Genomic DNA, 258,124 nt, shown 5'->3' with positions numbered 1-258,124 from the left:
TCCTCAATCTCCGCCGCTCCCTGAGGCGGGGAGGCAGAGCGCGGGCCACCAGCCTGGAGAGCCGGGCTCCAGGGGTTGCCCCGCCCCCGGCCCGCCCCTGGGGCGCGGCCGCGGGCCTCTGGGGCCAGGCCTCGCGCGACTCAAGCTGGGGCTGCGCTGGGGCTGCGCTTGGGCTCCGCTGCGCAGGGGTTCGCGCCCGCGAGGGGGCCGGAACTCGGCCCAGATAGCTGCTGCTCGCAGCCCGCCCGCTAGACTCCCTCCTCCGCTTCCCCGCACTGTAGCCGCAGCCTCCTCTCCCCTCCTCTCCCTCTCTTGGCTGTTTCCTCAAAGTTTTTCCCTTTCAGACACTTAGGAAAGAAACTCTCCCTTCTGTTCTTAGGCTGTGTTTCAGTGATAAATTAGTCCCCGCGGACCCAGAGAGAACAGCAGAGGCAGAAACGAAAGAGATGGAGACAAGCTGCGGTCCCTGAGTCCCCGAGACCATCTTAATTGCTGAGCAGAAGCCAGCCAGGCTCAGCCCTGGCCCCTCGCCCCTTTCTCTGACTTTCTCTTTCTCACTTTACATGCCCTTGTTGTTAGAAGACTTAGATAAAAACATCCAACCCAGCTGGGCCTAGTCTCAAAAGAGGGGGAGGGTGTGAGGTAAGGAAAGGCTTTTGACCTGTCCCGACGGCTTTCCTATGAGGGGAAGAATTCTGCGAGTTGGTGACCCCCTTTGGGCCCTCCTCCACTTGGGTGTGATGTTGGTCACTGAAACCGTTTCCTCCTCATGTTTCTCTGGCTCTTTTATCAGAGCCGTAGAGGAGCAAAATAAAGTCAACCATGTGTTAGGGGTACCTCTAAAGTGCAGGCACGTGGGTGGGCCAGGGGTGCAGCTAAACTGCTGAGTAGATTATTTCAATAGAGCCTTATCCTCAGCCATTCTCCACTGAGCAGAGAGAGAAAGAGCTCTCTTTGAATCTCTGACAGCAGACATTTCAAATTCCATGCTGACACTTAATAGGTGCCTGATCTTTCATTCATGCTGGTCTTTCTGTCATCAGCAATGCTAGGCACTGGGAATACAAGAATAAAAAATACATAGTGGAGGCCTTCAAAGAGTTTACAGTCTCATTGGAGGACAGTGAGATATTTTTAGAAGTTAAAAACTTACAGGTGAGCAGGAGTTCACCAAGTGGGGCAGGTTGGGGGAAAGTGAACTGGGAAAACATTAAGATTGTATTTGGCCAGGGAACCTAAGATTTTCTGAATCCCATCCTTGACTTTTTGGTCACAGAGGAAACAGGTAATATATTACTAGCTGGAGCTTGGGTCCCAATGCCCACTGTAGAACACCTGTCAACTACTGTATGGAGGCACCTTCTTTCCTTTGATAGGTCTCAGCAGCCTTGAGCAACATTGAATCTATTTCTGTGCCAAAGCCCAAACCCCAGTTTCAGCTCTTACAACCCCAATTTGAGCAAATGCCTTGACGACCAGCCCTAGAAGAAAACGGACAGATGAGCAGTTTAATCCAGTAACCAAAGGAGCCCATCCAAGGATGCCTTGAAGCCAGGAAGAAACAGGAAGAAATATAGCGAGAGGGCCAGGCAAAGCTTGGGCCACCTCACCTTGCCACTTTAGGGAAACAAAATAAAGAATGGACCACATTCATGTTGGTTGCGATCTTTATCTCTTAACTTTCCGTCCCCCAATGATAGTCAGGAAGCGAGATGAGCATTGGGGTTTGGGAAACGACAGGTTTAATAGGACTGGAGCACAGCCCGGGTGATGAGTGGTAAGAAAAGAGCAGACTGGAATTTAGTTAAGACAGGACCAGGTCATGAAGAGTCTTGAACGCCACATTGAGGCATTTGAATTTAACCTGAATAACAAAAGGGAGCCATTGAGGACCTAATGAGGAAATGATGTGATTAGATCGTATTTTGGAAAGACTCTGGCTGCTGTGTAGAAAATGGATTGGAGGGTGCTGTGGTTTGAATATTTGTCCCTTGCAAAATTCATGTTGAAATCTAATCCCTAGGCCGGGCACAGTGGCTCACGCCTGTAATCCCAGCACTTTGGGAGGCTGAGGCGGGCGGATTACCTGAGGTCAGGAGTTTGAGACCAGCCTGGCCAACGTGGTGAAACCCCGCCTCTACTAAAAATACAAAAATTAACTGGGCGTGGTGGCACACCCCTGTGATCCCAGCTACTTGGGAGGCTGAGGCAGGAGAATTGCTTGAGCCTGGGAGGCAGAGGTTGCAGTGAGCCAAGATCGTGCCACTGCACTCCAACCTGGCCAACAGGGCGAGACTCTGTCTCAAAAAAAATAAATAAATAAAAATAAAAAATTAATCCCCAATGTGGTAGTATTGAGAGATGGAGCGTTTCAGAGGTGATTGGCGGAGCCCTCATGAATGTACTGATCCATACATGGATTAATGGGCTAGCATGGGAATGGGACTGGCCTTTATAAGAAGAGAGACCTGAGCAAGGATGTTAAGCTCTTTCACCATGTGATGCCATGTGCCACCTCAGGACTGTGCAGAGTCCCTGGCAGCAAGAAAACCCTCACCAGATGTAGCCTCTCAACCTCAGACTTCTCAGACTTTGCAACTGTAAGAAATACATTCCTTTTCTTTATATATTGCCTAGTTTCAGTTATTGTGTTATATATAAACAAGCATCAGAAAACAGCCTAAGATAGAGAAGAACAAAAAGAGAAGAAAACTGGCTAAAAAGCTTTAGGCATGAGATGAAAGTGACCTGAACTAAAGCAGAGATAGCAGTAATAGATGTTAAGGTGGTAGAATCAACAAGGCTTGAGGAAGATGAGATTGATTCAAGGATAACAAAGATTTTTGGCTTGAACAACTGGGTGACGGTGGTGCCATTCCTGAAAATATTAACAAGTAATACAGAGAACTATGAAGAGCAGAGAACCATGACCCTGGTTAAATCAGATTATTTCTGTGACTTTCCACATAAAGCAGAAGGGCTGAAGCAATTGGGCTAGAGTCACCACTGTACAATTACTAATATCCTCTGAGATTGGGATCCAAAGATATGCAAAGGAGAGGCACAATAGACGGATTGCCCATTCTTTTTTTCCATTAAAAAAGAAAAAATCGGCCGGGCGCGGTGGCTCAAGCCTGTAATCCCAGCACTTTGGGAGGCCGAGGCGGGCGGATCACAAGGTCAGGAGATCGAGACCACAGTGAAACCCCGTCTCTACTAAAAATACAAAAAATTAGCCGGGCGCGGTGGCGGGCGCCTGTAGTCCCAGCTACTCAGGAGGCTGAGGCAGGAGAATGGCGGGAACCCGGGAGGCGGAGCTTGCAGTGAGCCGAGATCGCGCCACTGCACTCCAGCCTGGGCAACAGCATGAGACTCCGTCTCAAAAAAAAAAGAAAAAAAGTAAAAAAGAAAAAATCGTGGGCCAAGCGCGGTGGCTCACGCCCGTAATCCCAACACTTTGGGAGGCCGAGGTGGGCAGATCACCTGAGATCGGGAGTTCAAGACCAGCCTGACCAACATGGAGAAACCCCGTCTCTACTAAAAATACAAAATTAGCAGGGTGTGGTGACGCCCGCCTGTAATCCCAGCTACTCAGGAGGCTGAGGTAGGAGAATTGCTTGAAACTGGGAGGCGGAGTTTGCGGTGAGCCAAGATCGTGCCATTGCACTCCAGCCTGGGCAACAAGAGCAAAACTCCGTCTCCAAAACAAAGAAAGATCACTTGGACACGGGAAAGGAACATCACACACTGGGGCCTATTGTGGGGCGGGAGGAGGGGGGAGGGATGGCACTGGGAGTTATACCTGATGTAAATGACGAGTTGATGGGTGCTGACGAGTTGATGGGTGCAGCACACCAACATGGCACATGTGTTCATATGTAACAAATCTGCACATTGTGCACATGTACCCTAGAAATTAAAGTATAATTTAAAAAAAAAGAAAGAAAGAAAAAAAAATTGTGGTAAAATATATTATGTAAAATTTATTATTTTAACCATCTTCAAGTGTACAATTGTAATTTCAAGTGGTGTTAACTATATTCACAATGAATTAGCTGGGTGTGGTGGTGGGCGCCTGTAATCCCAGCTCCTCAGGAGTCTGAGGCAGAGAATTGAATTGCTTGAACCTGGAAGGTGGAGGTTGCAGTAAGCTGAGATTGCACTACTGCACTCCAGCTTGGGCAACAGAGCGAGACTCTGTCTCAAAAAAAAAAACAAACAAACAAAAAAAAAAAAAAAAAAAAACTATATTCACAATGTTCTAAAACCATCACCACTGTTTCCAGAAGAACATCTTCATCACCATCCCAGACAGAAACATACCCATTAAGTAACTTTCAGTTTCCTCTTCCCCGCAGCCCCTGGTATATCTATTCTACTTTCTGTCTCTACGAATTTGATTATTCTAGATACCTAATGCAAGTGGAACCATACAATATTTGTCTTTTTGTGTCTTTCTGGCTTATTTCACTCGCATAATGTTTACAAGGTTTATTCATGTGGTAGTATGTATTCAAATTTCCTTCCTTCTTATTTTATCTTTTTTTTTTTTTTTTAGACAGAGTATTGCTCTTGTTGCCAAGGCTGGGGTGCAATGGCGCAATCTCGGCTCACCGCCACCTCTGCCTACTAGGTTCAAGTGAGTCTCCTACCTCCGCCTCCTGAGTAACTGGGATTACAGGCATGCACCAATACGCGTGGTTAATTTTTTTGTACTTTTTGTAGAGACAGGGTTTCTCCATGTTAGTCAGGCTGGTCTCGAACTCCTGACCTCAGAGAGTGATCTGCCCGCCTCCGCCTCCCAGAGTGCTAGGATTACAGGTGTGAGCCACCAAGCTTGGCCTTACTGCTTTTGGTTCTTTGGAGTATATACCTAGGAGTAGAATTGCCGCATCATAATGGTAAACTCTGTGCTTAACTTTTTGAGGAAGCACCAGACTATTTTTCTATAGGGCTGCACCATTTTTGCATTCCCACCAGCAATGCATAAGGGTTCTAATTTATCCACATTCTTGCCAACACTTGTTATTCCACCCCCACCCCCACCTTTTTCTTCATAATAGCCTTCCTAATGGGTGTCAAGTGGTATCTCATTGTGGTTCTGATTTGCACTTCCCATTTCACTTTCAAGCTTAGCACAATGTCTGCTTACTTGTATTTGTCCCAGCCTGGCTTGTAAATCATTATTTTATTTGGGGAGTTAATGAGGGAGTGGAGGAGAGAAATTGTAAGAAAATACTGAAGGGGTGCCGGGCGCAGTGGCTCAAGCCTGCAATCCCAGCACTTTGGAGGCCAAGGCAGGCGGATCATGAGGTCAGGAGATCGAGACCATCCTGATTAACACGGTGAAACCCCATCTCTACTAAAACTACAAAAAGATTAGCTGGGCGTGGTGGTGGGCGCCTATAGTCCTAGCTACTCTGGAGGCTGAGGCAGGAGAATGGCGTGAACCCGAGAGGTGGAGCTTGCAGTGAGCCGAGATCCCGCCACTGCACTCCAGCCTGGGCAACAGAGCAAGACTCCGTCTCAAAAAGAAAAGAAAAGAAAAGACTGAAGGGGCTATTTCATGAAAAAGGATAAGACAGTGATAGACCTAATAGCATATAAAACCAAAAGAGGAGCAAGATGGTATTTCAGAGTATTACAGAATAATACTCTGCAGCCTTGGCAACTGAAGGAATCTAGATAAGGTAGACCCAATGGAATTTGTAGCCATGCTCAGCAAAGGAAGTGAAAATAGCAATGCCAAATGGAAGGGGCTGGGGCGGGAGATGAAATTAACCACCAATACCACATGACTACTTTCCTTCACAAACACATCACAAGCACATGTGAGACAACTATATGGTTTCCCTGAAATGCTTGGGGATATAAATTGCAGGGTGTGAGACAGGGCGAAAGAAAACACACTGACCATTTTTCCTCACTGTTATCACATTAATAAACATTAGTTTCTATTTCCTTAGGCCACATTCCTCAAGGTGGAATTGCTAATTCACTGTTTTGAAAAGTTTTACTTTCCAGAGAGATCATAGCAATTTATTTGTTTAATCATTTATTTTTATTTAAATATGGTTAATCGGCCGGGCGTGGTGGCTCAAGCCTGTAATCCCAGCACTTTGGGAGGCCGGGATGGGCGGATCACGAGGTCAGGAGATGGAGACCATCCTGGCTAACACGGTGAAACCCCATCTCTACTAAAAAAAAAAATACAAAAAACTAGCCGGGCGAGGTGGCGGGCGCCTGTAGTCCCAGCTACTCGGGAGGCTGAGGCGGGAGAATGGCGTGAACCCAGGAGGCGGAGCTTGCAGTGAGCTGAGATCCGGCCACTGCACTCCAGCCTGGGTGACAGAGCAAGACTCCATCTCAGAAAAATAAATAAATAAATAAATAAATAAATAAATAAGGTTAATCATTTATTTTTATTTAAATATAAGGGATTGAATTGGTCATATTTCTCACTTGTAAGACCACTGTCATTTGTTTTCTTTATTTATTCTCTTTTATTCACATTCACTCATCTCATTCCCCTTTCTCACCACAGGTAATTATTCCAATGTGTTTCATGTATATCCTTTTGTTTGTGTTTATTTAAAATATGTAGTATTGGGCTGGACATGGTGGCCGACGCCTGTAATCCCAGCACTTTGAGAGGCCAAGGCAGGCAGATCACTTGAGGTCAGGAGTTTGAGACCAGCCAGGCCAACATGGTGAAACCCCGTCTCTGCTACAAATACAAAAATTAGCTAGGCGTGGTGGTGCACGCCTGTAATTCCAGCTACCTGGGAGGCTGAGGCATCAAAATCCCTCGAACCCAGAGGGTGGAGGTTGCAGTGAGCCAAGATTGCACCATTGCACTCCAGCCTGGGTGGTGACACTCTTTCAAAACAAAACCAAAACCAAAACCTCCCGACAAAGAGATTTTTCAAAAAAATAATAGTAATAAGATGAAATATGTACTATTGTCTTAGATGTGTGTATTTTTGTCTTCTGTAAATAACTTTGTAAGATAGATTTTTTTTTTTTTTTTTTGAGGCGGAGTCTCGCTCTTTCGCCCAGGCTGGGGTGCAGTGGTGCAATCTCGGCTCACTGCAACCTCCACCTCCTGGATTCAAGTGATTCTCCTCCCTCAGCCTCCTGAGTAGCTGGGACTACAGGTGCCCGCCACCACACCCAGCTAATTTTGTTTTGTATTTTTAGTAGAGACGAGGTTTCATCATGTTAGCCAGGCTGGTTTTGAACTCTTGACCTCAGGTGATCCACCCGCCTCAGCTTCCCAAAGTGCTGGGATTACAGGTGTGAGCCACCGCGCTAGGCCTATAGATTTTTTTTTCTTATTTTTCTTTTTTGCTGCAACATGTTTTTAAGACCTGGCCCATTGCTTCTGTCTACTGCATATTACTCCACCCATCACATTTTGCCTAAGGTCTTCTTCATTAGGGACATCCAAATTGTCTACAACCAAAAACATCACTGCCGTAACTATCTTTATACATACCCCTTATAGAACCTGTGTGAGAATTTTAGGAGGGTTATATATATAGTATCAGAATTGGAATTTTACATTTTTTTCTCTTTTATATAGTTTTAGTTTTCATATTTTTATTACTGGTAAGGATAAATGTCTGTGTTATGTGTATATGTGTGTGTGTTTCTTTAACCACTGTATTCTAGGAATTTTCTGATCACTTTATTCTAGGAATTTTCTGATCACATCCTTAGCCCTATCGTCTATTGCTTCTTTAAAGACTAATTGAGTCTGTAATTGATTGTAATACGTTGAATAAATGTAATACATGAGTTCATAATGATACTCAAAGAGTGAGAGAAAGAGAAAGGAGGAAAAAATTCATTTGCCACTATTGGAAATACTATGACACCAACTCCTTTGTCAGGAAATTGGTAATTAAAGAGAAAGAATGAAGCATTTAACCTGTCATTTTAGGAAGAAATGAGGTTCATCCCCAATTGATGAGAGGAAATTCTTCTTTACAGAAGAATGTCATCTAATAAATGTAGAAGGATTGATAGAATTAAAAACTCACCATTTTGCAATCTCCAATGAGATAATTGATTCAAGCAAGGATCATCAGTGAATGTTAAACTATTTAAAAAGAAAGAAAAAAGACCAATCTACCATTGTATCTATTTCCCACCATTCACTTGCTCTACAAACACTTCCAATTTGCCTTCTGCTCCTACCATTCTATTAACTACATGCTTGAAAGACAATGCTGACTTCTCAATTGCCAAATACAATGGTCTTTTCTCAGTTCTCATCCTCCATGCTCTCTTCCTGGTATTTGACAATAACAGCTACCTCCTCTTTCTTGTAACTCTCTCCTTTCATCTGCAAAAGACTGGCTATCCATTGCTGTATAACAAACCACTCTAATATATTTAGAGGCTTTAAGCAATTTATTGTTATTTCTCATGGTTCTGTGGGTAGACTAGGCTTAGTTGGGTGGTTCTCACTTGGGATCTCTGATGTTTCAGTAAATGGTGTCTAGGGCTGGACTCATCTGAAAGCTTGACTGGGCTAGACATCCAAGAAGCCTTCTTCACTTACTTGTCTGGCATCTCCAAAGGATGGCTGGAACAGCTGGAGGTTAGTAGGGCATCTCTCTGTCTCCATGTGACTGGCTTGGGCTCCCTAACAGCGTGGTAGACTCACTATAGTGAAGACTAAACTCTGATTTTTTATTTTGTCCAAATTCTTACCTAATGGCCCTGGGGAGTCATGCCCTACAAACCATAAAGTCTCATCAGAGGGGTTTTCATTTTAACTCTATATAGTGTGGTCTGCTTTCTAACCTGACTCTAGCATAACATCACATAACAAATAAGGGAAGAAATCAAAATATTTTAACCCTAAATATAATTCCTTGCCGTATCTTGACATTGCCCTGAAAAGTTGTCTCTTGTGGGAAAAATCCACATTCCGTAGAGAAACCCCTTTCCCGTTTTTTTCCTTCCTTCATTTCCAGATCCAGGAGATAATCAACTAAGAGCCAGGCACCCTTTTACATCGGATAAGAAATATTTTACAACTTATTCTCTGTGAAGTCTGCTATCTGAGGGCTTCCTCTGCACAATAAAACTTGGTCTCCACAATCCTAACCTAAACATTTCCTTTCTATTGATCCCAGGTCTTCAGATAAACTCAACCAATTATCAACTGGAAAATATTTAAATCTACCTATAGCCTGGAAGCCCCCCCACAAAAAAAACCAATGTACATCTTAAATGTATTTCGTTGATGTTTGCTGTCTCCCAAAAATGTATAAAACCAGGCTGTGCCCTAACCACCTCAGGCTTTTATACATTTTTGGGAGACAGGAAACATCATGTCTCAGGATCTCCTGAGGGCTGTGTCACAGGCCATGGTCACTCATATTTGGCCCAGAATGAATCTCAAAATATTTTACAGAGTTTGACTCTTTTCATCAACAATAGATAAGACTTCTTACATAGTGCCTGGCTTTCCCCAGAGCAAGTGTTCCCAGGTGGAAACTGCAAGGCTTCTTAAGAGACAATTCATGCTCTTTCTCACCCAATATGCATCATCTACTATTTTCGGCACTGGTTTCTTTAGAGGGGGAAAAAGAACTCAAAGACTTTTCCAAAGCTGAGTGTAAAATCCATCCATGTTTTTATTGTTTCATTTCTTTTTTTTTTTTTTTTTTTTTTTTTTGAGACGGAGTCTCGCTCTGTCGCCCAGGCTGGAGTGCAGTGGCCAGATCTCAGCTTACTGCAAGCTCCGCCTCCCGGGTTCACGCCATTCTCCTGCCTCAGCCTCCCGAGTAGCTGGGACTACAGGCACCCGCCACCTCGCCCGGCTAGTTTTTTGTATTTTTTAGTAGAGACGGGGTTTCACCGTGTTAGCCAGGATGGTCTCGATCTCCTGACCTCGTGATCCGCCCGTCTTGGCCTCCCAAAGTGCTGGGATTACAGGCTTGAGCCACCGCGCCCGGCCTTTTTTTTTTTTTTTGAGACAGAATCTCACTCTGTCGCCCAGGCTGGAGTGCGGCCGCGTGATCTCGAATCCCTGCAAGCTCCGTCTCCGGGGTTCACTGCCATTCTCCTGCCTCAGCCTCCCGAGTAGCTGGGACTACAGGCACCCGCCACCACGCCAGGCTAATTTTTTTTTTTTTTTTTTTTGAGAGGGAGTTTCACTCTTGTTGCCCAGGCTGGAGTGCAATGGCGTGATCTAAGCTCACCTCTACCTCTGCCTCCCAGGTTCAAGTGATTCTCTGCCTCAGCCTCCCTAGTAGCTGGGATTACAGGCATGTGCCACCACACAAGGCTAATTTTGTATTTTTAGTAGAGATGGGGTTTCTCCTTGTTGGTCAGGGTGGTCTCGAACTCCCGACCTCAGGTGATCTGCCTGCCTCGGTCTCCCAAAGTGCTGGGATTACAGGCATGAGTCACCATGTCCGGCCTAATTTTAGTATTTTTTTTTAGTAGAGACGGGGTTTCACTGTGTTAACCAGGATGGTCTCGATCTCCTGACCTCATGATCTGCCCGCCTCGGTCTCCCAAAGTGCTTGGGATTGCAGGCATGAGCCACCATGCCTGGCCTATTATTTCATTTCTAATGATGTGTCTATCCATATCTAACCCCAAAGCAATTTTTTTTTTTTCTTGAGACGGAGTCTCGCTCTTTCGTCCAGGCTGGAGTGCAGTGGCGCAATCTTGGCTCACTGCAAGCTCCACCTCCCAGGTTCACGCCATTCTCCTGCCTCAGCCTCCCGAGTTGCCCGGACTATAGGCGTCCGCCACCACGTCCGGCTAATTTTTTGTATGTTAGTAGAGACAGGGTTTCACCGTGTTAACCAGGATGGTCTCGATCTCCTGACCTCATGATCCGCCCGTCTCGGCCTCCCAAAGTGCTGGGATTACAGACGTGAGCTACCGCGCCTGGCCTAACCCCAAAGCAATTTTTAAAGAAAGTTTTTTGTAGAGACGGGGTCTCACTATGCTACCCATGCTGTTCTCAAACTCCTGGCCTCAAGCGATTCTCCCCCGTCAGCCTCTCAAAGTGCTGGGATTACAGGCGTAAACCACCACACCTGGCCCCCAAAGCAGTTTTGAAATACCTTTATCGGCCGGGCACAGTGGCTCACGCCTGTAATCTTAGTACTTTGGGAGGCAGAGGCGGGCAGATCACCTGAGATCAGGAGTTTGAGAACAGCCTGACCAACATGGAGAAACCCGTCTCTACTAAAAACACAAAATTAGCCGGGTGTGGTGGCGCATGCCTGTAATCCCAGCTACTTGGGAGGCTGAGGCAGGAGAATCACTTGAACCCAGTGAGCCGAGATCATGCCATTGCCCTCCAGCCTGGGCAACAAGAGTGAAACTCCTGGCCGGGCGCGGTGGCTCAAGCCTGTAATCCCAGCACTTTGGGAGGCCGAGACGGGCGGATCACGAGGTCAGGAGATCGAGACCATCCTGGCGAACACGGTGAAACCCCGTCTCTACTAAAAAATACAAAAAACTAGCCGGGCGCGGTGGCGGGCGCCTGTAGTCCCAGCTACTCCGGAGGCTGAGGCAGGAGAATGGCGTAAACCCGGGAGGCGGAGCTTGCAGTGAGCTGAGATCTGGCCACTGCACTCCAGCCTGGGCTACAGAGCAAGACTCCGTCTCAAAAAAAAAAAAAAAAAAAAAAAAAAGAGTGAAACTCCATCTCAAAAAAAAAAAAGAAGAAATACGTTTATCGTCTTTCAAAAACATTTAGCTTAATTTTCATAGAAGCAGCAACAATCTTTCCACTTGCACTTGTGTTTCCACAGTTTACTTCATATTTAATTATGTAACATAATTTCTGTAATAAATAAAACTAACACAAACAGATTTTGGGAGAAACTTCTCAACTGGTAGACTCAGTAAGTCCCAGAAAGTAGTTTACCAGCTATGAGCATTCGGTGCACATGGGCGTAAATTAGTATATTTTACAGACGGAATAGTGGGCATTGGTTAAATACAAGTAATCGGTTAAAAGGGTTTCTAACGTATCTTTTTTGAACCTTTTGAATTGGAAGTACATAAACCACTTTAAGAATCATAGACTCGGCTGGGTGCAGTGTCTCACACCTGTAGTCCCAGCAGTTTGGGAGGCTGAGGCAGGCGAATCACTTGAGGCCGGGAATTTGAGACCAGCCTGGCCAACATGGTGAAAACCTGTTTCTAGTAAAAACACAAAAATTATCAGGGTGTGATGGCATATGCCTGTAATCCCAGCTACTTGGGAGGCTGAGGCACGAGACTGACTTGAACCCAGGAGGCAGAGGTTGCAATGAGCCAAGATGACACCACTGCACTACAGCCTGGGCAACAGAGCAAGACTCGGTGTCAAAAAGAAAAAAAAAAGAAACATAGGCTGTATTGGCTTTTATAATCCAAAGCCTGGGGTGGATCTGGCGTGACTTGATTCAGGGACTTGAATGATGTGTCAGCTCCCAATCTTCTTCTGTCTCTCAGCTGTGCTTACCACCATGTTAGCTTCATGCTAGACTCCATGCGGTGATAAGACAGTGATGGCAGCTCCTGGCACAGAAGAGAGAACATGTAATCCTCTCAGCTATCCTAACAAAAAGTCTCACTACTTTTTATCAGCTAAGATTGGTTATATGCTTACCTTGTAATGATCTGTGACCAGGGAGATGTGATGACCTGATTGACTTAGGATTGAGTCCCATGCCTCTCTGAAGCCCTTTCTAATCCCTGGACTGAGAAGAATTGCCTTGGAGCATTCCAGCTTGATATTACATAAGTTGTTGGGTTTTTTTTGTTTTTTTGTTTTTTTTTTGAGATGGAGTCTTGCTCTGTCACCCAGGCTAGAGTGCAGTGGTGCGATCTCGGCTCACTGCAACCTCCGCCTCCTGGGTTCAAGCAATTCTCCTGCCTCAGCTCCCAAGTAGCTGGGATTATAGGCACCTGCCACGATGCCCGGCTAATTTTGTTGTTGTTGTTGTATTTTTAGCAGAGATGGGGTTTCACCATCTTGGCCAGGCTGGTCTCAAACTCCTGACCTCAAGCAATCCACCCGCCTCGGCCTCCCAAAGTGCTGGGATTACAGGTGTGAGCCACTGCGCCTGGCCTTACAGGTTAATTTTTTTTTTTTTTTTTTTTTTTAGACAGAGTCTTGCTCTGTTGCCCAGGCTGGAGTGTAGTGGTATGATCTTGGCTTAATGCACCTCCACCTCCTGGGTTCAAGCGATTCTCCTGCCCCAGCCTCCCGAGTAGCTGGGACTATAGGCACGCACCACCACGCCCGGTTAATTTTTTGTATTTTCAGCAGAGATGGAGTTTCACCATGTTGGCCAGGCCGGTCTTGAACCCCTGACCTCAGGTGATCTGCCCACCCCAGCCTCTCAAAGTGCTGGGATTACAGGCGTGAGCCACCACGCCCAGCAGAAGTCCATTCTTGAAGTAATGATTGGGTTAAGGAAGGACTATGGGCTTCTTGAGGGCAAGAATGGCATTGTGTTTCTCTCTGTATCCTTACTCTTCTTACATAGCACCCAGCATGTTTCCCTATACACAGCAGACATCACTTAATTGTGAACCAAAATACTGCAAGCATCTTTCTTCATTCACTGTGTATCTTATTGCAGTTTATAGAAGACTTGCCCTTACTGTGCAAAATGCCAGTCCCTAGTTGCCTGGGTTTTGTCATCTTTTAATCTCTTGTGCTGCCAGAAGGCCTCAAAGCATAGGTTTGAATGGGGCTTGGACTCTGAGACCCATAGAGCTAAGCTGCGTATAGAATTCCCTGAGGGAAGTCTTTTCCTCTCTATCTCAAGTCTGGCATATTGCTCTATAATGCTGGTTATGGTGATGCTGCAGTTTTAATTTTACCTTTTGTGTTTGTTCTAGAGCCACTTTAAAGGACTCTCTTTGGGTCTTTCCCCCAATCCTTCTTTCTGACCCCCAGCTTCCCTTGGTCCCTCTCTTCCCTGCAGCCACAGCTGCCTGGCTCCAGGGCACTCAGACGGCACTGTCGCCTAGGCAACCCAGAAGGGGGCTTCCATCTACTGTCTCCCCAGAGGGGTTGGGCTGGCCCTGAGCCAGAAAGAGGCAGGGGGCAGGGGACCTGTACCAGCCCTGCACAGGGCATGTCAGGAAGTAAACAGACTACTGGTGTGCTGTCTGCATTAAGAGATGGGGAATGTCATGGGTGTGTTGTCTGTGTGTTATGTAAGCAAACAACCAAGGATGCCACTGCCGGCTAAGAGCAAAGAAATGGAACAAGAGAAAGAAAGCTCTTCTGTACATCTTGGACTCAGATCTGCAGTGTTGGGGTTAACTGGCCAAGGCTCTGTTTTAATTTCCTAGGGCTGCTGTAACAAAGTACTACAGGCCGGGTGCGGTGGCTCAAGCCTGTAATCCCAGCACTTTGGGAGGCCAAGGCGGGTGGATCACGAGGTCAGGAGATCGAGACCATCCTGGCTAACACGGGGAAACCCCATCTCTACTAAAAATACAAAAAACTAGCCGGGCGAGCACTAGCCGGGCGAGGTGGCGGGCGCCTGTAGTCCCAGCTACTCGGGAGACTGAGGCAGGAGAATGGCGTGAACCCGGGAGGGGGAGCTTGCAGTGAGCCGAGATCGCGCCACTCTACTCCAGCCTGGGTGACAGAGCGAGACTCCGAATCAAAAAAAAAAAAAACAAAAAACAAAAAACAAAGTACTACAAACTGGATGGCTCAAAACAACAGAAATGTATCATCTCACAATTCTGGAGGCTAGAGATCCAAAATCAAGGTGTCAGCAGGGCCGTGCTCCCTCTGCAGCCTGCTGGAGAACCTCCTTGCCTCTTCCTAGCTCCTGGTGGTTTGCTGGCAATCTTTGATGTTCCTTGACTTACAGCCACATAACTCCAATCTCTGCTTCCATAGTCACATAGCGTTCTCCCTGTTTGCCTCTGTTTTCATGTGGCCTTCTTCATATAAGGACAATAGTCATATTAGATTAAGAGCCCACCTTTGCTCCAGTATGACTTCATCTTAACTAATTACTTCTGCACTGACCCTATTTCCTAACAAGCTCACACTCTGGAATGGGGATTTGGACTTCAACATATCTTTTTTAGGGGACACAATTCATCCCGTAACAGCCTCCCAGATGCGTATGAAATGATGGGGGAGATGGTTTTAGAAGTTCCCATAGTAAAAGAGAAAGCCCTTTCTAGGGCTAATTGACAAAACTAAGGAAGCTCTGGAACACCAGGCTGAGGATCTTGGCTTTATTTAGTAGAGGGGAGCCATGAAGGGTCTCAGAGAAGACAGCAGTGTGGCAATCTATAAGACTTAGGGTTTTTGTCATTGGTTGCTTTTTATGTTTTAGTGCCAGTGAAATGAACCACTCTTTTCTCCAACGCATACTCCCAGCTGGCTCTTTAAGTAACAGCCCTATACAGCTAGTTGTAGCATGACAAAAACCTTCGAAATGAATAGCACAGAGTTTGGTGTGGTTCCGAAGTAAGACTGCCACTTGCCAGCTGTGTCAGCCTTAGTTGCCTCCTCAGTCAAATGAGGTTTATAAAAGTACCAATCTCGGCCGGGCGAGGTGGCTCAAGCCTGTAAGCCCAGCACTTTGGGAGGCCGAGACGGGCGGATCACGAGGTCAGGAGATCGAGACCATCCTGGCTAACACAGTGAAACCCCGTCTCTACTAAAAATACAAAAACTTAGCCGGGCGAGGTGGCAGGCGCCTGTAGTCCCAGCTACTCGGGAGGCTGAGGCAGGAGAATGGCGTGAACCCGGGAGGCGGAGCTTGCAGTGAGCTGAGATCCGGCCACTGCACTCCAGCCTGGGTGACAGAGCGAGACTCCGTCTCAAAAAAAAAAAAAAAAAAAAAAGTACCAATCTCAAGAGTTGTTATGAGGATTAAATAAGTATGATGAATATATATAATATATATGACATATTACATATATATTATATTATATATATAAGTCTCAGAAGAAAGCCAGGCAAAGTAATAACTCAGAAAATGTTCACAATTATTATGCAAAGATGAATAGTCCATTTGGCTAAGGAGTAAAGTAGAAGTCATTATTATTAGTGCTGATTATTAAGACTTTAGATCCTGGCTGGGCACAGTGGCTCATGCCTGTAATCCCAGCACTTTGGGAGGCCAAGGGGGTGGATCACTTGAGGTGAGGAGTTCAAGACCAGCCTGGCCAACATGGTGAAACCCCATCTCCAATAAAAATACAAAAATTAGCTGGGTGTGGTGGTGTGCACCTGTAGTCCCAGCTACCCAGGAGGCTGAGGCAGGAGACATGCTTGACCTGGGTGGCAGAAGTTGCAGTGAGCCAAGACCACACCACTGCACTCCAGCCTGGGTGACAGAGTGAGACTCTGTCTCAAAAAAGAAAAAAAAAAAAAAAAGAATAGGAAGAGAAAGCTTTCACTTTTACTTTATACAATTTTAAAATAAGCACATAGTATTTTAATAATGAAAACTTAATTCCATTTAGAAAATTATTAAAATAAAGCATTTGGTATGCAAGCAACATTATTATAGGCATATCTTGAATCTGCTCTGATTTTCTTCAAGGAAATCATTCATGAATATGCATAGACTATTTCTGGAAGTATCTTCAAGAAGCTGATGACAGCGGTTGCCTCTCAAGAGGGAGATTGGGGGACTGGTGTTTGGAGTCAGGGATGGGAAGAAAATGACCTTTATGTTATATTTTCTTTTAAAAGATTTAATTTGTTTTTAACCAAATGCATGTATTATGAATTCGAATAAATTAAAAGAAAATTTTAAAAAGCTACAGTAATTTATAATTATCAATGAATAATGTGTAACTTACCTCATGACTGATCACAACACATCAGTGCTGACAGTCAAACTCAGGACTCCAAGTCCAGGGTTTATTTTTTTTTTTGGGTGAGGGGGTCAGAGTCTCTCTCTGTCACCCAGGCTGGAGTGCAGTGGCACGATCTCACCTCACTGCAACCTTGCCTCCCGGGTTCAAGCAATTTTTGTGCCTCAGCCCCCTTAGTAGCTGGGACTATAGATGGGCACCACCACACCCGGCTAATTTTTGTATTTTTGAAGTACAGACCAGGTTTCGCCATGTTGGCCAGGTTGGTCTCAAACTCCCGACCTCATGTGATCCGCCCACTTGGGCCTCCCAAAGTGCTGGGATTACAGGTGTGAGTCACCATGCCCAGCTGTCCATGGCTTTTAATACTACATCATTGCCCCGTACGGTTGCTTCAAGGACTGCACCCTTGCAAGCCCAGTACTTCCAGGGCCACACCCCCAATCAACAAGCCATGACAGTAACATCACAATTGCCATAGCAGAAAAGTCATGACTGTGGAATTAACTCCTCAACAAACATTAAATATTCAGCTCAGTGAATTTTTATAAATGTTCACCTGTGTAACCATGATCTGGATCAAGATATAGACCATACTGGTCAGGCACGGTGGTTCACACCTGTAATCCCAGCACTTTGGAAGGCTGAGGCACGTGGATCACCTGAGGTCAGGAGTTCGAGACTAGCCTGACCAACATGGAGAAACTCCATCTCTACTAAAAATACAAAAAAAATCAGCCAGGCATGGTGGCGCATGCCTGAAATCCCAGCTACTCAGGAGGTTGAGGCAGGAGGATCACTTGAACCCAGGAGGCAGAGGTTGTTTTGAGCAGAGATTGCACCATTGCACTCCAGCCTGGGCAACAAGAGTGAAACTACGTTTCAAAAAAAAAAAAAAAAAGATATAGAGCATACCATCTCTCCAGAAGGCTCCCTCAGGCCCCCTCCAGTCCATACCCCCTAAATGTAACTACTCTTCTGATTCCTATCATCATGAATTAATTTTGCCTGTTTTTTAATTTCGTATAAATGGAATCATATGGTGACTACTTGTTCATGTCTGGTTTCTTTTGCTTGACACTATTTTGTGAGATTTATCCATGTTGTTGTATGTAGTAGTTATTTGTTCATTCCAGGATTGAAAGTGCTGAGTCATAGGGCATAGATATGTATATTTAACTTTGTACTGCCAAGCAGTTGTCCAGTGTAGTTATACAATTTATACTCCCACTAGTAATGTAAAAAAAGTTTCAATTGTTGGGCCAGGTATAGTGGCTCATGCTTGTAGTTCCAGCACTTTGGAAGACTGAGGCAGGAGGATCACTTGAACTCAAGTGTTCGAGGCTGCAGTGAGCTATGATTGTGCCACTGCACTCCAGCCTGGGCAACAGAGTGAGACTTTGTCTCTACACACAAGAAAGTTCCAGTTGCTTCACATCCTCACAGACTCTTGCTATTGTCAGTCCTTTTAACTTCTGCCATTTTGGTAGGGGTCACTGTTTTAAACCCCTCTGGGTTCCTTGGTTCCCATCTGCTCAGTCTTCCGGTCTGACAGACCCTTATGGACTTTGAACTCCTGACCAACACTTCCTGCCCTTTCTTTCCTGGAATAGAGCCGTATACTGTTATTACCTGATTGAATCCTAGAGCTCACCACACACAATTCTGATCTCTGCCACAGGCTGAGACCTGACTCCAGCCCAGACTAAGCCCTAATGCTAATCACAGACTGGTCTCTACCCTAATCACAGACTATGCTCTTAGCCCTACACACTGAGCCCTAATCACAACTGCAGGGTGAACCCTGGTCCCAACCATACCCTGAGCCATTACCCCAGCAACAGATTGAGCTTTCATCCTAGATGAAGGTTTCAACTGATCTGATCCAAATTCAGACTGATAAACACAAGTGGGCCAAGCAGAGTGTCAGAAATTATTAGAAGATGTCAAATTGCAAGAATAAAATGCATTGTAAACTACTATCTCTGTAGTCTCTCCTTGGTTCACGTCAAATTTTAATTGTGACTGAATTTTGCTAAGTTAGGGAAAGAGACTACAATCAACCCCACCCTGACATGTTATAAAGAACAGGCTGGGGGCGGGGGAGTGTGGCTCAAAGAAGCCTAAAGCTGAGCCAGTCTGCAGATGGTGGCGGGAAGACGGGTAACCTTCTTCCTGTCCTCACAAGATGGCAGGTTTATTTTAAGGGTGTTTTTAACAGCTTAAAAAATGGATTCAAAGAACACTGGGGGAAGCCTCTGATTTTTGGGCTTCTGCCCATGGTGTCTTTTTTTTTTTTTTTTTTTAACAATGGTATTTGACTCCCAGTGAGATTTATTCCTTCATTACATTCTGATCATATTGCTTTTCACATCCCCCTCCCTGCAGAGGCTGTTGGGAAGGAAAAAGGAAACAGAGCCTTGAAGAATGAATGCTTAGAGGTTCTGGGGTTTTTTTGCTTTTTTTTTTTTTGAGACAGAGTTTCACTCTTGTTGCCCAGGCTGGAGTGCAATGGCGTGATCTCGGCTCACCGCAACCTCCGCCTCCCAGGTTCAAGCAATTCTCTTGGCTCAGCCTCTTGAGTAGCTGGGATTAGAGGCATGTGCCACCATGCCCGGCTAATTTTGTATTTTTAGTAGAGACGAGGTTTCTCCATGTTGGTCAGGCCGGTCTCGAACTCGCGACCTCAGGTGATCTGCCTGCCTCGGCCTCCCAAAGTGCTGGGATCACAGGCATTAGCTACCGCGCCTGGCCTGCTTAGAGGTTCTATTTGCCCTATGTCTGCTAATCAGCAGTAAACTGGGAACATAATTTTCACTTTTTCTTTCTTTTTTTTTTTTTTTTAAGACAGAGTCTCGCTCTGTCACCCAGGCTGGAGTGCAGTGGCGCAATCTCGGCTCACTGCAACCTCTGCCTCCTGAGTTCAAGCAATTGTCCTGCCTCAGCCTCCCAAGTAGCTGGGACTACAGGCGCATGCCACTACATCCGGCTAATTTTTTTTTTTTTTTTTTGTATTTTAGTAGAGACGGGGTTTCACCGTGTTGCCCAGGCTGGTCTCGAACTTCTGAGCTCAGGCAATCCACCCGCCTCGGCCTCCCACAATGCTGGGATTGTAGGCGTGAGCTACCACGCCCGGCCATTTTTCACTGTTTCTTATGCCCATGAGAAAAATCTTGATTTTACCCTTAACACCAGGAACACCCTTAATACCAGGTCCACAATGCAAAGTAGACCTTCATACACATTTTCTTTCCTGGACAAAAATCCCGATTCATTCGATATTTCTAAACATTAACTGGGCAAGACAACTTGGATGATGAGGCCACATGGCATTGTGGAAAAGGCTCTGGACTGAGAGTTAGGAGATCTGAACAGTCATGCCATCCTATGTCATGCCACTACAAGTCCCACCCTCTCTCTAGGCCTCCCTTCTCCATAAATAAGAGTAAGGTTTAAGTGCAGCTCTTTGTAGTGTCTTTACATACATTATTTCATTTAATCCTCATAAGAAGCACAATTATTCCCATTTTATAAAAGAAGTAGCAGGGATTTCTAGAAATTAAGACTTGCTGAAGGTAACAGAGTAATCAAATAGCTTTGATTGGTTTGATTTTGTTTTGGTTGAATGTAACCTGCTAATGTTGTTATTTGTCATTAATTCACTAATTGACAAACATTAATTCAGCATCTTCATGTGCCAAATGCTGTTTTTTGGTTCAAGGAACAGGGGCGTTTTCAGGAATAATCTTGTTGGTTAATGGTCTATACAGGTCAATGTGTCAGTTAAAAAAAGTATAATTGCCAGGCACGGTGGCTCACGCCTGTAATCCCAGCACTTTGGGAGGTCGAAGTGGGCAGATCACCTGAGGTCAGGAGTTCAAGACCAGCCTGGCCAACATGGTGAAACCCCGTCTTTACTATAAATAAAAAAATTAGCCGGGCGTGGTGGCGAGCGCCTGTAATCCCAACTACTTGAGAGTCTGAGGCAGGAGAATCGCTTCAACCCAGGAGGCGGAGGTTGCAGTGAGCCAAGATAGTGCCACTGTACACCAATCTGGGCGACAAAACAAGACTCTGTCTCAAAAAAAGAAAAGAAAAGTATAATTAAGGGTCTTTCCTTTCTTCTTTTTCTTCTTCTTCTTTTTTTTTTAACGGAGTCTAGCCTTGTCGCCCAGACTGGAGTGCAGTGATGTGATCTCGGCTCACTGCAACCTCCGCCTCCCGGGTTCAAGCGATTCTGGTGCCTCAGGCTTCTGAGTAGCTGGGACTACAGGCGCATGCCACCAGGCCCAGCTAACTTTTTTGTATTTTTAGTAGAGACAGGATTTCGCCATGTTGGCCAGGCTGTTCTTGAACTCCTAACCTCTGCCCTCCTTGGCCTCCCAAAATGCTGGGATTACAGGCATGAGCCACTGTGCCCGGCGGGACAGGGCATATCTAAACTAAGGTTGTCACCACACCTGTGAATATGCTCCTGTTTCTTTGCACCTGAGCTGTCACCTGGGGGGCCAAAGAAGACTAGTCACTGGATAGCTACAAGAACTCTGCTGAAGAGAAGTGCCAGAGGCTGTTCTGCTGGCACAGCGTGTCATGTCTTGAATCCTTCTGAGTAATCTGATGCCAAGTAAAGCCTATGGTATTGAGGGTAAATGTCTGGTTGAGCTCAAAGACCACCTAATAGTGGACATTTCAGGGGCAAATCCAGATCCAGTAGTTTTGAAGATAGAATTCCAACCCTGTTTTGTCTGACTGTAGCCATGGCTCTCAATCTTGGCTACATATTGGACTCACACTGAAATTATATTGACTCCCTTGCCACAGTGGACAGAGCAATAAAAAAGAAGAAAGCACTACTACACACAACATGGATGAATCTCTCGGGCTTGATGGTGAAAGAAAGCAGCCAGCCACAAAAGAGTACAAACTGGATAATTCCACTTCTCAGAAGTTCAGACGCAGTCAAAACTAACCAGAATAGTGGCTATTATTGAGGGGGTAGGTATTGACTGGAGGCAGAAGGGAGCCTTCTGGGGAGCTATAAATATCCTGTATCGTGATCTGTGTGGTGGTTACATGGGTGGGTGTATATATTCATAAAATATGTGAAGGCAGGGAATCTAGAAGCAGAAAGATAGGCTGAATCCAAAGGTGGGTGGGGGGCTTAACTAGAGATTTGAGGCCTGAGCTGGAGGCTGAATCTTCTGTAAAAACTCCCACTGACCCTGCAGGGTAGAAAGTGTGAGCCCAGTGGAAAGGTACTGAGTAGTAATTCTATCAGAGGGACCCAAGACTTTGAGAAAGGAGAAATAGAGGAATGGGACCTGGATGTTCAACTCCCAAGTGAAGCGGGAAAGCAGCCTGCAGCTGCAACCAAAAGGCAAAACTCCACTATGCAAAGAGCTATGAATGTAAAAACTCAGGGGAGGTAACATTTTGTGGATGTCAAGTGACAGTTTTGGGGATGGTATTTTACTTTTTACGTGTCTCTTTCTTCCCCCATCTATTTTGTAAGACTTTTAATTGCAGGAGAATTAAACAAAGTAATGCACAAGACTTTAGTTTAGTCAGAGTGGAGTCCAGACAGCACCTGAAATGAGGTCCTGCCTTTGTTAAAGTGGATTAATTTATCCCTAGCTTCGAGCTGGGATGAAACTTCTGGTGTAAGACCAAATTGAAAGAGAAAATCCAGGAGTCATGTTCATGACAACTGGCTGAAAGCATGGAGGCCACTGTCTTGGAGGAGGAAGGATCTGAGGGAAAGGGACAGGACATGGGAAGTGTTTCCATATATCTGAAGGTTTGCCACGTGAGAAAAAGGCAGATTTGTTTAAGATGAGTGCAGAGGGAAACAAGGAAATTCTATGTGGAAATTCTTGGAATTCTTGGAGGCACCAGGATTGCTTGAACCCAGGAGGTGGAGGTTGGAGTAAGTCTTGATCGCACCACTGCACTCCAGCCTGGGTGGCGGAGTGACTCTGTCTCCAAAAAAAAAGAAAAAACTTTTCTTCTGATGTTTTCAAATAATATCATCAGCATACAAAGATAGACAGCTAAAGTCATAAATTTGTGTTCTAAGTGATTCAAAGCTGTGCAAGTATTGATATGAACAACTATATTTGTGTAGACAGGGAAGGATAATATCACCCATACAGAGATGGCAGGATGAGTGATCTTCACTGGAATTACACCAGCATGCTCATGCTCTTCCTTTTTCATTTTTTTCAGGTTTTTAAAATAATCTACCATATTTTTATTGGTTGCAAGAAATATTTTCCCTCCTCCAGATTTGGAGAACGGGATATTCTTCCCTCCTCCCTGCAACTCATTCCAGTTGCTCACCCTATGTTTGGCTTGGCTAGCCAAGTGATTCCCTCCTGCATGAAATTCTTACATTGCTCTTGATTCAAATTCATACTAGGTGTTTAAAAATGCATAATCTCAGTTAATCCTCTCAGTAACTCACAATATCAGTATAATTATTCTCATTACAATTAAATTCATGTCTTGGATCTTTGAGGCTGTTTGTGAGTAGCTGAAACAATGAATAGTAATTCACAAATGTCAAAGGTCTATTCTAATTTACCTGTCTGTCTCCCAAAATAGACTATGAAGACTTGAACTCTTTTTTTGTTTGGTTTGTTTTTTGAGATGGAGTCTCACTCTGTCACCCAGGCTCGAGTGTGGTGGTGCGATCTCTGCTCACTGCAACCTCTGCCTACTGGGTTGAAGCGATTCTCCTGCCTCAGCCCCCCAGTAGCTAGGATTACAAGCGTGTGCAATGTCGCCCAGCTAATTTTTGTATTTTTGGTAGAGAAGGGGTTTCACCATGTTAGTCAGGCTGGTCTTAAACTCCTAACCTCAAGTGATCTGCCTACCTTGGCCTCTCAAAGTGCTGGGATTTATAGGTGTGAGCCACTGTGCCTGGCTAACTTTGAACTTATGAACCATATCTTGTTCATCATTATATTCTCAACAATACCTAGCATGGTTCCTGACATATAGTAGAGGCTCAGAAGTATTTTTCCAACAAATAAATGGATTAATGTAAAGTATAATAATTAATATTGCATTTGAATCATTTAAATAGGATGTATTTATGTATAATAGATCAAAGACACTTGAGGGAAATCTCAAAATAGTCTTTTTTTTTTTTTTTTTTTTTTGAGATAGAGTCTCAGTCTATTGCTCAGGCTGGAGTACAGTGGCGCAATCTCAGCCCACTGCAACCTCTGGCTCCCAGGTTCAGGCAATTCTCCTGCCTCAGCCTCCTGAGTAGCTAGGACTATAGGCACCCACCACGAGCCAGGCTAATTTTTGTTTTTTATTAGAGATGGGGTTTCGCCATGATGGCCAGCTTGTCTCCAACTCCTGACCTCAAGTGATCCACCCTCCTCGGCCTCCCAAAGTGTTGGGATTACCGGCGTGAGCCACCGCACCCAGCCTCAAAATAGTTTTAACTGTGGTGAAAAGACTAGAAAAAGATCCTACATGCAGTTTCTTACCACGTGAAATAATGCATTCTTGAAAAATAAGACAGCAGAAATAGCGACAGAATCCCTTTTTAACTAGGTATCACTCTTGTAATAAACCAAAATAATTTAGTTTATTCTGAGGAATAAAAGGGTAAGCCCTTCAGCCCCACTCCTTCTCGTCTCTCCTTTCCCTCCCTTTTCTCTCTTCTCCCTTTTCTCCTTTCTCTTCTGTTCCCATTTTCAAACATTTACTAAGACACTATTGCATTAACACACTGTGAGGATTTCAACCGCTGCCTTCAAAGAGTTTACTTTATAGTCCAGAGGGAATAAAACTTAAGAAATGGCAATATCTATAACCACAGTGACAACATCTGATTTTCTACAATAACATCAAGCCCACAATTTTGCCCGAGCTGCCCTCTGGCGCACCATGAATCCCATCTTGGAAGACTTGCCTGATCTTTTTTCCTTGAGCATAGGCACAAAGAAAATTCTTCTCCTCATTCTGTAAATACTCACTGTATCTGACTGAACTGCAATAGCAACAGGGCTGTCCTCTGGGATTAAAAGCTAGGGAAAGCCTCAAAACAATATTAAAAATGACTGGAGCTACTCAGAATTATAACAACTGGAAGGGGACTTAGAGATCTTTTTTTTTTTTTTTTTTTTTTTTTTTGAGACGGAGTCTCGCTCTGCCGCCCAGGCTGGAGTGCAGTGGCCGGATCTCAGCTCACTGCAAGCTCCGCCTCCCGGGTTCACGCCATTCTCCTGCCTCAGCCTCCCCAGTAGCTGGGACTACAGGCGCCCATCACCTCGCCCGGCTAGTTTTTTGTATTTTTTAGTAGAGACGGGGTTTCACCGTGTCAGCCAGGATGGTCTCGATCTCCTGACCTCGTGATCCGCCCGTCTCGGCCTCCCAAAGTGCTGGGATTACAGGCTTGAGCCACCACGCCCGGCCGAGATCTTTCAATTCAACTACCTCGTTTTCCAGATTTGGAAGCTGAGAACCAGAGTTGGAAGGTGGTGACCTGCCTGTGGTCACATAGCAAATCAGTGGCACTGCAATAATCCTGAGATTATTTTAAGTAGTGCACAACAAACTTTTACATATACAAATAATTGTGCATTTCTATTTTTTTTTTCTTTTTTGCAATGGAGTCTGGCTCTGTCACCGGGCTGGAGTGTAGTAGCACGATCTCAGCTCACTGCAACCTCTGCCTCCCGGGTTCAAGTGATTCTTCTGCCTCAGCCTCCCTAGTAGCTGGGATTACAGGCACATGCCACCACGCCCAGCTAATTTTTGTATTTTTAGTAGGGACGGGATTTCACCTTGTTGGCCATGATGGTCTTGATCTCTTGACCTCGTGGTTCACCCGCCTCAGCCTCCCGAAGTGTTGGGATTACAGGCATGAGCCACTGCGCCCGGCCTGCATTTCTATTTTCAACTCGTATAAATTTAATGAGTATAAGTGCAATTTGCATTTATTTTAGTTTAGAAAATATATAAAAAGTACATCAAGCTCTGATTTTATAGATAAGGGTATTATATAGTGGTCAAAAGTTTTATTTAAATTTTAAGATAAAAAGACGAATGGGCTGGGCATGGTGGCTTACACCTGTAATCCCAGCACTTTGGGAGGCTGAGGCGGGAGGATCACTTGAGGTCAGGAGTTTGACACCAGTCTGGCCAACATGGTGAAACCCCATCTCTACTAAAAATACAAAAATTAGCCAGATATGCTCACTTGAACCCAGGAGGCGGAGGTTACAGTAAACCGAGAGTGTGCCACTGTACTCCAGCCTGGGCGACAGAGCAAGACTGTCTCAAAAAAAAAAAAAAGTGAATGAATTAAAATAAAAATTTTTTTAGGCCAGGTGTGGTGGCTCACGCCTATAATCCCAGCACTTTGGGAGGCCGAGGTGGGCGGATCACCTGAGGTTGGGAGTTTAAGACCAGCCTGACCAACATTGAGAAACTCTGTCTCTACTAAAAATACAAAATGAACCAGGCATGGTGGCACATGCCTGTAATCCGAGCTACTTGGGAGGCCAAGCCAGGAGAATTGCTTGAACGCAGGAGGCAAAGGTTGCAGTGAGCTGAGATTGCGCCATTGCACTCCAGCCTGGGCAACAAGAGTGAAACTCCGTCCCCCCTACAAAAAAAAAATATATATATAGGCCGGGCGCCGTGGATCAAGCCTGTAATCCCAGCACTTTGGGAGGCCGAGACGGGCGGATCACGAGGTCAGGAGATCAAGACCATCCTGGCTAACATGGTGCACGGTGAAATCCCATCTCTACTAAAAAATACAAAAAACTAGCCGGGCGAGGTGGCGGGCACCTCTAGTCCCAGCTACTCGGGAGGCTGAGGCAGGAGAATAGCATAAACCTGGGAGGCAGAGCTTGCAGTGAGCTGAGATCTGGCCACTGCACTCCAGCCTGGGCGACAGAGCAAGACTCCGTCTCAAAAAAAAAAAAAAAAAAAAAAAAAATATATATATATATATATATATACACACACACACACATTTTTAAAAAGTAGAGGCCAGGTGCAGTAGCTCACACCTATAATCCTAGCACTTTGGGAGCCCAAACCAGGTGGATTGCTTGAGCCCAGAAGTTCGAGACCAACCAGGGCAACATGGCAAACCCCATCTTTACAAAAAATACAAAAAATTAGCCAGGTGTGGTGGCACGTGACTGTAGTCCTAGCTACTCAGGAAGCTGAGGTGGGAGGATCACCTGAGCTCGGATGGTCGAGTTTGCAGTAAGCTGTGATCATGCCACTGCTCTCCAGCCTGGGTGACAATGTGAGACCCTGTCTGGAAAAAAAAAGGGGGAGGGAATAGTCAGTACAATAATGGAGTAAAAAAATTATGAAAGTGGTATGCAAATTACTGAAGTTTAGAAAACATCATGTTTACTATATCACACTGCATCTGTCCAAGATAAGACAAAGGACTTTGAAGCTGGGCACAGTGGCACATGCCTGTAGTCCCAGTTACTCAAGAGGCTGAGGCGGAAGGATCACTTGAGTCCAGGAGTTTGAGGCTATAGTGTATTATGATTGCACCTGTGAATAACCACTGCAGTCCAGCCTAGGCAACAAACAAGACCCTATCTCTAAAAAAATATTTAAATTTAAAAAATTAGAAAATGTAAAGGACTTTGACAAATGTACCTGCTCAGAACATTTTGAGAAGACAACTTTTTAATGTAAAGGTGATGACTGAATAGTTGGATATGTGCACGTTTAGCAAAAATGGATTAGGCACAGTTAAGAGTAGGTATTTTATTCAGGAAGAATAGAAGGCAACTAGATGGGGGAGTTTGGCCTGAGTTTTGGCATTTGATAGAAATGATTGTCTTTTCGAGTATGCCTTCCTGGATAAACAAAGGGTCAGGTAGAAACCCTGCAACCTGTTTTCCTATAACTGAATGTGAGTGAATATTTTATCAGAATTGGGTTCAAATCCTGTTTCTGCCACTTCCCAGCTTGTGCCCTCTGCCAAGTCACCTAACCACTCTGAGTTTGTGAAGAAGCTATGTTGTGAGGAGCAACTATGAGAATGTCAAAATGCCTCGAAAGGGAGCGTGAGAAAAAGACTGAAAGAAAGACGAAGAAAAAGAAAAAAAAATGACAAAGAGAGGAAGCCAGGTTGGAGGGACTATAAGAAGAATGGGAGCTGGTAAAATTATTTCAGACTTTATGTGCTGAAATAGTCATTCTTGTCACAAGCTGCTAGATTTTCTTCTTATGAAAACATTTCTAAGGTGGCAGATGAATATATTTTTAAATTTTTTCCTGAAACATAACACTCCAACAGGATGTGTTAGATAAATGCCAAGAAAAGAAGGCAGAAGGAGGTAAAGTCCTTGAATGAAAAGGAAGATAAAGGGATCCGTGCATGGACCTAGAGGGGCAGAAATCCCACCTCCTCTATGAAGCCCTCCTGAGCTCCTGAGTGGAGCTGACTGTCTCCTCTTTAGACCCCTGCTATATTTACACACCTTCTACTAGGGCCAGTGCAACGGCTTAGGAGCATCTCTGTTTGTCATTCCCGTTAGATAATAACCCCTTAACTGCCGGGACTGTCTTATTTATCTTATGTATTCCCAGTCCTTCTCAAAGGACCTGGTCCATGTGATATGCTTGATAAACATGTTGAATGAATGAGACTGTTTCTAGGAACTTGCAGTGGTGATCTTTGAGGGATAAATAGAGGTCAGGAGGACATTTAGCCTGGAGAGTATCTGGGAAGATATCCTTACTGTTTTCCAATAGTTGAAGAACTGTCTTGGGGAAGTGTATTTTTAAAATGTGCTCTGTGGTCCTTAATGGCACAGGTAGGACTAAGAAAATCAGCCTGGCCAACATGGCAAAACCCCACCTCTACCAAAAAACTACAAAAATTAGCTGGGAGTGATGGCACATGCCTAAAGTCCCAACTACTCAGGAGGCTGAGATGGGAGGATCATTTGAACCTGGGAGGTGGAGGTTGCAGTGAGTCGAGATCACATTCTGGGCAACAGAGCAAGACTGTAAAAAAAAAAAAAAAAAAAAAAAAAAGGAGCCATGGGCTTGGACTGGAATGTACTGCCCATGTTTACTATGTTCATAAACTCTGGTGCAGGGCTTCAAGTGCCCAGAAGTAGGGTCACCTGTTTTAAATTTACACACAAGTGCCCTATGGGATTAGGAGTCAGAAAGACCTGAGTTCTAATTACTCAACTTTTCTAGCAGTGTAACTTTGAACAAATTAATTAGCCCTCTGAGCCTCAGTTTCCTTATTTCAAATATGCCAATAACTATACCTCCCTCCCAGGGTGAGATAAGGCTTAAATAATAAAGCAGGCTGGGTGTGGTGGCTCATGCCTTGTAATCTCAGCACTTTGGGGGACCAAGGCAGTAGGATTGCTTGAGCCCAAGAATTCAAGACCAGTCTGGGCAACATAGAGAGACCCCAACTCAAAACAAACAACAAAAAAAATTCTTTTTGTAGAGATGGGGTCTCCCTCTATCACCCAGGCTGGACTGCACTGGCACAATCTTGGCTCACTGCAACCTCTGCCTTCCAGGCTCAAGTGATCCTCCCACCTCAGCCTCCCAAGTAGCTAGCACCACAGGCCCACACCACCAGAGCCACCTAAGTTTTTGTATTTTAAGTTTCCCTATGTTGTCCAGTTGCCCAGACTGGTCTTGAACTCCCAGTCTCAAATGATCCACCTGCTTTGGCCTCCCGAAGGGATGGGATTACAGGTGTGAGAGCCACCACCTCTGGCCAGAATTTTTTTTTTTTTTTTTTTTTTTTTTTTGCGGGGGAGCTGGGGTCTTGCTCTGTCTCCCAGGCTGGAGTGCAGTGCTGCGGTCTCAGCTCACTGCAACCTCCACCTCCTGGATTCAAGCAATTTTCCTGCCTCAGTCTCCTGAGTAGCTGGGATTACAGGCGCCCATCACCACGCCTGGGTAATTTTTATATTTTTAGTAGAGACAGGGTTTCACCACGTTGGCCAGGCTGGTCTCGAACTCCTGATCTCAAGTGATCTGCCCGCCTCGGTCTCCTGAAGTGCTGGTATTACAAGCGTGAGCCAACGCGCCCGGCTGCCCTAGTGTTTTTATTTTCCTTTCAATCTCTTCCTGGCTATAAACATGGATAACTGAATAAAACTTCTCAACACTGCAACTTCTCTTTTTGCAGGAAACAACCCTGTTCAATCCCATTGTCTGCCTCCATGAAGACTTCCCTTACATTCATTAACTAGATGACATTGCATAGTCACTTCCTTCTGAGAGCTTGTTTTTCTATCTGCAATGAAGACAGGAGAGGGAGGAATGTCTATTTCTATTTTTAGCAGTCCATTTCCACAAGTGTATGTTAATTTTGTAATGTAAAGAAATAAAAGATTTTTAAAAATTGAACTAAACTGCTGTCTAATGTCCCTTTTTGCTCTGACATTATTTGAGCCTGAGAATCTAAGCCTCCCTCTCTTTCCCCTGTTCCCATTCCCTTCCTCCATTCCTACCTTCTCTCTCTCTCTCTCTGGCCTTAAAATGCAAAATTCCAGTGAGAGTGCACCGTATAGGTGGAAGGACTGCAACAAATACATTTCTCCTCTGGTCCCATGCTAGGAACTGGTCCCAGAAATGGCTATAGCTGGGAACATGTAGGGAAGCCCAGAGGAGATCTGATTGCCTTATTTAGCTGGAGCTCAGCCTATCTATTCTTTTTCTTTTTCTTTTCTTTTCTTTTCTTTCCTTTCCTTTCCTTTCCTTTTCTTTTCTTTTCTTTTCTTTCTTTCTTTTTCTTTCTTTCTTTCTTTTTTTTTTTTTTTTTTTAAAAAAAAAAAAAAGGAGTCTTGGGCCGGCCGCGGTGGCTCAAGCCTGTAATCCCAGTACTTTGGGAGGCCGAGGCGGGCAGATCATGAGGTCAGGTGATTGAGACCATGCTGGCTAACACGGTGAAATCCCGTCTCTACTAAAAATACAAAAAATTAGTCGGGCGTGGTGGCGGGCATCTGTAGTCCCAGCCACTCGGGAGGCTGAGGCAGGCGAATAGCGTGAACCCGGGAAGCGGAGTTTGCAGTGAGCCGAGATTGTTCCACTACACTCCAGCCTGGGAGACAGAGCAAAACTCCGTCTTAGGAAAAAAAAAAAAAAAGGAGTCTTGCTCTGTCTGTCACCCAAGCTGGAGTGCAGTGGAATGATCTCGGCTCACTGCAGCCTCTGCCTCCTGGGTTCAAGTGGTTCTCCTGCCTCAGCCTGTTATGTAGCTGGGACTACAGGCGTACACCACCACACCCGGCTAATTTTCTTTCTTTCTTTTTTTTTTTTTGAGAAGGAGTCTTGCTCTGTCACCCGGGCTGGAGTGCAGTGGCGCGATCTTGGCTCACTGCAACCTCCACCACCCTGGTTCAAGCAATTCCCCCGCCTCAGTCTCCCAAGTAGCTGGGATTATAGGCACACACCACCACGGCCGGCTATTTTTTTTTTTTTTCTATTTTTAGTAGAGACGGGGTTTCACTATGTTGGTCAGACTGGTCTGGAATTCCTGAACTCCTGACCTCAGGTGTTTTTTGTTTTGTTTTGTTTTGTTTTTTGATGGAGGCTTTCTCTGTTACCCAGGCTGCAGTGCAGTGACGTGATCTCGGCTCACTGCAACCTCTGCCTCCCGGGTTCAAGCAATTCTTCTGCCTCAGCCTCCAGAATAGCTGGGACTACAGGCACATGCCACCACACCCGGCTAATTTTTGTATTTTTAGTAGAGATGGGATTTCACCATATTGGCCAGGCTGGTCTTGAACTCCTGACCTCGTGATCTGCCCACCTCGGCCTCCCAAAGTGCTGGGATTGCAGGCATGAGCCACCGCACCCAGCTCACCAGGCTAATTTCCATATTTTTAGTAGAGATGGGGCTTCAGGCTGGTCTCGAACTCCTGACCTCAAGTGATCCACCCGCCTCAGCCTCCCAAAGTGTTGGGATTACAGGTGTGAGCCACCGCACTCGGCCTTCAGCCTATGTTTTCATTTGAGCATTTTTCTTATAATTTGTCATCCTCAACTAGTACCCAGTTTCCTATAGGGAAATCCAGCAGTTGAGTACAGAATGATAGACTTAAAAGTGTGCAAACTGAGTAACAAATAAATCACGTTCTGGTCGTGTGAAGTGGCTCACGCCTGTAATCCCAGCACTTTGGGAGGCCAAGGCATCTGGATCACGAGGTCAAGAGATCAAGACCATCCTGGCCAACATGGTGAAACCCTGTCTCTACTAAAAAAAAAAACCAAAAATTAGCTGGGCATGGTGGTGCTGGTGGCATGCACCTGTAGTCCCAGCTACTCGAGAGGCTGAGGCAGGAGAATCGCTTGAACTGGGAGGGCGAAGGTTGCAGTGAGCTGAGATGGTACCATTGCACTCCAGCCTGGGCAACAGAGTGAGAGTCTGTCTCAAAAAAAAAAAAAAAAAAAAAGAAAGAAAGAAAGAAAGAAAAGAAAAGAAATCACATTCCACAAAAAGTGTGTAACCCGGCTTGGTGGCTCATGCCTGTAATCCCAGCACTTTGGGAGGCCGAGGCGGGTGGATGGCTTGAGGTCAAGAGTTCAAGACCAGCCTGGCCAATATGATGAAACCTCGTCTCTACTAAAAATGCAAAAAAATTAGCCGGGCGTGGTGGATGCCTGTAGTCCCAGTTACTCAGTAGTCTGAGGCAGGAGAATCACTTTAGCCTGGGAAGCAGAGGTTGCTGTGAGCTAAGATCACGCCATTGTACTCCAGCCTATGCGACAGGGCAAAACTCTGTCTCAAAACACACACATGCACACACACATACGCACACGCACAAACCTATGCAGTCCACCCCGTCCTTATTTCTGTTATACTTTTTTTCCTCAAGGACAAAGTGGGTTAAGCTTTTCTGACCAAATAACATTAATTTTATCTTTTATCTTCTCCCTCTCCCCATCCCCCTCCCCCGCTCCTCCCCCCTCCCCTCTCTTCCTCTCCCTTTCCCTCTTCTTTCTTTTTCTTTTGAGACAGGTTCTTGCTCTGTCGCCCAGTTTGGAGTGCAGTGGCAGGATCTTTGCTCACTGCAACCCCTGCCTCCTGGGCTCAAACGATTCTCATGCCTTAGCCTGCCGAGTGGCTGGGGCTACAGGTATGCACCACCATGCCTGGTTAATTTTTTGTGTTTTTAGTAGAGATGGTTTCTCCATGTTGGCCGGGCTGGTCTTCTGACCTCAAGTGATCTTCCAGCTTTGGGCATCCAAAGTGCTGCGATTACAGGCATGAGCTCTGCAGCCAGTCATCTTTTCTTCTTTAAATGTTTGTTTGTTTGTTTATTGTTTTGAGACAGAGTCTTGCTCTGTCGCCCAGGCTGGAGTGCAGTGGCATGATCTCAGCTCACTGCAATCTCTGCCTCCTGGGTTCAAGTTATTCTCCTGCCTCAGCCTCCCTATTAGCTGGGATTATAGGCTCATGCCACCATGCCTGGCTAATTTTTTTTTTTTTTTTTCTTTTTTGAGATGGAGTCTCACTCATTTGCCCAGGCTGGAGTGCAGTGGTGTGATCTCAGCTTGCTGCAACCTCCACCTCCCAGGTTCTAACAATTCTCCTGCCCCAGCCTCCCGAGTAGCTGGGATTACAGGCACCTGCCATCATGCCCAGCTAATTTTTGTATTTTTGGTAGAGACAGGGTTTCACCATGTTGGCCAGGCTGGTCTTGAACTTCTGACCTCAGGTGATCCACCTGTCTTGGCCTCCCAAAGTGCTGGGTTTATAGGCATGAGCCACCATGCTGGCCCAGTTAAAATGTTTTTTTTTTTTTTTTTTTTTTTTTTTTGAGACGGAGTCTGGCTCTGTCACCCAGGCTGGAGTGCAGTGGCGCGATCTCAGCTCACTGCAAGCTCCGCCTCCCGGGTTTACGCCATTCTCCTGCCTCAGCCTCCCGAGTAGCTGGGACTACAGGCACCCGCCACCTCGCCCGGCTAGTTTTTTGTATTTTTTTAGTAGAGACGGGGTTTCACCGTGTTAGCCAGGATGGTCTCGAACTCCTGACCTCGTGATCCGCCCGTCTCGGCCTCCCAAAGTGCTGGGATTACAGGCTTGAGCCACCGCGCCCGGCCAAAATGTTTTGAAGAGAATACAAAATGTAAAAATTAGGAATATATGAAAAGGCATTTCTGACTTTTCTGGGAAAACTTACAAGATTCAGTGACAATAAACTGAGTCAAAAATCAACTGGGATTCAGTAGCAGCTGCCCTAGTATCGCAGACACTGGCCAGTTGGTCTTCAGTCTCTATCCCTTCCTGTTATCACCTGACCCCCCCAAGGTCAATATCAATTCCAATACACTGTTAAACCCAGCCCACTTCACTAGAGCCCAACCCCTGTAGACAAATGAGTGTATGACTCCAAGATTAGAGTGAACCTATGGATCAACAAACACGCAGAATTATTTGCAGTCAATTAGTAAAATGTCAAATGCAATTAATGAGATTACTTTACGAAAGTGTCTGGACCTGGCATATTACAGGCACTCAACAAAAAGTAATTGCTATGACTAGTATTAAAATTATTATTACTTAACTGAGATGCATCTTTTTACTTTGAGGGCAATCTTAGGTCAGTGACATATCCAAGAGAAAGGAGTCGGTGACTTCTCTGATGGAAAGCAGTCTCAACCTATCCTTTTCCAGTCCTCCAGGAATGTTGCTGAGTAATGTTTTCTTCATTTTGTTACAGAGGTGTTTATAACATGGGAGCCCAGCTGAGTAACTGACTCTACCAGAATGAGGGCACAGCATCACTGGAAGAAACCTCTTTATCCCAGGCTTCATGTATTCACATGGAAGAACCTCCTTTAGGGGAGTAGTGGCTTATATAATTGGTTAGTTTGGAAGAAGGGACAACAGCACATACAGGGCTTAGCATTTACCTTTGTTTTTCTTTGGCACAACCTTACATGAACCTGGTACATATTCTGATCTGTTCCTTTGTATGTATATAAAGTATATAGGAGATCAATGATTGCCTGGACCTGAGAGAGGGTCAGGAAATGTATTACAAAGGAGTATGAAATATTTTGGGGGGGTGGCAATGGATGCGTTCATTATCCTGATTGTGTTGATGGTTTCACAGGTAGGGAGAAATGTTAAAACTAATCAAATCGTACACTACTGCTGGGCATGGTGGCTCAAGCCTATAATCCCAGCACTTTGGGAGGCTGAGGTGGGAGGATCACTTAAGCCCAGAGGTTCGAGACCAGCCTGGGCAACGAGGTGAAACACTGTCTTTACAAAAGAAATATAAAAATTAGCCAGGTGCGGCCAGGCACGGTGGCTCATGCCTGTGATTCTAGCACTTTGGGAGGCCAAAGCAGGCGGATTGCCTGAGGTCAGGAGTTCAAGACCAGTCTAGGCAAGGTGGTAAAACCCCATCTCTACTAAAATACAAAAAACAGACCGGGCACAGTGGCTCACACCTGTAATCTCAGCACTTTGGGAGGCCAAGGTGGGCAGATCATGAGATCAAGAGATTGAGACCATCCTGGCCAACATGGTGAAACCCGGTGTCTACTAAAAATACAAAAATTAGGTGGACATGGTGGCGTGCACCTGTAGTCCCAGCTACTCGGGAGACTGAGGCAGGAGAATTGCTTGAACCCGGGAGGCGGAGGTTGTAGTGAGCTGAGATCATGCCACGGCACTCCAGCACGGGTGGAGCCTTAAAAAAAAAAAAAAAAATTAGCCAGGTGTAATGTCACATGCCTGTGGTCCCAGCTACTCAGGAGGCTGAGGCAGGAGGATTGCTTGAGTCCAGGAGTCCAGGACTTCAGTGTGCCATGATCGGGCCACTGCACTCCAGCCTTTGCGATAGAGCAAGACCCTGTCTCAAAAAAAAAAATAAAAAATTTACACTCTAAACACGTGCAACTAATTGTCAATTATATCTCAATAAAGCTGGGAAAAAGCCATGTAAGTAAATGGAGAGAGAAATGTAAAAAGGCATTTTATAATTTTTTTTTTTTTTTTTTTTTTTTTTTTTTTTGAGACGGAGTCTCGCTGTGTCTCCCAGGCTGGAGTGCAGTGGCATGATCTCAGCTCACTGCAAGCTCTGCCTCCCGGGTTCAAGCCATTCTCCCGCCTCAGCCTCCCAAGTAGCTGAGACTACAGGCGCCCGCCACCACGCCCGGCTAGTTTTTTGTATTTTTAGTAGAGACGGGGTTTCACCATGTTAGCCAGGATAGTCTCGATCTCCTGACCTCGTGATCCACCCGCCTCGGCCTCCCAAAGTGCTGGGATTACAGGCTTGAGCCACCGCGCCCGGCCGGCATTTTATAATGTTGAAAAAGTTTTTTCTATAATTACATGATTTGATTGTAAAACCAATGATAGTCACCTATACAATTTGTGTATACATACATGGAAAATGGAAAAAAAAAAGTTGACCATTTAACAATCTTCCAGATAAAGAGGTTCAGTGAGTTGTTTTTAACCCATTTCTTTCTTTTTTTTTCTTTTTTTTTTTTTTTTGAGACGGAGTCTTGTTCTATTGCCCGGGCTGGAGTGCAGTGGCGTGATCTCGGCTCACTGCAATCTCCGACTCCTGGGCAAAGTGCTGGGATTACAGGCGTGAGCCACTACTCCTGGCCTTTTTTTTTTTTTTTTTTTTTTTTTTTTTGAGATGGAGTCTCACTCTGTCGCCCAGGCTGGAGTGTAGTGGTGTGGTCTTGGCTCACTGCAGCCTCTGCCTCCCAAGTTCAAGCCATTCTTCTGCCTCAGCCTCCTGAGTAGCTGAGACTGCAGGTGCATGCCATGACACCTGACTAATTTTTATATATATATATAAATTTTTTTTTTTTTTGAGATGGAGTTTCACTCTTGTTGCCCAGGCTGGAGTGCAATGGTGCGATCTTGGCTCATTGCAACCTCTGCCTCTCGGGTTCAAGTTATTCTCCTGCCTCAGCCTCCCGAGTAGCTGGCATCACAGGTGCCTGCCACCACGCCCAGCTAATTTTTTTTTGTATTTTTAGTAGAGACATGGTTTCACCATGCCAGCCAGGCTGGTCTTGAACTCCTGACCTCAGGTGACCCACCTGCCTTGACCTCCTACAGTGTTGGGATTACAGGAGGCACTGCGTCCGGCCTCAATTTTTGTATTTTTAGTAGAGACGGGGTTTCACCATGTTGGCCAGGCTGGTCTCGAACTCCTGGCCTCAAGTAATTTGTCCACCATGGCCTCCCAAAGTGCTGGGATTGCAGGCATGAGCCACCATGCCTGGTCCTAACCCATTTCTTAAAACTATTGGAGTGTCACATCTTCCAAATAGTTTGTAAGGAAAATTGATTAAAGGAAGATGAAAATTTACTAACTGGATTTCAACAAAATGCTGTGCATAGTAAGTATTTAAAATTGAAAGAGGATATCAAGTTTTAATATAGTCGTGGATCTACATGTCACTGTGAAACATCTTTTTTAGTATGACAGTCTCCAAACAAAGCATCCACAAAAGCTGAAATTAGAACAGACCTGGGTTGGGTGCAATGGCTAAGAAAAATACAAAAATTATCCGGGCATGGTGGTGGGCGCCTGTAGTCTTGGCTACTTGGGAGGCTGAGGCATGAGAATTGCTCGAGCCCAGAAGGTGGAGTTTGCAGTGAGCTGAAATTGCACCACTGCACTCCAACCTGGATGATAGAGCAAGACTCTGTCTCAAGAAAAAATAAAAGAATAGACCTTTAAAGTTTTATATGACAAATTATTTTAAAATATTCTTAGAATAATGAAATACATTCAATCACATTGTACTCATTCAATATCACTGGTAACAAAAATATTTTTCTGGCCGGGCGCAGTGGCTCAAGCCTGTAATCCCAGCACTTTGGGAGGCCAAGACGGGCGGATCACGAGGTCAGGAGATCGAGACCATCCTTGCTAACCCGGTGAAACCCCGTCTCTACTAAAAAATACAAAAAAACTAGCCGGGCGAGGTGGCGGGCGCCTGTAGTCCCAGCTGCTCGGGAGGCTGAGGCAGGAGAATGGCGTAAACCCGGAAGGCGGAGCTTGCAGTGAGCTGAGATCCGGCCACTGCACTCCAGCCTGGGCGACAGAGCAAGACTCCGTCTCAAAAAAAAAAAAAAATTTTTTCTATAGCTAATGGATAAAATAAGATAAAAATAATTTGAAATGCTTTTAAAATAATACTTTATTAGCTATAATAAAATTTAATTTTTTTTTAGTCCCCTTAATTCTATGTCCAAATCTTTTTTTTTTTTAATTAATTAATTTTTTTTTTTTTTTGAGATGGAGTTTTGCTCTTGTTGCCCAGGTTGGACTGCAATGGTGCAATCTTGGCTCACCTCAACATCTGCCTCCTGGGTTCAAGTGATTCTCCTGCCTCAGCCTCCTGAGTAGCTGGGATTACAGGCGTGCACCACCATGCCCAGCTAATTTTTGTGTGTGTGTATTTTTAGTAGAGACAGGGTTTCTCCACATTGGTCGGGCTGGTCTCAAACTCCCAACCTCAGGTCATCCGCCCACCTCGGCCTCCCAAAGTTCTGGATAATAGGTGAGAGTCACTGTGCCTGGCCTTATTTTATTTGTTTATTTTATTTTATTTTATTTTGAGACGGAGTCTGGCTCTGTTGCCCAGGCTGGAGTGCAGTGGCTGATCTCGGCTCACTGCAACCTCTGCCTCCCAGGTCCAAGCAATTCCCCTGCCTCAGCCTCCCAAGCATCTGGAACTACAGGCGCCCACCACCATGCCTGGCTAATTTTTTGTATTTTTAGTAGAGCAGAGTTTCACCGTGTTAGCCAGGATGGTCTCAATCTCCTGACCTTGTGATCTGCCCGCTCGGCCTCCCAAAGTGCTGGGATTATAGGCGTGAGCCACTGCACCTGGCCCCCCAGGCTGGTCTTAAAACTCCTGGGTTAAGTAATCCTCCCACTTCAGTCTCCTGAGTAGCTTTCCAAATACTGAGGCATATGCCACCAAGCCCAGGTATTTTTTTTTTTTTTTTTTGGTGGAGACAGAGTTTCCTATGTTGCCCAGGTTGGTCTTGAACTCCTGGGCTCCAGAGATCCTCCCAGATCAGCCTCCCAAAGTGCTGGGATTATAGGCGTGAGCCACTGTGCCCAGCATAGCATCAAATATTAATAAGGTCATTTGGTGTCAAACATAAGCCATGTTCTCCAACTTAGACTTTATTAATAATGAAAACGACATTTTAATCTTAATGAGCCAACATCTTTGACTACAACTAAAATAGTTTTTAATTGAAAAGGAAAAGGGGGACGGAGGTTGTTGATCTCGTAATAGTGGTGACGTTTTGTTTGATTTTTGAAGACTGAGTAGAAGGTCACCAAGCAAAGATGTGAGGGAGGACTTTGCAGGAAAGGATAATGAGTACAGAGAAAATTTCGTGATGAAAGTATGGAAACATTAAAGAGCCTGCTGCACCAGGGAGGTGCATGCCTGTTGTATTTAGTGTATGCATTGAAATGTGGTAGGAAAAGAGGCTGTTGGGCCATAGGCATGGATCCAGATCAGTGCTAGCTATATATGTCTTCAAAACAGGGGTTGTTTTTATCATGTTCTCCACTGGTTTCCTAGTGCTTGGAACAGTGTCTGCTAAGGGAAAGGAATGAAAGACATTTTACACTATGTTTAATAAATTTGCAAGTTCCCCTGTAAGTGATAGGAGATTTGGTTCTTCAGTCATTCCCTTTCTTCTGTGAGCTAGCTCATATCATTTTTTCTTTTTTTTTTTATGTTGAAAAGATATATATATATATATATTTAGAATTAGGCAGCTGGACTCAGTTTAGATGATCCCAATTTTGTTGGCAACATCCAAAGCGTCGTAATCAGGAGCCAGTCGAACATACGCCTTTTTCTCTCCATCAGGCCGAATCAGGGTGTTGACCTTGGCCACATCAATGTCATAGAGCTTCTTCACAGCCTGTTTAATCTGGTGCTTGTTGGCTTTAACATCCACAATGAACACAAGTGTGTTGTTGTCTTCTATCTTCTTCATGGCAGACTCAGTAGTCAGCGGAAACTTGATGATAGCATAGTGGTCAAGCTTGTTTCTCCTGGGGGCGCTCTTCCGAGGATATTTAGGCTGCCTCCGGAGTCGCAGTGTCTTGGGCCGCCGGAAGGTGGGTGACGTGCGGATCTTCTTTTTTTTGTGGCTGTGGACACCTTTCAACACTGCCTTCTTGGCCTTTAAAGCCTTCGCTTTGGCTTCAGCTTTAGGAGGGGCAGAAGCTTCCTTCTTCGCTTTTGGCGCCATCTTGTGAAAATATCATTTTTTCTTAAGTTAAACATGGCTGCTTTCTGTTGCTTGCAAGCAAAGAACCCTGCCTGATTCAGTTGGGATAGTTCATCCGCTTACAGGAGATACATCACCTGTAAGGGAGTATCTCTCTTTTTTTTTTTTTTGAGACAGAGTTTCTCTCTTGTTGCCCAGGTTGGAGTGCAATAGCACGATCTCAGCTCACTGCAACCTCTGCCTCCTAGGTTCAAGCGATTCTCCTGCCTCGGCCTCCCTAGTAATCTGGGATTACAGGACCCCGCAACCACATCCAGCTAATTTTTTATTTTTTTTTTAGTAGAGATGGGGTTTCACTGTGTTGGCCAGGCTGGTCTTGAACTCCTGACCTCAGGTGATCCACCCGCCTCGGCCTCCCAAAGTGCTAGGATTACAGGCGTAAGCCACCGTGCCTGGCCGGGAGTATCTCTTACATGAAGAATATCAAGGACATTCAAAGTGCTTTTAGTAGTGGGCCACAAGTTCAGAAATCCCTGGGTGTGCAGCCACTGGCATTTAAACTAATGGCAAGTAAAGAGGGTTAGTATGTGTAGGAGATGGAAGTCAAGCGTATGTATTTAAGTCAAGTGTATGCAACATATGAATGAGCAGAAACATTAAACATAACCTTTAGGAAAAGACAACAGGCAAGTGCAAACAAAAAGAAAGCAGACTATGCATTATTCATATCACAAAATAAATTCAAGGAAAGCAAAATCTATTTAGATATTTACTAAAAGGAGAGCACTACATAACAGAGCTTATGGGAACGGGCCAAATCTCCACTTACAAGAAGATTAACAACCTTAAATTTCTTTATTGTAGAACTAAGAATGAAAATACCTGAACTGAGCAGTCAGTTCAAGAAAAATGACAAAAAGAAGGGAGCAGACTGAATCAGAATTTGGCCACAGTCCAGTTCATAGATGTGCGGCAGGGAAAGGAAAAAGGGTCTCTCAAATGCACAAATAACATGATCAGAGAGATGCAAGTACAACCAAGGGAGCTCAGTTTCACTGAACCAAGGGGAACAGAGTTTTTTGGTTTGTTTTTGTTTCAGACAGGGTCTTGCTTTGTTGCCCATGCTGGTCTTGAACTCCTGGCCTCAAGCAATCCTCCTACCTCAGCCTCCCAAAGTGATGGTGCTGGGATTGCCGGTGTGAGCCACCACGCCAGGCCATGAGAAATGGAGAGTTTTTGTTTTTGTTTTTGTTTTTTTTTTTTGAGACGGAGTTTCACTCTTGTTGTCCAGGCTGCAGTGCAATGACACAATCTTGGCTCACCGCAACCCCCGCCTCCCGGGTTCAAGCGATTCTCCTGCCTCAGCCTCCCAAGTAGCTGGGATTACAGGCACCCACCACCATGCCCAGCTAATTTTGTATTTTTAGCAGAGACAGGGTTTCTCCGTGTTGGCCAGGCTGGTCTCGAACTCCCAACCTCAGGTGATCTGCCCACCTCAACCTCCCAAAGTGCTGGGATTACAGGTGTGAGCCACCGAGCCCAGCCTGTTTTTGTTTTTGAGACAGGGTCTCACTCTTACCCAGGCTGGAGTGCAGTGGCATGATCTCAGCTCACTGCAACCTCCGCCTGCCGACCTCAGGGATCCTCCCACCTCAACTCCCCAAGTAGCTGGGACTACAGGTGCAAGCCACCACACCTGGCTAATGTTTGTATTTTTGGTAGAGACAGGGTTTTGCCCTGTTGCCCAGGCTGGTCTTGAACTTCTGAGCTCAAGCAATCTACCCACCTCATCCTCCCAAATTGCTAGGATTACAGGCGTGAGCCACCCATCCAGGCCAGGAAATGGAGTTTTAATGAATAAGTGAGGAGCTGCAGAAGGGGGGGAGTAATCAACAGTGTCAAATGCAAAAAAAGAGGTCCAATAAGAAAATGTCTTAAATTTCTACAGAGTCTGGCAATTACCAGTAAGAGGTCAGTAGGATTTATTCTGAGCTTTCCATAGAAAGAAAATACTTTGGCAGAATTAAAAGGAAAGACACTAGAGTCACGATCATTTCTCATGTTTGCCATCCAAAGTCTCCTTCCTCAGACCTCTTACGCTATGTGTACTCCAATTTTGTTGGGAAACAGACATCCTTTTTTTTTTTTTTTTTTTTTTTTTTTTTTGAGACAGAGTCTTGCTCTGCCACCAAGGCTGGAGTGCAGTGGCATAATCTCGGCTCATTGCAACCTCTGCTTCCCGGGTTCAAGCGATTCTCCTGCCTCAGCCTCCCAAACAGCTGGGACTACAGATACACACCATCATGCCCAGCTAATATTTTTTTTTTTTTGTATTTTTAATAGAGATAGGGTTTTACCACGTTCGCCAGGCTGATCTTGAACTCCAGACCTCTAGTGATCCGCCTGCCTCCCAAAGTACCAGCTGATGCATTTCTATGTCCAGGGTTTGATATGGCAGACTATGGGTTGAATAACCCCATTCCCATTCCCAACCCTCTTCTCCCTTGCCTGCCTCACCTGTACTCACTTTCCCAACGACCTTACAGCAAGCAGTAGCCAGGTGGTATGTATCCCAAAACAGACATGATATCCAGGTAGACTAGAACTGGGCCGGGCGCAGTGGCTCATACCTGTAATCCCAGCACTTTGGGAGGCCTAGGAGGGCGGATCACCTGAGGTCAGGAGTTTGAGACCAGCCTGGCCAACATAGTGAAACCCATCTCTACTAAAAATACAAAAATTAGCGGGGCGTGGCAGCACATGCCTGTAATCCCAGCTACTTGGGAAGCTGAGGCAGGAGAATCACTTGAACCTGGGAGGCAGAGTTTGCAGTAAGCCGAGATTGTGCCATTGCAGTCCAGCCTGGTAAACAGAGCCAGACTCCGTCTAAAAAATAAATAAATAAATAAATAAATAAAAATAATACAAAAATTAGATGGGTGTGGAAGCGGGTGCCTGTAATCTCAGCTATTTGGGAGGCTGATGCAGAATTGCTTGAACCCAGGAGGTGGAGGTTACAGTGAACCGAGATTGTGCCACTGCACTCCAGCCTGGGTGAAAGAAGGAGACTCCATCTAAAAAAAAAAAAAATACAAAAATTAGCCGAGCTTTGTGGCATGCACCTGTAATCCCAGCTACTGGGGAGGCTGAGGCAGGAGAATCACTTGAACCCAGGAGCAGGAGGTTGCAGTGAGCTGAGAGGTGCCACTGCACTCCAGCCTGGGTGACAGGGTGAGAGACTCCATCTCAAAAAAAAAAATAGAAATAAAAATAAAAGATATGGCTGGGTGGGGTGGCTCACACCTGTAATCCCAGCACTTTGGGAGTCCAAGGTGGGTGGATCATGAGGTCAAGAGATTGAGACCATACTGGCCAACATGGTGAAACCCTGTCTCTACTAAAAATACAAAATTAGCTTGGTGTAGTAGCGTGCCCCCAGTAATCCCAGCTACTCGGGAGGCTGAGGCAGGAGAATCGCCTCTGGGAGGTGGAGGATGAAGTGACCCGAGATTATGGCTCTGCACTCCAGCCTGGCGACAGAGCAGGACTCCGTCTCAACAAACAAACAAACACAAGATACGTAACTAGAACTGGGGCACCCATCTTGTGAGAAACAGTGAAAAATCAAGAGAATCCCAGCTCTACCAATCCCAAGTCCTTGAGCCACTGGGTCAACACGTTACTATATGACTTCAGACTTTTTTTTGTTTGTTTGTTTTTGACACAGAGTCTCATTCTCTTGCCCAGACTGGGGTGCAGTGGTGAAATCAATCTCGGCTCACTGCAACCTCTGCCTTCCGGGTTCAAGTGATTCTCGTGCCTCAGCCCCCCGAGTAGCTGGGATTATAGGCGTGCGCCATCATGTCCAGCTAATTTTTGTAGTTTTAGTGGAGATGGGGTTTTCACCATGTTGGCCAGGCTGGTCTCAAATTCCTGACCTTAAATGATCCACTCGCCTTGGCCTCCCGAAGTGCTGGGAATACAGGTGTGAGCTACCGCGCCTGGCCTGACTTCAGACTTTTTATGATGTGAGAAAAATACACCCCTGATGTCAACTCCTGATGTAAAGTCTGTCCTTGTACTTGAATTAACATCTGTTACAGAAGACTTGTGACTTACGGCCGGGCGCGGTGGCTCAAGCCTGTAATCCCAGCACTTTGGGAGGCCGAGACGGGCGGATCACGAGGTCAGGAGATCGAGACCATCCTGGCTGACACGGTGAAACCCCGTCTCTACTAAAAAAATACAAAAAACTAGCCGGGCGAGGTGGCGGGCGCCTGTAATCCCAGCTACTCGGGAGCCTGAGGCAGGAGAATGGCGTGAACCCGGGAGGCGGAGCTTGCAGTGAGCTGAGATCCGGCCACTGCACTCCAGCCTGGGCGGCAGAGCGAGACTCCGTCTCAAAAAAAAAAAAAAAAAAAAAAGACTTGTGACTTACAATGATGCAGATTTTGTCCCTAGGGCCATAGGTGGCTATGTTGACTTAAGTCTTAGCCAATTCACATAGAACATTTCCTTGATGACAGTGAATTATTCAGGGACAGGCACAAGAGCCAAGTCAGGACAATTAGGGTCAAAGAAACTCACTTTCCAGGATATTTTTGTGAACTATCAGAGAAGCAGACTTCTCTTTTCCAGCAGTAATTGATTAAGAGAAGATATGTGGACTGAGCCGCAGCAGCATCTTGAGGGGGAGAATCTGTCTGAGGCTTGAGCCAGCACAGGAAAAACTGAACCCAGAGATGAAAAAGAGAAAGCGGGTTCTGGTGACATAGCTCCAGACTCAGTCAAGCCTTATTTGGAGTCAGCCCAACCCCTGGAGTTTTCACATATGTGAGCCAATAAATTCCCCCTTTTTAAAGCCAGTTAGGTTTGGGTTTTCTGTTACATGAAAGCAAAGTATCTTCAGCAGATTGTATTTTCCAAAGATGGTTCCATCAGTATATTTATCCCATTCCACATGCTCTTCTTGCAATAACTGGTACTGTTCCCACTATTGGGTGGGATTTGTTTTCCCACCCCTGGGTGGGGCTTGTGTCTGCCGTAACCAAGGAGTATGGCACCATGATGCTATTGACTTACAAGGTATAGATTCTTTCTTTCTCTCTCTCTCAATGCTTAGCTTTGTAATCTGGCCTCTATATTTTAAGGAAACCTAAAGCCACTTGGAGAGGTCACCTGTAGGTGTTCTAGCCAACAATCTTAGCTAAGGTCTCAGGACAGCCAGAATCTATCACCAGATGTGAGTGAATGAACCTTCAGGTGATTCTAGCCCCCAGCATTCAAATATTCCAACTGAGACCCCAGCCATCCTGGAACAGAGACATGCCATTCTGACTATGTTCAATCCAACCTCCACCTCCTGGGTTCAAGCAATTCTCCTGCCTCAGCCTCCCGAGTAGCTGGGATTACAGGTGTGCCCCACCATGCCTAGCTAATTTTTTTGTATTTTTAGTAGAGATGGGGTCTCGCTGTGTTAGCCAGGCTGGTCTGAGAGCATGTGCCCTGATTATCATTGTTTTAATGCAACTAAGCTTTGGGGTGATTTATAACATAGCAATACATACACTAACATGGAGTCCTAATTGATAGAATTGGTGTTCTGTGTGAGAGTGGTTTAAGAATAGTAGAGGCTGGGTGTCACGACTCATGCCTGTAATCCCAATACTGTGGGAGGCCGAGGCAGGCAGATCACTTGAGGTCAGGACTTCGAGACCAGCCTGGCCAATGTGGTGAAACCCATCTCTACTAAAAATACAAAAAATTAGCCTGGTGTTGTGGCATGCACCTGTAATCCCGCCACTCGGGAGGCTGAGGTATGACAATCACTTAAATCCAAGAAGTGAAGGTTGCAGTGAGCCATGGTCGTGCCACTGCACTCAAACCTGAATGACAGAACAAGACCCTGTTTCAAAAAATCAAAACAAAACAGAAAAAACTATCAACAAAAAACCCCCCCCAAAACCCCCTAAATATAGTGGAGACCACATATGGTAGCTCACACCTGTAATCCTAACACTTTGGAAGGCTAAGGTAAGCGGATCACTTGAGATCAGGAGTTCAAGACCAACCCGCCCAACATGACGAAATCCTGTCTCTACAAAAAATACAAAAATTAGCCAGGCATGTAGTGGCAGGCACCTGTAATGCCGGCTACTTGGGAGGCTGAGGCAGCAGAATGGCTTGAACCCAGGAGGCGGACGTTGCAGTGAGCCAAGATCGTGCCACTGCACTCTCTAACCTGGGCGACAGAGTGAGAGTCTATCTAAAAAAAATTTAAAAAAAATAAAAAAAGAAGAAGAGGAATAGTGGAACGGGAAATAAGATTGCAGAGTATAAAGAGTGAACAGGAGGTGAGGAAAATGGAATTAGAAAGGTAGATACTCTGGGCCGGGCGCGGTGGCTCAAGCCTGTAATCCCAGCACTTTGGGAGGCCAAGACGGGCGGATCACGAGGTCAGGAGATCGAGACCATCCTGGCTAACACAGTGAAACCCCGTCTCTACTAAAAATACAAAAACTTAGCCGGGCGAGGTGGCAGGCGCCTGTAGTCCCAGCTACTCGGGAGGCTGAGGCAGGAGAATGGCGTGAACCCGGGAGGCGGAGCTTGCAGTGAGCTGAGATCCGGCCACTGCACTCCAGCCTGGGTGACAGAGCGAGACTCCGTCTCAAAAAAAAAAAAAAAAAAAAAGAAAGGTAGATACTCTGGACGCTGGACAACTTCCATGAAGGCCTCTCCCTGGTCTTAGAAAAGGATACAATAAGTCTTAAACCAAAGCTGACAGTCACTATTCATGCTTCTACGGATCATCAGAGGACTAAAGTTTATGAGTTTGATAGAATTCTGGAGGAGGGGCTTCTACTAATTGGCTTTGTGAATTCCTCAGAATTCTAAAAGGCATTAAGAAGGAATCAAAGGTGAATCAATAAAACCCTCAAGTAAGCGTTTCTTTCAGAAGCATTACCTGCTCAAAACCTCCAGCAGACTTCATTGCTTCTGATTCAGCATGGCATTCGGGGGTCTCCTTGCCATTTCTGTTTCCCAGTGCTCCCCTTTACACCCCCCAGAGTCCAGCAAAACTGCAATGCTTGCTGACTGCACTACGTGATATTCCCCGAACTCTCCTTCCCTGTGTCACCTCTAGGTGTTTGCCTTCGTGAAGTGCTCCTCAGTGCCTGTGCCTGTGCTCATCTCAGCCAAAGTACAGAGACCTTCTGTAGTGAAGGATCAATGATGATCAATGATGAGTTGTGGGCCCCACAGCCTTTTTCTTTTATGATTTTTAAATTCAAGGTTTTTTTTTGAGACAGAGTCTCACTCTGTCACCTAGGCTGGAGTGCAATGGGGGAATCTTGGCTCACTGCAACCTCCACTTCCCGGGTTCAAGTGATTCTTCTGCCTCAGTCCCCTGAGTTGCTGGGACTACAGGCTTGCGCCCCCAAGCCCGACTAATTTTTGTATTTTTAGTAGAGATGGGGTTTTACCACGTTGGTCCGGCTGGTCTTGAACTCCTGACCTCAAGTGATTTGCTTACCTCAGCCTCTCAAAGTACTGGGATTACAAATGTAAGCCGCTGAGCCCAGACGGTAAATTGAAGTATAATTTATATACAATAAAATGCATAGATCTCAAGTATAATGTCCTGTGACTTTTGACAGTTGTATTCACTTGGGATGATATGATTTGGCTGTGTGCCAACCCAAATCTTATCTTGAATTCCCACAGGTTGTGGGAGGGACCTAGTGGGAGGTAATTGAATCATGAGAACAAGTCTTTTTTTTTTTTTCTTTTTTTTTTTTTCTTTTTTTTTTCTTTTTTTTTTTTTGAGACGGAGTCTCGCTCTGCCACCCAGGCTGGAGTGCAGTGGCCGGATCTCAGCTCACTGCAAGCTCTGCCTCCCAGGTTCACACCATTCTCCTGCCTCAGCCTCCGGAGTAGCTGGGACTACAGGCGCCCGCCACCGCGCCCGGCTAGTTTTTTGTATTTTTTAGTAGAGACGGGGTTTCACCATGTTAGCCAGGATGGTCTCGATCTCCTGACCTCGTGATCCGCCCATCTCGGCCTCCCAAAGTGCTGGGATTACAGGCTTGAGCCACCGCGCCCAGCCTTTTTTTTTTTTTCAAGACCGAGTCTTGCTCTATCACCCAGGCTGGTGCCTGGGTGCAATCTCGGCTCATTGCAACCTCTGCTTCCCAGGTTCAAGGCATTCTCCTGCCTCAGCCTCCAAAGTAGCTGGGACTACAGGTGCATGCCACCATGCCCAGCAAATTTTAGTATTTTTAATAGAGATGGGGTTTCACCATGTTGGTCAGGGTGGTCTCAATCTCTTGACCCTGTAATCTGCCCACCTTGGCCTCTCAAAGTTCTGGGATTACAGGCAGGAGCCCCCACACCTGGCCCCTGGGGGGCAAGTCTTTCCTGAGCTGTTCTCCTGATACTGAATAAATCTCACAAGATCTGATGGTTTTTTTTTTTTTTTTTTTTGAGACGGAGTCTCATTCTGTCGCCCAGGCTGGAGTGCAGTGACACAATCTTGGCTCACTGCAAGCTCCGCCTCCTGGGTTCACGCCATTCTCCTGCATCAGCCTCCTGAGTAGCTGGGACTACAGGTGCCCACCACCATGCCCGGCTAATTTTTTTTTTGTAATTTTAGTAGAGACAGGGTTTCACTGTGTTAGTCAGGATGGTCTCCATCTCCTGACCTCATGATCTGCCTACCTCAGCCTCCCAAAATGCTGGGATTACAGGTGTGAACCACTGTGCCCAGTCGATCTGATGGTTTTAAAAGAGGAGTTCCCCTGTACAAGCTCTCTTTCTTTGCCTGCTGCCATCCATGTAAGATGTGACTTGCTCTTCCTTGCCTTCCACCATGATCATGACGTTTCCCCACCCATGCAGAACTGTAACTCCAATTAACCTTTCTTTTGTAAATTGCCCAGTCTCTGGTATGTCTTTATCAGCAGTGTGAAAATAGACTAGTACAATAAATTGGTACCAGTAGAGTTGGGTGTTTCTGAAAAGATGCTTGAAAATGTGGAAGTGACTTTGGAACTGGGTAACAGGCAGAGGCTGGAACACTTTGGAGGGCTGAGAAGAAAACAGAAAAATGTGGGAAAGTTTGGAACTCTCTAGAGACTTGTTGAATGGCTTTGACAAAAATGCTGAAAGTGACATGAACTATAAGGTCCAGGCTGAGGTGTTCTCAGATGGAGATGAGGAACCTATTGGGAACTGGAGCAACGGTGACTCTTGTTATGTTTTTGCAAAGAGACTGGCAGCATGTTGCCCCTGCCCTAGAGATTTGTGGATCTTTTAACTTGAGAGAGATGATTTAGAGTGTCTGGCAGAAGAAATTTCTAAGCAGTAAAGCATTCAAGAGGTGATTTGGGGGCTGTTAGTGCATTCAGTTTTTATTATTTTCTTTTCTTTTTTTGAGACACAATCTCACTCTGTCACCCAGGCTGGAGTGCAGTGATGTGATTTCAGCTCACTGCAACTTCTGCCTCCTGGGTTCAAGCAATTCTCCTGTCTCAGCCTCCTGAGTAGCTGGGACTAGAGGGGTGCACCACCACACCCAGCAATTTTTGTATTTTTAATAGAGACAGGGTTTTACCATATTGGTCAGGCTGATCTCGAACTCCTAACCTCAGGTAACCCACCCACCTTGGCCTCCCAGAGTGCTGGGATTACAGGTGTGAGCCACCGCACCAAGCCCAAAAGCAGTCAGTGGTTTTTTTTTGTTTTTTTTTTCTTCTTGAGACAGAGTCTTGCTCTGTTGCCAGGCTGGAGTGCAATGGCATGATCTCCGCTCACTGCAACCTCTACCTCCCGGGTTGAAGCAATTCTCCTGCCTCAGTCTCCCAAGTAGCTGGGATTATAGGCACCCACCACCACATCCAGCTAATTTTTATTTTTAGTAGAGATGGGGTTTCACTATGGTGGCCAGGCTGGTCTCAAACTCCTGACCTCAGGCGATCCACCTCCCTCGCCTCCCAAAGTATTGGGATTACAGGCGTGAGCCACTGCACCCAGCCTGCATTGAGTTTTATAAGGGAAGTAGAGCATAAAAATTCAGAAAATTTGTAGCCTGACAATCTAATAGTAAAGAAAATCCCATTCTCTGAGGAGAAATTCAAGCCAGCTGCAACAATTTGCATAAGTAACAAGGAGCAGAATGTTAATCCCCAGGACAATGGGGAAAACGTCTCCAGGGCATGTCAGAGATCTTCAGGGCAGCCCCTCCCATCACAGGCCCAGAGGCCTAGGAGGAAAAAGTATGAGACCAAAGTCCCCATGCTGTGTGCAGCCTAGGAACTTGCTGCCCTGTGTCCCAGCCACTCCAGCTGTGGATAAAAGGGGCCAACATAGAGCTTGGGTCATGGCTTCAGAGGGTGGACCAAGGCTTGGCAGCTTCTACATGGTGTCAAGCCTGTGGGTACACAGAAGTCAAGAACTGAGGTTTGGGAACCTCTGCCTAGATTTCAGAAGATGTATGGAAACACCTGGATGTCCAGGCAGAAATTCGCTGCAGGGGCGGGGCTCTCATGGAGAACCTCTGCTAGGGCAGTGAGGAAGAGAAATGTGGGGTGAGTCCCCACACAGAATCCCTACTGGAGCATTGCCTAGTAGAGCTGTGAGAACAGGGCCACCATCCTCTAAACCCCAGAATGGTAGATCCACAAACAGCTTGCACTGTGCACCTGGAAAAGCTGCAGACACTCAATGCCAGCTGGTGGAAGCAGCCGGAAGGGAAGCTGTACCCTGCAAAGCCACAGGAGCAGAGCTGCCCAAGACCATGGGAACCCACCCCTTGCATCAACATGACGTGGATGTAAGACATGGAGTCAAAGGAGATCAGTTTGGAGCTTTAAGATTTGACTGCCCAAAGGCTGGGCGCCGTGGCTCACGCCTCTAATCCCAGCATTTCAGGAGGCCGAGGCAGGCTGATCACAAGGTCAGGAGTTCGAGACCAGCCTGACCAATATGGTGAAACCCTGTCTGTATTAAAAATACAACAATTAGCTGGGTGTGGTGGCGGGTGCCTGTAGTCTCAGCCACTCGGGAGGCTGAGGCAGGAGAATTGCTTGAACCCGTGAGGCAGAGGTTGCAGTGAGCCGAGATAGCGCCATTGCACTCTAGCCTGGGCGACTCAGGGAGACTTCACCTCAAAAAAAAAAAAAAAAAAGATTTGACTGCCCTGCTGGATTTCTGACTTGCATTCAGCCCGTAGCCCCTTTGTTTTGGCCAATTTCTCCCATTTGGAATGGCTGTATTTACCCAATGCTTGTACCCCCATTGTATATAGGAAGTAACTAACCTGCTTTTTGATTTTACAGGCTCATAGGTGGAAGGGACTTGCCTTGTCTCAGATGAGACTTTGGACTATGGACTTTTAAGTTAATGCTGAAATGGTTAAGACTTTGGGGGACTGTTGGGAAGGCATGATGGGTTTTGAAATGTGAGGACATGAGATTTTGGAGGGGCCAGGGATGGAATGATATGTTTGGCTGTGTCCTCACCCAAATCTCATCTTGAATTCCCATGTGTTGTGGGAGGGACCCAGTGGGAGGTAATTGAGTCATGGAGTCCAGTCTTTCCCATGCTGTTTTTTTTTTTGTTTTTTGTTTTTTTTGAGATGGGGTCTCACTTTGTCACCCAGGCTGGAGTTCAGTGGCACAATCTCAGCTCACTGCAACCTCTGCTTCCCTGATTCAAGTAATTCTCCTGCTTCAGCCTCCTGAGTAGCTGGGACTACAGGTGCACACCACCACACCCAGCTAATTTTTGTATTTTTAGTAGAGACAGGGTTTTGCCATGTTGGCCAGGCTGGTCTCAAACTTCTGACCTCAGGTGATCCACCGCCTCGGCCTCCCAAAGTGCTGGGAATACAGGTGTGAGCCACCATGAAAGACCCAAATCACTTCTTCTTCTCTTTTTTTTTTTTTTTCTGAGAAGGAGTCTCTCTGTGTCACCCAGGCTGGAGTGCAATGGCACAATCTCAGCTCACAGCAACCTCTACCTCTGGGGTTCAAGTGATTCTCCCATCTCAGCCTCCTGAGTAGCTGGGATTTCAGGTGTGTGCCACCATGCCTGGCTAATTTTTGTATTTTCAGTAGAGACAGGGTTTCGCCATGTTGGCCAGGCTGGTCTCAAACTGCTGACCTCATGTGATCCAACTGCCTTGTCCTTCCAAAGTGCTGAGATTACCGGTATGAGCCACTGTGCCCAGCCCCAAATCACTTCCAATAGTAGAAATGGAAATAAATGTGAGCTCTACATACACTCAGAAAAGATTAATATAAACAAGAAAGATAATTATTTACCCAAATTTTGGTATATCTGAGTGATGGCAGTTGTAGTGGTGGTGGGTTAAGTCATGGAATAAATGCTTAGAAAGTGAGAATGGTAAGGAGTGCTTCCTACAATCATGCAGTTCAAAGACAATCACAAATAAGGTCGGCTTGCTGAGTACTTTCTTCTTTTTTTTTTTTTTTTTTTTTTGAGATGGTGTCTCACTCTGTCGCCTGGGCTGGAGTGCAGTGTCACAGTCTCAGCTCACTGCAACCTTTGCCTTCGCCTCCTGGGTTCAAGTGATTCTCCTGCCTAGTCACCTGAGTCACTGCGATTACAGGCACCTGCCACTATGCGCAGCTAATTTTCTGTATTTTTAGTAGAGATGGGGTTTCACCATATTGGCCAGGCTGGTCTGGAACTCCTGACCTCATGATTCGCCTGCCTCAGCCTCTGAAAGTGCTGGGATTATAGGCGAAAGCCACCGCACCTGGCCTCGCTGAATACTTTCATACTATATCATTTATTGTCACGCATCTTTATGATGATTGTATACTTTGTGAATTTTTTATTGTACAATAATTTGCATTCATTTATTCATTTTCTAACCCACTTATTCCAGTTCAAGGTTGTGGGTAGCCAGAGCCTATCTCAGCAGCTCACAGCACAGGGCTGGAACCTGCCCTGGACTGGACACCATTCTGTTATAGAGCACACTCTCACACACAGCTGCACACACACCCACACTCACTCAGACCAAGACAATTTAGCCATGCGATTAACCTACGCTGATTAATCAACACCTTTTGCTTTGGGATGTGGGAGGAAATCACAGCACCGGAAGAAAACCCACATAGACATGGGAGAGTGTGTAAATTCCACACAGGCAGGGCCCCTGCTGGGAAGCTTTTTTTTTTTTTTTTTTTTTTTTTTAATCACCTAAGTTATAAGGAAACCAGGCCAGGCTCAGTGGCTCATGCCTCTATAATTCCAGCACTTTGGGAGGCTAAGGTGGGAGGATCGCTTGATCCCAGCAGTTCAAGATCAGCCTGGGCAACATAGAGAGATCCTGTCTCTACAAAAAATACAAAAATTACCTGGGTGTGGTGGCGTGTGCCTACAGTCCTAGCTACTCGGGAGGCTGAGGTGGGAGGATCACTTGACCCCTGGATGTCGAGGCTGCAGTGAGCTGTGATCAGGCCACTGCACCCAGCCTGGGTGACCAAGAGAGACCCTGTCTCAAAAACAAAATGTTATAAGTGAACCACATTGTACAAAATGATGGTCTTCCAGGACCTGATGTATTTCTTTTTTTTTTTTTTTTTTTTTTTTTTTTTTTTTTGAGACGGAGTCTCGCTCTGTCACCCAGGCTGGAGTGCAGTGGCGCAATCTCGGCTCACTGCAAGCTCCGCCTCCCGGGTTCACGCCATTCTCCGGCCTCAGCCTCCCGAGTAGCTGGGACTACAGGCGCCCGCCACTGCGACCGGCTAATTTTTTTCTATTTTTAGTAGAGACGGGGTTTCACCATGGTCTCGATCTCCTGACCTTGTGATCCGCCCGCCTCGGCCTTCCAAAGTGCTGGGATTACAGGCGTGAGCCACCGCGCCCGGCCGACCTGATGTATTTCTATCACTCCAAAAAGTTCCCTCATTCCCCTGCTCCTTTCTTTTCTTTTTTTCTTTTCCTTTCTTTTTTTTTTTTTTTTTTTTTTTTTGAGATGGAGTCTCCCTCTGTTGCCTAGGCTGGAGTACGATGGCACAATCTCGACTCACTGCAACCTCCGCCTCCTGGGTTCAAGTGATTCTCCTGCCTCATCCTTCCCGAGTAGCTGGGTTTACAGGCATGTGCCACCACACCCAGCTAATTTTTTTTGTATTTTTAGTAGAGATGAGGTTTCTCCACGTTGGCCAGGCTGGTCTCAAACTCTTGACCTCAGGTGATCCGCCTGCCTTGGCCTCCCAAAATGCTGGTATTACAGGCATGAGCCACTGTGCCCGGCCTCCCTTGCCCCTTTCTAGTCAATCCTTGCATACCTCCCCTCCCAACACCCCAAAAAACAACTGTTGATTTCTGTCACCATAGATTACCTGTCCCTGAACTTGATATACATGGAATCACATAGTGTGTATTCTGTGTGATTCTTCTTTCGTATTTTTGTATTTTTTGTATTTTTGTATTTTTAGTAGAGACGGGGTTTCACCATGTTAGCCAGGATGGTCTTGATCTCCTGACCTCATGATCTACCCGCCTCGGCCTCCCAAAGTGCTGGTATTACAGGCATGAGCCACCATGCCCGGCCACTGTGTGATTCTTCTTTCAGTCAGCGTAATGTCTTTGGGATTCATCTGTGTTTTTGTATGCATTAACTGTTCTTTTTTATTGCCGAGTAGTATTTTATTGTATGAATATAACACAATTTGTTTATCCCTTCCCATTGGTGTATATTAGAGTTGTTTTGAATTTTGAACTATTCTCAAAAAAGCTACAGTGAGCATTCTTGAACATTTCTGGTGGCCTTGTTTTTATTTATTCCTCGGAATGGAATTGTTGAGTTCTTGCGTAAGTGAATATCTAACTTTATAAGAAAGTACTAAAGAGTTTCTCTAAGTAGTTGTGTTATTTTGTGCTCTCACCCACAGTGTATGAGAGTTCCAGTTGCTCTATCCTTGCCAATATTTGGTATTGTTAGTCTTTTGGTACTGCCAGTGGGTGTGAAATTGTATCTTATTGTGGTTTTAATATTGCATTTCCTTGATGAATAAAAATGTTTAGAACGTTTCTGTGTGCTTATTTATTTTATTTTATTTTTTGAGATGGAGTCTCGCTCTGTTGCCCAGGCTGGAGTGCAGTGGCACCATCTCGGCTCACTGCAAGCTCGGCCTCCTGGGTTCATGCCATTCTCCTGCCTCAGCCTCCCTAGTAGCTGGGACTACAGGCACCCGCCACCACACCCGGCTAATTTTTTGTATTTTTAGTAGAGATGGGGTTTCACTGTGTTGCCCAGGATGGTCTCGATCTCCTGACCTTGTGATCCACCCGTCTTGGCCTCCCAAAGTGTTGGGATTACAGTCGTGAGCCACTGCGCCCAGCTTCTATGTGCTTATTTATATATCTCCTTCTGTGAAGTGTCTGTTCACGTCCTTTGCTGTCTTTTACACTGATTTGTACTTGAAGCCTACTTTGTTGCCAAGGTTACGGATACAGAACCCAGAAGCCCACCTTGAATTCACGTGCCCTGGCATACAGGTTCAAGGCAAGAAGAAAGGCCAGGTGTCTATAATTCGAAGGATCTGCACCTGCTTAGGGGTTAGGCTACACAGGACTATGCAAGTGTTGCAAATCGGGTCTTTTGGTATGGGGCACGACACAGCGCACCTGAGCAAAAAGCAGACCTCCTGAATCTTACACTGCAATAGTGATTTATAACCCTGGATGCAAATCAAAATCACCTGGGGAATTCTTGTCCCCCCCAAATTCTGATTTAATTGGTGGAAGTTCAGTCTGGGCATTTGGAATTTTAAAAGCTTTCCAGGTGATTCTAACATGTAGTGAAAGTTGAAAATCTCTGTTCTGAAACGACATTCACTCATTATTAAGCATATGTTATGCTATTTTGTGAAACTATCAAGTTAATTTAAACCAAACATTGGGTATTTTTTTCCCACATAGATAAATTGGGGGAGCTGAAGATTTTTAGCTCTTTATCAACATCAAGTATCAAACTATAGAATGCGGCCGGGTGTGGGGGCTCACACCTGTAATCTCAACACTCTGGGAGGCCGAGGTGGGCAGATCACGAGTTCACGAGTTCAGGAGTTCGAGACCAACCTGGTCAACATGGCGAAACCCGGTCTCTACTAAAAATACAAAAATTAGCCAGGCATGGTGGCTGGTGCCTGTAATCCCAGCTACTCGGGAGTGGCTGAGGCATAAGAATTGCTTGAACATGGGAGGAAGAGGTTTTAGTGAGCTGAGATCGTGCCATTGCACGCTAGCCTGGGTGACAAGAGCAAGACTCCCTCTCAAAAAACAAACAAAAAACAACAACAACAAAAACTTTAGAATGTAGACCCTGATGATCACTATCTAGTCTTTATAATTTGCTCAAGGCCCCATCTCATCTATAATAATCATGTTTGAAATAAGAATTCAGTCATCAGAGGCCGGGCGCGGTGGCTCAAGCCTGTAATCCCAGCACTTTGGGAGGCCGAGACGGGTGGATCACAAGGTCATGGGATCGAGACCATCCTGGCTAACATGGTGAAACCCCGTCTCTACTAAAAAATACAAAAAAACTAGCCGGGCGAGGTGGCGGGCGCCGGTAGTCCCAGCTACTTGGGAGGCTGAGGCAGGAGAACGGCGTAAACCCGGGAGGCGGTGCTTGCAGTGAGCGGAGACCCGGCCACCGCACTCCAGCCTGGGCAACAGAGCAAGACTCCGTCTCAAAAAAAAAAAAAAAAAAAAAAAGCCGGGCGCGGTGGCTCACGCCTGTAATCCCAGCATTTTGGGAGGCCGAGGCGGGCGGATCACAAGGTCAGGAGATCGAGACCATGGTGAAACCCCGTCTCTACTAAAAATACAAAAAACTAGCCAGGCGAGGTGGCGGCGCCTGTAGTCCCAGCTACTTGGGAGGCTGAGGCAGGAGAATGGCGTGAACCCGGAAGGCGGAGCTTGCAGTGAGCCGAGACTGCGCCACTGCACTCCAGCCAGAGGGACAGAGAGAGACTCCGTCTCAAAAAAGAAAAAAAAAGAATTCAGTCATCATAGTTCTAGACACATTTACCCAGCAGTTAAAATCAGATATAAGAGTTCTGTTTATTTATTGTCTTAAGTTGATCTGGAGACATCTCATGTATTTGTAATTTACTTCCAAGTTCTATCCCCTAAAAAGCCAGATTTCAAATTTGGAAAAGGTTGTACAGACATTATGATGTAGGGCCAGGAGTCGGCAAACTATGACTAGTGGGCCGCGTCCTTGCTGTGGGCCAGATCCAGTCTGTTGCCTGTTTTTTGTAAAGCCTGTGAGCTAAGAATGGTTTTAACATATTTAAATTAATGAAGAAAGTCAAAACGAGAGTAATAATAATTACATGAAAATCAAATTTCAGTGTCCACAAATACATTTTTTATTTGAAGACAGCCATGCTTGTTCATTTACTTATTATTTATCATTGCTTTTGCATACAAATGCAGAATTGAGTAACTATAACAGAAACTTCATGGCCCACAGAGCCTGAAATATCAACCATTTGGATTTTTTTGGGGTTTCACTATATTGCCCAGGCTGGTCTCAACTCCTGGGCTCAAGAGATCCTCCCACTTCGACCTCCCAAATGCTGAGATTACAGGCATGAGCCACCGCACCCAACCCTATTTGGATTTTTTTTTTTTTTTTTTTTTGAGAAGGAGTCTAGTTCTGTCTCCCAGGCTGGAGTGCAGTGGCCGGATCTCAGCTCACTGCAAGCTCCGCCTCCCGGGTCCACGCCATTCTCCTGCCTCAGCCTCCCCAGTAGCTGGGACTACAGGCGCCCGCCACCTCACCCGGCTAGTTTTTTTTGTGTTTTTTAGTAGAGACGGGGTTTCACCGTGTTAGCCAGGATGGTCTCGATCTCCTGACCTCATGATCCACCCGTCTCGGCCTCCCAAAGTGCTAGGATTACAGGCTTGAGCCACCGCGCCCGGCCTTGGATCTTTATGGAACAGATTTGCTGCCCTGTGATTTAGATAAAGATTCTCTGAATGGGGGAGGAGAAGAATTGGAGAATTGAGGAATGCATAGATAGTATGAGTCTTTCGCTAAGAATGAGCCCCTTCTACCCACTTTCCCACTAAGCCAAGCCCTGGGAGATAAGGACTAAATAGTAGTAAATAACAGAACTTCTAAGTTGTTTGGGTAATCTGAATGTAGAGGGCTGACCCCCTTCCTGGTTCGAGCCCTAGGTTTTTTTTTTTTTGAGACAGAGTTTTGCTTTTGCTGCCCAGACTGGAGTACAATGGCTTGATCTCAGCTCACCGCAGCCTCTGCCTCCTGGGTTCAAGCAATTCTCAGCTTGAATAGCCTCAGCCTCCCGAATAGCTGTGATAACAGGCATACGTGCCACCATGCTCAGCTAATTTTGTATTTTTAGTAGAGATGGGGGGGTTTCTCCATGTTGGTCAGGCTGGTCTCGAACCCCCAACCTCAGGTGATCTGCCCGCCTCGGCCTCTCCAAGTGCCAGGATTACAGGCATGAGCCACCGCACCCAACCCTATTTGGATCTTTATGGAATAGATTTGCTGCCCTGTGGTTTAGATAAAGATTCTCTGAGTCAGGAAACAACAGGTGCTGGAGAGGCTGTGGAGAAATAGGAACACTTTTACACTGTTGGTGGGACTGTAAACTAGTTCAACCGTTGTGGAAGACAGTGTGGCGATTCCTCAAGGATCTAGAACTAGAAATACCATTTGACCCAGCCATCCCATTACTGGGTATATACCCAAAGGATTATAAATCATGCTGCTATAAAGACACAGGCACATGTATGTTTATTGCAGCACTATTCACAATAGTAAAGACTTGGAACCAACCCAAATGCCCATCAATGATAGACTGGATTAAGAAAATGTGGCACATATACACCATGGAATACTATGCAGCCATAGAAAAGGATGAGTTCATGTCCTTTGTAGGGACATGGATGAAGCTAGAAACCATCATTCTGAGCAAACTATTGCAAGGACAGAAAACCAAACACCTCATGTTCTCACTCATAGGTGGGAATTGAATGATGAGAACACTCGGACACAGGGAGGGGAACATCACACACCGGGGCCTGTCGTGAAATGAGGGGGGTGGGGAGGGATAGCATTAGGAGATATACCAATGTAAATGATGAGTTAACGGGTGCAGCACAGTAATATGGCCCATGTATACCTATGTAACAAACCTGCACATTATGCACATGTACCCTAGAACTTAAAGTATAATAATAATAATAATAAAGATTCCCTGAATGGGGGAGGAGAAGAATTGGGGAATTGAGGAATGCATAGATAGTATGAGTCTTTCACTAAGAATGAGCCCCGTCTACCCACTTTCCCACTAAGCCAAGCCCTGGGAGATAAAGACTAAATAGTAGTAAATAACAGAACTTGTAATTTGTTTGGGTAATCTGAATGTAGAGGGCTGACCCCCTTCCTGGTTAGAATCCCAAGTAATAAATGGCTGTGTGATTAAATCTGGGCTCCTGGTTTCCAAAGTCTCATTCCCATACTTGTAGCATCACCACCACCTAGAAGCTTGTTTGAAGTGTAAATTCTCTAGCTTTGTCCCAGACTCACAGAATCAGGAACTTTGGGAGTGGAGCCCAACAGTCAGTATTGCAACAGGCCCTCCTAGTGGTGCTGATGCACAGAGGAGCTTGAGAAGCTAGGCAGGCAGAACCTTCAATAGTAGCCGAATTTCCTGTGACTGTGCATAGCACTGGCCATGCTGAATGATCCCCAGGAGCCTCAGAGGGACACAGAAGTAGCTGAAAGAGAACTGGGCTTAAAGAAGTTACAAGATTGGGATCAAAGAAAGTTGTGGTAGCAAAGCATGGAGCAGGGACTGAAGACCACCTGGGGAGAAATACATCTTGGTGATGCCAAAGTGGGGAGACCGCAACAACCGCGGGGAGAGAAGCTGCGCAGGGGAAAAGAGGATGGATCCCAAGCTGACCGAGGTTGGTTTTTGCCAAACTACGAAATAAAACAACATAAGGTACAGGTGAAATAAAGTTTCATTTCTTGAAAGAGAAATTTGTATGGCCAGGCACCGTGGCTCATCCTGTAATCCCAGCACTTTGGGAGGCTGAGGCGGGTGGATCACTTAAGGTCAGGAGTTCAAGAAAGAGAAATGTGTGGCTCAGCGCGGTGGCTCACGCCTGTAATGCCAGCATATTGGGAAGCTGAGGTGAGACGATCACCTGACGCCAGGAGTTAGAGACCAGCCTGGCCAACATAGTGAAACCCCATCTCTACAAAAATACAAAAATTAGCCGGCATGATGATGGCGGGTGCCTGTAATCCTAGCTACTCAGGAGACTGAGGCAGGAGAATCGCTTGAACCTTGGAGGCAGAGGTTGCAGTGAGCCAAAATCACGCCATTGCACTCCAGCCTGCGCAACAGGGCAAGACTCCGTCTCAAAAAAACAAAACAAAACAAAAAAATAATGGGTGATGTGGTGGCGAGTGCCTGTAATCCCAGTTACTTGGGAGAGTGAGACACAAGAATCACTTGAACCCGGGAGACAGAGGTTGCAGTTAGCTGAGATCACGCCACTGCACTCCAGCCTGGGCATTGAATCGAGATGCTGTCTCAAAAGTAATAATAACAATAAAATAGACCAGGCACGGTGGCTTATGCCTATAATCCCAGCACTTTGGGAGGCTAAGGCAGCCAGCTATGCAGCACTGATTTATTCCAGAGGGGCTGCTTTCCTCACTGTATTCTTCCTCTACGGGTGGACAAATCAACCTATTCGTACTTATGCATTCATAGGGCATGAATATGCCTTGCTATGGATTATTGCCATTCATCATCACTATATGATGGAGAAGGTGAGTGGGGGCAAGGAAGACCTTGCTGGTGAGCAGCAGCAAGCCGCTGTTACAGGGAATCCTACAGTCAAGGTTTGCTCAGCATTTTCCCAATTCGGACGGTTTGTCCTGGGGTTATTCATCCTCCATCACACAGTTCTCCAAGAATACTTTACTGTGGCATCTCTTAGTTATGAATGCTACTTCTTTTTCCAGGCTAATGTCACCACAGAGCAGTGAAAACTTAGGAGTTCCCTTTCAGATCTTTGTGTTCCTAACTGGTACCTGTGACTTGCCAAGGATTCGCGAGTGCCTTGTTTTGGTGGTTTTGATGTGGCTGTGGCTTGTCTCCAAGCAGGCCTGCAATGAGATATGTGTATCCCTGTGGGTGGTCTGCACAAAGTACAGCCATGGGAGTGGTCAGAAGAATTTCATAAGGCTGAACAAATGGGCTTGGCAGGTCTTTCTCCAGAATTCCTTTTGTAGGCCAGTTTCCCAGCTGCAATGGATGTGTTGGCATGGAGTCCAGTCTTGGCCTCGAGGCCTGCTGAGGTCTGTGGTTCTTTTTTTTTTTTTTTTTTTTGAGACTGAGTCTTGCTCTGTCGCCAGGCTGGCATGCAGTGGCACAAACGCATCCGGCGTATTTTTTAAATCAACATTTTATTTTATTATTTATTTATATTTTTGAGACGGAATCTCACTCTGTAGTCCAGGCTGGAGTGCAGCGGCATGATCTCAGCTCACTGCAGCCTCAGCCTCCCAGGCTCAAACGATTCTTCTGCCTCAGCCTCCTGAGTGGCTGGGATTACAGGCATGCGCCACCACGCCTGGCTAACTTTTGTATTTTTACTAGAGACGGGGTTTCACCATGTTGGTCAGGCTGGTCTGGAACTCCTGACCTCGTGATCCACCCACCTCGGCCTCCCAAAGTGCTGGGATTACAGGCACGAGCCACCGCGCCCGGGCTATTTTATTATCTTTAGAGACAGGATCTCGCTGTATTGCTCAGGCTGGGGTGCACCGGTGCAGTCATAGCTCACTGCAGCCTACAACTGTTGGGCTCAAGAGATCCTCTTGCCTCAGCCTCCCAAGTAGCTGGGACTACAGGCATCCAACTAAGGATTTAATTGAAGGAAGGGTAGCACACGTCAAGGCAAATTTTAGATGTCAAATTGAAAAAAATGAGAAAATATGATATTTCCATTTGTTTTCACAAAGATAAGGATAATATAACACCCAAATCTCCTAATTTAAAATTCTACTTTATACAGAGGCATATATTGAGTATCTATTAATTAAAAAGATTTAAGCCAGGCACGGTGGCTCACGTCTGTAATCCCAGCAATTTGGGAGGCTGAGGTGGGCAGATCACAAGGTCAAGAGATCGAGACCAGCCTGACCAACATGGTGAAACCCCATTTCTACTAAAAATACGAAAATTAGCCAGGCATGGTGGTGCATGCCTGTGGTCCCAGCTACTCAAGAGGCTGAGGCAGGAGAATCGCTTGAACCCGGGAGGCGGAGGTTGCAGTCAGCTGAGATAGCACCACTGCACTCCAACCTGGTGACAGAGTGAAACACCATCTCAAAAAAAAAAAAAAAAAAAAAAAAAAAAAAACCAATTTAAGAGACTGTATCTCTTGATAGGTCAAAGGAGAAGATGGATAAATATATAAAGCTATGGAACTATGCCGTCTAGTATAGTAACCACTGGCCATATATGACTATTGAGCAAAGCTAGTCTAAATTGAGTTGTGTTATAAGCGTAAAGCACATATCCAACTTCAAACACTTAGTATAAAAAAGAATAGGTGGCTGGGTGCAGTGGCTCACGCCTGTAATCCCAGCACTTTGGGAGGCCAAGGCGGCTGGATCACGAGGTCAGGAGATTGAGAACATCCTGGCTAACATGGTGAAACCCTGTCTCTACTAAAAATACAAAAAATTAGCCGGGCGTGGTGGCGGGCGTCTGTAGTCCCAGCTACTCAGGAGGCTGAGGCAGGAGAATGGTGTGAATCCAGGAGGCGGAGCTTGCAGTGAGCTGAGATTGCGCCACTCTACTCCAGCCTGGGCGACAGAGCCAGACTGTGTCTCAAAGAAAAAAAAAAAGAAAGAAAAGTATAGGCCAGGCGTGGTGGCTCATGCCTGTAATGCCAGCACTTTGGGAGGCTGAGGAGGGCAGATCACTTCAGGTCGAGAGTTTGAGACAAGCCTGACCAACATAGAGAAATCCCGTCTCTACTGAAAATACAAAATTAGCCGGGCGTGGTGGCACATGCTTGTAATCCCGGCTACTCAGGAGGCTGAGGCAGGAGAATCGCTTGAACCAGGGAGACCGAGGTTGTGGTGAGCTGAGATTGCGCCATTGCACTCCAGCCTGGGTAACAAGAGTGAAACTCTCTTTCCAAAAAAAAAATAAATAAAATAAAAATGAAAAAAAATAGAATACTTCATTAATAATTTTTTCTGCCACACACGGTGGCTCACACCTGTAATTCCCGCACTTTGGGAACCTGAGGCAGGAAGATTGCTTGAGCTCAGAAGTTTGAGACCAACCTGGGCTCAACTCTACAAATATATTTTTTTAAATCAGCTGGGCATGGTGGCACATACCTGTGGTCCCGGCTGATCAGGATGCTGGTTGAGAGGATCACCTGAGCCCAGGAGTCTGAGACTGCAGTGAGCTGTATTTGTACCACTGTACTCCAACCTGGACAACAAAGTGAGATTCTATCTCAAAAACAACTTTTTTTTCTAAGTGATTACATGTTGAAATCATATTATGTATCTATTGGGTTAAATAAAATATTAAATTAATTCATCTTTTAAAGAAAACTTTTTAATATGGCTACTAGAAAATTTAAAATTTGAACCCAGGAGACAGAGGTTGCAGTGAGCCGAGATCGTGCCACTGCACCCCAGCTTGGGCGACAGAGCGAGACTCCGTCTCCAAAAAAAAAAAAAGAAAGAAAATTTAAAGTTATAATGTGGCTTGCATTATGTTTCTGTGGGATAGCACTGCTAGAGAGAAATTGTGATGAAGACCCATGGGAAATGTATCAAAGTTGAAATACATGGAAAACTTAACTAAAGGGTTTAATAAGTAAATTTCAATAACTTTTTTAGCATTGGGTCAAAATTATAAAGTGGCAAAAACATTAGCTTTTCGTAAAATAACCCTTACTAATGAAATTTAATGGGCCGGGCGCGGTGGCTCAAGCCTGTAATCCCAGCCCTTTGGGAGGCCGAGACGGGCGGATCACGAGGTCAGGAGATCGAGACCATCCTGGCTAACACGGTGAAACCCCGTCTCTACTAAAAAATACAAAAAAAAAACTAGCCGGGCGAGGTGGCGGGCGCCTGTAGTCCCAGCTACTCGGGAGGCTGAGGCAGGAGAATGGTCTAAACCCGGGAGGCGGAGCTTGCAGTGAGCTGAGATCCGGCCACTGCACCCCAGCCTGGGCGACAGAGCAAGACTCTGTCTCAAAAAAAAAAAAAAAAAAAGAAATTTAATGGTATTTGCATTTCATTACTCTGCCAATTTAATAATTGGTATTTGGTTCTAAGTCTGTTAAAAGGAGTTTTGAATATTCTGTTACCTACTTGCATGTGCATTTGTTTTTTGTTGTTTGTTTGTTTGAGATGGAGTCTCACTCTGTTGCCCAGGCTGAAGTGCAGTGGCACGATCTCGGCTCACTGCAACCTCTGCCTCCCAGATTCAAGCAATTCTACTGCCTCAGCCTCCTGAGTACCTGGGATTATAGGCGTGTGCCACCATGTCTGGCTAATTTTTGTATTTTTACTAGAGACTGGGTTTCACCATGTTGGCCAGGCTGGTCTTGAATTCCTGACCTCAAGTGACCTGCCTGCCTCAGCCTCCCACAGTGCTGGGATGACAGGTGTGAGCCACCACGCTGGCCTGCATGTGCATTTGCAATTACAAATGTAGTGACCCAGGAATATTGTACTGACACTCACATTCTAGTAGATGCACGGCCAAAAACAATTTGATTTCCCAAAATGGTCAACATTACTTGGTAAGGTTCCCAACAAAACAAAGTACATTTTTCCTACATTTACACAGGAGTTTGGTTCCTGGAAAATTCAGTGAATGTTAAAACCATGCAAAAATACTTTTCTTCATGTGTATGTGGAGTGGGGGTGTGTAAAACAGAATAAGCTCAGATCACTATAAACAGATTTTTATCTTACAGGAATCTCTGGTGATAACAGTGGAAAATCCTCAAAGACACAAAACAATTATTTGCTATGAAGAGAGTTTGGCATCCCTGCCCTCCCCCATTACATGCCTATAGCGTCTCAATATTTTGTAAACTTTTTTGGGGGGGAATAATTATAGATTTGCAGGAACTTCCAAAGAAATGTCCAGGAAGGTCCAGTGCACCCTTCACTCCATTCTCCCTCAATGTTAATATCTTCCATGGCTACAGTGCAGTATTAAAACCAGGAAATCAACATTGGTACAATGCACAGAGCCTATTCAGATAGGAAACCAACATTGGTATAATCCTCATAGCTTATTCAGACTTCACCCATTATACTTGCAGTCATTAGTGTGTGTGTATATGTCTTGCTTTATATAACATTACCACATGCCTAGCTTTGTATAATTACCATTACAATCAAGATACACAACTGTTGAGTAGGGAGGGATCATGGCGGTAGGGAGGCAGGACTAGACTGCAGCTCCCACTTGGACGGACAGAGCAGTGTGTAGACTCTCGCATTGTGAACTTTCGCTCCAGAAGTACTGCAGGAATAGATCAGGAAAAACCAAGAGAACTCACAGACCCTAGGAAGGAAGCAGATTGCTCCTGCAGGACCTGGGAGACACCCTAAATACTGTGCTGGTATCCATGGCTGAGAGACCTACAGATGGTCACATCACATGACTCTGTGCAGACAACCCCCAGTATTAGCTGGGAGCCTGGTAGACCTGCTGGGTGGCTTGATCCAGAAGAGAGATAACAATCACTACAGCTCTGCTCTCAGGAAACCACATCCCTAGGAAAACGGGGAGAGTACCACATCAAGGGAACACCCCATGGGACAAAAGAATCCAAACAACAGCCTTGATCCCTAGACCTTCCCTCTGACAAAGCCTACACCATGAGAAGGAACCAGAAAACCAACTCTGGTAATATGACAAAACAAGTTATTTAACACTCTGCAGAAATCACACCAGCTTAGAAGCAATGGATCCAACCAAGAAGAAATACTTGATTTACCTGAAAAAGAATTCAGAAGGTCAGTTATTAAGCTAATCAAGGAGACACCAGAAAAACGCAAAGCTAAATTTAAGGAAATCAAAAAAATGATACAAGAAATGAAGGGAGAAATCTTCAGTGAAAAAGATAGCATAAATAAAAAAACAATCAAAACTTCAGGAAACAATGGAGGCACTTAGAGAAATGCAAATGCTCTGGAAACTCTCAGCAATAGAATCAACAAGCAGAAGAAAGAACTTCAGGGCTCGAAGACAAGGTTTTCGAATTAACCCATTTCAACAAAGACAAAGAAAAAAGAGTAAGAAAATACGAACAAAGCCTCCAAGATGTCTAGGATTATGTTAAACCACCAAACCTAAGAATTATTGGCGTTCCTGAGGAAGAAGAGAAATCTAAAAGTCTGGAAAACATATTTGGGTGAATAATCAAGGAGAACTTCCCCAGCCTTGCTAGAAACCCAGACATCCAAACACAAGAAGCTCAAAGAACACCTGGGAAATTCATCGCAAAAAGATCATCAACGGCTGCGCGCAGTGGCTCAAGCCTATAATTCCAGCACTTTGGGAGGCCGAGGCAGGTGGAACACTTGAGGTCAGGAGTTTGAGACCAGCCTGACCAACATGGTGAAACCCCATCTCTACTAAAAATACAAAAATTAGCGAGTGTCATGGTGCATGCCTGTAGTCCCAGCTACTCGGGAGGCTGAGGCAGGAAAATCTTGAACCCAGGAGGTGGAGGTTGCAGTGAGCAGAGATTGTGCCACTGCACTCTAGCCTGGGCAACAGAGTAAGACTCTGTCTCTAAATAAATAAATAAATAAATAAATATCATCTCCAAGGCACATTGTTGTCAGGTTATCTTTTTTTTTTTTTTTTTTTTTTTGATACGGAGTTTTGCTCTTGTTGTCCAGGCTGGAGTGTAATGGCGCCATCTCAGCTTATCACAAGCTCCGCCTCCCGGAGTTCAAGCGATTCTCCTGCCTCAGCCTCCTGAGTAGCTGGTATCACAGGCATGCACCACCATGCCTGGCTAATTTTGTATTTATGGAAGAGTTGGGGTTTCTCCACTTTGGTCAGGCTGGTCTTGAACCCCTGACCTCAGGCGATCTGCCTGCCTCGGCCTCCCAAAGTGCTAGGATTACAAGCATGAGCCACCGCGCCCAGCCCTGCCTAGACTGGCGTTTTTTTGTTGTTGTTGTTTGTTTGTTTGTTCGTTGAGATGGAGTTTCGCTCTCGTTGCCCAGGCTGGAGTGCAATGGTGCGATCTGGGCTCGCCGCAACCTCCAATTGCCTTTTTTTACTTAGTATAATTCACTTGAGGTTCATCCAAGTTGTATGTATCAATAGCTCATTCCCTTTTATTGCTTCGTAGTAGTCCATGGTTTGAATGTTCTGCAGTTCAGCCGTTTATCTATTGAAAGACATTTAGAGGCTGGGCGTGGTTGCTCATGCCTGTAATCCCAACACTTTGGGAGGCCAAGGCAGGCAGGATCACTTGAGCCCAGAAGTTCAAGACCAGCCTGGGCAACATGGCAAACCCCCGTCTCTACAGAAAAATGAAAAATTAGCCAGGCTTGGTGGTTCACACCTGTAGTCTCACCTACTTAGAAGGTTGAGGTGGGAGGATCACCTGAGCTTGGAGGACAGAGGTTGCAGTGAGCTGAAATTGTGCCAGTGCACTCCAGCTTGAGTGAAAGAGTGAGACTCTGTCTCCAAAAAAAAAAAAAAAAAACAAAAACAAAAAACCTTTAGATAGTTTACAGTGTTTGGCTATTATGAATAAAGCTGCTGTGAACATTATCACAAGCTTCTGTGTGAAAAAATATATATATATTTATCTGAGATAAATGACCAAGTGCGAAATTGCTGGGTCATATGTTAAGTTCATTTTGGATTGTTAAAAAAACAGCTGTGGCCGGGCGGGGTGGCTCATGCCTGTAATTTCAGCGCTTTGGGAGGCTGAGGCTGGCAGATCACGAGGTCAGGAGTTCGAGACCAGCCTGATCAACATGGTGAAACTCCATCTCTACTAAAAATACAAAAATTAGCAGGCTGGGCGTGGTGGCTCACACCTGTAATCCCAGCACTTTGGGAGGCCAAGGCGGGCAGATCACGAGGTCAGGAGATCAAGACCATCCTTGCTAACACGGTGAAATCCTGTCTCTACTAAAAATACAAAAATTAGCCAGGCTTAGTGGCAGGCGCCTGTGGTCCCAGCTGCTTGGGAAGCTGAGGCAGGAGAATGGTGTGAACCTGGGAGGCAGAACTTGCAGTGAGCCGAGATTGCACCACTGCACTCCAGCCTGGGCAACAGAGCGAGACTCCGTCTCAAAAATAAATAAATAAATAAAATAAAATACAAAAATCAGCCAGGCATGGTACTGTGTGCCTGTAATCCCAGTTACTCAGAAGGCTGAGGCAGGAGACTTGCTTGAACCCAGGAGGCAGAGGTTGCGGTGAGTTGAGATCGCACACTGCACTCCAGCCTGGGCAACAGAGTGGCACTCCGTCTCAGAAAAAAAAAAAAAAAAAAAGAAAAAAGAAAAGGAAAAAGAAATAGCCCAAGTGTTTTTCAGAGCAGCTGTACCATTTTATGTTCCACCCAGCAAAGTATGAGTGACTCAGAGTCTCTGCATCCTCACAAGCTCTTGGCATTATCACTATTTTTATTTTAGCCATTCTTAGTATTTTGACAATCAAAATTTGCTCACAAATTTCTAAAATATTATCTAGGTGGTAGCATTGCGTCTATTGAGAATCGTTAGATGACTGGCTCTCAAACGAGGCTGTGCATTCAGATTGCCTAGAGCACTTTATAAACATACCTGCGGCTGGGCCCCTGCTTCAGAGATTCTAGTTTAATTGGTCTGGGATGTGACCTGGCCATCAGGAATTGTAAAAGCTCCCCAGGTATTTCATTGTACAAACAAATTCATGAATCATTGATACTATTCCCATGTCTCACTCATTTTAGTCCTAAAGTTTCAAGATCCTATGGATGAGATAAATCAAGGGTTGAGGCCAGGCACAGGGGCTCATGCCTCTAATCCCAACACTTTGAGAGGCCGAGATGGGCAGATCATGAGGTCAGGAGTCTGAGACCAGCCTGGCAACATGGTGAAACCCTGTCTCTACTAAAAATACAAAAATTAGCTGGATGTGGTGGTGTGCACCTATAATCCCAGCTACTCAGGAGGCTGAGGGAGAAGAATTGCTTGAACCTGGGAGGCGGAGATAGCTGTGAGCCAAGATCATACCACTGCACTCCAGCCTGGGTAACAGAGCAAGACAATGTCTCAGGAGGGAAAAAATCAAGGGTCAAGATCATTTCTCCAGAATAAGTAAGATTTATAGTCAGCGTGGTATTTTCCCAGCAGAATGTCAGTAGAGCTCAAAGGGGAAGCAAAAGTAACTGTGGCCTAACATGCTGGGTTATAAGAAGAAACTTCTTAAAATAGATATATAAGACTAAAACTAAGACCAAATTACATGAAAACAAACCACAAATGCCTAGGACGTATTTCAATTCCTAGACGTATGATGTAGTGGTACCAAAAGATGGGCTTTCGAATAAAAAGTTCTGGCCAATCGCTGGGCGCGGTGGCTCATGCCTGAAATCCCAGCACTTTTGAGAGGCTGAGGAGGGTGGATCACTTGAGGTCAGGAGTTTGAGACCAACCTAGCCAACATGCCAAAACTCTGTCTTTACTAAAAATATAAAAATTAGCTGGGCTTGGTGGTACATGCTTGTAATCCCAACTACTCGGGAAGCTGAGGCAGGAGAATTGCTTGAACCAAGGAGATGGAGTTTGCAGTGAGCCGAGATTATGCCATTGTCCTTCGGCCACGGCGACAGAGCAAGACTCCGTCTCAAAAAAACAAAACAAAGACTTACAAGTCCTGGTTTTGGGTTCTGGTTTTTCCATGTAAGAGCTGTGGGATCTTGGATGAGTCATCTGACCCCTCTAAACTTCAGTTTTCTATCCCTGAGATCGATAATGATGAAAACCTCAGAGGTTTATTCCAAAGCTTAAAGTGCCCATATGTGCTGTATTTTTAACAAAAACATGCTGCAATTATGATACAATTATTACTAATAGGAAAATTAGAAATATTTGTTATCCACACCTCACCCAACTCACTCCAGTCAATATTTGATGACCACATTTTATGTAATATTTAATATATATTATCACGGCCAGGCACAGTGGTTCATACCTGTAATCCCAGCACTGTCGTAGGCGTGGCAGGTGGATTACTTGAGGTCAGGAGTTTGAGACCATCCCGGCCAACATGGTGAAACTCCGTCTCTACTAAAATTACAAAAATTGGACTGGGCGCGGTGGCTCAAGCCTGTAATCCCAGCATTTTGGGAGGCTGAGGTGGGCGGATCACCAAATCAGGAGATCCAGACCATCCTGGCCAAAATGGTGAAACCCCGTGTCTACTAAAAGTACAAAAAATTAGCCGGGGATGGTGGCGGGCGCCTGTAGTCCCAGCTACTCTGGAGGCTGAGGCAGGAGAATGGCGTGAATCCGGGAGGCGGAGCTTGCAGTGAGTCAAGATTGCGCCACTGCACTCCAGCCTGGGCAACAGAGCCAGACTGCGTCTCAAAAAAAAAAAAAAAAAAATTACAAAAATTAGCCAGGTATGGTGGCGGGAGCCTGTAATCCCAGCTCCTTAGGAGGCTGAGGCAGGAGAATTGCTTGTTGAACCCAGGAGACAGAGGTTGCACTGAGCTGAGATCATGCCATTGCACTCCAGCCTGGGGGACAGAGCAAGATTCTGTCCCCCACCCCCGTCCAAAAAAAAGAAAGGCCTGGTGCGATGGCTCACACCTGTAATCCCAGCACTTTCAGAGGCCAAGGTGGGCAGATCACCTGAGGTCAGGAGTTTGAGACTAGCCATGGCCAACACGGTGAAACCCCGTCTCTACTAAAATATAAATATTAGCCGGGCGTGGTGGTGGGCACCTGAAATCCCCAGCTATTCGGGAGATTGGGGCAGGAGAATTGCTTGAACTTGGGAGGCAGAGGTTGCTGAGATTGTGCCATTGTATTTCAGCCTGGACGACAAGAGTATAACTCTGTCTTCAAAAAAAAAAAGAAACACACACACACATACACACACAAAGAAAACAAAACAAAACAAAACACAGACTAATACAATTTTATTTATTTATTTATTTACAGAGACAAAGTCTCATTATGTTGCCCAGGCTTGTCTTGAACTCCTGAGCTCAAGTGATCCTCCTACCTTGGCCTCCCAATATGCTGGGATTATAGGCATGAGCCACCATGCCTGGCCCAGAATAATATAATTTGGGGCTTCTTAAGTTTAGTGTGCCTGCAAATCACCAAGGGATCTCTTTAAATTTCACATCTGACTCAGCAGATCTTTGGCAGGACCTGAGGCTCTGCATTTCTTTTGTCGTTGTTATTTCTGAGACAGAGTCTCACTAAGTCACCCAGGGTGGAGTGCAGTGGTTCGACCACTGCTTACTGCAGTCTTGCCTTTCTGGGCTCAAGCAGTCCTCCCATCTCAGCCTCCCAAGTAGCTGGGCCTGCCTGCCACCACACCCTGGCTAATTTTTTTTTTGTTTGTTTCGGATGGAGTCTTGCTGTGGCCCAGGCTGGAGTGCAATGGCGTGGTCTCAGCTCACTGCAACCTCTGCCTCCCAGGTTCAAGCTATTCTCCTGCCTCAGCCTCCCAAGTAGCTGGGACTGCAGGTGCCTGCCACCATACCCGGCTAATTGTTTTTTTTTTTTTTTTTTTTTTTTTTTTTTTTTTTTTGAGACGGAGTCTCGCTCTGCCACCCAGGCTGGAGCGCAGTGGCTGGATCTCAGCTCACTGCAAGCTCCGCCTCCCGGGTTCACACCATTCTCCTGCCTCAGCCTCCCGAGCAGCTGGGACTATAGGTCCCCGCCACCTCTCCCGGCTAGTTTTTTTGTATTTTTTAGTAGAGACGGGGTTTCACTAGGTTAGCCAGGCTTGTCTCGAACTGCTTACCTTGTGATCCGCCCACCTCAGCCTCCCAAAGTGCTGGGATTGCAGGTGTAAGCCACCACTCCTGGCCTAATTTTTGTATTTTTTGTAGAGACAGGTTTTCGCCGTGTTGCCCAGGCTGGTCTCGAACTCCTGGGCTCAAGCAACCCTCCTACCTCAGCCTCTGAAAGTGTTGGGATTACAGGCATGAGCCACTGTGCCCTGGCAGGCCCTGCATTTCTTATTTTTTTTTTTTTTTTTTTGAGATGGAGTCTCGCTCTGCCACCCAGGCTGGAGCGCAGTGGCCGGATCTCAGCTCAGCTCACTGCAAGCTCCACCTCCCGGGTTTACACCATTCTCCTGCCTCAGCCTCCCGAGTAGCTGGGACTGCAAGCGCCCGCCACCTCGCCAGGCTAGTTTTTTGTAGTTTTTAGTAGAGACGGGGTTTCACCGTGTTAGCCAGGGTGGTCTCGATCTCCTGACCTCGTGATCCGCCTGTCTCGGCCTCCCAAAGTGCTGGGATTACAGGCTTGAGCCACCGCGCCTGGCCCAGGCCCTGCATTTCTTTTTTTTTTTTTTTTTTTTTTTTTGAGACAGAGTCTCGCTCTGTCGCCCAGGCTGGAGTGCAGTGGCCGGATCTCAGCTCACTGCAAGCTCCTCCTCCCAGGTTTACGCCATTCTCCTGCCTCAGCCTCCCGAGTAGCTGGGACTACAGGCGCCCGCCACCTCGCCCGGCTAGTTTTTTGTATTTTTTAGTAGAGACGGGGTTTCACTGGGTTAGCCAGGATGGTCTCGATCTGCTGACCTCGTGATCCGCCCGTCTCGGCCTCCCAAAGTGCTGGGATTACAGGCTTGAGCCACCGCGTCCGGCCCAGGCCCTGCATTTCTAACAAGCTCTTAGGTGACATTCGTGCTGCTTGTCTGCTGACATTTTGAGTAGCAAGGATAAAATTTTCAAATACCATAACTCAGTTTTAACAGTTGTTAACTACTGGCCAGTTTCGTTTCCATCTTCTTATCCATTCTCTGCCCCAGATTATTTTGAAGTAAATCTTGGACGTTCTATCATTTACCTGCATTTAATTACATATCTCATTAAAAAGTTCAAAGTGCTTCCTTTGGAAAATATAATCACAATAGCACCAGGAGCTCCCCAAAAGTTTAACAATGATTTCTTAGTATCATCCAGTATCCAGTCAATTCACATTTCCCTGATTATCCCATGAATGCTTTTTTTTTTTGTGATTTGTTAATATGCCTATTCAGTCACTTTTTATTTTATTTATTTATTTTTGAGATGGAGTCTCGCACTGTTTTCCAGGCTACAGTGCAGTGGTGCAGTGGCGCCATCTTAGCTCACTGAAACCTTTGCCTCCCAGGTTCAAGTGATTCTCCTGCCTCAGCCTCCTGAGTAGCTGGGATTACAGGCACGCACCACCATGCCCGGCTATTTTTAGTAGAGACAGGGTTTCACCTTGTTGGTTAGGCTGGTCTCGAACTCCTGACCTTGTGATCTGCCTGCCTTAGCCTCCCAAAGTGCTGGGATTACAGGTGTGAGCCACCACGCCCGGCCTCTTAAGTAATTTTTAATCTGAAGATTCTCATTCCAGTTTTTTCTTTTCCTTACTTTTATTTATTTATTTATTTATTTATTTATTTTTAAGAAACTAGGTATTTGTTCTGTAGAGTTTTCCAGTGTGGATTTTGCTGCCAACATCCTCCAGATATTGTTGAGCATGTTCCTTTCTCTCTTGTATTTCCTATAAATTGGTAGTTGGATCCAGAGCCTTAATTAGATTCAGGTTTGATTTTTTTGACAAGGCTACCTAATAGACTGTGCTGTGCATTCCATCATGAGGTGCTTCATGTCTGGTTGTCTTTCTGTCCATGATCTTTGCAAAGGAGTCATCTCCCCTAACAGTGGAACCCGTGATTGGGGTCTGCTGCCACCGGGTGGTAGCAGCATGCCATAGCCACAGGTTCAAGGAGTAGTAAAAGGAGAGAAACACTGGTGTGAGATCCCAAACGGTAGGACTTGTCCTCTTCATTGAACCTACAATAAATCATCATGATTCTCAAACATGATACTTCAAAGCTACTTTTATTTTTTATTATTATTATTATTTTTTGACACGGAGTCTCACTCTGTAGCCCAAGCTGGAGTGCAGTGGCGTGATTTTGGCTCACTGCAACCTTCGCCTCTGGGGTTCAATCGATTCTCCTGCCTCGGCCTCTCGAGTAGCTGGGACTAGAGGCACCCGCCACCACGCCCAGTTAATTTTTTTTTTTTCTTTTTTTGTATTTTTAGTAGAGACAGGGTTTCACCATATTGCCCTGGGTGGTCTCAAACTCCTGAGCTCAGGAGATCTACCCACTTCAGCCTCCCAAAGTGCTGGGATTACAGGCATGAGTCACCGTGCCCGGCCTATTATTATTTTTTAGACAGTCACCCAGGCTGGAGTGCAGTGGCAAAATCATTGCTCACTGCAGCCTCAACCTGCCGGGCTCAAGCTAGTCTCCCATCTCAGCGTCTTGAGTAGCTGGGACCACAGCACACACCACCATGCCTGGCTAGTCTTTTTTTTTTTTTTTTTTGCTTTTTTCTTTTGGTAGAGATGTGGTCTAAGTTGCCCAGGTGCAAAGCTACTTTTAAAATAAGGCCAGGCACTGTCTCATGCCTGTAATCCTGAACTGAGGTGGGAGGATCGCTTGAGGTCAGGAATTCAAGGCCAGCTTGGCCTACGTGGGGAAATCTCGTCTCTACTAAAAATACAAAGTTAGCCAGGCGCCCAGGAACGGTGGCTCACTCCTGTAATCCCAGCACTTTGGGAGGTGGAAGTGGGCAGAACACCTGAGATTGGGGATTCAAGACCAGCCTGACCAAGAGGGAGAAACCCTGTCTCTACTAAAAATACAAAATTAGCCAGCGTGGTGGCGCGTGCCTGTAATCCCAGCTGTTCAGGCCGAGGTGGGCGGAACACCTGAGGTCGGGAATTCGAGACCAACCTGACAAACAGGGAGAAACACTGTCTCTGAGACTGCGGCAGGAGAATCACTTGAACCTGGGAGGAGGAAGTTGCAGTGAGCTGAGACTGCGTCATTGCACCCCAGCCTGGGCAACAAGAGCGAAACTCCGTCTCGAGAAAAAAGAAAAAAAAAGAAAAAGAAAATTAGCCAGGCATGGTGGTGCATGCTTGTAGTCCCAGCTACTCTGGAGGCTGAGGCAGGAGAATCACCTGAACCTGGGAATTGGAGGTTGCAGTGAGCCGAGATCGGGCCACAGCACTCCAGCCTTGACAACAGAGCAAGACTGTCTCAAAATAAATACATACATAAATTAAATTAAATTAAATTAAATTAAATTAAATTAAACAATGCTGCTGGGTGCAGTGGGCTCACACCTGCAATCCCAGCACTTTGAGAGGTGGAGGCATGAGGTTGCCTGAGCCTAGGATTTCAAGGCTGCAGTGAACTATGATCAGCCACTATACTTCAGCCTGGGTAACATAGCAAAACCCTTTCTCTAAAAAAATAAAATAGTCTAATGCTGTGTCTTTATAGCGTGAAATAATAGTTATAATTTATTAAGCCCAAGAACCTTATATCCATATCTCATTTAATTCTCACAACACCCAGGAATATTAAACCATGGTGTTCATGTTTTGTAAAACAGTGGTGATGCTGGAGTTTGGTGTCAAGACTTGTTCTCAACCACTTCTATGCCAATCTTCTGTTTTAGTCTATATTGGAGTCACTTGTCCTTCCTGTCTCCACCCTACATCCCCTTACAGTGGTGCTGTTATTTTTTCTGTTTGTCCCACTGTCCTCCATTGCCATCCATTTTCCCTGGGAGACTGAACTTTCTCTTTAGCTTTCTTTCTTTCTTTCTTTCCTTTCTTTTCTTTCTTTCCTTTCTTTCCTTCTTTCCTTCTTTCTTTCTTTCTTTCTTTTCTTTCTTTTTTTTTTTTTTAACACAGAGTCTCGCTCTGTCGCCCAGGCTGGAGTGCAGTGGTGCCATCTCAGCTCCCTGCAACCTCCACCTCCTGAGTTCAAGTGATTCTCCTGCCTCAGCCTCCTGAGCAGCTGGGATTACAGCTGCACCCCACCACGCCTGGCTAACTTTGTATTTTTAGTAGAGACGGGTTTCACCATGTTGGCCAGGCTGGTCTCAAACTCCTGATCTCAAGTGAGCCACCTGCCTCGGCCTCCCAAAGTGCTGGGATTACAGGCATGAGCCACCGCACCCGACCTTACTTTTCCTTCCTTCCCTCCCTCCCTCCCTCCCTTCCTTCCTTCCTTCCTTCCTTTTTTATCAAGTTTTTGCTCTGTTGCCCAGGCTGGAGTGCAATGGCACAATCTTGGCTTACTGCAACCGCCACTTCCTGGGTTCAAGCGATTCTCCTGCCTCAGCCTCTTTGTTTATTTATTTATTTTTTGTGACAGAGTCTCCCTCTGTTGCCCAGGCTGGAGTGCAGTGGTGCAATCTCGGCTCACCGCCTCTGCCTCCCAGTTCAATCAATTCTCCTGTCTCAGCCTCCCTAGTAGCTGGGACTACAAGCACATGCCACCACCGCAAGCTAAATTTTTTTTTTTTTTTTTTGAGATGGGAGTCTTGCTCTTGTTGCCCAGGCTGGAATGCAATGGCACGATCTTGGCTCGCTGCAACCTCTGCCTCCTGGATTCAATTGATTCTCCTGCCTCAGCCTCCTAAGTAGTTGGGATTACAGGCACCCATCACCATGCCCAGCTAATTTTTTTTTTTTTTTTTTTGTATTTTTAGTAGAGATGGGGTTTCACCATGTTGGCTAGGCTACTCCCAAACTTGGATCACCTGAGGTCGGAAGTTCAAGACCAGCCTGACCAACGTGGAGAAACCCTGTCTCTACAAAAAATACAAAAAAGTAGCCAGGCGCGGTGGTGCTTGCCTGTAATCCCAGCTACGTGGAAAGCTGAGGCAGGAGAATCACTGGAACCCAGGAGGTAGAGGTTGCAGTGAGCCAAGGTCGCGCCATTGCACTCCGGCCTGGGAGATGAGAGCGAAACTTCGTTTCAAAAAAAAAAGTTTATCCTTTTTCCCTCTGGGCTCCATGCGGGTCCCCTTCCTTCTCCGGGTCCCCTTCCTTCTCCACTTTTGTTACCAGCAATTTACAGTTTCCTTGATTATCATTTCTCTGACAACTATGTTACCGGAAAGGGGTCCTGATGCAGATCCCAAGAGAGGGTTCTTGGATCTCACACAAGAAAGAATTCAGGGCGAGTCAGTAGAGTAAATGAAAGCAAGTTTATTAGCAAAGTAAAGGAAGAAAGGAATGCCTACTTCACAGAGCAGCCTGAGGGATGCTGGTTGCCCATTTTTATGGTTATCTCTTGATGATATGCTAAACAAGGTGTAGATTATTCATTCCTCCCCTTTTTAGACCCTCTGGGGTAACTTCGTGACGTTGCCATGGCATTTGTGACAGTTGGCACAGCAAACTGTCATGGTGCTGGTGGGAGTGTAGGAGTCAGGACACCCAGAGGTCACTCTTATCGTCATCTTGGCTTTGGTGAGTTTTAGCTGGCTGCTTTCCGGCAAACTGTTTTATCAGCAAGGTCTTTGTGACCTGTATCTTGTGCTGACCTCCTATCTCATCCTGTGACTTAGAATGCCTTAACCTTCTGGGAATGCAGCCTAGTAGGTTTCAGCTTTATTTTACCCAGCTTTATTCAAGATGGAGTTGCTCTAGTTCAAATGCCTCTGACAATTATACCCTCTTAGTTATGTGCTTTCTGTTCTCTTGGTTAAGGTTTGTTCGTTTGTTTTTGAGATAGGTTCTCGCTCTGTTGCCCAGGCTGAAGGGTAGTGGTGTGATATTTGCTAACTACAAACTCCATCTCCGGGGTTCAAGCTATTCTCATCCCTCAGCCTCCCAAGAAGGTGGGATTACAGGCACTCACCACCACGCCTGGCTAATTTTTGCATTTTTAGTAGAGAGAAGGTTTCACCATGTTTGCCAGGCTGGTCTCAAACTCCTGGCCTCATGTGTCTCGGCCTCTCAAAGTGCTGGGATTACAGGCATGAGCCACTGTGCCCCGCCTTGGTTAAGGTTTGAAGGTGTCACAGGGTGAACTCCAGAATTGGGGTTCAGCCTGGGAGGCCCCGTGGGTTCTTGGTTTCACAGGAAGTAATTCACAGCCTGGTCAACATGGTGAAATGCCGTCTCTACAAAAATACAAATATTAGCTGGGTGTGGTGGCACATGCCTGTAATCCCAGCTGTTTAGGAGGCTGAGGCACGAGCATCACTTGAACCCAGGAGGCGGGAGTTACAATGAGCTGAGATTGCCCCACTATACTCCAGCCTGGGCGACAGAGTGAGACGTCTTAAAAAAATAAATAAATAGCTGGGAGTGGTGGCTCATGCCTGTAATCCCAGCACTTTGGGAAGCCGAGGTGGGTGGATCACGAGGTCAGGAGTTCAAGACCAGCCTGACCAGCATGGTGAAACCCTGTTTTTACTGAAAATACAAAAAATTAGCTGGGCATGGTGGCGCATGGCTGTAATCCCAGCTACTTGGGAGGTTGAGGCTTGAACCCAGGAGGCAGAGGTTACAGTGAGCCGAGGTCACGCCGTTGCACTCCAGCTTGGGCAACAAGAGTGAAACTCCGTCCCCAAAATAAATAAATAAATAAATAGGCCAGGCACCGTGGCTCACCCCTGTAATCCCAACACTTTGGGAGGCCGAGGAGGGCAGATCACAAGGTCAGGAGATCGAGACCATCCTGGCTAATACGGTGAAACCCCGTCTCTACTAAAAATACAAAAAATGAGCCAGTTGAGGTGGCGGGCATCTGTAGTCCCAGTTACTCGGGAGACTGAGGCAGGAGAACGGCGTGAACCCGGGAGGCAGAGCTTGCGGTGAGCCGAAACCATACACCACTGCACTCCAGCCTAGGCGACAAAGAGAGACTCCATCTCAAAAAAAAGAAAAAAAAAATAATAAAATAAATAAAAAGTAGCCTCCATAGGCAGAGCAGCCCTGAGGGCTGGTGGGTGGCTGTTTTTATGGTTATTATGGTTATTTCTTGATCATACGCTAAACAAGGAGTGGATTCTTCATGAGTTTTCTTTTTTTTTTTTTTTTTTTTTTTTGAGACGGAGTCTCGCTCTGTCGCCCAGGCTGGAGTGCAGTGGCCAGATCTCAGCTCACTGCAAGCTCCGCCTCCCAGGTTCCCGCCATTCTCCTGCCTCAGCCTCCCGAGTAGCTGGGACCACAGGTGCCGCCACCTCGCCCGGCTAATTTTTTGTGTTTTTAGTAGAGACGGGGTTTCGCCGTGTTAGCCAGGATGGTCTCGATCTCCTGACTTTGTGATCCGCCCGTCTCGGCCTCCCAAAGTGCTGGGATTACAGGCTTGAGCCACCGCGCCCGGCCCTTCATGAGTTTTCTAGGAAAGTGGCAGGGAATTCCTGGAACCTAGGGTTCCTCTTTCTTTCAGAGCACACAAGGTAACTTCCAGACATTGCCATGGTGTTTGTAAACTGTCATTGCACTAGTGGGAGTTTCCTTTAACATGCTAATGTATTATAATTAGCATATGATAAGCAGTGAGGATGATCAGAGGTCGCTTTCCTGGCCATCGTGGTTTGGGTGGGTTTTGACCGGCTTCTTTTGCTCTATGTTTTATCAGCCGGGTCTTTGTGAGCTGTGTCTTGTGAAACCAGTCCTGTCAAACTCCTATCTCAAAGGAAGCGACTTCATTTCATCATCAACATTCTTAACATTTTTTTCCTTTTTTTTTCTTGAGACGGAGTTTCGCTCCTGTTGCCCAGGCTGGAGTGCCATGGTGCGATCTCAGCTCACTGCAACCTCTGCCTCCCAGGTTCAAGCGATTCTCCTGCCTCAGCCTCCTGAGTAGCTGGGATTACAGGTGTGCACCACCACACCTGGCTAATTTTTGTATTTTTTAGTAGAAATGAGGTTTCATCATGTTGGTCAGGCTGGTCTCAAACACCAGACCTCGTGATCCACCCACCTCAGCCTCCCAAAGTGCTGGGATTACAGGCGTGAGCCACCGTGCCCAGCTTAGTTTTTTTATTGATTTAGTTTTCCTTATTGATTTGGAGAAATTATGTGTTAAAGAAGCTGGCCCCTTGTCCATACATAAGTGGTAAATATTTCCCACTTTTTTTGTTTGCTTTTGAATTTGTGTTTTGATCATGTTGATGTTTTAATATTTTTATATAATTGTGATGGTTAATTTTGGGTGTTGCCTCTACTGGATTGAGGAATACCTAAAGAACTAGTAAGCATTTTTTTCTGGATGTGTCTGTGAGGATGTTTCCTCACAGTCAGTGGACTGAGAAGGGAAGATTCACTCTCAGTGTGAGTGGGCACCATCCAATTCTCTAGGGGCCCAATAGAATAAAAAAAGAGAGGAAAGGATTTCCTTTTCCTCCTTCCTCACTCCCCTGATCCCCAGGCTGGGATATTCTCCTCCTCTTGCCCTTGGACATCAGAATTCCAGGCTTTCCAGGGCTTGGGACTCCAGGGCTTACAATCACCCTCCCGCAGGGTTATCAAGCCTGTGGCCTCAGAGTGAGAACTGTACCATCAGCTCCACGGGTTCTGAGGCTTTTGAACTTGGACTGAACCACAATACTGGCATACTAAGGTCTCCAGATTGCAGATGCCTTGCTGAGTCTCCCATAATCACCAGAGTCAATTCTCCTTATTAATCTTCTCTCTTATATTTATATCTCTTAATGGTCATGTCAATTTGGAGAACCCTGACTAACACAATAGTCTATTATTTTTTGATAGAAAATTTTATTCAAGCCGGGCGCGGTGGCTCAAGCCTGTAATCCCAGCACTTTGGGAGGCCGAGACGGGCGGATCACGAGGTCAGGAGTTCGAGACCATCCTGGCTAACACGGTGAAACCCCGTCTCTACTAAAAACTACAAAAAACTAGCCGGGCGAGGTGGCGGGCGCCTGTAGTCCCGGCTACTCGGGAGGCTGAGGCAGGAGAATGGCGTAAAAACCCGGGAGGCAGAGCTTGCAGTGAGCTGAGATCCGGCCACTGCACTCCAGCCTGGGCGACACAGCGAGACTCCGTCTCAAAAAAAAAAAAAAAAAAAAAAAAAAAGAAAATTTTATTCAAAAATGCATATAATAGGCCAGGCGCAGTGGCTCACGCCTGTAATCCCAGCACTTTGAGAGGCCGAGGTGGGTGGGTCACCTGAAGTTAGGAGTTCAAGACCAGCCTGGTCAACATGGTGAAACCCGTCTCTACTAAAAATACAAAAAGTAGCCAGTTGTGGTGGTGCACGCCTGTAATCCCAGCTACTCAGGAGGCTGAGGCAGGAGAATCGCTTGAACTCAGGAGGCGGAGGTTGTGGTGAGCCAAGATCTCAGATGTCCTTCAACAGGTAAATGGTTAAACAAACTGGTACATACATATCATAAAATACTATTCATCAATAAAAAGGAATGAACTAATTTTTTTGTTTGTTTTGAGATGGAGTCTGACTCTGTCGCCCAGGCTGGAGTGTGGTGGCGGGATCTCGGCTTACTGCAACTTCTGCCTCTCGGATTTAAGTGAGTCTCTTGCCTCAGCCTCCCAAGCAGCTGGGATTACAGACACACGCCACCATGCCTGGTTAATTTTTTGTATTTTTAGTAGAGGCGGGGTTTCACCATGTTGGCCAGGCTGGTCTCAAACTCCTGACCTCAAGTGATCCACCTGACTGGGCCTCCCAAAGTGCTAGGATTAGAGGCGTGAGCCACCGCACCCAGCCAAGAATGAACTATTGATATACACAACAACTTGGATGAATTTCCAGGAATTTATCCTGTGTGAAAAAAGACAATCCCAGGTTACATGGTGTAAAATTCCATTTATATAGTTTTTTGAAATGAGAAAACTTCAGAAATAGAGGACAGATTAGTGTTTGTCGAAAGGATAGTGGGCAGGGGTGGGGATAGATCCAGTGGGAGGTAGAAGTTGTTATAAAAGGACAACATAAGGGATCCTTGTGATGTTCCAACTTTTCATTGTCTTGACTATGTTGGTAGGTACATGAACTTACACAGGTGAAAAATTATATAGAACTTAATGCACACGTACACAAATGAGTAAATTGGGGAAATCTGAATAAGACCAGTGGATTACTGAGCCAATGTCAATATCCTGATTATGATATTGTTCTATACTTTTGCAAAATGTTACCTTTGGTTGAAACTGAGTCAAACAAAAAAGGGATTTCTTTGTATTATTATTATTATTATTATTGTTATTATTATTTTGAGACAGGGACTTGCTCTGTCACCCAGGCTGGAGTGCAGTGGTGCCATCACAGCTCACTGCAGCCTTAACCTCCTGGGCTCGGGTGATTCTCCCATCTCAGCCTCCTGAGAAGTAGTTGGGACTACAGGTGTGAGCCACCACACTGGACTGATTATTATATTTTTTGTAGAGATGGGATTTCACCATGCTGCCCAGGCTGGTCTTGAACTCCTGGGCTCAAGCAATCTGCCTGCTTCAGCCCTTCAAAGTGCTGGGATTACAGGCGTGAGCCATCACACCCAGCCTGTATTATTTTTTACTACTGCGTATGAATCTGAAATTATCTCAATAAAATTTTCAATTAAAAATGCAGGCAATACAGTAGTTTAGAAAGTAAATAAGTAAGTACTAATAGTCTTCTCTCCATGGCTACGCTAGATAATTTCATTCCGGGCGCGGTGGCTCAAGCCTGTAATCCCAGCACTTTGGGAGGCCGAGACGGGCAGATCACGAGGTCAGGAGATCGAGACCATCCTGGCTGACACGGTGAAACCCCGTCTCTACTAAAAAAATACAAAAAAAAAAACTAGCCGGGCGAGGTGGCGGGCGCCTGTAGTCCCAGCTACTTGGGAGGCTGAGGCAGGAGAATGGCGTGAACCCGGGAGGCGGAGCTTGCAGTGAGCCGAGATCTGGCCACTGCACTCCAGCCTGGGCGGCAGAGCGAGACTCCGTCTCAAAAAAAAAAAAAAAAAAAAAAAAAAAAAAGAAAGAATTTCATTCCCTAGAGAAAATGTTAACACTATAATATATATTTTTCCAGACTTTTTTCTATACTTACACATTTTTCTAAACAAAAGTGGGACTGTGCTATTTTTGTATCTCAGTAGCTTATTTCGTTCATATAAAAAAAAAACCAGACATCTTTCCATAGCATTTAGGGTTGCCAGATACAGCAAATAAAAATACAGGATGCCCATTTAAATTTGAAATGGCTGATCTTTTAGCATAGCTATGTCCCTAATATGTTGCTATTTTATTTGGCAATACTAATGGGAGTATGCTCACGTAACTCTTTCGAAATAATTGCATAATATTCCTCTGTATAATGCTTTGCCTTTGCCTAATAATGAGGGTGCTCTTTAGATCACAGTGTTCATCATCATTCTCATTAATACAGAGAGTCTCTAATATTTCTTTTTTTTTTTTTTGAGACAGAGTCTCTGTCACCCAGGCTGGAGTACCGTGGCTGCAACCTCCACCTCCCGGGTTCAAGCAATTCTCCTGCCTCAGCCTCCCGAGTAGCTGGGACTACAGGCACACGCCACCATGCCCGGCTAATTTTTTTAGTAGAGATGGGGTTTGGGGTTTCACTGTGTTAGCCAGGATGATCTCGATCTCCTGACCTCTTGATCCGCCTGCCTCGGCCTCCCAAAAGTACTGGGATTATAGGCGTGAGCCACTGCGCCCAGCCTTTCTTTCTTTCTTTCTTTTTTTTTTTTTTTTTTGATACGGCGTATCACTCTGTCACCCCAGCTGGAGTGCAGTGGTGTGATCACAGCTCACTACAACCTCCGCCTCCCAGGTTTAAGCAATTCTCCTGCCTCGGCCTCCTGAGTAGCTAGGATTACAGGCATGCGCCACCATGCCTGGCTAATTTTTACATTTTTAGTAGAGATGGGGTTTCACCATGTTGGCCAGGCTGGTCTTTAACTCCTGATCTCATGATCTGCCCACCTCAGCCTCCCAAAGTGCTGGGACTACAGGCGTGAACCACCGGGCAAGACTGAGTCTTGCTGTGTCACTGGGCTGGAGTGCAGTGGCGCAGTCTCGCCTCATTGCAATCTCTGCCTCCCAAGTTCAAGCAATTCTCCTGCCTCAACCTCCCGAGTAGCAGGGATTACAGGCGCCCACCACCACGGCTGGCTAGTTTTGTATTTTTTAGTAGAGATGGGAGTTTTACCATGTTGGCCAGGCTGGTCTTGAATTCCTGACCTCAGGTGATTCACCTGCCTCAGCCTCCCAAAGTGCTGGGATTATAGGTGTGAGCCACCAAGCCCAGCCTAAAACTTTTTTTTTTTTTTTTTTAGTCTTCCTGTGTTGCCCAGGCTAGACTGTAGTAGTGCCATCTCAGCTCACTGCAACCTCCAACTTCCTGGGTTCAAGCAATTCTCATGCCTCAGCCTCTTGAGTAACTGGGACTACAGGTGTGCACCACCAAGCCTGGCTGATTTTTTGTATTTTAGTAGATAAGGTGTTTCACCATATTGCCCAGGCTGGTCTCGAACTCCTGAGCTCAGGCAATCCACCCGCCTTGGCCTCCCAAAGTGCTAGGATTACAGGCATGAGCCACTACACCTGGCTGGTACCTTAAACTTTAATTGTTCTAACTGCTATATTTAATTCAGTGAACACTAAGAACTACAGTGGGAAAAGCCTTGGCTTTCGATCCCTGGCTCTGCTTCTTACTAGATACCTAACCACCTTTTATTTATTTTTTACTTTAATTTAGCGACAGGGGGCCGGGTGTGGTGGCTCATGCCTATAATCCCAGCACTTTGGGAGGCCGAGGCGGGCAGATCACCTGAGGTCGGGAGTTCGAGACCAGCCTGACCAACATGGAGAAACCCCACCTTACTAAAAATACAAAATTAGCCGGGTGTGGTGGCACATGCCTGTAATTCCAGCTACTAGGGAGGCTGAGGCAGGAGAATCACTTGAACCCAGGAGGCGGAGGTTGTGGTGAGCCGAGATCATACCATTGCACTCCAGCCTGGGCAACAAGAACAAAACTCCGTCTCAAAAAAAAAAAAATTTAGAGACAGTGTCTTGCTCTGTCACCTGGGCTATGGTGCAGTGGCATGATCTTAGCTCACTGCAGCCTTGAACTCCTGGGCTCAAGTAATCCTTCCACCTCAGTCTCCTGAATAGCTGGGACCACAGGTGTACACTACCACACCTGGCTAATACCTCATGTTCTTTGGCCTTGGTTTCCTCACCTGTAAAATGGGAATAGAAATAATTATTTTACAAGATTAGAAATAATGTATTTACAACCCTCTAATCTAGTGTCTAGCAGAGAATGGAAACTTAAGAAATAAATCATTGTTTATTTATAGTAATGTTAAGATTCTATGGTGGGTACTAAGGGATAAACAGAGTTAACATTCCTGAAATTTTTTGTTACTTTTTTTTTGTTTTGAAACAGTACCTTGCTCTGTTGCTCAGGCTGGAGTGCAGTGGTGCCATTTCAGCTTACTGTAACCTCTACCTCCCAGGCTCAAGCAATCCCCCCACCTCAGCCTCCCAAGTAGCTGGGACTACACTACACCTGGCTTGCTTTTCATTTTCATATAATTGTTTTTTGAGGTGGAGTCTTGCTCTATTGCCCAGGCTGGAGTGCAGTGGCTTGATCTCAGATCACTGCAAACCTCTGCCTCCCAGTTTAAGCGATTCTTCCTGCCTCTGCCTCCCAGGTAGCTGGGATTACAGGCGCAAAAGCCACTACACCCTGCTAAGTTTTGTATTTTTTTATTCTTTTTTTGAGACGGAGTCTTGCTCTGTCGCCAGGCTGGCGTGCAGTGACGCAATCTCGGCTCATGGAAACCTCCGCCTCCCAGGTTCAAGCAATTCTCATGTCTCAGCCTCCCGAATAGCTGGGATTACAGGCAGGTGCTACCACATCTGGCTAATTTTTGTATTTTTAGTAGAGACGGGGTTTCACCATGTTGGTCAGGGTGGTCATGAACTCCTGACCTCAGGTGATCCACCCACCTTGGCCTCCCAAAGTGCTGAGATTAACAGGCGTGAGCCACTGCTCCCAGCCTGGACTTTCTCTTATACAACCACTTAACCACAGTTCAGTTATCAAAATTACAAAATTTAACAAATTCCTGAAGTAGTTTCTGAATTCAAATCCCTAAAATATTTTTAATAGTTTTTAAAAGCTGTTTCCTTTTCTGGCAGGACTGTGACCAAAACCCTAATTCTGTGTGGCTTCCCACTTGCCCTTAGATTGGATGTAAAATCTGGGCATGACTTGTAGCCCCAGGCTGGCTAACCTGGAGGCCCACAGAAGGGAAAGGGCATTGTACTGAGAGGTGCCTTCAGAGACTGGACTCCAGCCTTTGTTTCCCGTTCCACGGATGACTCAGCCACACATGGCACTGAGATTCATGGCATTCATTCTGCCAACAGAGAAGCACAGCTCTCACCCTGCCTTGGCAGGCCTGGCACACTCCAATGCTGGCCCAGCGTCTGCTCTGGCTTTCTCTGAAATGTAAATCCATTCTTTTCCTGGTCAGCACACCTCCCAGCTCTAGCCTGGCACACAAGGCTCTCCCACTGGGTCCCCTGCTTACCAGCTCTTCCTCTCCTGCCTTCTGCCATCCTGTGCTCCACCCAACTGGCCTTTCTCCACGTTGACTTGTGTTTTCTTGCCCCCTGCTTCTGCACACCTAGTTTCCCCTGCCTGGGGAATGCTCTTCTTCCCCCGTTGGATTTTTCTATTATTTTCAAGGCCTAGCTCCGGTAGAAAATATTTCAGTCGCTTCCCTCTGAGCTCTAAACAAGATAGCTACCTGCACTTGTATTTAGCACTTCTATGGGGTCCTTCATTAGCATTAGCCAACTCTAGTATGGGTCTGGCTCCTCTGTCTGTGAGTTCCCTTGGGCAGAAACCATGTCTCTTTTCTTCATTTCTCTGGTATTGCCCTGACCAGGGCCTGGCACAGTGTAGACATCGGTGACTGATGAAAGAATGAATAGCACAAATTACCCTGTGAGAGAGGGGCAGGCTTTTGAGTATAGAGATGATGCATGGATGTGCACATAAATCATTCAAAAGACTGTTGTGGGTTTTATTATTGCTGCTAATGGTGTTATTCTTGGTAGAGATGTTACATTCGGCCGGGTGCTGTGGCTCACGCCTGTAATCCCAGCACTTTGGGAGGCCGAGGTGGGTGGATCACTTGAGGTCAGGAGTTCAAGACCAGCCTGGCTAACATGGTGAAACGTCATCTCTACTAAAAATACAAAAATTAGCTGGGTGTGGTGGTGTGTGCCCATAGTCCCAGCTACTCGGGAGGCTGAGGCAGGTAAATCGCTTGAATTCGGGTGGTGGAGGCTGCAATGAGCCAAGATTGTGCCACTGCACTCCAGCCTGGGTGACACAGTGAGACTCCATCTCAAAAAAAAAGCCCGTAATCCCAGCCCTTTGGGATGGCCAATATGGTGAAACCCCGTCCGTACTAAAAATACAAAAATTAGCCGGCGTGGTGGCGCACACCTTTAGTCCCAGCTACTTGGGAGGCTGAGGCAGAAGAATCGTTTGAACTGGGGAGGCGGAGGTTGCAGTGAGCCCACTGCACTCCAGCCTGGGCGACAGAGAGAGACTCCGTCTCAAAACAAAGAAAAAAAAAAAAGAACAACAACAAAAAAAGGATGTTACATCCCAAATGGCCTGACCTACCCAGTTAGTGACTTTTTTTTTTTTTGAGATGGAGTTTTGCTTTTTTCGCCCAGGCTGGAGTGCAATGGCGCAATCTTGGGTCACTGCAACCTTTGCCTCTCGGGTTCAAGCGATTCTCCTGCATCGGCTTCCCAAGTAGCTAGTATTACAGGCATGCACCACCATGCCTGGTTAATTTTGTAGTTTTAGTAGAGACGGGGTTTCACCATGTTGGTCAGGCTGGTCTTGAACTCCTGACCTCATGATCTGCCCACCTCAGCCTCCCAAAGTGCTGGGATTACAGGCGTGAGCCCACACAGCAGACCAGTTATCTTGATGCTCTTTTTGTAACTGTTTTAGGATACCATGAACTATGCCCATAATTAGACTGCAAACTTAATTAATAAATGTTGTGTGTGTTCTGACTGCTTCACTGGCTGACTGTTCCCGGTCTCTCTCCCTCTCCTCAGGCCTTCCTATTCCCTGAGACACAACAATGTTGAAATTAAGCCAATTAATAACCCTACAATGGCCTCTAAGTGTTCAAGTGAAAGGAAGAGTCACACATCTGTCACTTGAAATAAAAAGCTAGAAATGATTAAGCTTAGTGAGGAAGGCATGTCCAAAGCTGATAGGCTGGAAGGGAAGCCTCTTGTGCCAAATAATTAGCCAAATTGTGAATGCAAAGGAAAAGTTCTTGAAGAAAATTAAAAGTGCTACTCCACTGAACACATGAGTGATAAGAATGCGAAACAGCCTTCATGCTGATAGGTAGCAGTCTGGATAGAAGATCAAACCAGCCACAAAATTCCTTGAGCCAAAGCCTAATCCAAAGCAAGGCCACGACTCTCCTCAATTCTGTGAAGGCTGAGAGAGGTGAGGAAGCTGCAGAAGAAAAGTTGGAAGCTAGCAGAGGTCAGTTCATGAGATTTAAGGAAAGACGCTGTAGGCTGGGCCTGCAAAATCCCAGAGCCTTATGAATTATGCTGAATCTACTCTGCCTGTGCTCTATAAATGGAACAGCAAAGCCTAGATGACAGTATAACTGTTTGTACTATGGTTTACTGAGTATCTTTGTGTTTTTTTTTCGAGGCAGGGTCTCACTCTGCCACCCATGCTGGAATGCAGTGATGTGATTATAACTCACGGTAACCTCAAACTCTTGGGCTCCAGTGATCCTCCTGCCTCAGCCTCCTGAATAGCTGGTACTACCAGCATATGCCGCCACACCTGGCTAAGGTTTACTGCATATCTTAAGCCCACTTCTGAGACCTACTTCTAAGAAAAAAAGATTCCTTTCAAAATATTAATGCTCATTGATAATGCCCCTAGTCACCCACGAGCTCTGATGGAGATGTACAAGAAAATGAAGGTTGTGGCCGGGCGCGGTGGCTCAAGCCTGTAATCCCAGCACTTTGGGAGGCCGAGATGGGTGGATCACGAGGTCAGGAGATCGAGACCATCCTGGCTAACACGTTGAAACCCCGTCTCTACTAAAAAAACAAACAAACAAACAAACAAAAAAACTAGCCGGGCGACGTGGCGGGCGCCTGTAGTCCTAGCTCCTCTGGAGGCTGAGGTAGGAGAATGGTGTAAGCTCGGGAGGCGGAGCTTGCAGTGAGCTGAGATCCGGCCACTGCACTCCAGCCTGGGCGACAGAGCCAGACTCTGTCTCAAAAAAAAAAAAAAAAAAAAGAAGGCCGGGCGCGGTGGCTCAAGCCTGTAAGCCCAGCACTTTGGGAGGCCGAGACGGGCGGATCACGAGGTCAGGAGATTGAGACCATCCTGGCTAACACAGTGAAACCCCGTCTCTACTAAAAAATACAAAAAAATAGCCGGGCGAGGTGGCGGGCGCCTGTAGTCCCAGCTACTCGGGAGGCTGAGGCAGGAGAATGGCGTAAACCCGGGAGGCGGAGCTTGCAGTGAGCTGAGATCCAGCCACTGCACTCCAGCCCGGGCGACAGCGCGAGACTCCCTCTCAAAAAAAAAAAAAAAAAAAAAAAAAAAAAAAAAAGAAAATGAAGGTTGTTTGGATGTCTGCTAACACAACATCCATTCTGTAGGCCATAGATCAAGGAGTGATTTTGACTGTCAAGTCATTTTATTTAAGAAATATATTTTGTGAGGTTACAGCTGCCATAGATAGTGATTTTATGATGGATCTGGGCAAAGTAAACTGGAAGCTTTCTGGAAAGAATTAACTCTTCTAGATGTCATTAAGAACATTCATGGCCAGGCGCGGTGGCTCATGCCTGTAATCCCAGCACTTTCGGAGACCAAGGTGGGCGGATCACGAGGTCAGGAGATCGAGACCATCCTGGCTAACATGGTGAAACCCTGTCTCTACTAAAAATACAAAAAAATTAGCCGGGCATGGTGGTGGGCACCTGTAGTCCCAGCGACTCGGGAGGCTGAGGCAGGAGAATAGTGTGAACCCGGGAGGTGAAGCTTGCAGTGAGCTGAGATCGTGCCACTGCACTCCAGCCTTGGTGACAGAGCAAGACTTCATCTCCAAAAAAAAAAAAAAAAAAAAAAAAAAAATTTATGATTCATGGGAAGAGGTCACCATATCAACATTAACAGGAGTTTGGAAGAAGTTAATTCCAACCCTCATGGATGACTTTGAGGGATTCAAGACTTCACTTCTGGAAGTAACTGCAGATTTGATGGAAACAGCAAGAGAACTAGAATTGGAAGTGAAGCCTGAATATGTGACTGAACTGCTGCAATCTCATGATCAAACTTGGATAGATGGGGAGTTTCTTCTTACTGATGAGCAAAGAGAGAGGGGTTTCTGGAGATGGAATCTCCTCTTGGTGAAGATGCTGTGATCCTTGCTGAAATAACAACAAAGGATTTAGAATATTCCATAAACTTTGTTGATAAGGCAGTGGCAAGGTTTCAGAGAACTAATTTTGAAGGAAGTTCTACTGTGGATAAAATGGTATCACACAGCATTATATGCTACAGAGAAATCTTTCGTGAAAGGAAGTGTCCATCGATGTAGCATTGTTGTTTTATTTTAGGAAATTGCCACAGCCATCCCAACATTTAGCAACCACCACCCTGATCACTCAGCAGCATGGAGGCAAGACCCTCCACCAGCAAAAAGATTATGATTTGCTGAAGATTCAGATGACCATGTTTAATTAAGTTTAGCCTAAAGCTGCCTCCTTATGCATTTTAAGTTCAGCCTAACTCCTTCCTTCCTTCCTTCCTCCCTCCCTCCCTCCCTCCCTCTTTCTTTCTGACGGAGTTGCTTTGTTGCCCAGCCTGGAGTGCGGTGGCAGCATCTCTGCTCACTGCAACTTCTGCCTCCCGGGTTCAAGAGATTCTCCTGGCTCTACCTCCTGAGTAGCTGGGATTACAGGCACGCACCACCACGCCCGGCTAATTTTTTGGATTTTTAGTAGAGACAGGGTTTCCTCATGTTGGTCAGGCTGGTCTCAAACTCCCGACCCCAAATGATCTGCCCCGCTAGGCCTCCCAAAGTGCTGGGATTACAGGTGTGAGCCTTTGCACCTGGCCTAACATTTTCTCCATACATAGTGAATTGTGTAAAGAAACTGTAACCTTTCTTGTAACGAGTAGCGAGTCTCAATCACAGCAGCGGATTTTTGGCCAATCACAGGTAGCCAACTGTTTAAACAGTGCTCAAAATAGTCAGAGGTTGAGTTGCAACCAGTCCGGCTGTTTCCATACTCGACTGCCATTTCTGTAAGTCATTTTCCTTTTTCTGTCCATAAATGTTATTTGAAGATATGGCAGCCCGAGTCACTCTGAACCTATTTTGGTTCCGGGGATGGCTGGATTCTGGACTCATTCTTTGGTCAATTCAACTCTGTAAAGTTTAATTTGTCTAAAGATTTTCTGGGCCGGATATAGTGGCTCACACCTGTAATCCCAGCACTTTGGGAAGCCGAGGCGGGAGGATCGCTTGAGGCCAGGAGTTTAAGACCAGCCTGGCCAACATAGCGAGATCCCGTCTCTACCCACAAATAATTTAGCCAGGCGTGGTGACGCGTGTCTGTAGTCTCAGTTATCGGAGTTTTTATTCCTCGTGGGAACACATTTTGGAGAGGGGGAGGTATTCCTGTCTTTGCTGGGTGGGAGAACGGCCAGTGGGCAAGGGAGAACGAAAATGAGAACTGTGACTGCCAGAGGGCACGTCAATTTTAGGAAGAGAACGTGAGAAAGTTGGGTTATGTGGAGACTTGACATATCTACGCCACACGGAAAATCATCACGTGCCCTCCGGGGCAAGACCAAGGCCTCAAGTCCGGGGCAAGACCAAGGCCTCAAGTCACCCCTCGCAGCCCAGTGGACCTCACGGCCATCCCTTTCAGGGCTCCACACCTACCTCCTACCGTTGCCCGGGTGAGAACCTCCCCGCACTGTGCGCGCCCCCGCCTGCCGTGCGCGTCCGCTTCCCTGGGATCCGGTGCCGCGCGCGCCCCGGCTGCCCCCCCCCGCCCCGCCCCTTCCGGCCCGGGAGATTTGATTCCCTTGGCGGGCGGAAGCGGCCACAACCCGGCGATCGAAAAGATTCCTAGGAAGGCTGTACCAGCCACTTCTGTCAGGACAGCGCACTCCTGTCTTGTTGGGCGCCGCCCCGCCGTGCCCTCCACCCCTCAGGTCAGTTTTCCCGCCCGCCCGCCGGAGTCGCAGGTGAGGGCTGGGGTCTGGGCTGTGCAGGGCGCAGCGGCCCAAGCCCGGTTTGCTCCTGGCTCTCGGGAGACTGGAGGATTTCATCGGAGCCCCGCGCTTTACCAGCCCTGTTCCCTGGATAAGATATTTAACCTTTCCGACCCGCGTTTTTCTCCTCCGTAAGTGGGGGTAATGACCGTGTCTACTTAACAGGGTTATTGAAGTACTCAGGCCAAGCGTTTGCCACCTAGGAGGCTGCGATAGATGTGAATTCCCATTTCCAGTTTCCGTGACTCTTCTCCGCTAAAAAAGTTCACAGAACAGTTTCGAGTTTTTTCTGTTTATACAACTCAGTTTCCTGGGGCAATCCAGTAAAAAAGGAGATGTGTTATCACTACCTTTTCAGAGTCCAAATCCATCCTCTCCTATCATCTCCCCAAAGTAGTGGCGTCAGAGGCGCACACTAAAGGGGAATTTTTTTTCTTGTTCTTCGAGATGGAGTTTAACTCTTGTTGTCCAGGCTGGAGTGCAATGGTACGATCTCGGCTCACCGCAACCTCCGCCTCTCGGGTTCAAGCGATTCTCCTGCCTCAGCCTCCCGAGTAGCTGGAATTACAGGCATGCGTCACCACGCCCTGCTCATTTTTGTAGTTTTAGTAGAGACGGGGTTTCACCACGTTGGCCAGGCTGGTCTCCAACTCGTGTCCTCAGGTGATTCGCCCACCTTGGCCTCCCAAAGTGCTGGGATTACAGGCGTGAGCCACCGCGCCCGGCCTAAAAGGGGAATTTGCACCGAATGCTGTATCAGTAATAGGAGCAGCAGGGTTGCTCCCACCAAGAAACCTGGTGTAGGGTGGGGGAGCTGGAAGGGGTAGACTCAGGAAAGGCTGCCCAAGAGAGGGATTAGGCCCCTAGTACTTAGGGCGAGTAATTACCTTTGGTATTTCTCCTTCGTTAGTGGAACGAGGTGAGTATCAGGAGCCTGGATTGTTGCTTAGAGGCCAGTGTTCCTAACTTTGGTTTGTATTTTGGTTTCTGTTTCCCATGGAGTCTGGGAGAAATTAGAAAATCAGAAAAGTCAGAAAAGCCCTTACTGGGCCTTCGTGGGCTTGTTTCGCCGGAGGGTCTGCCCTTTCTGTGTAACTAGTGTGGACCAACTAGATGGGCAAATCCATCCCAATGAGTGCCTCATTGTTGGTGCTCCCAGAAGCCTTTGCAAGGGAGCAGGGCAGGATGCTAATTAAATGTGTTGCAAGGCCACATTATAAACCATTCTGAGCCCTGCGTGGTGGCTCACGCCTGTAATCCCAGCACTTGGGGAGGCCGAGGCGGGCAGATCACTTGAGACCAGGAGTTCTAGACCAGCCCGGCCAACATGGCGAAACCCCGTCTCTACTAAAACACACACACACACACACACACACACACACACACACACAATTAGCTGGGCATGGTGGCGCATGCCTGTAATCCCAGCGACTTCGGAGGCTGAGGCACGAGAATCGCTGGAACCCAGGAGGAGGCGGAGGTTGCCGTGAGCCGAGATCAAGCTACTGCACTCCAGCCTAGGTGACAGAACGAGACCCTGTCTCAAGCAAATAAACAGACAAACAAAACCGAAAAAATCATTCTGTATTCTACTTCCTCTTTGAAATTATCCTCAGCATCAGTGTCTTTCCAAGCTCTGAGGATAAGGTAAATGTATTATGTGGCAAGTAATAGACTAGCCCAAATAATACTGTTAGAAAATGCCCCCGATTTGTTGCTATCCTTTAAAATTTAACCATAAACATCTTCTCATTATCCCAATTCCTTGCTCTTCAGAGAAGTTTAAAGACCCCAATTATAGGCCGGGCATGGTGGCTCACGCCTGTAATCCCAGTACTTTGGGAGGCCGAGGCGGGTGGATCATGAGGTCAGGAGTTCAAGACCAGCCTGGCTAAGATGGTGAAACCCTCTCTCTACTAAAAATACAAAAAATTAGCCGGGCATGGTGGCACACGCCTGTAATCCTAGCTACTCGGGGGGCTGAGGCAGAAGAATTGCTTGAACTCGGAGGGTGGAGGTTGCAGTGAGCCAAGATCATTATGCCACTGCACTCCATCCTGGGCGACAGAGACTCCGTCTCAAAAAAAACCAGTTACATATACCCCCAATTCTTCTATCTATTTAGTCAAGCCCAGAAGGGCACTCAGGTGTCTGATTGGGGTCTAATTTCCTTCTTCATTCACAGTTGAGAGACTGTCTTCCACATTGACTGATAATATACCTCCTTCAGCAGCTACAAAGTTGGGTAACTCTGTTCACAAGGCTTTTCTGTATTCTATATTAACAAACTCTAGAGGATAAGCAGGACACATAAGAATATTTAGAACCAGCTCCACATTCACAAAGATTTACAAATCAAGTATAATCTGCGATTAGTGTAGCAGTTTGTAATGTAAGCACCAGTTTTCTCATATAGCATCCACAACGATATTCCCTGGATTCAGTAGATATAATTTAGGCCCACATTGGTATTACTCATCCAAAGACATGGTGTAATTTGAGAGAAGGGTGTAGATAGAGAAAATGGAAGAAAGAAAGGGAAAAAAAAAGCACATGGCTTCAGTCTTACCTTACTTGTTAAATGGACAGCTAGCCCATCTCTGGTAGTTTCCAGAGGCCATGACTGGGATGTTTATAACTCTTTAGGGAGAAGTCTATTAAGTTAATTATGACACTCTTAAATCCCTAATCTGGGAAGTGAATTCCAACGTCTTACAAATTGCTTTCTCTTTCTGAGTGACAATTTGAAATAGTCCAGTCCTTTGCATGGAATGTAGACATGTGCATTCAGATTTATAGCCCAGTGTTTCTCCATTTCCATTCTCCTGCTCTTTTTCTTCTTCTGTGTCAGGATTCCAGAGATTTCTGAGACTTAGGTTGACCTCTGTACTTTTACTGTTTTTATTGCCTTTTGGAATTTTTTAGTCCTATGGTTCCTGTTTGTTTTTAGGATGAGGTTCCTGTTTATCCCCACATTTGCCCCACTGACAAATGCCCTTTAAAATATTTCTGAATTAGTGTTGCTGTTTAAAGTATTTAATCCTGTGCCTTCAGGTGCCCAGTGAGAATAAATTTGTCCTCTGTGGTATCTCTTTGCCATGAGTAACTTTTTCTACTCCAGTGGAAGCAGAATGTTTCATTGCTATCAATAGTTTTCCCTCAGCACTGGGACCTAACCTTGCTGCTTCTAATGTTTGCCTACCCTGTTCATGCAGATTTCGTTAGGTTAAATTTTCAACCTACTTATTAAGTTGGGTCTAGCGTGATCTCTTCCTAGGAAATGGCTTAATATTGTTTATTTTATCAGAATGTCTTTTTGCATGTTATCTTTTTGCGTGCTGTTTCTGCTTTGATGTTGAAGACTGAACCCTGTTTTTTAAAGCCGATTTAATTTTTTTCTTGAGTTTTGATATTTTTCCTTCTAAAACTTCTGCTCTAGTTTTCTATTCATTGACCAATTTTTTTTTTTTTTTTTTGAGATGGAGGCTCACTCCTGTTGTGCAGGCTAGAGTGCAGTGGCATGATCACAACTCACTGCAACCTCCACCTCCTGGGTTCAAGCAATTCTCCTTCCTCAGCCTCCCAAGTAGCTGGGATTACAGGTGTGCGCCACCACGCCCGGCTAATTTTTGTATTTTTAGTAGAGACTGGGTTTCTGCATGTTGGTGAGGCTGGTCTTGAACTCCTGACCTCAGTTGATCCACCTGCCTTGGCCTCCCAAAGTGTTAGGATTACAGGTGGGAGCCACTGTGCCCCGCCAGCTTTTTACTTGCTGATAATAATTTTCCTTTTCTCTCCAAGTAAAATGATTCATGGAATCAGTGTTTCAGGCATTGAAAAATGGTATTTTTAAAACGTCCTTTGTGGCTCTTGGGGTTTTGATAACTTCATTCAGATTTTTCTCCACCTCAATTTAAGAAGACTACTCATCATTGTATGAAGGGCCTTCTCTTATTACTCTGTCTTCCTTTATAAGCTTACCACACTTCTGAGGTTGAACTCACACTCTAGGTCTTCCAAATTCATGGCCATTATTAAGGCTTAGTAACATGCTAGTCACTCAGTTCTGGATAAGAACAGGGTAAAGAACACAGAATTTGAAGGTAGTTTATGTGGCACCTGCCACTCATCAATTTGAGGCTTAAACAGTCATGCTTGGCCAGCACGGTAGCTCACACCTGTAATCCCAGCACTTTGGGAGGCCAAGGAGGGTGAATCACCTAAGGTCAGGAGTTTGAGACTAGCCTGGCCAACGTGGTGAAACGCCGTCGCTACTAAAAATACAAAAATTAGCTGGGTGTGGTGGTGTTCATCTGTAGTCCCAGCTACTCGGGAGACTGAGGCAGGAAAATCGCTTGAACCCGAGAGGCGGAGGTTGCAGTGAGCTGGGATCACACGACTGCACTCCAGCCTGGACAACAGAGCGAGACTCCATCTCAAACAAACAAACTAGCCAGAAGTGGTGGCATGTGACTGACCTTGACTAGTTTTTAATTTTTTTTTTTTTGAGACAGAGTCTCGCTCTGTTGCCCAGGCTGGAGTGCAGTGGTGCAATCTCACCTCACTGCAAGCTCCGCCTCCCGGGTTCACGCCATTCTCCTGCCTTAGCCTCCCAAGCAGCTGGGACTACAGGCGCCCGCCACCACGCCCGGCTAACTTTTTGTATTTTTAGTAGAGACGAGGTTTCACCATGTTAGCCAGGATGGTCTCGATCTTCTGACCTTGTGATCCACCTGCCTCGGCCTCCCAAAGTGCTGGGATTACAGGCGTGAGCCACCGCGCCAGGCCTAGTTTTTAATTTTTAATTTTTATTATATTTATTTATTTATTTGAGACACAGTTTAGCTCGTTACCCAGGCTGGGGTGCAATGGTGCGATCTTGGCTCACCGCAACCTCTGCCTCCCGGGTTCGAGTGATTCTCCTGCCTCAGCCTCACTAGTAGCTGGGATTACAGGCATGGGCCACAGCACCTGGCTAATTTTTTATATTTTTAGTAGAGACAGGGTTTCTCCATGTTGGTCAGGTTGGTCTTGAACTCCTGACCTCAGGTGATCCGCCCGTCTCAGCCTACCAAAGTGCTGGGATTACAGACATGAGCCACCATGCCCAGCTATCTTTATGCTTCTTCCTTTTGCCACTCCTAGCTGTAGGTTTGGTATGGGTAAGCCTTGGCTATATATGTTTTCAACTTTTCAGAGATTTGTCTTTTACTTTTAAGTCTTTACAACTATTATTGATTTTGTTATGGTGTGAGATAGAGATCCAATGTGTTTTTTTTTTTTTCCTTCGCCTCATGGCTAACCAATTGTCCCAGCTCCAGATCTGCATTTCCATCACCTGTTACCTCTAAAAGCAGTCTCAGTTCAGTACCTGTCAACTTTTACTTCCTCTAGGATCTTTGCACCTAAATTCCCTCTTTCTGGAATATTCTCCCTCTAATTCTTTGTGGGCTATGACTGTTAAGGCCTACAGACCAAAGACCACATCCGTAGTAAAAATCATTAGATGTGTTTAGCTTGCTGCAGCAAGAGAAACCATACTCTTGAGAATTTTGGGTAGTCTCAGAGTGAGTTGAAAGGGGCAGAATGAGGGAATAATGAGGTGGGGCTGAGGATATCATTGAAGAGAATGAAGTCAGCCAAATAAAGGATCTTTATTTTAACAGCCTTGAATGGAAACATTGTTTACATGGTCATGTTCAGATTCTATTGAAACCATTGTTCAAGTTTTGATAGGAATATCACAGTCTGATTACTGGCAGGGCTGATTTTCTCAATTCTCATCCTTCGAATTAGAGCTTGGCTTAAATGTTACCTTCTCAGAAACCACTGTTGCTTATTTTTATTTCAGTATTTATTATAGATAATAATAATAATTATTATTATTTTTTGAGACAGAGTCTTGCTTTGTTGCCCAGGCTGGAGTGCAGTGGTGTGATCTTGGCTCACTGCAAACTCTGCCTCCAGGTTCAAGCAATTCTCCTGCCTCAACCTCCCGAGTAGCTGGGATTGCAGGCGCACACCACAAGGCCTGGCTAATTTTTGTATTTTTAAGTAGAAACCGGGTTTTAATATGTTGGCCAGGTTGGTCTTGAACTCCTGACCTTGGAATCCGCCCACTCCGGCCTCCCGAAGTGCTGGGATTACAGGCGAGAGCCTCCGCACCTGGCCTATAAATTATAATTATTAATTTGTTGTCTACTTATTTGTCTTTTGTCTTCTCCACTAGAATATACACTCCATGAGGGTAGAATCACATTTCTTCTCCATTACAGCCCTAGTGCCAAGGGCAGGTTTGGCATATCATAGGTGCTCAGTAAATATCTGTATGAATAAATGAATGAATAAAAGCAAATTCAAGAGTTTTCTAGGACTGCATTTGCAGTTCTTCCAGACACACTGCTGATCTCTAAAAGTCAACCAAGAGGATATTTTCCACAAGTAAGACAGAGATGGTATGAGTGTGACTTTGTTTATTAATGTGCATAACAGGGCCCTACTCATTTCTATGGTTTTTTTTAAAATAAACTACTTAATTTTAAAACTCAGGGAGACAAAATCAGTAAGATCTACCTAATTTTTTTCACAACTAATTTTTATGTATTATTTGATGTATACTTAACTGTATATATAACCAACAAGTTGTGAAGCATAATAATAAAATACATCATATTCATATTAAAATTGTATATGACTGGGTTCTTAGTTTGGGTTTTCCTGATAATACTGATAAATTTTTTCACGTTTTTTTTTTTTTTTTTTGAGAGAGAGTCTTGCTCTGTCACCCAGGCTGGAGTGCAGTGGTATGATCTTGGCTCACTGCAACCTCTGCCTCCTGGGCTTAATTGATTCTCCTGCCTCAATCTCCCGAGTAGCTGAGACTGCAGGTGCGTGCCACCATGCCCGGCTAATCTTTTGTAGTTTTAGTAGAGATGGGGTTTCACCATGTTAGCCAGGATGGTCTTCTTTTCCAGACCTTGTGATCCACCCACCTCGGCCTCCCGAAGTGCTGGGATTACAGGCGTGAGCCACTTTGCCCGGCCTTTTTTTTTTTTTTTTTTTTGAGATGGAGTTTTACTCTTGTTGCCCAGGCTGGAGTGCAATGGCGTGATCTCAGCTTACTGCAACCTCTGCCTCCCAGGTTCAGCGATTCTCCTGCCTCAGCCTCCCAAGTAGCTGGGATTACTTACAGGCTCCCGCCACCACGCCCGGCTAATTTTTGTATTTTTAGTAGAGACAGGTTTTGCCATGTTGGCCAGGCTGGTCTCAAACCCTGAGCTTAGGTGATGTACCCGCCTCAGCTTCCCAAAGTGCTGGGATTAGAGGTGTGAGCCACCTCGCCCAGCCTCATTCCTTTTTTTTTTTTAATTATTTTTTCTTCAGGCAGCCTCCCAAGCCAGAGTAGGCTCAGAGACTCCCTTTTTCATGTTTTTATTGGCCATTTGTGTTTCTTTGAGAAAATTTTTTTTTTTGAGACAAAGTCTTGCCCTTTTGCCCAGGCTACGAGCTCAGCTCACTGCAACCTCCACCTCCCGGGTTCAAGCGATTCTCCTGTGTCAGCCTCCCAAGTAGCTGGGATTACAGGTGAACACCACCACGCCTGGCTAATTTTTTGTATCTTTGGTAGAGATGGGGTTTCACCATGTTGGCCAGGCTGGTCTCGAACTCATGACCTTGTGATCTGCCTGCCTCGGCCTCCCAAAGTGCTGGGATTACAGGCGTGAGCCACCATGCCTGGCCAAGAAAAGTTTTTTGTATCATTTGCTTATTTTGCTGTTGAGTTTTTCTTATTGTTTTGTCAGAGTTTATGTATTTTCTGTGTATATCCACTATTATATTTGTTGCAAGTATCTTCTCACATTTATGGTTTTCTTTTTTTGATGGTGTCTTTGTATGTATAGAAGAACTTATTTTTATTTTTATTCTTTTTAGAGACATGGTCTTGCTCTGTTGCCCACGCTGGCCTCAAACTCCTGTGCTCAAGCAATCCTCCCTAGTGGCTGACAACACATGCGCCACTGTGCCCAGCTGAAGTTCTTCATTTTAATGTTGTTTAATATATTAATTGTTTTCATTATTATTGGTACTTTATTTAAGTGATCCTTCTCCTATCCTGAAATAATGACAGTATTCTTTAAAAAGTTTTAAAGGTTTATGTTTCATACTTTTTAAGTCTTTATCTGGAATTCATTTTTATATATGGTGTGAGATAGGAATCCTTTTTTTCATATGGCCAATAATCAGTTTTTTCAGTATCGTGTATATGCATAAGACTTATTTAGATTTGCAGTTGTAAGAATGGAGGAGATGATCCGATATTATTTCCTTTATTGATTATGTACTTTCTGTCTTCTAGGTTCTTTTTCTAATTCTAAATAAACTTGCAAGAGGACTATGAAAGATTATGAAGAACTTCTCAAATATTATGAATTACATGAAACTATTGGGACAGGTAATTATTATTTTTTTTGGAGGTAGTGGATCGATCAACTATTTGAGAGTATAGATTATTTGGGTAGGCATGAGGTTTTTCGTCTAACCCATACAGTTTTAAAATTCTTCTACCTACTTCAGTAAGAAAAAGTGGAGCAAGCAGAGAGGAGAATAGTAGAAGCCCTGTAGGTTATTGCAAGAACTTTGATTTTATTCTAAATAAAAAATTTATTCTAAATATTTATTTTATTTCTTGAGTTTTATTCTAAATAAAAGTCATTGGAGAGTTTTGAGTTAAGGGGTAATCTGACCTTTGTTTTTACAGAGCTGCTGTGGCTGCTTGGTAGATAAGAGGTTGGGTGAAGGAGGGCAAGAGCAGAGGCAGGGAGATGTTAGCAGGCTATTGCAATAATTCAGGTGTTGATGCTAGAGATGATGGTGGTGTGGATGAGCGTCATGTAGTAAAAGCAGTGAAAGGGGTGGGATTCTATACACTTTACACACACCCATATATACACACCTATGTGTGTGTGTTTTTATTGAGGTATAACATATAGTAAAATATGCAAAGTGCAATAATCTCAGTGGAGTTTTACACATATATATGTATACACACACCCATATATTCCCTGCGTGGATCAAGACATAGACTGTTTCCAGGGAGTACCTGCCTACTTTCCCCCAAGGTAACCATTGATACATTTTGAAGACAGAGCCAGTGGGATTTCTTTTTTTTTTTTTTTGAGACGGAGTCTTGCTCTGTCGCCCAGGCCGGAGTGCAGTGGCCGGATCTCAGCTCACTGCAAGCTCCACCTCCCGGGTTTACGCCATTCTCCTGCCTCAGCCTCTCGGGTAGCTGGGACTACAGGCGCCCGCCACCTCGCCCGGCTAGTTTTTTGTATTTTTAGTAGAGACGGGGTTTCACCATGTTAGCCAGGATGGTCTCGATCTCCTGACCTTGTGATCCGCCCGTCTCGGCCTCCCAAAGTGCTGGGATTACAGGCTTGAGCCACCGTGCCCGGCTACCAGTGGGATTTCTTGATGGGTTAGAGTACTAGAGAAAGAGAAGGGCTAAGGATGGTTCCAGGGTTTTTGGCCTGAGCACCAGGGAAAATGGAGTTGCCCTTTGTTGAAAGGAAGAAGACCATGGGAGAGACTACTAGGAAGTTCTTTTTGGAAATTTTAATTTGGAGATTTCTTTTAGCTACCTGAGTGGAGACATTTATCCAGCTTTTGATCCAGTTTTGAAAAATAATTGCTTATCTTCAAAGTTTTAAAACTGAGTGGAATTTTCACATAATTTGTCTTTGGCCTCAGCAACTTTATATTGTATTCTAGCAGTGTTAACTATAAAGGAAATTTAATTGCAGTGTTAATCATAAAGCAAATTTCTAAAGTGAGTTCTGTTTTTTTTTTTTTTTTTATTACAAAGTTAGAGATACACTTTCATGGTAAAAACAAACAAACAAAAAAAAACCTTTAGCTAGACATTGGATAACAAGAAGCAACAGGAAAAAAAAAGCCACAAACTTCTAGGAAAATTTGGCTTGATAGAGTCTTTTAAAATTATTATTTATAAAAAGGTGTTTGTGCCTGAGTCCTTGCTTATGCTTTCATAATACATTTTCCTACTTAGGTGGCTTTGCAAAGGTCAAACTTGCCTGCCATATCCTTACTGGAGAGATGGTAGCTATAAAAATCATGGATAAAAACACACTAGGGGTAAGTTTAAATTTATTTTAAAAATAGTCTACTTATAGATCGGTTTTGTGAATTAAAACCTGAATTGTTCTAATGTTCTAGTTACTGCTCTTAGAATAATATTTTTATAGCTTTTAAAAAAACATAGATCTGTGGTTTTAAAAAGTAATCTGAGGGAAGGGATTACTTTGTCCTTCAGATTTTAATGCAGGACAGTGGCACATATTTGAAGTCTGTATCATCCATCTGTAGTCTGTAGTCTGTAGGTGTTTCTGGATATTAATATGTCCCATCTTTCTTTTCTTTTCTTTCTTTTTTCTTTTTGAGACGGAGTCTCGCTCTGTTGCCCAGGCTGGAGTGCAGTGGCCGGATCTCAGCTCACTGCAAGCTCCGCCTCCCGGGTTCACGCCATTCTTCTGCCTCAGCCTCCCGAGTAGCTGGGACTACAGGCGCCCGCCACCTCGCCCGGCTAGTTTTTTGTATTTTTTAGTAGAGACGGGGTTTCACCGGGTTAGCCAGGATGGTCTTGATCTCCTGACCTCGTGATCCGCCCATCTCGGCCTCCCAAAGTGCTGGGATTACAGGCTTGAGCCACCACGCCCGGCCTTCTTTCTTTTTTTTGAGTGGCACAATCTCGGCTCACTGCAAGCTCTGCCTTCCAGGTTCACGCCATTCTCCTGCCTCAGCCTCCTGAGTAGCTGGGACTACTGGTGCCCACCACCACTCCCAGCTAATTTTTTTGTATGTTTTTTTTTTTTTTTTTTTTTTTTTTTTTTTTAGTAGAGATGGGGTTTCACCGTGTTAGCCAGGATGGTCTTGATCTCCTGACCTTGTGATCCACCTGCCTCAGTCTCCCAAAGTGCTGGGATTACAGGCATGAGCCACTGCGCCTCGCCCCATCTTTATTATGATACTTTTACTAAATATAAATATATAAATCATTTTTGTAGTATAGATAGGTGGACAGATAAGTATTATGTCCCAGCTTTTTTTTTTTTTTTTTTTTTTTTGACAGAGTCTCACTTTGTCGCCCAGACTGGAGTGCAGTTGCACAATCACAGCTCACTGCAGCCTGTACCTGCCGGGCTTAAGTGATCTTCCCACCTCAGGCTCCAAGGTCTCACTCTGTTGCCCAGGGTGGTCTCAAACTCCTGGCCTCAAGCAGTCTTCCCATCTCAGCCTCCCAAAGTACAGGGAATGTAGGGGTGAGCCACTACACTTGGCCTGTCCCAGCATTTTATTCAAAATGGCTTTAGAAGTTATCTAATTAAATCCTTTTCCTAATCAGCCTCTTTTTCCTCTGTGTGAATTCTTCCAGGATGAACAGCTTGTTACCTCCTAAAGCAGCCCATTCAATTTGTGGTCTTGGCTACAATGTATAAAAAGTTATTTTTATATTGAGATAAAGCCTGTTTCTTTTGGTGGTTTTTCTGGGGCTTCTATACCCCTTCCAGTGTTTGAAGTCACCTTGAGTCATCTTTTTTTTCTAATTCCTCCTACTATTCTTTGTTTTTTTTTGTTTTGTTTTGTTTTTGTTTTTTTTGAGATGGAGTCTCACTCTGTCACCAGGCTGGAGTGCAGTGGCACAATCTCGGCTCACTACAACCTCTGCCTCCTGGGTTCAAGTGATTCTCCTGCCTCAGCCACCCAAGTAGCTGGGACTACAGGTGTGTGCCACCACATCCAGCTAATTTTTGTATTTTCAGTGGAGACGGGATTTCATCATGTTGGCCAGGCTAGTCTCGAACTCCTGACCTCAAGTGATCCACCCACCTTGGCCTCCCAAAGTGCTGGGATTACAGGTGTGAGCCACTGCTCCCAGCCTAACATTTTGTAAATGTTCTTAATTGTCAAACACAAAAAATTATTTTTGGTTGGGTGTGGTGGCTCATCCCTGTAATTCCAGCACTTTGGGAAGCTGAGGCCAGAGGATTGATTGAGGCCAGGAGTTCGAGACTAGCCTGGGCAATATGGCAAGACTTGTCTCTACAAAAAATAAAAAAAATTTAGCCAGGTGTGGTTGTGCATGCCTGTAGTCCCAGCTACTCAGGAGGTGGTGGTGGGAGGATCCCTTGAGCCCAGGAAGTTAAGGCTGCAGTGAGCTGTGATTGCACCACTGCACTCTAGCCTGGACAACAGAGCAAGATCCTGTCTAAAAAAAATTTCGTTTTGATGTTTTTATTGTCGGAATGAGATAGAGCTTAATATCAATTGTTACCTACTTTTTTTTTTTTTTTTTTTTTTTTGGGAGGGGGGACGGAGTCTCGCTCTGTCACCCAGACTGGAGTGCAGAGGCGCAGCCTCGGCTCACTGCAAGCTCCACCTCCTGGGTTCACGCCATTCTCCTGCCACAGCCTCCCGAGTAGCTGTGGGACTACTGGCGCCCGCCAGCACACCCGGCTAATTTTTTGTATTTTTTTAGTAGAGACGGGGTTTCACCGTGTTAGCCAGGGTGGTCTCGATCTCCTGACCTCGTGATCCTCCCGCCTCGGCCTCCCAAAGTGCTGGGATTACAGGCGTGAGCCACTGCGCCCGGCCGTTACCTACTTTTTTAATTGTTAAGGATATAAGTTCTGATTAACACATAAATAAGTCAAAGAGAGCCAGGCACGGTGGCTCACACCTGTAATCCCAGAACTTTGGGAGGCCAAGGTGGGTGGATTGCCTGAGGTCAGGAGTTTGAGACCAGCCTGGGCAACATGGTGAATGCCCTTCTCTACAAAAAATACAAAAAGTTTAGCTGGACGTGGTGGTACACACCTGTTCCCAGCTACTTGGGGGCACTGAGGCGGGAAGATCACTTGAGTCTGGCACGTTGCGGTGCAGTGAGCCGAGATGGCGCCACTGTACTCCAGACTGGGCAACAGAACAAGACCCTGTCTCCAGAAGAAAAAAAAGTCAAAGAGAATGTAAGTAGTTTTGTTATAGCAATGTCATTAAATTCTTTGAATTTCTTCCTAAATATATGCTAAAATCATACAGTGACCAGTATAAGAAATTCTGTCAGTGGACAATTCAGGCTTTCCTTCAGTTTTTTTGTTTTATTCAATTTTTTATTTTCTATTTATTAATCTAAGAAAAAAGCATTAAAACCATTTTTCTTGAGCATTTAAACATGAGTATCAATTAGATTAAGCAGTTTAAACTGCTTAACCCTTAAGCAGTTTAAATTTCAGTTATAACTTTAATATGACTTACTTTAACATTTCAAATACTTAAATAGCAAACAAAATGTTAAATAACACAAAATGTGTTATCACATTGATGCTCAAAACTTATTCTAAAGCGTCAGTATGACATGATTTCTAAACTTGTTTTTATATTTTCTGTTGTTATTATGCTTATTTTAGTTATTTCCTAGGATTTTAATGTATTTTGATTATTTCCATGGTTTTATTTATTTTTATATTTATTTATTTTGAGATGGAGACTGGCTCTGTCCTCCAGGCTGGAGTGCAGTGGCGCAATCTCGGCTCACTGCAAACTCTGCCTCCCAGGTTCACGCCATTCTCCTGCCTCAGCCTGCCGCGTATCTGGGACTACAAGCGCCTGCCACCATGCCCGGCTAATTTTTTTTTGATTTTTAGGGGTTTCACCGTGGTCTCAATCGTCTGACCTCGTGATCCGCCCGCCACGGCCTCCCAAAGTGCTGATATTACAGGCGTGAGCCACCAGGCCTGGCCTTACTTATTTTTTTTTGAGGCGGAGTCTCGCTCTGTCGCCCAGACTGAAGTGCAGTGACGTGGGTCTCGGCTCACTGCAAGCTCCACCTCCTGGGTTCCCGCCATTCTCCTGCCTTAGCCTCTGGAGTAGCTGGGACTACAGGCGCCGTCCACCACGCTTGGCTAACTTTTTTGCATTTTTAGTAGAGACGGGGTTTCACCGTGTTAGCCAGGATGGTCTCGATCTCCTGACCTCTTGATCTGCCTGCCTCGGCCTCCCAAAGTGCTGGGATTACAGGCATGAGCCACTGCGCCCAGCCGATTACTTCCCTGGTTTTAGTCATCAGGCTTCCTCCCCACGAAGAAAAAAGATTATCATACTAAGATAGTCAAAGTTGCAGTTGATTCTTTGTCAAGACGTGACATCTAGTTGCATAGTCCTGGACAACTGGATCCTGAGCCACTGGCCATTAGACGGAGTCCCTTTTTATTTTATTTTATTTGTTTTTCAAGACGGAGTCTTGCTCTGTCACCCAGGCTGGAGTGCAGGGGTATGATCTTGGCTCACTGCAACCTCTGCCTCCCGGGTTCAAGCAATTCTGCTGCATCATTCTCCCGAGTAACTGAGATTACAGACATGCGCCTCCATGCCCGGCTAATTTTGTTTTTTTTGTTTGTTTTTTTGTTTGTTTTTTTTTTTTTTTGAGATGGAGTCTGGCTCTGTCGCCCCGGCTGGAGTGCAGTGGCTCGATCTCAGCTCACTGCAAGCTCCGCCTCCCGAATTCATGCCGTTCTCCTGCCTCAGCCTTTGGAGTAGCTGGGACTACAGGCGCCCGCCACCAGGCCCGGCTAATTTTTTGTGTTTTTAGTAGAGACGGGGTTTCACTGTGTTAGGCTGATCTCGATCTCCTGACCTCGTGATCTGCCCGCCGTGGCCTCCCAAAGTGCTGGGATTATAGGCGAGAGCCACCGTGCCCGGCTTAATTTTGTATTTTTAATTTTGTATTTTTAGTAGAGACAGAGTTTCTCCATGTTGGTCAGGCTGGTCCTGAACTCCCGACCTCAGGTGATCCACCCATCTTGGCCTCCCAAAGTGCTGAGATTATAGGCGTGAGCCACTGCGCCTGGCCCAGAGTCCCTTTTTGTTTTTTTGTTTTTTTTTTGTTTTTTTTTTTTTTTTTTTTTTTTTTTTTTTTTTTTTTTTTTTTTTTTTTTTTTTTTTTTTTGTTTTTTTGTTTTTTTTTTGAGACGGAGTTTCGCTCTTGTTGCCCAGGCTGGAGTGCAATGGCACGATCTCGGCTCACTGCAGCCTCTGCCTCCCAGGTTCAAGCAATTCTCCTGCCTCAGCCTCCTGAGTAGCTGGGATTACAGCCATGCGGCACCACGCCTGGCTAATTTATATTTTTAGTAGAGATGAGATTGGTCAGGCTGGTCTCAAACTCCCAACCTCAGGTGGTCTGCCCACCTCAGCCTCCCAGAGTGCTGGGATTATAGGCGTGAGCCACCGTGCCAGGCCTAAGTCCCTTTTTATAATGAAGTTTTACTTTTTACTTGGTGATATTTCTAAGCTTCTGTCCTTTAAAGTTTTTTCAGCTTGGCTTATCTTCGTCTCCCCACCCAAGTTTTTATTTTGAAAGTTTCAAGACCTCAGAAAAGATAGGAGACTGAGACAGTGAATACCCATATACCTTTTACCTAAGTTCACTGGTTTTCTGCTCAGCATACTTCTTAAACGGTGTTGCTGAGGCTGAAAGTGGTAGCTTAGGCATGATAACTGAGTAGTGTTTCTGTCATTTTCCTTGTTTGGAATGCTAACCTAAGGAGTCTGAGATTGTTTCCTGGATGTTGTACTGTTGACCCACATTGAACCTGTCTTTCATAAAATCTCCAATGCCCATTTTATGTACATGCAAATAAATTTTGCTATATTTTTCTGTAGTGTTGAACAATTTTTGGGGGGCTTTTTGATAGCTTTTGCTACTTAGTATTAAAGCTGATAGTATTGGAGCTTGGAATACCACCGGAGTAAGTTTATTGCTCATTCCATATGATGTTTTGTCATAGAGTGATTTGCCCCGAATCAAAACGGAGATTGAGGCCTTGAAGAATCTGAGACATCAGCATATATGTCAACTCTACCATGTGCTAGAGACAGCCAACAAAATATTCATGGTTCTTGAGGTTAGTAGTATGTTCCAGATACCTAAAAACATTTCATCACTTTATCAGTAGTAAAAGAGAAAAGTACATTTCACCTCAAAGATTAGAATAGATGTTAAGCGACTTACCTGTTTTGTTCCATTTGTAACAATTTAGATCAAGTAGATGTATATAATAAATTGGAGATTCAGTGTAAATGTCATCTTTCTAATACACCCCTAATGGGGTAGTATGGTTTATTAGATAGAATATGTTAGAATTTTCTCCTAGAGGGAAGGACTCATTCTAGTTGTTTTTTTTTTTTTTTTTGAGACGGAGTCTCACTCTGTTGCCCAGGCTGGAGTGCAGTGGTGCAATCTCGGCTCACTGCAAGCTCTACCTCCCGAGTTCATGCCCTTCTCCTGCCTCAGCCTCCCGAGTAGCTGAGACTACAGGCACCCGCCACCACGCTCGGCTAATTTTTTACATTTTTAGTAGAGACAGGGTTTCACCATGTTAGCCAGGATGGTCTTGATCTCCTGACCTTGCCCACCTCGGCCTCCCAGAGTGCTGGGATTACAGGCGTGAGCCACCGCGCCCGGCCTCATTCTAGTTTTATATGGTATATTAATTTCCTAGGACTATTGGAACAAAGTACTACAGACTTGGTGGCTTAAAGCAACAGAAACTCATTGTCTCACAGTTCTGGAGGTTTGAAGTCTGAAATTAAATGTGGGCAAGGCTGGTTCCTTCTGGAGGTTCTGAGGGGGAATCTGTTTACTGCCTCTTTGTTAGTTTTTGGTAGTTGCTGGCAGTCCTTGGCACTCCTTGGTTTATAGATGCACCACTCCCATCTTGGCCTCCGTCTTCAAATGGTGTTTTCCTCTCTGTGTAGCTCTGTCTCTTTCCAAATGTCTGTCTTCTTAAAAGGACCCAAGGATTAGGCTTACGCTGATCCAGTGACAGTTCAACACACAGCACTGGGTAGCTTCCAGTGTCTGTTATGTAAACCAAGCAATTTCAAGTTTTAACTTGCCCTTTTTGTCTTGAAAGATATCTTTAGAACTTGTATTATTCAACTTGTTTAGTTTTTGTTAGTCTCCGCCAAATAATATGTAATTTGCACATGATTTTCACAGGTTAGTACTGTTTTAAAAGCATATTTTAAAAATCGTAATTTTGGCCAGGTCCTCTCATGCCTATAATCCCAGTACTTTGGGAGGCTGAAGTGGGAGGATCATTTGAAACCAATGGTTTAAAACCAGCCTCAGTAACATAGCAAGACCCTGTCTCTACGTACAAAAAAAAAAAAAAAAGCCGGGTATGATGGCGTGTGGTGCGCATCTGTCATTCCAGCTCCTCAGGAGGCTGAGGCGGGAGAATTGCTTGAGTCCAGGAGTTTGAGGCTGCAGTGAGCCATGATAATGGCACTGTACTCCAGCCTGGGTGACAGAGCAAAACCCTGTCTCTAAAAAATAAAAACAAAAAAATTAAAACGTTGAATGTTTTGGATCTAGAACTATTTTCTGCCGTTACTACACTGTAGATCTATCTACATGGTCCACAATGGTAATTTTAAAACCTCTTTATATTTTTAGCTGATCCCTTTGTTCAAATAAAATTCTTAGGGCCAGGCATAGGGGCTCATGCCTGTAACTCCAGCTCTTTGGGAGGCCAAGGCTGGTGGATCACTTGAGGCCAGGAGTTCGAGACTATCCTGGGCAACATGGGAAAACTTCATTTCTACAAAAAATACAAAAACTTAGCCAGTTGTGGTGGTGCATGCCTGTAGTCCCAGCTACCTGGGAGGCTGAGGTAGGAGGATTGCTTGAGCCTGGGAGGCAGAGCTTGCAGTGAGCTGAGATTGTGCCACTGCACTCCAGCCTGGGTGGCAGAGCGAGACTCTGTCTGAAAAAAGAAAAAAAATTGTTAAACAAAATCTCCCAAGCATCCATGAATCTAGGAGAAAATTTAAAGGTACAAGAGAGTGGCTAGGTGCAGTGTCTTGTGCCTGTAATCCCAGCACTTTGGGAGGCCAAGGTGGGAAGATCACTTGAGCTAAGGAGTTTGGGACCAGCTTGAGCAACATAGTGAGACCTTGTTTCTACTTAAAAAAAAAAAAAAAAAAAAAAAAAAAAAAGAAAAGGCTGGATATAGTGGTGCACACCTGTAGTCCCAGCTACTTGGGAGGCTCAGGTGAGGAGTCTGGGAGATATAGGCTACAGTGAGCTATGACTGCACCACTGCACTCCAGCCTTGGTAATAGAGTGAGACCCTGTCTCAAAAAAAGAAAGGTACAAGGGAGTATATATTAAAAACAAAATCCTCTATTTCCCCTACATCCCAGTCATCCAATATTCTTTAATTTTTAAATTTTATTATATTATTCATAGAAATGCGGGTCTTGGCCTGTTGCCCCAGCTGGTCTTGGACTCCTGGCCTTAAGCGATCTTCCCTCCTTGGCCTCCCAAAATGTTGGGATTACAGGCGTGAGCAACCATGCTCCACCCCAGTCATCACATTTCTTTTTCTTTTTTCTCTTTTTTTTTTTTTTTTTGAGACGGAGTCTCACACTGTCTTGAAGGCTGGAGTGCAATGGCGTGACCTTGGCTAACTACAACCTCCACCTCCCAGGTTCAAGTGATTTTCCTGCCCCAGCCTCCTGAGTAACTGGGATTCTAGGCATGTGCCACCACCTCCGGTTAATTTTTGTATTTTTTGGTAGAGACGGAGTTTCACCATGTTGGCCAGGCTGGTCTCAAACTTCTGACTTCAGGCAATTTGCCCACTTCAGCCTCCCAGAGTGCTTGGGATTACAGGAGTGAGCCACCGCTCCTGACCTTCACATTTTCTTTTCTCTGAGCCATTCATGTATTTTTCTTGTGTCTCTTGTAGATACCTACAGATATTTTATACGTATGTGTATTTTATATGTGTGTGTGTGTGTGTGTGTGTTGCTTATTGGTTTCTGTCACACAAATGGTCACAAATTATTACTTTGCACCTTGTTTTTTTCCCATGTAACAATTGATCTTAGAGACCATTTGAGCACATTCAGATATTTCAGACATTTTTATTTCTCTTTATTTTGTATTTCTTTATTTGGAAATATGAAGTAGGCTGTTTTCTTTTTGTAAAACTTATTGGATAACATTAAAAAAATTTCCTATTGAGGTGTAATTTAGATATAATAAAATGTGCACATTAGGTATGCAATTTGACAAATGTATATACCCATGTACCTCCCACCCCAAAGTGTAAAACATCTCTTACCACCTCAGAAAGTTTTCTCCTGCCCTTTTGAAGTTTTCCCTGTAACCATAGTCACCCTGCCCTTACCAGCAACTACTCATCTGATTTCTTTTTTTTTTTTTTTTTTTTTTTTTTGAGACGGAGTCTCGCTCTGTCGCCCAGGCTGGAGTGCAGTGGCCGGATCTCAGCTCACTGCAAGCTCTGCCTCCCAGGTTCACGCCATTCTCCTGCCTCAGCCTCCCGAGTAGCTGGAACTACAGGCGCCCGCCACCTCGCCCGGCTAGTTTTTTGTATTTTTTAGTAGAGACGGGGTTTCACCGTGTTAGCCAGGATGGTCTCGACCTCCTGACCTCGTGATCCACCCGTCTCGGCCTCCCAAAGTGCTGGGATTACAGGCTTGAGCCACCGCGCCCGGCCTACTCATCTGATTTCTATCACCGCAGATTAGTTTAATCTGTTCTAGAATGTGATGTAAATGACTCATACAGTATTCTTTTGCTTATTGTTAGGCTTCTTTTGCTCAGCATAATGCTTTTGCAAGCCACTATATCAATCTGTAGTCTCTTATTTTTTTTATTTTTATTTATTTATTTTTTTTTTGAGACGGAGTCTCACGCTGTTGCCCAGGCTGGAGTGCAGTGGCGCGATCTCGGCTCACTGCAAGCTCCGCCTCCCGGGTTCCCGCCATTCTCCTGCCTCAGCCTCCTGAGTAGCTGGGACTACAGGCGCCCGCCACCGCGCCCGGCTAATTTTTTGTATTTTTAGTAGAGACGGGGTTTCACTGTGGTCTCGATCTCCTGACCTTGTGATCCGCCCGCCTCGGCCTCCCAAAGTGCTGGGATTACAGGCTTGAGCCACCGCGCCCGGCCTCAATCTGTAGTCTTTTATTAACTTAGTACTGGACATTGTTTCATAGCAGTTTGTAAAGAGCTTCCTTTTTTTTTTTTTTTTTTTTTTTTTTTTTAAATTACTGCCTAGAATTCCATTCCGTGTCATAGTTTATCTAGTATCAGCATTTAGGTCTGAATGCTGGTGTTCCCCACAAATTTGTATGTTGAAACTTAATCCCCAGTGTTAAGAGCTGGGGCCCTTTAAGGAGGTGATTAGGTCATGAGGGCAGAGCTCTTATGAATGGGATTAGTGCCCTTATACAAGAGGCTTTAGGGAGCTCGTTTGCTCCCTTCTACCACATGAGGATACATAGCATATGCCAACTGTGAGCAACAGAACCTCACTAGACACTGGATCTACTGGCACCTTGATGTTAGACTTCCCAGGCTCCAGAACTGTGAGCGATACATTTATCTTGTTTATAAATTACTTGGTGTAAGGTATTTTGTTATAGCAGCCCAAATGGACTAAGACAGTTGTTTCTAGTCTTTTGCTTTTACAAACACTGCTGCTGTAGTAAATGATCTTTAAGGTACATTTTTTGTTAGTGATGGTGTTTGTTTTTTGAGACGAAGTCTTACTGTGTCACCCAGGCTGGAGTGCAATGGTACAATCTTGGCTCACTGCAACCTCTGCCTCCCGGGTTCAAGCGATTCTCCTGCCTCAGTCTCCTGAGTAGCTGGGATTACAGGCACCCGCCACCACGCCTGGCTAATTTTTTGTATTTTTAGTAGAGACGGGTTTTCACCATGTTGGCCAGGCTGATCTCAAACTCCTGACCTCAAGTGATCCACCCACCTCGGCTTCCCAAAGTCCTAGGATTGCAGGTGTGAGCCACCGCGCCTGACCAAAGTACTGTTTTTTGATATGAGTGAGTACATCTATAAGAGCAATAACTAAATGTGGAACTGTGAGGTCAAGTCTATATGCATTTGTAATTTTAATTGATATTGCTAAAATGGAAACTCAGCTCACAGAAAAGTGGAACTGCCCTGGGAAAGGGATGGAAAGCCTTGAGCTTTGTGCTCTGGTACCTGTTCTGCAGCGTCTGAGATACCTCTGTAGACCTGGGCTCCTTCTGGTACAGATTGAAAACCACTGGTCTTTGGGATAGAGAAACAATAATTACTGCTGGGTTTTAAAATTTCAGGTAATTACACTAAATGAGAGTGCATTAAGATGAGAATGGGTTTTAATACTTTGCTATAAAAATATAAAACCCTGGGTGAGCTTTTTAAAATCACAGTGGTAGTTGGTTTTACTTCTACTTACTGGTGATAAAACTGTTCGAGGAAAGAGTTATTGTTCTCATTCCTGGAGTCATTATTGACTTGTTTGATCCTGAGAGTGTACTTTTGAATATGCCTTACTCGGTTCTATTCCCTATAAAGTCAAATTAATAATATCTGAGTTAAGTGTACTTTTTGATTTTAAATTTCTGTGAAGTGATTTTTGTACATTGTAACAATATCTGTGATTCCATTGCTGTTGAAGTACTGCCCTGGAGGAGAGCTGTTTGACTACATAATTTCCCAGGATCGCCTGTCAGAAGAGGAGACCCGGGTTGTCTTCCGTCAGATAGTATCTGCTGTCGCTTACGTGCACAGCCAGGGCTATGCTCACAGGGACCTCAAGCCAGTAAGTGACTGCATCATAGTTAGATGCTCACCTGAGAGTTCAGCATCATTTACCTGTTATTTTTAGGTTTCCAAATGATCTGTTTAGGAATCTATCTTAGGTTTGCTATTTTTTGTTGTTGTTGCTCCAGTCATAACATCACATTTCTTTTTTCCTCTTACTTTTTTTTTTTTTTTTTTTTTTTAGAGGTGGTGTCTCACTGTGTCGCCCAGGCTAGAGTGTAGTGGTGTGATCTCAGCTCACTGCGACCTCCACCTCCTGGATTCAAGCAGTTCTCCTGCCTCAGCCTTCCGAGTAGTTGAGATTACAGGCATAGGCCACCATGCCCAACTAATTTTTGTATTTTTAGTAGAGATGGGGTTTCACCATGTTGGCCAGGCTGGTCTTGAACTCCTGACCTCAGGTGATCCACCTGCATTGGCCTTCCAAAGTGCTAGGATTGCAGGCGTGAACCACTATACCCAGCCTTTCTTCCTCTTATTTTTGACTTCTGGGAGGTGTTACTTTTATTTTTATTTTTTCTGTTGTTCAGACAAGAATGCAGTGGTGCAATTTTGGTTCACTGCAGCATTGACCTTCAGGGCTCAAGTGATCCACACACCTCAGCCTCTTAAGTAACTGGGAGTACAGGTGCACACAACCATGCCTGACTAATTTTTTAGTTATTTGTAGAGACAGGGTTTCACCATGTTGCCCAGGCTGGTTTCGAACTCCTGAGCTCAAGCTATCCTTTTGCCCTGGCCTCCCAAAGTACTGAGATTACAGGTGTGAACCACTACTCCTGGCCTTGGTAGGCTTTTTGGATGCATTTATGAGCATTCTGTGTATCTGTCAATTGTGTGTGACTTTATAAATGTCTTTTTTTTTTTTTTTTTTTTTTTTTTAAACAAGATCTCACTCTGTCACCCAGGCTGGAGTGCAGTGGCATGATCAAGGGTCACTGTAGCCTCAACCTCCTGGGCTCAAGTGATTCTCCCACCTTAGCCTTCCGAGTAACTGGGACTACAGGCGTATGCCACCATGCCCAGCTAATTTTTTGTATCTTTATTTTATGTATGTATGCGTTTATTTATTTATTTTTATTTTTAATTTTTTGAGACTGAGTCTTGCTCTGTTACCCAGGCTGGAGTGCAGTGGCGCAATCTTGGCTCACTGCAACCTCTGCCTCCCAGGTTCAAGTGATCCTCCTGCCTTAGCCTCCTGAGTAGCTGGAATTACAGGTGCCTGCCACCACTCTTGGCTAATTTTTGTATTTTTAGTAGGTCCGGAGTTTTGCCATGTTGGCCAGGCTGGTCTCAAACTCCTGACTTTAAGTGATTCAAGTGATGTGCCTGCCTCAGCCTCCCAAAGTGCTGGAATTACAGGCATGAGCCAGGGCACCTGGCTGGAAACTCTTTTTCCGCCTGTTTATACTGAACTCGTTGATTTGAACTCACTCTTTTGGTTTAAATTTGCTTTTGGCACAAATTGTGTTTGCTTGTAGTTGACCCTCAGAACACCAAGGAGAAAATAGGAGAAAATGGTTTATACTAGTGAGTCTTGTGGGGAAGTGATAGAGTGATCAATATTCCTCCTCTTTTCCCTCCTTTTTTTTTTTTTTTTTTTTTTTTAAAAGACGGAGTCTCACTCTGTCACCCAGGCCAGAGTGCAGTGGTGGGATCTCCGCTCACTGCAAGCTCTGCCTCCCAGGTTCACACTATTCTCCTGCCTCAGCCTGCCAAGTAGCTGGGATTACAGGCATGCACCACCATGCCTGGCTAATTTTGTACTTTTAGTAGAGACGGGGTTTCTCCATGTTGGTCAGGCTGGTCTCGAACTCCTGACCTCAGGTGATGTGCCCGCCTCAGCTTCCCAAAGTGCTGGGATTATAGGTGTGAGCCACCGTGCCTGGCCCTTCTTTTCCCTTATATACTTCTTGTCATTTCATTAGTTTCTAGTCATTTTCAGTTTGTAGTATCCAGATTTTTTAACAGAAACAACCTTAGATCATTTTTACTCATTTTAATTAATTTATTTTTAAAAAATGAGACCAGGTCTTGCCGTGTTGCCCAGGCTGATCTTGAAAACCTGGGCTCAAATAATCCTCTCCTCTTTGCCTTCAGAGTGCTGGGGGATTACAGGCATGAGCTGCCACACTCGGCCTTAAATCATTTTTAGAAATGGCTAGAGGTGGGATTTGATATAAGGAAGTCAGTATACAGTTATCAAAATATCTTTGTTTTCCCAGGAAAATTTGCTGTTTGATGAATATCATAAATTAAAGCTGATTGATTTTGGTCTCTGTGCAAAACCCAAGGTAAGTACAGAAATAAGATGCATCTATGTTCTTTGTAAATGCATTTGTTTCTTAGTGTGTGATTTCGTCCTGACTTCCACTTAGTCTTTATTGAGCTTGGTTGCATCCATTGAGAAGAATGTTAAATTTCATCCCTGGTATCGGTAGTTTTTGTAAGTTCTCTAGATGATCATAACATGCAATCAAGATTGAGAGTCACTGCCCTAGTTCTAGGATTGGTCCTGCTGAAGACTCCATGAGTATGCTGTGAGAATTTGCAGTGCAGAGGTGACTTGAGGCTATTATAGCAAGAATGCTGACTTGACAATGTGCTTGCAGTTTGAGTATATTGCCACTAGATGATGCCTTTGTTTGTTTAGATAAAAGTTGAGAATTTAGTGCAAATCTATTATCCAAATGGTTCTATAGCTAACAATTAGTTACATTTTGAGAAACAATCCCCTTTCCTTTTAAAAGAAGGAAAAATCCCATGTGCACTTCTAAATTTATAACTGTTATATATTTCCTTAATTTGCATTCCATGGTTACGTTTTGGTGTTCTCCAGCATAACTTCTCTTTGAGGTGACTGAACTTTCTCGCTGTCCTGTCTGCAGCAGATCTCCTGTGTGGTTGCCTGTTGGAGGCTTCCTCTGGAGTTCTCTAATCATGGTACTCACAATCTCAAAAATGAGCTGTCTACACTCATTAAGAATGTTGAAATTGCAGACTTGTCTCAGGCTTTTGTAGTCCCATTACTGTTTCCTGTCCCGATCAGAATTAGCTAGGTGCAAAGGGAAGCAGATTTTACCCCTTTGGCAGAATGACTCTTTCTGATTCTTCTCTGATTCCCTTGGCTCTTCAGAAACTATCAGTGGAACCTTTTTTCTGGGAACCAAATGCTAGAAGGCAGGTTTTTTTTTGATTGACAGACATATAAAGATAAAACATACTTTGAACAGATAAACTGGTTTAAGTCGTTCTCCATGGGAGGCAGTGGAGAAGGCTTGTGACAGACCCTGTGTGCCTTCATTTATGGCTGCCACAGATTACCCACATAGACACAGCTAAGGAAAGCGGGGTTGCCTGGGAGAGGATTGCCTCAGCCTTCTTCCGAGGAGCGCGCTCCTGGGCATGTTGTTTCAGTTGTAAATGACATCTCACAATTCACAAATCCTTTGCCAGCTGTAAGAACTCTATGCAGCTGTTGGACTGTAGCTTTGTTTTCATTATGTCTTGATATTCTGTGGGAGGGCAGAGGAGGATGAGCAGATTACTCATTTTAACAGATCTGGAAGCTAAGGGAGTGATTTGTCTTATAACTGCATCTAGAAAACAGACTTTGAAGGCACTGTTCTATGTAACATATTGCTTTTTTCCCTCTAAAAAAATAGAGCTCTTCTGTATTTGTAAAGATTTGATACTGGAGATAAGGTCCAGTAAATAAATTTTCCCCCCCGGGATACTTGGGGATGGAAAGACTTGGATGCTTGGATATATGCTAGGCTTATTTATGTATGTGGATATTTAGGGAAGTATGAACCTGATTTGACTGAGCTAAGGGAAAAGGATTTGTTCATGCCAGGTTGTAGTGGTGTTGGGAATCCAGAGAAGCAGAGACCACACGTGCATGCACACATGTATACAGAGTATTGCGTTGGCTACAGAAATCCTTTATAATGGGCCGGGCACAGTGGCTCATGCCTGTAATCCCAGCACTTTGGGAGGCCGAGGCGGGCGGATCACTTGAGGTCAGGAGTTCAAGATCAGCCTGGGCAACACAGTGAAACCCCATCTCTACTAAAAATACAAAATTAGCCGGGCATGGTGGCACATGCCTGTAATCCTAGCTACTCAGGAGGCTGAGGCAGGAGAATCGCTTGAACCTGGGAGGCGGAGGATGCGGTGAGCCGAGATCGTGCCATTGCACTCCAGCCTGGGCAACAAGAGTAAATCTCTGTCTCACAAAAAAAAAAAAAAAAAAAAAAAAAAAAAAAAAAAAAAAAAAAAAAAAAAAAGAAATCCTTTATAATGTGGGGTAGTTTTTCATCTAGCTTCTCTTTGCTTGTGCTCATAAAATGCACAGGTATAGAGTTTCAGTTTTGCAAAATTAAAAGAGCTCTGGAGATCGGTTGCACAACAATGTGGTTATATTTCAGTACTACTAAACTATACATTTTAAAAAGGTTAAGATGGTAAATTTTATGTTATATGTTGTGTGCCATAAAAATTGGCATACAATAAAAATGGCCGATAATTTTTATCGGCCAGGCACGGTGGCTCATGCCTGTAATCCCAGCACTTTGGGAGGCCGAGGTGGGTGGATCATCTGAGGTCTGGAGTTTGAGAGTAGCCTGGCCAACATGGCGAAACCCCATCTATACCAAAAATACAAAAATTAGTTGGGCATGGTGGCAAACTGCGTGCCTGTAATCCCAGCTACTCTGGAGGCTGAGGCAGGAGGATCACTTGAACCCAGGAGGCAGAAGTTGCAGTGAGCTGAGATTGCACCATTGCACTCCAGCCTGGGTGACAGAGTGAGACTCAGTCTCAAAAAAGAAAAGGATGTTTATCAAGGTTTAATTCTCTTAAGGGCTGTAATTAATAAGTGTTTCATTTTTATCTTATTGACAGGGTAACAAGGATTACCATCTGCAGACATGCTGTGGGAGTCTGGCTTATGCAGCACCTGAATTAATACAAGGCAAATCATATCTTGGATCAGAGGTAATTATTCATTGATTAATTCATTATATAATCAACAGGCATTTATACTGGTGACCTGTAGTGAGTCAGGCACTGTGCATTGGGGGTATAATGATGAAGTAAGAAATAATCTTGTTAATCAAAGAGTTCAGTCTATTTGGTGAGTGAGATATATATACTTATAAATGAAATTAATAACTTGCAATAAATATAGTAACACATAATATACTTATGAAGCAGGGATATTTCTGGTGTCCTTGTTGTGGTTGCTTTTGAATTAAATAGTGCCATAGTTTGGACTGGTTAGTCTAGCTGGATAGAACAAAAGACCGAGGTTCCAGGCTCAGTTTTCAGAGATGCTGGTTAGCACAGAGAAAACCTGTGCTTTGTCTATTCATAGCTGATTCTCCAAGGCCAGCAGCCCTGTGTAGGAGTCCAGGCTGAGAAGGACTGGGCTTTGCCTGATTTATATTTGCTGTATCTCAAATTATCAAATTAGCAGCTCCTCCCATTCTCTGGAGTACTAGTTTTACTGATGTTAGTGTCATAAGATTTAAAAAAACACTAGTTGTGAAAAGCTCAGGAACTGCTCGGTTAAACGGGTTTCTTATTTTAGGACATGTCCAAATCTTTTTTTGTTTTGTTTTGTTTTGTTTTTTCGAGATGGAGTCTCACTCTGTCACCCAGGCTGGAGTGCAGTGGCGCGATCTTGGCTCATTGCAACCTCCGCCTCCTGGGTTCAAACGATTCTCCTGCCTCAACCTCCCAAGTAGCTGGGATTACAGGCACCTGCCACCACGTTCGGCTAATTTTTGTATTTTTAGTAGAGACGGGTTTCACCATGTTGGTCAGGCTGGTCTCAAACTCCTGACCTCAAATGATTTACCCACCTCGGCCTCCCAATTATAGGCATGAACAATTGTGCCCGGCCTCCAAATATTTAATGTACTCTTGTGCAGTGTGATCCTTCAGGAAAGGAACATCACAGATAGCAGCTGGTCCTGATTTTATTTGCCTATGGGATCCACTTTTGATGGAGAGCATCTTTTGGAACTAGTGTAAGGAACTTTGGGAATACCAAGTTACTTCCTAACACGAGAAGATGGGAACTGTTTTTGGTGACTTTTTATTTTGATATAATCTCTAACTTACAGGATAGTGCAAAAATAGAATGGTATATCTTTTACTCAAATTCACAGTCTTTTACATTTTTCCTTATTTGCTTTATCATTCTCTATGTTTATATATATGCATTTGTTTTGAATCATTTGAGTTAGCTAGAAACATCATATCTCTTTATCACTCAATATTTCTTTATATATTTTTCCTGAAAGTAAAGACCTTTCCTTTTATAACCACACTTTAGTGTCAAAATTTAACATTGATACCATTTATTTAATTCATAATTCATATTCAAATGGTATTAATTGTGCCAATAATGTCCTTTACAGTTTTATTGTCCCCCCCAGTCTAGTATTTGGTGCAGGATACATTTAGTTATTGCATTTAGTTATTGTGTCTCTTTTTTTTTTTTTTTTGAGACGGAGTCTCGCTGTGTCACCCAGGCTGGAGTGCAGTGGTGCGATCTCGGCTCACTGCAAGCTCCGCCTCCCAGGTTCACGCCATTCTCCTGCCTCAGCCTCCGAGTAGCTGGGACTACAGGCGCCCGCCACCACGCCCGGCTAGTTTTTTGTATTTTTAGTAGAGACGGGGTTTCACCATGTTAGCCAGGATGGTCTCGATCTCCTGACCTCGTGATCCACCCGTCTCGGCCTCCCAAAGTGCTGGGATTACAGGCTTGAGCCACCGCGCCCGGCCATATTGTGTCTCTTTAGTCCCTTTTAATCTGGAAGACTTCCTTAGGCTTTATTTTTCTTGATCTCAACATTTTTGAGGAGGCCAGTTATTTATAGTAGAATGTACATTAATTTGAATTTATTTGATGTTTCCTTATGATTAGATTCAGGTTATGTATATTTGGCAGAAATACCACAGAAATGATGTTGTAGCTTCTTAGTGCATTATAGGAAAGGGACCAAATGTTTTCTGAATGTTTATCATGGTCCTGGAATCATGCTGGATACTTTTTATTTTTAATTGTGGTAAAATACACATAACATAAAATTTACCATCTTAACTGTTTTTAAAATGTGTAGTTTAGTAGTACTGAAATATAATCACATTGTTGTGCAACCAATCTCCAGAGCTCTTTTAATTTTGCGAAACTGAAACTCTATACCTGTTAAACAATTCTTCATTTCTGCCTACCCTATTTCCCTACCCTTCTGCTTTCTGACTCTATGAATTTGACTAATCTAGGAACCTCATATAAATGGAATCATACAATATTTGTCTCTTTGTCACTGGCTTATTTTACTTAGCATAATGTCCTCAGGTTCATTCATGTAGCATGTGTCACAATTCCTTTCTTTGTAAGGCTGAATAATATTCCATTATATGTATATACCACATTTTGTTTATTCATTCATCCACTGGTAGATACTTAGATTGCTTCTACCTTTTGGCTCTTGTGAATAATGTTGATAGGAATATGAGTGTACAAATATCTCTTTGAGATCCTGCTTTCAATTCTTTGGGTATATATTCAGAAGTGGAGTTGCTGGATCATATTGTAATTCTATTTTTAATATTTTATGGAATCTCCATACTGTTTTCCATGGTGAGTGCACCATCTTACATTTCCACCAACAGTGTACAAGAGTTTCATGTGGGCTGGGCATGGTGGCTCATGCCTGTAATCGCAGCACTTTGGGAGACTGAGGTGGGTGGATCATGAGGTCAGGAGTTCGAGACCAGCCTGGTCAACATGGTGAATCCCTGTCTCTCTTAAAAATACAAAAATAAGCCAGGCATGGTGATGTGCACCTGTAATCCCAGCTGCTCGGGGGCTGAGGCAGAAGAATCGCTTGAACCTGGGAGGCAGAGGTTGCAGTGAGCAGAGATTGTATGATTGCACTCCAGCCTGGGTGACAGAGCAAGACTCTGTCTCAAAAAAAAAAAAAAAAAAAAAAAAGAGTTTCACATGCTAGATACATTTAATAATTTTCACTTAAGCTCTACAGACTTTTTTTTTTGAGACGGAGTTTCGCTCTTGTTGACCAGGCTGGAGTGAGATTTGAATGGAGTGAGGTACTGTTTCCACTACTCCATTTAGTTTCCCAGAAGGAGTGATAATTGTATGCTTGATCTCACAAGATTCTTAGAGGTGATGAAAATCTGCGGATTTGAGTGTATCTGGGTTTTTCCTATGTAATTTTAAATTGTTTTCTTGTCCATGTTTGTTCAACTTCCTGTCCTTCTCAGAGTGTCTAAAGGATAGTGGACTGAGGAGTCATTTGAGGTACTTACTAAATGATGCAGAGCTCAGGGTAGTAACTCCCTCAGAGATTTTGGTTTCATTTTCTAAGATGGGGCTTTAAGAATCTTCATTTAAAATACTAATAAAATAGTTGATGCTGATGTTCACGGTCCTGATTGTGCTTTAAGGACATGTTCCATTGTAAATATCTCTAATTGCTTCAGTAATTTTTCATGGGAAATGGTTTCAGTTCTCTCTTCCTCCCAATTATTTTATTATCTCTTTTTTTTGAGACAGAGTCTCACTCTGTCTCCTAGGCTGGAGTGCAGTGGCATGACTATGGCTCACGGTAGCCATTACCTCCTAGACTCAAGCAGTCCTCCCACCTCAGCCTCCCAAGTAGCTAGGACTACAGGTGTGCACTACCACACCTGGCTATTGTTTTTTATTTCTTTGCAGAGATAGGGTCTTTCTGTGTTTCTGGGGCTGGTCTTGAACTCCTGGGCTCAAGTGATCCTCCTGCCTTGGCTTCCCAAAGTGCTGGGAGCCAGTTATTTTTCATGTCAACTGGTAGTTTTTGGATTTACTTGCATTTGCTTTAGTTATGATTTTAGTTAATTTATTCTCATATTCAATTCAAAACAGTGAAGTAAAAGTGCTTTGAGTTAACTGAAAAATACTTTTTCTGCTTTCTTTTCTCTAATAAGTGTTGGTAGCACTATGAGGATGTTATTATAATTTTATTCCTCTTTAAGTTTAACCCTAGACATAATCTTTCTGTTGACTTTTTGTTTGTTTGTTTGTTTGTTTTTTGAGACGGAGTTTCGCTCTTGTTGCCCAGGCTGGAGTGCAATAGTGTGATCTTGGCTCACTGCAACCTCCGCCTCCCGGGTTCAAGCGATTCTCTTGCCTCAGCCTCCCGAGTTGCTGGAATTAACAGGCATGTACCACCCCTCCTGGCAAATTTTGTATTTTTATTAGAGATGGGGGTTTTTCCATGTTGGTCAGGCTGGTCTCGAATGCCCGACCTGAAGTGATCCACCCGCCTCGGCTTCCCAAAGTGTTGGAATTACGGGCATGAGCCACCGTGCCCAGCCTTATTTATTTATTTATTTATTTGAGACAAAGTCTTGCCCTTATCCCCCAGTCTGGAGTGCAATGGTGCGATCTCGGCTCACTGCAAAGTGCTGGGATTATAGGCGTGAGCCACCATGCCCGACCCTTTTTTTTTTTTGGAGACAGACTCTCACTCTGTTGCCCAGGCTGGAGTGCAGTGGCGTGATCTTGGCTCACTGCAACCTCCGCCTTTTGGGTTCAGTGATTCTCCTGCCTCAGCCTCCTGAGTAGCTGGAATTACAGACATGCACTACCACACCCGGCTAATTTTTTTTGTCTTTTTAGTAGAGACAGGGTTTCGCCATGTTGGCCCGGCTGGTCTTGAACTCCTACCTCAAGTGATCCGCCTACCTCGCCTCCCAAAGTGTCGGGATTACAGGCATGAGCCACCGTACCTGGCCCCTCTTGTGATATTTGATGAGGCCATGTAGCTCACTGTTTCCTGTGCAACCTCTTTGGTTTGATTTTTTTTTGAGATGGAGTCTCGCTCTGTCGCCCAGGCTGGAGTGCCATGGTGTAATCTCAGCTCACTTCAACCTCTACCTCCCGGGTTCAAGCGATTCTCCTGCCTCAGCCTCCCGTGTAGCCGGTATTACAGGTGCCCACTACCACACCCGACCAAATTTTGTATTTTTAGTAGAGACAAGGTTTTACCATGTTGACCAGGCTGGCCTTGAACTCCTGACCTCAGGTGGGAGGAGGCCCGTTTTGGCCTCCCAAAGTGCTGGGATTATAGGTGTCAGCCACTGCACCCGATCTGCTTTGAATTTAATACCATGAATGAGTGTCATGCCATCATGTCTCAATTTATAGATTAAATATTTGACATCTCTGAGGCATAAATGGTCAATTTCTGACCTCCTGCAACTTGGAAGAGTAATCAGGTGTTTGCTTCAAAGCAGATTGTTCACTTGAGCCATCGTAGTAGAGTCGTAATAATCTGATATGATTTGGTAAACAGGACTAGGGGTTAGATTTGGCTTATCTAGTATAAGTACTACCCAGATACGTGATGCTGCTCAACTTATTTTAACTCTGTTTTCTCTTTGTTTCTTTTCTTTTTGTTTTCTTCCTTCCTTTCCTTCTTTCCTCTTTTTCTTTTTTTCCTCTTAAACTTTCCTAAGCCTGGGAGGCAAATGTTGTAGTGAGCTGAGATTGTGCCACTGCACTCCAGCCTAGGCAACAGAGTGAGACCCTCTCTCCAAAAAAAAAACATTTTCCTAAGGCTCAAATGAGAGTAAGAGCTGTGACTTCTCCTCGACTAATGGTGGCATCATTACTAAGGCCAAATACTGCTTGAATAAATAGTTACTGCTTAGGACTCATGGGACACATGGATATCACGTATAAAGGTTAAGCTCTTTCCTGGGATTTTGAGATTTGTAGGACTATTTGTGCTGGTAGGCTAATTTCTAGTCTCTCTCTCCATATATATACATATAAATACATATATATATTTTTTTGTTTGTTTGTTTGTTTGTTTGTTTTTAGATGGAGTTTCACTCTGTGTCCCAGGCTGGAGTACAGTGGCGTGATCTCGGCTCACTGCAACCTCCATCTCTTGGGTTCAAGTGATTCTCCTTCCTCAGCCTCCCAAGTAGCTGGGACTGTGGGCATGCGCCGCCATGCCTGGCTAATTTTTGTAGTTTTGGTAGAGATGGGGTTTCACCATGTTGGCCAGGCTAGTCTCGAACTCCTGACCTCAGGTGATCCGCCCACCTCGGCCTCCCAAAGTGCTGGGATTACAGGCATGAGCCACCACGCCTGGCTGCCTCTACATTTGAAAAGTCAATCATTGAACTTTATTAAAGTTCTCTACATAGAATTTTATAGTACAGCTTAGTCATACTTGCTGATTATTAATACATTTTAAGACATCCTCATGCCTGTTTACATAAACTTCATGTGTAACCTAAACCTTCAGTAGCACTGTAGAATTGTCTCATCTTCTTATAATGTCCAATACAGCCCAGCCTACTGGAAATTATGTTCTGTTAAGTGTTAAGAGTCCAGCTGGAGGAGAGTGCATTGAATTGGAAGTCAGGAGGCCTTCCTGGGTGGCCTCCAATTGACTGGGTGACCTTAGAGAAGCCTCCTTAGCTTCAGGTTCTCTGACTATAGAATGAGCAGGTTGAAGTTGTTGATCTCTGAGCTCTCTTTTAGCTTTGTGACAATTCTGTGATTGTATCAAGAGTCCTGCCGTTCTGAAATATGTTTGAATTTTTGTTTCAGTGATTTTCCTTTTTCCCTCTTTCTCTCAGGCAGATGTTTGGAGTATGGGCATACTGTTATATGTTCTTATGTGTGGATTTCTACCATTTGATGATGATAATGTAATGGCTTTATACAAGAAGATTATGGTGAGTATTACAAGGCATAGAATTTCAATGTAGAACTTTTCTATTCTGCATAGTATATGCTTCCATTCATAAATGTACAAAAACAGGCAAAAAAGTTATTCTCTGCTGTTAGAAGTCAAAAATCGTAGTTATTCTTTGGGAATGGTTAAGGAGTAGGCTTCTGTTCTGTTTCTTAATCTGGGAGTTGGCTACACTTATATACAGTAGTTCCCCCTTGTCAGCGGTTTTGCTTTCTGCAATCTTAGTTGCCCATGGTCAACTGCGGTCTGAAAACTGGTGAGTTTATATAATACAGTAAAGATATTTTGAGAGAAAGAGGCACATTCAGGCCGGGCGCGGTGGCTCACGCCTGTAATCACAGCACTTTGGGAGGCCAAGGCTAGTGGATCACGAGGTCAGGAGATCGAGACCATCCTGAATAATGTGGTGAAGCCCCGTTTCTACTAAAAATACAAAAAATTAGCCGGGTGTGGTGGCGGGCGCCTGTAGTCCCAGCTACTCGGGAGGCTGAGGCAGGAAACTGGCGTGAACCTGGGAGGTGGAGCTTGTAATGAGCCGAGATTGCGCCACTGCACTACAGCCTGGGTGACAGAGCAAGACTCTGTCTCAAAAAAAAAAAAGAGGCACATTCACATAACATTTTTAACTGTATATTGTTATAATTATTCTATTTTATTATGTTATTGTTAATCTCTTATTCTACCTAATATATAAATTAAACTTTATCAAACACACACACATATATATATATACACACACACAGAAAGAAACATAGCACATATAGGGCTCAGTACTATCCGTGGTTTCCGGCATCCATGGGGGTCTTTGAAGGTATTACCTGCTGATAAAGGGGACTACAGTATTCAGGTTTTGAAAACTCATTGAAGTGTACTCTCATGATATACAACCTATATAACCTTCTTCTTTTTCTTTTTTTTTTTTGGAGACGGTGTTTCACTCTTGTTGCCCAGGCTAGAATGCAATGGCTCTATCTCGGCTCACTGCAACCTCAGCCTTCCAGGTTCAAGCGATTCTCCTGCCTCAGCCTCCTTAGTAGCTGGGATTACAGACATGTGCCACCATGCCTGGCTAATTTTTTGTGTTTTTAGTAGAGACGGGGTTTCTCCATGTTCGTCAGGCTGGTCTCGAACTCCCGACCTCTGGTGATCTGCCCGCCTCAGCCTCCCAAAGTGCTGAGGCGTGAGCCAACGCGTCCGGCCCAATATACAAACTTCTATATATATACTTCCTCAATGAAAAGCTTAACAAAACAAAAACAGAATGCTGTGTCAAATCACATTTTCCTTTTGACTTATAAAATAAGAATCTCTTCTTTTCTTTTTTTGGAAGATAAAATTTTGACTTCAGGGTATAATAAAACCACAATTGAGATCACCTACTGTAAGCTTTGTTAAAATCCTATATATCAGAGACAGAGAGTAGATTAGTTGTTGCTTGGGGTTGGGGGTGGCGAGTGACTGCCTGTGAGTATGCATTTTCTTTTTGGGATGATGAAAACATTCTGAAATTAGAAAGAGGTGATGATTACACAACTTTGTTAATATACTAAAATCTACACTTTAAAAGGGTGAATATTATGGTATGTGAATTATGTTCAGTTAAAAAAATCAGAAAAAAAATCACAGGAAGGAAAATAGGAAAATTATTTTAAAGAGTAATATTTCAAAGCAAACTAACAAAAGAAGACAGGTAAAGAGGAAGAAAGAACATCTTGTGTTCCATAGCAAACCAAGGTCAGACTAGCAGAGCAGCTTCTCTGAATGCTTCTCTGTATTTCTTCTTCTTTTTTTTTTTTTTTTTTTTTGAGACGGAGTCTCGCTGTGTTGCCCAGGCTGGAGTGCAGTGGCGCGATCTCGGCTCACTGCAAGCTCCGCCTCCCGGGTTCACGCCATTCTCCTGCCTCAGCCTCCTGAGTAGCTGGGACTACAGGCGCCCGCCACCTTGCCCGGCTCATTTTTTGTATTTTTAGTAGAGACGGGGTTTCACCGTGGTCTCGATCTCCTGACCTTGTGATCCGCCCGCCTCAGCCTCCCAAAGTGCTGGGATTACAGGCGTGAGCCACCGCGCCCGGCCTTTGTTTTTTTTGTTTTTTTTTGTTTTTTTTTTTTTTTTTTTTTTTTTTGAGATAAAGTCTTGCTCTGTCACCCAGGCTGAAGTGCAGGAGTGCGATCATGGCTCACTGTAGCCTCAACCCCCTGGGCTCTAGTGGTCCTCCCACCTCAGCCTCCCAACTAGCTGGGACCACAGGCACTGCACCACTACACCCAGCTAATTAAAAAATTTTTTCTTGGCCGGGCGCGGTGGCTCAAGCCTGTAATCCCAGCACTTTGGGAGGCCGAGACGGGTGGATCACGAGGTCAGGAGATCGAGACCATCCTGGCTAACACGGTGAAACCCCGTCTCTACTAAAAAAATACAAAAAAATAGCCGGGCGAGGTGGTGGGCGCCTGTAGTCCCAGCTACTCGGGAGGCTGAGGCAGGAGAATGGCGTGAACCCGGGAGGCGGAGCTTGCAGTGAGCTGAGATCCGGCCACTGCACTCCAGCCTGGGCGACAGAGCGAGACTCCGTCTCAAAAACAAAAACAAAAACAAAAACAAAAATTTTTTCTTGTAGAGATAGGATCTTCCCTATGTTACCCAGGCTGGTCTCAAACTCCTGGGCTCAAGTGATCCTCTCACCTCAGCCTTCCAAAGTGCTGAGATTACAGCCATGAGCTACTGTGAGAAGCCTTCTGAATGCTTCTTGAATCCAATTGTTTAACAAATATTTCCTGAATTTCTGCTTTATATGAGGTGCTGAAAGGCATAGAAAAGATCTAATGAAACTTTATTATTGTCCACCAGGGCCTCATTTCTTGTTGGAGACAAGTATAAGCTATCTAAAAATTGCAAAGGGTGGGGAATGCCATATTATAACACAGTGTAAATGAAGTTAATATAGGAGTTGGGGTGGGATCTGGGAGGGCATCTTAGAGGAAGTGAGGTTTGAGCAGGTCTTTAAAAGAAGGGTAGAAGTATTTCAGAAAGAGATGTGGGCGAGAACATTCCTGATAGTACAGATAGTATGAGCAAAGGCATAGAGATGGGAGAGACGTGGGGAGGAATGGGCAGTTTTATGTAGCTGAACCATTGGATCTCTAACAATTAGACGAGGAGACTACCTAAAGCAACTCTTACTTCTAGGAAGTAGCACACAGCGTTGAAAGTGGTAGACCCGGTTGGCTTGTTGCCCACTCTATAGAACACCAAGTCTAAGGATACAGTTTTTCCTATATCCCACCTTGGAAGATTCTTTAAAGTTGATTCCCAAGCTTCAGAGAATAGCTTTGGGAAGAGATGGAATTGCAGTAGTTCCAACTCCTTGAAGGCTGAGGAGCTCTGATTCTACAGGGTCAAAGAGAAGCAGTGTGAGTGGTAGCTGTTAACACCGCTTTGGGGACCCATGTGTGTCCAGGCTTCTCCTTGTGAAGGGGAGATAAATGAGGAAGTGGGCTGGAGGCCGGCCTCCTAGAGCCTGCTGCTGTAGCCAAGATAGCTTGTTTTCCTCCCGAAAAACAACTTCTTGAACTTCTCGAACTTTGCTGGGTAGCACTCGTTGCTTTGGCTTCTGCATGCTGACTGTGGCAGTAGTTCCTGACTCCATAGAACCACACCTGACTGCATCAACATCAGGATACAGAGGAGAATAGGGTTAGGATCCCTTTGTGGCTTTAGCTCCAGTCAGCAGAAGTGATCTTTGTGCAGCTCAGTAACATTTATCCAGTTATACTTTTACAAAATATTAGGTTGGCCTCTTGAATTCTTCCCTCTTTTTGCTACTCTTTTCTGTAAAGTAGAGCTGTGTTTCTTATTCTTAAATAATTGTATTCTAGTATAGGTTGAGTATCCCTAATCTGAAAATCCAAAATTTGAAATGCTCCAAAATCTGACACTTTTTGAGTGCTGAGATGATGCTCAAAAGAAATGCTTACTTGGACTCGGGAAGGGGAACATCACACACCGGGGCCTATCATGGGGAGGGGGGAGGGGGCACGGATTGCATTGGGAGTTATACCTGATGTAAATGATGAGTTGATGGGTGCTGACGAGTTGATGGGTGCAGCACACCAACATGGCACAAGTATACATATGTAACAAACCTGCACGTTATGCACATGTACCCTAGAACTTAAAGTATAATTAAAAAAAAAAAAAAAAAAAAAAAGAAATGCTTACTGGAGCATTTCAGGTTTTGGATTTTCGGATTTGGGATATTCAGTCAGTAAGTATATAATGCACATATTCCAAAGCCTGAAATCTGAAACACTTCTGTTCCCAAGCATTTGGGTAAGGGATACTCAACTTGTATTATAAGTTGCTAGGATATTTTACCCTATTCTTGTTTTGGGAACTCTATCCCAAAGAAATAAGCTGACAGATTTCTCCAAAGTGAACTAGAATTGAATCTGCTAGCTGGTGTAACATGGAATATTACACCTCCTAGACTTCTAGAAAGACTATGTGGAAACAGATAATGGTAGACTTTCACTGTTGGAAAACACTTGGGAAATTGTTTTCTGACCCTTGTTGCTTGTTTTATATTTAATCCTCACTAAAACGTCTCCTGCCTTGGCTATGTCCATGTACTGTCTCTCAGGGTGGGGGAAGTTAGCTAATGGATTTAGTTCTTCGTAACCCTAGTTGCACATTAGAGTTGCTTGGGGTGCTTTAAAAAATATTGGTTCCACCCCCCAGAGCAATTAAATCAGAATATCATTGATGTTTTTGAAATTCATAATCTTCAGAATCTCTACTTTCTTTCTTTTTTTTTTTTTTTTGAGATGGAGTCTCGCTCTGTCGCCCAGGCTGGAGTGCAGTGGCCGGATCTTGGCTCACTGCAAGCTCCGTCTCCTGGGTTCACACCATTCTCCTGCCTCAGCCTCCCGAGTAGCTGGGACTACAAGCGCTCGCCACCTTGCCCGGCTAGTTTTTTGTATTTTTTAGTAGAGACGGAGTTTCACCGGGTTAGCCAGGATGGTCTCGATCTCTTGACCTCGTGATCCGCCCGTCTCGGCCTCCCAAAGTGCTGGGATTACAGGCTTGAGCCACCGTGCCTGGCCAGAATCTCTACTTTCTATCTGTTGACTTTGGTAAATTATGTAGCCTCTCTGTGTCTTCATTTCTTTGTAAAAATGGATGAAATAACATGGCATAGGGTTGTTGTGAAGATTAAATGAGTTAATCTATGAAAAGCATTTAGAGTGGTGCTCAATAAATGTGGCTATTATTATTATTATTATTATTATTATTTGAGATGGCGTCTTGCTCTGTCACCCAGGCTAGAGTGCAGTGGTTAGATCTCAGCTCACTGCAACCTCCACCTCCGGGTTCAAGCAATTCTGCCTCAGCCTCCCAAGTAGCTGGGACTACAGTTGCACACCACCATGCCTGGCTAATTTTTGTATTTTTAGTAGAGATAGGGTTTCACCATATTGGCCAGGCTGGTCTTGAACTCCTGACCTCGTGATCCGCTCGTCTCTGCCTCCCAAAGTGCTGGGATTATAGGTGTGAGCCACCGCGCCTGGCTGCTATTATTATTTTGTTTTTGTTTTTTGTTTTTTTCTGTGACAGAGTCTCACTCCACCCAGGCTGGAGTGCAGTGGCGCGATCTCAGCTCACTGCAACCTCCCCCTCCTCAATTCAAGCGATTCTCTTGCCTCAGTCTCCTGAGTAGCTGGGATTACAATCATGCGCCACTGTGCCTGGCTAATTTTTTTATTTTTAGTAGAAGTGGGGTTTTGCCATGTTGGCCAAGCTGGTCTCGGACTCCTGACCTCAAGTGATCCACACACCTCAGCCTTCCAAAATGCTGGGATTACAGGCATGAGCCACCACATCTGGCAATTATTTTTGAGACAAAGCCTTGCTCTGTTGCCAAGGCTGGAGTGTAGTGGCGCCATCTTGGCTCACTGCAAGCTCTGCCTCCTGGGTTCAAGTGATTCTCCTGCCTCAGCCTCCCAAGTAGCTGGGATTACAGGCGAGTGCCACCAAGCCCAGCTAACTTTGTATGTTTAGTAGAGATGAGATTTCACCGTGTTAGCCAGGCTGCTCTCGAATTCCTGACCTCAAGTGATCCTCCTGCCTTGGCCTCCCAAAGAGGCTGGGATTATATGCATTTCTAAATGAGATTTGCTAGTATTTTGTCCAGGACTTAAAATTGGCTCAAAAATTAATGGGTGCTTTTTTGGGAACTATCTTTGTATGTTTGGTTTTAGATTCATGATTTGTATTAGCCCCATAAAGTTACATTGGGGAGTATTCTTTCTTTTACTTGTCCTGGGAGAGCTTAACATTTTGTGGATGGAAGTTCAGCTCCACCTGTGCCTTCTTTATGGAAAGATTTTTAACTAACATGTAACATTTAACTAACATAGATCATAACATTTCATTTGAAGCTCTCTAGTGGCCTCTTTCTCATCTCATACAAGCCAGAGTTTGCCCTGTGTGCTGTGGGGTTTCCCCCGTGTAATGTGGCCACCCATCACCTCACTGCCCTTGTGGTTTACTTCCTGCCTCACTTGTGCCACCCGCATTGTTCTCCTTGTTGTTTCTTTTTTCCCCTTTTTCTGGAACATGCTAAGGTGTGCCTGCCTCAGGGCATTTGTACTTACCCTTTCCCCTGAAATGGTTTTCTCCAGGAGAGATGCTTTGTTCCCTCTCTTCTTTCAGGTCTCTGTTCAAATGTTCTCTAATCAGAAAGACAACCCCTTGTTTATGTGTTCATTTACTCATTTATTCGATGTCATTTCACCTCAGGGAGGAGTAAAATAGTTACCAAACACCTAATATGTGCCAGGCACTTTTCTAGATGTGTGGGGTATATCTGTGAATAAAACGAATGAAAGATCCCTGTCCTTGTGGAGTTTATCTTCTAGTAGTGGGGATATAAAGAAAGACAATAAGCCTAATAAGTAAATTTTACTAAAAGATGATATGTACTTTGGAAAAGAGAAAAAAATTGAGTAGGATAAAGAGGAATCAGGAGTACAGATGGGGGAGTTGTAGAGGAAAGGTCCAGTAGGTTGCACGATTAAATAAGATAGTCAGGATAAACTTCATGGAGGCGAGGTGTAAGGAGACTTGAAGGATGTGAGAGTGTCAAGTGGATATCTAGGAGAAAAATATTTCCGGCAGAGGGAGCAGCTAGAGCAAAGACTGGGAGGTAGGAACACACCTGGTGTTGTCAAGGGAGGGCGAGAGGGCCAATGCAGCCTGAGTTTAGTAAGTGAGGAGGCTAGTAGGAAAGGAAACCTTGGGAACAGGAGGTCAAGCTGCTTTGGGCTGGGTAGGCTCTCATAAGGACTTTAGCATTTTTTCTACGTGAAGTGGATAGCCATTGGAGGCTTTTGAGGACATGATTTGGTTTAGTTTTTAACAGGATCACACTGGCTGCTGTGTGGAGATGACTGTAGGAAATGAAGAAGAGAACCAGGGCATCTGGTCAGGAGGATATTGTAATGATTCAGATAAGAGATGGTGGCAGTGGAGGTGGTAAAAAGTGGGTAGACAACAGATGTCTTTCTTTGTTTGTTTGTTTTGTTTTTGAGATGGAGGCTCACCCCGTCGCCCAGGCTGGAGGGCAGTGGTGCGATTTTGGCTCACTGCAACCTCCACCTCCTGGGTTCAAGTGATTCTCCTGCCTCAGCCTCCCGAGTAGCTGGGATTATAGGTTCTTGCCACCACGTGTGGCTAATTTTTGTAGTTTTAGTAGAGATGGGGTTTCGCCATGTTGGCCAGGTTGGTCTTGAACTCCTAATCTCAGGTGATTCACCTGCCTCGGCCTCCCAAGGTGCTGGGATTACAGGCGTGAGCTACCGCTTCTGGTCTGGATGTCTTTTTTAAAAAATTATTTTTGTATTAACATAAAGTAAAATTGACCCTTTGTATATACAGGTCTATGAATTCTAACACATGTATAGGTTCATATAACCATCGCCACAGTCAGAATGTAGAACAGTCTGGATGTCTTTTGAAGGCGTAGCTAACATGATTTGTGGATGGATTGGATGAGGGGAGTAACCTGAGTAGCTAGAAAGTTGGAAAATTATTAAAGGTATCTAGCATGTGAAACTCTTTTTTTTTTTCTTTTGAGGCAGAGTCTTACTTTGTCACCCAGGCTGGAGTGCAATGGTGTGATCTTGGCTCACTGCAACCTCTGCCTCCCAGATTCAAGCGATTCTGCTGCCTCAGCCTCCTGAGTAGCTGGGATTACAGGCTCTCACCATCACGCCCAGCTAATTTTTATAGTTTTAGCAGAGACGGGGTTTCACCATGTTGGACAGGCTGGTCTCGAACTCCTGACCTTAGGTGATCAGCCTGCCTCGGCGTCCCAAGTGTTGGAATTACAGGCGTGAGCCACCGTGCCTGGCCATAAAACCTGTTTCTTAGAGGCAATCATTGTTACCACGTTTATCAGATTTTTATGTATTTTTTTTCAGACATTAGTCTGCATATGTAAGGAATTATATATTTATATATTTTCTCTTTCTGTTACCCCCTTCCCAGTATTTTTTTTTTTTTTTTTTAACACAGATGGTAGCGTACCATAAACACTGTTCTGCACCTTGTTTTCCTCCCTTAGCAGTGTGTCTTGGAAGTCATAGCACTTCATACCCAGCTCAGAGCCTCTTCATTCTTTTTATGACTGCATAGAATTGCAGTGTATGCATGTACCATAATTTATTTAACCAGTCCTAGGTTAATGGACGTTTAAGTAATTTCCAAGTAGTAATTTGTACATTGTGAATATAATAAATCTGTAAGAAAATTTCTAGAACAGTTGTTGGGTGAAAGGCATGTGAATTAGTAATTTGATAGATATCGCCAAATTGCTTCCTAGTAAAGTCGTATTGGTTTATGCAACTACCAACAGTAGCATAATAATGCCAGTTTCTCCATATCCCCCACCAATACAGTGTATCACTGTTTTTGATCGTTATGTTTAAGACTTGTTTTTTGCTCTGCAGGAATTTTTTGTTTTTAGTGGAATTCATCAGTCTTTTTCTTTCTTTCTTTTTTTTTTTTTAGAGACAGGGTCTTGCTCTGTCACCCAGGCTGAAGTACAGTGGTGCAGTCATAGCTCACTGCAGCCTCAGTCTCCTGGGCTCAAGTGATCCTCCCGCCTCAGCCTCCTGAGTAGCTGGAACTACAGGCGTGCTCCACCACACTTGGCTAATATTTTTTGTAGAGATAGGGTCTCACTATGTTGCTGAGGCTTGTCTCTGGCCTCAAGTGATCTTCCCACCTTGGCCTCCCAAAATGTTGGGATTATAGGCATGAACCACTGTGCCCAGCCTGTCAATTTTTTATTGTCATATTTGGAAGGGCTTTTTGACTTTATTTTTTTAAATGTCCATGTTTTCTTCTAGTGCTTTTATGGTTTCACTTTTTAAAAATGTTTAAATGTTTGATGCATCTAGAATTTGCTTTAGTGTGTTTTCTTGACTTTAAACATCATTAAAAAAAAACAAAACTGTAGAGATTTGCTTTCATATTCTGGATTCTGGATTTTAAAGATCTAATTGTAGGCCAGGTGTGGTGGCTCATGCCTGTAATCCCACCACTTTGGGAAGCTGAGGCAGGGACATGGCTTAACGCCAGAAGTTTGAGACCAGCCTGGGCAATGTAGTGAGACTCTGTCTCTACAAAAAATAAAATTAGCTGGGCATGGTGGCATTTGTCTTTAGTCCTAGCTACTTAGGAGACTGAGGTGGGAGGATTGCTTGAGCCTGGGAGTTCAAGGCTGCAGCGAGCTATGATTGCACCATTGCACTCCAGCTCAGGCTACATTCCCCACATCTTAAAAAAAGAAAAAAAAAAAAGAAAGTCAGGCCCAGTGGCTCACGCCTGTAATCCCCACACTTTGGGAAGCCAAGATGGGCAGATCACTTGAGGCCAGGAGTAGCTTAGCCAATATGGTGAAACCCCATCTCTACTAAAAGTACAAGAGTTTGCTGGTCGTGGTGGTGCAGGCCTGTAATCCCAGTTACTTTGGAGGCTGAGGCATGAGAATCATTTGAATCCGGGAGATAGAGGTTGCAGTGAGCTGAGATCACGCCACTGCACTCCGGCCTGGGTGACAGAGAGAGACTCCTTCTCAAAAAAAAAAAAAAATAAAATAAAATAGAATTGTGATGGCAATATAGCTATATATACTTAAGATTTAAGGTTCATTGTTAACAATAGTGTATATAAGTCCTTATTTAAAATAGTCTTGCTAATTTCAAGTTTTGCAGACAACTTGTTAAATCTAATTAGGTCTTTTTTTAACTTTGTGTTTTGGTTGATATACTAAAAGTCAGCTCCATTACTGTTTGCTTGTATTCATAGTCTTCAATCTGTGGTTTCTTTGCAAGAGTCTTCAGCCACTTGTCTATTCAGTGAGGATTTAGCTTCATTAAACTGTATACTATAATCTGTAAATCCATTTAACTGTGCTCCTGTAAAGCACAGTGCTTTGCAATACCATTCTTTCTTAAAAGTGTCTCATAATGTAGGTTATATAGGGACTAGTGAGCGTACCAGTGCCGATCCATATACTAAATATTAACAAAGCTCAATTTCTTATTTATTAGGTAGAAAATGAATATAAATAGAAGTCTTAATATATTCTTTCCACACCTCAGTGATCATCTTGCATATCCTCTGTGGTACAGATGCCCCAACTTTGAAGACTGCCAATCAAGAATGAGTAAATGGTTAACTCTACGTTTTTTGTTTGTTTGTTTTGAGACGGAGTCTTGCTCTGTTGCCCAGGCTGGAGTGCAGTGGCGTGATCTCAGCTCACTGCAACCTCCACCTCCCGGTTCAAGCAATTCTCCTGCCTCAGCCTCCCAGCTGGGATTACAGGTGTGTACGACCACACCTGGCTAATTTTTGTATTTTTAGTAGAGACAGTGTTTCACCATGTTGGTCAGGCTGGTTTTGAACTCCTGACTTCAAATGATCCACCTGCCTTAGCCTCCCAAAGTGCTGGGATTACAGGCATGAGCCACTGTGCCTAGCATAACTACATATTCTTTAGGCAGTCCCTTGATAAGTATAATACCTCTCAACCAAGTTATTAAGTGTCAGTCAATTAGGGATTATTCTACCTGGAAATTACTTGAAGTTATGGGTATTCTATGATGCTGAATAAGAACAAGAGGGGCCGTGAGTATAACTGGGGCTAGGATTGGCATTCTTCTGTAAATATTGAGCCTTCTAACCATACTTTACTTCTTGGTTATGAGATACTGTGCCATAAAGGATAACTAGAGTCATTTTATCCAGCTAAGATTTTGAATATTCACCTTGAGCATAAAAAGTCTTGATAAAGATGTATGTTGTGTAAAACAAAATGAGGTGTTATGTGGATTTTTAAAAAAATGGAATGATAAAGTTTTCAGTGAGTTTTGAACCCCCAAAAACTGATGTAGAAAGTGGGGGAGATGCCGACCTGCAGACCAGGTCTAAGTCTTAGGTGTCCAGAAATGGAGTTCTGTGTTTGAGTTGTGCTGAATGAAATCTCTTCCATCTAGAGCATCTGCAACACTCTTTTGGTTGTTTTAATTCTTTCTGCTTTTTTCTCTATTTCCTTGTTTCCCCCCTCCAAATGGATAGTTTTCTGAAGTGTGTGTGTTACATATCTTTGTGGCTCTTGCACATGGTTGGTCAGAAAAAATAAAATATTTGCTGGCATGCATATTCTCATCCTATTGTCACAAAAATAATACTTAACATGCATGAGCTTTTGTTACTTACCAGGCTCTGCTCTAAATGAGGTGGTTGCTATTATTGTCTTCCTCTTACAGATAAAGAAACAAAGGGACAGAGACCTTAAATAACTTATTCAGGGTCTTATAGCTAGTGAGTAGCAGAGCTGGGATTTGAACCCTAGCAGTCAAGCTGGGAGCCCACTCTCATAGCCACTATGAAATAAATATTGTTTCTCAGCTCTGTAGTTGCTAGTCATCTGAGAATCACAGATGCCTAAAGAAGGAAGGATCCCCATCCCAAGCATCTTTTTGTGCCTATTAATTTGGGAATATTCCCAGACATCCCATCTTTTCTGATTTACTAAGGCTACAGGTTAGTTCTCCTAATTCATTTAGGTATTACTGTGCATCGGCTTTCCCACGCATTTTAGGTGTAACCCCGGAAGGGTACTTAGTGGTCCTTGTTTACTTCATCAGCAGCGTTAGAGCATTGCAGTAATCAATTATTTTCAAGATCCATTTCAGCTCTGAGTAGCTATAAGTTCTTTGACTTCTGTTTCTTCACATTCAGTTCTTCTTGTTTCAGCCTAGCATTCTCTTCTTCTTTTTTTTTTTTTGAGACGGAATCTCTCTCTGTTGCCCAGGCTGGAGTGCAGTGGTGCGATATCAGCTCACTGCAACCTCCCCCTCCTGGGTTCAAGCGATTCTCCTGCCTCAGCCTCCAGAGTAGCTGGGACTACAGGCGCCCGCCACCACACCCAGCTTATTTTTGTATTTTTAGTAGAGATGGGGTTTCACTATATTGGCCAGGCTGGTCTCGAACTCCTAACCTTGTGATCCGCCTGCCTTGGCCTCCCAAAGTGCTGGGATTACAGGCATGAGCCACCTCACCCAGCCGCTTTCCTTTTTTTTGAAATTTTGTTTTTTTTTTTTGTTTGTTTGTTTTTTTTTGTTTGTTTGAGACGGAGTCTCACGCTGTTGCCCAGGCTGGAGTGCAGTGGCACGATCTCGGCTCACTGCAAGCTCCGCCTCCTGGGTTCACGCCATTCTCCTGCCTCAGCCTCCTGAGTAGCTAGGACTACAGGCGCCCGCCACCGCGCCCGGCTAATTTTTTTTGTATTTTTAGTAGAGACGGGGTTTCACTGTGGTCTCGATCTCCTGACCTTGTGATCCGCCCGCCTCGGCCTCCCAAAGTGCTGGGATTACAGGCTTGAGCCACCGCGCCCGGCCTTTTTTTGAAATTTTGAATCTTGATTCTGCACTCATGTAATAACAGCTGTCTCTGCCAGCATTGCACCTGCCAGCATTTGCACATTTCTTAAATATCCCTAAATTAAGTTGTTGATTGAAAAACTGAATAGAGGCCGGGCGCAGTGGCTCACGCCTGTGATCCCAGCACTTTGGGAGACTGAGGTGGGCGGATCATGAGATCAGGAGTTCAAGACCAGCCTGGCCAACACGGTGAAACCCCCTCTCTACTAAAAATACAAAAAAAGGCCGGGCGCGGTGGCTCAGGCCTGTAATCCCAGCACTTTTGGGAGGCCGAGACGGGCGGATCATGAGGTCAGGAGATCGAGACCATCCTGGCTAACACAGTGAAACCCCGTCTCTACTAAAAAGTACAAAAAACTAGCCGGTCGAGGTGGCAGGCGCCTGTAGTCCCAGCTACTCGGAAGGCTGAGGCAGGAGAATGGCTTAAACCCGGGAGGCGGAGCTTGCAGTGAGCTGAGATCCAGCCACTGCACTCTAGCCTGGGTGACAGAGCGAGACTCCGTCTCAAAAAAAAAAAAAAAAAAAAAATTAGCTGGGCATAGTGGTGCACGCCTGTAATCCTAGCTACTCAGGAGGCTGAAGCAGGGGAATTGCTTGAACCTGGGAGGCGGAAGTTGCCGTGAATTGAGATCGTGCCTCTGCCTTCCAGTCTGAATGACAGAGTGAGACTCTGTCTCAGAAAAAAAAAAACAAAACAAAACAAAAAACTTGAATAGAACAGGACCACTCCCTGAGTGTTCCAAGTATTGGTTTTTAGTTTTATTCTGTTTCAGTTACACTTAACTAAGATTTTGTAGTCTTATCCACAAAGATAAGATAAGTAACTGTTATTTTACTTACCCCCCACACCTAGCTAATTTTTGTTATTGTACTTCTTTTATTAGATGAAGAAACTAAAGCACAGCAAGGTGAAATAGCTTGTGTAAGGTCACACAGCTAGTAAGAGGTAGCTCCTGGATTTGAACCTAGCCAATTTGCTTTCAGAGCCTTTCTTAGGATCCAGGGCCAGAGAGACTGAATACCTTACCTTGTTAATACCTTACTGAAATGGAACTACATTATATTCATGGTGATCCTAATTTATTGACTTAACTCTAACCTTTGCTATATTTTTTACCTGTCTGGACCTTAATCCTCTGTGCTGTTTATTTGTCTTCATTTGTTGTTACTGCAAGTTCACATTCATATGGCAGCCATGAAATTCATACTATTATCAATATATTGTTTCATCAATAAAAGGTGAATGTACCAACATACAAACTTCAGTGTTTTCTACTTTTATTTATTTGAATGCACTAGTGGATCCTAGATTAATCCTTTGAGGGTGAGAGCTTACCTTAAAATAATACAAAAGTATATCCTAATAGTATATGTGAGATTCAAGTTCTGATATTTTTGAAAAATTAAATATCTTTGCAGTGGAATGAATATGGTAGAAAATGTCTAATTCTTGTTCAGTGGAAATTTGGCCTTCCTAATTAATAGTATTTACTGATACTTGTATATTCTTTGTTTCTCCTACCCTGAATTTCATTTTTTAGTTTTTCATGTATTTGCAAGTTGAAAATTGATTCAAATTAGGACTTTTATGCATTATTGTAGAATTTAATTTCACACATTATAGATTTTGAAATTTATTGTAATCTTGGCTCAGAACTATTGTTCCGAGTCGCAGTGTAATACAGTCTGCTGGTTGAATCTAATTAAGGTGTCGTATCACTTGCATGCAGTATGTATCTTTGCCTAGAATGTTCTAAAATTCCTCACTTGGGAATAACACTTTCCTCAGTTCTTGGTTTGATTGAAAAACCCAGCAATATTTGACGCACCGTATGTAACTCTTGTTTAAAAGGCAGACTTCGTTTATCTTTTGCATTTGTTGACTCTTTTAACCAAAATGCTCAACTGCAATTTCCAGCATGATTACTAATGGCTTGAATATTAATCTTATTAATGTCACCTATATTCATTTGTCGTCACTGCATTCAAAGACAAGCACGATTGTACTCCAGCTGTGGTATACAAATATTAGGGAAGTATAAATAACTTAGCAATTGAAAATTGAGTAGCTTGAAAATAAAATTGCTGCCTAACAATTATAATTTATAATTTTAAAGAGCAAGTTGTCTCTTTTTGAAATTGTATTTTTACAATTACAGAGTTGACTATAGCATTATGATTATGTATTGGAGAGATGGCCTGCCTCTTTTAGAACAGTGTGAAAAGCAAACAATTTCAAGCCACTGGAATTCCCAGGATTATTTTGCTTTGTCCATAGATCTTTTCTCCCCCTCTTCACTTGGATTCTTCCACTGTTATCTGTTTCTTGCTCTTATTTGCAAGGTAATTGTCCCTTAAATAAACAAACAAAAATTCTTTAAAGAATAGCAGAAACAAGGGTCCTATCTCTGACCCTTTTTTGCTCTGTAACAGTGTTTCTCAACATTAACACCGTTGGCGTTGGAACCACATAATTCGTTGTTGTAGGGGACTGTCATGCATTATAGGATGGTTAGCAGCCTCCATGACCCTTATCCACTAATTGCTAGGGGTAATATCCACGTAGTGACAATTTAGAATGTTTCCGTACACTACCAGATGTCCCCTTGTAGGACAAATCATCCCCAGTGCCCTACAATATTGAACAAGTACTTAATCTCCCTGGCTGAGACTTGGTTTCTCCATTTGTATAATGTGGTTAATAGTCCCTACCTACTATACAGGGTAAAATATATGTACAAGTGTTCTGTGCATTTTAAAGCATGGTGTACAAATAAGAGATTGGGTTAAGCCTGGCAGCAGAGCTTGTTTCTGAACTCTATTTTGGCCAGTATTTCAGCACAGAGAATGAAGTTGAGAATGTCAGGACATGGTAATGAGTCAGAAGCCTTATGACCCACTTGTGAGTGATACTCTACAGAGGTGTTCTGCCCAAATAGGGGAAGTGGATGGGTACATTTCAGGAGGTGATGTGAACAGGGCTTGACTAGACGATGTGTACCTTACCAGACAATCCTGAGATTCTGAGATAGCTGCAGTGGGGCAGTGCTCCATTGGGAAGGCCTATGACATTCCTCAGAATGCCTTTAGCCTTTCTTGCTGCACCGAGTATTTAACACTTTTGGATACATGGCTTTTGGCCAATGTGCCCATCTCTGGCCCTCAGAAAAGGAATACTACTTTTTTGAGTATTCCTATCTCCTCCTATTTATTTCAGATTCAACACATATTTATTGTCTCTTACGTGCAAGGCAGTATGCCAAGTGCTTTCACATACATTGTCTTGGTTTATAATCCTGTAAGTGGCATTAGTTGTATTACAGATAGTAATAATGGTAGTAATAGTATCATCAGCAGCAGTCAAAGCTAACATTTATCAAGTTCTTACTGTGTTCATGGCACTGTGCTAAGTGCTTTATGTATACTAAATCATTGAATCCTAGCAAAAATTCTATGCAGTAGGTATTGTTGTTATACTTCTTTTTTTTTTTGAGGCGGAGTCTCGCTCTGTCGCCCAGGCTGGAGTGCAGTGGCCGGATCTCAGCTCACTGCAAGCTCCGCCTCCCGGGTTCCCGCCATTCTCCTGCCTCAGCCTCCCGAGTAGCTGGGACTACAGGCGCCGCCACCTCGCCCGGCTAATTTTTTGTGTTTTTAGTAGAGACGGGGTTTCGCTGTGTTAGCCAGGATGGTCTTGATCTCCTGACCTCATGATCCGCCCGTCTCGGCCTCCCAAAGTGCTAGGATTACAGGCTTGAGCCACCGCGCCCGGCCTCTTTTTTTTTTTTTTTTTTTTTTTTTTGAGTCTTGCTCTCTTGCCCAGGCTGGAGTGCAGTGGCGCGATCTCGGCTCACTGTAACCTCCGCCTCCCGAGTTCAAGTGATTCTTCTGCCTTAGCCTCCCAAGTAGCTGGGACTACAGGCATGCACCACCATACCCAGCTAATTTTTGTTGTTATACTTTTTTTTTTTTTAGATGAAGAAACTAAAGCATGGCAAGGTTAAATAGCTTATATAAGGTCACACAGCTAGTAAGAGGTAGATCCTGGATTTGAACCTAGGCATTTGTCTTCAGAGCCTTTCTTAGGAAATGGGGCCAGAGAGACGGAATACTCTTACAAGCCCATGGAGCCAGTAAGAGGTGGAACTGGGATTCAAATATAATATATGACTCCAATCCATTGCTGTTCCAATGTGCCAAACACCACACTTCTCATTCACTTGTTTTTTTCTGCTGCTTTCTGGATAGGATTGCTTCCATGGTGCCAGCTTATAGCTGGGGAATCTATTAAAAGATACTTTAAGAATTCAAAATAGGTTGATTAAAAGGGGTGATAAAAAGGCAAAGAGGAATTTGGAATCAGTGTGGTAGAGTTCTCTTTAGTACTTTGGTCTGAGTATTTATTTTTACATTTGGTTTCTGTGGAGTACTCCTTTTAGTTAAGAGTACTTTTCAGAATTTAAAGGCATAATGTCTCTTATTATGATAGCTTCAGAATTTAAAGGCATAATGTCTTTTGATTATGATAGATCTGGTTATGGGTCTGTTATTTGTGTGTTGGAGCAGACCACAAAGGGCTGAAACCTGGAATCAGACTTGTCCTTGAGATGAGCAGATGTTGGTGTCGGGGAGGTGATGTGAAGCAGCTAAACCCTCATAGATAGTGTATGAGCTTCCTAGGGTTGTTGTAACAAAGTACTGGAGAGTGATGCATTAAAACAACAGAAATGGATTCTTGCGCAGTTGGAGGGATACTGTTCAACCCAGTACAGATAGTGTCCAGAGAGTAAGCAGCAAACAGCTTTGCAAATAGCAGAGGGGAGACCACCCAGAGTACAGGGAGTGAAGCTGGCAGAGGACACTCTAGGAGCAGGCTGTGATCAGAGATTCAGACAGCTCATGGCCATTTGATCAGCACATAGGAAGCTCTTTGTTCCAAGCTGATCTCCACTCTCTATGGGACCCTGGCAAGAGCAAGCTGAAATATTTGAGGCCGGGCAAATAAGCAGTTTGCCAAGGAAGAGAACAAGGCAAGTCCTCAGGATTGGGATCACGAAAAGCCTGGGTCTCAGGAATAAAGTAAAGCTCAGATATGAAAGTGGGGCCAAGTAGGTCAGGGCTAGTCATGCAGCAACTGTGACTCACTACTGCTGACTCCCAGAGAGCCGGCTAGAGCATCTAAAACCCCTCCTTCCCAGGGATAGGCATGGAGCCCAGGCAGCAGTGAGCCTTCAGGTTGGGGTCTAGTTGGCTGTAGATGAAGCATGGTGGGGAGAAATGAATTCAAGGCTTCATTGCTGTAGTTCAAAAACAAACTTTGAGCAGGGCACAGTGGCTCATGCCTGTAATCTCAGCACTTTGGGAGGCTGAGGCGGGTGGATCACCTGAGGTCAGCAGTTTGAGACCAGCCTGGCCAACATGGTGAGACCCTGTCTCTACTTAAAATGCAAAAATTAGCCAGGCATGATGGTGCACACCTGTAATCCTAGCTACTCAGTAGGCTGAGGCAGAAGAATGGCTTGAACCCGGAGGCAGAAGTTGCAGTGAGCGAAGATTGTACCATGAGACTCCATCTCAAAAAAAAAAAAATTATGAAGAATAACATTCATCACAGAATTGTTTATGATATAATTAGGAACTGGTCTATGACAAACTCCAGAGGGTCTCCAAAATGAATGAAAGACAAAATGCACTGAATAAGGATTCTAGGTTAGAAATGTAAGTGCAAGGCCGGGCGCGGTGGCTCAAGCCTGTAATCCCAGCACTTTGGGAGGCCGAGACGGGTGGATCACGAGGTCAGGAGATCGAGACTATCCTGGCTAACACGGTGAAACCCCGTCTCTACTAAAAAATACAAAAAACTAGCCGGGCGAGGTGGCGGGCGCCTGTAGTCCCAGCTACTCGGGAGGCTGAGGCAGGAGAATGGCGTGAACCCGGGAGGCGGAGCTTGCAGTGAGCTGAGATCCGGCCACTGCACTCAGCCTGGGCGACAGAGCGAGACTCCGTCTCAAAAAAAAAAAAAAAAAAAAAAAAGTAAGTGCAAGTGTGGTAGGCCAGGTCTCACTAATGCAGGCCTCTATTACAACTGCCTCAGCACTGACTGAGCAGCTAGGTTATACATTAAAAGCTGATTGAGCCAGTGCCCTTATACCAAGGCTGGAGTGTAACAAAGAGCCCACCAAGAGTTTTGCCTACTTTTTTCCAGGGCCTTGAAGCATAGCAAGATAACGAAGGAATTCTTATCAGGACCCTTTTAGGATTAAACAAATTATATTGGGGGTCTGAAGAAGTTCCCCAGGCCTGCACAAAAAATTTCATTGGAGTCTAAAGGAACTCCCCAAACCTTTATGATTTAGCAGGATACAAGATAAGGGTAATCAACCCAGCACCTAGACCCATTTATATTAAGTAAACTTACTGAGGCTCCAGAAGGTCTTCGGGACTCAGACCTTAGTTATAGCTTAAAATAAGTTAATCACTTATGTTTTTAGATAAATACACACTTACATGTAGACATATAGCTTAGAAGATATATAAGCTCTGGAAAACTTGGTAATTTTGAGTTGGTCTGGCGATAATTTCCAGGCCTTTTCCCTGTGGCTGGTTACAGAGAAAAATTCTTCCTCCGCAGTTCATCTACATCTTGTTATTGGGCCACAAGAAATAGCAGCCCAAGAGGCTGGGCGAGGTGGCTTACGGCTGTAATCCCAGCATTTTGGGAGGCTGAGGCGGGCGGATCACCTGAGGTCAGGAGTTTGAGACCAGCCTGACCAACATGGCGAAACCCCATCTCTACTAAAAATACAAAAAATTAACCAGGTGTGGTGGCAGGCACCTGTAATCCCAGCTACTCTGGAGGCTGAGACAGGAGAATTGCTTGAACCCAGGAGGCGAAGGCTGATCGCGCCATTGCACTCCAGCCTGGGCAACAAGAGTGAAACTCCATCTCCAGAAAAAAAAAAACAAAAAACAAAAGAAAAGAAGTAGCAGCCCGACCCTCAGTTTAGTCTGGGAACACAAGGGAGACAAGGACAATCACAAGCACGCGCGCACACACACACACACACACACACGCCAACTGTAAATGAATGCGGCTAGAAGGATGGAGGCAGGTAGGTGAGGAAGCCATTGACTTGTACTGGCATTGGGGTTCTCTATTCTTATGAACTGTGTAGGATATAATTCTTACAGAATCAGTCCACCTTAAAGGTGAAGGAGAAAATAGACAGGTATGGATCACTCAGAGTCCTAAGATGTTAAGGCAGGCTGGCTTTTGATTATGTTAAAGAAATAATCAAAGTCCCAGAGAAGCATTGTCAAACAATGAATCTAAAAAGAAAGGGTCAAAAATCAACCTCTCTGATGAGAGTAGACACACTGACCTATGAGTGTTTCGTAGGAAGAACAGTAGCTTTCATTTTACAAATGCCTTTTAATATTTTTTATTTTTATTTTTTTTTATTTTTTGAGACGGAGTCTCGCTCTGTCGCCCAGGCTGGAGTGCAGTGGCGCGATCTCGGCTCACTGCAAGCTCCGCCTCCCGGGTTCACGCCATTCTCCTGCCTCAGCCTCCCGAGTAGCTGGGACTACAGGCGCCCACAACCGCGCCCGGCTAATTTTTTGTATTTTTAGTAGAGACGGGGTTTCACCGTGGTCTCGATCTCCTGACCTTGTGATCCGCCCGCCTCGGCCTCCCAAAGTGCTGGGATTACAGGCGTGAGCCACCGCGCCCGGCCGCCTTTTAATATTATTACATTTTTATTCCCTTTATCTAAAGCACTCAATATTACCCAGAGAGCCCTTTTTTTTTTTTTTTTTTTTTTTTTTTGAGACAAGAGTTGCGCTCTTGTTGCCCAGGCTGGAGTGCAATGGTGTGATCTCGGCTCACTGCAACCTCCGCCTCCCAGCTTCAAGCAATTCTCCTATCTCAGCCTCCTGAGTAGCTAGGAATTATAGGTGCCTGCCACCACACCTGGCTAATTTTGTATTTTTAGTAGAGACGGGGTTTCTCCGTGTTAGTCAGGCTGGTCTCAAACTCCTGACCTCGGGTGATCCACCCGCCTTGGCCTCCCAAAGTGTTGGGATTACAGGCGTGAGCCACAGCGCCCAGCCTGAGAGCTCATTCTTATTTATACCTTGCCAGGGCACCTTAACACTTGCCAGAGACAGAAACTAACAAAGTTTTTTTGTTTGTTTTGTTTTTGAGATGGAGTTTCACTCTTGTTGCCCAGGCTGGAATGCAATGGTGCAATCTCTGCTCACTGCAACCTCCACCTCCTGGGTTCAAGTGATTCTTCTGCCTCAGCCTCCCAAATAGGTGGGATTACAGACATGGGCCACCATGCCTGGCTAATTTTTTGTGTTTAGTAGAGACAAGGTTTCACCGTGTTGGTTGGGCTTGTCTCAAACTCCTGACTTTGGCTTTCCAAAGTGCTGGCATTACAGACATGAGCCACTGTGCCTGGCTCAGAGTTTGTTTTTGAATTATAGCAATGAAATTTTGAATTTATTTTTCCCTACCAAGCCTCATGTACGGCCAACTGGACCCCAACCTGAAGGCTCACTGCTGCCTGGGCTCCATGCCTATCCCTGGGAAGGGGGGGTTTTAGATGCTCTAGCCGACTCTCTGGAAGTCAGCAGTAGTCTGACAGTTGCCTGTGACCTTTGGAAAAGGCTTTTTCTCAATTTGTTGTTAACTTTGTTAATGATTTTTTTTTTTTTTTTTGAGACGGTGTCTCGCTCTATTGGCAGGCTGGAGTGCAGTGGTATGATCTTGGCTTGCTGCAACCTCCACCTCCCGGATTCAAGCAATTCTCCTGCCTCAGCCTCCCGAGTAGCTGGGACTACAGGTGTGTGCCACCATGCCCGGCTAATTTTTGTATTTTTAGTAGAGACAGGGTTTCACCATATTGACCAGGATGGTCTTGATCTCTTGACCACCTCTTGATCCACCCACCTCGTCCTCCCAAAGTGCTGGGATTACAGGCATGAGCCACCATGCCCGACCAATGATGTTTTGTTATACAGAAATATCAAATGTTAATTTTGTCATATATTATTCTTTATAGTGGTTGGCTTTGCTGTCATGTCTAGAAAGATTATAAAAATAATCACTCATGCTTTCTTTAAGTACTCTTATGGTTTTGTTTTGTATTTCCCTTTTTTGTTTGAGACAGAGTCTTGTTCTGTCGCCCAGGGTAGAGTGCTGCAGTGGCGCAATCTCAGCTCACTGCAACCTCTGCCTCCTGGGTTCGAGCAATTCTCTTGCCTCAGCCTCCCGAGTAGGTGAGACTACAGGTGCCTGCCACCACGCCCAGCTAATTTTTGTATTTTTAGTAGAGACGAGGTTTCCCTATGTTAGCCAGGATGGTCTGGAACTCCTGACCTCGTGATCCACCTGCCTTAGCCTCCCAAAGTGCTGGGATTATAGTTGTGAGCCACCGTGCCCAGCCTGGTTTTGTATTTTCATTTAATCTGGGTGGAATTAATTTTGGTATGTTCTGTGAGTTACAGTTCAATCAATTTTTCTCAAATAACCTGTTTTCTTAGCATCATTAAACAATGTGATTTCTGCCGTGAGAAACTGTAGTATTGCTTCCTCTGAATTGGGAAAGAGGATGTGTGTGGCAGGTTTATAAGAGATATTCTATCATGTGTTAGTATTTAGCCAAGTCCCTGATCTTATCTTTGATGACTTGCTGGCCATAATTTCTGAGTATACTAGGTTGTATACATTTGCCTTCTTAGTCTCTTTTAGTCCTAAAAGAGGTATTTAACTTAGAAAGTGGCTTTCACTAGTTTTCCTCAAAGATTGTAAATTCTGTTTTGTGGATGACCTGTTTTTAACCATAGCCTATGTCCTGTCACCAAATATGCTTTTCTGCTGCTTCATTTTGTCAACTGATAATTGGTCTGAGATTATAGACTAATACTTGTTTCAGCAGTACAAAAATGGACTACAGTGTTTACTTGCTGTCCCTTTAATACTACAGATTCCAAAGCCGTATTACATTTATGTTTTCTGCGGTTACGTTCTTTGTGCTCTAGCCCTTCTCTGATATGTGGGTAATTTAGAGGCAATGATAGTATTTAATATGCTCGATTTTGTTCTTTGATTTTTTTATTTTATTTTATTTTTTTTTTGAGATGGAGTCTCGCTCTGTCACCCAGGTTGGAGTGCAGAGGCGCGATCTTGGCTCACTGCATCCTCCGCCTCCCGGGTTCAAGTGATTCTCCTGCCTCAGCCTCCTGAGTAGCTGGGATTACAGGCGCTTGCCACCACAATTGGCTAATTTTTGTATTTTTAGTGGAGACGGGGTTTCACCACGTTGGCCAGGCTGGTCTTGAACTCCTAACTTCAGGTGATCTGCCTGCCTTGACCTCCCAAAGTGCTGGGATTGCAGGTGTGAGCCACCACTCCCAGCCAAGAAATTGATTTTTTTTAGTTAATAATGTTTACCAAGTATTGTAGTTGGGAGAAGTCTTCAAGCTTAAAAGTAAACCTCCAGCATGTTATTACCTAAGGAATTTGTGTCAAGGCTGATTGAACCTGAACCTCTTAAATGTTTTGTTTTTTGTAGAGAGGAAAATATGATGTTCCCAAGTGGCTCTCTCCCAGTAGCATTCTGCTTCTTCAACAAATGCTGCAGGTAAACTTTATTTTTAAATAATAGAAGTCTATTGTAATTGTTTGGTTCAACTTTTAAGATATCTGTGGTGCTACATCATTTCCTATTAGCTTGAAAAAAATCCCACTCATATCTACCTTGAAAATATCCTCTATTAGATCCTTTCTTAATTATGTTGTAAACCTAATTTGTTTTAGACACCTACCATATGTCGTAGCTGGTGTGGTTTTTTTTTTTTTTTTTTTTTTTTTTGAGACGGAGTCTCGCTCTGTTGCCCAGGCTGGAGTGCAGTGGCCGGATCTCAGCTCACTGCAAGCTCCGCCTCCCGGGTTCACGCCATTCTCCTGCCTCAGCCTCCCGAGTAGCTGGGACTACAGGCGCCCGCCACCTCGCCCGGCTAGTTTTTTGTATTTTTTTAGTAGAGACGGGGTTTCACCATGTTAGCCAGGATGGTCTCGATCTCCTGACCTCGTGATCCGCCCGTCTCAGCCTCCCAAAGTGCTGGGATTACAGGCTTGAGCCACCGCGCCCGGCTGGTTTTTCTAACTTTTTTTTTGAGCACTGTCTGTTTTCTCTAACTAGCTCTTGTTCCACTCTCTTTTAATCCCAAAGTATTAATTGATTGATTGATTGATGGAGATAGAGTGTCACTCCTTAGAAGACCCCCAGGCTGGAGTGCAGTGGCACGATCTTGGCTCACTGCAACCTTTGCCTTCTGGGTTCAAGCTATTCTTCTGCTTCTGCCTTCCAAGTAGGTGAGATTATAGGCGTGAACCACCTTGCCTAGCTAATCTTTGTATTTTTAGTAGAGACGGAGTTTTGCCATGTTGGCCAGGCTGGTCTCGAACTCCTGACCTCAAGGTATCTGCCTGCTTCAGCCTGCCAAAATGCTGGGATTACAGGCATGAGCCACCATACCTGGCCCCAACTGTTTTTTTTGTTTTTTGTTTTTTTGAGATGGAGTCTCCCTCTGTTGCCCAGGCTGGAGTGCAGTGGCGTGATTTTGGCTCACTGCAAACTTTGCCTCCCAGGTTCAAGTAATTTTCCTGCCTCAGTCTCCTGAGTAGCTAGTACTACAGGCGTGTGCCACCATGCCTGGCTAGTTTTTGTATTTTTAGTAGAGACAGGTTTCGCCACGTTAGCCAGGCTGGTCTCGAACTTCTGACCTCACGTATTCTGCCTGCCTCGGACTCTGAAAATTCAAAGTGCTGGGATTGCAGGTATGAGCCACTGGCTTTTTGTTGTTGTTGTTGTTTGTTTGTTTTTGATACAGAGTTTTGCTTTGTTGCTCAGGCTGGAGTGCAATGGTGCGATCTCAGCTCACCGCAACCTCCGCTTCCTGGGTTCCCAGGTTCAAGCGGTTCTTGTACCTCAGCCTCCCAAGTAGCTGGGATTACAGGCATGTGCCACCATGCCTGGCCAGTTTTTGTACTTTTAGTAGAGATGGGGTTTCACCATGTTGTCCAGGCTGGTCTTGAACTCCTGACCTCAGGTGATCCACCCGCCTTGGCCTCCCAAAGTACTGGGATTACAGGTGTGAGCCACCATGCCCAGTCTGGCCTCTTTAAAAAAAAAAAAAAAAAAAAAATTTATAGACAGGGTTTTACTCTGTCACCCAGGCTGGAGTCCAGTGGTATGATCTTGGCTCACTACAGCCTCGACCCCCAGGTTCAAGTGATCCTTCTACTTCAGCCTCCCGAGCAGCTGAGACCACTGGTACACACCATCACACCTGACTAATTTTTTGTGTTCTTTCTTTAGTTTTCTTTTTCTTGGTTGTTTTTAAATTTTATTTATCATTTCATTCCTTATAATTACTTTCAGCAAACCATATATTTTTTGTAGAGATGGGGTTTCGCTCTGTTGCCCAGGCTGGTTTTTAACTCCTGAGCTCAAGCGATCTGCCTGCCTCGATCTCCGAAAGTGCTGGGATTACAAGTATGAGCCACAGCGTCCCGCCTGTTCCCAACTCTTGCACATTAAGTATGTTAGTAGATAATATATGCTTGAATATTAATTAATGTTTATTTAATTAATTAAAGATAATAAATGCTTGAATGAGTTGATGTGCTATTGAATGGGCCCTGTTACCTAGTGCAGTGGTTCTCAAACTTCAGCAGATATCAGAATTACCCCAGGCTTGTTAAAATACAGATTGCTGAACTCCAGCCCCAGAGTGTGTAATTCAATAGATTTGGGGCAGGACTGAAATTTTGCATTTCTAACAAGCTCCCAGAAGATGCTGATGCTGCAGGTCTTGGGGCCACACTTTGAGAACCACAGTTTTAGTGGAATGAGGCTCTGAGGGTGAAAGATAGGAGTGCTGAAGCCTAGGTAAGCACTCTACCAGTTAATCAATGTATCACCTAGTCTGATCTATAAAATGGGGGTTCTGAGCCTGGCCTCACTGCTATGTAGTAGTATGAGGACAAAGTGAGATTGATAGGAAACACTTTGAAAATCTGAGTATCTTATTAGTGCAATTTTTTTTCATTATGTATTCAGAATATCTTCTGTTTTTTCCATCTATTAAGTCATCTCCATCTTTTATTCAAAATTTACCTCAGACTCACTCACCTTGATTAAGTAGGGCCAGACCACCAAATCTCCGTAATGAGATTGAAAATGCCTTACTCTTTCTTCTAGACTCCAAAAAAACCTTAAATCTTTGTTGATTAATTTTTCTCTCCTTACATTTGAAAATTACAAATGGAAAGGTGTGCTTTTCAACTTGTTCTGTGTGATTGTAAGCTCATTGGAGGTAGAGATTGCCTGTTTAGTATGAATGCCCTGCATTGTGGCTGCTTGAATGTTAAATTGGTGAATATTTCCCGTGAATAGGTTTTCCAGCAAAAGACTATTACATCATACAATAGATTGACTGAACTTCATGAATAATGTCCATACCAATGAAGTTCATGTTTGTTAAACATTTATCTTCTAAGCCTGTGTTGTTTGCTATAGTTTTCTTGCCTCTGTTGCCTTTTTAAAAGAATTTATTCCAAGGCCATTTTAAGGTCTTTGACAGCATTTTTGTGATGATAAAGTTTACATCTGTTCTGGTGCATTTTTAGTTCTCAGGAGGAAAGGTGTTCTGTGTTCTGTATTTGAAATGTTAATCTCTAACTACTTTTTAATGGCCACTAGGTGGACCCAAAGAAACGGATTTCTATGAAAAATCTATTGAACCATCCCTGGATCATGCAAGATTACAACTATCCTGTTGAGTGGCAAAGCAAGAATCCTGTAAGTAAAATGAAATCCCGTAGAATTTTTTTTTTTTTTTTAACTTTGTGTGGTTTTTGGGTGAATTCAGAACCTACAATGATGTGGTCTAAATATACAAGAAAATATATTTTGTAGACTTACTAATCAGATTGGTGTTTAGGAGACTTGACACCTAATAGACAGTGGTTCCTTGACCCCATCTGCAAATGAGAATTACCTGGGACCTTAAAAAGAAATGCCTGCTCCCCATCCGAGAACACTTAACGGGAGTTTTTAAAAGCTCCCTGGTGTTTCTCATGTGCAGTCAGTCACGGTGCTCTGGGAATCTTGGGCAAGTTACTTAACTTTGCAGAGCCTATTTATTCATCTGTAAAAAGTAGGTTAAACCACTTCTACTTCCCAGAGAAGTTATGAGGGTACAGTAGTTCTCAAACTTTTTAGTTTGAGGACCCCTTTATACTCTTAATATTTATTTATTCGTTAAAAAATAACATAACTATTACATATTAACACAAATATTTTTATGAAGAATAACCATTTATAAAATACATTTAGCAAAAAGAATGACATTGTTTTACAACTTTGCAAATTTCTTTAAAGTCTAGCTTAATAGAAGACACCTGTATACCCACGTGCTTCTGTGTTCAGCCTGTTTTGATAGGTTTTGATTGAAGCCAAGGAATAAAATGCAGCCTCACACAGATATGTACTAGGAAAAGGAAGAAAAATTTTAATAGCCTTTCAGACAGTTTCTGATATCCCATTAAAACTTGAAAAGTGGTAGTTTCTTAAAGGGTAATTGCATGTGGAATCTGAAGCCATATCAATGACATTTTGTACTCCATAAAATCCATTGTTCTGTCCATTGGATCTTTTCCCCACATAACGTGATGCATTGGTTATTTGGAAAACACTGGTTCGCTGAGTTATGCAAATCTTCCAAACGTTAACAGATTTCATTATACAACATTAAATCACATTCCTTAAAATCACTACTGATCTCAGTAGAAAAGTCTTTTAACTATTGGAAAGCACTGAAGATCATGGTGGCAAATAAAAGTTTTCTAAATTCTAATTTTTGCTTAAAAGTTCAAATTCTGTCATTGACAACAAATGTGTCATTTTCCTTGAACTGACAAGTTCCCTTGGTTCATTTTTGAGAAAATGTCTGCTAAACATTTAAGTCTAAATAACTATAGTTGGTCAGTGTTCTTTGTCGTCAAAATGGTTTTCTTTGAAAAAAACGGCTAATTAGGCCAGGCATGGTAGCTTGCGCCTGTAATCCCAGCACTTTGGGAGGCTGAGGCAGGCATATTACTTTAGGTCAGGAGTTCCAAACCAGCCTGGCCAACATGGTAAAACCCTGTCTTTACTGAAAATGCAAAAAATTAGTTGGCATGGTAGTGCCTATAATCATGCCTATAATCCCAGGTTCTCGGGAGGCTGAGGCAGAAGAATTGCTTGAACCCAGGAGGTAGAGGTTGCAGTGAGCTGAGAGCGCCACCGCACTCCAGCCTTGGGTGACAGAGTGAGACTCTGTTTCAAAAAGAAAAGAAAAGAGGCTGGGTGCGGTGGCTCACATCTGTAATCCCAGCACTTTGGGATCCCAGGCAGGCAGATCATGAGGTCAGGAGTTCAAGACCAACCTGACCAATATGATGAAACTCTGTCTCTACTAAAAATACAAAAATTAGCTGGGTGTGGTGGCACACACCTGTAATCCCAGCTACTCAGGAAGCTGAGGCAGGAGAATCGCTTGAACCCCAGAGGAGAGTGAGACTCCATCTCAAAAAGAGAAAGAAAAAAATGATGAATTGAGCTCATAATTCAGTCACACAGGTGCTTTTCCTCAAGACAACTATCATACTTTGGTATGTAGAAGTACATTATGCTACTACCTGTTTAGTCACACAGAATATTTTTTTTTTTTTTTTTTTTTTTAAGACGGAGTCTCGCTCTGTCGCCCAGGCTGGAGTGCAGTGGCCGGATCTCAGCTCACTGCAAGCTCCGCCTCCCGGGTTCGGGCCATTCTCCTGTCTCAGCCTCCTGAGAAGCTGGGACTACAGGCGCCCGCCACCTCGCCCGGCTAGTTTTTTGTATTTTTTAGTAGAGACGGGGTTTCACCGTGTTAGCCAGGATGGTCTCGATCTCCTGACCTAGTGATCCGCCCGTCTCGGCCTCCCAAAGTGCTGGGATTACAGGCTTGAGCCACCGCACCCGGCCGTCACACAGAATATTAAAAACATGTACTCAAAGTAAAAATGTAACAAAATTAATATCTTTTACTGGTTTATCAAGGAAATTCTTAATTGAAACTGCCTTCTTTTCAAACTATGGGTATATGACAAAGAATACAATATTTTAGTACAGTTTGGTGCCACTGCATTGATTAATACTAAGGTGCCAGCAATTTTATTTATTTAATTTTAATTTTTTATTTTTTTGAGAGGGATTCTCGCTATTATCATCCAGACTGGAGTGCAATGGCACGATCTTGACTGATTGCAACCTCCACCTCCCAGTTTCAAGCAATTCTCCTGCCTCAGCCACCCGAGTAGTTGGGATTACAGCCACCTGATACAACGTTTGGCTAATTTTTGCATTTTTAGTAGAGACGGGATTTCACCATGTTGGCCAGGCTGGTCTCGAACTCCTGACATTGGTTGATCCGCCTGCCTCAGCCTCCCAAAATGCTGAGATTACAGGCATAAGCCACTGCACCCAGCTGCCAGCAATTTTACTTATCACTGCTTTCATACCATCCATACATGTCAACACTTTGAAAAATGAAAAATAATATTATAAAAATAGTTTGACCTTGGAGACTCTCAGGCATCTGCAGACCGTGCTTTGAGAACTGGTCTAACATGCATATATGTAAAAAACATAAACAACACCAAATGTTATTTAAGTTTAAACAGTTTTAAAAATATTTCTACATTGTTTTTAAAAAATGCTTTTTTTTTTTTTTTTTGAGACAGAGTCTTGCTCTGATGCCCAGGGTGGAGTGCAGTGGCACAATCTCGGCTCACCACAACCTCTGCCTTCTGGGTTCGAGTGATTCTCTTGCCTCAGCCTCCCGAGGAGTTGGGACTACAGGCACGCGCCACCATGCCCGGCTAATTTGTGTATTTTTAGTAGAGACGGGGTTTTTCTGTGTTGGCCAGGCTGGTCTCGAACTCCTGACCTGCCTGCCTCGGCCTCTCAAAGTGCTGGGATTACAGGTGTGAACCACTGCGCTGGGCCTTAAAAATGGTTTTTTTCAAACAAACGGCCACTTGGTAAAAATGCGGATATTACTATAGGACATGGATATTTTGTGTATTAGTTACTGCTGCATTAAGAACTACCCTGAAATTTAGTGGTTTAAAACAATAATTTGGCTGGGTGTGGTGGCTCACACCTATAATCCTAGCACTTTGGGAGGCCAAGGTGGGTGGATCACCTGAGGTCGGGAGTTTGAGACTAGCCTGACCAAGATGGAGAAACCCCGTTTCTACTAAAAATACAAAATCAGCCTAGCATGGTGGTGCATGACTGTAATCCCAACTACTCGGGAGGCTGAGGCAGGAGAATCACTTGAACCCGGGAAGCAGAGGTTGCGGTGAACCAAGATCGCGCCATTGCACTCCAGCCTGGGCAACAAGAGCGAAACTCTTCCTCAAAAAATAAATAATAATAAAAAATAATAATAATTTACAATTCTGTGGACCAGACATTTGGACTGGGTTCAGCTGGGCCGTTCTTACGTACGCCTTGCCTGGGGTCGTGGCTACAGTCGTCTTGTAACTGGGCTGAATGGTCCAAGCCTCGCTAGAAAGACTGGCTGTTTCCTGGGCCACATGTGTCCATCAGGCTAACCTGGACTTTTTAATATAGCAACTGGATTTCCTTTTCTTTTCTTTTCTTTTTTTTTTTGAGACCAAGTCTCACTCTGTCACCCAGGCTGGAGGGCAGTGGCGCGATCTCTGCTCACTGCAAGCTCCGCCTCCCAGGTTCAAGCCATTCTCCTGCCTCAGCCTCCCGAGTAGCTGGCACTACAGGCGCCCACCACCATGCCTGGCTAATTTTTTTTTTTTTTTTTAGTAGAGACGGGGTTTCACTGTGTTAGTCAGGATGGTCTCGATCTCCTGACCTCATTATCCGCCTGCCTCAGCCTCCCAAAGTGCTGGGATTACAGGCGTGAGCCACCGTGCCCGGCCAGCAACTGCATTTCGGAAGAAGAAAGAGGATAAGCCCTAGTATTGTAGCATTTTTCAAGCCTCTGCTTGCATTATACTAACTAGTGTCCCACTGGCCAAAGCAAGCCATGTGGCAAAGCCCAGAGCCACTATGGAAGCTGTATCTTTCAAGGTTGTACAGTTCTTATTCTCTATTTATAGATAAGGGAACGGAAAAATGAAAAACAACTATTTATGAAATAAATTTAGTGAGAAGAATGGCATTGCTTTACATCTTTGCTGATTTCTTTGAAGTCTTATTAGAAGACACTCGTGCTTCTGCGTTCAGCCTGTTTTGATAACGTCGTTTTGATTGAAATAAATGAAGAAAATACAGCCTCACACAGATATGTAATTAGAAAAAAGAGAAGTATTTTAATAGTGTTTCCAGATAATTGGGGATATTCTCTGATATCTCACCAAAACTTTTTCAGTGGACTAGGACATGTGCATGAATCAACAGAATAGCTTAGAGGTGTGTCTCAGATATGCCAAAGCGTAGAATTGGTAGATCTGTGGAGTATTTGCTTTCTGGAATAATCACACCAATGTAAATATCCTTCCCAGTAGCCAGCTCATCTTGGAAAGAAAGACTATACTTGTTCCAGGCCCCTTCCCACTATTCTGCCCACTATTAATGGGCCATGTGGCCTGAGCTGAAATCACTCCTAATTCTCCTATGATTGTTAACTCCTAAAACTTCTCTTATCCAAATTTCCCCTGGCCCTACGTGACATCTTTAATATCTATTGAGCAAATACAACATAATTCTAACAGCAACCATACCAAGATCCTAAGAATAGTAGAATGTGCAAGCATCTGAGCAGTGTAGCAGCAGAACCAGGGAAGCTATGATGTGCCCCTTGTGAGGTGGAGAGAGTGGGTGGTGCAAATGCCTGTGTTCAGCCATTGGGGGTCATCATTTCTCCATGTGTGGAGGGCTTTGCACATCTTCTCAGCCATGATCCTAATAGGATAGAATACATTACTGTTTGTGTTAGATGCCAAAATGAAGAAAGTCTCTACTTTCTACAGCCCCAATATTTTTTTTATTTGGGACACAGTATAAAGTAAAATATATAAAGTTTTGAGTGTTCCAAAAGAGTCTACCGTTTCCCCACATGTTTTTTTTTTTTTTTTTTTTTTGAAAATAGAGTTTCGTTCTTGTTGCCCAGTGACGTGATCTCAGCTCACCGCAACCTCCGCCTCCTGGGTTCAAGCGATTCTCCTGCCTTAGCCTTCCGAGTAGCTGGGATTACAGGCATGCACCACCATGCCCGGCTAATTTTGTATTTTTAGTAGAGACTGGGTGTATCCATGTTGGTCAGGCTGGTCTTTAACTCCTGACCTTAGGTGATCCGCCGATCTCGGCCTCCCAAAGTTCTGGGGTTACAGATGTGAGCCACCACGCCTGGCCTCCCTTACATCTTAATATAATAATTGCTACTATTTATTGAGCACGTAGAGTAGAATAGTGTACTATTATAGTAAGGGCTCTCTGTATATTATACTGTGGTATAATATAGGTAGAACTCTTAGGATAGTACCTTTAAGAGTCAGGTACTACCCTGTGGGCTTTATGTTTTTTAACTCCTTTAATCCATTTAATCTGTACACCAACCCTCCGAAGTAGGTACTATTATTGCCCCCTTTTGCAGATGAGGCAACTGAGACACAGAATCATTAAGTAACTTGCCCAAGGTCAAACAATGAGTAAGTGTAGAACCAGGATTTGAACCTACACTGAAGGGTTGTGGAATGGAATGGATCTGATAGACTAGCTGATTCAAGCTCAGGGCCCACATCCTGTGTATTTGCAGCCAGCATTGCTTATCTGGTTTCTATTGAAGTAGCTACTGGAGCAGAGTGATGGAGAGGTGGCATTGTGTTATGGTAGAAAAACCTGGGGCTAGGAATGAAAAATGCCAGTCTTGGGCAGATCACAGTAACTTTTCTGAGTCTTCATTTTATCACCTCTAATATGGGTATTCTAATGTCAATCTGTGCATGTTTGGGTCATGTTTTGCCATTTATAGAGTACCTTTACATGTTGTATCATTAATCTCTTTTGCCTGCCTTGCAGAGCTGTTACAAGATCAAATGAATTATATACAGGAGAGGCATAATGGATTGTTGTTGCTTTTTGAAGGATTTGCTTTTCTCTTTCAGTATTGTGTTTCATCAAGAGTGAACTATTTAAAAAATTCAGATTTCCTTGAATATTTAAGGTATAGATGCTGTCTGTTCTGTAACTCTATGCATGATCTCCTCCTACCATTTTCATACATGGTACCCAAGTATTGTATCAAATAGAAGTTATAGTCAGTTCCATTTTCTGCCTTAGTGAACAGGAAATGTAGTAGGCACGGATAATCCAAAATAATTGGCTAGCTTTTGGGATGCAGTTTTGTACTTAATTTGAGTATGTATGGCTGAGAATTCAGAGCGCTTTAAGTATTGATCCTCTTTGGAAAACACAGCTTGAGATTAATCATGTTTTTCAGACCCTTGGTATCTTTTCTACCCCACTTGTTTCATTGTTTCCAGTTCAGGAGCCCAGCAGAGATGGTAGCACCTCCTTCCTCTGTCTCCTGCCTTTCTCACACATATGCCTTGTGGTAAAGGTACAGGCAGGAGGCTGGGGGAGAGAGGGGTTCTTTTACAGTTAAAAAAAATTTTTTTTTAAACTTAAGATGATGGAGGGAACCTCAAAAATTTATTTTCTTGCTTGAGCAGTGTTGACATCAACAAGAAGATAACAGATATTAAGGTGTCTAGGCTTCTGAGGTTGAGACCATCTTGAGGGGGAATCTACAGTTCTAGGAGCAGTCACAGTCAAAGCAGCACAATGAAAACTTATTCTTAGCACTTTGGACTTTCACATTACCACTAGTATAAACCTTTGTGGTCTCTACTTTGTCTGTAACCCATGAGGTTGTGCTTGTACCAGTCAATAATGCAAGGCTGTCTCAGTCTGTTTGAGCTGCTATGACAAAATACCATAAACTGAGTGGCTTAGAGAGAACAGAAATTTATTTCTCACAGTTCTGGAGGTTGGGAAGTTCAAGATCAAGTCATCATAGAGCTACAGTTCTGAAGGGTAAAAATAAAGAAAAAAAAGATCAAGGCACCAGCAGATTTGGTGTTTGATGAGGTCCCACTTTCCGGTTCATAGAATGGTTCTTTCTTGCTGTGTCCTCACATGATGGAAGGGGACAATGGGGAAAGGCCTCTGGAGCCCCTTTCCTTCCCTTTCCCTTTCCCTTTCCTTTCCCCTTTCCTTTCCTCTTTCCTTTCCTCTCCTTTCCTTTCCTCTTTCCTCTTTCCTTTCCTCTTTCCTTTCCTTCTTTCCTTTTCTTTCTTTTCTTTCTCCTTCTGAGATAGGGTCTCATGCTTTTACGCGGGCTGGAGTGCAGTGACTTAATCATACGTCACTGTAACCTTGAACTCTTGGGCTCAAGTGATCCTCCCACCTCAGCGTCCTGAGTAGTTAGGACTGTGAGCCATTGCACCTGGCTAATTTTTGAATTTTTTTTGTAGTAACGGGATCTTGCCGTATTGCCCAGGCCAGTCTCCAACTCCTGGCTTCAAGTGATCCTCCCACCTCAGCCTCCCAACGCCCTGGGATTACAGGCATGAACCATTGTACTTTGACCTGGGGCCTCTTTTATAAGGGTACTAACCCCATTTATGAGGGCAGAGCCCACTCATGACCTACTCACCTCCCAAAGGCCCAACCTCCTAATACTATTACACTAGTGATTAGGTTTCAGCATATGAATTGAGGAGAGAAATTTATCTTTACTGTTTCTTTTCATGATGGTAGCCTTACTTTCTCTTGAGCTTTTTGTTACAAGTGTGATGTTCAAAACAAGGGAAGCTCATGATATTGCCCTGCTTTGTGCTGGGCAGACCTCTCATGTTATGTTTGGTTCTGAATACCTCACTTCGATGTATAGTATCAACCTAGAGTGTGATCTAAAGAAAGGGCCAGAATAGTAAGGGGAGTTAATCAATAAAGTGGAGGTTGGCAGAACTAGAAAACAGAAGACTTGCAGAGGAAAGGTTGCTTATAATAGGAATACTCAAATTTCTGAAAGGCTCTTCTATCATAGAGGAAATAGAATTATGACTGTTAGTGAAAATAACCATTTTTTGAGGGCCTACTCTGTTGAGATGTTGTACTAGGCACTTGCTCTATGTTGCATATATTGCAGGGCACATACCATCTCTCTCTAACAGATGATGAAACTGAGACTCAGAGGTGTAGTCATGTTCAAGGCCAAATGGTTATTAGTCCTGTTGCAGTTAAAACTAAGGTCTGTCTAATTCCAAAGCCTGTTAGCCATCAGGTTGTACCAATTCCCAGTGGACAGAGATCACAGGGAGACAGACCTCAGGCAGCAGGAGGGAGATGCTAACCATTCCAGCTGTTCTGTGTACACTTTAGAGGAGGCCTTTAAGCAGAACGTAAAGCATCCCTCACTTGGGCTGCCATAAAGAGAGTTGTTTTTTGAAATGGAGTTTTGCTGTTGTTGCCTAGCCTGGAGTGCAATGGTTTGATCTCAGCTCCCCACAACCTCCGCCTCCCGGGTTCAAGTGATTCTCCTGCCTCAGCCTCCCGAGTAGCTGGGATTACAGGCATGTGCCACCACACCTGGCTAACTTTGTATTTTTAGTCGAGATGGGGTTTCTCCATGTTGATCAGGCTGGTCTCGAACTCCTGACCTCAGATGATCCACCCACCTTGGCCTCCCCAAGTGCTGGGATTACAGGCGTGAGCCACCGCACCTGGCCTAAGAGAGTTCGTATGTTGGAAACATGAACTTTGAAGTTATATTCCTCTGCTTCTCTTCCCGTGTAATCTTCTGAGCTCCCTTCCAGGTCCAGGCCAGGCTATTCCTGCCTTTTTGTTCTCAGTGATCCTTGTTTGGTTCTGAGAACCCATTTCCGGCCCTACCTTTAGTGAGGTACCATCATGTAGGGATTATTTGGATAATTTCTGTCCTTAAGCAAAATGAATTTTGTGTAGAGGCTTTTACTTATTCTTTTTTAAAGTTGTAGTTCAGCATAATAATGATTATGTGGCATCTATGGCACTGTCGTAAAGGTTCCTTGAATCGTGCTAAACATAAATATAATGAGAGGTACACTGTGCTCTACAAGTCTGAATCTTTTACCAGTCTGTTGTATAACCACTGATTTTAGATGCCTAGGTGGCTGCTCTTTGATGAAAATACCAACGCAGAGGCCGGGCACAGTGGCTCAAGCCTGTAATCCCAGCACTTTGGGAGGCCGAGACGGGCGGATCACGAGGTCAGGAGATTGAGACCATCCTGGCTAACACGGTGAAACCCCGTCTCTACTAAAAAATACAAAAACCTAGCCGGGCGAGGTGGCGGGCGCCTGTAGTCCCAGCTACTCGGGAGGCTGAGGCAGGAGAATGGCGTAAACCCGGGAGGCGGAGCTTGCAGTGAGCCGAGATCGTGCCACTGTACTCCAGCCTGGGCGACAGAGCGAGACTCCGTCTCAAAAAAAAAAAAAAAAAGAAAATACCAATGCAGGTCTCGCAGTAGGGAAGGGGGATATACAGTCCCTGGGCTGTACAACAGAATTTTTTTTTTTTTTTGAGACAGTCTCACTCTGTTGCCCAGGCTGGAGTGCAATGGCACAATGTCAGCTCACTGCAGCCTCTGCCTCCTGGGTTCAAGTGATTCTCGTGCCACAGCCTCCCAAGTGGCTGGGATTACAGGCACTCACCACCACGCCCGGCTAATTTTTGTATTTTTATTAGAGATGGGATTTCACATGCTGGCCAGACCAGCCTCAAACTCCTGACCTTAGGTGATCTGCCCGCCCCAGCCTCCCAAAATGCTAGGATTATAGGCATGAACTACTGCGCCCAGCATTGTACAACAGAACTTTAACAACAGTTGCTCAGATAATGATGGGGATATAAAGAGCTGGGAAAGAGCTTATCTTGAAATGCTTCCTGGAATATGCTTACATCTTAAAAGATTGTAGAGAATGTTGATTCTTCCCCAAGAAATTGACAAATTCATGTTTTACATAATATTTGATTGTATAAAGTATACTGATTTTAAAATGTCAAAACAATGATATATTTGTAATTTTTTGTTAATAAAGTGCATAATTTTTTTTTGTAGTTTATTCACCTTGATGATGATTGCGTAACAGAACTTTCTGTACATCATAGAAACAACAGGCAAACAATGGAGGATTTAATTTCACTGGTAAGAAATACAGCACGGGCTGGGTGCAGAGCTCACGCCTGTAATCCCAGCACTTTGGGAGGTCGAGGTGGGAGGATCACTTCAGGTCAGGAGTTCGAGACCAGCCTGGCCAGTGTGGTGAAACCCCGTCTCTACTAAAAATACAAAAATTAGCCGGGTGTGGTGGCACGTGCCTGTAATCCTAGCTACTCAGGAGGCTGAGGCACGAGAATCACTTGAACCCAGGAGGCAGAGGTTGCAGTGAGCTGAGATCCCGCCCCTGCACTCCAGCCTGGGCGACGAGAGCTAAACTCCATCTCAAAAAAGAAAAAGAAAAAAAAAATACAGCAATACAGCATGAATTTGAGAGTAATATCTTTTGTTTCATTGTTCTTTATTTTATCAGTACATGAAAAATAGTGTAGCATTTTCAGACCTATGATTTTATTATGGGTACAAATATTGCATTTAAAAATATTTACATATGATTTCCACACAATCCTGATGTGTGCTAGATATTTTCTTTAAAAATGAACACTCCATACTTAAAACATTGATGAAGAAGCATTACAGTGAAAAAATAATTAAGAAACAACTGGCCGGGCGCGGTGACTCAGGCCTGTAATCCCAGCACTTTGGGAGGCCAAGGCGGGTGGATCATGAGGTCAGGAGATGAAGACCATCCTGGCTAACACAGTGAAACCCCGTCTCTACTAAATATACAAAAAAATTAGCCGGGCGTTGTGGCGGGCCCCTGTAGTCCCAGCTATTCGGGAGGTTGAGGCAGGAGAATGGCGTGAACCCGGGAGGCGGAGTTTGCAGTGAGCCAGGATTGTGCCACTGCACTCCAGCCTGGGTGACAGAGCGAGACTCCAGCTCAAAAAAAAAAAAAAAAGAAACAACAAACTAGTGCACAAAGAATGGACAGAGTTCTAATTTTGACTACTTTAAAGTTCTCTAACGTGCAACTGGGTTTCTGCTGTGGAAATGAGGTAAACACAAAGCAATTTTCTTCTCACCTGAAAGCAACAGCAGCGTCACATCACCCCTAAGTGGACAAACCAAATACCATGAAAGCGTCATCATGATTTCTGGTGTTTGATTATTTTGGCTTTTTCAGATGCTCAGTCTATAGATCATACCTGTGTTGTGTGTGTGTGTGTGTGTGTGTGTGTGTGTGTGTGTTTTAAGAGATCAAGGTAGTCACAGCTGTCTCTAATGTGAAGAGTGACTTGTACCTCACTTTGTTCCTGGCCCAGTGCTATGTCTTCTATCACCTGTAATTTATGTTTGCTTTATCTGTTCTTTAACTTGCAAGGTGGAGTCCTTAAGCAATTAAAAAAAAAAAAATCAAACAAAGCTTTGCTAAGGCACAATTCTTTTCAGTAAGGAGAAAATATAAAGAAATTCTTTTGAATGACATAATAAGTAAAGACAAACAGAATGTATCTGGAAATGGTAGTGTAATTTACTTTTTCATGGATAATGCCTTTAGGGGAATAGTAAGAATTGGGAATTGCTGTAAGATTTGTATGGTCCTTAGTCTTTCATTAGTGAAAATTTGAAGTTTCCATTTAAGCCACCTAAAAAAATAAATTGTAGGACATTTTCTTTGGGATGGTCTTTAATGGAAGACTATACTTTAGATACTGAAATTTTAAAAAATGTTATTATAGAAAAATTTTCCCACCAAAGTAGAGAGAATAGTATAACAACACTGAGTTTCCATGTTCTCATCATTCAGTTTCAATAGTTAATAACGTTTTGCCAATTTAATCTGTATTCCACCACTTTCTCCCTTCCTCCCTTTCCAGCTGGGATATTTCCAAGTAAATCCCAGATAGCATGTCATTTTATCCAGGACAAATTGGTGTGAGATCCATAAACTTTAAAAATCTGAATATATATATATATATATATATATATATTTTTTTTTTTTTTTTTTTGAGACGGAGTCTCGCTCTGTCGCCCAGGCTGGAGTACAGTGGCCAGATCTCGGCTCACTGCAAGCTCTGCCTCCTGGGTTCACGCCATTCTCCTGCCTCAGCCTCCCGAGTAGCTGGGACTACAGGCGCCGCCACCTCGCCCGGCTAGTTTTTTTGTATTTTTTAGTAGAGACGGGGTTTCACCGTGTTAGCCAGGATGGTCTCGATCTCCTGACCTCGTGATCCGCCCGTCTCGGCCTCCCAAAGTGCTGGGATTACAGGCTTGAGCCACCGCACCCGGCCAAAAAATCTGAATCTTAAATGTAACATACTTAAGCCAGGTGCGATTCCTCATGCGTGTAATGTCAGCACTTTGGGAGTCCGAGGCGGGCAGATCATGAGGTCAGGAGATCAAGGCCGACATGGTGAAACCCCGTTTCTACTAAAAATACAAAAATTAGCTGAGTGTGGTGGCACGCCCCTGTAATCCCAGCTACTTGGGAAGCTGAGGCAGGAGAAAGACCTGAACCCGGGAGGCGGAGGTTGCAGTGAGCCGAGATTGCGCCACTGCAATCCAGCCTGGTGACAGAGTGAGACTCCGTCTCAAAAAAAAAAAAAAAAAAAAAAAGTAACATACTTAAGAGTTTTGATAATCATTGAAAAGAAAGTCTTTAAAATGGTATATTTTATGACATCTCTACCTATAATTGTCAGACTTAAAAGTGAAATGGAAATACAAATTATTTGCTTTCCTTCTGATGCATAAAACATAACAAAGCATAGTAGAGGTTGTTTCCTGGTGTTACAACTCTCTAAAGAGCTTCTCAGTTATTCTTAAAGTTAAGCATGACCAACATCAATAATGCAGTGAGGAAAGTAATATTTTTTATTCCTTTGTACTTTTCTCTCATTCTTAAATCCCTGTTCATACTTCATTGAGTCCCAGGGATGAGTAGGATATAGGCTACTCACTGTCAATCAGAGATTCTCACCTTGGCTGTACAGTGGAATTTCTTGGGAACTTTAATCCTGATGTTTAGGTCTCAACCCCACAGATGATGATTCAGTTGGTCTGGGGTTTGGCCAAGGCATCAGAATTTTTTTAAAGCTTCCCAGCTGATTGTGGTATGCAGCCAGAGTCGAGAAGTAGTGCTCTAGATTCTTGCTGTTCAATGTGTGGTCTAGGACCAGCAGCATCAGCATCAACATCTAGGTGTTTATTAGCCATGCAGAATTTCAGGCCCCACCTCAGACCTACTTAATTGGAATCTGTGTCAAATCTCCAAGTGGTTCATATGGTCAGTAAAGCTTCAGAAGTGTTGGTCTAGGTCAGTTCTCAACCAGGAGTGATTTTGGCACTCAGGGGGCATTTGGCAGTGACTAGAGACATTTTTGGTTGTCATAACTGGGGTTTGTCTATGTGCACTAATGCCATCCAGTGGGTAGAGGCCAGGGGTGCTGCCAAACATCCTTCAATGCACAGAAGAGCCCCTCACAACAAACAATTATCCAGGTCAGATGTCAACAGTGCCAAGGTTGAGAAACCCTTGTCTGGGTAGCTCAGGGAATTCATACTGGCTCTACATACTTTCCAATTCGAACAGCCTCAGAAAACCAGGTTTGAGATTAGCCAGCGTCTGTTATGTTTTTCTGTGACATCCTGAGACCTCTGCCTTCACTTTTGGGGCTGATGAGACAGGACAGAGAGAGATTAGATTAGATTAGTGTGATCTATATGCTGGTATGGTGCTGCTGATCTTTGTACAGAGAGAGAGTAACAATATTTCTTTCAAACATTCAACTCATAATATGTGTCTGGAATTGGTGGGTTCTTGGTCTCGCTGTCTTCAAGAATGAAGCCATGGACCCTTGCGGTGTTACAGTTCTTAAAGATGGTGTGTCCGGAGTTTGTTCCTTCAGATGAGTTCAAATGTGTCTGGAGCTGCTTCTTTCTGGTGGGTTCGTGGTCTCGCTGACAGGAGTGAAGCTGCAGACCTTTGCGGTGTTACAGCTCATAAAGGCAGCATGGACCCAAAGAGTGAGCAGCAGCAAGATTTATTGCAAAGAGCAAAAGAACAAAGCTTCCACTGGAAGCAGACCTGAGCGGGTGGCCACTGCTAGCTAGGGCAGCCTGCGTTTATTCCCTTATCTGACCCCACCCACATCCTGCTGATTGGTCCGTTTTGACAGAGTGCTGATTGGTGCATTTACAATCCCTGAGCTAGACACAGAGTGCTAGACAGAAAAGTTCTCCAAGTCCCCACCTAGGTTAGCTAGATACAGAGTACCAATTGGTGTATTTACAAACCCTGAGCTAGACACCGAGTGCTGACTGGTACATTTACAATCCTTGAGCTAGACACAGAGTGCTAGACAGAAGAGTTCTCGAAGTCCCCACTAGGTTAGCTAAATACAGAGTACTGATTGGTGTATTTACAAACCCTGAGCTAGACACAGAATGCTGATTGGTGTATTTACAATCCCTTAGCTAGACATAAAGGTTCTCCAGGTCCCCACTAGACTCAGGAGCCAGCTGGCTTCACCTAGTGGATCCCCGCACTGGGGCTGCAGGCAGAGCTGCCGGCCAGTCCCGAGCGGTACCTGCACTCCTCAGCCCTTGGGCGGTCGATGGTACCCGTTGCCATGGAGCAGGGGGTGGCAGGGGGCGGCGCCCGTGGGGAGGCTTGGGTAGCGCGGGAGTCCATCGCGGAGGGGGTGGCTAGGACATGGCGGGCTGCAGGCCCCGAGCCCTGACCTGTGGGGAGGCGGCTGAGGTTCAGCGAGATTTTGAGCGCCATGCACGTGTGCAGGCGGTGCTGAGGAGTCCCAGGCAACCTCAGCAGCTGCTGGCCTGGGTGCTAAGCCCGTCACTGCCCTGGACCAGCGGTGCTGGTCGGCCGCTCCTTGTGCGGGCCTGCTGAGCCCACACCGGCGCCTGGGCCCGCGGGAACTCGCGCTGCACTCGCGTGCAGCCCCGGTTTCCGCCCGCGCCTCTCTCTCTCCACACTTCCCGGCAAGCAGAGGGAGGCGGCTCTGGCCTCAGCCAGCCCAGAGAGGGGCTCCCACAATGCTGTGGTAGGCTGAAGAACTCCTCAAGCGCCGCCAGAGTGGATGCTGAGGCCGAGGAGGCCCCGAGAACGAGGGTTGCTAGCACGTTGTCACCTCTCAATAAGAACTCCCACTTTTATATTACATACAGGAGCACTCTGGTACTGCTTTTTATATGCAGCAGTGAGTCTCCTATGTCTTGTGATTTTGACTGATCTCATTGTATTCCTTTTGAGATTCCCAACAGTACTTTCCTTACTTTCTCCCTGTTCCTCCAGCCCTGAGTGGCTCTGGATTGTGGCAGCAGCCAGTCCTCTGCTAGAGGACCTTCACTAAGGGTCACATGTGTGTTCAAGAACCTATTCAGTCCAGGACAGATCCATTTTCCCCATCCCTGTGATGTAAACACCCATGCGTGTAAAGACTGAAGGCCTCAGGAGGAGGGTCAGAGGAAGGGTGGGGCCACTCCTCCGTGTCCCTACCCCTCTGCACTAGTAGCTGCGTCTCCTCAACCCAGGTGCCTGGACACTTCTTTAACATTTAACTGGGGATTTAAAGATGTTTTTAGTTTTCTAGAAATGGAACTTTCTCGTGGGTAACCCTATCACTTTACTTTCAGACATTTGACTTTCAAAAGAGGGAATTGCCTATAAAATAAGGGAAACCTTTGTCTTAGACTTGTGGATTGACATCACCTGAAAGCATAACTAATGTGTTGATTTATCTGTTTTTGAACACAGAACTCTCCTGTGGTGCATCTTATAATGAGAAGTATACAATGGCACTGGCCAGAAAGTTATAAAAAAGATGCTTTGTTTGCCTAGGGAAAAGGAAGGTTTAGAGGATGGTTGTAGAAATCCTAGGCATGATTAGGAAACTCCATCTAAAACTCTTAGCACTATCCAGGAATTGTTTACAGTGCCTGAGTTATGCCATCCCATTGTTGATAAGAAAGTGACAACTTGTTTCTTAGCCATTGTCTCTAGTCAGTTTATGACACCTCTTTCAAAAAGGTGGCTATAATACATGGGGATATCATAGATATGGGGTGGAAAAAAGTCTTTAATGTAGTTTTTGGAAAGTGGAGAGTGATTATAAGTACATAGTTTCCTCCCACCATAGTTTCCCAGACACCTTCTCTATGAAGCCTCTTCTTTTCATTTTTCTTTTTTCTTTCTTTTTTCCTTTTTTTTTTTTTTTTGAGATGGAGTCTCCTTCTGTCGCCAGACTGGAGTGCAGCGTCACAATCTCTACTGCCTGCAACCTCCGCCTCCCGGGTTCAAGCGATTCTCCTGCCTCAGCCTTCCCTATAGCTGGGATTACAGGCGCCTGCCACCACGCCCAGCTAATTTTTGTATTTTTTGTAGAGACGGGGTTTCACCATATTGGCCAGGCTGGTCTCGATCTCCTAACCTCAAGTGATCCACCCGCCTCGGCCTCCCAAAGTGCTAGGATTAAAACATGTATGAGCCACTGTGCCCAGGCATGAAGCCTTTTCCGTCCTTTCTTTGCCTCATCCTGTTTGGATTAAAGGCAACATTTCATAATTTATGATAGTATTTTATGCTTCCTCTACTAGATTGATTGGGCCATTATGCGAATTTCAAAGCTTATACTATGATCGTGGCCATCTAAGTTATTAACTAATAAAATTCATTACTGAAAACAGAGTTGGTAGTTGACTTTTGAGTCATGTACTTTGTGAGGGGGCTACATAGCATGAAAGACTATTCAGTACTATTAAAAGTTAACACTTTTGTAGGGCAGATAGCCCCATAGTTTTCTCAGTATATTATTTAGAAACTTTCCATTAAACATAGTGGATTGAACAGCTAAGTTTACATCGAACACTTCCTAAAACCTTAACAAAAAGGGATAAAAAGGCAAAACATTTACAAACAATAAAAGGGGAGACAAAGGGATGTCGTTAGAAGTTTGGAAGATATAGATAAGTGGTATAAGTGGTAGTTGTTAGAGCATTTTGGAGAAAACTGAAAGCTAAGTGCTTGCAGTGAGAAAAGGCATCAAGCAAATGGATGAGAGCTCCAGAAAGGCTCAGGAATCAGAGGTACCAGGAGCTTCTGAAATCAGGGAAGTGAGGAGGGAAAACAGGAAGATGGGTGAAAGCCTGTATTGGAAGCAGTTAGAACCCTAGATTCCTTTCTCTACCTGTGCTGCATAACAGCCTTCTCTTCCCCATCCCAGCAGAAGACTGGAGGTCACAAGGCATTCTTGTACCAGACACAGCTCAGATGCGGATGATGAACCATTCTGAACCATTCTGAAATGGATGCACAAAGTCTTCATATTGAACAGTGAACCACCATCTCGAATTCCCTTCCCTATTCAACTTTGAGAATGCTGAAACCAGGATTTGTATCCTATTTGCAGTGAGGGTGGGGAAAATAGTAGAAGATTTATCTCTAGGGAAAAGCTAAGATAAATGTCCTACTATATCAGTGGTTGAGAGTTCAGGTTCCTGCCTGTTCATCTTGGAGAAGAGCCTTCAGGGTATTGAGCAGCCCCATCATACACATAGAGCCTCGAATCAGCTGTGCAACATACTTCTTCACTTTTAAGTAGAAACAGACAACCAAAAATCACTAGAAATTTGAGAAAACTTCTAACATGAAAGTCGGAGATCAAAACAAATAGAGTAAGGTAGGGAAAGGAAAGAATAAAAAGTAGATACTGAGAAAAAAAAAAACGCAGATATGCAGGGAGCAGGAGAAAATGGCTAAAAACTGCTAATTAATATTCTCAGATAAGAGAAGTGATTTTCATTCTTGACATAGGAATAAGATGAATAAAAATGAACATTCCAAGAGATAGCTCTTCAAAATCTAAAATGTGACCACAGAAATTAAAAGCTCAGTAAAAGTGTTGGAAAATGAAATTAATTTGAAATCTTTTAAAAGTAGAACCTGGCTCAGCTGGGCGCGGTGGCTCATGCCTGTAATCCCAACACTTTGGGAGGCTGAGGCGGCGGGTGGATCACTTGAGACCAGGAGTTCGAGACCAGCCTGGCCAACATGGTGAAACCTCATCTCTACTAAAAATACAAAAATCAACCAGGTGTGGTGGCATGTGCCTGTAATCCCGGCTACTTGGGACCCTGAGGTGAGAGGATCACTTGAACCCAGGAGGCAGAGGTTGTAGTGAGCCGAGATTGCACCATTGCACTCCAGCCTGGGTGACAGAGCAAGACTCTGTCTCAAAAAAAGGAAAAATAATACAAGAAGAAATATTCCAGGCTGGGCACTGTGGCTCATGCCTGTAATTCTAAACCTGAGAGGCCAAGATGGGATGATTGGTTGAGTCCAGGAGTTCAAGATCAGCCTGGGCAACATAGTGAGACCCTATCTCTATTTTATTAAAAATTAAAAAAAAAATTTAAAGTTAAAAACAAAAAAGAGAACTATTCCAGAACTGAAAAATACGAGTTTTCAAGAATGAAGAGGCCTAACCTGGGATGAAACAGTAGATGAAAATAGATTCACACCAAGGCCTATTCTAGTGGAATTTCAGAAAACGGGGAAATGATAAGATTCAGGAAGTTTTCAAAGATAAAAATGAAAGTTCATACACAAAGACTGGAGAATCAAAACCTAAATGACTAGGTTTTTCAGTAGCTGTACTAGAATCAAGAAGAGTATATTGCCATCAAAACCGTGAAGATTATTATCAACCCAGAATTCTCTGTTTAACCAAATCAGAATCAAGTGTGAAGATAGAATGCAGTCATTTATCAGACATGCAAGATCTCAAAAAATTTACGTCCCGTGCACGCACCCTCAGGAAGTCACTGGAGGATGTGTTCCACCAAAATGAGAGAGTAAACCAGGAAAGAAGAATACTTAGGATCTAGGAAACTGGGGCTACATTGTAAGATAGAGGGGAAAGGAATCCCTAGACTGACAACTGGGTAGCTGGCTGAGAAGCTGGTCCAGAGTGGAGCAGAGGATGCAGACATCTGGTAGAATCTCTCTAAGTGGGGAAGCAGTTAGCAGATGTGTGTGAACATGTTGAGAGGAGGTAAAGTGTTGAAGAGGGTGGAGTTCAATTTGTGAGGAATAACTGACTCTTTTATTTTTATCTTCAGGAAGAACAAAGGTATAAAAAAATGGAAATGCAAGAATAGCACCCTGTGTGGTTTAGCTGCAGAGCTGATATTCAGCCAGCATGACCACATTGGTTGTTAAAATATTGGTGTATTTATATACTGACTGGTAAATAACCACTGTCTCCAGTGCCCTCCATGTTGCCCTTTTACTTCCCTTAGACACCCTGGACACTACTCCCTCCCCTCTTCTCACAATTAAAAGATTAATAATTGGAAAGGCAGGCGTCTCCCAGGACCCTACTGACCTCTTGGCCTCTATTTTGATGGTTGGTGTCAGGGTACCAATTAAATATTTTGAACATTATCCCTGCTTAGTTGTGAATGCTATTTACATAATCATTATAATGCAAATATTAACTTAGCTAAACATTGTGATAAAATTATAGTAGGAGGATACAGGGAAAAGATGTATGGGAAAGGGAGGGAGTTGTACTAGAGCTAAATTCGTATTTCTCATACTAGGAAATGTATACATAATATTTGAAGCTAAAAAGAGTTTTAAACCATGTAAGCATTTAGTTTAGAAATACAGAATTAAGGCCGTGTGCGGTGGCTTACACCTGTAATCCCAGCACTTTGGGAGGCTGAGGTGGGCGGATGATGAGGTCAGGAGATCGAGACCATCTTGGCTAACACGGTGAAACCCCATCTCTACTAAAAATACAAAAAATCAGCTGGGTGTGGCAGCGGGCGCCTGTAATCCCAGCTACTTGGGAGGCTGAAGCAGGAGAATGGCGTGAAGCTGGGAGGCGGAGCTCTCAGTGAGCCAAGATTGCGCCACTGCACTCCAGCCTGGGCGACAGAGCGAGACTCTGTCTCAAAAAAAAAAAAAAAAATACAGAATTAATAACAGAAGAAACAGCTAAAAGTGTTTAAAAGTTGTTCCTTAGGGGGAGTGGAAATTGTATGTGTGTGGAGGTGTGGTACGATGGTTGCTGTTTTCCATCATATGCCTTGTAAACCTATTGGCTTTTAAAGTTCTGAATGTTATACTGAAGAAAAAAATTAATTGAAAATAGAACATCATTTCCACAAACAAGTAGTCTTCTAACCAACTTGATTTTCTTTTCCTTTAGTGGCAGTATGATCACCTCACAGCTACCTATCTTCTGCTTCTAGCCAAGAAGGCTCGGGGAAAACCAGTTCGTTTAAGGCTTTCTTCTTTCTCCTGTGGACAAGCCAGTGCTACCCCATTCACAGACATCAAGGTAAGTGTTACAGCCTGTTGTGTCTTGCCACATGCCCTCCCTGTTCCTGAGTGCGTATACTACTGGGATGGTAAACTTTCTGGTGTCAAGGAGTCAGAGGCAAGACGTTTTATGATTTCAATATTTTTGATGAGAAAAATGGGAAGATCTAAAGTTGAGCACTAATTTTTTTTTTTTTTTTTTGAGACAGAGTCTCACTCTGTCATCCAGGCTGGAGTACAGTGGCGTGACCTCAGCTTACTGCAACCTCTGCCTCCTGGATTCAAGTGATTCTTGTGCCTCAGCCGCCCGAGTAGCTAGAATTACAGGTGTGCATCATTATGTCTGGCTAATTTTTGTATTTTTAGTAGAGATGGGGTTTCGCCATGTTGGCCAGGCTGGTCTCAAACTCCTTTCCTCAAGTGATCAGCCTGCCTTGGCCTCCCAAAGTGCTGGGATTATAGGCATGAGCCACCGTGCCCGGCCTCTAAAATTCTGAATGTTAAAATGGCATTTTACAAACCTCCTCCCCCAGCCCCTTCTTTTACATAATAGCAATTCCTGATGGCTGTAGAAAATGTTTAAGCCACAGATGAGAATTTACCTATAAACCTACTACCTACGGAGGATGTAGTTAACGTTTACTGTATCCTTTCAGTCTTTTTTTTTTTTTTTGAGATGGAGTCTCACTCTTGTTGCCCAGGTTGGAGTGCAGTGGCATGATATTGGCTCAATGCAACCTCCACCTCCTGGGTTCAAGTGATTCTCCTGCCTCAGCCTCCTGAGTAGCTGGGATTACAGGCACACATCACCATGCCCAGCTAATTTTTGTGCTTTTAATAGAGATGGGGTTTCACTATGTTGGCCAGGCTGGTCTCAAACTCCTGGCCTCAAGTGATCCTCCCGCCTCAGCCTCCCAAAGCGCTGGGATTTTAGGCATGAGCTACCGTGTCCAGCCTCTAAAATTCTGAATGTTAAAATGGCATTTTACAAACCTCCTCCCCCGGCCCCTTTTTTTTTCATAATAGCAATTCCTGATGGCTGTAGAAAGTGTTTAAGCCAGGCCGGGCGTGGTGGCTCATGCCTGTAATCCCAGCACTTTGGGAGGACAAGGCGGGTGGATCACAAGGTCAGGAGTTCGAGACCAGCCTGGCCAATATGGTGAAACCCCGTCTCTACTAAAAATACAAAACTTAGCCAGACATAGTGGTGAGCGTCTGTAGTCCCAGCTACTTGGGAGGGTGAGGCAGGAGAATCGCTTGAAGCGGAGAGGCGGAGGTTGCAGTGAGCTGAGATTGTACCATTGCACTCCAGCCTGGGCGACAGAGCAAGACTCTGTCTCAAAAAAAAAAAAGAAAAAGAAAATGCTTAAGGCACAGAAGAGCTAAAAGGAAAATAGAATTTACCTATAAACCAACTACCTGTGGAGAATGTAGTTAACATTTATTGTGTCTTTCCAGTCTTTTTTTAAGTATGCTTTTATATAATTTACATGCATTTAAGTGCTTTTAAAGGACACATTATTGAATTGCAGAGAACAAATAAATTGTTGGGAATAAGATCTGTGATACAGAATATATAATACTTTATAAGACATAAAATATTTTGATAAATATTTTGATATTTATGTTAAGGGTTTAGGCTTTTGTTTCTTTTAAAATTTGCATACCGAAATGGAGCATGTTGATTAGTGTTTCTTCTTGTGTTATTCTGAGCAGTAGCTAGAGCTCCTGCAGTTCTTGCATGAGAGTGAGTTATAACCAAATTATTTTTCTCTACTTTGCTGTCTTTGTCTCAGTTTTCTTTGTCGTGGACTTCAAAAAAATTTTTTGTTTTATTTTTTGAAACAAAGTCTTGCTTTGTTGTCCAGGCTGGAATACAGTGGTGCAATCATGGCTCACTGCAGCCTCAACCTTCCAGGCTCAAGCGATCATCCTGCCTCAGCCTCCCAAGTAGCCAGGACTACAGGTGTGTGCCACCACACCTGGCTAATTTTTAATTGTTTGTAGAGATGGAGTCCAGCTGTGTTGCCCAGGCTGGTCTTGAACACCTGGGCTCTAGCAATGCTCCCTCCTTTGCCTCCCAAAGTGTTGGGATTATTGGCATGAGTGACTGCACCTGGCCTGTCATGGCCATTTAAAATGGTGAAGAAGCTTACATACATAGAGGCACGTGTCATTCCTAAATGCTTGTGTTAGTCCTTGTTTTCTGTGTGATTCTTTGTATTTCCCATGGCTTAAAATTCAGCTATCCAAATACTTTGCCAGATGGGTATGGAACTTTGTAATGTCATCTTCCCTCAGATTAATTCAGGTTGCAATGTAAATAATCTTAGCACTAGGAAATTGCACCTCATCCTCAGAGAGAGGTAGTTGGCCCTCTATGAAATTCAAGATAACACAATAGACTATGTGGATGAAAGTTTTTTCTTTTTTTCCCCTTTGTAGGCCTCAAAACTGTAAAAAAAAAAAAAAAAAAAAAAAAAGTTAAAATGCCACCTCTTTTGTGATCTTTTGTTGAATTCCCCCTCCCTCAAATTCCTTTAATATCTCATTTAGGTCTCCTTTTGGTACTCATCAGTCATGTGCTACAGGTATAGTGGGTCTTATGTCACTGCCAGACCTAACCTGCCCCCCTTTTTCCCTCCCTGCTTGGTCAGTACACTGGCTATTGTGTAAAGAAATCTCTGAAGGCAGATAATCTTATTCCTGCATGGTTTTCTAGTCTGTTGTCGGAGAGTTTTAATGGCTGGTAAATATTCTGTGCCTAGGCAGCTCTTTTGCACATGGACTCCGTGAATCAGCCAATCCCTCATCCCGCCCACACTGCCAAACCCTTTAAACTTTCAGGTGCAAGTAACACATTTGGGTCCCGGGAAATGCAAAACCCTGAATTTTGCTTCTGCTCAAGGTAATTGGAGAAAACTATTAGATACCTATACCTCTATGTTTAGAAAAACCACTTTCATTAAATTTTAAAATTTATGACACCTCAGTTAAGGGGCCTGAGACATTTTCCTGAGCCATTGGATTGTCTTTTTTTTTTTTTTTTTTTTTTTGTGAGACGGAGTCTTGCTCAGTTGCCCAGGCTGGAGTGCAGTAGTGTGGTCTTGGCTCACTGCAACCTCCGCCTCCTGGGTTCAAGTGATTCTCCTGCCTCAGCCTCCTGAGTAGCTGGGATTACAGGTACATGCCACCACACCCAGCTAATTTTTGTATTTTTAGTAGAGATGGGATTTCACCATGTGGTCAGGCTGGTCTCGAACTCCTGACCTCAGATGATCCACCTGCCTCAGCCTCCCAAAGTGCTGGGAATACAAGCGTGAGCCACCATACCCGGCCTGAATTTTCTTATATCTGAATTGACCTGATCTCAATTGATCTGCTTATATGAATTATAAGTGGAAAAGACCTGGAAAGATATTTACTCTTATCTTCCATCTACTACATAATGAACATTTACCTAATAATTTAATTATTTGCAAAGTCATATTATTGAATCAATTTTATGGCAGATCAAGAGACATTTTAGTGACAAGAAGTGAAATAGAAATCAAATTTTGGGTTCTCTTCTGATCTTTATGCAAATTGCTGAGACATGAAGCAAGTCACATAGTCTGGTTGTACTGTTCTTCCCCTTGATAGAATTATCCCTTTTCTCTGGGGTGTTTATAAGAAAGTAAGTAATCCTGATAATCAATCAATAGATGGCCCTTTCAGTGAAACAGCAATACAGACTGATCCAAGAATCACAAATGACCACATCATCATCAGTGTCATTAGCATTTTCAGGCCCCATGCTGGGCTGCTGGGAAACAAATCTGTGTAAAGTATGGTACTTGTTCTCTAACAGTCAAGTTGAGGCAAGACATATATATACATAGATAATACTGCATCATAGTAGATGATGGGGGCCAGAGAAGTGGCCAGAGGTGCTCTGAGGAGCTTTAGAGGACAGGAATGATCACCATGGGATCCAAACTGGACCAACAGTCGAGTTGGAAAGATGGAAAAGAAGTGGCACAACATTCAGGGCAAGATAAATGGAATCAGCAAAAGCATGGGCACCTAATTTTGCTTGATGTATTCTGTTGACAGTGGCTGGACTTGTGTTTAAAAAGAGTTCAAGTAGGGGAAGAGAGAGAGAAAGAGAGAAAGAACGAGCGAGCGAGCAAGTGAGCTGGAGGGGTGGACAAGAGCCAGATAGTAGAAAACCTGAAAATGCACATCAGAATTTTAGACTTTGTTCAATAATTAATGAGGAGCCATTGATTTTTGAGCAAGAGAGAGAGACATGAACATGATTTTGAAAAATTCGTCCAGTGGTGTATACAATTGTTCAGTCAGGGGTGATGTTGATGTGTGTGCTATTAGTCCCTACCGGAGTACCCGTGACAGCCGTCATTCATACAGCACTGTACTTCCCTCCACCAAGCCTAGACTTAGCTTTAGGATTTTTCTCAGCCTAGCTCTTCAGGCACCCAGTTCCAAATGATGGTAACTGGTAATCCTGGAGAACTCTGTCATCCTTGGTTGGGAGGGTGGAAAGATGAGTGGTACAGACAATATTGTCTGTTTGAATAGTCTAGGTATGAGAAGATTTGTCCTTGATCTAGGATAGTGGCAGTATGACTTTGGGAAGAAAAGGATGAGATATAACAAATTCAAGTAAAATTGCTTGGCTAGATTAACAAGATATTAAGGGAAAAGAAAGAAAGGAGAAATAAAATGCAAGTACACCCACAGTCTTGAATTCAGGGTATAATTACTATACCCTTAGTTTATAGAGGAGGAAGAATGAAAGAACGTAAGTTATCTGGTGGCATTGTTAGCACAAGACCCCAAATGTCCTGTCCCTGGGAGATCCTTCATAAGGCTAATTTTCTTCCTGGTAGAAATTACTCACTACCCTGTATATTTTTACAAAGAAGAAACATATATTTCGAAGTTGTTTCCCCTCCATCCTCTACTTTGTCAGATCTTTTTATTTGTAAATTTGCAGTAGAGTCGTCTGGTATTATAGTGATTATGTGGTAATGAAAAGTAGTATGCCATATAACATAAGAATGTTGCAAGACATACTATTTGAGAGTCAGACATTTTCCTTTCTGATAATTTGAACTGAAATTTTCTGACTTCCTTTTTCTGACTGGATGGTCAGCTCCTTCATTATAGTGTCTCCTATTCATTTTTGTTTCCAAGGCCTTGCCCTATGCCTGGAATACAGTTTTGTGCTGCATAAAGATAACATTGGACTGCATTTATGATGATGGTCCCATAAAATTATAATACCATGTTTTTACTCTACTCTTTCTCTCTCTTTCTTTTTCTTTCCTTCCTTCCTTCCTTCCTTCCTTCCTTCCTTCCTTCCTTCCTTCCTTCCTTCCTTCCTTCCTTCCTTCCTTCTTTCTTATCTTTCTATCTTTCTTCTTTCTTTCTTTCTTTTTTTTTTTTTCAGAGTCTCGCTGTATTATCCAGGCTGGAGTGCAGTGGCACAATCTCTGCTTATTGTAACCTCCACCTCATGGACTCAAGCGATCCTCCCACCTCAGCCTCCCAAGTACATGGGCCTACAGGCACATGCCTGGCTAATTTCTATTTTTTGTAGAGACGGGGTTTCACCATATTGCCTAGACTGGTCGTGAACGCCTGAGCTTAAGTGATCCCACCTGTGTTGGCCTTCCAAAGTGCTGGGATTACAGGCATGAGCCACCACAGGGACGGCCTTTTTCTATGTTTAGATTTGTTTAGATACATAAATGTTTATTGTTGTGTTAAAGCCACCTACAGTATTCAGTACAGTAACATCCTACACAGGTTTGTAGTGTAGGAGCAATAGGCTATAACATATAACCTAGGTGTGGCCTAGGTGTGTAATAGGCTCTGACATCTCAGTTTGTGTAAGTACCTTTTATGATGTTCACACAATGATAAAATTGCCTAATAACACATTTCTCAGAATGTCTCTGTCGTTAAGTGATGCATGACTGTATTTTAAATATTGAATCATAATACTGTTGTCTTTAAGTTCTTCTGTCTTTCATTGAATAGTCAAAGAATCGGAGTCTGGAAGATGTGACCACAAGTGATGAAAATTATGTGACTGGATTAATAGACTATGATTGGTGTGAAGATAATTTATCAACAGGTGCTGCTACTCCCCAAAAATCACAGGTTAGTAATTTTTATTACTATTTAAGGCAGAATCTATTGTTTCAATTATAAAAACAACCAGAGTAATGTGAAACCAAGGTGTGCTTGCAAATTTAATGAATGCTTAAGCCACCGAAAACGTTAATGAGAGATAACTGGAATATGAATGAAAGGGAAGTCAATTATATCCAATTTGAAGCAAGCCAAGATCCTATTTTAGAGCTCTTTACTGCTCCTTTATTTCCTGTTTATTATTATTATTTTTTAAGACTGAGTCTTGCTCTGTTGGCCAGGCTGGAGTGCAGTGGCACGATCTTGGCTCACTGCAACCTCTGCCTCCCAAGTTCAAGTGATTCTCGTGCCTCCTGAGTAGCTGGGATTACAGGTGCCTGCTGCCTCTCCTGGTTATTTTTTGTATTTTTAGTAGAGACGGGGTTTCACCATGTCGGCAGCTGGTCTCAAACTCCTGACCCCAGGTGATCCGCCCACCTCAGCCTCCCAAAGTGCTGGGATTACAGGCGTGAGCCACCGTGCCCGGCCTTCTTTTTTGTTTAAAATGAGGTATAATGAGGTATACTTTACATGTAGTTAAATAGGTAAAGTCACCTTTTTTAGTGTGTAATTCTGTGACAAATGCATACAGTTGTATAACCACCACCAAAATTAAGATATAAAACAGTTCATTACTCCTCAAAATTCCCTCATTCCCCTTGTGGTTAACTTCCCCTCCCAACTCTCGGTGGCGATTGATCTGTTTTTCTTTCCTTTTGATAATCTTTTTATTGTACTTTAAGTTTGTTGAGCTTTTTAGATTAATGAAGATTAGTATAGATTAATGTTTTTCATCGAATTTGGAAAGTTTTCAGATATTTTGTTTGCCCTACTCTCTTTGTTTTATCTTCTGGTACTCCCCTTCCATGTATATTGGCACACTTGATGATGCCCTGCAGTACTCTGAGGCCCTGTTCATTTTTCTTTATCTATTTGCATTCTGTTTCTCAGACTAATTTCAGTTAACTTGTTTCTAAGTTTCAGAAGTTTCAGATTCTTTCTTCTGCTTACTGAAAGTGCTGTTTAATCCCTCTAGTGAATTTTTTGTTACAGTTATTGTACTCTTGAATTCCAGAATTTGTTTGGTTCTTTTAAATAATTTTATCTTTATTTATACTCTCTATTTATTGTGACATTGCTCTTACACTTTCCCTTGGTTCTTTAGACATTTCCTTTGTTCTTTGAATATATTTAAAAACTGCGATTTTCAGTCTTTGCTTGGTAAGGCCCATGTCTGGACTTCTTCAAGGACAATTTCTATTGACTGCTTTTTTTTTTTTCCTGTGTATAGGCCATCCTTTTTTTTAAAGATGGAGGCTAGCTCTATCACCCAGGCTGGAGTGCATTGTGTGATCTCTGCTCACTGCAACCTCTGCCCCCTGGGTTCAAGCGATTCTCCTGTCTCAGCCTCCTGAGTAGCTGGGATTACAGGCACCTGCCATCGCCTGGCTAATTTTTTTTTTTTTGTATTTTTGTAAAGATGGGGTTTCACCAAGTTGGCCAGGCTGGTCTTGAACTCCTGACCTCAGGTGATCTGCCTGCTTCGGCCTCCCAAAATGCTGGGATTACAGGCGTGAGCCACCGTACCCGGCCATACTTTTTCACTTCTTTGCATATATATATGTCTTGTAATTGTTGAAAACTAGACATTTAAAATAATATAATGTGGCAGCTCTGATAATCAGATTTATCCCCTCCTCAGGATTTGGTATTATTGCTGTTTGTTGTTGTTGTTTAGTGACTTTTCTGAACTAATTCTGTAAAGTCATTTAGGTCAGTGTTGGGCTGCATTTATGATGATGGTCCATGAAATTATAATACCATATTTTTACTATACCTTTTCTCTGCTCAGTTAGCATAGCGATCAGCTAATGCTTGGCGAGGTTTCCTTAGATGCCTGGAATCAATATGTCTCTCATTCTTTGTGCCGGCTCTGTGTACATCTGGGGTATGCCTTCAGCTTTCAGCCAGGCAGCCGACAACTCTGCCTTAGATTTCACTTCCTATTTGTATAGAACCTCACGGTCAGCTTGAGGTGAGATCTTAGATCCTTCCAAAGTATGGCTTTTTTTTTTTTTTTTTTTTTTTTTTTTTTTTGAGATAGAGTTTTGCTCTTGTTGCCCAGGCTGGAGTGCAATGGCGTGATCTCAGCTCACTACAATCTTTGCCTCCTGGGTTCAAGCGATTCTCCTGCCTCAGCTTCCCAAGGAGCTGGGATTATAGGCATGTGCCACCACACCTGGCTAACTTTGTATTTTTAGTAGAGACGAGGTTTCACCATGTTGGTCAGGCTGGTCTTGAACTCCTGACCTCAAGTGATCCACCTGCCTCATCCTCTCAAAGTGCTGGGATTACAGGCATGAGCCACCACGCCCAGCCCCTTCTAAAGTCTTTCCTGAGCAAATGCACAGCCCTGGGTATGAGCACGTCCTATACATGTACATTGGGCTTGTAGATTCCCTGGTATATTTTGGAGCTTTTCCAAGTCACTGTGGACATCTTATTCTCCAACTTTTTCTTTTCAGCATTTTTGTTAGTCTATTGTCATCACCAGCTGTTACCCACTGCTTCGGCAGCAGTAGCTGGGACTGTAGGCGTGCGCCACCATGCCCAGCTAATTTTTACAAAATTATTTTGTAGAGACAGGGTCTCAATATTTTGCCCAGGCTGTTCTCAAACTCCTGGACTCAAGAGATCCACCCGCCTTGGCCTCCCAAAGTGCTGGGATTACAGGCGTGAACCACTGTGCCTGGCACCTCTAAATCTTTTTAACAGATGCCACTGGGGAAAAGGTTTTTCACACTGGGCAGGCTCTGAGTAAGGTCAAATGAAGACAGCTTTCAGGCCGGGTGCGGTGGCTCATGCCTGTAATCCCAGCACTTTGGGAGGCCAAGGTGGATATATCACCTGAGGTCGGGAGTTCAAGACCTACCTGACCAACATGGAGAAACCCCGTCTCTACTAAAAATACAAAATTAGCCACGTGTGGTGGCGCATGCCTATAATCCCAGCTACTCGGGAGGCTGAGACAGGAGAATTGCTTGAACCTGGGAGGCGGGGTTTGTGGTGAGCTGAGTTGGCACCATTGCACTCCAGCCTGGGCAACAAAAGCAAAACTCCATCTCAAATAAAAAACAAACAAAGAATTAAAAAAGACAGCTTTCATAGTAGGGTCTTGTAGGGAACTACTGGCCAGGCTAAATAATGACAATTTTCTGAGCATAAAACTTTGAAGGAGCTCCAGCCTGTTCTGCCCCGTCCAGTGGCTCCTAGGTTGCTGGTTTTCATCATGATTGTGGGCTATGAGTTTCTAAGACGATTATAGAGCTGGAGAGAGGGCAATGGGGATAGGTAGGACAAATTAAAACACCTCAAAGCTCACTGTTTCTACTTAGCTGTTTTCTATGAATAAATGCTGTGATCCTTGGCTAATACACAGAGTTCTGAAAGAAAAGAGGTATACTTTGTTTATGGATAGGGAGATTTGAAGGTATAGATCTCATTTTTTCCCAAAATGAATTTTAAATTTAATGTAATCTGAACTTTTCAGTGGATGTAAAATAAGTCAAAATGATTCTAAAATGTATGTGGAAATACAGAGGGGCAAGAATAACTAAATCATGCCTAAAGAATAAGAAGATGGGAGGAAACTGGTTAACCTGATACAAGAACTATTATAAAATTAAAGAAATTAAGATTTCCGGCCGGGCGCGGTGGCTCAAGCCTGTAATCCCAGCACTTTGGGAGGCCGAGGTGGGCGGATCACGAGGTCAGGAGATCAAGACCATCCTGGCTGACACGGTGAAACCCCGTCTCTACTAAGAAATACAAAAAACTAGCCGGGCGAGGTGGCGGGCGCCTGTAGTCCCAGCTACTTGGGAGGCTGAGGCAGGAGAATGGCGTGAACCCGGGAGGCGGAGCTTGCAGTGAGCTGAGATCCGGCCACTGCACTCCAGCCTGGGCGGCAGAGCGAGACTCCGTCTCAAAAAAAAAAAAAAAAAAAAAAAGATTTCCTTAATAAATAAAAAATGAAACAATGAAACCTTTCATACCTTGTATTTAGGTATATCTCTTTAAAAGTAACATAGTTAGGCCGGGTGCGGTAGCTCACGCCTGTAATCCCAGCACTTTGGGAGGCCAAGGCTGGCAGATCACGAGGTCAGGAGATCGAGACCATCCAGGCTAACACAGTGAAACTCTGTCTCTACTAAAAAATACAAAAAATTAGCCAGGCGTGGTGGCGGGCGCCTTTAGTCCCAGCTACTTGGGAGGCTGAGGAAGGAGAATGGCGTGAACTCAGGAGGCGGAGCTTGCAGTGAGCCGAGATCGCGCCACTGCACTCCAGCCTGGGCGACAGAGCAAGACTCTGTCTCAAAAAAATAAATAAATAACATAGCTAGATTTGGTATGCAAACTGAAAATCTGTCTTTTGAATTGTGAGCTTACCCAACTTACATTTATTTTTATTATGGATTTATTTATTATATATCTTTCATTTTTTATGTTTCCTATTTGTCTTTTTCTGTATTCCCCCTTGTTTCTTATTTTTTTGCTGTTAATTTCCCCCCACATTTTATTGGTTTCTATTTGATTTATATTCTTTTAATGTTTACTCTAAATTTTTAACATATTTAACCAAATATAAAGTAAGTCTGTAGTTTTTTGTTTTTTTTTTTTGAGATGGAATCTTGCTCTGTTGCCCAGGCTTGCGTGCAATGGCATGATGTCGGCTCACTGCAACCTCTGCCTCCTGGGTTCTAGTGATTCTCCTGCCTCAGCCTCCTGAGTAGCTAGGTTTACAGGCACCCGCCACCATGTCCGGCTAATTTTTTTTTTTTTTTTTTTGAGACGGAGTCTTGCTCTGTCACCCAGGCTGGAGTGCAGTGGCCGGATCTCAGCTCACTGCAAGCTCTGCCTCCCGGGTTCACGCCATTCTCCTGCCTCAGCCTCCTAAGTAGCTGGGACTACAGGCGCCCGCCACCTCGCCCGGCTAGTTTTTTGTATTTTTTAGTAGAGACGGTGTTTCACCGTGTCAGCCAGGATGGTCTCGATCTCCTGACCTCGTGATCCGCCCATCTCGGCCTCCCAAAGTGCTGGGATTACAGGCTTGAGCCACCGCGCCCGGCCTCCGGCTAATTTTTTTGTATTTTTAGGAGCGACAGGGTTTCACCATGTTGGCCAGGCTGGTCTCGAACTCCTGACCTCAGGTGATGCACCTGTCTCGGCCTCCCAAAGTGCTAGGATTACAGGTGTGAGTCACTGCACCCGGCCGTGAATCTGTATCTTTACTTTCCTTCTAAACAATATGAAGGCCTTAGAACACTTAATCTCTGATTACCCCTCCTGGATTACATGCTATTGATGTGTCCAGTGTATTAGCTCTTGAATGTTTTTAGCTTTTTATTTTGAAATATTTATGGATTCACAGGATGTTATTGAAGATATCATTCTACTTTCTTCTTGCTTCTATTGTTGCTATTGAAAAACTAACCTCAGTCTAGCACCTTTTTAGTTAGTCTGTCTTTTCTCTCTGGCTCCTTTTATGGCCATGTCTTTGCTTTTGGTGTTCTGCAGCTTCACTGTTAGGGCTACTGCACTGCACACCTCCAGGGAGCACACCATCTGAGTGGTGTCTCTGTGGATAGTGTCCTCTACAGTTGTATAATCTGGTAAGTAGAGATGTGGATTTCTTTTATGTATCCTGTTTATGATTCATCATGCTTTCTATGTATGGGGATTTGTATTTTTAATCAAATTTGGAAAATTTGTTGAATAATATACTGCTTTTTCTTTTTTCTTTTTTTTTTTTGAGACAGAGTTTCTCTCTTGTTTCCCAGGCTAGAGTGCAATGGCGCGATCTCGACTCACTGCAACCTCTGCCTCCCAGGTTCAAGCGATTTTCCTGCCTCAGCCTCCCGAGTAGCTGGGATTACAGGTGCCTGTCTCCATGCCCAGCTAATTTTTGTATTATTAGTAGAGATGGGGTTTCACCGTGTTGGCCAGGCTGGTCTTGAACTCCTGACCTCAGGTGATCTCATGACTTGGCCTCCCAAAGTGCTGGAATTACAGGTGTGAGCCAGCGCGCCCAGTGTGCTTTTTCTTAAAAACAATATTTATATACATTTGTAGGGTACAAGTACAGTTTTCTTACCTACATAGTGGTCAAGTGAAAGGTTTTAAAGTGTCACCTGAATAATGTACATCGGACCCCTTAAGTAATTTCTCATCACCTACCCCTTCCCATCTCCTCACCCTTCCAAGTCTACATTTTCTGTCATTCCACTCTCTACATTCATGTGTACACCTTTTTTTGGCACCCACTTATGAGTGAGAACATGCAATATGTGTCATTCTGTGTCTGGTTTGTTTCACTAAAATAACCTCCACTTCCATCCACCTTGCTGCAAAAGATAGGATTTCATTCTTTTTTATGGTTGAATAGTATTCTTTCTCTCTCTCTCTCTAACTCTCTCTCTCTCTCTGTGTCTCTCTCTCTCACATTTCCTTTATCCAGTCATCCGTTGATGGACACTTGGGTTGATTTTGTATCTCTGCTATTGTGAGTAAGTACTGTGATAAATAATACAAGTGCAGGTATCTTTTTGATGTATTGATTTCTTTTCCTTTGGGAAAAGAAGTAGAGGGAATTGCTGCTTTTGCATTGTCCATATTATCTGTCTCTGTAACTTAGAATAGCCTTATGTTGGACTTACTTTATTTCATTTTCTGTTTCCTTAAACCATCTTTCATGTATCTTATATCTTTTTCTCTCTTGACTACATTCAGAGTAATTTCAGATTTATATTTCTATTCAAATGTCTCTATTTCCTTTATTCTGTTATTTGGCATGTGCATTGAACTTTTCATTTTTATCATGTTTTTATTTCTAGAAGTTTTTATTTTTCAAATCTATTTGAACAGTTTTGGTTGTCTTGTTCTTTTCTCATGTTTTTGTTTCGCTATTTTAAACATGCAAACATACTTATTTATGTTCTGTATTTGATAATTTTAATACCTGAAATCTTTATGCTCATAGTGCTTGTATCTTTTGGAATTTCTTTTGTAGGTTTATTTTTCTTTGAACTCTATGGGAATTATCTGAGGCTTGGGTTAAGGTCTTGAGTTGGGTTGGACTGAAGCTTTTCTTTCAGGTAGGAGTTGTGCTTGCTTCTACCAGGTTCCTCGCGCACAACCAGCCTAGGACTACTTTAAGTTAAAATTAGGCGTGAGGTTTCTGGAACCTTGCAGGTTGTATTAATTTGGACCTTTATTTATTTGAAGACTGGCCTGTGTTTACTTACAAATTATTAAAAGAAGCTTCATTTTTCTCCTCCCTCAGAACCAAGACCAAGACACTCTTTTTCTTGCCTATTCCCTTTGAAGAGCAGATTTATATTTAACTCAGCCTTTCATTATAGTTATAGCGCTTCCTGGCTTTACATGGGAGCTTTGGATCTAACTCACCACCTTACAGAGGCCCAAGGCTTCTGTGGCTGTAGAAACACAAGCTGTAGGTTATCAGAGATAGAAGATAGATGCCCTTAGGGCAGCAGAGAGTTTCAGCCTTGGTTACTCCTTTGGATTCATTCTCAGGTTTTTAGTTTGGCCTCTTAGGATTTTCCTTATTCTCTTGCAAGCTCAACCATAAATTTAAAAGGATTAAAAAGTATTTTTTATCCAACATTTCTGTTAGAGTAGTTAATAACATGTTTTTTCTGCCCTAATTGCTGACTAAACTTTTTTTTTTTTTTTTTTGGTATATATCAGAGGCAAGCCGTGACTATCTATAGATTATGCCATAATGCCATAATCTATCTAGGTATGGAAAGCATTTCTTAGCGATTGATTTGTGGCCATTCACAATATTGCCTAGGATCTGAGTATGTATATACACTCAACCTGTATCATGTTGAAAATTACTGTCAATAGAACAGACTAAAGTGTTCTACATGTATTAAAGAAAACTATATATTTTCAAATTTCCTAATATTGTCAATAATACCTTTTGATAATTCATTTTAATAAATAGTACAAGGGGCCGGGCACGGTGGCTCAAGCCTGTAATCCCAGCACTTTGGGAGACCTAGACGGGCGGATCATGAGGTCAGGAGATCGGGACCATCCTGGCTAACATGGTGAAACCCTGTCTCTACTAAAAAATACAAAAAACTAGCCGGGCGAGGTGGTGGGCGCCTGTAGTCCCAGCTACTTGGGAGGCTGAGGCAGGAGAATGGCGTAAACCCGGGAGGCGGAGCTTGCAGTGAGCGGAGATCCGGCCACTGCACTCCAGCCTGGAGGACAGAGCGAGACTCCGTCTCAAAAAAAAAAAAAAAATAAATAAATAAATAAATAGTACAAGGTAGTTTGCAAATGATTAAGGAATGTTGTAAAGAAATTGACTTTTCTTCTTCAGTGTGCTTTATCAAGTAACTTTTTTTTTCCAGTTTACCAAGTATTGGACAGAATCAAATGGGGTAGAATCTAAATCATTAACTCCAGCCTTATGCAGAACACCTGCAAATAAATTAAAGAACAAAGAAAATGTATATACTCCTAAGTCTGCTGTAAAGAATGAAGAGTACTTTATGTTTCCTGAGCCAAAGACTCCAGTTAATAAGAACCAGCATAAGAGAGAAATACTCACTACACCAAATCGTTACGCTACACCCTCAAAAGGTATTTGCTAAGTGAATTAAGCAGTAAGAAGTTTCATTTTTCTTACCACATTAAGTAAACGTATAGCAGGTCAGAAGTGACTAGCATTGCTTTCAGGAATTTCTAGAAGTCAAGATGCTTTTTTATCATGTCGTTTGCATTAGTTGAAATGAAAGCATATTTGTCAATTTCAATTTTTTCTCAAATGATACCGAGTTTTTCCTCTTTTTCACATTTATAAAATTGAATCATAGCATCGTAGGATATCAAAGCTGAAAGGCAAGTTAGAGTTCATTTAATCAAACTCCCTTTTTCATAACTAAGATACCTGAGACTCAGAAGGAGTGAAGTGATTTGTCCAAGGTCATATACCCAGGTTTAGACCTTGCACGCACCTTTACCCCGACTTATGACTCAAGCTGACGCCTCCATTGAGCCTTTACTTACCTGGAGCTCCAGTTCTGGTGTCTGGTCCTATTCTGCCCTATGGTATTACTGCCTGTCCTTAACAGACAGGGTGAATCTGTGATGCCCTTCCAGATATCTGTCTTTGTCCAGTTACTACAACTTCCTCATTTCCCTTGGTTTCCTCTTCAGTTTAGTCATCACCAGTTATTTAAACCATTTCTTTTATGATACTTCACTGTTTTGGTTGCTGGCCTCATCTGGACACATTCTATTTGGTCAGTCTGCCTCTTAGAATACAGTACCTAAAACTAAACTGAGTTTTCTAGACTGGGTCTCACGAGGATAGGGTGGTAAGTGTCATGACAGTAGAGACTCTCTGCCTTGTTTATTGCAGCATGGCATGGTCTGTAGTAGGGGCCATACCTGTCTGGTACATAGTACTAGGCCTGATGCCTAGTACATAATAGGGGCCATATTTATGTAATGAAATAATAAGAGCCCAAAGGAATTTTATTTTTGGTGATCCTGTTTGTGTCACTTTAAAAAATGTTACCTAAACTTTATTAGCCTTTTTTCCCCTAGCAATTGTGACCTTCTCTAGTTTTAAGATTCTAATAAACCTAAACTCTGGAGCATTGCCATGTGAACTGCTGTGAAACCGCATCCTACCTTTGTGCTTCTAGTTCACTAATGCAGCTTGTAGCCGGTTTGAGGGGTTAACTTCTTATCTATAAAGATATTACGGAAGACTTTGCCAGAATATTTGCTAGGAGTCCCATTTTTATGTTAATGACATTTTCCGTTTCATCAACTCAAATAACACTTTCCCCCCAAAATGTGAGACCAGTTTGGTGTCCTGATGTGTGTGTGTGTGTGTGTGTGTGTGTGTATGTGAGATGGTGGGTGGGGGGGGGCGGGCACTTCCTGTGGTTGTTGTGAGAATTCAGTGAGATAGCATCTACCCTGCAATGGTAGCTGCTATTGCATTCTTTCCCAATGAAAGGGTCTCTTTCTGTTCTTTCTCTTACTGTAAATACAGTACCCTCTGTGAATCATGGGATTGGGCAGGGAGATAAACTGGACCTCAGCTCACCTTAGCTCATTCAAGGCCTTTTTTTTTGCTTTTTTTCTTTTTCTTTTTTTTTTTTATTTCTTTGAGACGGAGTCTCGCTCTGTTGCCCAGGCTGGAGTGCAGTGGCGCGATCTCGGCTCACTGCAGCCTCCACCTCCTGGGTTCAAGCAGTCCTCCTGCTTCAGCCTCCCTAGTAGCTGGGATTATAGGCACCTGCCACCATGCTCGGCTAATTTTCGTATTTTTAATGGAGACGGGGTTTCACCACATTGGTCAGACTGGTCTCAAACTCCTGACCTCAGGTGATCTGCCTGCTTCAGCCTCCCAAATTTCTGGGCTCATAGGCGTGAGCCACTGTGCCCGGCCCAGGGCTTTTTTATTTAAAAAACTTTTAGTGCCATAATCCCTTCCATTATTGACATTTTTTACTTTTTGTGTAACTCTGAAGGTTTTACAGTGTGGGTAGTTTGGAATTTATTTTACAATCTTGAAATATTATCAGTTGACATATGTTGTCATGACGAGAAAGATTGTGTTGGTCAAAGCTATTATTATTGGTCGTTTCTCTTTAAACACAAGAGCCACTTAAGGAAGCAAGTGGCTGAAGCCATGATTGCTAGCTTCCATTGGCGCTTTGCTCCTCTCCTTTCCTTTCCTTTCCTTTCCTTTCCTTTCCTTTCCTTTCCTTTCCTTTCCTTTCCTTTCCTTTCCTTTCCTTTCCTTTCCTTTCCTTTCCTTTTTTTTTCTTTTTCTTGCTCTTGCTCTTGCTCTTTCTTTTTCTCTTTTTCTTTTTTATTTCTTTTTCTTTTCCTTTTTCTTTTTTTTGAGACAGAGTTTCACTCTTGTTGCCCAGGCTGGAGTGCAGTGGCGTGATCTTGGCTCACTGCAACCTTCGCCTTCCAGTTTCAAGCAATTCTCCTGCCTCAGCCTCCTGAGTAGCTGGGTAGCTGGGATTACAGGTGTGCACCACCATGCCCAGTTAATGTTTTGTATTTTTAGTAGAGATGGGGTTTCAACATGTTGGGCAGGCTGCTCTCGAACTCTTGACCTTAGGTGATCCATCCACCTCGGCTTCCCAAAGTGCTGGGATTACTTTGGGATGAGTAATCCCAAAGTAAATTTGGGGTGAGTAATCCCAAAGTAAATTTGGGGTGAGTCCACCATGCCCAGCCCTGCATTTTACTTTCATTGTGAGTTATTTTTGACATAAATATTAATTTCATTTTTGTCACTCCTACACAATGCAGGCATTGGCAGTTTGTTGAAGGTCAGTTCTGTATGGTGATAGATACTGTCTGTATACAAAGATGAAAACCGTTTTTATAGATCTTTCTGATTGCTCTTATTTTCTTGTTCTTGTGCAAAGTGAGAATATAGCCAAATAGTCATAAACAAAACCAAGCCCCTAATCTCTTTTACAAATTTTGATATTATATCTTTGTTTTTATAGTGTGAATATTATGTCTAAAGGGTATAAAACTTTTAGATCATGAGCTAATCAGCATAACCAGATTTGTTAGTACAAATTTGTCACAAACTATCTGGAATGCAAATACCCTACTTAGAATAAAACATAAAATTCTGGAACAGAGAATATAAAAAAAATCAAAGCTTACATCTCTTTTTTTTTTCTTTTTTTTTTTTTTTTTGAGATGAAGTCTCACTCTGTCTTCCAGGCTGGAGTGCAATGGTGTGATCTTGGCTCACTGCAACATCCGTCTACTGGGTTCAAAGGATTCTTCTGCTTCAACCTCCCAAGTGGCTGGGATTACAGGCGCCCGCCACCAGGCCCGGCTAATTTTTCTGTATCTTTAGTAGAGATAAGGTTTCACCATGTTGGCCAGGCTGGTCTCGAACTCCTGACCTCATGATCTGCCCTCCTCGGCCTCCCAAAGTGCTGGGATTACAGACATGAGCCACCGTGCCTGGCCAAAGCTTACATCTCTTTAATAACTTATGTCAAGCTTTCACAGGGGTCTGTTCTTTTTGCCTAACATGAGTTTAATCGGGCTATGAATTGAATTAACACCTTTTAATATTAGATCAATTAAAAGCATAAATTGGGCCCTTGTACAAATACAGATTGACTTTTATTTTTAGAAAAAGAATCAGTAATTATGAGATTTGTATTTTTATGATCTGTTTAGATTTATCATATGATGTTTGTAATAAAATTAAAAGCATGGCCTCAATTTGCAGTGAAGAAAAAAAAGAAGAGCCACACATACAAGGCAAAATGATTTTGTTTTTATTATAAATCACATGGAAACATTTCTTGAAAGAGTTAGAGCCTTTGACATCACAGGTCAAGTGATTATACTATTTCTGAGTCAATGAATAATGTGATACATGCATTATTATTAATAATAGAAATTTCAGAACCATAGTATGTGCTGCATATGGATTGTGTTTGTTCTGTTTCTAATAGCTAGAAACCAGTGCCTGAAAGAAACTCCAATTAAAATGCCAGTAAATTCAACAGGAACAGACAAGTTAATGACAGGTGTCATTAGCCCTGAGAGACGGTAAGTGTTTGGTTTTTTTAGGTTCTGATCTTTAGTGTATGTAACCAGATTTCCTTTTTCATATATTAATAGAGCTGATTAAGGTAAATCATCACATAGATTCTGTTGGAGAGTAGGAATATCTGTTTATATGTGGATGACCTGTGGCCATTCCTGGACATGTAGCTACTGCCTTCCTCATGGGGTAGAATTGTGAAACTGATCAGCAGTAGGACGGCACCTTAAGTACAACAGGCTGGGAAGACAGTGGACCCCATCCCAGCCAACTAGTTGCCTCTCTGAGGCCCATCTTACCCTTCTCTTCGGCCAGTGAAATATAGATATCCACTAACAGATTGTAGTCCTCCCAAATTGTAAAGATACTCACTGTTGTTTCAAAGAAAATCCTCTGTATGAAAAGTTCTGCAGCATAGGTAACCCTTCAAGTTGCTATTCTTTTATAGCAATTTCTTAAAGGCATTGTCTATTTTAGAGACAATTGGGAGAATTAGAATGTGAACCGGGTATTAGATATTATGGAATTATTATTAATTTATTGATGTGATAATGGTATCGTCTTTATGGAAGACAGCATCCTTATTCACTGGAGATGTATACTGAAGTGTTTCAGAGTGAAGTGTCATGATATCTTCAGATGAGTTACTTTCAGTTGGCTTAGCAAATAAGTAAATTTAATGTATATAAGTAATACATTAAATTTACTTATAAGTAATTTAATGTATTACCTATATACATTAAATTTATGTATATAGATATATGCATTGATATATATATCAGTATATATCTATATACATATGCACATTAATATATTATCTATATCCATACAGAAAGCAAAGTGGCAAAATATGAACAATTGTTGAATCTAGGAGGATATACTGGTGTTCACTGTACTCTTCTTTGAACTTTTCTATATATATGACATTTTTTAAAAAGGAAGGGGATAAATAGTTTTGCTGAGTGGCAGTTGCCTGGTGGAAGGGTGACAGCTCCTGTCCAGGAGGAAATGGCTTTGGTGCTTCCTGATGAGGAGAGAGGTGATCTGGCCCTGGCATACCTGAATGAGGCACCCTAATGTGTATGAAGGGACAAAAGTTCGCCCTTGCGGACCCCACAGGCCGGAGGCCCAGCTCTACTCATGCCTTTTTTGTTTTGTTTCAGGTGCCGCTCAGTGGAACTGGATCTCAACCAAGCACATATGGAGGAGACTCCAAAAAGAAAGGGAGCCAAAGTGTTTGGGAGCCTTGAAAGGGGGTTGGATAAGGTTATCACTGTGCTTACCAGGAGCAAAAGGAAAGGCTGTGCCAGAGATGGGCCCAGAAGACTGAAGGTAAGCAGGCTGGAATTCTTTCATATGGATTTCAGAAGCTGACTGCTAATGGACTGCCTTTTTTTTTTTTTAAAGGTACTGAATGAATTTATTAGTGTTTTTTATTTGAGTATTTATTCACTTAGTTAATATATGTTTTTTGAGCAACTAAAATATGTATGTTATTGTGCAGTCGGTAAATAGATACAGTCACTCCCTTCAAGGAGCAAACAGCTATCATTCAAATATTCAAGAGCAGTTGGAGGGATTGGTCACAGGGGCAACATGGAGGTGAGGAAGCAGTGGGCATAGATGGAGAACTGAGAGCTGCCTTAAGGAGGGGGACTTGAGCTTAGTTGTGTCCCTGATTCATTGATACTTTGTAGGCCCTCATGAAATATTTGAATGCATGGGAAGATAATTGGAACTTTGAATGTGGTGTGTGTCAGGAAAACAGTGAGTGACAAACGGGGAAGGTAGGCTGGAAGGGCCTCAAGGCCTGGCTAAAAAGATGTGGATCTTATTTAATAGACCCAGTATACTTCAAAAGGGTTAATGTGTCACTGGTGTGGACAATATATTTGGTCAAGGAAGGAAAGGAAAAATAAACTATTAGTTGATATAAAGTACTTTTTATTCTCTTGGATTCTCTCTGAGCATTCATTCAAACACCTAATGAATACATGTTTGTTTTGTGGAAGGGGAGTAATTAAGAGGTAAAGGGATGAATGAGACACAGCCCGTGTCCTTGAGGAACTCTTAGGCTGGCTGTGAAAACAGGCTGGGATGTTGTTCTGACACACTTGGCTCAGTGCTATAGTAAAAACACGTTCCAAGAGGTGTGGACCCAGAGCGGGGGAGAAGATGGTAGTGTGCCCATCATTTGGGGACTGGGTCTGTGTTTAGTTTTTGCACTGAGACTCTCGTAATGAGCAAATCTGGGTGGTTTGAGGGAAGGAAAATGCTGAGCTATTGGGCAGAAGGGTGTTTCAGAGGAGAATGTTCTGAGATCTCATTTGTGTTCTGTCTTAAAGTGGAAGAAGATAGGATTTATCCACTAGCAGTCATTGCCTTGAACTTACGTAGTGTGCTGAGAAGTTTACGTTACATACGGCTGTTTATTAGGCATATTTTATTCTTTTGTTCTGAAATTTCTCTGGTTGGAGATAGTTAAGTATTTCAAGGACTGACACTGGGATTTAAAAAAACCATAGTACCATTGCACTGAAAAATGTTAAATAAAATTAAGGAAACTAGTTCAACCATATATATGTATATATACATTATTGAGAAGCTCAGCAGTTACCAAATACTAATGGATAATGTTCTAAAAATGGTCACTTATGTAAATATTTTGGAACCTGAATGCATTTTTCAATAGAAACTACTGTGGTATTAGTTGGCTTTCTAGGGAGTTCTCCAGTACTTCCAGAATGTAGGAGAAAAACCACAAGATTGGGAATGAGAAGACCTGGGTTCTGGCTTCAGCTTTGTACTATATAGCTTTGATAAATCATTTTATTCCTGATCTCCTCAGTTTCTTCATTTGTAAAATCTGGAAAAATGCCTACCCTGGCAACCTCACAGGGCTGAGATGTAGAAACAAGACTCTACATATGGGATGCTACGTGGCGTATTAAATACTTTATTAGTATAAGGTGGTATTTCCAACATCAAGGATTACTATCAGTGTTGAGCACTTTACCCCCCCCCCCATGTATAGGCCCATGGTCTAATTAGCAGAGTGCTAAGATCAAAAACTTTAACTTTAGATCTTTAACACTTTTTATTGCTTTTAAGTTTTTGCAAAACTGAAGGACTGTCTTTGGGAAATTAACCTTATTTTTTTCCACCAACTTCAAATACTGTACTAAAAACTATACACTTACCAGAAGAGCTGCAAGGATAGTAGAAATAATACCATAGTTTTTTAAGATAGCAAATCATATGTAGTTATGTCCTCTTTTAGGAAGCAGTCTATTAAAAATCCAAAATTTAAATAGATAAATTAGGATTCATTCTTTATTTTACCAAAGCAGTAATTTATATTGTGATTTGAAGGTGTTCAGTTTATTATTAATATCGTCTTGACAGAGCCAATTTAGTTTGGTGAAAAGAGTGCTAGATCAGGAACCAAGAAAGAGAGGGTCCCTTTGTTAACACTCAGTTTCACGACATTTGCTATATGGGTGTATTGTGTGCACTATTATTTATCTGGTATTTTCTTTATGTTGACTCTCCTTTAACAAATAGATTTATAGAGATACAACTGATATGTAATAAACTTGCACATATTTTATTTATTGTTAATTTTTTGAGGCAGAGTCTTGCTCTGCTGCCTAGGCTGCAGTACAATGGCATGATCATAGCTCACTGCAGCCTCAACCTCCTGGGCTCAAGTCATCCTCCTGCCTCAGTCTCCTGAGTAGCTGGGACACGTGCCACCACACTTGGCTAAGTCTTAATTTTTTGTAGAGACGAGGTCTCACTATGTTACCCAGGCTGGTCTTGAACTCCTGAGCTTAAGTAATCCTCCTGCCTTGGCTTCCCAAAGTGCTGGGATTACAGTCATGAGCCACCACACCTGGCCAACTGTGCATATTTTAAAGTACAATTAATATGCTTTGGCATTATATATAACATCTGTGAAACCATTACCACAATCAAGATAATTTTTTAAAACTCAAGTTTATTTAAAAGGAAACATATATCATTAGGGTTTTTTTTGTTGTTGTTAATTATGTTTTCTAAATCAGATGGGAACAAATACATATTTAATACAAATATGTTTTCTAAATCAGATGGAAACAAATACATATTTTAAAATATTTATCCATGTGCCACCCAGAATTACCTTGTATATCTTATATCACACTATGAGAAGCACTACCTTAAGAAACTTGTATCTCTTCTTTGGGCAATAGGTTCTTATTTTGAAAAGTTGGATACTTTTTTCCCTCAGCATTTTATTTATACAATGAACTCAAACCTGAAAGATATAGAAACTAAGGTTTTGTTTGACAGTGAAGGTACTTACCAGAAAGGGAGGGATTTTGTGTGTCCAGGACCCGCTAAAACAGTGCCTAGCACATAGTAAATATTCAAAAAATAGTTGTTGAATGAATGAAGGATAAATATCAATTAGGAATGAAATTATCTCTCAGGATTAGGCTCTCAGTCAATGAGAAAAAATAACATGACATTACTTTTTTAAAGGAATACCTGTTACATTTATTTCCTCATATAACTGTCATAAAATCAGCTCCTGGAACTCTATAATATTCTTTTTTTTTTTTTTTTTTTTTTTTTTTTGAGACGGAGTCTCGCTCTGTCACCCAGGCTGGAGTGCAGTGGCACGATCTCAGCTCACTGCAAGCTCCGCCTCCTGGGTTTATGCCATTCTCCTGCCTCAGCCTCCTGAGTAGCTGGGACTACAGGCGCCCGCCATCTCGCCCGGCTAGTTTTTTGTATTTTTTAATAGAGACGGGGTTTCACCGTGTTAGCCAGGATGGTCTCGATCTTCTGACTTCGTGAGATCTTCTGACCTCGTGATCTGCCTGTCTCGGCCTCCCAAAGTGCTGGGATTACAGGCTTGAGCCACCACGCCCAGCCTGTATTCTTTAAATAATCCAGAAAGAATTAAGGAAACATATCCAACTAAGTACAAAGCAAACTTCGTATGGTGTTTATCTTTCTGTGGTATACATTTCAGGACTGTTAATGTCTCTTAAAATAGTGTGGGAAGGGGAAAACAAGCACAGCTCAAACAGTTAGATGGATGCTCTTTAATATTTATTTCTTTAAAAGGATTGGTAGAGAGGAAGATGAAAGTATGAAAAGGAAGCTATGGGTGTGGTTACTAATAACCATCATTTCTCCAAACTTTCCCAGTGTGCCATGAACTCACTAAGAGTTGACTGTAAATTCCTTTGGTATTTTTCAGGAAATAGTTCCATTCGAAATGGTACTATATTGAGGAGTTTTGGAACTCTTGATCTGGTGTGATAGTCTGTGTTAATGTAAAAATTTACTTCTCTTCTTTTTCTTTTTTAAGCTTCATTATAATGTGACTACAACTAGATTAGTGAATCCAGATCAACTCTTGAATGAAATAATGTCTGTCCTTCCAAAGAAGCATGTTGACTTTGTACAAAAGGGGTAAGAAGCACATTTACAAGCTGTTGCATTTATTACTTAATGTCTTTTGGACTTTGAGAAAATAGGGGTTGGTTGGGTGCTGTGGCTCATGCCTGTAATGCCAGCATTTTGGGAGGCTGAGGTGGGCAGATCACTTGAGGCCAGGAGTTCAAGTTCAGCCTGGCCAACCTGGAGAAACACCATCACTACTGAAAATACGAACAAATTAGCTGGGCATGGTGGCGCATGCCTGTAGTTCCAGCTGCTTGGGAGGCTGAGGCATGAGAATCACTTGAACCCGGGGGTGGAGGCTGCAATGACCTGAGATCACACCACTGTACTCCAGCGTGGGTGACAGAGCGAGACTCTGTCTCAAAAAAAAAAGGGAAAATAGGAGTTGATCTCCCCACCTCTCTGCTTTAGAAAAAATATATTTCTCCCACCTCATTCCAAAAGCTTTTAAGGTAGTGTTATTGCTTATAATTTATTCTCTTTTGTTTGGTTCAAGCTATAAAAGTTTTAGAAGCATAGATATTGTTCCACTTTCAAAGTTAGACTTTTTATTTCAAAATAGGAAAATTCAAAATTCTTCTGGCTTTCTTGTAGATCCTCTATTTTCCTTTGATTTTCTGCTTTACAATAATATTTATACATTATAATTAAATTTGTGAGACATTTCAAACAAATCAGGGATTTATATAGAATCCTTCTCTTCATGACTGGCTGTTTTTCAGGGCTGGATTTTCAGTGCTTTAGGAAGTTTTTTCACCTTATTTCTCTCCTTTTGAAGGAACTGCCATCAAAAGCTCCTTGGTTATGATCTCCTGGTCTCAATAGCCAGGCCTCTTCTGGTTACCCAAGATGGCCATATTTCTAAGCATTTCCATTCAATTATTTCCCTTTAAAATTTCTTTATTAAAGCAGCCAGTAGAGACATGCATGGATTTAAACATGTAAATAGAATAGTCAATATAGAGTAAGATTTTAAGAAACATTCTTGTACAGATATAATTTTACTTTTTACTTACCTGTAAATGTTGGCAAGCATTCCTTCTATGAACCCTGGCATTCCTCTCAGGCTTCATTAGAACACGTCTCTCCCACTCTGATCTCTTCTTCATGCTTGGGGCTTAGGAGCCTCTGGGCATATCTCTGTCACAGGCCTCTCAATGATCTGTTCTCTAACATGTGACTAAATTGTTCTATGCCTCATCTTCCTGTCAAGAATCTTAACTACAGGGTGCTCCTTTTGGCATTTCTGATGTTGACTGCTTATTTTTGAGAGATCAAGCCTCTTTCCCAAAACACATGACTAAGTTACTAAGAAAAAGAATATTTTGGTACATAACAGTGTGAAACAGAAAAAAGTGCGTAACAGAAACAATGTAACTTCTCCACACATCTGCGGAACAGCACCTAATCAGGAACCCTTAAGTATTTAGGGAATTGAAGCTTAAAATCAGTTCTATTTATTGAAGATTAGTAAGACAAAACTCTAAAATAGAATGTAAACTAATTAAAAATTATTTACATGAATTAAATTTATCCAAGTTTTCAGGGTCATACATATGTCTTAAGATGAGTTTCAGGCTTCATTTTGACTGGGCCTTTCCATTCTCAGAGTAGATAATGCGGCAGTTCTAGCTATAAATGCTATACATTTCAGTTATGGAAATATATCATTTCCTTGGGCTTTTTCTTCTGCTATTCTTTCTGCCATAAAGTGATGTGATGATCATAACCTCTTATTACTAATTAGAAAAACCTCAGAAACACGTGCCTTTCTGACAGGTTAGTGGCTTCAGCTTTATTTATATGAAAGACAGAAGTTTCTGACAAGGCTCACACATATGAAATATTATCTTTCTTGCACTTTCCTTTGTTGTGAATGTTGTGGAAATGCCCAGTGTTTGCGGATTACACCGTTGAAGGGGTTACGTAAAGAATGCCAGATTTCTTGAGCATGAATGGCATGTATAGCTATGAAATAGGGGCTTTTCTTTGGAGCAAGGGCGAATTCTAATAAAGCCTTTTCATGCTTATTCTTAGGATCCTAGTTCAGTTTCTGGGAAAACACCAGTCATACTCTATTACTAAAGCATAGTTAGGTCATTTGGAAACTGTAAACAGTAATACTTTGCTTAATATGAAATAATGGTTCATTTCCTCCACTGGCCTCCTAGAGGCTTAGAAAACTCTTATATAGAATATGGTTCTCCTACTAACTAGCTTCTTATCTTGTTTTTTGCAGTTATACACTGAAGTGTCAAACACAGTCAGATTTTGGCAAAGTGACAATGCAATTTGAACTAGAAGTGTGCCAGCTTCAAAAACCGGATGTGGTGGGTATCAGGAGGCAGCGGCTTAAGGGCGATGCCTGGGTTTACAAGAGATTAGTGGAAGACATCCTATCTAGCTGCAAGGTATAATTGATGGATTCTTCCATCCTGCCGGATGAGTGTGGGTGTGATACAGCTACATAAAGACTGTTATGATTGCTTTGATTTTAAAGTTCATTGGAACTACCAACTTGTTTCTAAAGAGCTATCTTAAGACCAATATCTTTTTGTTTTTAAACAAAAGATTATTTTGTGGATGAATCTAAGTCAAGCCCATCTGTCATTATCTGTTACTGTCTTTTTTAATCATGTGGTTTTGTATATTAATAATTGTTGACTTTCTTAGATTCACTTCCATATGTGAATGTAAGCTCTTAACTATGTCTCTTTTTAATGTGTAATTTCTTTCTGAAATAAAACCATTTGTGAATATAGCAGGCTTCTCTTCTTTGTATTTGATTTTGATCCAAATAAAACCTCAAATGGCTTCCTGACTATTAAGTAGAGACTATTTGGAGTATGTTTTATCTGTTATCAAATATGCCTTGGGCAGAAAAACAGATAAGAATTCATTTGCATAATTTTTTCCTGTCTCTGATTTAAGTAGGATTTATTGTGATCGTTAACTAAGTCACAGCTGTGGTTACCAGAGTTAAACAACACATTTAATATGTTGAATAAAAGAGTATTGACTTCAGTAAGTATGTTTGGTCAACAAATGATAAGTATCCAAACTATGAACCCCCCCTGAAATGTTACTTTATGGTAATTTCCCTAAGTCTCAATGTTGGCCCCAAATTTGTATTTTTATTTCATTTTATTAGTCTCTAAAGGCTAGAACTCAAGTTATATTGGTATGGATTTCACCAATTAAACTAGTTGGAGGAAAAATAGCACTCCTTCTGGTCAGTAGTGAAGGGAATGTTTTGTCATTCATTTATTCAGTAAATGTTTACTAAGTACTTACAAGCTTTAGGTCCTCAGGCTGAAGCTGCTACTGTCTAGTAAACCCAAGGATTTCAGAGTCTGTTAGCAGGGACAGATATATTTGTAGCATAGCAGGACTGACCCACTTTGCATGGAGTTAGAAATGAATTCTTGAAAGGCCGGGCGCGGTGGCTCAAGCCTGTAATCCCAGCACTTCGGGAAGCCGAGACGGGCGGATCACGAGGTCAGGAGATCGAGACCATCCTGGCTAACACAGTGAAACCCCGTCTCTACTAAAAATACAAAAAACTAGCCGGGCGTGGTGGCGGGTGCCTGTAGTCCCAGCTACTCGGGAGGCTGAGGCCGGAGAATGGCGTAAACCCGGGAGGCGGAGCTTGCAGTGAGCTGAGATCCGGCCACTGCACTCCAGCCTGGGCGGCAGAGCCAGACTCCGTCTCAAAAAAAAAAAAAAAAAAAAAAAAAAAAAGAAATGAATTCTTGAAAGAAACAGCATTTGTCATTGAAGGATATATAGGAGTTCAGCAGAAAGAGTGAGGAGTGTGACTTTTTTCTTTTTTTTTTTTTTTTTTTTTCTGAGACTTAGTCTCACTCTCCCAGGCTGGAGTGCAGTAGCGTGATCTCAACTCACTGCAGCCTCGACCTCCTGGGCTCAAGCAGTCTTCCTGCTTCAGCCTCCCAAGTAGCTGGTAGTACGGGCATGTGTCACCACACCCAGAAAATTTTTTTATTTTTTGTACAGACAGGGTCTCACTATGCTGCCCAGGCTGATCTCAAAACTCTTGATCTCAAGCAGTCCTCCCACTTCAGCCTTCCAGAGTGCTGGGATTACAGGCATGAGCCACCACCTCAGCTTGGGACATGACATTTTTGAGAGAACAATATGTGCAAAGACAGGGAGTTATAAAATGTCATTATGTGTTTGGGGTGGAAGCGGGAAATGACAGTAGATGAGTTTCAAAGTTTAGATGGAAGTAAGTCATGAAAGTACTTGAATGCCCCATTAAAATAAGTTTTTTGGCAAAGGAGAGCTGTCAAAGGATTTTTAATTTTTTAACAACAGCTTTATTGCGATGTAATTCATATGTCATAAGATTTACTCCTTTAAAGCCTGTACAATTCAGTGGGGTTTTAAAAGTATATTCAGTCCGGGCGCCATGGTTTATGCTTGTAATCTCAGCACTTTGGGAGGCCGAGGTGGGTGGATCACCTGAGGTCAGGAGTTTGAGACCAGCCTGGCCAACATGTTGAAACCCCGTCTCTACTGAAAACACAAAAAAGTATCCAGGTGTGGTGGCATGTGGCTGTAATCCCACCTACTTGGGAGGCAGAGACAGGAAAATCACTTGAACCTGAGAGGCGGAGGTTGCAGTGTGCCGAGATTGTGCCACTGCACTCCAGCCTGGGTGACAGTGAAACTCCGTCTCAAAAAAAAAAAAAAAGTATATTCATAGTTGTGCAACCATCACCACAATGTCATTTTAGAACATTTTTATTATCTCAAAAAGAAGCCCCATACTTGTTAGCAGTTACTCCCCTTTCCCCACCCCCCAGCCCCGGCCACCACTTACCTACTTTCTCTTTCTATGAATTTGACTGGTGTGCAAATTCATATAAATGGTTCATATAAATGGAATCATACAATATGAGACCTTTGGGGTTTAGTTACTTTTACTTAGCATAACATTTTCAAGATTTGTAATGTTGTAGCATATATCAGTACTTCCTTTTATAGCTGAATAATATTCCATTGTATGGATATATCACTATTTATCACTTGATAGACATTTGGATTGTTTTCACTTGGCTATTATGAATGCTGCTGTGAATGCTTGTATATAAACAACTTTTGTGTGGACATGTTTTCATTTCTCTTGTATGTATACCTAGGAGTGGAATTGCTGGGTCATTTAACATTTTGAGGAACTATCAAACTGTTTTTCCAAAGCCACTGCACCGTTTTATGATCCCACCAGTGATGTATGAGGGTTCTAACTTTTCCGCATTCTATCAAACACTTGTTATCTGTCTTTTTAATTTTAGTCATCCTAGTGGGTGTGAAGTGGTATGTCATTGTGGTTTTGATTGTCTTTTCCCTAATGATTAATGATATAGAGCAGCTTTTAATATGCTTTTAGCCATTTGTATATCTTTCTTGGAGAAATGTCTATTCAGATCCTTTGCACATTTTAAATTGGATTATGTTTTTATTGTTGAATTGTAAGAGTTCTTTATATATTCTAGATATGTCTGTTACCAGATATATGATAATATATATGATATATGATATGCAAATGTTTTTTCCATTCTGTGGGCTTAACTTTCTTGATCGTGTATTTTGAAGAACAAAAGTTTTTAATTTTCTGAAGTCCAATTTACCTATTTTTATGAAATATAAAAGTATGATTAATTTTTCCCTATGGGAAGTGGTGTGGTTTGAAATAGTGATTCTCAGAAGTTTTTGACCACTAGCCACAGCAAGAAACAAGTACACGTGATGGAAGCACTTGTAGTGCACTAGTAGTATCTATCTCATTTGCTTTTAATTTACGTTTCCCTAATGACTTTAGGATCCATCACATATAAACATATATGAAGCACTGCTTAGCCTTACTAAGTGACAGCATATTCCATTTTCTCTTATAAATGTCTACTCTGACAATTGTAATCTTTAAATTGGAGTTCTTTTTTTTTTTTTTTTTTTTTTTTTTTTTTTTTTTTTTTTGAGACACAGTCTCGCTCTGTCACCCAGGCTGGAGTGCAGTGGCCGGATCTCAGCTCACTACAAGCTCTGCCTCCCAGGTTTATGCCATTCTCCTGCCTCAGCCTCCCAAATAGCTGGGACTACAGGCGCCCGCCACCTCGCCCGGCTAGTTTTTTTTTTTTGTATTTTTAGTAGAGACGGGGTTTCACCGTGTTAGCCAGGCTGGTCTCGATCTCCTGACCTCGTGATCCGCCCGTCTCGGCCTCCCAAAGTGCTGGGATTACAGGCTTGAGCCACCGTGCCCGACCTAAATTGGAGTTCTTTAGTACATTTACTTTAAAATTAAAATCCTTTTTGGGGGATCAGGCTTATTGAGATGTAATTTACATATGGTGGAATTTACTCTTTTTAGGTGTACACTTTGATGAGTTTTTTTTTTTTTTTTTTTTTTTTTTTTTGAGACGGAGTCTTGCTGTGTCGCCCAGGCTGGAGTGCAGTGGCCGGATCTCAGCTCACTGCAAGCTCTGCCTCCCGGGTTTTTACGCCATTCTCCTGTCTCAGCCTCCCGAGTAGCCGGGACTACAGGCGCCCGCCACCTCGCCCGGCTAGTTTTTTTTTGTATTTTTTAGTAGAGACGGGGTTTCACCGTGTTAGCCAGGATGGTCTCGAACTCCTGACCTCGTGATCCGCCCGTCTCGGCCTCCCAAAGTGCTGGGATTACAGGCTTGAGCCACCGCGCCCGGCCTGATGAGTTTCGATGAATATATGTAGTTGTGTAACTACCACCATAGTTGAGATTGGAATGTTTCCATCACCCTAAAAAGTTTCATCTTGCTTTTTTTTAGACAATCCTTCCTTCTCCCAGGCTCTTACGATCACTGATAGGACTTCCATCTCTATAGTTTCGTTTTTTTTCCAGAGTATTATATAAGTGGAATCATTTACTACGTGGGACTTTTGGGTATAACTTCTTTTCATTTAGCATGATGATTTTGAGACTTATCCATGTGGTTGTCTATATTAGTAGCTCATTTTTTATTGTTGAATAATAGTTTGAATAATATTGTTGACAGTAGTCAATTGGATATACCAAAATGTGTTTATTCACCAGTTGAAGTACTTTTGAGTTTTTACTTTTGGGGTTTTATTCTGCTATAATCATCCGTGTGCAGGTTTTGATGTATGCATGTGTTTTCATTTCACTTAGGTAAATATCCAGGAATGGAATTAATGGATCCTGTGGTCAGTGTATGTTTGTAGAAGGAACTACCAACAGTTACTAGCACATATGAGAGGTTTTTTTGTTTTGTTTTCTTTTTGAGACAGAGTCTCCCTCTGTTGCCCAGGCTGGAGTGCAGTGGCACGATCTCGGCTCACTGCAACCTTCGCCTCCTGGGTTCAAGTGATTCTCCTCCCTCAGCCTCCTGAGTAGCTGGGACTACAGGCACGTGCCATCACACCCAGCTAATTTTTGCATTTTTAGTAGAGCCAGGGTTTCACCATGTAGGCCAGGCTGGTCTTAAACTCCTGACCTCAAATAATCTGCCCACATTGGCCTCCCAAAGTGCTGGGATTACAGGCATGGAGCCACCGTGCCTGGCCTGATTCTTTTTCTAAGTCATGTCAGGAAAAATATTGATTCTTTTGATTCGTCAATGTGGTATTTGGTCGTCTTTAATTTGTCTCATCAGTGCCTCCCATGTGTTTTTGATGCCTTTGAACTGGTGTTTTTAAAATTTCAATTTCTAATTGTTCATTATAGAAATACAATTGGGTTTTATATATTGGCGTTGTATTTTGCAACTTTCCTAAACTCACTAGTAATTCTAGTAGCTTTTTTTGGTAGATTCTTAAGGATTTTCTATGTAAATAGTTATGTCATCATTTGTGAATAAAGCCATTTTATTTCCTTTTCAAATTTTGTGCCTTTTATTTCTTATTCTTACCATATCACATTGGCAAAGACCTCCAGTATGATGTTGAATAAAGGTGGTGAGAGAAGACATTCCTGCTTTGTTCCTGATCTTATGGGGTAAGAATAATTCTTTTACCATTAGGTATGATGTTAACTGGGTTTTTCATAGATGTTTGCCATCAGTTCAATGAAGAGCCCTTCTATTCCTAGTTTGTTCAGATTTTTGTTCATGAATGAATGCTGAATTTTGTCATATCCTTTTTCTGTTTCAAGATGATTACATGGGTTTTCTCTTTTTTTTTTTTTTTTTTTGAGATGGAGTCTCGCTCTGCTGCCCAGGCTGGAGTACAGTGGCGCGATCTCCGCTCACTGCAAGCTCTGCTGCCTCCCGGGTTCACGCCATTCTCCTGCCTCAGCTTCCCAAGAAGCAGGGACTACAGGCAGCTGCCACCACGCCCAGCTAATTTTTTTTGTATTTTCAGTAGAGACAGGGTTTCACCATGTTCGCCAGGATGGTCCCGATCTGACCTCATGATCCGCTCACCTGAGCGTCCCAAAGTGCTGGGATTACAGGTGTGAGCCACCACGCCCAGCCATGGGTTTTCTCTTAAATTTGTTCATATAGTAAATTACGACCAATTTACTTTTAATGTAATCATATAGTTGAATTTACAACTACCATTTCACTATGTCATAGCATTGTCTTCTGGTTTCAATCATTTGTTTTGAGAAATCAGCTGTCAGTTTTATTGTTGCTTCTTTGAAGGTAATGTTTCTTTTCTTCTGACTGCTTAAAAAATTATTTTTATTTGTTTCTGGTTTTCAGTAGGTTGACTTTGATGTACATTTTTTTGTTTGTTTTGTTTTCTGGAATTTATGCTGGTTGGAGTTTGTTGAGAGACTTGAATCTTTATGTTGATGTCTTTTCTCAGTTTTGAAAAATTCTTTACTGTTATCTCTTCAAATACTGCTTCTGGTCTATTCTTCCTTCTGAGGCTCCACTTAACGTGTAAGTTAAACCTTTTCCTTGTGTCTCACATACTTTTATTCCCTTTTGTATGTTTTCCACCCTTTGTGTGCTTCAGTTTACTTACTAACATGTCTTCTAGCTCATTAACTTTGTCGTTTTGTTGTGTCTAATCTGCAGTCACACTTATGTATTGTTTTTATTTATTTTTATTTTTTTATTTTTTTATTTTTATTTTTATTTTTATTTATTTTTTTTTGAGATGGAGTCTCGCTCTGTCGCCCAGCTGGAGTGCAGTGGCCTGATCTCAGCTCACTGCAAGCTCCGCCTCCCGGGTTCACGCCATTCTCCGGCCTCAGCCTCCCAAGTAGCTGGGACTACAGGCGCCCGCCACCTCGCCCGGCTAGTTTTTTGTATTTAATAGAGACGGGGTTTCACCATGTTTGCCAGGATGGTCTCGATCTGCTGACCTCGTGATCTGCCCGTCTCGGCCTCCCAAAGTGCTGGGATTACAGGCTTGAGCCACCGCGCCCGGCCCTCTATTTTTTTATTTTTTATTTTGAGACGGAGTCTCGCTCTGTCGCCCAGCTGGAGTGCAGTGGCGGGATCTCGGCTCACTGCAAGCTCCGTCTCCCAGGTTCACTCCATTCTCTTGCCTCAGCCTCCCGAGTAGATGGGACTACAGGCACCTGCCACCACGCCCGGCTAATTTTTTGTATTTTTAGTATAGACGGGGTTTCACCGTGTTAACCAGGATGGTCTCGATCTCCTGACCTCGTGATCCGCCCGCCTCAGCCTCCCAAAGTGCTGGGATTACAGGCGTGAGCCACTGCACCTGGTGCTTAGCTCCCACTTATAAGTGAGAACATGTATTTGGTTTTCCATTCCTGAGTTACTTTATTTAGAATAATGGCCTCCAGCTCCATCCAGGTTGCTGCAAAAGACATTTCATTCCTTTTTGTGGCTGAGTAGTATTCCATGGTGTATATATACCACATTTTCTTTATCCACTGGTTGGTTGATGGGCACTTACGTTGATTCTGTATCTTTGCAATTGCGAATTGTGCTACTATAAACGTGTGTGCATGTGTCTTTTTCATATTACTTCTTTTCCTTTGGGTAGATACCCCGTGGGATTGCTGAATCAAATGGTAGTTCTACTTTTGGTTCTTCAATGAATGTCCATACTGTTTTCCATAGTGGTTTGAACAAACATATTTTAATCCATTTTTTTCTAGTTCTTTGCGGGAGCGTTAATCTGCCACAAACTATTCTATCCTATTTTGAGGGAGAAGTCTCTTATTCTTAAATATGCAGATTAAAGCTTACTCAGTTTATTTCATGATACATTGATTAGTTGCAACCTGCAGTTTATGAAATGCATAAAGGATAAATGTGTGAGACAAATCCAGGAGATGGGTAGAATTATCAGATTTTAGGAAGTGTTTAGTTGTCAAAGGGGAATGAGATGGTGGAATGAAGAATGCACTGATGTTGCTGACTCAGACATCCAGGTGGATAGGCAAGCCATTTACCACGATGGACTAATAAAACAGGAGAGGGATCTATTTTAGAGAATTGAGATTAAGTTTACTTTTGTACACATTGAGTTTGAGATACCTATAACATCCAGGTGGGAATTTCTGATATGCGGAAAGAATCACTTATTTAGAACTCAAGAGAGAGATGGCAGCTGGAGCTGTGAATTTGTTACTCATTAGTGGATAGGTAGAAGTTTTCAAATCAATTTTATACATTTTTTAGTTAATCACATCAATTCAGCTGACAAATGCTATTCTACTACCCATCAGGCTGGATCAAGTAAAAATAGGTACTCTGATAGTTAGGCTAAATCTTTTCTTTCTTTCTTTCTTTTTTTTTTTTTTTTTTTTTTTTTTGTTTAGACAGAGTCTCTGTCACCCAGGCTGGAGTGTAGTGGTGCAATCTCGGCTCACTGCAACCTCCGCCTCTCGGATTCAAGCAATTCTCATGCCTCAGCCTCCAGAGTAGCTGGGAGTACAGGTGCACACGACCGTGCCTGGCTAATTTTTGTAGTTTTTTTTTAGTAGAGACGGGGTGTCACCATGTTGGCCAGGCTGGTCTGGAACTCCTGACCTCAGGTGATCCCCCTGCCTTGGCCTCCCAAAGTGCTGGGATTACAGGCATGAGCCACCACCCCTGGCCTAAATATTTTCTTTAAGGAAAATAAAACATCAATGGTTGCCATGTCATCTAAAACCTATCATTTAATTCTAATTCTATAGAATCACTTGGAAAATTAAAGGAATATAGATATGAGTTAGACAAGTGAGCTGGGCTAGTTCCTAAGAGGCAAATATGATCAGGTTGCTGGCACTAAACTAAATCTGCACAGTTGTAAGTCTGCCTCATCATCCACTGGCCAGCCACACCTAGGCTTCTTTGTAGGGCATTTAGGGATTTTACATCCAGAGGAAGGCAGTATGAAGAGATGATAAGGGAACTTACAGTTGAAGAAATTAAGCGTTTGGAACCTGAGAAAACTCAGGGCATTACCCTCAAATATCTAAATGACTGTCATGTGCGGGAGATTATGAGACTTGTTTTAGCAGGCTGTATTGGGGTTCTCTAGAGGGACAGAACTAATAGGATATATATATATAGAGAGAGAGATATATAGTATTAAGTTTAGTATTATTAAATTTATTAATTATTAACTTAATTAACTTAATTAAGTATTGAGTTTGTTAAGTATTAACTCACACAATCACAAGGTCTCACAATAGGCTATCTCCTGGCTGAGGAGCAAGGACAGCCAGTCTGAGTCCCCAAACTGAAGAAGTTGGAGTCTGATGTTCAAGGGCAGGAAGCATCCAGCACAGGAGAAAGAGGTACGCTGGAAGGCTAGGCCGGTGTAGTCTTTTCATGTTTTTCTGCCTGCTTTATATTCTAGCTGCACTGGCAGCTGATTAGATGGTACCAACCCAGATTAAGTGTGGGTCTGCCTTTCCCAACCCACTGTCTCAAATGTTAATCTCCTTTGGCAACACCCTCACAGACACACCCAGGATCAATACTTTGCATCCATCAGTCCAATCAAGTTGACACTCAGTATTAACCATCACACAGGCTGAGTTAAGTCCAGTGAGAAGTTGGAGGTAGAGATTGTATCTTACTCATCTTTGTGTTTCCAGCATGTAGTAGAGTGTGGAACACATCAGAGGCTCAGCAGATGCTCATAAAGTTGAATCACATTAAACTTGAGCTCACACTAAAAAGCTTTCAGAGACAACTCAAAGCTACCTGACAAGAGAAAGGGCTGCTTATACAGTGGTTTCCTTGTTGGAGTTCTTCAGACATGTTAGACAACCATTCGTGGGATGTTGTCATAGAAGGGATTTAAGTATTGAACTAAATCCCATCGTCTTAAAAGCTTCCTTTAACCTTAGCATCTGTGATCCAGTAACAATATGGAAGATAATGGATCAATTATTTGGGTGTTTGTTGGCTGTAATAGGGAGAAATAAAATAATGATCACAGCAGCGATCATATATCGAGCACCCACTATGTGCCAGACACTATGCTGAATAATTTATATCAAGGATCAGCAAACTATGGCCTGTGAGCCAGCCTGTGGCCTCTTTTTGTGACGTTTTATTGGAACATAGTCATAGTCACATTGTCTGTGGCTGCTTTTGTGCTACAGTGGCAGAATTGGGTAGTTTTGACGGAGACTGATGACCTGCGAAGTATAAAGTATTTTACTATTTGAACTTTTACAGAAAAAGTTTGCTGACCCCTGATTTAGGTAAATATAACAACTCTGAATATTATACATATTAGCTCATTAATCTTTACATTAACTCTGCCAGGTAGATGGTGTCCCTTTTTACAGAAGAGGAAGCTCAAGCTCAGGGAGGCAAAGTAATAACTCTCAAGGTCAAATAACTTACAAGTGGTTTGGATTGGAACCAAGTATGGCAGGCTCCAAAGTCCATGTTCTTTCTTATACCAGAAATAGAACTTCTACCTCTCTCCTGAAATTGTACCATATATGAAAGCATGGTTATATATGATATTTATGAAGACATTGCCTTTTTATAGCAGTAATCTTACACAAACTGTTGAAGTATAGGAAAACTTCACCAATTCAGACCAGATTACTGTGTATTTACTACAGTTGAGTGTTATGTGATTCTTATTTGTTAAAGTAACAAGTTCAGAGTGTTTTCCTCTGAATAAGAATAGAGCCTACTAAGAAAATAATCGAGGCCGGGCGCGGTGGCTCAAGCCTGTAATCCCAGCACTTTGGGAGGCCGAGACGGGTGGATCACGAGGTCAGGAGATCGAGACCATCCTGGCTAACACGGTGAAACCCCGTCTCTACTAAAAAAAATACAAAAAACTAGCCGGGCGAGGTGGCGGGCGCCTGTAGTCCCAGTTACTCGGGAGGCTGAGGTGGGAGAATGGCGTGAACCCGGGAGGCGGAGCTTGCTGTGAGCTGAGATCCGGCCACCGCACTCCAGCCTGGGCGACAGAGCGAGACTCCGTCTCAAAAAAAAAAAAAAAAAAAAAAAAAAAAGAAAATAATCGAAAGACTTTCAGCTTCTAGGTTCCTCTGTATCTGTAATTTCATGCATTTTAAAGAACTTTCTGTTTTATGTAATATAGGGCCTACAGCATTATATCATTAAAAAAAGAAAATCCTATTCTTTGTAATGATTTATAATGCAAATATTTATTAATAATTGTGAAACTAATCTCTTTACAAACTAGTGAGATTCTGTGATAGTCTTAAAAAATGATGTAATTTAAGTATATCTGAATTTATTTATTTAGGTTGTCCCATAAGCTTCCTGAAAAAAAAAAATACAACTTTTCCAATTCTTTCCCTCTTCTCCAAAGAGGATTACAGGTGTGAGCTACCAAGCCCAGCCCTGATGATTTATTAATAATTATCATTGACTTTGAGATATGTATACATATATTTGAATAAAGATATATCCTGGGACCCTTCTTCAAACAAATGGTGAAGCTGCACTGAAGAGCAGATTTAGCAGAGAGTAGCAGAAAGCACTGTGCAAGGAGTCTGAAGACTTAGCTTCTAGTTCTGACTCCCGCTTACTATCTATAAAATCTCAGATATCTAAAATCTCTTTTGGAGAGCTTACCTGTTTCCTAACCATCAATTTTCTCATCTTCATAATGAATGTCAAATAAGATAGTAGATACAATGATCTTTTAGAAACCACAAAGATAAAAATGATCAAGACATCTGGATATCAGGTGGTAGTATTAGCAGTTTTTTTGTTGTTGTGAGTTTTTGTATTATGCAACAGATCTGGGGTGCCTGTTGCCAAGTGTCGGGGCAGAGCCAACTGCAGTAAGTGTGGAGTGTGCCTCTCTAGACTGTGGTACGGATACAGATGCAACTTCACTGCTCTTTTCCTAGGTAGATGTACTCTAGCTGGAGCTTTTCCTGGCTGGCCCAATACTCATCCAGCAGGCTCTACATCAGGATTTGGGGTGAACCTTGGCAGAGATTTAGTTTGTTTCTGAGTTAAAGGAACTGAAAGAAGCTGTGGGAAAGGTATGGGAGACTCTGGAAAAGTGACTGAAATGAAGGTACTATGATATTAAGTCCTATATTCATTGGTATTTCCAGAGCGTTGGGTACTGTTTTGGAGTGTAAGGTGTTATGAGGCACCTTTCTTTGGAGAGTAAGTTTATTGCAAGAACTATCTTTCACAGAATTCCTGTTCACTAACATGGCAAAATGTCCTGCCCCCACTGCCACGTCTAACAGTATTTGGAGTAATCAAAGAGTAAGCAAGAGCCTGAAGGTTAATGTATTAAAATGATGTGATTCAGTGCCTTCGATGTTTGACTTTGTAATGCGGCATCTGGAACACATGCTATAAGGCAGGAGGGTGAGCTGATGGCAGTGGTTAACATGCAAGTGTGAACTGCTGAACCCTGAGAAGGTCTGTCTATTCTGGCATCAGTGGGGATACAGATCCTCAGAACCCAGGTGACTTGATGATGTTGTTGGGAAAATGGTAAGAAGCTAAGGAAACTTCAAATAAAATGGATTAGACAGGAAAATGAGACTGGAATACAGAGAATCTAGGATAGTGGAGATTGGAAGGGCCTCAGAATAAGGACTTGGAAGAAAGAGTGCAAGCCTACTCTAGGAAAACCTGATGGCCAGGTGGTGGCTACAGAGACATCTGGTCAACCAGAAGCCAAAAGGCAGAGTACCTCGTATTCAAATAGAGGATCCAGCACCATCAACTGTTCAGAGTGCTTCTTTATCCGTCTTGGATCTTCAGATAACCTACAAGGAGAAGCCTTACCCCTATGCAGGAGGGCCTAGGGGAAGAGTTCATGCCCCCAACGGGTGAATGGTTTGAGGTATCTGGAAGGTCTGGTCTCGGCTTTAACCTAGTGCTTGTTAAAGGTGGGGTCCATACCTCAAAACTCTCATCTCTAGAAATAGGTTTGATTATAAGGGTCTGGAGGGAAGAGAGGAGCATGTTGAAAGGTGAAAGAATTCAACAGTTACTTGGATGCCATCCTCAAACCTTGGATGATCAGCTATTACCTGAAAGGGTTAGAGTAACAGGAGGATCACTTGACTGTGGGTGAATCCTTCCCTTAGTCCTGTACTTTTTGTGCTGTGGGAGCTCTCTGCCCTGGGACTGATGTTTGAGGAGTATGGAGACACAAGGGTGGCAGGGTGGGGAGAGCAAAATGTCAAAATTAGGTGTAATGCTGGTTTCTCTCTTACTAGACACATGACCCTGAGGAATTTGCTTTATCCCTCTAATTGCTTTAGTTTCATCTATGTGAAACTAATGCCTGTGAGATAGTAGTTTTATAAAGAAGAAATTAGAATGTCTAGAAATGTCCTATAAATGACCTGAATTAATGTATCTGAATCATAGAACTTTGCAAAAAATGGATGTTTTTAAAAACACCCTGGGAGTTGGCTTAACATCTAAAAATAAGTTAATGTAATGCACCACTTTAAGAGAATAACAGACAAAAAACCATACATGATCATTCCAACAGATGTGGAAAAGAATTGACAGAGTCCAACACCCTTTTGTAATAAAAATAATCAACAAACTAGGAATAGGAGGGAACTTCCTCAACCTGAAAACCCAAAGTTAGGATCATACTTCATGGTGAAAGGTTGGATGCTTTCACTCTATGATCAAGTACAATACAAGGATGTCTGCTCCTGCCACTTCTCTTCAACATTGTACTAGAAGATCTAGCCAGGGCAATTAAGCTAGAAAAGGAAATGAAAGTCATCCATATTGGAAAGAAGAAGTAAAACTATCTCTATTTGCAGATGACTTGATCTTGTATATATAAAACACTAAGGAATACACACATACCAAAAAAAACTATTAGAATTAATAAGTTCAGCAAAGTTGTGGGATACAAATGAATTTTGTTTCTATACACTAACAATGAGGAATCTGAAAATGAAATTTAAAAAACAACAAGAAAATTAAAAAACAACAAGAAAGAAAAATACTTAGGAAAAATATGTAACACATGTACACTGAAAACTACAAAACATCATTGAAAGAAATAAGACCTAAATAAATGGAAAGACATTCCATGTTCATGGATTGGAAAACATAATGTTAAGATGGCAGTGCTCTCCAACCTGATCCAACAGATTCAATGCAATCCCTATCAAAATTTCAGCTGTGTGTTGTTGTTTTTAACAGAAATTGACAAGCTGATTCTAAAATTAATATGAAAATGCAAAGACCCACAATAACCAAAACAATCATGAAAAGGAACAAAGTTGGAGGCCCGACACTTCTCAATTTCAAAATTTACCACTAAGCTACAGTAATCAATATGGTGTGGTACTGGTGTAAGGATATACATATAAGATCAAGAGACTAAAATTGAGAGTCCAAAAATAAACACATTATAATTGTATTATTTTTCTAGTTCTCTCATAATAACCACAAATTTAGTGGCTGGAGACACAGATTTATTATCTTACAGTTCTGTAGGTCAGAGGTCTATCACAGGGCCCACCAGGCCAAAATTAAGGCACTGACAGGGCTGCATTCCTTTCTGTAGACTCCGGGTAGGATACATTTTCTTGCCTTTTTCAACTTCTAGAAGCAGCCTACATTCTTTGACTTATTGTTCCCTTCCTCTATATTCAAAGCTAAGAGAGGCAAGGCAAGTCTTTCTCACATTACATTACTCTGACTTTCTGTAGTCACATTCCCTCTGACTCTGAATTTTTCTGTCTCTTTCACTTTTAGTGATGCTTATGATTACATTGGGCTCATTCAGATACTGCAGGATTATTTTCCTATATTAAGGTGGGCTAACTGGCAACCTTGTTTCCATCTGCAACTTTAATTCTCCTTTGACATGTAACATATTATATCCGTAGGTTCCACGAATTAGGATGTTGTGTGTGTGTAGGGGGTCACATTCTTCTGATTATTACAATGGCCAGTTGCATTTTGACAAAGATACCAGGACAAGTCAATAGGGAAAGAATAGTCTTTTCAGTAAATAGTGCTAGAACAACTGGATATACACATGTAAAAATAATGAAGTTGGATTCCCTACTTCATACCACATATAAAAACTCAGAATGGATCAGGGACCTAAATGTAAGAACTAAAATGATAAAAATTCTTAGAAGAAAATGTAGGAGTAAATGTCACCTTGGGTTAGGCAATAGTTTCTTAGATATGCTACCAAAAGCACAAGCAACAAAAGAAAAAAGTTATACATTGAACTTCACCAAAATTAAAAAGACTTTTTGCTTCAAGGGACACCATAAAGAAAGTGAAAAGACAACCTACAGAATGGGAGAAAATATTTGCAAGAACTTGTATCCATTTGCAAAAAGACTTGTATCCAAAATATAAAAGACTCGTTAAAACTCAACAATAAGAAAACCCAATTTAAAAATGGGCAAAAGGTCTGAACAGAAAAAAAAATGATAATAAAAATAAAAGTAAACTTGGGCAAAAGGTCTGAACAGATGCCTCACCAAAGAAGATATACAGATGGCAAATAAACATATGACAAGATGCAACATCATTTGTCATTAGAGAATTTTCAATTAAGAGATACCACTACACACCGATTAGAATGGCTAAAATACACACACACACACACACACACACACACTCACACAAAACAAATACCAAATGTTGACAAGAATGTGGAGAAGTAGGAACTCTCTTTCATTGCTAGAAGAAATACGAAATGTTATATCCACTTTGGAAGACAGTTTGACAGTTTCTTACAAAATTAAACATAATCTTACCATATAACCCACTAATTATGCTCCTTCATCTTTACTCAGTTGGTTCGAAAATTTAAGTCCACACAAAAACCTGCATATGAATGCTTAGGGCAGCAATTCATAATTGCTAAAAATTGGAAGCAACCAAATGTCCTTCAATAGGTGAATGGATAAACAGATTGTGGTACATTTATACAAAGGAAAATTATTCAGCAGTGAAAAGAAATGGGTTATCAAGCCATAAAAAGACATGGAGGAAACTTAAATGTATATTTCTAAGTGAAAGAAATCAGTCTGAAAATACTGCCTACTGAGTGATTCCAATTATTGGACATTATGAAAAAGGCAAAATTATATAAAGACATAAAAAAGATTTGTGGTTGGCCCAGTGCAGCGGCTCATGCCTGTAATCCCAGCATTTTGGGAGGCTGAGGCAGGTGGATGGATCATTTGAGGTCAGGAGTTTGAGACCAGCCTGGCCAACATGGTGAAACTCCATCTCTACTAAAAATACAAAAATTAGCTAGGTGTGGTGGCGGACGCCTGTAATTCCAGCTCCTCGGGGGGCTGAGGCAGGAGAATTGCTTGAACCCAGGAGGAGGAGGTTACAGTGAGCCAAGATCGCACCATTGCACTCCAGCCTGAGTGATAGACTGAGACTCTGTCTCAAAAAAAAAAAAAAAAAAAAAGATTTGTTGTTGCCAATGGTAGTAGGGGGCAGGGGGAGGGTGTTGAATAGGTGATAGGTGAAGCATAGAGGATTTTCAGGATGGTAAAACAATTTCCTATGATACTATAATGGTGGATACATGACAATTGTTCACCATTGGATGGTGAATACTTACAACGTGAATACTTTCACCGTGTTGGCAAGGCTGGTCTGGAACTCCTGACCTCAGGTGATTCACCCGCCTTGGCCTCCCAAACTGCTGGGATTACAGGCGTGAGCCACCACGCCTGGCCTCCTCCTTTTCCTTCTTTTCCTCCTCTTCCTCCTCCTCCTCCTCCCCCTCTCCCTCCTCCTCCTCCTCCTTTTCTTCTCCTCCTTTTCCTCCTCCTCCTCCTCCTTCCTCCTCCTCCTCCTCTTTTGAGATGGGATCTTGCTATGTTGCCCCATGATTAGCCAATACCATTTATTGAATATTAATTTAATTTATTCTTCCTCCTCTTCCTCCTCCTCCTCTGAGATGGGGTCTTGCTATATTGCCCAGGCAGATCTTGCACTCCTGGGCTCAAGTGATCCTCTTGCCTCAGCCTTTCGAATAGCTGGGACTACAGGTGCATGTCACAGCACCCAGCTTATACATTCTTGACTCACTTCTAAATTCATTTAGCTCATTTATTCAGTCAACACTTATTAAATTTGAACTTCATACTTGGTGCTAGGTGGTATATGGAAAAGAAAACATGTATTATCCTGCCATCAAGGTGCTTAGGGCCTTAGTGAAAAGCACACGGGTGGCACCAAGATGCTCACAAGTTTACACATAAGAGTTTTTGGTGTGTCCTTTTTACACAATCATCACTGTAAGCCACCTGTTTCTCATAGCATAGGAGAGAAAGGTCTGGCATATTACCTCTTATTCCTACTGTGAGGCACAGTAGAATTCTCTAAGACCAGCTGTGGTGTTGAATCACTGCCTATGAGGCTGTGCACATTAGTGGAAAAAACACTAGATTTTGGAACGCAGGCACTTGGACTCCAGACCCAGAACACCTTGGGTAAGGCATGCTTATTTGCAGGTTTGTTTCTGTACATATGCAAACATTTACACACCTAATTTAGGGTTCCTCATAGCTGACACCACAAATGACATCAGGGCTTGATGTGTAATTTGGAAAGGTGGAGAGTTTACCTGTATGACAAACCTGCACAGGTACCCCTGACCCTAAGATAAAAGTTAAAAAAAAGTTTCAGCAAGGTAAGTAAATCCAGTGGGGTAGCTACAAACAGTTCACTGTGTATATAAAAATACTCAAAATACAACATTCCCTCCCAAGATGTTCTGGTCTGAACAGCACACCTCTTCTACATTGAGGTGTCCATTCTGCTAACCTGCTTGGTATCCTAAATTCTCAGCCTCATTTGGACAATCTCTCTGGAAAACTTTAGTCATTCCCTTAATGGAGAAGAATAACTTCATAGAAGCATAATCCAAATGGTCAAACAGAGTATAGAGCAAAAGATGTAATTTTAGGCTGGGTGCGGTGGCTCATGCCTATAATGCCAGCACTGGGAGGCTGAGGCCAGTGGATCATCTGAGGTCAGGAGTTTGAGACAAGCCTAACCAACATGGCGAAACCTACTGAAAACACAAAAATTAGTCAGGTGTGATGGCAGGTGTTTATAATCCCAGCTACTCTGGAGGCTGAGGCAGGAGAATAGCTTGAACCCAGGGGGCAGAGGTTGCAATGAGCCGAGATGGCGCCACTGCACTCCAGCCTGGGCAACAAGAGTGAAACTCCATCTCAAAAAAAAAAAAAAAGAAAAAAGATGTAATTTCATAAGAGACTTTCAAAGAAGTTTGGTAGGCCAGGCATGCTGGCTCACACCTATAATCCCAGCCCTTTGGGAGGCCGAGGCAGGCAGGTCACTTGAGCCCAGGAGTTCGAGACCATAGTGACCAACATGGCAAAACCCCATCTCTATAAAAAAATACAAGAATTAGCCGGACATGGTGGCGCGTCCCTGTAATCCCTGCTACTCAGGCGGCTGAAGTGGGAGGATCACCTGAGCCTGATGAGGTCAAGGCTGCAGTGAGCCGTGATTGTGTCACTGCACTTCAGCCTGGGTGACAGAGGAGACCCTGTCTCAAAAAAGAAAAGAAGTTAGGTGGCTAACAGGAAACTTCTCACATTTGTCCTGAATGACATAAACCAGAGGCCAAAGGTGAGAGTGGTGTACTTCAATATTTCAGTGTTAGAGGTGCTAAAAAGAGCTTTGGGGAAGGGGCCATCTCTCAGCATTTAACATTTTCATTTTATTTTTGTATTTTAATGTATGCTTAATGTTAAATTTGATTTTGTTTTGGGCTAGGTAATGGAATGAGGAAGCATTGATTTGTAGAATTTCAGAGCCCAAATGGGCCCTTTAGATCAAAGTCTACTTCCCTTCTAGCCCCTTCTCCTGTCCCTGCCATGTCCTTAACTAAGAGGAGGATCTTTTTTTAGAGAGAGAGAGATGAAAAGAAATCACAGGGGACAAGTCCAGGGTGACAAGATCCACCATCCATCATGGCTCCTGACTACCAACAGTTGGAGCCTTTCTCTTTACTCTGTGAGGTTTTTTTAATTAACCTTTTTTCATTTTTCCTACTTTAGAATTTCACATTATAGTCCTTTGTTCATTCTCCTCTTTTCTCTTGATAATGAAAATGGATATAATATGAACTTAAACTCGCTTGCCCTGGGTCATTGCCAGTGCTTAATAAAAGTGTATTAGTATTTGTAGTAATGATAATAACCCACAGATAATGATGTCGCTAAAGACCAAAGGGTCCCCTTGCATGAGAAGCCCCCACTTCTAGTCGCCTTGCTTTGCTGGATTTAACGGAGACCTTGACTGCTTCTGATAGTCATTGTCCCTTCTCAATTATCAAGGTTTCATGAAGACAAGCATTCTTCACTTAAGGGTTTTCCAGACTGTCTGATGTGCTGGGCTCTGTATAACCTTGTTCTTATGTCATCATATGTCATGCTGCCTCTCGGAAATTGTTCCCTGATGTTTGCAAAAATGAACTACTTACAGAAATTCCCTTCGTACACACACACACACACACACACACACACACACTTACTTCACTATTGGAAATGGTTACACTCAGATAAGTGGGTCAGGGTTGTGAGGGGATTTGAAGCTGTGTTGTGAGGAGTGGTGAAAATAGTGGAGGTGGCCAGGCTTTGCAGGGAGAGACTGAGGAGGAGATGGGACAGGCGTCTTCAAAAATCTGAAGATGTGTGCAAGAGGAATTTGGCCTCTTCTGGGTAGACTCATATAGTATGAAAAAGACCAAATGCATGGGTATAATAAGTCTAGTTTGGCTTGATAGAAGGCAGGACTTCCTTTTTAGCTATCTGGGAAGGAAAGATGTTTGCCCTGGAAGTGGCAAGTTCTCTGTCTCTGGAGTGCTCACGCAGAAGCATCAGAGTCCCTCCATTGGCACTGCTGAGGAGGGTTTATAAGGATTAGGTGGTGTTGGAACTAAATTACTTTGGGTCACCTTCAAATCATGAGAGGCAATAATTCTATGAGGTCCTTGACTTAAGAATCTAGGACCTGGATTTTAGGTTGTAGAGTGGGAGGAGTTTCTCGATAGAAAGTTCAAGTGTAGGATCAGGCTTCAGGAAGGAGAAATTAAACCCTGACCAATGGTTCAGCATCTCCAGTGGCCCTATTCCAATATATGAATAGGTCTAAGCCTTAGGCAAACTGCAACTAGACCCAGCCTTTGTAAACCATGGCCCTAAAAAGTAGGTGAAGAAGTTGAAGAGAAATGAGAAAAGAAACAGTAAGTCATCAAAGCCAAGAGTGGAGACCATTGAAGGAGGATAATTGGAAGTACTGGATGCTGCAAAGGACAAGGAGTCTGAGGAACGAGAAGAGGGCCTTGGATCTATCAAGGAGGAGCTGGGGCAGTTTCTAGAGTGTGGTAGGGGCAGAAGCTTGGCCTCAGGAAGACAAGAGAATGGCAGGGATGTGGAGACAAGAAGCTCAGACCACATGCTCATGAATTTAACTGCAAGAATAATAGGGTAGAGGCTAGACCAGTAAGGCCTATGACTATCAAAGGCAGAAGGTGAGGAGAAATCACTTCACATTGTAGACAGAAAGTATGTTAGGTAGAGGAGAGAGAGGACTTCAGTACGGTATTTACAGTTGTAAAGTGCTTTCTAGGTCCATGATGCAGTTTGGTCTTTTAGACAGTGTATTAGTCCATTTTAGATAGTGTATTAGTCCATTTTCACACTGCTGTACAGAATTACCTGAGACTGGGTAATTTATAAAGAAGGGGTTTAATTGACTAACAGATCTGCATGACTGGGGAGGCCTCAGGAAACTTGCAATCATGGCAGAAGGTGAAGGGGAAGCAAAGTACATCTTCCATGGTGGTAGGAGAGAAAGAGAGTGGGAGTGCCACACTTTTAAACCATCAGATCTCATGACAACTCACTCACTATCATGAGAACAGCATGGGGAAAATCGCCCCCATGATCCAATTACCTCCCACCAGGTTCCTCCTTTGACATGTGGGAATTACAATTTGAGATGAGATTTGGGTGGGGACACAGAGTCAAACCATATCATTCTGCCCTTTGCCCCTCCAAAATCTCATGTCTTTCTTAGATTTCAAAACACAATCATACCTTCCCAACAGTCCCCCAAACTCTTAACTCATTCCAGCATTAACCCAAAAGTTCAAGTCTAAAGTCTCATCTGAGACAAGGGAAGTCTCTTCTGCCTATGAGCCTGTAAAATTAAAAGCAATTTAGTTGCTTCCAAGATACAATTGGAGTACAGGCATTGGGTAAATGCTCGCATTCCAAATGGGAGAAATTGGCCAAAGCAAAGGAGCTACAGGCCCCATGTAAGTCCAAAACCCAACAGGGCAGTCATTAAATCTTAAATCTCCAAAATTCTCTCCCTTGACTCCATGTCTCACATCCAGGGCACACTGATGCAAGAGGTGTGCTCCCAAGGCCTTGGGCAGCTCGACCCCTGTGGCTCTGCAGGATACAGCCCCTGTGGCTGATTTCATGGGCTGGCATTGAGTGCCTGAGGCTTTTCCAGTTGCATGGTGCAAGCTTTCGGTGATCTACTATCCTAGGGTCTGGAGGATGGTGGTCCTCTTCTCACAGCTCCACTAGGTAGTACCCCAGTGGGGACTCTATGTGGGGGCTCCAACCCCACATTTCCCCTCTGCATTGCCATAGTAGAGGTTCCCTGTGACAGCTCTACTGCTGCAGCAGACTTCTGCCTAGACATCCAGGCATTTCCATACATCCTCTGAAATCTGGGCAGAGGTTCCCAAACCTTAACTCTTGTCTTCTGCACACCCACAGGCCTAACACCACATGGAAGCTGCCAAGGCTTGGGGCTTGGACCCTGTGAAGCAACAGCCCAAGCCGTACCTTGGCCCCTTTTAGCCATGGCTAGAGCTGGGTGGCTGGGACACAGGGCACCATGTTCTGAGGCTGCACAGAGCAGCGGGGCCCTGGGCCCATCACAGGAAACCATTTTTCCCTCCTAGGCCTCCAGGCCTGTGATGAGAGGGATTGCCATGAAGATCTCCACAGCCCCTCCCATCACAGGAGAAGTTTCCCTGGAGAAAACATTTTCTGGAGAAAATGCCCTGGAGATGTTTTCCCCATTGTCTTGGCTATTAACATTTGTCTCCTTGTTACTTATGCAAATTTCTGCAGCAGGCTTGAGTTTCTTCCCTAGCAAATAGGTTTTTCTTTTCTACCACATGGTTAGGCTGCAAATTTTCCAAACTTTTACCCCTACTTCCCTTTTAAACATAAATTCCAATTTCAGACCATCTCTTTGTGAATGCGTATGACTGTACATTTTCAGAAAAAGCCAGGTCACTTCTTGAATGCTTTGCTGCTTAGAAGTTTCTTCTGCCAGATACCCTAACGCATCTCTCTCAAGTTCAAAGTTCCACAGATCTCTAGGGCAGGGGCAAAATGCCATCAGTCTCTTTGCTAAAGCACAGGTGTGACTTTTTTTCCAGTTTCCAGTAAGTTCCTCATCTCCATCTGAGACCACCTCAGCCTGGACTTCATTGTCCATTTCACTATCAGCATGTTGGCCAAAACCATTCAACAAGTCTCTAGGAAGTTCCAAACTTTCCCTCATCTTCCTATCTTCTTCTGAGCCCTCCAAACTCTTCCAACCTCTGCCTGGTACCCATTTCCAAAGTCAATTCCACATTTTTAAGTATTGTTATAGCAGTGCCCCACTTCTGGTACCAATATTCTGTATTAGTCCGTTTTCACACTGCTATAAAGAGCTACCCGAGACTGGGTAATTTATAAAGAAAAGAGGTTCAATTGGCTCACAGTTCTGAATGGCTGGTGAGACCTCAGGAAACTTACAATCATGGCAGAAGGTGAAGGGAAGCAAGGAACGTCTTATGTGGTGGTAGGAGGATGGTGAGGGGAAGTGCCACACTTTTAAACTATCAGCTCTTGTGAGAACTCCCTTACTATCATGAGAACAGCATAGGGGAAATTTGCCCCCATGATCCAATCACTTCCCTACAGATCCCTCCCTTGACACATGGGGATTACAATTTGAGATGAGATTTGGGTGGGAACACAGAGTGAAACCATATCAGAGAGTGCCCTGCAGTCTTTGGGTATCAGATGCACAAACAGGCATCTGTTTCAGATGGGACTTGCTTTAAAGGTAAGGTGAGAAATCTCTAGGTTTTAGGGTGATCTTAGAGTGTGTCTGTGCAGGAAATGCTCAGAGGTGGAATCTCCAAGGGCACCGTTGACTTACTTGATGACTCCGTGATCACTGTTTCTCTTCACAGCCTCTGACTCTGCTGACCGTGTCTTCCATCTGCATGGCTGCCTGACTTTGATTTTACCCTCTTCAGATTTTCCCACCATTCCTACCACACCTCTCAGTCGGCTCTTCAGCTTCTTCCCCTGCCTTCCCCTTAATTTCAGGCTCTGACTTTGACCCCCTTCTCTTCATACTCTTCACATTTCTCTGGATGATCCCAGTGACTCAATGGCTTTTGATGGGTCCCAAATCTGTCTCTCTGGCCCAGACCTTTCTCCTCAGTCCCAAGTCCCTGTGTGCACAACTCCATTTGGATGTTCCATAGTCACTTAAAAGGCAACATTTCTAGACTCAAACTTACTATCCCCCCAAATCTACTTTCTGCATAGCCTCCATCTTTAGGGTGATATATGTCCCAGGTTGCCTGGGATGGTCTCAGTTGAAGCCTGTTGTTTCCAGCATAATTATTTAATAATTCCTTCTTTTACTCCAAAAGTGTCCTGGTTTGTATGATACATTGTACCATCACTCCATCCATTTTGGACGATGGCATGACCACCCACTCAAAGCTCATGCCAGAAACTTCATGTTTATCCTAAACCCCCTTTTGCTTCCCTCCCACATTCTACACTGTTTGTCTCATTCCTGTAGGCTCTGAGCCCCTGGAGGGGAGGGGCAGTGTCTTGTTCACTCTCATGTTCCCCGTGCCAAGCATAGTCTTGCCTGAGAAGGTGCTCAGTAGATGCTGAATAAAGGGCAAGAAGATGGAGTTAACTGATGGAATGAGAAGCCATGGAAAATTAGAGGGAAGGGTGGGCCCTATGATCTAACTTCTCATCCTGCAGATGAGGAAATTGAGGCCTAGGGTGGAAAATGAACTTGACCCAGGTCAATGCCAGAGTTAGTATTAGATCCCGGGTCTCCAGTAACCTCTCCATGGCTCTTATGTAGGTGGTTTAAACCTTCTTCATTAAGTACAGGGACAGCTCAGCAGTCAGTTCTTATTAGGCCCTTGTGTGTATGTGCGTGCGTGCGCGTGTGTGTGTTATGTGTGTGTGTCTCCTGGGGGTTTTGAGTGTGCCACAGAGGGGAAGAATCGATGTCCTTGCTTCCAACAATGTTCAAAGGATCTGAGCAAAACTTTTAAGGCTTATTTGAGAGACATTCCACCATTTTCTTTTTTCTTTTCTATTTTTTTTTTTTTTTTTTTTTTGAGTCAGGGTCTCACTTTGTCACCCAGGTTGGAGTGCAGTGGCGCAAACACAGCTCACTGAAGCCTTGACTTCCTGAGCTCAAGTGATCCTCCCACCTTAGCCTCCCAAGTAGCTGGGACTACAGGCATGTGCCACCACACCCCACTATATTTTGTATTATTATTATTAATTTTAGAGACAAGGTCTTGCTATGTTGCCCAGACTGGTCTCAAACTCCTGAGCTCAAGAGATCTGCCCACGTTGGCCTCCCAAAATGTGGGATTACAGGTGTTAGCCACCATGCCTGGCCTCCATCAGTTTTCTCTTGGAGATATTTTTACCTTCTTAACATTGCCAGAAGGATTAAAACAAAATCTGATCTCACAGTTTCTCAGGTATTGTTGTTTTCTTATGTTGTTGTTGTTTTTAAACTGAAAATCGGATGCCATGAAAAACATCGTCAGCATGGCAGGTAAGTGGGAGGCTATGATATAATTTATTGTTCAGTCCTGACACTTGTGTTGGTGGACACAAAGAGCCTATTTGACTGCTTTAGTAGAATTCTCCCTGCTTTCTTTTAGTTTGTTTCCAATTCTTCTCTTAGCCTGGTCTTGGCTAATAAATCATTTGATTTTGAAAAATATCTTTCCCTTTTCTGAACCTTTTATTCTGCATCTGTAAAATGAGTAGGTTAGACCATACACTTCCCAGCTGCTTCCAGCCCACAGTTCTGTCATACTAAGTTCCTCTCCCCATTGCTTGGAGAAGACTTAAACATCATATCCACAGGCTGGGTACCCCTAATCCCCAAGCCCAAAATGCTTCCAAATCTGAAACTTTTTGAGCTCCAAAATGATGCTCAAGGGAAGTCCTCATCGGAACATTTCAGATTTCAGATTTTTGGATTCGGGATGCTCAATTGGTATGATGCAAATATTTCCAAATCTGAAAAAATTTGAAACACTTCTTGTCCCAAGCAGTTTGAGTAAGGGATGCTAAACCTGTACCGTACATATCTCTAATCTCTCTCTCTCTCATATATATATACACATATATACTATTACATCTGTGCTTCTGCTTTGTTCTTGGCTAGAATGAATGTCTCTCCTTTTCTTACTCTTGATACTTCAATCCATCATTTCTTAAATGTCTAATCCTCTTTCTTTTCTAAACACTCTAATAAGCTTATTATTTCAACCATTTATATTTAACATTAAAGTTTAATCATGAAGTTGTTAACCATAGAAAATTATTAAATAAGTGAGTTTGGAATGAGCATGGAACAGCTGAAAAAATGAGTGAATATTTCAAAATGAGCACTTTGGAAAAGAAATTTATGCATAGAAAACAATGGAGAATTATAATTAAGAGCTCTGGGGATCTCAAACTGATTTGTCCAGCTATTACACAGTCATTTCAATTTAAATTAAAATTGTAACTATTTTCTAGTCTACTAAAAATATGAGGTGCCACATTAAGAGTTTTAATGGTGCGTTCTCTGCGGAATGCAAAAATGCAAGACTGTAGCACATAAATAACTATATATTGAAGAGTGAATAAATTCTCTGCCAAAAGTGAATATGATAAAAACAGAAATGACAGTGGATTATTTTATTCCCTCTAGTGAAGCGCAGCTCACACATTAGAGCCAAAAAACAGTTCACAGGGTGTCTAATTCCATATCACTTTGTCAGAGGTTATGAAAACAACAACACAAAAAAGTTTAGCTGGTTGATGAACTCAGGCATAAATGAGGCCATATATAGTGTTCCCAAAGTAAAATTTTTTTAGCTACAGAGAGTAGGTTGATATTAATATTTGATATCCCTGATTCATAGAAAATTGGATTAGTCAAGGTTTTAACCACTGTAGAACATGTTTAAGGCAATCACACTTCTGGAGCAGAAAAAAAAAAAAAAGTCAAAAGCAGGAGGTGTGACTTCCAGCAGTAGAATAGTAGGATAAACACTGGTGTGTGTGTGTGTGTGTGTGTGGTCATGCATGCTAGAATGGTTGGTCAGGGTAGGTGGAAGTTCTGATAATAGGACACAGAAAATTTGGAATTTTATTGTAATACAAGTGAAGTAAGATGAAAGCATCGAGATATCCAGATAAAAGCATCTGGACATCTGGAGAAAGGAGAGAGTTAATGGAAGAATCAGGAACAAGAGAATTATTTTAACTAAGCTTGGCTGAGTTTCCTGGGAGCCAAGCTACAAAAGAAAATAAGTGGGTTTCATAATTCTTGTTGTCATGTCAATATTTGCCTACTTCTTTTTTTTTCTTTGACAGAGTCGCACTCTGTCACCCAGGCTGGAGTTCAGTGGCATGATCTCAGCTCACTGCAACCTCCACCTCCTGGGTTCAAGTAATTCTCCTGCCTCAGCCTCCCGAGTAGCTGGGATTACAAGTGTGCACCATCATGCTCGGCTAATTTTTGTATTTTTAGTACAGACGGGGTTTCACCATATTGACCAGGCTGGACTCAAACTCCTGACCTTGTGATCCACCCGACTTGGCCTCCCAAAGTGCTGGGATTACAGGTGTGAGCCACCACACCCGGCCGATATTTGCCTACTTCTAAGTTCTTGGAGAAATTTGTTGTTTAGAGCAATGGTTCTCAAACTTAACTACACTTTGGAATGATCTGGGAAGTTTCAAAAATTTGGATGCATGAGCCCCATCCCCAGAAATTGTTTAATTTGTCTAGGGTGGGGCACGTGCATTTATATATTTGAAAGACTCCTCAGGTGGGTGTGATGCACAGCCAGGCCTACAGCTCAGTGGTTTATGGAAAACAAATGAGTAATTGCTGTTCTGCAGAAGATGCAGAAGCTCTCAATACAGCCAATTATCATATTGATTCTTAATACAAGAAAAGTATTGATTTGTATTTCAGTGGAGGTATTTCTAAAACAATTCAAATTCAGGTTTCCTGCCACATGAAATTACAAGCATCTGTACTTTCAGCAATCCGTTCCTGAAAATCAGACTTTTTTTTTTTTTTTTTTTTTTTTTTTTTTTTTTTTTGAGACGGAGTCTTGCTCTGTCGCCCAGGCTGGAGTGCAGTGGCCGGATCTCAGCTCACTGCAAGGTCCGCCTCCCGGGTTCACGCCATTCTCCTGCCTCAGCCTCCCAAGTAGCTGGGACTACAGGCGCCCGCCACCTCGCCCGGCTAGTGTTTTGTATTTTTTTTTAGTAGAGACGGGGTTTCACCAGGTTAGCCAGGATGGTCTCGATCTCCTGACCTTGCGATCCGCCCATCTCGGCCTCCCAAAGTGCTGGGATTACAGGCTTGAGCCACCGCGCCCGGCCAAAATCAGACATTTTTTACCAAAATGCTGACTGGAGCCTATTTTCCATTATTTCAAATGGGAATAATATACAATGTTACATGTCAACCCAAAACCTTTAAGCAAATTTTCCTAAAAATATAATTACAGCATAATCAAATGCCTTTATTTGTGTTATAAACTATCACATTAGGATGGCAAAATGCTTACAACAACCTTTCCATCATTCAGTGATCAGCTGGGTTGTCAACAGATTTTTGTGTGCAGTGACAATGTCTCTCTCAGTGCCAGCCCCATCTGAGAGGTGTGCTTCCCTTTTGCTGTTTCCTGGTGTGCTGTTCAAAATTGTGCATGTTGATTCTGACAGTCTACCAATTGGAATTGGAATATAATGAGAATATTTTTAGTCATTGTTTTGTTAATAATGTCATAGTGAGGTGTGGTTTTTTGTTTTTTGTTTTTTTCAAGATGGAGTCTCACTCTGTCACCCAGGCTGGAGTGCAGTGGCATGATCTCGGCTCACTGCAACCTCCATCCACTGGGTTCAAGCGATTCTCCTGCCTCAGCCTCCCGAGTAGCTGGGATTACAGGCGCCTGCCACTGCGCCCAGCTAATTTTTGTATTTTTAGTAGAGAGAGGGTTTCACCATCTTGGCCAGGCTGGTCTTGAACTCCTGACCTCATGATCCACTGGCCTCAGCCTCCCAAACTGCTGGGATTACAGGCGTGAGCCACCGCACCCGGTCGAGGTGTGGTTTTTTTTTTTGTAGATTCAGGGTGTACACATGCAGGTTAGTTGCATGGAGGTATTGTATAATGCTGAGGTTTGGGCTTCTAATGATCTTGTCACCTAAGTAGTGAACATAGTACCCGATACGTAGTTTTTCAAACTTTGCCTACCTCCTTCCCTCCCTGCTTTTGAAATCCCTGGTATTTATTGCTCCCATCTTTATGTCCATGTGCACCCAATGTTTAGCTCCCACCCATAAGTGAGAACATGTGATATTTGGTTTTCTGTTTCTGCATTAATTTGCTTAGGATAATGGCCTCCAGCTGCATCCATGTTACTGCAAAGGACATGATTTTGTTCTTTCTATGGCTGCGTAGTATTCCATGGTGTATATGCACCACAGTTTCTTTATCCAATCCACTGCTGATAGGCACCTGGATTGATTCCATGTCTTTGCTATTGTGTGGATACCGCTACAATAAACATATGAGTGCAAGTGTCTTTTTGGTAGAAGGATTTATTTTCCTCTGGGCATATACCCAGTAAATGGGACTGCTGTGTCAAATGGTAATTCTATTTTTAGCTCTTTGAGAAATCTGCAGTGAGTTTTTGAAGTCATAAATATAAATTTCCCCTTTTTGAATATTTGCTGAAATATATTGAAAGATACATACATTCTATGAAATTTAAACTAAGAGGCATTCTACCAAGAAAATGTTACACAGAAAGACATTCTGTATTTTAAAACTTCCAGGTGTATGACTATGGTTGAGAACTGAATTAGTAAGGATGTTCTTTGGGCTGCAGTAATAGAACATTCTCGTTAAAGTGGGTATTCATAGCCAGAAATCAGTCCAGAGCTGCTGTAACTCCAGCAGCCTAACTGTACAACCAAAGGCGAATGCCATTCCCACCTGCTTTATGTTTTACCACATTCATGGCATTGGTGATGTGTCTGCTCAGGGTCACAGGATGGCTGCAGTAGCTCAGAGCACCACATCTGCTGTCAACAGAGTCCAAAAGCAGAAAAGCAGGGAGTTTGTATTAGTCTGTTTTCACGCTGCTGATGAAGACATACCTGAGACTGGGTAATTCATAAAGATAAAGAGGTTTCATGGACTCACAGTTCCACGTGGCTGGGGAGGCCTCACAATCATGGCAGAAGGCGAAAGGCAAGTCTTACATGGTGGCAGACAAGAGAGAATGAGAGCCAAGTGAAAGGCGTTTCCCCCTATAAAACCATCAGATTGGCCGGGCATGGTGGCTCACGCCTGTAATCCCAGCATTTTGGGAAGCCAAGGTGGGTGGATCACCTGAGGTCAGGAATTTAAGACCAGCCTGGCCAACATGGCGAAACCCTGTCTCTACTAAAAATACAAAAAATAGCTGGGCATGGTGGCGGGCACCTGTAATCCCAGCTACTCAGGAGGCTGAGATGGGAGAATTGCTTCAACCTAGGAAGTGGAGGTTGCAATGAGCCAAGATCGCGCCACTGCACTCCAGCCTGGGTAACAAGAGCGAAACTCTGTCTCAAAAACAAAACAAAACAAAAAACCAATATCCTGTCCTGACCTTGGTTTGGTCTGTATCCTGTCCACATGTATCCTTTCTATCCTGTCCTCTTTTTCATAACACCATAACTTCAATAAATTATTGGGTATAACTATAACTATATGTCATCTATCTTGCCAGATAGACTGTAAACTCCCTGACGGCAAGGGTAATGTCTTGTTCACTGCTTTATCTCCAGTGTCTACCACAGTGGCTAGCACATAGTAGGTGCTCAATACATATTTTTGAATGAATGTCTCACACGTGGTGGACTATAGAAATATTTGTGTAATGGACACATTTTGTTTTGTTCCCTAGCACCAAACCATCTTCTTCTAGGATTACCCCCTAATCTCCTATTTTTTCTATATGGTGGGGTGGTTCCCACTAGTAATTGGTCCAGGAGTTGTTATCTGGGACAGTAAGCTCTCTCCCAGGGCTTTTAAAATTTGGGATACAAGGAAGGCTAGATTTCTTTCTTCTCAGTGAATAGAAACATTAAGAGGCAAAGCTCAGACACCATTGGTCACCATATTTCTTTATCTTTGAACCAGAGAACTAGAGAAGACAGAGAGAGAGAGAGAGAGAGAGAGAGAGAGAGAGAGAGAGAGAGAGGATATAAATCGCCATAAAAGGGAAATGAAGAGAGTGTCCTGGCAAAGTCTGTACCCCCAGCTTTTGCACTGGGACCCTGCCATATTCCTGTTCTTGGGTTCCATGAGCTTCTCTTTTATCCTTATAACTGTCTTCCACCAGGTGCGATAGCTCACGCCTATAATCACAGCACTTTGGGAGGCTGAGGGGGCGTGGATTACTTGAGATCAAGAGTTCAAGATTAGCCTGACCAACATGGTGAAACCCCATCACTGCTAAAAATACAAAATTAGCTGGGCGTGGTGCTGCACGCCTGTAATCCCAGCTACTTGGGAGGCTGAGACAGGACAATTGCTTGAACCCAGGAGGTGGAGGTTGCAGTGAGCCAAGATTGCACCATTGCACTCCAGCCTGGGCAGCAAGAGTAAAACTCCATCTCAAAACACAACACAACAAAACAAAATTCCATCTATCTCATTCAAGCTCATTTGAGTTGGTTTCCTGCTACTTGTGAATCCTAAGTAACACAATTTGCTAAATGAATTAATTATTGGGCATAAGTCAGATGGGAAAAGAAAGAGAATGTAGGGCCATTGCCTTCACCATTGTGTATAAAACAGTAAGCAGAGGGACTGCATTGAATTCAAACTTGTGGACCAGGACTCAAGCAGAGCAAGCCAAATTCAAGAGAAAGAAACATGTAATCTATTTATGTACACGGTGGTTTTGGGGGTCAAATGGGTTAAGAGGCATGCATGTGCTTAAAAACTGAAATATGAAAAAATTTTACAATAAACCCAAATAGAAATTCTTGGAGGAAAAAAGACTACAAAAATCCCAAACCACAGGCATTACCAAGAACCTGATGGCCAACATTCTGTAGCTGTCATCGTCCCCTCGAATGCCCAGACCTCTTCTGCCTTCCGCATGAAGAGCACTCAGCCCCACGCTGCCAAAGCACCTGGCCCATCTGCATTCTGCAGGTGTGTTCAAAGTCATTCAGCTTCTTGTTTCTTGTTTGCCCTACCTGAAGACACTCTCAGGCTGTGTGAAGGACACCAGCAGGCCACTGTAGGGTGACTCTTATGACTGAATAATGCATGAAGTCAGCACTGGCCGGGTGGGAGCCTCCCCAAGTGGGTGGTGGGTTGAGGACAGGGTCTGGCCTCCATCTGTGGGGACCTGGCTTTCCAGCCGTGAGATCTTTCAGATTGATAGCTCAGTCCATATGGAAGAAGTACCTTTAGTATGTTTTCTTAAATGTTTCTTAGCTGGGCTGGAAGCGGGTATGGATTGACAAATTAGACAATAGTGCTTAACAGTTTCACAGGATGCTCATGTCCCATTCATCTCATAGGGGCCTCACTATAGCTCTGGGGGTAGAGGGATCATGTTTGTTATCTATCATCTATTGATAGGGAAAGTGAGACCCTAAGAAAATATGACTTGCCCATGAGAAGATTAGTCTTCTAGGATGACTTTAAAAAAATACTGCTAGATTAACTGAATTCACAAGATGTTCTGTTCTTAAGGCAAGTTGGAATTTAAGAATGATTTCTCTAGAAAAAGTTTGGTATTCTTGGCCAGGCGCAGTGGCTCACACCTGTAATCCCAGTACTTTGGGAGGCCGAGGCGGGTGGATCACCTGAGGTCAGGAGTTCGAGGCCAGCTTGGCCAATATGGCAAAACCCCGTCTCTACTAAAAATACAAAAATTAGCCAGGCATGGTGGCAGGTGCTTGCAATCCCAGCTACTTGGGAGGCTGAGGTTAGAGAATCACTTGAACTCGGGAGGTGGAGGTTGCAGTGAGCTGAGATCATGTCACTGCATTCCAGCCTAGGCGACACAGGAAGACTCTGTCTAAAAAATAAAAATAAAAATATTTTTAAAAAAAGAAGAGAAAGTATGGTATTCTAATTCCCAAACCTGTCTGAACCAAAATAAACTAGAAAGATTTTTAAAAAGACAAAATGCTGGAATCCATTTCTACAGCTTCTGATTTAACCTGGGGCAGGGTCTGGGGATCTGTATTCCTAGAAATTTCCCCAGGGGTTTCTGAGGAGCTGTAAGATGTAGGAACCACTGTTGGATTAAGGGAAGGCCTGGTGTGGGGGTCAGGCTGCCTGCATCCAGTCTTGGCATCACCACCGACTCCTGGCGCCTCACTTTCTCCATTCATACAATAAAGAGACTGGTTTAAAATAGATGATCTCAAAAAATCTCTGCAAATCCTTACATTCTATATGGTCTTTTAAAAGTTGCCCATACAGGGCTGGGCTTCACAGAGCTCTGGTCCCTGAAGGCTCTAGAGCAAAGAGAACCTTGATGAAAGTGTCAGAGCCGATGTTGTTGGTTGTATTCCCAACATCTGTTCTCTCTTCCCCCCATCTAACAAAACTCCAGTTTTGTGCTGATATCCCTTCCTCTCCCATGCAGTCATGTGCTTGGGAGGAAATTGACGTGCCTTTACTATATAAGCCAATCAGAACGATTCCATCTTCCCAGTCATGGTGCTTGATCACAGGCATGTGACCCATTTCTGGCCAAAGAAAATTGAGGGAAGGGTTGTTAGGGGCTTTGGGAAAGGAGGGTCCTCGCTGTTCTGGAGAGCTTCTGAAAGTGACCCTCTGTCAATGGATGTAAACAGGGAAGCCAAAAGCCCTGATTCTCTTGGCAGCCATCTTGCAACCAGCTTTCTGATGCATCTCACTGTTGACTGCAGTGCAGAATGATAGCGCATCAGTCAGGATGAGTCCTATTAGCTGCTTAACAAACAAACCCCAAATCTCAATGCCTTACAACAGGTTTAGTACTTGATCTTGTAAACCCCAACGAGGAGTCTGGAAAAAAACTTGCACGAGGGTCTAGTGAATGGTGTTCCCCCAAGATTAATATGCTCAAGTCCTAATCCCCAGTACTTCAGAAAGTGAGGTACTGGAGATTTGGTCTTTAAAGAGGTGATTAAGTTAGCATGAGGCCGTTAGGGTGGGCCCTGATCCAGTCTGACTGGTGTCCTTCTAAGAAGAGGAAATTATGACACACAAAGAGATACCAAGGACATACACACACAGAGGAAAAGACTCTGAAGACAAAGCCAAAAGGTAGCCATGTGCAAGACAAGGCAAAACCAAAATGCAGACATTTTGATCTTTGGGCTTCTACCCTCCAGACCGCCAGGGAAGAAAGGTTTTTTTTTTTTTTTTTTTTTTTTTTTTGAGATGGAGTCTCGCTCTGTCACCCAGGCTGGAGTGCAGTGGCCGGATCTCAGCTCACTGCAAGCTCCGCCTCCCGGGTTTACGCCATTCTCCTGCCTCAGCCTCCCGAGTAGCTGGGACTACAGGCGCCTGCCACCTCGCCCGGCTAAGTTTTTGTATTTTTAGTAGAGACGGGGTTTCACTGTGTTAACCAGGATGGTCTCGATCTCCTGACCTCGTGATCCGCCCGTCTCGGCCTCCCAAAGTGCTGGGATTACAGGCTTGAGCCACCGCGCCCGGTCGAAATGTGTTATTTAAAACACACGGTCTGTGGTATTTTGTTATGGCAGCCCTGGCAACCGAACATGTGGTAATTCAGGGAATTACCTTCCTCTAGGTGGGTGGTTCTGCAATCCCCTTGGACTTTGAGGTCCTCTGGATCTGGTTGGCAGATGAGGGAAGGCACAATGGAGGCATGCACGTGGGTGGTCTCTGCACACCAGACTTGGAGGTGATGCCCTTGTACCCATATTCTACTAATTAGAACTGAGTCACATGGCCACATCTACCTGCAAGGGAGGCTGGGAAATGTACTCTAGGTGTGTGCTCTGGAAAAAGAGGAAATCGGTTAGTGAGTATCCTATTTCCAACAGACAGAGAAAGCTCTTGAATATTTGATGGCAAGGCAGACCCAACAAATCCATCTACCCAGGAGTCTGCTGTATTCTGACTTTCAGTTATGGGAGCCAATCCATGTTCTCATTGCTTAGGACAACTTGGGCTGCTGTTCCCATTCGTTACAGCTGAACACATCTTAACTGACACAGGTGCAAGCTTTCTCTTTTCTCCTCCTCCCCACCGGCCATAATTGCTTTCATGGCAGCATTGCAGGACTAGGAGATGAGTTAGGGGCAGGGCTTTCACTTAGAGTGAAAAGCAGACTTTGTCATTCTAGGTAAAGAGGACCTGGGCCCTTCTCTCCTAATGAAGTCGTGGGACAGAGAGTGGTGTCCTATAAGATGATTCTTAAATCTGATATTATAAGGCCAAACACATAGAACTTAATTGAACAATTTAAAACCTTATCTTCTATACCCATATATCTCTCTTCTACAAATCCCAATATCTGGCATGTCATAGTTAACAAATATTTGCAAAATGAACGAACAAATGAATAAATGAAGATTTTCCTTGACTTCTTTCAACCCCATCTTCCACCTCATCTTCATTTTCTCATTTTTTATTTTAATTTTTTATTTTTTGAGACAAGGTCTCACTCTGCTGCCCCAGGCTGGAGTGCAATGGTGTGATCTCAGCTCACTGCAACCTCTGCCTCCTGGGTTCAAGCAATTCTCCTGCCTCAGCCACTGGAGTAGCTGGGATTACAGGCACGTGCCACCACCATGCCCAGCTAATTTTTTGTGCTTTTAGTAGAGATGGGGTTTCACCATGTTGGCCAGGCTGTCTCGAACTCCTGGCCTCAAGTGATCTGCCCACCTCAGTCTTCCAAAGTGCTGGGATTACAGGCGTGAGGCACTGCATCCAGCCCACCTCACCTTCTATTCCTCCCCTTCACATGTCCTCCACTCCTGACAAATGGGTTATGTGTGTCCCACTCACTAGGGTCTTTCTCTTTGTCTACATTCTTTCCTCTGCTTGGAGAGCCTTTCCTCTGTCTCTTTCTGGCCCAATCTTGCCTGTTACCACCCTAGCGAAAGGGCCTGCTTTACATGAACAGTGCCAGAGCCTTCCTACCAGGCTCTATCTCTCCTTCCCCATCTCTGCCTCTTCCCTCTCCTACGCCACTTGCGCAGTTCTGCAGGCTTTTGTGGTTCTTTGTGCTCTTTCTGCATGTGTCTGTTTCCTCCAGTAGAATGAAAGCTCCTTGAGGGCAGGCATGGCCAGATTCCCACACATCCTACATCCTAGGACCTTGTTCTATGCAGAGGAAGGCTCAGTGACTGCTTCTTGGAGTTGAAAGAAGCAGGTGGAATGACAAACCTCATCCTGTAGAAAATAACCAAATAGCCCGAGCTGCTGAATTCATCATTTGCCATTTGAGCAGATGATTCCAAATGTCTTGCCTGCTCTCCTTTTCCTATTAATTTTTTTTTACTGTGGTAAAAGATATATAACATAAAATTTGTGGTTTTAACCATTTTTAAATATACAATTTAATGGCATTAAGTACATTCACAAAGTTGTACAACCATCATCTTTCCAGAAGTTTAAAATCTTTTCCTACAGAAACTCTATATTCATCAAATGATGACTTCCCATTCTCCCCTCCTCCCAGCTCCTGGTAACCACCACCCCACCTTCTGTCTCTATGACTTTGACAACTCTAGATGCCTCATGTAAGTGGAATCATGAAGTATTGGTTCTTTTGTGTCTGACTTATTTTACTTAGAATAATGTTTTCAAGGTTCACGCATGTGGTAGCATATATCAGAATTTCCTTCCTTTATAAGGCTGTGTAGTATTTCAGTGTATGTATATACTACATTTTGTTCATCCATTTGTCCATCTGTACACACTTGGGCCGTGTCCACCTTTTGGGTATTGTGAAGAATGCTGCTATAAACACTAGCATATAAATATCTGTTTGAGTCCTGCTTTCAATTATTTTGGGTAAACACCTAGGAGTGGAATTGCTGGATCATATGGTAAGTCTTCTGAACTTCTTAAGGAACTGCCATACTGTTTTCCATAGCAGCGACACCATTTCACATTCCCACCATCCCTTTCCTATTTTTAGGCCGGAATTCATCCTCTGCCACAGCTCTCCAGCATCTCCCATTCATCTCCACTCCCCAAACATCCACCCTGTGTACAAAGCAGATGCGTTTATCCCACTTATTAGAGAAAAAAGTTGCATTAATAGTTAAAAGTATGGTGTTATGGCTGGCTCTGGCAGCAGGTGATTGATGGCTTCCATTACACCCCATTAGATATTTTATTCTTGTTAAATGAAGAGCAGCCAACTTTGTCAAGTATTTTTAGTTCCCTCTGGTCTTATTGGTCCTATCTATTCTTCAGGATGGCCTGTAAATGGCCACATATGGCTGCGTGTCTGCAGGACGGATGGCCGTGCAGCTGGTGTTCATTGGCCACCAATTTACCCCGGCCCCCTTCATTGTGAACCTGACAGCGCCAGGGAGCCTTGTAGATCTAACGAAATATATCTATTTTCTAATTGTCTATTTATCACCTTCTGGGGATTTGTGGGCCTCCTATCTGAAAGCAAAGGGGGGATGGCCTTGAACAATGATCCTTGTCAAGGCTCTCGCTTGCTCTAAATTAGGGCCTAGTTGCTAAATAACTAATTTAGTCCTGCTATCAAGCTGAAAAAGTGGGTATTCAGTGCAAAGTGCCAGCTGGGGAATTGATTATGTCTTCTCTCAGCGAGTGTGATAAACCTGCTGCCGAGCCACTGTGGAAGGCTGCAGACGGCTCCCCGGGGGCGGCGGCATTTCATCACGGAGAATTGGCAGAGGGGCCAGGTTCACTCCCTGCGTGGCAGCTGAAGTCTGGGGCACCAGGTCTGCCCGCCACGGCGCCCATGGGAGTCTTCCCTCACGCACCCCCCTGGTTGGTGGCTTCTGCTTAGAGGTGTGGGGACGTGCGCATCTGTCAGAGGCGGGGACGAAGGTGAGAATCGGGGAGGGGAGAGGAAGGTCGTCCTGACAGCCCCAGTTTCCAATTAGAGTGAGATTATTGAAGGTGGCCCAGGCTCAGGGTGGGGGAAGTGGCAGGAAATAGATGGGAATAGGAGGTACTTAGGAAAATGTATTAGTAACAACTCCCAGATTCTGAGCAGAGAAGGAGGGGTAGCTGAAAATAGAGAGTTAAGGTTTACTGCTTGAGAAATCTAATCATGACAACAACAACCCTCGTTTACTTAGCCCTCCCCTCCACCAGGCACCAGGGCCAGCCACCTCCAGACCCAGGATCTCCTGGAATCCTCTCAATATCCTGGCAGATTGGGGTTTCCACCCCAATTTGTACTTGGAGGAAAGGAATTTCAGAAACATCACCTAATCACCTTGTCTAAGGCTGAACTCTGCCTGGAAATACCTTCCTCACTCAAAATCTTTTAATGCCTCCATCATTCCTTTGTTCAACTGATTTTCATCACATGCTCTTCTGAGTGCTGAGGGCTGGGGCAGTGAATTAGGCAGACAAGGCCCTGCCTTCATGGACCTGGTGTTCTAGTCGGGGTCAGGGCAGACCGAGCCAGTGGTTCTCAACACAGCTGGACCCTGTGGAGAAATAAAAGGAAAGTAATTTTAAAAAATATGTATTTCAATATGCAAATGTTTGGTCGTAACTACATGAGAAAGCACGGTGAAGAACTCAGGCATTTACACTTATTTATATTGAGTGTTTGAATGTAAGAAGAAAGATAATATCCTACGGAATGCTGATGACATTTTCTCTTTATCTTTGACATTTTGAAATAAGGGCTAAAAAAAGTACATTGGTAAATATACTTAGAATTGCCTTCAATGTGACAGACACAGATGCAGACCGATAGAGGGAGAGAATCAGTGACTCAAATACCATGAATGGGGTTGCCATTGATGATGTCATTTTCTGAAATGACAAAACTCTGAGTTGAAGGAAGTGAAATAATCTTTCAAAAAAAAAGAAAAAAGAAAAAGGAAAAACTGAGCCAGGCAGGGTGGCATGCACCTGTAGATCCACTACTCAGGAGGCTGAAGCAGGAGGATCACTTGAGGCTAGGAGTTTAAGATCAGCACGGGCAACATAGCAAGACCCGTCTCTAGAAAACAAAACAGAACAAAACTAAAAAACTAAATGTTGGTTACATTCCTGGAAAAGTCAGTGTAAATTGAACACAATCCATGCCTTGCAAGATGTCTAGTATCTCGGTCCCCTCTCCCTCCCAATCACTGTGATGGTTAAAATACAAGTAAATAATAAAATAATAACGCCGTTACTACAATGATCAAAACAAAACTGGCTGATGGGATCGAGAGAAGACAAGGAGCTACATTGCACTGAGAAGTCGGAGTTTCTGACTTGGGTTACGTGGTCCCTTTAAACCCAGATGGTCCTGGGGAGGAAAAGATAAAAGCATCCTTTGGAGTATTCATTTCTCCATGAGGGAAAAAGGAAGGTCCGGAATCTGGCTGGTCTGGAAGCCCAGAAGACCTGGATTGGATGCTGCTCTACCAGTTACCGGGTGACCTTGGGCAACCCGCTTTTTCTTTGTGAGCCTCAGTTTTCTCATCTGTCAAATCAGGAGAGTGATTATTACATTGCTTTCCCTTTAAGTTAATGAGAAATCCAAAGTGATGGGAACAAGTGCTTTAATCACCATAAAATTCAAAGTGGCCTTCTTGGTAATGGGAAAAATGAAAATTCAAAAGCCTCCAAAAAAGGGACTAGTTTTTAAAAAGCATGGCACAACCAATTCTACTGAATATTATGTAATCATTAAGATGACGTGAAATAATCGTTAATGCCATAGAAAGATGTTCATGGAGTGTTAGGTCAGAAAAGCAAGTTGCAAAATAACATAGAAAATACGAACCTATGATTGTAACCAAAAGAGTGAACAAATGAAACACCAACCAACAACACAGAAATAATTAGAATAATTTATATCAAAACAATAACTGAAGTTATCTCTGGGAATTAGAGTTGATTATAGTGGTTTTTGCTCCTTTGTAAAATGAACTGTATCTTTTTTATAATAAGAGAAACAAGCCATGGACATGATTTTTAAGATGCTTGTCCCATGCTGACACCCTTGCTATAGTCACTGGCGTGGTGTCTCGGTGGGTGGCTAGTTTAGAACTAAAGCTTATTTTCTTTCTTGCAATTCTGCATGTGCAAAGATTGTGGTCACTTGCTGTCCAGGGAAAGCTGTGTCCTCCCAAGGAGAGATTGGTTCTCTTTGTAAATTACATTCTTGTATTAGTCTGTTTTCACATTGCTATAAGGAAATACCACCTGAGACTGGGTAATTTATAAACAAAAGAGGTTTAATTGACTCACAGTTCTGCATAGCTGGGGAGGCCTCAGGAAACTTGCAATCATGGCAGAAGGGGAAGCAGGCACATCTTATATGGCAGCGCACGCGCGAGAGAGATTGAGAGAGAGAGAGAGAGAAAGTGACAGAAGAACTGTTAAACACTTTTAAAACTGTCAGATCTCATGAGAACTCACTCACTATTATGAGAATGGCATGGGGGCAACTGCCTCCATGATCTAATCACCTCTTGTCAGGTCCCTCCCTCAACTCCTGGGGATTACAATTCAGATTACAATTCAAGATGAGATTTGGGTGGGGACACAGAGCCAAACCATATCAGTTTTCTACCCTCAGCACATGGGTTGACTGGCTCCAGGTTCTTACTGGCAGTGTGTAAGATGTACTGGTTTCTGGGCAAATAACTATTATTTTAATCCTCATGACACCCTATGAGGTAGGCATTATCATCCCAATTTTATAGGTACAACAGTGAAGCCCAGAAGGATTCAATGACTTGCTACTGATCATATATCTTCTAAATAGAAGAACAAAGATTTAAGCTGGGATGTCTAACTCCAAAACTAGCTCTGAGTCACTGGGCAGAAGTTTGTAACCACTAGGGAGACTAATTATTGGCTGGGTTTTCATGTCTCTATAAATGCTATTGGAAAATGTCTAGAGCTTTAATTTCCTCATGGCTAAATGCACATAAACACCCACTTCACAGCCTGGCTGGGAGACTTAGCAGGGTGGCAGCAGAGGAGGCTTGGTGCACTGTTTGTGCAGACGTTGCACCTGGTCAACGTGGGTTCCTTTCCCTGGCTGGGGACTGGGTAGGGATTACAGCCCTTGCCACTGGGCTCTCTCTCTGCCCAAACTGGAATCCAGTACATGGGTAGGTCAGTCAGGAGAGATTCCAGTGAAGGACACTGAGGACCCTGGAGGGCAGCCCTCCATAAACCCCAACCTGGGAGAGAGGATCTTGAATTTAGCCAAAGACTTCAACTTCCAACTTCATCCAGTCACCCATTATGTCTCAAAAAAGAGGAATTTACCTTCTATTCAAGTCCTTACCAAATCCCTCCTGTTACAGACCTTACTCTCAATCACTTAATTTTGACCCACAAAGCACTGTTTGGGAACAGTATATCAGTCCAAAGTAACTTCAATTGATCCTATATTTCAAATGCTTATAAAGGTCACTTACTGGAGCAAAAATGGAGATGAAAACACGAAGCATAGATTTAGTCATTTTTCCTTATCATTGCAAGTGTTGGATGTTGTAAACAAGCCTTTTAATGATCCCTTTAAAAAACAATACACTAAGTGGTTCGTTTGCAGAGCTCATGAATAGCGAATGGGTACTTGGGGCTAGGAGTATCATTTCCAGTGACAGCATCATCCACGATGCAAAAAGTCCTGTATCTTAAATGACTTAAATGGAAGTGAAGATGATTCGCTCTTTAAAGCTGTGCTAGATGACTCGAGAAGTGGTTTTTAGTGATGACAAAGATAATAATGTCAAAGATGTACGTGAAGAGTGAATACAATTGGTTCAGGAATTAAATGTGAACATGGAAAAAAAGCAATGTTTCTAAATATACTTGTAATTAGCCAAAGACTTTATAGTTGTATTTTAACTTCTGATTAACACATTAATTTATGACTACATTGGTATGTCAATGTATTTCCTGTGAGTGAATTTAAATGTATGTATAACTGAAATTTTAAATTAATTAAATATTATAAGTAGAACTTTGATTATCTCATCTATATTTTTAAAAGTTTATACATGCTAGTTGGTCAAAAGCTTTGTTCTGGACCTTTCCATTGGGAAAAGGCAGATCTCTCTATGCTTGGGGTTGTCACATGGTTAGGCATATTTACTGTAGGCCTACTATGTGCCAGGTGTGGTACTAGCTGCACAGTGAGGGAGCTTGGGTGAGGGAGAAACCAGCTCAAACCACCACCTGAGTCTCCCAGGGCCTGTGTGGGAAGAGGCCTGATTGAACCCCTTCATTTGCCTGACAGGGAGGTTGCTGGGGCCTAAAGGGAGGTAAGCACTTGCCCAGGGTTACACAGAAGAAAACCCAAGTTCTTCAGCAAGGAAAAGAATGACAGCAAACTTCCAGGCATATCTGGTCTGGTAGTCAAAGACCATCTTTCTCACATAGCAATGTCCCTACCTCTGAGCCTGAGCAGGGTCTAAAGAGAAGCAAAGAACAATCACATCCAAAAGAGAATATGTTTTCTTCTGTGCAGAGGATGCATCCAGTTGCTGGGGCAGGCTAGTGTTTAAAATGGAGTTGACAACATCAAGTGGGGCTAACCATTTTTGCTCAATGCAGCCTAAAACAATTTTGAAAATCTATCTCCCTTCTTGAACATTTAAGTTGATGTTTAGAATATTTTATAACAATTTAAAATAATTATAAAGGATGTAATGTTTGGTATATAATAAATATAGACATTGCAAGATAAAACTCTTGCATTTCCGTTTTAAATGTGTCCAATAAAATACAGCGATCATAACAATTTGATACCCACAGTCATTCTTTTAAAAAATACACGAATGAGCTCTTATTTAACAGTAGGAAATTGTATTTCCAATCCACTTCCCCCACAGAATTTTATCCTAATGTAATGTGTTTTTATGCTTGAAAGTCTTTTATTGATTTTTCTATCATACTTCTCCACAACAAAAAGATGTATATAAATTGAACTTTTTATTTCCTATGAACACAAGCCTCTAAGTATTAAAAATTCTTTTGGATTGAGTTATCATCTTAACTATTAGTAATACAAACTTGATTAAAATAAGATGAATGTACTGCAAATTTTAATGACTAATTATTAAACAGTTAAAATTTATTGAAAATGTTTCTCTTAATAATATGGATGGGATCAGAATCTTGTCATACAGCCAGGAAGGCTGTGCACTACAAAACCCCAGAGAGTCATTCAACTGGAGTATTGCAACCCCCGGAGTATTGCAGTGGACAACCTGTACCGCTGTATGTGGTGGCCCTGGATTTGAGGAGTCGGGGTTATAATGAATGATTAAAGGTGACATTGAGAAGAACATTTGTCAAATCGTCCCTTTATTTGACCCCAAAAGTTTTGATTCAACAGGACAATTTACAGTAATAAGATTCAGTGTGAAAAAGACATATAGTACAAAGAGGAGTCTCTTTGTACCATAAAAGAAGGGGATCATGGATGAGGAGGTGGGAGTAGAAAACTGGCACGATGTTTCTATCACAGAAACAGTTTTAGGAAACAGTTCGTATGGAAGTTGAAAACTAGGAAATTAATTCCTTTAAAGTTATCTGTGCTGGGAATCCTCTGCAACAACTCCACACCCAGGTGACAGCGACGGTGGAGCTGTCCGCGGTGCTGACCGGACAGAAGGCTTCCCACCATTAATTAGCCAGAGCCTCTGCCCCTTGGTCTTGGTAGGCCCTCTCAGCTGGGACCCCAAATCCACAGAGCCCACCACAAAGCCCGACCCTAATTGAGGGCCTCGTAGATACCACATCCTTGACTACGGAAGAACATACTAGTGTCCACTTGCTTAGAAGTAATTGCCAAGCAAGAGTCTCAGCATTTTATTTATTTATTTATTTATTTTTGAGATGGAGTCTCGCTCTGTCACCCAGGCTGGAGTGCAGTGGCCTGATCTCAGCTCACTGCAAGCTCCGCCTCCCGGGTTTACGCCATTCTCCTGCCTCAGCCTCCCGAGTAGCTGGGACTACAGGCGCCTGCCACCTCGCCCAGCTAGTTTTTTGTATTTTTTTTAGTAGAGACGGGGTTTCACCATGTTAGCCAGGACGGTCTCGATCTCCTGACCTTGTGATCCACCGGTCTCGGCCTCCCAAAGTGCTGGGATTACAGGCTTGAGCCACCGCGCCGGGCGTAGTCTCAGCATTTTATTAATCTCATTTAATTCTCCCCGAAAAACATAAAGTAGGTACTACTATAGCCATTCTGCAGATGATAAAACAGAGGCCAGCTGATACTAAATAACTTGCCCAAAGTCAAACAAATGTATGTGGAGAAGGAGGCTTTCAAACCAAGCCTGGGTCAGCCTAGCTCTGAAGCTTGAGCCCCTTTCTATCTCACCATGTCTTTTTAAAACAGGATGGAGAATGAAGCTGCTGTATTTATGGGCCTACTATGAGCCAGGTACTTTGCACACTGTCAAATTTAAATCTCACTCAAGGCTGGGCGTGGTGGCTCACACCCGTAATCCCAGCACTTTGGGAGGCTGAGGCAGGCAGATTACCTGAGGTCAGGAGTTCAAGACCAGCCTGGCCAACACGGCGAAAACTCATCTCTACTAAAAAAAAAAAAAAAAAAAATAGGCCGGGTGCAGTGACTCATACCTGTAGTTCCAGCACTTTGGGAGGCCGAGGCAGGTGGATTACCTGAGGTCAGGAGATTGAGACCAGTCTGGCCAGCACAGTGGAACCTCATCTCTACTAAAAATATAAAAATTAGCCAGGCGTGGTGGCACATGCCTGTAGTCCCAGCTGCTCAGGAGGCTGAGGCAGGAGAATTGCTTGAACCTGGGAGGTGGAGGTTGCAGTGAGCTGAAATCATGCCACTGCACTCCAGCCTGGGTGGCAAAGTGAGACTCCGTCTCAAAAAAAAAAAAAAAAAAAAAAAAAAAAAAAATTAGCCAGGCATGGTGATATGTGCCTGTAATCCCAGCTACTCGGGAGGCCGAGGCAGGAGAATCGCTTGAACCCAGTAGGCGGAGGTTGCGGTGAGCCGAGATGGCACCACTGCATTCCAGCCCGGGCAACAGAAAAAGACTCTGTCTCAATAAATAAATAAATAAATAAACCCCACCACAATTCTGGAAGGTAAATCCTATGATCTCCTTATTACAGATGAGGAAAATGAAGCTCAGGGCAGTAAGGAGTAGAACTGGAGTTTGGCCCTGGGTACATCCATCACCAAAGAGAAGCCTCTCTCCCCTCCTATAGACCAGCACTCCAGCCACTCCAAGCCCATGACTGAGCACAGTCCAGTACCCTTTACTACAAGTCCCTTGGTAGAAACTACCCTGGGTTTCCCTAGGAAGAAGAGGCATATAAACGCAATAAAGCCATGGCTGGAAACTTTGGCCTCTCAGTCCATTTGGCCTGGCACCATATTTCACACAATTATTTCATTTCAAGAATGCTCTGGGCCCTGGCCATCTGCCAGATACTCAGCTAGGTGCTGTGAAAGGCACTAGGGATGAGAAAAAGGCGGCCCCTGACCTCAGTTGCTGCCACTTGACATACAGGCACATCTAAAATTCCAGAAAGACACTGGTTAACATGGAGCCACAGGCGTTAGAGGAAGGACGTATGGATCCCGATGAGAGAATTGAGAAGGTGCCCTGAACTTGCCAGAATCTGAACTAGGAGGTCATTGTTTAGTTGATTCAGTCAAAACAGACAGTTTAATCTGAAGGACTTAAAGAGCTGTGATCATGTGTTCTTAGCATGACGTGCACTGCCTGAGCCCTTCTAGACCTCTGCTGATTGGGCAAGTCCTAGGTCATGTCTATGCAGAGCTCGGAGCTTAATCATTTATTGGGCAATAAACTATACTTTAGAGTCTAAAGTATGGCAACTGTCACTAAAAACAACCCAGAGAAGATGGAAGCACAACTTCCCTTGATCCACATGTGGCATTCACGCAGCATAAGGACTAGTACCCACCTAACTGTGTGGCCTTGGGCCAGTCACTCACCCTCCCTGGAGCTGAGGTTTCTCATCTATAGAAAAAGGGCACGGAAGGGATGATTTCTCAGGGACTTTATACTTCCAAAGTCCTGTGCTTCAAATGCCACAGTAAATTTAGAAGCTTTGTGGAACTGCAGCCCATCTGATATTCTCCCCAACTTGACCTTTTCTTAAATTCATTTCATTAATTCTCTTATTCATAAGAATGCATTTTCATTTCATGGTTCCTATGTTTAGTGCTTTCTCCTGATGATGCTTCTCTTCTCCGGTATAATTTTTTGTTCCATTAATTTCCAAGGACCATTTTGCCAGATCAGAGTGTTAAGAATCATTCACACCTCTTCCATTTGTCTAACCAACCGCTCATCCATTTCTCTCCAGAAATAATTGTATGTGGTTCAATAAGTTTATTGTTCAAATCTGTTTACACTTCAGGATGCATCTCATCAGGATTTGCTATAAAGGGTGGAAGCCAGCTTCCAATGATCATTATTATATCTATTTCTCTAAGTTTTTCAAATATTCATTTTCTTCATCCTCAGGAGCTGCTTTTTCCTCTCTCTGTTTATTTTTCTTTCATAGTGAAGGTGCTTTTTCAAAGCACCCATTCTTTTAGGTATTTATTTGCCTCTGTTTCTCTGACTCACCTGGGTGGGATGCTGGCCTTTTTCTGTTTCCAGCATGACTCTACCTTGATTCTGAAAAGTTCCCTATGAAGGGCTCACTGGGTCTTTGTGGCTCTATCGAGCTGTGGACCCAGTGGGCAGGGGACGTCTGAGAAAGGAGAGAGGGGAGAGAAGAAAGAAAGAGAAGCAGAAATGAAAGCCTGGGAGCAAGAACAGAAGCAAGATTTTATAAGTGGTGATGTTGCCCAGTCTCAGGACAAAAGGCAAACCAGCTACCAAACTAGATCCAGGTCTGCCTGCTCCTGGGCTCTCCCAGGGGTGCACTGGCATGGTGGATAAGAGCTTTCAGGTCTGGAACCCCAGGTGGGTTCCAGCTGTGTCCCACCAATTAGCAGCTGAGCAGCGGGAGTAAACTCCCTAACCTGTGCCTCGGTTCCTCAGCTGTAAAAACTGGGATAATAATAGTTCTTGTTTTTGTAGGATAATGTGGGGATTTATTTATATATTCATTTACACAACTGTTTTTCAGGTTCCTACTATGCGCCAAGCTCTATACTAAGCACTGGGGATATAGCAGAGGGCAAAATCCAGCCCCCACCTCTGTATTTCTGGAGTTGCGGTCAGGGTGGTGTGGCATATATCCATCTATTAACTACTTATGTAAAATGGACAGGTACTGATAGGGAGTCCCCAAAGACCTGAATTCAGGGAGCCCTGGGAGTGTTTCAGGTGAGGAGAGGCGAGAGCACAGTAGGCAAGGCAGGTGAGGTGTGATAGAGAGGTGGGGAATTCAGGAGAGGGGGTGTAAGCTGCCTGCATGGAGTAAGTACTGCTCCGCTCCAGGAGTTGCCCCTGTGAGTACTTTAGCAGGACTGCAGGCTCTTCCCAGGGGCCATAGCCAGCCCCCTAAACAGGAATGGAGCTATTGGTTACCTTCTGACCAACTATGGGTCATCAGTGACAGGCTCTAGAGGAAGGGGCTGGGGTCAAGGGTCCCAGTGGTGGGGGCACTAGGATTCTGGATGTCCCTGAATGGGTCCAGCTGCAGGAGGATCTGGAGTGAGGTGAAGCATGAGACAAGGGCCATGTGATGGTCTGAAACTATCCTCAGGTGTGGTTCATAACTTTTAGCATGTATGAGAACCACCTGCAGCTGCAGACAGCTGAGCTCCATCCCTGGAGATTGGTTTATCAAGTTGGGCCAGGACCCACGAATCTGCATTGTAATAAGAGCCCTGGGCTGGGGATTCCACTGAGAAGCATTGGACAGCAACTTGGCCTTCTGAACAAACTTGGGCCTTGTCTGGATTCCTGCAGTCTCAGATGGAGTTGCTGAGAAGTTTCTTTCAGGAAAGGGTCCTTGCTATCTGGGTCCAAAAGTGCTAATATTAGCAGCCTTCCTGAACCTGAGAACGTTGAGCTCCTTTGAAATCCATGTAGCAGTGTGAAATGGGAACTAAGGAGCCATAGCCTGGTCCATCATTTCAATGAAGCTCTGGGAAAACCTGGCCAGATGTTCCATCAGCGATGGGAAGAGCCCAGCAGGTCCAATGAACATCTAGATCTGGCACCCACTGGTGAGAGACATTTGGAGAAAGAGGGACTTTGGCAGCTTCCTTGGCACAGAAGAGTGGAGAGGCCGTTCATTCAGAGAGGACCCAAGCCCTGGGAATTCCTGCCAGGCCTACGGGCCCAAGAGCTGGGGTGGAGGCCTGTTCACAGGTGCAGGCCCTGGAAGAGGTGGAGGCTATGTGGAGGGAGCAGGCACAGATGGGCAGGAGGAGTGAGGGACTCTTGATCTTGGTGATCAGCTACCCTGGTTTATCCTAGTTTTAGCACTGAAAGTCCCATGTCCCAGAAGCCCCTCAGACCAGGGCAAAACGAGATGGTTGGTCACCATACTTTACTTGGCAACAAGGGACTTGCATTGTACTGGAAGGCTGGATTTCTCAGTGGTTACAGCAGACACTATGACCCCTAGAGCTGGATGTCGATTCTGGCTCTTCCATTACTGTGGGATCTGGGGCAAGTGTTTTAATTGCTCTTGGTTTTAGTTTCTGATCTGTAAAATGGGAATAATATTTCCTTCACAGGAGGATTTGGGGGAGGGGTAAATAAGATAATGCATGTAGAACCTTAGCATAGTGCTTAGCATAGTATGTTTATTTATTTGACAAATATGTTTTGGCCACTATGACCCTATTTTCCCGTATTTCATTGAATCTAAGGTGCCATCAATTAATTGCATACTGAACAATGATTGGCCTACTACGAAGGAAAAAATGCTGCCCATTACACTTTGACTTCTGATAGATTGCAAATTATATCTCAATTTCAGAAATATTAAAATGTGAAAAAAAATGCCCACCTTAGAATCAATGAACCAGGTACCATACTGGGAACCTCCAGGCTATGGTGGTGAATAAGGCCGTTGAAGTCTCTGCCATTGCTCAATTTGCAGCTCAGTGCAGGCTTCTGGGTGGAGACACGTTTCTAAAAACTCCTGAGGTGTAAGTACGTCTCCTCGAAGAATGTGGCAGGTATCCTATGTTTAATTTAAAATGTCAGATGTGAGGGAGAGTTCCAGGCTGTATGGGGCACTGGAAGAGAAAATTCTGGGTTTTCATGGTCACATGATTGCTCTGGGACCTGGGGCCAGTCAGTTGAGCTTTCTGTGTCGCCGGTGTAAACAGAGGGATTGATTGTAGCTCTGAGGATTCCTGGCTTCAACCTTCAGGGACTCTGTAGGGTCCCCCAGGTGGCCAAGTCCCCCTCTCCCAGTTGCAGGAAGGGCTTCCTTCTGGATATATGGTCTGTCAAGGGAATGCAACCTCTCCCTGGGTGAGCGCCACTCGCTGCTAGACTGGGACGGGTGGGAGTGGTGCTTGGGGCGGGATAGGCAGGGGAAGCTCCAGGTGTCAGGTTACACTCCTTGCAGGGCACTTCTGGGCCTGAATGGGAGCCAGTGAGAAAGTCCTGCCTTCTCCACCTCTGTTCCTACTGCTGGGTTTTCACAAGGGACATGTGGGGAAATTCCATCTGCCAGGCCTCAGAACCGGTTCGTGGAACCATGACGGCACCTTCCCCCACTCGGTGTGCCTGATTAGCCTCCAGAGGAGGCTTCTGGAAGGTGAGCTGGTGGGGCATTTCTACCCTGTTGTGGGCGATGTGAGGCCAGCACAGACTCCAGGGAGGGCAGCCAGTTTCTACCTAGTCCTGAAAGCAGCACTAAGTTAAACGCTCGCGGGGGTGGGGTGGGAGGGTGGGAAACCCAAGGCTGAGAATACCGTTTGTCTAGAGTGAGACCCGCAGAGCAGTCAGGGGCAGCTTTCTGAATCTCATTATGGGAAGCTGTGAAGCCTTGAGGCCTTGGGGTGCCAGCTAAGGGGGGAAGTGCTCAGTGAGGGCTGAGGGAGGGGCTACCCCTGGGGTCCCTCCTGCTGAAAGTCTGGAGTGGTCAGGGGGATGGGGGCAGAATTAGAGACCTGTCCCAGGACCCTGATTGAGGGTAGAAAGTTATTCCACGTCGGGAGGAGGCTGGGGGCTGATGCAACACTTGAAAATATATATTTATCATTTTTTTTCTGACTAGATAAATACTAGAAAATCTAGAAAAATAGAAAAAAATCCAAAAGAATAAAATAAAAATCACAGCAATCTAATGATCTAGAGTCAACTTCCTTTGACATTCTGGTGTATTTTCTATCAGAATCTGTTTTCTAAACACAGGCCTAGATCTTACATTTGAAGGGCCCAGGGCAAGAGTACAATTGGAGTTCCACATACCGTGTGTTTAAATATTTAATATTTAAATCATTTTTTCTAAGAAAGATTTTCTTCTAAAAGATCAAAATTATCTGTTAAGACCAAAAGGCAAAATTCAAATTACAATGAGTAAATATTAAAAATTTAGATGAAAATTATTTCTGTAAAGTAGACATTAAAATTTTAAAAAAACATTTGATTACCTTCCATTAGCTATTAAAAATAGCACAACTATGCTATTTGAATGGCCAGGGTCCAGGGTCCATAGTTGTCAATGTAAAGAACTGATATACTTCATACATATTATGTCTAGACCTACACAGAGGCAAATTTAAGAGTACAATGAATTGTTTGCTATTGCAAAATATTCCTCCGCTGTTAGGTGCAGCTGTTGCAGATATGCTGCTAATTAGCGAGTACCTCTGGAAGCACGAATTAGAACATGAAGAAAAGCAAGGAAATGGACGGTTAGCACTGCTAGGATACTATACCTTGTTATGTATGAAAATGTTGCATTCCATGCGACCTGAGAGGAAGTTTTTGACAAATTAATTTGTCTATTCTCTTACATGCTTAAGCACGTCCACTACTCAAATTTTCCCTGTACTCTGAAGCATCGTCCATCTCTGATGTCAGCCACAGCACAGCCCACATGGTGTTGTGACATTGGGTTTCAGTCCCTTTTGTCTCAAAGACAGAGGGCAAGAGCTGGAGACACATTTCCTGGGTCTTGATGATGTTAGTCCCAAGTTAATATTTAGGGTTACGCTATGCAGCACTGAGCACCAGGTCGCAAGGAACAGAAGTGCCTATGTCTTCCTAATAACTATTTGCCTATGTGTGTTTATTAAATGCCGAACACTTTGAATTGTGAGAGCTAAGGCATGGACCACACTTACCCAGGTCTAAGGTCTAAGGTCTAAGCATGTGTGTGTGTGTATAAAACTATGTATATATTTAATTTAAAATTAATGTATTTATTTTAATATTGTAAGGTCTAATTTTTAAAAATACATGTAGAGAAAATTAGTGCTAAATAGTGAGTACCTCTGGAACCACAAATTATATTTTATATGCACAAGGAATTTTAAAATATTAGGAATGTACAATATGTATTATTTCCTCAGTTTTCTAGCATGATTTTTTCTCTATAAACATCTTCTAAAAATTTATTTTTAATGATTATACAGTATTCCACAAAACAGATATGTCATTACTTATTTATTTATTGAGACGAAGTCGCACTCTGTTGCCCAGCCTGGAGGGCAATGGTATGATCTCGGCTCACTGCAACCTTGGCCTCCCGGGTTCAAGCAATTCTCCTGTCTCAGCCTCCTGAGTAGCTGTGATTACAGGTGCCCGCCACCATGCCCGGCTAATTTTTGTATTTTTAGTAGAGACGAGGTTTCACCATGTTGGCCAGGCTGGTCTTGAACTCCTAACCTCAAGTGATCCACCTGCCTCAGCCTCCCAAAGTGTGAGCCACTGTGCCTGGCTGTGTCATCATTTATTAAGGCAGTCCTGTCGTGGTTGTTTCCAATTTTTATGTTGTTTCCAATTTTTCTCTACTATCAACACCACCACGATGAGCATCCTTGTGTGCATCTAGGATCTATTTCTGGAAGTGGCATCCCCAGGTCAGAGCATATACATTGTGTATATTTAGTTGAATCAGGGATTCAAAAAGACCTTTAAAAAGACCCAAGTTGCATTGACAAGCTCTTTTATTTTTTGTTTGTTTAGAGTTGGTCCCAGGTAGACCAAAGCCTGCAGGCAGTACTAGAACTGGCGCAGGGAATGGGGTCTGGAGTTACGGATCCGGACTCTCTCTGAGCTTGGGCAAGTCCCTTCCCCTGTCGGGGCCTCAGTTTCTTTATCCATTCAAAGAAGACTCATTGGTACTGATCTAGCAATAAAAAAAAAAGGGGGGGAAATAAAAAAAAGAACAAAGAGGAGTCAGAGTAGGTTGCAGAGTCCTTGCAATCAGAAACGCTCTGATTCTGGGAGGCTTTGCTTGCTGGGTAAGTGGAGCCAAGCTCCAGGCTCTGGGGCTCTGTCCCTGAGACCATCCTGCCCCCTGCTGGCCAGTTGCCAAATGCCAGCTTTGTTCCTGACTCCCACAGGGAGATTCCCCAGAAATTTGCTGGACTCCCAGCAACTCAGTTGCCCACTGTGAAAGCAGCAGGCTACAAGAGCATAAGAAGTGAGCACTGACATTGCTACAATTCATTCAGCTGCTGTTTCATTTCTGGAAATTACATTCTTTGGGCTGTGCTTCCAAATGTCTCATTTCATTCGTTTGTTCAGCAAATGGTTCCAAGTTCCTCCTTTGTGTCAGGGCTATGTTAGGGGGCTGGGGACACAGTGTTTGCCTGCAAAAAATGCACAGGCTAGATAGGGCCAAAGAACTGGCCATAGGTTACTACTGTACAGAGGACAGAGAGGGGCACAGAGAGAGGGCTTCAGATGTTTAATTATTAGGCTATTGCTGAGCTTTCGAACCCCCGATCCTCATCTGTCTAGATAAAGAGCATAACTAGATGTATACTGGGTTGAAGAGCATCCCTCCTTAAAACTTGTCCACCAAGAACCTGTGAATGCAATACAGAGTCTTGGCAGATGTAATCAAGTAAAGATGAGGTCATGCTGGTGGGCCCTAATCCAGTGATGGGTGTCCTTATAAGATGAGGAGACAGAGACCCAGAGAGACACGCCGAGGAGAAGGCCAGGCGAAGGCACTCAGAAGTCCCGGAATGATGGGGATTGCCAGGAACCACCAGCAATTAGAAGAGGCAAGGAAGGATTTCTCCCCTGGAGCCCTCAGAGAGACCATGGCTAGCTGACACCTTAATTTTGGACTTTGGGCCTCCAGAAATATGGGTCAATACATTGATATTGTTCTAAGCCACCCAGTTTGTGGTAATTTGTTGCAGCAGCCCTTAGAAACTAATGCAACAAACTCCTTGAGGATGAAAGTTAGCAAACTGAAGAGTACTAGTAATCTAAGTGAGTGTGTGTGTCTGTGTGTCTGTGTGTGTGTCAGGGTGGGAGGAGCTGGGAGTCTCAAGTTGCAGCTTCATCTCGGCTGACTGGCTGTGTGTCCTTGGGTAAGTCCCTTCCTTCCCCTCTCTGGGCATTGGTTTCTTGGTCTATGTAGGAAGACATTAGACTAGCCCAGTAGCTTTTGCAATTAATTCTGCTGCTGTTTCATTTCCGAAAACTGCATTATTTGGGACCATACCAAAACCCTTTTTTCTTTTCTTTTCTTTTCTTCTTTTTTTTTTTTTTTTAAATAATCAGGGCCCTTTTTTTTTTTCTCAAACAAAAGTAAACATATTGCCCTGCATATAAACGAGCACAGCTAACCCGTGCCAGGCACAGGGTCCTGGGGCTGGAGAAGCACTTTTGGGATTTCCTGACCCTTCTCCAAGAGCACCACAGTTGTGCTGGATCCTGTACTGGCCCTCTGGCATTCAGAAGGTGACATCTGATGTCAAATAACTGTGGGTAAACCCAGAGTGAGTCCCTTTCTTCATGATTTAACAGGAAGGTTTGTTTAGTCCTTGGGGTGTATGAGTCTGGATCACAGAACTTTTATGTGGACTCAGGGAGGGTGAGTGTATCAGTTTCCTGTGGCTGCTGTAGCAAATGGTCACACAGCTGGTGGCTTCATACAACCGGAATTTATTCTCTCGTAATTCTGGAGGCCAGAAGTCCCAAATCAGTCTCACCGGGTGGAAACGGAGGTGCTGGTGGGGCCATGCTCCCTCTGCAGGCTCTAAGGGAAAGTCCTTTCCTCACGTGTTCCAGTCCCTGGTGGCTGCCTGTGTTCCTGGCTTGGGGCCACGTCTCTCCAATTTCTGCTTCTGTGGCCACACTGCCATTTCCTCTGCCTGTGTTAAATCTCCCTCTACCTCCCTCTTATGAGGACACCTGTCACTGTCTTTATTCCCCTCCTCACCAGATAATCGAAGATCATCTATCTCATTTTCAATTTAACCACACCTGCAGAGTCTATTTTGCTGTATAAGGTAAGTGCACTGTCTAATCTGGGAATTAGGCCCTGATACTGGGGCCATCATTCAGTGCACTATAGAAGGTGATGTATCCACAGTGAAGCCCATGGCAGAGACCAACTCTGTCAGTCTCTCTTATTCTCATTACTCCCACCCTCCCTCTCTGCCCAGGAAAGAAGCTATAGAAGGCATTTGGAGCCCTTTTTTGGGTAAGGAGTGGAGGTAGGGAGAGAGGAGGCCGTGGCATTGTTTGCCGGCCAACCTGCTGGGCAGCTCCTGCTGAGCTCAGGGCACAGGAAGGCAGAGCCATTCCCACGGAGAAACAGAACAAGGCCCAACCTGGCAGCCGTGTCTGGAGGTAGCCCTTTGTCAAAAGTTCATCCGACCAGGGAGAGAAAGTGCATACTCAGAATTAGATCTTGTGCAAGGAGCTTCCCTGTGACATGTAATCCTCTCAAGAACCCTCTGAGACAGAGGTTATTAGGACCACTTTACAGATGAGAGAACAGGCTCTGGGAGGGCAGTGACTTTCCAAGGATACATAGTGTTAAAAACTTAAGCTGAATTAAATGTAAAGGAATTTAATTGAGCAATGAATCACAGCAGATTCAGAGAGACTCCAGGATGTCTCCTGGTCAGAACAAATTGATAGACAAAAAAAGGGAAGTGATGTACAGAAATCGAAAGTGAGGTACAGAAACAGCTGGATTGCTTACAGTTTGGCGTTTGCCTTATTTGAATACAGTTTGAACACTCAGCAGTCTATGAGTGGTTGAAGTATGCCGCTGGGATTGGCCAAAACTCAGCTATTGTTACAGGCGCATACTCCTAAGTTAGGTTTTCAATCTTGTCAGCCTGTTAAGCTAGGTTACAGTTTGTCCACAAGGACTCAAATGCAGAAGTATGGAGCTCTGGCTGGGGGCAGTGGCTCACAGCTGTAATCCTAGCACTTTGGGAGGCTGAGGTGAGTAGACCACTTGAGGTCAGGAGTTCGAGACCAGCCTGGCTAACATGGTGAAACCCTGTTGCTTCCAAAAATGTAAAAAATTAGCCAGGCGTGATGGTGCGTGCCTGTCATCCCAGCTACTCGGGAAGCTGAGGCAGGAGAATTGCTTGAACCCAGGAAGCAGAGGTTGCAGTGAGCTGAGATTGTGCCGCTGCACTCCAGCCTGAGCGATAGAGTGAGACTCCATGTCAAAAAAGAAGGATGGAGTTCTTCTCAGGACATATTTAGTTTGCTTTAACAATAGCTAGTGAATGGTGGTGCTAGAGACCAAAGCCATCACTGCCTGCAGGTTTCAGAATATCTGCTTGGGTCTGGGTTTCTGCTGCTCTGAGCTAAGCAGCATGCTGTGAGCATGGGGTCAGAGCACTGGACGCGGGTCTGGGAGCAGAGCCTCTCTTTCTCAGTGGTTCTACTGTGGGCAGGTTATTCCAGTTCTCAGAGCCTCTGTTTCCTTGTCTATAGCGGGCTGAGAATCCTTGACCTAAGTCTGGGTTAAGAGGTTCCAGGGAACGCGTATTCAGGAAAGCCTTTGAACACCCACTGCCCACAGAGGAGGGGTTGCAGTTCCGGTTTTCCTGGAGCAGCAAGCTGTGGGTGGCCTTCCAGGAGGAACGGTGCTGAGAGCAGGGCTTGTGGGTCTGGCCCCAACAAGTTAACGGACCCCTCCAGAGGTACCCGGCAGGCAGGGAGGGGCCTCCAAAGCAGTCTAGCTTTAGGGGATGGCCATTCAGGGTAATTCAACAGATATTCAGTGGGTCCCATTCTGGGACAAGCTCTGACTGGGTGATGATGACAAGACGTGGTGGTCCCCACCTTCAGCAACCTCTCCAAGAGAGATGGGCATGTACATAGCTGTAAGAGAAAACAGGGCATGATCAGGTCTGGCAGAGTCACAGACACGCACATGGGACACAGAACAGAGGCAGGGCCCGTGGGTGGGCAGTGACATTATGATCCACTATGTAGTCCGATTTCTTTAGCTCCTCCAGTTTGCTTATCACTCTCATCCTGGGGACAGAGAAAGAATAGTTATTATTGTCCTAAATAACTTAAAAATGTAATGGCTACCATAGAGCATGTAGAAGATGCATATAAGCAAAAAGAAGAAGATAAAAAACATTTACAATCCCATTGCTCAGTTGTCAATCTCGTTGCTCCATTGTCAATATTTTGGAGTATTTCTTTCTAATTTTTCTCCATAGATTTTACCCTGCGTACTATTTTGTAGCCTTCTTTTTAGAAAACCTAACAGCAAATAATTTTGTGTTACTAATGGTTTTGTGAACCTATGTGTTTAACTGCATATACAATATTCCATCAAATGGTTGTGTCACACTTTAACCAGCCCCTAATGATCAGATATTTGGTTTGTTTCCTTTTTTTTTTTTTTCACTATTAACAAGCAGAATCTGGAATAAAATTCCTAAAATTTTTACATCTTTGTTCACGAAGTTAATTATTTCCTCCAGACAAATTCCATAAATATATATATGTATAATTTGAGACAGGGTTTTGGTGGGGCAAGGTGGCTGATGCCTATAATCCTAGCTCTTTGGGAGGCCGAGGCTAGGAGTTCAAGACCAACCTGGCCAACATGATGAAACCCCATCTCTATTAAAAATGCAAAACATTAGCTGGGTGTCATGGCACATGCCTGTAGTCCCAGCTACTCGGAAGGCTGAGGCATGAGAATCACTTGAATCCAGGAGGCGGAGGTTGCAGTGAGCTGAGATCGAGCCACTGCACTCCAGCCTGGGTGACAGAGTGAGACCCTGTGTCACCCAGGCTGGAGTGCAGTGGCATGATCATGGCTCCCTGCAGCCTCAGCCTCCCGGGCTCAAGTGATCCTCCCATCTCAGCTTCCAATTAGCTGGGATCACAGGAGTTTACTACCCCACCCGACTGATTTTTTTTGGATTTTTAGTAAAGACAAAGATGAGGTCCTGCTTTGTTGCCCAGGCTGGTCTTGTTCTCCTGGGTTCAAGCAATCCTCCTGCCTCAGCCTCCCAAGGTGCTGGCATTACAGGAAATCCTCTAAATAAGTTCCTATGTTTGGAGTTGAGCAGTTTTTTTCTGTGTTTAAGGCCATATGTATGTGTGTATTTCCCCATTCTCCCATCAGTGGGTTCATGTTTCCCTGATAGATTTCTAGGACTCTGAAGCACTAGACAGAGGACTATGCCCCCACTCCCACTGTATTGCTGAGGAGGCTGAGGTTTGATGAGGGTAAATGACTTACCCAAGGTCACTTGGGCCAGTAAGTACTAGACGGAAACGCCAGCCCTGGGCTTTGGAGTCACTCTCTAGTACTTTGTCCACTGCGTCACACTGATAGATGACCCTCTCCTATGGTTCTGGGGGAAAAATTCAAGCCTGCCTTGTTTCAATTTAGTCTTGATTCTTAAAATAATCTATTCTCTAACATACAGTAGTGTTAGCAGAGAAAATATGTTCTGCCACTTATTGCTAAAGGAGCTGGAGATCCGCGGTGGGCTGTGACCCTTTAAGAGCGTGCCCTCCATACTGATAAATCAGGCCCTGGCAGGCTGTGCGGAAGATTAGTGCTGACGGGTGTGGAGACAGTTAGTGCAATTATTAACAGGAAACTGTGGCTGGGGATGAGCTGGCTCTGTGTGCATGTGAGCACCTGGATCCCCAACCCAGGGGCTAGACTCTGAGAGCAGCCTGGACTGGAGTACGGTCTGCCAGCCCAGCCCAACCCCAGGGATGGCTCTCAGCTGTG

The 258,124-nt window shown here is 43.7% G+C and overlaps 2 protein-coding genes and 1 long non-coding RNA gene across 7 annotated transcripts; 1 reads left to right on the top strand and 2 right to left on the bottom strand.

Annotated features, from left to right (window-relative positions):
* Positions 1-39,572: 39,572 nt before the first annotated feature.
* On the bottom strand, positions 39,573-40,111 carry LOC126938101 (60S ribosomal protein L23a-like). The gene has a single exon (XM_050762271.1). It carries the CDS (start codon positions 40,109-40,111, stop codon positions 39,641-39,643), a length of 471 nt encoding a protein of 156 aa, XP_050618228.1. The 3' UTR covers positions 39,573-39,640.
* A 37,532-nt stretch (positions 40,112-77,643) lies between these two features.
* Positions 77,644-200,766, top strand: MELK (maternal embryonic leucine zipper kinase). 5 transcript variants are annotated; one of them, XM_050762118.1, is made up of 19 exons: positions 77,665-77,720; positions 81,672-81,751; positions 100,937-101,032; positions 102,650-102,735; positions 108,441-108,557; positions 114,153-114,296; positions 116,524-116,592; positions 119,204-119,296; positions 125,972-126,070; positions 149,676-149,744; positions 152,871-152,969; positions 163,339-163,425; positions 173,577-173,708; positions 179,738-179,860; positions 188,335-188,566; positions 192,454-192,550; positions 193,709-193,877; positions 197,911-198,014; positions 200,245-200,766. In XM_050762118.1, exons 3-19 carry the CDS (start codon positions 100,975-100,977, stop codon positions 200,420-200,422), a joined length of 1,956 nt encoding a protein of 651 aa, XP_050618075.1. In that variant the 5' UTR covers positions 77,665-77,720; positions 81,672-81,751; positions 100,937-100,974; the 3' UTR covers positions 200,423-200,766. The 5 variants fall into 5 exon arrangements, with proteins under 5 accessions (XP_050618074.1, XP_050618075.1, XP_050618072.1 ...); XM_050762116.1 differs by lacking the exons at positions 77,665-77,720; positions 81,672-81,751 and adding exons at positions 92,397-92,520; positions 100,513-100,628; XM_050762117.1 differs by lacking the exon at positions 81,672-81,751 and having other exon boundaries at positions 77,644-77,720.
* On the bottom strand, positions 127,869-139,058 carry LOC126938118 (uncharacterized). Its single transcript, XR_007719950.1, has 2 exons — positions 138,922-139,058; positions 127,869-128,031 (listed from the first exon to the last, which is right to left on the bottom strand). It is a non-coding gene; the product is annotated as an uncharacterized LOC126938118 (long non-coding RNA).
* Positions 200,767-258,124: the final 57,358 nt, after the last annotated feature.

The sequence above is a fragment of the Macaca thibetana genome, chromosome 15, assembly GCF_024542745.1.
Source record: "Macaca thibetana thibetana isolate TM-01 chromosome 15, ASM2454274v1, whole genome shotgun sequence".
NCBI classification, from domain to species: Eukaryota; Metazoa; Chordata; class Mammalia; order Primates; family Cercopithecidae; genus Macaca; species Macaca thibetana.
The sequence above is the reverse complement of the archived record's forward strand: the minus strand, read 5'-3'. Positions and strand labels throughout refer to the sequence as shown.

Excerpts from the sequence above, each read along its gene's own strand:
- LOC126938101 (XM_050762271.1), bottom strand. The coding sequence starts at position 40,111 with ATGGCGCCAAAAGCGAAGAAGGAAGCTTCTGCCCCTCCTAAAGCTGAA.
- MELK (XM_050762117.1), top strand. The coding sequence starts at position 100,975 with ATGAAAGATTATGAAGAACTTCTCAAATATTATGAATTACATGAAACT. Across the intron at positions 126,071-149,675 it reads CTTTATACAAGAAGATTATG|AGAGGAAAATATGATGTTCC; the intron begins GTGAGTATTACA and ends TGTTTTTTGTAG. Across the intron at positions 188,567-192,453 it reads TTACGCTACACCCTCAAAAG|CTAGAAACCAGTGCCTGAAA; the intron begins GTATTTGCTAAG and ends TGTTTCTAATAG.